The 212,235-nt window shown below is 36.8% G+C and overlaps 8 protein-coding genes and 4 long non-coding RNA genes across 31 annotated transcripts in view, besides 7 other annotated features; 2 read left to right on the forward strand and 10 right to left on the reverse strand.

The window, feature by feature from the left end:
• Positions 1-7,432: 7,432 nt before the first annotated feature.
• KLRD1 (killer cell lectin like receptor D1) lies at positions 7,433-98,080 on the forward strand. Of its 18 annotated transcripts, NM_001351060.2 has the most exons (9): positions 7,433-8,675; positions 9,074-9,212; positions 76,450-76,556; positions 77,860-77,952; positions 78,098-78,160; positions 79,936-80,087; positions 81,879-81,985; positions 83,145-83,245; positions 83,785-85,728. In NM_001351060.2, exons 3-9 carry the CDS (start codon positions 76,550-76,552, stop codon positions 83,817-83,819), a joined length of 558 nt encoding a protein of 185 aa, NP_001337989.1. In that variant the 5' UTR covers positions 7,433-8,675; positions 9,074-9,212; positions 76,450-76,549; the 3' UTR covers positions 83,820-85,728. The 18 variants fall into 18 exon arrangements, 14 of the variants coding, with proteins under 14 accessions (NP_001337989.1, NP_001107868.2, XP_047284777.1 ...); XM_047428821.1 differs by lacking the exons at positions 7,433-8,675; positions 9,074-9,212; positions 83,785-85,728 and adding exons at positions 74,632-74,704; positions 86,289-87,088; NM_001114396.3 differs by lacking the exons at positions 7,433-8,675; positions 9,074-9,212 and adding an exon at positions 72,918-73,019 and having other exon boundaries at positions 81,882-81,985; positions 83,145-98,080.
• Positions 29,580-41,134, reverse strand: LOC124902875 (uncharacterized). Its single transcript, XM_047429945.1, has 5 exons — positions 41,009-41,134; positions 40,042-40,136; positions 38,832-38,916; positions 31,098-31,172; positions 29,580-30,810 (listed from the first exon to the last, which is right to left on the reverse strand). Exons 1-5 carry the CDS (start codon positions 41,088-41,090, stop codon positions 30,782-30,784), a joined length of 366 nt encoding a protein of 121 aa, XP_047285901.1. The 5' UTR covers positions 41,091-41,134; the 3' UTR covers positions 29,580-30,781.
• Positions 48,907-59,716, reverse strand: LOC105369656 (uncharacterized). The gene is made up of 2 exons (XR_931353.3): positions 59,610-59,716; positions 48,907-49,067 (listed from the first exon to the last, which is right to left on the reverse strand). It is a non-coding gene; the product is annotated as an uncharacterized LOC105369656 (long non-coding RNA).
• A 3,251-nt stretch (positions 98,081-101,331) lies between the features above and the next one.
• Positions 101,332-106,764, reverse strand: LINC02617 (long intergenic non-protein coding RNA 2617). Its single transcript, NR_159946.1, has 3 exons — positions 106,517-106,764; positions 104,584-104,781; positions 101,332-101,535 (listed from the first exon to the last, which is right to left on the reverse strand). It is a non-coding gene; the product is annotated as a long intergenic non-protein coding RNA 2617 (long non-coding RNA).
• Positions 106,500-107,078: an enhancer, noted in NCBI's record as "NANOG-H3K27ac hESC enhancer chr12:10490627-10491205 (GRCh37/hg19 assembly coordinates)". NCBI's record gives its function as "activates a minimal SCP1, AML or CMV promoter by ChIP-STARR-seq in naive and primed H9 embryonic stem cells {active_cell/tissue: H9 hESC(naive and primed)}" and the evidence as "EXISTENCE:reporter gene assay evidence [ECO:0000049][PMID:30033119]".
• Positions 107,079-107,658: an enhancer, noted in NCBI's record as "NANOG-H3K27ac hESC enhancer chr12:10491206-10491785 (GRCh37/hg19 assembly coordinates)". NCBI's record gives its function as "activates a minimal SCP1, AML or CMV promoter by ChIP-STARR-seq in naive and primed H9 embryonic stem cells {active_cell/tissue: H9 hESC(naive and primed)}" and the evidence as "EXISTENCE:reporter gene assay evidence [ECO:0000049][PMID:30033119]".
• LINC02598 (long intergenic non-protein coding RNA 2598) lies at positions 125,395-129,588 on the reverse strand. Of its 2 annotated transcripts, NR_170218.1 has the most exons (3): positions 129,056-129,588; positions 127,873-127,933; positions 125,395-127,035 (listed from the first exon to the last, which is right to left on the reverse strand). It is a non-coding gene; the product is annotated as a long intergenic non-protein coding RNA 2598 (long non-coding RNA). The 2 variants fall into 2 exon arrangements; NR_170217.1 differs by lacking the exon at positions 127,873-127,933.
• Positions 129,339-129,939: an enhancer, noted in NCBI's record as "NANOG-H3K27ac hESC enhancer chr12:10513466-10514066 (GRCh37/hg19 assembly coordinates)". NCBI's record gives its function as "activates a minimal SCP1, AML or CMV promoter by ChIP-STARR-seq in primed H9 embryonic stem cells {active_cell/tissue: H9 hESC(primed)}" and the evidence as "EXISTENCE:reporter gene assay evidence [ECO:0000049][PMID:30033119]".
• KLRK1-AS1 (KLRK1 antisense RNA 1) lies at positions 132,241-166,978 on the forward strand. Its single transcript, NR_120430.1, has 4 exons — positions 132,241-132,505; positions 142,507-142,608; positions 148,174-148,308; positions 164,651-166,978. It is a non-coding gene; the product is annotated as a KLRK1 antisense RNA 1 (long non-coding RNA).
• Positions 132,712-132,761: an enhancer, noted in NCBI's record as "active region_5960". NCBI's record gives its function as "activates an Ori minimal core promoter by ATAC-STARR-seq in GM12878 lymphoblastoid cells {active_cell/tissue: GM12878}" and the evidence as "EXISTENCE:reporter gene assay evidence [ECO:0000049][PMID:35858748]".
• Positions 133,222-133,291: an enhancer, noted in NCBI's record as "active region_5961". NCBI's record gives its function as "activates an Ori minimal core promoter by ATAC-STARR-seq in GM12878 lymphoblastoid cells {active_cell/tissue: GM12878}" and the evidence as "EXISTENCE:reporter gene assay evidence [ECO:0000049][PMID:35858748]".
• Positions 140,669-140,869: a silencer, noted in NCBI's record as "peak1570 fragment used in MPRA reporter construct". NCBI's record gives its function as "represses an SCP1 promoter by STARR-seq MPRAs in K562 erythroleukemia cells {active_cell/tissue: K562}" and the evidence as "EXISTENCE:reporter gene assay evidence [ECO:0000049][PMID:32103011]".
• KLRK1 (killer cell lectin like receptor K1) lies at positions 140,825-158,513 on the reverse strand. The gene is made up of 8 exons (NM_007360.4): positions 158,415-158,513; positions 157,243-157,347; positions 155,375-155,482; positions 148,172-148,264; positions 147,919-147,954; positions 147,026-147,177; positions 146,604-146,707; positions 140,825-141,703 (listed from the first exon to the last, which is right to left on the reverse strand). The coding sequence occupies exons 2-8, from the start codon at positions 157,280-157,282 to the stop codon at positions 141,586-141,588; spliced, it is 651 nt and encodes a 216-aa protein (NP_031386.2). The 5' UTR covers positions 157,283-157,347; positions 158,415-158,513; the 3' UTR covers positions 140,825-141,585.
• On the reverse strand, positions 140,825-178,618 carry KLRC4-KLRK1 (KLRC4-KLRK1 readthrough). The gene is made up of 13 exons (NM_001199805.1): positions 178,571-178,618; positions 177,384-177,482; positions 176,801-176,854; positions 176,108-176,261; positions 162,282-162,339; positions 160,307-160,363; positions 157,243-157,347; positions 155,375-155,482; positions 148,172-148,264; positions 147,919-147,954; positions 147,026-147,177; positions 146,604-146,707; positions 140,825-141,703 (listed from the first exon to the last, which is right to left on the reverse strand). Exons 7-13 carry the CDS (start codon positions 157,280-157,282, stop codon positions 141,586-141,588), a joined length of 651 nt encoding a protein of 216 aa, NP_001186734.1. The 5' UTR covers positions 157,283-157,347; positions 160,307-160,363; positions 162,282-162,339; positions 176,108-176,261; positions 176,801-176,854; positions 177,384-177,482; positions 178,571-178,618; the 3' UTR covers positions 140,825-141,585.
• Positions 164,030-164,671: an enhancer, noted in NCBI's record as "NANOG-H3K27ac hESC enhancer chr12:10548157-10548798 (GRCh37/hg19 assembly coordinates)". NCBI's record gives its function as "activates a minimal SCP1, AML or CMV promoter by ChIP-STARR-seq in primed H9 embryonic stem cells {active_cell/tissue: H9 hESC(primed)}" and the evidence as "EXISTENCE:reporter gene assay evidence [ECO:0000049][PMID:30033119]".
• On the reverse strand, positions 175,856-178,229 carry KLRC4 (killer cell lectin like receptor C4). The gene is made up of 4 exons (NM_013431.2): positions 177,861-178,229; positions 177,384-177,482; positions 176,801-176,854; positions 175,856-176,261 (listed from the first exon to the last, which is right to left on the reverse strand). The coding sequence occupies exons 1-4, from the start codon at positions 178,045-178,047 to the stop codon at positions 176,125-176,127; spliced, it is 477 nt and encodes a 158-aa protein (NP_038459.1). The 5' UTR covers positions 178,048-178,229; the 3' UTR covers positions 175,856-176,124.
• On the reverse strand, positions 180,787-189,067 carry KLRC3 (killer cell lectin like receptor C3). Of its 2 annotated transcripts, NM_002261.3 has the most exons (7): positions 188,836-189,067; positions 188,338-188,436; positions 187,516-187,560; positions 186,816-186,970; positions 185,139-185,239; positions 184,176-184,266; positions 180,787-181,088 (listed from the first exon to the last, which is right to left on the reverse strand). In NM_002261.3, the coding sequence occupies exons 1-7, from the start codon at positions 189,020-189,022 to the stop codon at positions 181,044-181,046; spliced, it is 723 nt and encodes a 240-aa protein (NP_002252.2). In that variant the 5' UTR covers positions 189,023-189,067; the 3' UTR covers positions 180,787-181,043. The 2 variants fall into 2 exon arrangements, with proteins under 2 accessions (NP_002252.2, NP_031359.2); NM_007333.2 differs by lacking the exon at positions 180,787-181,088 and having other exon boundaries at positions 184,056-184,266.
• Positions 199,071-204,482, reverse strand: KLRC2 (killer cell lectin like receptor C2). The gene is made up of 6 exons (NM_002260.4): positions 204,272-204,482; positions 203,784-203,882; positions 202,958-203,002; positions 202,263-202,414; positions 200,578-200,678; positions 199,071-199,700 (listed from the first exon to the last, which is right to left on the reverse strand). The coding sequence occupies exons 1-6, from the start codon at positions 204,456-204,458 to the stop codon at positions 199,589-199,591; spliced, it is 696 nt and encodes a 231-aa protein (NP_002251.2). The 5' UTR covers positions 204,459-204,482; the 3' UTR covers positions 199,071-199,588.
• Positions 204,483-210,735: 6,253 nt separating this feature from the next.
• KLRC1 (killer cell lectin like receptor C1) overlaps positions 210,736-212,235 on the reverse strand; it is a 12,422-nt gene continuing 10,922 nt past the window's right edge. Inside the window, 1 exon segment of the mRNA NM_001304448.1 lies at positions 210,736-210,772. Within this exon segment, the coding sequence (NP_001291377.1) occupies positions 210,771-210,772 (2 nt within the window). The 3' untranslated portion in view covers positions 210,736-210,770.

A 212,235-nucleotide genomic window follows, 5' to 3' on the forward strand; every position in this document is an offset into this window, starting at 1 on the left:
GAACAAAATCAATCTCTGCAGTGCTTTCCAACCCTGACTGCACATGACCATCAGTGGTGAGCTCCCAAAAACGTCTGATGGCAGAGCCCCACTTCTGCATCACTCTTGGGGAGGACACCGGAGGGTTTGGCATCCATACTTTTAGTTTTTTTAATTTTTCCCCCCACCGCCCCCTCCCTATGCTATAGGCTCCTTTTTATTGAGGTAAAATTCACATAATGTAAAATTCATGGCATCTTTACTTTTTACAAGCCTCTTAAGTGATATGTATAGCCAGGGTTGTGGTCGACTCAACTGGGTGCTCTTTGTTTAACAACACATTGGGAACAGTTCTGGAAATAGCCGCTTGTGATGGTTAAGTTTATGTGTCAACTTGACTGAGCTATAGGGATGCCCAGATAGGTAGCGAAACATTATCCGTGGCTGTTTCTGTAAGGGTGTTTCCGGAAGCGGTTAGCGTTTGAATCAGTAGACCTAGTAAAGAAGATCCTCTCCCACCAATGTAGGCAGGTGTCACTCAATCCATTGAGGGCCTCCATCGAACAAAAGTTAGAGGGTAGAGAGTCCCTCTTTCTGTCCATGAGCTGGGACATCCACAGCTCCTGGTCTCAGACCTTTAAACTTGGATTGAATTATACCACTGACTTTCCTGGTTCTCCTGCTTGCAGACAGATGGTGAGGTTTCTCAGACTCCATAAGCCTCCATGAGCCAATTTCTATAAGAATAATAAATCTCTCTCTTTATTTATATGTAGATATTTATATACATATAGTCTTTATATGCATTTATATCTAGTCATGTGCTACATATAGATATTTCAGTCAATGACAGCCTGTATACATGATGGTTATCCCATAAGATTATAACACCATGTTTTTACTGTACCTCTTCTATGTTTAGATATGTTTATATACACAAATACTTACCATTGTGTTCCAATAGCCTGTGCTGTTCACTCCAGTAATGTGCTGAATGGGTGTGTAGCCTAGGAGCAATAGGCTATACCGTATAGCCTAGGTGTGTAGTAGTTATATCGTCTAGGTTTGTGTAAATACACTCTATGATGTTCACACAATGATGAAGCCCCCAATAACACATTTCTCCGAACATTTCCCCATCCTTAAGTGACACATGGCTATATATAACATTGGTTCTATTTCTCTGGAGAATCTTCACTAATACAGAACTCCTCTTCTGAATTTGCCTTATTTTACTTTTAAATAAAATAAGTAGTCTGGGCGCGGTGGCTCACGCCTGTAATCCCAGCACTTTGGGAGGCCGAAGTGGGTGGATCATGAGGTCAGGAGTTCAAGACCAGCCTGGCCAAGATGGTGAAACCCCATCTCTACTAAAAATACAAAAATTAGCCAGGCGTGGTGGTGGGTGCCTGTAATCCCAGCTACTCGGGAGGCTGAGGCAGAGAATTGCTTGAACCTAGGAGGCGGAGGTTGCAGTGAGCTGAGATTACACCACTGCACTCCTGCCTGGGTGACAGAGTGAGACTCCGTCTCAAAAAAAAAAAAAAAAAAAAAGAAGAATATAATTCTTGCCAGATCCATATTTCCTTCTCCATCAATGTTTGTTTTGCAGTGCTGCAGAAATTAAGATAATCTTAATTGATAGATTAGATTTCTTTTTTTTGTTGTTGTTTTAAGATGGAGTCTCACTCTGTCACCCAGGCTGGAGTGCAGTGGCACAATGTCGGTTCGCTGCAACCTCCACCTCCCAGGTTCAAGAGATTTTCCTGCCTCAGTCTCCCGAGTAGCTGGGATTACAGGTGCCTGCCACCATGACTGACTAATTTTTGTATTTTTAATACAGGCAAGGTTTCTCCATGTTGACCAGGCTGGTCTTGAAATCCTGACCTCAGGTGATCTGCCCACTTTGGCCTCCCAAAGTGCTGGGATTACAGGCATAAGCCACTGCACCCAGCCAGATTTCATTATATATTAGTCTATTCTCATGCTGCTATGAAGAAATACCCAAGACTGGGTAATTTATAAAGAAAAGGGGTTTGATTGGCTCATAGTTCTGCATGGCTGGGGAGGCCGCAGGAAACTTACAATCATAACAGAAGGTGTATTCTTCACAGAGCAGCAGGAAACAGAATGAGTGCCAGCAGGGAAAATGCCAGACACTTATAAAACCATCGGATCTCATGAGAACTCACTCACTATCACAAGAACAGCATGGGAGAAACCACCCCCATGATTCAATTACCTCCCACTGGGTCCCTCCCATGACATATGGGGATTACTGGATTACAATTCAAGATGAGATTTGGATGGGGACAGAAAGCCAAACCATATCATTCCCCTCCTGTCCACTCCCAAATCTCATGTTCTCACATTTCAAAATACAATCATGCCCTCCCAACAGTCCCCCAAAATCTTAACTCATTCCAGCATTAACCCAAAAGTCCAAGTCCAAAGTCTCATCTGAGACAAGGCAAGTCTCTTCTGCCTATGAGCCTGTAAAATCAAAAGCAACTTAGTTACTTCGTAGATACAATGAGGGTACAGGCATTGGGTAAATACGCCCATTCCAAATGGGATAAATTGGCCAAAATGAATGTGCTACAGGCCCCATGCAAGTCCAAAATCCAGTAGGGCAGTCATTAAATCTTAAAGTTACAAAATGTTTTCCTTTGACTCCATGTCTCACATCCAGTTCAGCCTGATGCATGAGGTGGGCTCCCATGGCCTTGGGAATCTCTGCCCCTGTGGCTTTGCAGGGTACAGCCCCACTCCTGGCTGTGCTTAGTGGCTGCAGCTTTCCCAAGCACATGTTGCAAACTGTCAATGGATCACCATTCTGGGGTTTGGAGAATGGTGGCCCTCTTCTCAGAGCTCGACTAGGCAGTGCTCCAGTGGAGACTCTGTGTGGGGGCTTCAACCCACATTTCCCTTCCACACTGCCCTAGCAGAGGTTATTCATGAGGGCTCCACCCCTGCAGCAAACTTCTGCCTGGACATTCAGGCATTTCCATACATCCTCTGAAATTTAGGTGGAGGTTCCCAAACCTCAATTCTTGACTTCTGTGCACCCACAGGCTCAAGACCACATAGAAGCCAACAAGGCTTGGGGCTTGCAGCCTCAGAAGCAATGGCCTGAACTTTACCTTGGCCCCTTTTAGCCACAGCTGGAGTTTAAGCAACTGGGATTCAGGGCACAATTCCCAAGGGTGCACAGAGCAGGGGGGGCCCTAGACCCAGCTCATGAAACCATTTTTCCCTCCTAGGCCTCCAGGCCTGTGATGGGAGTGGCTGCTGTGAAGGTATCTGACATGCCCTGAAGACATTTTCCCCATTGTCTTGGTGATTAACATTTGTCTCCTTGTTACTTATGCAAATTTCTGCAGCTGGCTTGAATTTCTCTCCAGAAAATGAGTTTTTCTTTTTTATTGCATGTTCAGGCTGCAAATTTTCCAAACTTTTATAGTCTACTTCCTTTTGAACAGTTTGCTGCTTAGAAATTTCTTCTGCTAGATACCCTAAATCATGTCTCTCAAGTTCAAAGTTCCACAGATCTCTACAGAAGGGACAAAACACCACCAATCTCTTTACTAAAGCATAGCAAGAGTCACCTTTGCTCCAGTTCCCAACAAGTTCCTCGTCTCCATCTGAGGCCACCTCAGCCTGGACTTCATTGTCCATATCACCATCAGCATTTTGGTCAAAACCATTCAACAAGTCTCTCAGAAGTTCCAAACTTTGCCATATCTTCTTGTCTTCTTCTGAACCCTCCAAACTGTTCCAACCTCTGCCTGCTACCCAGTTGCAAAATCGCTTCCCTTCTACATTTCCAGGTATCCTTATAGCAGTGCCTCACTTCCTCAATACCAATTTACTGTATTAGTCTATTTTCACACTGCTATGAAGAAATATTCGAGACTGGTTAATTTAAAAAGAAAAGAGGTTTAATTGAATCATAGTTCCACATGGCTGGGGAGGCCTAAGGAAGCTTATAGTCATGGCAGAAGGTGCATTCTTCACAGGCCGGCAGGAGAGAAAATGAGTGCCAGGAGAGGAAATGCCGGATTGCTATAAACCTATCAGATCTCATGAGAACTCACTTACTGTCAGGAGAACAGCATGGGGGAAACCGCCCCCATGGGTCCCTCGCATTACATGTGGGGATTATGGGATTATAATTCAAGATGAGATTTAGGTGGGGACACAAAGCCAAACTATATCATGCTACTTACGAGTGGAGGTTATAGCATAAGGCTTCTTTGTACATCTTTAAGAAAATAAGCCACCTGTCTTCTGTCATCTGTCTTCTATTTTGATCTGACTGAAAGACATTGCTAAGCTAGTTTGCAAGGCAGCTCCCACCTCTAATTCTTCCCTCCTACTCCTTTACAGTTCAGGGAGGCTTCATTTCCAAAACGAGTGTGGTCATTGTACTTCTGGCCACCAGGTGGCAGGCCAGATCCACTTAATAACACTGCAGCCTTAATCCTCACTGGCTGCAATTATTTTCCTTTTTAATCAATCTGTTATTAATAATAGTGTCACCTTTTTGTAAACAAAACCACAGAATTTTAACAATAGAGAAAAAATAAGAAGTAAGCTTGTTCATTGTCAATTTTTCTTTTTAAATCTTCCCCCAAAGGAGGAAGATGCATTGCACATTTTTGTTGACTCTGGTGTCTCTTTCAGCATCTAGATGAAATAATAACATTTCTGTTTTAGACAAATAGATATATTTCTTCTGTTCCAAAAGGTAACAGTGGGCTGGGTGTGGTGGCTCACACCTGCAATCCCAGAACTTTGGGATCCAAAGTGGGCAGATTACTTGAGGCCAGGAGTTTGAAACCAGACAGGGCAACATGGTGAAACCCTGTCTGTACTAAAAATACAAAAATCAGCTGGCTGTGGTGGAGCATGCTTGCAGTCTCAGCTTCTCTGGAGGTTGATGCAGGGGAATCGCTTGAACCCGGCGGGTGGAGGTTGTAGTGAGCTGAGATTGCACCACTGCACTCCAGCTTGGGTGACAGAGCAAGGCACTGTCTAAAGAAAAAGTGGATAGAGGAGGGTGAGGCAGGAAAAGGAAAAGGAAGTCAGCATTTCTGGAGCATCTTTTCTCAAACATTCCTTGTTTATTTGGGAGATTAAGTTTCTTCTGAGGATAAAAAAAGATTAGAAGTTAGATTGGTATTGTCTTAGGGGGAAAACAGGCAAGTAGAATGATAATAGAACTTTGTTGCCATAGAATATACAACTAAGTAATACTGTTTATAATGTTCCAATTTACTACAGGTTGTGCATGCAAGCAGTCCTCTGTTTATCTCCTCATCCTCCAGTGTCACATGTCAATTGCCCTGTCACTAACTAATCACAAACCACACTGGCCTTTTATTAGTTTCTTGAATGGCATTAAATTCTTTCTGTCTCAGTCAGGGCTGTGCACATACCTGGTATCTTCCACTGAACTGCTCCTCTCTTAGCTCTGTATAGCCAGCTCCTTCTCATACTTTGTCGTAACTTAAATATTAATAGAGGCAGGAGGCAGAGAAATCCTAGACAGACAGGGATGGGTCCCTGGGGAAACCTTACCTTCAGGTCAAAAACAGCCTGAAACCCACAGACCAGAGTGAGGACTTCCATTCCTGTTTGTTGGCTCTCTTCTTATTGGTTCTTTCTGAATAATGCCTTTTAACCAATTGAATGTTGCTTTTTCCAATACTACCTATGGCCCACCCTGCCCCCATCCTGTTCCTATAAAGGCCCCTGTCAGTGGAGGGGAGACAGCCTGACTTTGGGGAGGAGACAGCTTGACTTCAGGGAAACATGATCTGCTTTTCTGATACCCTCTCCAGCTCCCCTCTCCACTAGAGAACTGTTTTCATCGCTCAATAAAATTCTCCACTCTTACCATTCTTCAGTTGTCAAGTGTGACCTCATTCTTCTTGGACGCTGGACAAAAGCTTGGGACCCACTAAGTGCAGGTGGAGGCTGTCACACTGGCCCTTTGCCCTTGCAAGTGGAGGGCAACCACCCCACTGGCAGCTACAGGGTCAGTGGCCAACTGAGCTGCTAACACACAGCCGTTTATCGACTGTGGATGGTGGAACTAAAAGAGCTAAGTAGCACACTCACACCCCCTCTGGGGCTTTGGGATCATGGGCACCAGGCTGCCATGTTCCCCTCAAGGCAACATGACTGGTCTGGACATGGGCTTTGCATGGAGCTTGCTCCTGTATTGGTGCTTGGAGTGGCTGGCCAGATCCCATACTCACTTGCTTATGTGTTACCTCTCTCAAGGGGCGGAGCATGGTGGGCCGAGGAGATGGGGCACTCGTGCTAGGAGTCCGGCAAAAGGGCCAAGAAAAATCCTGCATGAATATTACAATCTCTGATCATCCAGTTAAAGTTTCTAGGGCCCCTCTGCTGTTGCTGTCAATCTCAAACACTTTTTTGTTTCATTTACAACACATATTGGAACTTGTATTATTTTGAATTTGCTTTTTAACTTAAATTTTATAATTTCTTTCATTAGAATATGGTTTCCATGAGGCCAGAGAACATGTCTGTTTTTCTTTTTTCTATTTTTTTTTTTTTTTTTTTTGAGATGGAGTTTTGCTCTTTGTTGCCTAGGCTGGAGTGCAATGGTGTGATCTCAGCTCACCGCAACCTCTGCCTCCTGGGTTCAAGTGATTCTCCTGCCTCAGCTTCCTGAGTAGCTAAGATTACAGGCATGAGCCACCACACCCAGCTAATTTCGTATTTTTAGTAGAGATGGGGTTTCTCTATGTTGGTCAGGCTGGTCTTGAACTCCTGACCTCAGGTGATCTGCCTGCCTCGGCCTCCCAAAGTGCTGAGACTATAAGTGTGAGCCATTGCATCTGGCCCTTTTTCATTCACTGAATAATTTCACTACTTTACAAATATGTGTCAGGCACTAGGCTAGCAGACACACACATAATATTTGTTAAATAACCATACCTTTCTAGAAGGAACTTCCCCTTTAAAGTTTTTCTATATACAAATTGAGAAACAGGTAGAAAGAATCCACATTCTTAGAACTTATTCTTAGCAGATAATTTAATTTGAATCTCAATGAAAATGAAATTTAATAAATATGACTATTAAGAGACAATCAGAGTCATATTTTTAAAAAGTACATTCACTGACCTAATGAGTTATGATGTGTGGAGAACATATCACAGAACCAGAAACATCCTGTCCAAAACAGCCTAGCATATTTTAGTTCAACAAACAAAATGATGTGTTGAAATTTAGTTGGTGAGATAAGACAAAGCCAGCCCATTTGGGTCTAAATTTATGAGATTTTTTATCCAGAACATGATTATAATGATTATTTCACTTAGAGTTGTGTGAATCTGACCTAACCAAGGATAACAATGGGTAGGTCGAAGATCATATTTATGACATCTTGGCCCTGGATTTTTCCAGTTCGTTCAGACTTCAAAACCTTTGAAGGGAGTCTTAGGTTCTTACCTTATTGTTATTAAGATGTTCGAAAAGCTCAAGAATTCTAAAAAGCCAGAATGAGGGGATAACTTTCACCAAAGACTTTTCCTTTATCTTTTGTTGTACGTGGTCACTTAACTGTTTTAGCTTAATTTAACAAAAAAGATGAGAAAATATTTTTACAGTATCATGAGATGAGGCTTCTAATGGGCTGGTGGCCAAGGATGGGGAAAAGAATCAAGGACAGATTAAATCTCCAAAGTAAGAGAATCTATTATATAGCAAACAAACTTGTATAATTAATCTCTAGGAGCACGGGTTCTAATAAGCCCAGGTACCACAAAGATAGAGAATTGCTTCTTCTGTCCAGGCAAAAGGCATGACTAAAGGTGTGACTTGCTCTCTGGGGATGATACCAATTTGGCAGCAGCATTTCCTTCCTTCCTTCTTTCCATCCTTCCTTCCTTTCCTTCCTTCCTTCCTTCCTTCCTTCCTTCCTTCCTTCCTTCCTTCCTTCTTCCTTCCTTCCTTCCTTCCCTCCTTCCCTCCCCTTTCTTTCTTTCTTTCTTTCTTTCTTTCTTTCTTTCTTTCTTTCTTTCTTTCTTTCTTTCTTTCTTTTTCTTTCTTTCTTTCTCTCTCTTTCTTTCTTCTTTTCTCTTTCTCTCTGTCTTTTGTTTGTTCGTTCATTTTTGAGACAGAGTCTCACTCTGTTGCCCAGGCTGGAGTGCAGTGGCATGATCTCAGTTCACTGTAACCTCCACTTCCCGGGTTCAGGCGATTCTCCTGCCTCAGCCTCCTAAGTAGCTGGGATTACAGGTGCCCGCCATCATGCCCAGCTAATTTTTGTATTTTTACTAGAGATGGGGTTTCACCATGTTGGCCAGGCTGGACTTGAACTCCTGACCTGAAGTGATCCGCCCGCCTCAGCCTTCCAAAGTGTTGGGATTACAGACGTGAGCCACTTTTTCTCTTTCTTAAAACATTTTGCCCAATGCTAAATTTTACTGCTTGGTTTCACCATAGTAATCTGCTCTAGAAGAAAATTACCACAGGTGGGATTGTCAAGGTGTTCCGGGATAATCATTTCTACTTTCTTTCTTTTTTTTTTTGGAGACAGGTTCTTACTTTGTCACCCAGGCTGGAGTGCAGTGGCGTGATCTCAGCTCAATGCAGCCTCAACCTCCCAGGCTCAAGCTACCTTCTTACCTCAGCCCCCCAAGTCGCTGGGACCACAGGTGCGCACCATCATGCTGGGCTAATTTTTGTATTTTTTGTAGACACAGGGTTTTGCCATGTTGCCCAGGCTGGTCTTGAGCTCCTGAGCTCAAGCGATCTGCCCGCTTCTGCCTCCCAAAGTGCTGGGATTACAGGCTGAGTCACCATGCCCAGCCCTCATTTCTATTTTCTACATGCCTTTTTTTTTTCTTTGCTTTCATTGTTCAGCTTCATGCCATGATCTTATTCTGACCATGATGAAATTAGTAGAATAGATCTTCACTTACGTTCTCTGCTCCCAGTGACTAATGTAGAGACAAGAGTTTTTATATTATTTGAATTTTTGTTATGAAAAAATGTAAACATTAAGTAATATAGACATAATAACTTAATGAACTACCATGTGCCCATCACCCAGCTTCAACTCACTCCCCAATCAAGGTGAGTGTGTATCTCCCATGAGTGAGTAAACTACCACGTGCCCATCACCCAGCTTCAACAAGCATCGACTCACTCTCCAATCAAGGTGAAATATCAGACATCATGTGATTTTATCGGTCAGTACATTTCCCTGATTTTTAAGTACATTTAAGTCAGTACATTTTCTGTTTTTAAGTAAATTATACAGGGATTCACTATGGTGACTAGTTATATCTTTTACCTTTGTTTTTGCTATTGTTTTTGTTGCTTGCATGAATTGAGTCATTTGTCTTTTAGGGTTTTCCACAGTCTTGATTTGCTGATTGCACCTCCGTATGTAGTTCAACATCTTCTTCTTTTTTCTATATATATCCTGTGTATTGGTAGCAAGGTAGATACTTGGTAAGATTCAAGTTGGAATAATTTTATGAGGGGCAAAAAGCCCTACTATTTCATAATAAGAGTTGTGTAGTTACATTCAGAGGCATTTACTATCTAGTGTCTCTTTTATGTAATGTCAGCAGCAACTGATGGTCATTAACTAGGTCCCTTAATTCATGACACAAAACGTTGAAAGTTTAATTCAATCATTCCCTATTCATTTATTGGCTGAAGTACTTTCATAAATAGCGACTTCACCTCATCAATTATTAGGTTACTCTTTGTTACGGTTTGTATAAGAGTTTGCAGGAGAAGTACTTGATTCTTTTCTTTATCAGCTTTCTAATTAATGAATAAACTCAGGAGGGGAGCGATTTTTTACTTTCATAAAATAAAAATAATTTCAGACTTACAGAAAAAGTTGTGAGAAAGAGACAAAGAATGTGTAAATAGCTAGTCTTGACTCAGACTTCTTAAATGTTAATGTGCTACATTTGCTTTACGTAATCTTTCTTGGTTACATTTCAAAGAGAAGGCTTCTAGGTCCTTGAAAATGACATTACTGAGTTGTAAAACTGGCAATAGGTTGGAAAAGATTTACACCTCAAAGCGGCTGAGAAATAATTTATAATTGCAAGTTTTCTAAAGTAAATACTATAAGAAAAGGGAGGCCAGAGAACTATAGTTAGGAAGAAATTTGTCTAAAATTTCAGTTAAGATCAGGAGAAGGTTAAGGCTGATATTGGATAGTATGTGTGTATATGTGCATATTTGTTTATATATGTGTATGTATATATATATGCATACATGTATATGCACACATTCACATATAGAATGGATATTTTTGTACTGTTTACTAAAGTACTTTGCAAACATGATGTTCTCTTAACCCGTCAGTATGTAAGTATTTCCTCAGAAATCTGCTTGCATCTGAAAGTTCTTCCTGTGGTGTTGGAAAGCAGGCTTTCATGACATCACAATCTGAGTTGCTGTATTCTTATAGGTCATTCGATTCCTCTTGTTGAACTGGAGAAACTTCTCCCATAATTGACTGGATGACTGGATTTCTTTGTTACTGTTCTTGCTGTTTTTTTTTTTTTTTTTTTCAGAGAAGAGTGACTGTCTTGCAGCTTCTAGTCAAATGAGAGCAATATGAGAAAAATGGGATATATGTGCTGATTTTAATTTCTCATTCAACACTCCATTTTGATTTGTCTTCTGAAGTGTTGACCATGATATTTACAGTGGCATTTGAATTGTCAATGTCAAGCTGATTTCATTTTACTAATGTGGGATACATTTATAATTTTTCTTTTCATAGTGATATGAACAAAATCATTAACAAATATTAACAAAACACATTACACAAAGCGATCTTCACTTGTATCAACCTCCAGGTTGGACATAAACAGGAAAACATTTTCAATCCCTTCTCTCCTCAAAAATCCAAAGCAGCTACCCACTGTACCATCTGGTGGATAGTGGATAGTTGACTCAAAAATAAATGAAAGATATGGGAGTGCAGATATATCTTCAACATATTGATTTCAATTCGTTTGGATGTATACCCAGAAGTGAGATTGCTGGGATCATATAGTAATTCTATTTCTAGTTTTTTGAGGAGCTTTCATACTGTCTTCTGCAAATGGTTATACTACTTCACAACTGCAACCACAATGTGTAAAGTGTTCCCTTTTCTCCACAGCCTCACTAATACTTATCTTTGTTTCTGTTGTTTTGATAATAGCCAGTCTGTAGGAGTGAAGTAATATCTTATTGTGGTTTTAATTTGCATCTCCCTGATGATTAGTGATGTTGAGCATGTTTTCATATCCTGTTGTCCATTTGCATGTCTTCTTTTGCAGCATTATTTACAACAGCCAATATATGGAAGCAATCTAAGTGTTCATTGGGATGAATTTTAAAAATGTGGTATATATACACGGTGAAATACTATTCACCCTTAAAAGAGAAGTAAATTCTGTTACTTGTGACAATATGGATGAATCTGGGGGGCATTATGGTAAGTGAAATAAGCCAAGCACAGAAAGACAAATACTGCAAGATCTCATTTAAATGTGGAATCTAAAAAAGTCAAACTTCTAGAAGTAGGTTGTTACTAGAGACTGGGGGAAAGAGAATGGGGAGATGATGGTCATATGGTACAAAATTCCAGTTTAGGCAATGGGAATAAGCTTTTGAGATCTATTGCACAAAAAGTATGTGAAGTGATGAATATGTTAATTAGATTGATTTAATCATTCTACAATGTGTACATATATCAAAACATCACATCAAACCCCCGAAATATATAAAATAATTTTTCGGTTAAAAGAATAAAACAGAAGGCCAGGTGCAGTGGCTCATGCCTGTAATCCCAGCACTTTGGGAGGCCAAGGCAGGTGGATCACCTGAGGTCAGGAATTCAAGACCAGCCTGGCCAACATGGCAAAACCCCATCTCTACTGAAAATACAAAAATTAGCCAGGTGTGGTGGCAGGTGCCTATAATCCCAGCTACTCAGGAGGCTGAGGCAGGAGAATCGCTTGAACCCAGGAGGTGGAGGTTGCAGTGAGCCAAGGTCACGCCACTCACTCCAGCCTGGGCAACAGAGTGAGACTCCAAAAAAAAAAAAAAAAAAAAAAAAAACCGAAATGAAAGATATGGAACAATGTGAAAAATCTGGCTATTGATATTTACCTTATCAGTGCTTAAAACTGTCTAGTAACAATTTTACAGAATGAGCCATCGAACTAGGATAAGAAGTGTGCAAATAAAGGTGTTATAATGTGAAATAGTGATCTTACTAGGGATTCTCATTGGTAGCGGTTTTAGAAACCAGAGTAGAGAAGATCAAATATAGTTTGATTTAAAAATACAATGATTCCGTGTTTATTTTTAATAAATATAACTAATAAATAAATTGCTGCAGGTATGCGGGACTAAAATAAGGTGTCAGTACCTCACACGAGAGCTTCAGATGGCTTCACTGCTACAGCTTGCCTGTCTATGTGGTTAGAAACTGTTGTTTAGTGGTTTCAGTGGTGAGCAGTTCGTGGGCTTCCGGTTTCTCTTTCTGAAATGGTCGAAGAATAGTGGCAAATAGGTCACTTGTTGTTGGTCAAGCGCTCAGGCAATTTTTTAAAGGATTGGTAAGGTGGTTCTGAAGCCCCTTGCAAGGGAATTTAGAAAAAAATATCTACGTCATAGAACTCTATCCTATGATTTTGTTGTTGAAACTGGAACATAAAAGAAAAGAGAGAGAGAGGAAGACAAGCAAACGCCTAAACAGAGCTCAGGGAACACCTTCAGGACAGGGAACTGGAGAACAGTCATCAAATCAGTCGCTACCCACCAGGCTCAAGGACTCACAAACTACCATTTGTGACCAATATACTCATTCACTCAATTTCAGTCAGTGTCTGGGGTATCAAGCTCTAGAAACCAGAAATAAAGCCAGAAACAAAGGAAAAAGTTTTCATTTCCAATAAACTCAGTTATTGTTAAAACTTCAGGGACTGGCACGGTGGCTCATGCCTGTAATCCCAGCACTTTGAGAGGCTGAGGTGGGTGGATCCCCTGAGGTCAGGAGTCCAAGACCAGCCTGGCCAAAATGGTGAAACCTCATCTCTACTAAAAATACAAAAAATTAGCCTGGCATGGTGGTGGACGCCTGTAATCCCAGCTACTCAGGAGCCTGAGGCAGGAGAATCACTTGAACCTGGGAGGCAGGGGTTGCAGTGAGCCAAGATCACGCCACTGCACTCCAGCCTGGGCAACATGAGCGAAACTCCGTCTCAAAAACAAAACAAACAAACAAAAAAAAAACCAAAACAAACAAAAAAACTTCATTGAAGAAATCATGCTCTTACTCTTCCTGTAGAGTGGTAATGCAGTACTGATTTAATTTAAATATAACCTATATTGATGGTTAATATTTATTGGTGTTTACTATATGTCAGGCTTTGTGTAAAGCATTTGCGTGCATTAGCTCAAATAATTATTGTCATAATGCAGCAAGATATATAATGTTACTATGTACATTTTACATATAAGGACACTGAGGATTATCAATTAATGTGCTCAATTTCTGCTGGGTGCGGTGGCTCACACCTGTAATCCCAGCACTTTGGGAGGCCAAGGTGAGTGGATTACATGAGGTCACGAGTTCAAGACCAGCCTGGCCAATATGGTGAAACTCTGCCTCTACAAAAAATACAAAAATTAGCAGGGCATGGTGACACCTGCTTGTAATCCCAGCTACTCAGGAGGCTGCAGCAGGAGAATCGCTTGAACCTGGTAAGTGGAGGTTGCAATGAGCCAAGATTGCGCCACTGCACTCCAGCCTGGGCGACAGAGCAAGACTCCATCTCAAAAACAAAAAATAAGTAAATAAATGAAATAAAACAAGAAAAGCTCAATTCCGCCTAGCTAGCAATTGGAACAACTAATAGTCTAAGAAAGGTTTATTCCATTTCAGAAAGATAAGCTTGCAGAAAGACAGTATGTGAATACATGAAAATCTGTTTTATTTTTAGCTCAATTTTCCAGTAATTTTTAACTCTCTGTTTGAATTTAACTATATAAATAAACCTGTACATACTATTGTATATTGATTATTTAATCATTAATTTCTGTACATGTACTTGTCTTTCTGTGTACTGTCTACTTGTCCTCATTGAGCCAACATATAGATAATGACGTATGATTAAATTAAACCTGCCAACTTCCATGACAGTCAAAGTACTTTTGGAAGTTTTGCCATGCTTTCAATGTGTACTTTATTTCCTATTATAGTTTCTCTCTTTTCATGTTTTATTTCCCTTAAGAAACATTTATTTTACTTTATTTTGGAGGAAAAGTCTTACCCTGTCACCCAGGTTGAAGTGCAGTGGCATGATCACAGCTTACTGTAACCTCGGGCTCCAGACTTAAGTGATCCTACTGCCTCAGCCTCCCAATGTGCTGGGATTACAGATGTGAGCTACCATGCCTGGCCAATTTACTTTAAAAAGAAGCATTTGTTTGTTTGTTTGTTTGAAATGTTATGATATTTTAACATACAATGCATTTCATCTCATGATAGCATTTTCATTGAGAGGGCAAATTTTATAATATCCCTAGGATTTATGTAAAGTTGAATTTATATTAAGTTGCCCTACTTAATTGTATATTGCTCCCTCCTTTCTTGGTTCTGTGTGTTTAGAAACCTCTGACTGGAAAGATATAAGTGCAAACTTGTCACTATAGTCTGAATGCAGAAATTGTGGGGATTTTTTTTTCATCCCATATACACACATTTTGTGTGTATTATATACTAGTGAACATAAAATTACATGGTATTAAAATTATGAATATATACTACATTTTTAAGGAACTCAGTCCAGTGGAAATACTAATAAACATCAGTGATAATGCAATGTAATAAATGATATAGATGAAGTGTGTATAACAGGTTCTTATACAGTTCAGAATTATCCTCTTGCTTCAACACAGTGACTGCTTCACAAGATAGGGTAGGAAACATGATTTGTGACCTGTCTGAGAAAACTCTTCCACATATCTACAAAATTTGAATTTACACTATGGTGTATAGTAATATATGTTGGCATACAATATTATTCTATGGATAAAATTAAAATGCATATTCTATTTTATTCTGTAATTATATACCATAAAACTATTGACCAAATGGAATATTGAAGAACATGTCATTTGTCAAATCATTCCTATAATGTGCAAATAATTTTTGTTTTTTAGGATGGTTGATGTGAGGTTTTTTAATTTGTTTTGGCTATGTTTAGATATTTCACATCTGTTAGTCTGAATTCAAATAATGAACCACATTGAAGTCTTCCTTCATAGTCCCATTAAATGGAGAGTCAGCAGATGTTTCTTAGTCTAAATGAGTAGGGAATTTCTTTTTTCTTTTTCTTTTCTTTTCTTTTCTTTTTTTTTTTTTTTTTGAGATAGAGTCTTGCTCTGTCACCCAGTCTGGAGTGCCGTGGCACGATCTCGGCTCACTGCAACCTCCGCCTCCTGGGTTCAAGTGATTCTCCTGCCTTAGCCTCTCGAGTAGCTTGGATTACAGATGTGCACTGCCACGCCTGGCTAATTTTTGTATTTTTAGTAGAGATGGGGTTTCACCATGTTGGCCAGACTGGTCTTGAACTCCTGACCTCAGGGGGGAATTTCTATTTATATCAATAATATTTTCCATGATGCTGAATTCTCCACATACTTCTACTGAGCTAAGCTCAACTGCATTTGTAATTTGTTTAACCTTTATCATACTGTCTGAATTTTTATATTTCTAATATCATCTAAGTCATGAGAACAATTTATTGGAATGTGATTTAGTTAGTTGGTTAACATTTATAATTTATTTTTTTCAAACATCTTATCCAAGTAGATGTGTTAAATTTTATATGCTTACACTTTTTGTGTAAGTAGATGTACTAATTTTTGTATAACATTTTTAGAAAATTTAATACCTTTCCATCTTAGGCTTGATGCAGTGTTTTGTGTGTTTTTTAAGACTTATTCATTTTTATAATAGAGTTTGCTTCACTTTCATATTTTATTTTCTTTAATCTAATTTAGTGAGTCTAAGATACATTGTGGTATAGTTTGGCTCTGTCCCAAACCAAATCTCATCTTGAATTGAAGTTCCCCTAATCCCCACATGTCATGGGAGGGACCAAGTGGGAAGGTAATTAAATCATGGGAGCAGTTGCACCCATGCTATTCTCATGATAGTGAGTGAGTTCTCATAACATCTGATGGTTTTATAAGGGGCTTTTCTCCCTTTACTTGGCATTTCTCTGTCCCGGCCACCCAGTGAAGAGGGACGTATTTGCTTCCCCTTCTGCCACGATTGAGACCTCTGCAGCCATGCAGAGCTGTGAGTCAATTAAACCTCTTTCCTTTACAAATTACCCAGTCTCGAGTATGTCCCTATAGCAGCATGAGTACGGACTAATACATATTGTTTTTTACATTTTAATGTCTCTGAAATTAGCATGCCTCTCAAAATATATGAAGTCTTACAGTCACTGCTGGCCAGGAGACAGTTGCAATGTGCACATGCGTGACCTTGATTTTCACTGGTGCTAGTGTCACTGCTTCAGTGAAGTTATGTACATTGTTGGTCCTGCATGTTTTACTCATCACATCATTTAGACACCGTCATAGGATGGAATGGAAATTCTCTGATCCTGTTTTTTTCCCCACAATTTTTCTAATCCTGTTTTAAAAAAAAATCTATGAGACTTTTACAGATCAAGAAATCACCATCAAAAAACTCTAAATAATGAGCATCAGAAGCTACAAAGAAAATCTTGGAGACATTAGAGGGGCACTCTTTTTAAAAAAATGGTACATGACTATTGTTCTTTATGGCACAGAAAACAATATTGTGTTGAAAACAATTATGGTAATGATAAGTATGTTTTGTCTGCTTTATTGACACTAATAAACTTCTTAATATTTTATTTTTATGTTTATTTTATTGTGTGAAATCAGTTTTATTTAAATGTATTTTCTTTTCCTTCCTTCCTTCCTTCCTTCCTTCCTTCCTTCCTTCCTTCCTTCCTTCCTTCCCTTCTTTTCTTCTTTTCTTTCTTTTTTTTTTTTCAGAGTCTCTCTCTGTTGCCCAGGCTGGAGTGCAATGGCGTGATCTCGGCTCACTGCAACCTCCGCCTCCTGGGTTCAAGTGATTCTCCTGCCTCAGCCTCCCAAGTAGCTGGGATTACAGGTGCCCGCCACCACACCCGGCTACTTTTTGTATTTTTAGTAGAGATGGGGTTTCACCATGTTGTCTAGGCTGGTCTTGAACTCCTGACCTCAGGTGATCCACCCACCTCGGCCTCCCAATGTGTTGGGATTACAGGCGTGAGCCACCATGCCTGGCCATAAGTATACTTTCCGCTTGATGATTGCACTTTTTGTTTTCTTTGAATCATATGCTTAGATAGAACATCATTACCATTCTGTTACAATGGAGATTTTAACATGTTCACACTTGAAAATATCAATTTTGAATTCCATTTGCATCTATAATTATATCAGGTTTAAACTCACATACAATAAACTATATACGACGGATAATGTGTCCTCTATTATTCTACCCATAAACAAAGTAAATGTATTTCCAAACATGGAGTCATTGGCATCAGCCAACCGGTGGGGGAGATTCTAAATTAGGCTTAACAGGGGACAGGGGAGTTGCTAACATCCCTTACAGTAAACTACTGAGGCAGTCCTTGATTCTGCCACATTATGAGGATTTTATACATAAGGTATTTCATGAAAGAAAGAGAAATAGTAAAACTGCACCAAAGGAGAAACAGTATTGAATTGCAAACAAAGAAGACAGAAGAAACAATAACAACAGTTAACAATGCTTTCTCATTCAATCCCTAGAAAAACCTTGTGATGAGGATACTTTTATCCCCTTCATTTTACAGATGTGGAAAAAGTAGATTAGGGAATTCAACTGGACCAAAGTTATAAATATAGTAAGTGACACAACTCAAACTAATATCTTGCCTTCTCTGGTATCAAACTTGTGCCCTTATCATATATCAAAATGCTTCCAAGAAAATTAAATATACGGTTTGCAACCAGTGGAGAAACTCTTGGGGAAATCGTCAATTTTTTAAAAAAGAATTTATTGAGAAGCATCCTTGAAACAACTTGAAAAAAGAGTAAGAAATTATTTCATACTTAATTTTCTACAAAGAACAAAATAATGAATCTCACATTTATCACACATATGCAGTGAGAAGGACTCCTGGAGGCTGTAGCAGTCAGTGCCTTTCACACAGGAAGGGACCCTTACTCTGAGCTCTGCTAAGCAGAAGGGTGGTAGTGTCCCATGGTGGCTCGTAATGCATTTCTTGACCCAATGACTTCCTTTGTGGTTTCATCAGAGTTCGCAGGAGCTGCCATCACTCTAGCTTTATGGTTTTCAACTCTAACAAAGTGAGGAGTATAGTAGTCCTTTTGTTTTCTCGAAGACCATTAGGATCACTTGTTGTACATACGTTGTCCGTCATGCTCAGATTTCCTAGGAATTCAACTTCTGTCCTGAGTCTCTGCCTTTATTTCTATCCTGGTGCGTTAGGCTGTCAACCTAGAAGGAAACATTTACATCCCCTCAACCACTCTCTCTCTTAAGTCCTTACCATTTCCCAAGGTGGTGATAACGTTTTGCTTTTTTTTTTTTTTTTTTTTTTTTTTAGGGGGGCTGTTATGAGTGCTGGAAACCAAGAAAGGATGAGCAAAGAAAAAAGTTCCCCTGAGTCATTTGGCCCCAAACATTTTAGCATACCCAAAGGCGCCAGAGCCCTTTCAGTAACATGTATTATTCCTGTTAAAGATCCTTCCCCTTGGTTTGGGTTCTGTAGCTAGACAAAGAGAAGGTTAAGAACATCTGCTTCTGTGTCACATTGTTCCAAACTTTTCTTTTCTTTTCTTTTCTTTTTTTGAGACGGGGTCTCACTCTGTTGCCCAGGCTGGAGTGCAGTGGCAAAATCTCCCGCTCACTGCAACCTCTGCCTCCTGGGTTCAACTGATTCTCCTACCTCAGCCTCCAGAGCAGCTGGGACTACAGGCTCCCGCCACCATGCCAGGCTAATTTTTGTATTTGTCCCAAAGTTTTCTGCTTGACCTAGATAAAACTTGGGTATTAATTTATCAGTTACCTTTTAAACACATTTTAAAATTTACATTTGCAACACCCCTTTGATTATTAACTTCCATTATATGTTGAGGCAAGTCAGTACGAAGTGGTTTCAAAGTCACATAATACTTTAAAAATGGATAGCGTATTAAGGTAATATAAAGGGTCTTGGGTCTGTGAAGCTAGAGAAGATCCAGACCAGGAGAAAGTCTCAGGTATTTAAGAGCATGTTTTCTGGTTAAGGAAAGGATAATTGAAAGCAGCCGCAAGTGCCATGTTTCGTTCATTTACCATCATTATCAACGACTTATTTAATGTAGTCATAATTTTGTAATCGGGATTTCTGAAGTTCCATAAACTGGAGCTAACATATGTTGCCTCACTAGCATTAACTACAGATGTTAACATACTAACCTTTCACTCTGGAGTTTGGGACAGTGAGTGATTATTTGTTATTATACTATTTTCTTTTTGAGATGGGGTCTCACTCTGTTGCCCAGGCTGGAGTGCAGTGGTGCGATCCTGGCTTACTGCAACCTCCGCCTCCCAGGTTCAAGCAATTCTCCTGCCTTGGCCTCCCGAGTAGCTGCGATTACAGGCAAGCACCACCAAGCCGGGCTAGTTTTTGTATTTTTAGTAGAGATAGGGCTTCACCATGTTGTCCAGGCTGGTCTCAAACTCCTGACCTCAGGTAATCCTCCGGTCTTAGCCTCCTAAAGTGCTGGGATTACAGGTATGAGCCACCATGCCCAGCCCTTTTATGCTATTTCTTTGGCAAACACAAAAAGGAATGGTCTGGTCCAGTGGTCCCCAAACTTTTTGGCCCCAGGGACCGGTTTCATGAAAGATAATTTTTCTATGGATGGGAGCAAGAGGGGGATGGTTTGGGATGGTTCAAGTGCGTTACATTTATTGTGCACTTTATTTCTATTATTATTACATTGTAATATATAATGAAATAATTCTACAACTCACCGTAATGTAGAATCAGTGGGAGCCCTGAGCTTATTTTTGTGCAACTAGATAGTCCCATCTGGGGGTGACGGGAGACAGTGACAGATCATCAGGTATTGGATTCTCATAAGAAGCACACAACCTAGATCCCTCGCATGTGCAGTTCACAACAGGGTTTGTGCTCCTATGAGAATCAAATGCCTCTGCGGACCTGACAGGAAGCAGAGCTCTGGTGGTAATGCCAGCAATGGGGAGTGGTTGTAAATATAGGTGAAGCTTTGCTCACTCATTCCCTGTTCACCTCCTGCTGTGCTCCAGGTTCCTAACAGGCCACAGTACCGGTCTGTGGCCTGGGGCTTGGGGACCTCTGGTCTGGTCAATTACACATTTCTCCTGAATTCTGGAGAGACAACATACCAGTTCCTCAGAGGAAACAAAGATTTTCTTAAAAATCACATCAAATTAAATTACTGCTTTTTGCTTATTGAAGTGGATAATCTTACTCTTGTTTTTGTCATTGAAAAGACACTAGGCCAGGTATGGTGGTTTACACCTATAATCCCAGCACTTTGGGAGGCTGATGTAGGTGAATCCCTTGAACTCAGGATTTTGAGACCAGCTTCAGCAACATATTTATGTTCTATAAATGTATGTTCTATAAATAATACAAAAATTAGCTGTGTGTGGTGATGTGCAGGTGTATTACGTATTTTCTATAAATAATACAAAACTTAGCTGGGCGTGGCGATGTGCACCTGTAGTCCCAGCTGCTTGGGAAGCTGAGGTGGAAGAATCACTCAAGCCTTGGAGGTTGAGGCTGCAGTGAGCTGTGATTGCGCTACTGTACTCCAGCCTGAGCAACAAAATGAGAACTTGTCTCCAAAAAACAAACAAACAAACAAACCCCACCACATTCTCAAGTTATAAGAAGTTAGTTCTTCTTCCCTCATGTTACTTAAGATTTGAATTCATGATTGTATAGAATCATTAGTTGTCTTAAACAAGCAAGGGCACTAAATGAATGACCATTACAGGGAAGACAGTAGATTCCATGAGAGGATGTGTCTTGAGAATGTATATGAACATGAAGACTTCATCTTTGAGAAAGAGGAATAACTTTCAGAGGAAGGTGATTCAAGTGAACCAAGACATGACACTGAAGAAGAATGGTGGGGGTGGTAGGGAGTAAAACTATCGCAGCTGTGTGTACACAAAAGGGAATGAACCAGGGTTGGGAGTGCAGTGGTGTGAGTTGTGACTTGGGCCTAGAATGCTTGATTGAACATAGCATTACTGGCTTTGCTGTCCTGAGTGAGTCAGTGGGCAGTTGTAAAAAAAAAAAAAAAAAAGATGAATAATTTAACTTTTAATAAACAAAGTTTGACAATCCTCTGCATAAAACATTTCTTATCTAATGCTTTTAATATTTTTTTATCACTAGTTTTGAAGAACTTAATTATAATGTACATGTAAGTAGATTTTCTTATGTTTCTTTTGCTTGGGGTTCGTGGACTTTCTAGATCTATATGCTTATAGTTCTAGCAATTTGGAAACATTTCAATTTCAGTATTTAAATCTCAGTTTTCAACTGTAAGTTCTTTGAATACTTTTTGCCCCCTCCTATGTATCCAGAGACTGCTTTTAGGCGTACGTTGGGCCCCTTGCAGCTGTCCCGCAGGTCACTGATACTCCGTTCATACACTTTTTAAATGCTCTTTAATGTGTTTCATTTTGTTTAGTTTTCATTGCAATGTCTTCGGATTCGGGCATCTTTTCTTTCACAGTGTCTTTTTTTTCTAACTTTTATTTTAGGTTTGGGGCTACCTGTGAAGGTTTGTTACATGGGTAAACATGTGTCATGGGGGTTTGTTGTACAGATTATTTCATCACTCAGGCATTATACCCAGTACCCAATAGATACCTTTTCTGCTCCTCTCCCTTCTCTCACCCTATCCCCTTGAGTAGACCATGGTGTCTGTGATTTCCTTTTCTGTGTTCATAAGTTCTTATCATTTAGCTCCCACTTATAAATGAGATCATGAGGTGTTTAGTTTTGTTTCTTCATTAGTTTGCTAAGGATAGTAGCCCCCAGCTCCATCCATGTTCCTGTAAAAGGCAGGATTTCATTCTTTTTTCATGGCTGCACAGTATTCCATGGTGTATATGTACCACATTTTCTTTATTCAATCTGTGATTGATGGGCACTTAGGTTGAATTCAAGTCTTTGCTATTGCGACAAGTGCTGCAGTTATCATTCACATGCATGTGTCTTCGTGGTAGAAGGATTTATATTCTTCTGGGTATATACCCAGTAATGGGATTGTTGAATTGAATGGTAGTTCTGTCTAAAACTATAAAAACGCTGGAAAACAACCTAGGCAATACCATCTTGGACACAGACAGGAATGGGCAAAGATTTCGTGACAAAGACACCAAAAGCAATCGCAACAAAAGCAAAAATTGACAAGTGGGATCTAATGAAACTTAAGAGCTTCTGGACAGCAAAAGAAACTATCCACAGAGGGCAGGGCATGGTGGCTCACGCCTGTAATCCCAGCACTTTGGGAGGCCGAGACGGGTGGATCACGAGGTCAGGAGCTCGAGACCATTCTGGGTAACGTGGTGAAACCCCGTCTCTACTAAAAATACAAAAAATTAGCAGGGCGCGGTGGAGGGCGCCTGTAGTCCCAGCTACTCTGGAGGCTGAGGCAGGTGAATGGCGTGAACCCGGGAGGCGGAGCTTGCTTGCAGTGAGCCGAGATCGCGCCACTGCACTCCAGGCTGGGCGACAGAGCCACACTCCGTCTCAAAAAAAAAAAAAAAAAAAAACCTATCAACAGAGTAAACAGACAATGTACAGACTGGGAGAAAATATTTGCAAACTATGCACCTGACAAAGGACTAATGTATATCCAGCATCTCGAAGGAACTTAAACAAATCTACCAGAGAAAAACAAACAACCCCATTAAAAAGTAGGCAAAAGGCTGGGCGTGGTGGCTCACACCTGTAATCCCAGCACTTTGAGAGACTGAGGCTGGTGGATCACCTGAGGTTAGGAGTTTGAGACCAGCCTGGTCAACATGGTGAAACCCTGTCTCATGTAAAAATACAAGGAAAAATTAGCCAAGCGTGGTGGCGCCTGCCTGTAATCCCAGCTACTCTGGAGGCTGAGGCAGGAGAATCACTTGAACCCAGGAGGCGGAGATTGCAGTGAGCTGAGATTGCGCTACCGCACTCCAGCCTAGGCAACAGAGCGAGATCAGTCTCAAAAATAAATAAATTAAAAAAAAAAAAGAAAAGTAGGCAAAGGACATGAACAGGCACTTCTCAAAAGAAGACATACTTGTGGCCTACAAGCACATGAAAAAAGCTCAACATCGCTGATCATTAGAAAAATGCAAATCAAAACCACAATGAGACACTGTCTCACATCAGTCAGAATGCCTATTATTAAAAAGTCAAAAAATAATAGATGCTGGTGAGGATGCAGAGAAAAGGGAATATTTATATACTGTTAGTGGGGGTGTAAATTAGTTCAACCCTTGTGGAAAGCAGTACGGAGATTCCTCAAAGAGCTAAACTGCAGTGTCTTATATCTACTAGTAATTTGAGGACTTTTAAAAATTATTCATTGTAGCTAAAGGTTTACTAATATTGTTAATCTTTTCTAAGGTCCAACTTTTGGCTTTGTTTATTTTCTCTATTTTCCACTCTATTTTATGTACATACCTTCTAGTATTTATTGTTCATTTGGCTGGCGTTGGGTTTAATTTATTTTCCTTTTTCTAGTTACTTAAGGGATGAAGTTAGGTTGTTGGTTTAAGATGTTCTTTCCAATGTATTTAAAGATATAAATTTGCCTCTAAGCACTACTTTTGTTGCATCCCGTATGTTTTGGTATGTTGTGTTTTTATTTTCATTAGCTTTAAGATATTTTCTAATTTCCCTTGTATTTTTTCTTTGACTCATTGGTTATTTAAAAGTGTTGTTTACATTCTAACTAATTTTCAAATTTTTAGTTTTACTTCTGTTACTGAATTCTAGTTTCATTCCATTGTGATAGGAAATAATGCTTTCTATGAGTTTACTCTTTTAAAATTAATTAAGACCAGTTTTGTGGTCTAACATATAGTCTGTCCTGAAGAATTCTCCATGTGCACTTCAAAAAAATGTATATTCTGCTGCTGTTGGTTGGAATATTCCATATGTCTTTTAGGTCCAGTTGGTCCATAGTGTTGCTCAAGTCCTCTACTTTCTTATTGTTCTGGTTGTTTTTTGCATTATTGGACATAGGCATTACATTCTCCAAGTATTATTGGAGAGCTATCTATTTGTCTCTTCAGTTATGTCAAAGTTTGTTTCATATATTTAAAGGTTCTGATATTTAGTGCCTATATGTTTATAATTGTGATTTATTCTTGAGGAATTGACACTTTTATTAATATATGATATTCTTTGTCTTTTATATATATACATTTACTTTATCTGACATTAGTATGGCCATCCCAATTTCTTTTGGTTACTCTTTGCTTGGAATATCTTTTCCATTCTTTCATTTTCAACTTATATGTGTTTTCAGGTCTGAAGTGAGTCTTTTATAGACACCTTCTTATTAGATCCTGTTTTTGCTATCAATTCTGCCCATCCATGCCTTTTAATTGGGAATTTTAATTCATTTATATTTAATGCAATTACTGATGGGGAAGGACTTATATTTTCCATTTTCCTATTTATTTCAGGGTGTCTTATAGTTATTTTCCCACTCATTTTTTCCATTATTGACTTTCTTTGTGATTAGCTGTTTTTTTTTTTTTTTTTGTAGAGACACATTTTCATTATCTTCTCCTTTCCTTTTGTGTATATTCTATAATTTGTGTTAACTTAAAGATTATTTATAATATTTAAAATTTTTAACAACCTATTTTTAATCAATACTAACAACTTCAGTGGCAAACTAAAACTCTACTCCTACACAGCTCCACCCCTCTGCTTTATGATATCAATATCATAAATTACATCTGTATTTATTTTGTAACTATTAACATAGATTTATTATTAATTTATTCAATTGCTTCTAAATGTTATAAAAAATAAAAAGTGAAATTACACACCAAAATCTTAATGATGTTGGGCATTATATTTCGCTGATGCATTTATCTTTACCAGAGATCTTTATATCTTCATATGATGATGATGAATTATTGTCTTGCATCCTTCCATTTTACTCTATAGAACTCTCTCTAGCTTTTCTCTTAGGGCAGGTTTAGTGCAATAAACTGCCTCAGATTTTTTTTATCTTGAAATGCTTTAATTTCACCCTCATTTTTTAAGGATGGTTTTGCCAGATATTAAAATTTTGATTGACAGTTTTTTTTAATTCATAACTTTAGATATACCACCTCTCTGCCTTGTGGCCTCCAAAGCTTCTGCTGGACACTCCACTGGTAATTTTATCAAGGAGCCCTTGTTTGTGACAAATATTTTCTTGTTTTGTTTTGTTTTTTCTTTTCTTTTCTTTTTTTTTTTTTTTTTTTAAGATTTGCTGCTTGGCTTTGGCTTTTGCCAGTTTGATTATATCTTATTGTGGGTCTCTTTTCATTTATGCTACTTGGACTTCATTAAGCTTTTTGGATTTGTAAGATTCATGATTTTTTTTTAAAATCAAATTTGGCAAATTTCTTTATTTTTTAAATACTCTTTCTTTTCCTATTCTATGACACTTATAATGGGTATATTGGTCTGTTAAATAACGTCCATTAAATCTCTTAGTCTCTGTTCACTTTTCTCTGTTCTTTTAAAAAATTTCTTGTCTTCTGACTCAGTAATTTCAAATGGTTTACTTTCCAGGTAGCTGATTCTTTTTTTTTTTTTTTTTTTTTGTAGTAACAGTATATTTTTCAGTTCTGTTATTTAATTTTTCGTCTCTAGAATTTGTTTGATTTTTATATTAATATTTTCTATTTGTTGATATTCTCATTTTGTTCTATGTATCACCCACTTTTCTTTAGTTATTTTTCTGTTTTTTTCTTTAACTTTTTGAGCATATTTAGTACAGTTATTTTGAAGTCTTAGTCTACTGATCTGATATTTGTGCTCCCTCATGAACAGTCTCTAAAGATTCATTTTGTTTCTTCCAATGGGTTGTGTTTTCCTGTTTCTTCGTATGCTTTGAGATTTTTTTGAAAATTGAGCACTTGAAAAAAACAGCTACCTCTCCCAGTCTTTGAAGACTGGCTCTTTGCCAAGGCAATTCTCTATTAACTGTGTACTGTAGGTCTTGGGATTAGCTTTAGGTAAAGGCTTAAGGTCTTCTCAGGTCTTTTGGAGCATGAATTTTCCTGGGTCTTTGTGTGGCTTTTTCTGTTTTCCCATACATGTGGCTACTTTTGAGTGTCTTAATGTCCTGGAGAGTCACATTCCAAATTTTCTTGACTTTACTTAACATTCTGAGTATTTGTATAATTGTAGGGAGACAAACTTGCTAGCCTGCTGATGACCTGGTGAATCTAGCTTAGGTCAGTTTTTCCTTACTTACCCCAATACCTCTATAAACATATGAGTCCAAAGGAAACAGAATTTCTTTTCTGTAGTACAATTTATACTGTGTTCAGTTGTGCTTAGCTCAAGCTCTCCTTCTGCTCTGTCAAGTTTCAGTGGCACCATGCACTATCCCTATTTTTTTATCTTGTATCATGAGTCATTTGTGGTGTTTTTATTATTTAATTACTAGGCAGTGTCCAACACAATATAAACTACTCTTTCTGAATAATAGGCTTTGGAAGTAGAACATATTCACATATTCTCTCCAGCCACATTGGGATGGGAGGCATTCTCTTTGGGGGAACAATAATTGGGAATTCAACCAAAGTAGAATAGCCAGTGATAAGTTGTTCATAGGAATTATATCTGTGGACTACAAAGTCCTGGAACAAAAGATCTATTGAAAAATAGAAATTTAGATAATGAGTATGTTTGAAATTTCAGCTATTGAAAAAATCGGAAGAATCAACCACCACTAAGTCTACCTGCAGACAAAGTAGTCCTTCCAAAGACATATATGTCTCAGGGGGAGGAAATAGAACTAAATGGACCTTGAATGTTTAATTCATGTCTTCACTTGTCACTGAAAGAAATAGAGAGTGAAGAACAATATGAAAATGAGACTCTTAATATGACTTCTTCACACAAATGCATATGGCTATCTTTCATTAGAAAAAGAGGTTGAAAAAATATATATTTATGCTTTCCCAAACTCTAGATATATACACCAAACCTTGGGAAAAGGGAATCTGTAAGACCTACGAAGAAGCCAAAGAAACTTAGATCATTTGTAGCAAAAGGAGCAATGAGCAGAGATAAATAGAATTAGTCTGCAAGCAAGACTTAGTTGATGGGAAAGAGAAACACTAGGAAACTGTGATTCCGAGGTACCTGGGGATGCTTCTACTTTTGAGATCAAAAGCATTTATTCTGTTCTGTAATATCCACCCTGAGTAACCCATGGCCTCCTGAATATCCACTAAAGACACAGTAGATAGTTCTGGCTAGAATGCCCACAGCCTTCAGTGTAAAATTCTAAGAATTATTCTAATATGCAATTCTTCTTATTGGCTTAATTAAATATTGTTCTAGTGATTGACAATTACTCCATCACATTATTGTTGTTCCATTTTTAAGATGCATTCCTCCATCATCATCATAGTTATGTAGAATATTTTGTTATTATTTTGGTCATTTTCTGAAAGTCATAATATTCATCCTTGACTTATTAATGTCCAATATATGTAGTTACTTTACATTTTCCTAGCCATTATAAGAAATTTAGAGCTTTTTAGTTCTATTTATTATTCTTTTGAGTTAAAATGCAACTCTTTAATGTAAGTGTATGTACTGTAGTAAACTTTAGTTTTATGCAATTAAAGTAGTGGACATTATTTATGGTTTCATATAATTGCTATTCATTTAGACTTACATCTGTATTTACCTATTTCATTGTCTTTTATCCTGAGTCTTTGAGGTCTCATCTGAGATCATTTTCTTAAACCCAAAGAATATTGTGGGCTGGGCATGGTGGCTCAAGCCTGTAATCCCAGCACTTTGGGAGGTTGAGGCAGACGGATCACGTGAAGTTGGGAGTTTGAGATCAGCCTGGCCAACATGGTGAAACCCTGTCTTTACTAGAAATACAAAAATTAGCCAGGCGTTTTGGCACATGCCTGTAATCCCAGATACTTGGGAGGCTGAGGCAGGAGACTTGCTTGAACCCAGGAGGTGGAGGTTGCAGTGAGCCAAATTCATGCTACTGCACTCTAGCCTGGGCGACAGAGTGAGACTCCATCAAAACAAAACAAACAAAACAAAAAAAAGATATTCTTCTAGTGTACTTTCTTAATACAGATATAAAGATATAATAAATTGTTTTTGCTCTACTTAAATGGTCTTTCTTTTACCTATGGAGTATAACTAGATGCTCATATCATTCCCATCTGTATAACTAAATGCTCATATCATTCCCATCTGTATAACTAAATGCTCATATCATTCCCATCTGATGAGATGATTGCCTCTGAGGATAGAATTTTAGTATGGCAGTTGTTGTCAATCAATAATCATATAGCCTTCATTTTCTTTTTCTTTTTGTAGGTTAGCTTCCATTATAATTGTTGCTCCTTTGAAAGTAAACTTTGCTTCTCTTCCTACCTGTAAGTTTCTGTTTGTCTTTTTTTTTCAACAGTTATATATGATACACCTAACTTGTCATTTTATTCACCCTGCTGGAGTTCATAAGCCTTTGATAGTATGTAGTTTGATATTTTCTATCAGTTGTGGAAAATTCAGATATTATCTCTTCTACTCTAGGTTATGGGGAAATTGTGATTTATAAAAACAAATTTTAGGCCAGGCACAGTGGCTCACGCTTGTAATCCCAGCACTTTGGGAGGCCGAGGTGGGTGGGTCACGAGGTCAGGAATTCAAGACCAGCCTGACCAACATGATGAAACCCCGTCTCTACTAAAAATACAAAAAAAAATTGGGCTGGGCGTGGTGGCTCACGCCTGTAATCCGAGCACTTTGGGAGGCCGAGGTGGGCAGATCACAAGGTCAGGAGATCGAGACCTTCCTGGCTAATATGGTGAAACCCCGTCTCTACTAAAAAATACAAAAAAATTAGCCGGGTGTGGTGGTGGGCACCTGTAGTCCCAGCTACTCGGGAGGCTGAGGCAGGAGAATGGCATGAACCCGGGAGGTGGAGCTTGCAGTGAGCTGAGATCATGCTACTGCACTCCAGCCTGGGACACAGAGTGAGACTCCATCACAAAAAACAACAACAACAAAAAACCAAAAAAAAAAAATTTTTTTGAGGTAATAGACCATTAGGAGCAATTGCCTTAGCAAATTCATTGCTCTTTATGTGCATTTTTTGTTTGCTCTTGCTGAAAGAGCTCATTGCTGATGTGTATATACAAGTTCACTTTGAAGCACCGTATGTAGATGAGATGAGAGTAATGCAATTGGAAGAGACTTTCTGGTGTGCTCTGTTGAAAGTTATTCAAAGTGAAGTCTGGCTCAGTAGGGAAGGATGTTGCAATTATGAAGAGCACCTTCTAAGAATACTGTATGGAAATTTTCAGCATATATGCCATAAATTTACCATCATTGATCTGAATTGAAGTCTTTATTAAAGGCAATAACAGAACTTCAATACAATGAAAAAGAAGAAATAATATAGAAGTAATAGTCACATAGTAGAGGAGAACTAAAATATAAAAGACATCTATATTCTTTAGGCTTGCTAGGATCTACTGCGGGAAACATTACTGCTGTTAATGTCTTTTATTCACATTCCAAACAATAATTAGTATCAAAATAGTCCTTATGAAGAGCTATTATTCTTTTTCTCACTGTTCCTCTTTAGAAGATACATGCAGGGTAGAAAAACGTAAATCTGCTTGTATAAGCAGCTCTGACTATTTACAAAGAAGCAATATTCTTACAATTTGATTCATTATGATTTTTTGTTCTGGGATCAGCAAAGCATAATGACTATGTTCCTGATCTTTAGAGTTAGACTCTTTTAGCTTAAATCATAGTTTAAGCTTCTAATTCTTACTATTTCTGATACCCAGAAAAAAAGTATCATTCTCTCTGGGTCTTGGTTTTCTTATTAATACAACAATGGCAGTGGTAATACTTGTATCATAAGATTAATGGGAAAACACGTGAGTTAATGCCCACAATCATTGATGTAGTACCAGGAATATTTGAAGCAATCAACAAATATTAGCTCTTTTTTAGTTGCCACTTGTGACCAGATTCCCTTTAGTTTCTGTGTCTATGTGATGTTTTCCCCCATTGTTAGCCAACATTTGAAATTTCTTATATTTGCATTTACTTCTGTATGCAAATATATTTAAAATCTAAAATCATTTTAAGGTCATATTTTAATCTTTTGAGTTTGATTGAGATGTCTCCAATTTATAAAATGTTGAGTTTAGCATGCTTAAGTGAACACAATATGTTAAAAATTCTCTATTGATAATTATCTGATGTGTAAGAAAATGTAAGAATGAATACCACATTATACACTTCCAATTCTTCATTATTGGTCTTGATGGGACTGGAGCTCAATGCTTCAGAACAAATTTCCTTGATGCCAAGATTTTATTTTCAGTAGATATAAAATGTCAGTTTTCTTCAAAGGAAGACCAATTACCTTGACAAACAAAAAGAACATGCTAGAAGATAACTTTGTCCCCTACAGTCATTCAGTGAATTATAATTTTTGCATTATTGTTTTCAATTGTCCTCCCTAACTTCAAGAGAAGTCCTGATATACGAGAGTTTTTCTGACAAGTACACCATTGTTAACTAACTTTGGTCTTATATTTACAAAGTGAATATTTACCTAATACATATTTACATATATTTACAAAATACATCTAGATTTAAACAGCTTATGTGTGATAGATACCAACATTCCCATTGTAAACCAATACTTACCTTTGTTTTGTGATATTATGTTGCAATGTGCAGTCTCAATGGTTGCCTTATTCAGGATCTCTTTAAGACAATGAACTGAAATTCACAATATTTGCAAAAGAGAATACTATTATCATTTTCAAACATTTGGGATGGCAAATAAAACAGATATCCAAAATTTCTTACACACAATTTATGCATTCATTGTTTTAATTGAATGAAGAACAAATTGTAAATTATCATTTGCAATTTATATTAAGGTATGAACTTTTACTTATGAAATATATTTATGAGTCAATGACTGGTGATTTAATAAGCACATGTTTGTATATATGATTGATGTTATTCTAAGCAGTTAGTTAACCCAGGCAGTCAGGAAAAAACAACCTATGCTATTTTTGCAGCAAACACCTTAGACGTAGTGTACGTCTAATCAGTCACAAAGTACTGTTTATCACGACAATGCTTCATATATCTGTTTCCTTCTTCACAGTAACATAGCTTTTTCCTACTCAGATTGTCATTATTTTTATGCTGAGCTATTTTAATATTATACAAACTCTCTCTAATTTTCACTTTCCAGTATTTTCCACAAATTGCCTCCAGAGTAAACACCCCCAAAGCATACCTTGAATAATGGTACACTTTCAATCATCTTCAGAGGCTATGAACTATTTATATGCTAAAATTCTAATTCATTAACATTAAAATTATACAAAATTGTACCATTTACACAATTGTACTTTTTCTAACCAGTTATATTTTTAACTACCTTCATATATGAAATCTTTAAACTACATGATTTTGCATTGATGTGTTCTATAATATTTTTATGAATCTGGCACTAGAGATGGCACAATTTGAATTTTTAAAATAAGAATGAATATCCCTAATTTGAATTAATTTTAGTCTTAATGGTCCGTGGTCACGTATAAAAGATTTGGGAGACTTGACATGAATTGTAGAAGAAATCTGTCTGCATTTCTGCTTTACTGAGATCAGATCTGATCCCTGTCCAATAACAAAATCTTATAATATTTTACCCACAAAGTTTCAGTTTAGTCCTGTACAAACTCATGTCCCCATGATTTTAAGTTATCTGAACCATGTTATTCCAGCTTGAGTACCAGATGCATTGCTAGACTCATGGAAATAAATGTCATAAGTATTGCTGAGTCGTTCCCTCGCCAGACCCAGAGTATTGAAGTTGAGTATTTTTCTTATGATGATTTAATGGAAAAAGAAGAAAATATTGTCACTAGTTTTCCATTTGCTCAAATTTGCAATTTTCCATTTTGTTCCCAAATTGGGTTATTCCGTATTTTAAATATATTCTCATAGGATGGATGTGGCTAGTCATGGACATGATCTTAGTTGAACGTGAAACAACCACTTCCCTATCTTTTTCAAAATGAACTAATGAGAAACCAAATAATCAAGCTAAGTCTTAAGTCATCACTGCATAAGCAAGCCATGCATGAATTATTTTTCTACCCAAGAATATTCTTGTTTATTTAGCATTTCCTCCTCTATTTCTGTCATATATTTGATGATTTCTGGTTCATTTATGCTAAACCATTATTATCCACTGAAGGTTTCCCTTCTAATTGGTAATTCACAGATAGGATTAGCTTATTTGATGCAGGGAACTACTTCTAATGGTTCAACTGCTTCTCTCCTCCCTTTTGGTTACTAGGACAAAGTTTGATAATAGTAAAACAGAGGGAAAAGCTTCTGTTTATCAGGATATTTTACCAATTTATATTTTATTTCATTTAAAAGTAAGTATTCACTACACTTAAACTATGCTAGTGTTCTCAAACATTACCAAGGTGTAATTATCAAAGTAGTATGTCCAGTTGCTACAAAACACAGCTTCGCTCTAGCAATAAAATAGTCTTCTATATGGAGTGGTAATTCATTTTATCGAATTGTATTATTTTCCAGCTTTATTTAAGTATGACTGACAACAATTGTGTATATTTAGGGTGTACAATGTGGTATTTTGGTGTAAGTAGACCTGCATAATAATTCCCACAAGCAACTTAATATGTCCATCGTCTCACATAGTTACCTTCTGTGTGTGTGTGTGTGTGTGTAGTGAGAACACTTAAGATCTACTCTCTTAGCTAATTTCAAGAGTCCAATACATTATTGTTAACCATAATTACCATGGTGAACATTAAATCTCTAGATTTTATTCGTCTTTTAACTGAAAGTTTGTATCCTTTGACCGATATCTCTCCATTTCTTCTACTGCCTAGACTCTGGAAACCACCATTCTACTCTCTGTTTCTCTAAGTTCAACTTAAAAAAAAAGATTCCACATATAAGTGATATCATGCAATACTTTCTGTGTCTGGCTTATTTCACTAAGCATAACGTCTTCCAAGTTCATCCATGTTTTCAAAATGGCAAGATTTCCTTTTTTTAAGGCTGAATAATACCCTCTCTCTATATATGTACACATACATGCAAACACACACACACACATATTTACTTATATTTTACCTGTTATTTTTAGCACCATAATCTACCTAGAAATTATTTTTTACTTTTAAAAAAATTTTTTCAAAATCTATTGTTAAATATCTGTCATTTTGAGGAACTTATTTTATCATATTATATATAGACATACACATATATGCACACATTATTTGTACACAGAGACATATGACTTTATTATTAGACTCCTTCCTTTTGTTTTGATATATTTACTTCATAAACTTATCATGTGAAATTACTCACAGCTTTATTTCTAGAAAGGCTATATCCCTACCTCTTTTGTTAATATATTTCAACATATATATCTGGGCTGAAACAGCACAACATCATTACAGAGGAGTATCCATTAGAATCTTAGGCCATACGGTGGGGCGCGATGGCTCACGCCTGTAATCCCAGCACTTTGGGAGGCCGATGCGGGTGGATCACCTGAAGTCAGGAGTTCGAGACCAGTCTGGCCAAAATGGTGAAACCCTGTATCTATTAAAAATACAAAAATTAGCCAGGCATGGTGGCACACACCTGTAAGCCCAGCTACTCGGGAGGCTGAGGCAGGAGAATCACTTGAACTCAGAAGGCAGAGGTTGCAATGAGCCAAGATCATGCCACTGCACTGTAGCCTGGGTGACAGAGTGAGAATCCCTCTCAAAAAAAAGAAAAAGATTCTTAGGCCTAGGCCATACCGCTACATCTGATATTTACGACCTTGTGTCTAACATGTCCCTGTACAGCTTCTTCATTTATGGAGCATAATTTCCTTTTTCAATTATTTTCTCCTTTAAACAAGTAACACATGAATTTACTTTACAAAAGAAACTGAATATATACTGTAAAAAGTGAAGAACACCTCCCTTCATGGTCCCTCTGACACTATTTATATCAGCAAAAAAGATCACTGTAAAATGCTGTGTATATATATTTTTTGACCGTTTTCAATTTTTTTTGCATGCTTATGAATAAATTTACTTCTTTCTTGTTTCCATAGCAACAGATTATTGATTGCTTCCATACTAACCCTTGCTTCCACATTAATAGATTATTGCATGTCTTTCTGACTTAATTAGGTAAATTTATACATGTGTATGTGTTTGTATGTGTACATACATACTTGTTTCTTATTTTTAAAGTATAAGTAAATGTAAAATATAAGTAAAATATAACTTGACAGTTTCACACATCAAATTTGTATGAGAGGGTCCATTCTCCACACATTGACCTATGAGGAAAAGTATTATTTTTGTCAATTCAATGGGCAAAGGATGTATTTTAAAATACATTCTCATTTCCATGATTACCTTTGAAGTTGGACATTTTTCCTACTTATGTATCCTTGGCTCATCTTTTAAAAAAATTCTTTGTATTTATTTAACTGTTATACTTTTGATAATATTATATGGATTTGAATACGTATTCAAACTGTTTCAACTATTTTTTTCCTGGTCTGTTATTTTTAACACTGTAATCTACCTAGAAATTATTTTTTAGTTTTTATATTCTTAAAAAAATTATTTTTTCATACCTATTATTAGATATCTGTCATTTTGAAGAGCCTACTGTATCTTATTTTATATATATGCACACACATATATATGTACACACATATATATGCACACATTATTTGTACACAGGTGCATATGACTTTATTATATATTATTTGTACATATTTGCATATGACTTTATTATTAGGTTCCTTTCTTTTATTTTGATACATTTACTTTATAAAAGTGTCATGTGAAATCACTTACAGCCTTATTTCTTTTTTTTGTTTTTGAGTTACATAATAATTCCAGCATTTATTACTTTCTTGATTTTACACTTTGGTTTCTTTTTTTTCTTATTATACTTTAAGTTTTAGGGTACATGTGCACAACGTGCAGGTTTGTTACATATGTATACATGTGCCATGTTGGTGTGCTGCACCCATTAACTCGTCATTTAACATTAGGTATATCTCCTAATGCTATCCCTCCCCCCTCCCAGTAGCCTTATTTCTAGAAAGGCTAGATCCTTACCTCTTGTGTTAATATATTTCAATATGTATTTTATTAATCTCATAAAATTTTACTTTTATGTATAGTTTACAATGAACTGATTTATCATGAAAATACACTTGCATTAAAATTGCATAAGTGCAGAATGAATTTAGAACAGTATTATCATCTCAGTGTTCATCTTCCCACCAAGGTACATTTAATATATATTCAATTTATAATGTCTTCACTAATGACCTTCTTTATGCCTTTTAATAAAGTATCATAGTCTTTTCTATATATGCCATATACATTATTAGGTATATCAGTTTATTTAATAAAAAAATTTCACTAAATATTTACAATGTGTCAACATACTATTCAAAAGCAGAAGATAAAATGTTGAGCAAATAAAGACAAAGGCTCTGTTCTCATGAAGATAATCCAGCAGAAGTCAGCCATTGAGTACATAATCACAGAAATAATTATACACATGAGACTGGAAAATGCTACAAATAACTGGTACATAAGATATCATAACAGAGAAATTTGGCGTAATTATAAGAGAATAATTAGACTTCTCCTTTTACCTGTCACAGAATGAAAGAAGAGGAGTCTGTGCACATGCTCTATGGCTAGAAGGATCGTGGCTAAAGTTACAATTCACACAAATTTTCCCAGAGAAATCCTGATTTATGCCTGTTGTCCCAGAGTAATTGTTAATATGAACTACTGTCATTCTTACAGTTATCCTTGTTTGCACAATAGTTATGCAGTCACACTAACCACGTTACATTCAATGAACTAAAAGACAACAACTGTGGCTGGAGGCTGGTTCGGGAGAAAGGGTGTGCTTTTAGCTGGGGAAGGGAGCTGTGGACCAAGTATGGAAGGGCCTTGTAAACCATGTTCAGGCTTTTAAAATTTACACTGAATCCACAGTGTTAAGAAACTAATCAGTAAAGGTAAGTGAGTTTATAAAATTTGCATTTTGAGGAGACAATTCTGGAAATCGATTAGAAAGAATCAAGGGTAGGCATAGTAATATCACTTGGGGGTTTATGGAGTAGACAGAGAGGGAGATTATTGCCTCAGATTAGATGGGTAGGAGTGCAGATGTGGAGAATTACACTGGCTCAGTGAGCCGAGATATTCAGTGGCTGTGAGATAACACAGGTGGCCCCTAGCGTCACCTCACTAGACATTCGGTCAACAGATGCAGGGTAAGTTAACAGTATTAAAGTATGTGATTTATGTGATTTTTTTCTTGATCCTAGTAAGGACCAGGGCTGGGAATATAAAGTGTTTGAAAGTAATGTACCAGGCGTTTTTAAAGATATCTAAGAAGAAATGTCAAATAAGAGGCTTGAAAAGTGGACCTGGAAATTGGATATTAGATCTTGCTGGTATATAAGAAAGCTATTTTAATTTTGGATTGAGTTTACTTATTGAACTGTTCTTTTTATTTTGATTGTTTCTTTCCAGTAGTTTCTTTTTTAACCATCTGGATAAGAAAGCGCGTCATCTGCATATAATTTCAGTCGTTAATTTCAATTCCAGTTTATATTATGTCTAACTAGGTTTTCTTACATTGTGGCTTTTCCTTGCCGAAGACATGCAAAAAAATGTTGAATACTAATAGTTATAGCAGTCATCCTTGTCTTCCTGATTGAAAATGATTATAATGTTTCACTGTGAAAGATAATATTTGCTGAAGGCTCTTATAAATACTCTTAATCAAGTTAAATACGTTTGTATTTATTTCCTTTTCTCCTATTGAAACATCTCTTGATAAGTGAACAAATTTTTATCCCCAAGTTAAACCAGAATTTTATCATTATAACAGTGATGTATTATGTTGGCTCTTTTATGTAGGACTTTTGTTTTCTTTTTGTTTTTCTGTTTGTGAGGAATATTGTCCTAAAATATTTTCCTGTATGTAGAAATAATCCTAAACTAATTTTACTGATTTTAGGTGGGGTGGAGTGAGAATCTTTCATCCTTTGGTAGATACTGAACAGCTTATCTAGTAGTCATTTTCTGTTATTAAGATATATTTGAGTTCTTTCTTTCCTTTTTTTTTGTTTTTGAGATGGAGTCTCACTTTGCCGCCCCGGCTGGAGTGCAGTGGTGTGATTTCGGCTCACTGCAACCTTCACCTCCCAGGTTCAAGCAATTCTCCTGCCTCAGCCTCCCGAGTAGCTGGGATTACAGGCGGTTGCCACCATGCCCAGCTAATTTTTCTATTTTTAGTAGAGACAAGGTTTCACCATGTTGGCCAGACTGGTCTCAAACTCCTGACCTCAGATGATCTTCCTGCCTCAGCCTCCCAAAGTGCTGGGATTGCAGGCGTGAGCCACCACGCTCAGCCTCAAATTCATTCTTTAAAAATTATCAGCCAGGTATCTATTTGGAGGCACGTCTTTGATTAGCTTACTTATTTTGTCTGCAGTATGTAGTAATATTTATTCAAATTGTCTCTTTTTTCCCAAGTCATTTTATCATAGTACGTATCTTCATAGGAAATCATACATTTCAAAAAAGTTTATGTTTATTACTAAAAGTTACATATTCTTTTCTATACTAAAATAGTTCACTTTGAGATTAGAATTGGTTTATATCTATCTATGCCTCCATATGTTTTGGGTTGTTTTTCTTTTTTTAATGAATCAAATTCATCTTAACTTTCTATTTTTAAAGAACTTCTTCATGTTTCTAGTTTTCTTATAGTACGGAGTATTTGATAAATTTATTATTTTGAAAGATTATATGTTTCATAATATTAAGTCAAATTTAGTGCAAGCAATATGCAGATTCAGTTTGATATCTTGATCATTCTTTCATTTTTTGATGATTCTGTACCTACCATCTTCTATTGCCTCTATTAAATTGCTCTTTCAAATGATCTGAACTTAATGCCATAATAAGTTAACTTTTAACTGCCAAACCAATAACATCTATAAACATTTTCACATTTTATTACATCTCACAGCTTGTGAATCTAATGTCAATAACAATATAATAAAATATAGAATACTGGTACTATTTTCCGTTTCTATCAAACCACTCAGCTATCCACTAACATCTTTTTATGAGGACACCGGGGCCTATGCCATTGCTGATAACTCAAAAAACTGAATTGATAAAATTACTTGTATATAATTAAAATAACAAATGAGAAAAATATCTTGATGAAAACCTTAGAACCAAATTTAAAGGCTATTTAAAATTATATTTTAGTAATTAAAAAATTAATGAAGTTGCTCTAAAAAATACTTACTCTTAGCTACCATAGCTGCAACTATTACCAGAGCGATTAAATAAAGGAAGGCAAATATCACAGCAACAATGCACCATGGAGACACGGTTCAAAAAGAGAGAAGTTGGCTAATGTCATCAATGGAAACCAGATTCAGGAGTTGATACTGAAAAGAACTTTCACCAAGAATATTTAACCCACTTGAATTGGTCTAAAATGTAAGTTCATGGGAGCACCGTGCTGTGGGAAAATATACCTCAGCTTGTGGGGAGTAATTCTAAAAATTATTTTGCAGATTTAGGTGCATCCTGAGAAGATATTAATATTTTGATGTAGATATGCGCTGTTTATGAACTAACAAGTTGCCCTAGTAAAGAACTCTTCCAAAGGCTACAAAAGAGCACTTCAGAAATCCTACTGTGGGTTTAGTTCATTTCCCTCCCGTAATTTTTTTTTTTTTTTTGAGACAGAGTCTCGCTCTGTCGCCCAGGCTGGAGTGCAGTGGCGTGATCTTGGCTCATTGCAACCTCTGCCTCCCAGTTTCAAGTGATTCTCCTGCCTCAGCCTCCTGAGTAGCTGAGATTACAGGTGCATACCACCATGCCCGGCTAATTTTTGTATTTTTAGTAGAGACGAGGTTTCACCATGTTGGCCAGGCTGGTCTCGAATTCCTGACCTCAGGTGATCCGCCTGCCTTGGTCTCCCAAAGAACTGGGATTAGAGGCGTGAGCCACCGCAGCCGCCTCCACTCCCTAATTGTTTTTTTTTTTTTTAAACTATATCTTTCATCTTTGTAACAGAACTAGGTTAAGAACAAAACTCCAACTTTTGCTGTTGGCCAGACAGGTATTCTGTGACCGTTTTGATAAAAGTTACTTCATCGTGTTCATCATGAGGTATCTCACATCCTCCATTTGTAGAAATACTGAAGCACTAAAAAGACACTTAACTTTTTCGAAATTAAAATATCAAAACCAGGAAATTGTGTATGAAACATTCTTTTTCCATGATCTTGGTACACCATTCTAAGTCATCGTGGCCATCGCCGCCTGGTTGACCATTCTCATTTGCTCTTAACAGAGCACTGTAGGTTACTATGACCCACTAAAAAGTGTAGGGACAAGAAATCAATCCTGATTCAAACATTAGCTCAAGAATATTTGTTTTCGTGATTAGTTCATTAAAATATTTAAGCCAAAAAGTGAATCTAGAGTTTTAAATGGTTTTTACCTTTTGTTTTCAAAGTTTTAGTTATTTTTCCGTTCTGGATATTTGAAGAACAATGAACTTTGAGGTCTGAGTATATTATACTTTCCTCAGAAAACTCTAAAAAAGATTAAAAAAATGCATCCAACAACTATAATCCAGCTATATGTATATACACATACTTATATGATACATAAACATATAATTAAATGGCATATTATATGTGATACAAATTGTCACATTTTATAATCATAAGAAAGTTTTAAAATTGGCTCCATTTTTTTTTGCTTTGTGAAATGTGGTAAATTCTTACTCTTTTAAAAAAATTCTTAGTTCCTTATCTATAATATACAGGTAACAATACAATAATCGTTTATAGATCTATTGTAGAGATTAAGTTAATGTATATAAAGTCGATAGCATAGTGTTTGAAACATATTAACCACTCAATATGTGTTTTTCTTTAGTAGTAGTAATAATACCGGTGGTGTAGAATAGTAATTGTAAGAATATAATGGGCATTAGCATCTGCAGTAAAATTGGAAATAGAAGCAAGAGTAGAAATATTCAAATTAATTTAAATGCCTATTTCTGCCTCCTCTTATAGTTGAATTTAATCCTAATGAAAGGAGCATGAAAAGCCGTTATCTAATTCTCACTAAATAAATTCCTTCCACAACATATTGCATGTATTCCTTCAGTACAAGTGAAGCAGAACTCATAGACACCAAAAGTCAATGACATTCACCAAAAGTCAATAACATTACCCTAAATAATATTAAACCTAGTGCAACTGTAAATATTTACTTACCAAACTATAATTTTCTGAGATTTAAGTCCCCTCTAATTAGAAAATCCTGAACTCATTTATAAAGACAAAAGATTTTCAAATCCTCCTCTAAAAGTACCTGGTTATGAACTCATTATTTTTAATATTATTTTCTCATCAAAAGAAGAGATGATTTAGCAATAACAGCAGAATCTGGTTTTACCTGTATTTATTTCATGAAATGCCACTGGCGAAGGTTGAAGATCATGAGAGAGCCTGGACAGTGCTGATGTCTCTGGTTCCATTGTTCAGATTAAATTGTAAGGGCCAATGAGCACAGGGTCAGAATGAGATGGGACCAAGGCAACAGAAGTCTTAATATTGCGACATCAGAGAGGATGTTTACAGTAAGGCTAATATGTAAACTATGTTTTTGACTTAAGAAAATTAAAGATAATGTACTCTTACAAATTAAATTTGTTTTTTCTTTTATGTATGATGAACCACTTTTTTATTTCTAAAGATAAAATTTTAAATATTAACCATAAAGATTTCCTCTTTGCCTTAATTGCTATTTTTTTAAAATTAGAAAACAATAGACTAAATAACGTAATATAAATAAATGACATTGCATTTGAATGATTGTAACAGATACGGATTTTCAGAAATACCTTTTTTGTGATTGTAAATATTTATGCTCATTGTAGATGATTCAGTTGAACACAACATACAACCCTATTCCCTCGATATAATCTCTAACATAATTATTCACAGCTTTATCTAATTTTTCAAATGACCAATGGATGTTTCACTTTAAAAAGTAAAATAACTGTCAAATTAAATAATGAAAACAATTAGTACTTATTTCTATAATAAAATTTTTACAGTCATTAAACATAGATGAGATAGCTTTTCAGGTATTTATGTGGATAATTTTCCATGATACATTAAGTGGAAAAAAGTAAAAGTATTACATAGTATAACTTTATATTTTGGTAGAAAGAATTCTATAATTATATGTGTGTTTGTAATAGAATAAGATTATATGTCTGACCTGAAAAGATTGTAATGTAATAATATTTTGGTCATTAACTTGTTAAATTTGTATTTTTCATATGTGGTTTTCTATTTTTGTGTTACTGTTTCTGATGAGCATAATTTGTTTTTATCATTGAAAGGACTAAAGTGTGCATATGTGAAATTTCTTTTATAGTCTAATGTATGCTCTGAGACATACACACCACAGTAACCACAGGTCAACTGCCCTCTCCTTTGATGGATAGAAATAAACTTCATAACAAAAGCATATAATTTCATTGGCAGACTATGGAGCATTGTTGGGTCTTAAGTTGTTTTGGAAGAGTGCAAAGATGATGATCAACTTCAGATATTAATAATTCATATATACATGGATTAAATTCTAGAGTGAGTAGTAAAATGATGAAAGTATAATTTCAAAAATTACAGAAGAAAAAATAGATTGAGAAAAATACGTACATTCAAAAGAAGTTATAAGGGTGGGTGGAGTGGGGGAGAGATGTAAGATCAGGCAAGGACAAGTAGAAAGCATAAATTTATGTAAATTATAAAAAATCAGACATATCAACAGTAAAGGTAAACTCTGTAAATGTTCCAGGAAAAACAATTAAAAATTATCACAATGGGTTCTTAAAAATTTTTAAATGTTGGCCAGGCATGGTGGCTCATGCTTGTAATCCCAGCACTTTGGGAGGCCAAGGTGAGTGGATCATCTGAGGTCAGGAGTTCGAGACCAGCCTGACCAATGTGGTGAAATCTCGTCTCTACAAAACACAAAATTAGCTGGGGGTGGTGGTGCATGCCTTTAATCCCAGCTACTCAGGAGGCTGAGGCAGGAGAATCGCTTGAACCCGGGAGGCAGAGGTTGTAGTGAGCTGAGATCGCGCCATTGCACTCCAGCCTGGGTGACAGATTGAAACTCCATTTCAAAAAAAAATTTTTTTTTAAATGTTACAGGTTATTTACAAAAATTACATCTAGTAGATAAGGATGTGAAATGGTTGAAAATAGAAGATCAACATTTATGTAGTGCAAACATTAATCAAACCAAAGTATCATAGCTCCTGATATCTGACAAAACACACTTTAAGGAAAAATGTAGTAAGAAGATGGGTCTTTTAATAATAATCAAAGTTTCAATTCAACAGTAGTATATCACAATTTTAATATAACCCTTTAACACAATTAGATTAAATTGTGCTACCTGGAGGCGTTTGTCTAAACTGCCATATGTTTAATTTCTTTTTCATGCTGTCTCTTTGTCTCTATGGGCTGTGTTTTGAAAAATGACTTCAGAAATGTCATTCAATTCATTAATTCTCTCTTCATCCGTGTCTAAGTAGACATTAAATATATCCAATATATTATTTTGTCTTTCAAAAAATTATATTTAGTTCTTTTACAACTCCATAAATTTATGTATTTTAAAGAGTTTTTTGTTTTCTAAACACATTTCCAAATTTGTCTTATGTTCCCTTAACCATGGTAAATATAATTAATTTATACCATGTGTCTGATTATTGAGGTAATGGTTGTTTTGTATCTTTTTCTTTTTTGGAGAAGGAGTGTTGCTCTGTCACCCAGGCTGGAGTGCAATGGTGTGATCTCGACTCACTGCAACCTCCACCTCCCAGGTTCAAGCGATTCTCTGCCTCAGCCTCCTGAGTAGCTGGGATTACAGGCGTTTGCCACCACACCCAGCTAATTTTTGTATTTTTAGTAGAGATGGGGTTTCACCATGTTGGTCAGGCTGGTCTCCAACTCCTGAACTCAGGTGATCTGCCTGCCTCAGCCTCCCAAAATGCTGAGATTATAGGCGTGAGCCACCGTGCCTAGCCGTTATTTTGTATCTTCTGTCTTTTTTGTTCCTACTGGTTCTTTTTCGGGTACTTTGCTTGTGTGCTTAGTTTTTTATTTGTTTCTAGCTCTGAGTGTCTCATCTTTCTCACTAATTTATTCATGGTAAATCATTAAGCTTGGGATGAAATGGGTTGTTCTAGAGAACATTACAAATTAAGTTTGTATTTTCTCCTGCTAGGTGACAAGAAATATTACTAATTTAGACTATTTTAAAATGAAATCTTGACCTGCTGATCTTTTTAACCGGTGGTGGTGTTAATGCAACCTGCAAATCCACATGATGTCTGGCTCCAGAGATACTATTTCAGGAAGAAAATGTTCTTTCAACCATCGGGGGAAGCTGATTTAGTTTAAGTTTACCTTATCCGAAGCATGTAGTTAGGGTTAGGTGTTGCGGGAATTGTTGAGTTACTTGAGAAACCAGGTATTCAAAGTTCACAGTTACAATGGAATGTTATTTTAGTCATACCTCTAATATCAAGTGAGATAATATGCAAAACTGCGTTTGTATATCCTCCACTCTTTTTAAGATAAACTTTTATGATAATAAAAATTACCAATTAGATAAATCAATTAATATTTTTCCCTCTGAAATATGACAAACATACAGGAAAGGACAGAAAACATATATGTAGAGATTAATGAATAATGATAAAAGTTAAGTAAAGATAGATATTACCACACCCCAGAGTGTTTCCTGCATTGATCCTCCTTATTACAATGCTTCCTCCTAGAATTAATCATTCTTCTGATTTTCTTGCTTCTTATGCACATATTCTTAGTAGCTTTTTTGCTTATTTTAATTATATTTGTGTGAATAGAATGAAACTATACTTTTTTTGCATTGTTTTATTCTGTATTTATTAGAGTTATCTGTGTTGCTGTGGACAGCTGTAGTTTACTTGTGTATGTAATTTCTTTGTATGATATACTCTCAATCAGTTTACTTACTCTACCTTTGATGGACATTTAATTGCTTTCTTTTCAGGACTATTATAAATAATAGTCCTTGGATGTTCTCTGTATTTCTTAAATTATCACCTCACTACACTTGTAATCTATATTTAAAATTATAATATGTTTTCTGTTCTTGTGCTTTGTTTGTTTGGATATTTAGTGACTAGGTCGGTATATGGGTATAAATGTTTATAAATTTCTCTAGGGTAGCCTTTGACATTTTCTGTTTATCACAGCCTTTTAGTATCTTTATCCTTTTGGCCTTTGCTCACTTCCTGTAAGAGAGATGGTTTAAGGGCAGTGATCAAAATTTGAAAATAACAACAAAATATCTTGGTATTGAGAATAAGAAATTTTTCTTTTTCTTTTTTTCTTTTGAATCGGAGTTTCGCTCTTGTTGCCCAGGCTGGAGTGCAATGGCATGATCTCTGCTCACCACAACCTCCCCGTCCCAGGTTCAAGCGATTCTCCTGCCTCAGCCTCCCGAGTAGCTGGGATTACAGGCATGTGCCACCATAAAATTTGACAAAAAAAAAAAAAAAGTAAAATAATGGTCAATTTCCAGTGATAATCAAGGTGAAATTTGAGAGCCTGATATGAATTAGCACCAGGAAGTTTGACCTCTATCCTCAGAATATGCAATCTGGACACAGAAAAAGAGAAGATGAAGTTTCTTTTTAAAAATTTTAATTATTCTTTTCTGCATACTTAGTGACAAGAGATGATGAAATTTAATTTAGCTGCATGCCACAGTTAATTAGGCGTATGTAATGGAAAATAAGAAATAAGTGGAAACAAAATCATTCAGATGACTCACCATTAAGTCTAGTTTTGTGTGGTTAGGGCATGGCAGTAGCAACAAATGAGAAAATAAAAGTCAAGCCTGAAGAAGAAATTAAGCAGAATGAATGAAATAAATACAAAGGCAAATGTTGGCCTCACAGAGTTTTTTTTTTTTTTTTTTTTTTTAGATATTTGATATTCCAAAGGTAGAGGTGGGTTTCTGATCTATCTCAAACATGCAGGGTACATGGAACTGTAGACTCACTGAGACTCACCCATTTAACTGTATCCCCACTACTGATTCTAATTGCATGAAATATTTAGACCTTTAATACATTCACTGAGCTAAGAAAAGCAAGGAGGAAGCGGAAAAGGGAAAAATATAAACAAATGTTATTAACTCCCTATTTGATAGTCATTTTAATTTTTATTATAGGGGAGAACTTAGTCCCTAAATAAATCAATTGCTATTTTGGTTTTGGATAGGTGGTGGTGTTTTTTTACTGAGTTTATTATTATTTTCCCACTTCATGGTGGAAAAGAATGAAGGAGAGTAGAATTTGGAAGCTGAATTTGTGAATTTGGGACTCAGTTCTGCCATTGATTGATTATGTTATGATATGCAAACAGCCTATATAAAAATGATTTTTTTACTTCACTTATTTCTTTTCTAAAATTGTATAAAAATATTTCACAGGTGATTCTGAGAATCACAATTAAAATGTATTTGAATACAATCTTAACTGTGATATACTATTTAGAAATTATAATTTTTATTTATTTTATGATATTACTTCAATTAGTCCCTCTGATTTTTAAAAATTAGTAGACTTTATGTTTTAGAAAAGTTTTAGATTACAGAAAATATTGATCAGTTAGTGCAGACTCAATCAACAGCTTAATTCCAACTGGTCTCATCAGAGAATGTGGACATCTGTATTTTACATGTACATCTGTGATTCCTTTCAGGTTAAATTTTGTGAAAGGTTTAAAGTCTGTGCACTATTTGATCTCTACCAGTGCTGCCTGGATTTATCGTTATTCTGGACATGACAACACAGCGACCATCATAGACTGGCAGAGAGTGAAGGACTGTTTCTTATGCAGAGGCTTCCACTGCATGCCAGACTTGTGGCCCCTGCCTAAGATGATCCTATTGTTTTCTGGAGGAGGAGACCACATTGCACAGGGTATTGCCCCTACTCACTTTTGGCAGATTAACTACAATGGATATTTGACCCTCTCTTGTAGCTGTCCGTTGAGCCTCACTCTGTGTGCGCTTTCCTAGGTGATAGTATTACTATTCCAGTCTTATCAGCCAACTCAAGCCATTCCATTTGACCTGTGAAAATAATCCATGTCAGGTTTTCAGGTTTCCAAGCCATTTACAGTCTGAAAATGGTGCCTGTCTTATCAAAAAAGCCACTTATAAGGCTAATATTTAAAGTATTTGGTGGACTTCCATGCTCCCTACCATCTGTAGGCATCTGGTATTGTTAAGCTTTGGTATGGCCTCCTCAAAATTACACAAAAGCAATTTCTGACTCTACCTTCCTCATCTCTTCTTGGTCCACATATTATGAATTCAAGAACAGTCCCTGAACTAGTGCTGTCTTGATTCCTATTTATTTTCTGACCTATTGCTTAACTTGTGTATGCTATATAAGCTGTGTTTAATGGTAACCATTGATTTAAAAACACTTACTGCTATTTGCAAAGTAAGTCCTTAGTTTTAAATTATATCCTTCCGAAAACTGCCACTTAAGTAAAGTTATTTGCTACTGATTGCTAAGAAAATGTTACTTCTTTTAACATGTAATGCAAATCATGGCTGTTTTTGTTTTGTTTTGTTTTGTTTTTTCCTGTATGAACAACTTTCTTCCCTGGGAGAATTAGATATAGCAAATTTGCACAGAGGCATACTCTTTCTTAAAGGGAATGTTAAATATGATAAATGGCTTCTCAGATATGTATGCTATTTTCATTGTGTTTTACAATTCTTTTTTTTTTTTTTTGTAAAAACATGTTAGCATCAGTTTTTTTTTTTTTTTAATTTTAGGTTTAGGGGGTACCTGTGGAGATTTGCTACATGGGTAAATTGAGTATTCTGGGGATTTGGTTTACAGGTTATTTCATTACCCAGGCAATAAGCATACTACCCAACAGGTAGTTTTTTGATCCTCACCCTCCTTCTACTCTCCACCCTCAAGCAGGTCCTGGTTTCTATTGTTCTCTTCTTTGTGTCCACATGTATTCAATGTTTAGCTCCCACTTATAAGTGAGAACATGCAGTATTTGGTTTTCTGTTTCTGTGTTAGTTTGCTTAGGATAATGTCCTCCAGCTTCATCCATGTTGCTGCAAAAGACATGATCTCATTCTTTTATGTGGCTGTGTCATATGCATGGCTGTTTTAGTCACTTACAGTTTCAGAAAAATGATTTTTAAAATGGTCTAGCTTCCTGTTTCTCTAGTATAAATGCCTGAATGTGTTTTCTGGAAATCTTATTATCAAATCACATTTTATTTTTCTAAGCAGAATGAGTTCAAGATTGTAAAGGATTCTGATTTATATAAATAGGCAGTATGACAGGTATTCAGGGGTTTTCTTTATATGCATGCACTTGCCCATTATTTCTGTTTACAAATTACGTTACCTAAATACATCCAATTGAGACAAAATCTCAAAGAATGCATGTTCAGAACATGATTATAATACTTACATAATCATATGTATAACTTGTATCAAGAATTTTTCCATCCTTATATTATTTCTTATTCTCATTACATCAAAATTTTTCCTGCCTCATGTTATTTCACATTATTATCTGTCTCTACATTCCTCCCTCTTTCCTCTTCCAACAAAAAATCCTTTTATGATTCTGAAGCTAATGTTGTTACCTGTGGTCCTACTTGTCCAAATGATAATGACACTAATGTGATAGTTAATAGTGGTCACCACATCCAGGCTTGCAAATCTCAGTTTTGATTTCCTTCTCCTCTGTTAAGTAAAACCTACTGCTTCTGGGCCAGATACACAGATTTGACTTTCAATATCTCTTGCAGTAGAATTTTATTATTTTTCATCAGAAATGTCTTTCTCCTTTCCCATGACACAAGTTAGAATTACCAACAATCGTTACAATAACATCGGTGGTCTAGGTGCTAAATGTTCTTTCCAGGGCTAGCAACACTGTGGTTGGAAGTGTTCTGTACAGAGGAACGTACAGTGAAATGATGTGTCAGCCACACTTTTTGCACACCTTGAGTGTATTAACCAGATGCCTGATGTTTAAATGAAAAATAATCACTGGATTAAATGCAGGAGAAAAATCTCTTTTCCTTTCTGAAGAAAAAATTCAACATGGGCTAGATCAGAATAGAGATGGACCGCTTCAGAATAAATATTTATTTAATAATTATATGGAAAACATTTAAGTAGCCAATATTCTAGGAAAATATACAGCAGAATACTTAATCAGAACTTTGTTTTTATTTCTTTATTATTAATTGCAAATAGATTTTTTAGCTACCCATAGTCTAGACAATATTGTGTAGGGCAGCAGGATGATGTTCACGCCGTGCTCCATCGTTGAGTATCAGAAGATGCCAAGAGTTCAGGACAGATTCTAGCCATTTCCAGGACCTGAAAATGAGGAAGGAGCTAGAGAATTATATAATTTTTCCACTTTCTCATCCCAGCTTCTCTTCTCCTACCAATGCTTTCCAATGGTTGAAAACAGACAGAAGCCAGAGGGTGAGGAAGACTGTGTGATACAGTTGTCAGAGCTCAGCTGCACAGAATGCAGCAAAAAAGCATGGAGAATGGAGGTGAGGTGTGGTTTGAAAACCAGGTGTTGAGAATCCTGCCCCCAGAAGCCTGTGGTGGTAGAGTTGTGAAAGATCCACTGGGAACCCGTTGCACATCCATATAATAAACTATGTGTGAATGTTTCTTGTAGGTAAAAGGGGTCCAGATGAGAGCAGGGAATAACCTGGACTCATCCTAGATTCTATAGTAGGCTGAATAATGGCTCCAAGTATATCCAGGTCATAATCATTGGAAGCTGTGAATGCTACCTTATAGGGCGAGAGATACTTAGGAGAAGTGAGAAGAGATTGAGGATCTTGAGATTGAAGGATTATTTTGGATTATCAAAGTCAGCTTAAAATGTAACCCCAAGTATCCTTATAAAAGGGATGCAGAGGGAGATTTGAGTACAGAAAAGGAGGAGGCAGTGCAATCATGGGAACAGAAGCTGGAAAGACAAAACCACAAGTGAGGGAACGCTGGCAGACATGAGAAGCTGGATGAGGAGAGGAACAGATTCAGCCCTGCTGTAACCTTGATATTAGCTCCATAAGACTTTTCAGACTCCAACCCTCTAAAACTGTAAGAGAATAATTTTTGTTGTTTTTCTTACTAAATTTGTGCTTGTTTGTTACAGCAGCAATAGTATACTAAGACAGCTGCCATGCATGAAGAGTGATAGGTGGGATATAGCGCTCTAACAGAAAATATGAGACACCTGGTTTGAGGGTGAGGAAGAATCAAAACCACACAACACACAAGTGCAGGTTCATTGCCCATGTCAGGAGTTGTAGTTGCAGGGCTCCGCAGGGATGTATCCAAGAACCCCCTGAGATTCTCTCCCGAGACAAAGAGAGGAATCATCTACACTACCTTTTTCTGTGCTGATTTTCTCATCTGAGTTCAGTTGGAGCCAAAGGAAAAAGAAAAATTTTAGCTTTGCATAAAATTCAAAAATTTTGTTATTATATAGATTTAGGAATTTGAATTCCTGAAATGACACATTCCCGTGACTGAACATGACTAAGAGACGATTATCTGAGAATTACTTACATAATTGGAGACTCCGGGGAAGCAGGTGAAGAGCAAGACTATATATCCAATTTAGAGGGAAATTGAGGGAAACCTTGGTCATAAACTTACACGGCAGTATTTGAATTATTCTAATTGTTTTGGTTACATAAATAGAATTCTGTAGTCTTGAGAAACAATAATTCTCATACAAATGTAGCCTTCTAATCTGAATTCTGTTAAAACTACCAATAACCACTAATCTCTTCTAGTTTTAATCTTCTGGTTTATCATTTTTGTGAATTTGAGAATAAAGTACTCTGATCGTTATATGTCACTCTTCTATTCATTATTTTTATAAAAATATAAATATTTGATTTCTCTAACATTGCCTATAATTTTTTAATGTCAGCATTATATAATAAAATACATTCTCCATAAAGTTACAAATATCAAATAAAAACATATACACATATGTATACATACATTTTTTTTTTTTTTTGAGACTGAGTTTCACTCTTATTGCCCAGGCTGGGGTGTAATGGCATGATCTCGGCTCACCACAACCTCCGCCTCCCGGCTTCAAGTGATTCTCTTGCTTCAGCCTTCCTGAGTAGCTGGGATTACAGGCATGCACTACCATGCCCGGCTAATTTTGTATTTTTAGTAGAGATGGGGTTTCTCCATGTTGGTCAGGCTGATCTCGAACTCCTGACCTCAGATGATCCGCCTGCCTCAGCCTCCCAAAGTGCTGGGATTACAGGTGTGAGCCACCACATCTGGCAAATAAAAATATAATTACTATAAAGTTCATATATAGTATTATGTTTAAAATGGTATGCCACTTTATATTTTGGCTTTAAGTTATTGGTCCTGTGACTGAACTTTGGCTTCTTTCTCTTTTGTAAGAAATATTGTAGAGCATACATAATGATGTGGGTACAAAGTTAGAAGATGTGTTCAAGGAAGGCATTCCAAAGGAGGTGTCATTTGAGTAATGTCAAATGAGCGACGTTTGACGTAGAGAGTCTCTAAAATATTTGAGCAAGGAACTGTTCAAATAGTGGACAGTCTCTACAACCTAAGACTGAATGGTTTGTTTGAGAAGTAGCATTGGGGCTAGATCAGAGGGAGGGACTGAGCAGAAATAGGTAGAAATAAAGACAGAGAAATTGTCAGGGAAACAAGAGTGTAGTAGATATTATTCAAGGTAGGTTGATGTATTCGTGAATGTCCAGGCAGGAAAACAAATTCTGTGCCAAGTCATTACATAGAGGGAAGTTAACAGAGGAGGGTATTTATCAAACAGTTGGAGAAATCTAAGAGTCCGTCAGGAGAAAGAAGACAATTCAGATATGGGCAAAACAGAAAGCTGGTACTATTCCCAGAGCTAGAGGAAACAAGGGAGCAGGTGGGTTTACCAGAACCACTTGATGGGGACTGGCACCACAGTGGCTGGTGCCTGCCACGAGGCAGTTGCTATTTGGCAGCAGTTCAAACAACATAGCATGAGGGAAGGACAAAAACACGATTCCATTTGTATGAGGCATCTAAAATAGTCTAATTCATAGAAGCAAGGAGCAGAATAGTGGTTACCAGGGACAGTGAGGAGCGGAGAGTGGGGATAAGGTTTTAGTAATGCAAAATGAGTAAGCTCTAGAGATCTGCTGTACAACATTGTGCCTAGACTTAACAATATTGTATTGTACATTTCAAAATTTGTTAATAGAGTAGATCTCATGGTGTATTCCTATCACAATAAAATAAATATTAAAATTAAATAAAACAGACCAGTACATAGCATGTGTGGTCACTGCAGGAGATAAAGCCTGAAGCAGAGAGGGGAAAGACAAAATAACAGGCTTCTCCCCTCTTCCTACCTTCCAAATCTCAACCCAGTGGCTCCATTGACTCCACCTACCTGGAAGCTGGTTAGCCATGGAGGTGGTGAAACATGTGTTGCAGGAATCAGCACCCCAAGAAACAAGCAGAACAGGGGAAAACCAGGGAGGACAAAGAGAAAAGTGACTGACAGAGTGGAAGAAACCAAATCTATCAATGCATAGAACCATTATATTTTGGGAGAGATACTTCTCATACTCAATCAAAAGTAAGACTTGTTGGCTGGGCATGGTGGCTCATGCCTGTAATCCCAACACTTTGGGAGGCCGAGGTGGGCGGATCACCTGAGGTCAGGAGTTCAAGACCAGCCTGGCCAACATGGTGAAATCTCATCTCTATTAAAAATACAAAAAAAAAAAAAAAAATAGCTGGGCATGGTGGTGGGCGCTTGTAATCCCAGCTACTCAGGAGGCTGAGGCAGGAGAATCACCTGAACTGGGAGGTGGAGGTTGCAGTGAGCCCAGATCGCACCAGTGCACTCCAGCCTGGGTGACAAGAGTAAAACTCTCTCTCAAAAAACAACAGTAACAACAACAACAACAACAACAAAAGACTTGTTAACACAATATTCTGTGAAGAGATTCAACTTACCTTGTCCAATCTATACATAGGTTTACTATAACATGTGTGTAAAATCACTCAGATAAATTATCAGTATGAAACCACATGTGGAGGGGCTCAGTAAGTGGGGAATAGGTGTTTTGAACAAAGAATTGAGTATAATTTAATCCACATACTGACACAGGAGATAAGTCCCCAGTTCTTTATCCATAAGGCTAAAAACCAAATCTCTGTAAACAAAATGTTTTCATTAGTTTGGTTCCAAAACCTGAACTTAGCTAATCATAGTTTTTGTTTTATACATTTTGCTGTGGAAATATTAATGTGCTGGGTTATAGCGTGAATCATCAAATGCCAATGAGGCTGTTAATTCATGTATGTATAAACACATATATTTTAAAATAAAAACTAATAAATTTTAAAGTACATTTCTCTCCACAAATTTCAGATAAGAAATTAGGGTCTCTGGGCCAGGCACAGTGGCTCACACCTGTAATCCCAGCACTTTGGGAGGCCAAGGCGGGCAGATCACCTGAGGTCAGAAGTTCGAGACCAGCCTCAACGTGGAGAAATCCCGTCTCTACTAAAAATACAAAATTAGCCGGGCATGGTGGTGCATGCCTGTAATCCCAGCTACTCAGGAGGCTGAGGCAGGAGAATTGCTTGAACCTGGGAGGCGGAGGTTGCGGTGAGCCCAGATCGTGCCATTGCACTCCAGCCTGGGCAACAAGAGCGAAACTCCATCTCAAAAAAAAAAGAAATTAGGGTCTCTGTATCCTACACATCATTTAGTTTCCACTTAAAAGTTTTTAGATGTATGGTGAGAGAACTATATATAAAAGAACAATCTATGCCCTATTCCTGTGAGATTTCTCTTCATTATCTGGCTCTACTGATGTTGCCAGTGTACCATGCTAGCAATGTTGCATATTAACCTGGAGTAAAATATCATTTCTGTATTTTCAAAATTCTTTACTACTATTTATAAAATAAATTCTTACCTTTAGATTGTGTTGTTGCTAAAATTGAAATTTAAGTAGAGAGTCGTGTGACTGATAAAAATGGGTTCCTTCTTTTAAAAACAGTCTGTAAAACCACAGCCAGTCAAGTCACGTTTATTCTAGAAATTATTTTTGCCATATGCTAGTTTTCTTTTCCTCTCATGTGAACCATCTTTATGTCTAGTCTGAAAAATTCCTGTTACAGTCACCATTCTGTCATGATAAGGGTTCTGAAATAACTCAGGGACAAACCATTCCTTTCTTTAAGCTTCCAATATGAAATAAGTCCTTTGTGTATCAATAGTCACCAGGATAATTTTTCACATGGTTTTATTTAACATCTTTCTTCATGGTACCTTAAAGTTGTTTTTTTTGTGTGTCTTTACCTGCCCATTATTTCCACCTACAAAACACGCTATCTCTAAGCACATTATCCGAAGAAAATTCCAGTTAAAAATCATCTCATAGAAAATATGACTAGTATTTACAGTCCAGTCAATGCTTTATGATTCTTATGTTATTTTTTCTTTGTGATTGACTCTTTCCTATTCCCTCCTCTTCTCTTAACAGGTAAATATTGTCACAGCTCTAAGTTTAGTAATGTTTCCTATGTTTACACTTGCTGGAATAACAAAAATAGCGCAGCTACAGTGCTAGTGATCAGCCACATCCATGCTTGTAAACCTCAGTTCTGGTCTCTTCTCTCCTCCTTAAGCTGTGTCTTCTGCTTTTTGCCCAGGTAAATTGCTTCAACTCCCAATATTGTTTGCAACAGCATCTTACTGTTTTCGCCAGACACGCCATTTCCTCTACCCATTACCCATCCACTTTATCCCCAACATCCTGCGGCCACACCAAGACCAGTGTAGGTGTTAACTGTTATTTTAGGCAGCAGCAACTCTGTGGTTGGAAACATTCTGTACCATACGGTGTGATGTGTCAGCCACACCTGTTACACATAAAGTGTACTGATGACTGAGGTCTCACAGGGGTCCAGGGTCATATCAGAGTCCGGAGATTTCCGTGAAAGCTTAAAGTTCAGTCTGCAAACTCACTGTAACTAATAATGAATAGCTTATGTCCTATCTACCTCAATATGTTTCTTAATGGTTTTGAGCACTAATTAGGTGTTAAATACCCTATATGTTTATACATTAAACCATTCTCAGAACATATTTCCAATAAACTATTTAGTTGCATTTTACGTTTTACACATGATGGAAAAGAATCTTAAAGGGGTTATGTAACCTACTCAAGTTTACGATCTACCAAAAGCAGAATCAAACATTTGAAACTACTCACTTTTGACATCTTGTATTTAGCAGATTGAAGAAGCAGAAAGAATAATTACCTGATAAGGATTGATTAGAAATTAGTTTTGAATGCAAAATAGTCTTTGAATCATCATTTTATTTCGCTTATGGTGCTTTTTTTTTTTTTTTTTTTTTTTTTTTATAGAGACGGGATCTCACTTTGTTGCCCAGGCTGGTCCCAAACTCCTGAGATCAAGTCATGCTCCCATCTTGGCCTCCCAAAGTGTTGGAATTACAGGCATGAGCCACCGCATCTGGTCCCGTAACTGTTTACATTCAGTTTTGTTCTTATAAAGAACCTCACTGGGCACCAGGTGCAGTGGCTCACACCTGTAATCCCAGCACTCTGGGAGGCGAGGCAGGGGGATCACCTGAGGTCATGAGTTCGAGACCAGCCTGGCCAATGTGGCAAAACCCCATTTCTACTAAGAATACAACAATTAGACGGGCGTGGTGGTGCGCCTGTAGTCCCAGCTACTCAGGAGGCTGAGGCAGGAGAATCGCTTGAACCCGGGAGGCAGAGGTTGCAGTGAGCTGAGATTGTACCACTGCACTCCAGCCTGGGTGACAGAGTGAGACTCTGTCTCAAAACAAAAACAAAACCCTCTTTTTTTTTATTGTTTATCTGTTTGTGTTTTTTTGATGATTAAAAACCGTGGTGAAACTGTACCTAAAAGCAAAGATGGATATGCATTGTAAGGCACAGGTTTGAAGTTAGACAGCCATGGGAGAATGCAAGGGTATGTATGAGATTGGTATAGTCAATAAGTATTTGCTGGTATTTGTTTCATACACAAATACATGCATATATACAAATAACTCCGAATTTTTTTTTATTTAACACTCAGACCTCTCACAGATAGGTTGCAAAAAAATGTTATACAAATAATGAGAGCATTTCCTCCCATGAAACCTAACTTCAAACAAATCCAAATAAATTCTAAGTTTTAAAAAAGACCATCCATTTTGGTGCCAACATCCTTTTCAAGTGAATTATTTATATACTGAAGTATTATAAAACCTATAAATAGATATTGTTATATATAAACAGATACTTTTACGAATTAAATTATGCTTCTTAGAAGACAGAAGCATGAAATGGAGAAACGAGGAAATAAAATATGTAACTAAAAATTTGCTAGGACTTTAAAAACCACCCCTAGGTTATACAAAACTACGGGGATAACTTAGTTTAATTATCTGTCTAAATACGGATTTTTACCTCTGTAAGAAAGATCAGGCCAGGCGCAGTGGCTCATGCCTGTAATCCCAGCACTTTGGGAGGCCGAGGCAGGCGGATCATGAGGTCAGGAGATCGAGACCATTCTGGCTAACATGGTGAAACCCTGTCTCTACTAAAATACAAAAAATTAGCCGGGCGTGGTGGCGGGCGCCTGTAGTCCCAGCTACTCAGGAGGCTGAGGCAGGAGAATGGCGTGAACCTGGGAGGCAGAGCTTGCAGTGAGCCGAGATCGCACCACTGCACTCCAGTCTGGGCGACAGAGCGAGACTCTGTCTCAAAAAAAAAAAAAAAAAGTACAAAAATTAGCCAGGCATGGTGGTGCGTGCCTGTAATCCCAGCTACTCAGGAGGCTGATGGAGGAGAATCGCTGGAACCCAGGAGGTGGAGGTTACAGTGAGCCGATATTGCGCCACTGCACTCCAGTCTGGACAACAGAGCGAGACTCCGTCTCAAAAAAAAAAAAAAAGAAAGATCAGTCAGTACATAGTCAAGTACGTGTGCATGCATATATATGCATATGTATACATTATGTAAATATGTTGTAATTATTATATAATAAACCTACATTCAATATATCTGTGGCAATTTATCTATCTAAATTTGAACAAAAACTAAAAATTCCCAGCACAATCGAGGCAAAATAAAATATAATTTTCTTACAGTTATGCAAAATGACTCTCTAGATTTTAATCCGTTAGAGGTAGAGGTAGACAAAGGTTAGTGAGACTCAGCTTGACCACTGCTTGGTTGACTTTGAGCGTGTTTCCTTGATAATCTCCTGTGTCTTCAACTATGAAATTTAAGAACTATTACTATCAATATCATAGGGTTTATGAAGATTAGATGAAGTAAAAGTTATAAAATAATCAAACACAGAGCCTGGCATAAAGTAAACTCAAAAATTTTTAATGGTTTTATACATAATCATTAAATATCAATTATAGACTACATACATCACTATGAAAGAATTAGAGGTAAATTATAAAATATTAGCAATAATCCTTTATAAGACTCTTTTTTTAAGATTTACTTCAGGCTACTGGAACTTGAGAATGTATAAAGTGTTTAATGCGTACCAAATGAGTGTCTAGTCACAAAATGTTAGAAGGTGAGTTGGTTAGTCTGATAGAGTTTTACTGATCTGATTCTTCATCTCCTGTTTGAGTATTTATGTGTCTTATTATTCTGAGTTAGGGCATCCTTTTACCTCCTGTGTCTCTTTTTCTTTATGCCCAAGTTCCATCGGCAGATACTGACCATAGAGCTTTGCAATGTAGACAGTTTTGCCTAAAGGCTAAGACAGGGGCTCAGTTCCACTTCACTGACACTTAGTGACATTACGCGGGCTTTGGAATTTAGGAAGTGACCAATATGTTGACTTTGGTTTGTTATTTCAGAATGAGAACCCTAAAGGCCACCCAACAGTTCACCACAGAGAAACTTGTTTCCAGCCACATAGGAGTTGACAAGCTGCAGCTGCAGCTGAGCTCTTTGCAGCTCTTTCATGAGGTTCTTACACCTTGCTAGGTCCTATATAAAGGACTAACCTATTATTTAGAAAAGATACACATTAAGGACTCTAATTAAGAAATTTTGAAACGAGTTATGTTTTCTCCATTCTGGCTTCATAAACTTCTTTCTATGCTAAACAATCAGGGAAACTGTCAATGTTTTATTCAAAATGTATGTTGCTAATTCTGTGACCACTATTTGCACACTTCTTTTACTACATAAACATGTCACTTTGTAAATAGCTACTGGGCAGTGTAGATTTACTTATATGCATAACTTGAACATTATTTTGTTTCTTTCGGAGTCTGCCTATTCCCGAACCACATGTGGAATTGGTAGTTGCTTTGGTTTGGTTTGTTTATTTGCTTATTTCTTTTAGTGGGAAGCAGTTTTCTGGATTCTTTTAACTTGATACAGATGCAAAAAGGGGAAATGTTTGTGTAATGTATCTGGTCCATATCCATAATTGAATTTGTAATTTTTTTTGTGTGTGTGACAGAGTTTCATTCTTGTTGCCCAGGCTGGAGTGCAGTGGTGCAGTCTTGGCTCACTGCAACCTCCGCCTCCCAGGTTCAAGCGATTCTCCTGCCTCAGCCTCCCGAGTAGCTGGGATTACAGGCATGCACCACCACACCCAGCTAGTTTTGTATTTTTAGTAGAGATGGGGTTTCTCCATGCTTGTCAGGCTGGTCTTGAACTCCCGACTCAGGTGATCCGCCCACCTCGGCCTCCCAAAGTGCTGGGATTACAGGCGTGAGCCACCCCATCCAGCTGAATTTGTAATTTTTAGTTAAAATTGAAACTGTAAAATGATACCATATTTGTAAGAACAACAACAAGGCAGTTTCCAACGCCCAAAATATAACTGCAAAGGCATTGGACAACGTAAATTAAAATGGTATGTTGAATAAGAACTGAAAGTCAACATAGCAAACATCTACCATGGCAAATATTTCCTTACTTGGATTGTAGCTACGAAATGGTCATCTCTACTCCTTGGGAAAGGCCAGAGCAAGACCTATAAAGTCCACTCTTAGAAAAGTTCCATGGATAGAATGACCAATAGGAAGCTGGCTATTTAATTTAAAATGATGTTAGGATCTTTAACTCTAGGAATAATCAGAGGTAGAAGGAATTTAGAATAATCAGAGGTAGAAAGAATTTAAAATGATTTCATATTGCTAGGTAAATCTGTGTGATCTTATTTATATTAAAGAAAGCATTGGACATAATAGAATGCCTGATACATGCACGCACAAACACACACACATTGAAATGAGACATACATGTCAAGCACTAGAATTGGCGTGTAATGTGTGCTCAATAAATGTTCACAACTCTCCCCTAATAAACAAACTTATTAAAATGAAAATTGGTAAATAAAGGAAAAGTTTCAGTATTTATCTTTAATAACCATGCTGCAGAGTAACAAAATAATTGGTGGCAAGTATTTTCTGGAATATAAAATCAGAGGTTATGTGATGATGGTTACATGAATTTACACATGATAAAACTGCATAAAATGACATATATATATATACACAAATACACACAAGCAAATGAATGGATATATAAAACTACTAAAATCTGAATAAGGTCTATGGATTGTACCAATGTCAATTTCCTGGTTTTGACATTGTACTCTAGTTATGTAAAATATAGGCATACCTCAGAGATACTGTGCACTCTGATCCAGACAACCACAAAAAAGCAATTATTGCAATAAAGCAAGTCACATGAATTTTTTTTGTTTCCCAATGCATGTAAATGTTTACACTGTACTGCAGTCTATTAAGTGTTCAAAATTATTATATCTAAAAAACAATGTACATACCTTGATTAAAAATATTGCCAGAAAATGTTAACAATCAGCTGAGCTTTCAGAGAGTCCTAGTCTGTTTCTGTTTCTGGTGGATCTTGCCTCATTGATGGCTGCTGACTGATCAGGGTGGTGGTTGTTGAAGGCTGGGGTGACAGTGGCAATTTCTAAAAATAAGACAACAATGAAGTTTGCTGCATTGACTGACTCTTCTTTTCACAAAAGATTTCTCTGTAGTCTATGATGCTGTTTCATTGCATTTTACCCACAGTAGAACTTTCAAAATTGGAATCAATCCTTTCAGACCCTGCCACTGCTTTATCAACTACATTTTTTGTAATATTCTAAATTCTTTGTTGTCATTTCAACAATGTTCACAACATCTTCACCAGGAGTAGATTCCATCCCAAGAAATGTCTCTTTCCTCATCTATAAAAAGCAGTTCCTCACCCATGAAAGCTCTGTCACAAGATTGCATCAATTCAGCCACATCTTTTTTTTTTTTTTTTAATCCTATACTATTTTAAGTTCCAGGATACACAAGCAGAACGTGCAGGTTTGTTACATAGGTATACATGTGCCATGGTGGTTTGCTACACCTATCAACCCATCGTCTAGGTTTTAAGCCCTACATGCATTAGGTATTTGTCCTAATGCTCTCCTTCCCCTTGCCCCCCACCTTCTGATAGGCTGCGGTATGTGTTGTTCCCCTCCCTGTGTCCATGTGTTCTCACTCTTCCACTCCCACTTGTGAGTGAGAACATGTGGTGTTTGGTTTTCTGTTCCTGTATTAGTTTGCTAAGGATGATGGCTTCCAGCTTCATCCATGTCCCTGCAAAGGACATAATCTCATTCTTTTTTATGGCTGCGTAGAATTCCATGGTGTATATGTACCACATTTTCTTTATTCAGTCTATCATTGATGGGCATTTGGGTTGGTTCCATGTCTTTGCGATTGTAAATAGTGAATGCGGCCACATCTTCAGGCTTCACTTCTCATTCTAGTTCCCTTGCTATTTCTACTACCTCTGCAGTTACTTTCTCCACTGAAGTCTCGAACACCTCAAAGTCATCCATGAGGATTGGAATCAACTTCTTCTAAACTCTTGTTAATGCTATATTTGACCTCCTCCCATGAACCACAAGTGTTCTTAAATGGAATCTAGAATAGTGAAGCCTTTCAGAAAGTTTTGAATTTACATTGCCCAGTTTCATCTGAGGAATCACTATTTATTTAATAAATACAAAATGTATATCTTAAATAATATGACTTAAAAGTTGAAATGACTCCTTGATTCACGGACTGCCGAATGGATATTGTGTTAGCAGGCTTGAAAATGACATGAATTTCTTTGTACGTCTTCATCAGAGCTCTTGGGTGACCAGGCTCATTCTCAATGAGCCATAACATTTTTAAAGAAATCTTTTTTTCTGAGCACTATGTCTCAACAATGGGCTTAAAATATGTAGCAAACCATGTTGTAAACAGACATGCTGCCATCTGGACTTTGTTGCTCTATATAGAGAGCACAGGTAGAGTAGACTGAGCATAATTCTTAAGGGTCCTAAATTGTTTGGAATGGTAAATGAGCATTGGCTTCAACTTAAGTCACCAGTTAGCCCCTAACAAGAGAGCCAGCCTGTCCTTTGAAGCTTTGAAGCAAGACACTGACTTTTCCTCTCTAGTTATAAAAGTCCTAGATGGCTTTTCCAGAAGCCTGTTTCATGTACACTCAAAATCTGTTGTTTAGTGTAGCCACCTTTATCAATTATCTTAGTTAGATCTTCTGGATAACTTGCTGTAGCTTCTTCATCAGCACTTACTGCTTCACCTTGTACATTTCTATTATTTAGATGGCTTCTTTCTTTAAATCTCAAGAAGCAACCTCTGCTAGTTTCCAATTTTTTTTTTTTCTGCAGCTTTCTCACCTCTCACAGCCTTCATAGAATTGAAGAGTTAGCGCCTTAGGCTTTGGCTTAAAGGAACATTGTGTGGCTGGTTTGATCTTTGATACAGACCAGTAAAACTTTCTCCATATATATATACACATATACACATAATTCGCATGCTCACTGGCATAGCAATTTTGATTTTCTTCAAGTACTCTTTCTTTGCATTCACCATTTGGCTAAATGTTTGACTCAACAGGCCTTTCGGCCTATGTGGGCTTTCAAAATGCCTTCCTCACTAAGCTTATTCATTTCTGGCTTTTGATTTAAAGTAAGAGATGTGTGACTCTTCCTTTCACTTTTACTCTTAGAGGTCATTGTAATGTTATTAACTGGCCTAATTTCAGTGTTGTTGTGTTTCAGGGAATTGGGAGGCCTAAGGAAAGGTAGAGAGATGGACAATCGCTGGCCAGTGAAGCCGTCATAACACTTACATTCATCAATTAATTTCATTATGTTATATGGGCATTGTTTGTTGCACCACAAACCCATTTCAACAGTAACATCAAACATCACTGATCACAGATCACCATAAAAGATATTGCAATAATAGTAAAAAAGTTTTAAATATTGCAAGAATTACCAAGATGTGAGGCAGAGACAGGAAGTGAGCACATGCTTTAAAAAAAAAATGGCACTGATAGACTTGCTAGAGGTAGGGTTGCCACAAAACCTCAATTTGTAAAAAATGCCACACCTGTGAAGCACAATAAAGTGAAGTGCAGTAAAATGAGGTGTGTGTGTATTATCACTGGGGAAACCCAACAGCAGGGACAAGGGAGGTCCCTAAGCTATTTTTGTAACTTTTTTTGTTAATCTATATTCATTTGAAAATAAAAACTGAAAAAAAATCTCAGGGGTTAACAGGCAGTATTTTTATTCCCTTGGTATGAACGCTAGCTATCCTCACTTTCCTTTTCTTCTTATGTCTCAGCCACATTGTTGATTCTGCCTCTCCTACTTAATAAATGGTCGCTGTACATCAAAGATGGTAAATTCAGAGATGGTGGATGTGCTGTTTCCAAATCAAAGCTTGTGAAAGTCATTGCTACTCTTTCTTTCTTGATGAATATGGACTTGAAGATTTCTCTATACAACGCACCCAAATATGTGTTCTTTACTCTTGTCTTTTCCCAAATACTGTATTTTAACATGAATTTGCACATGTAAATCCATGGTGGACTCATTCAGGAAGATCCATCTTAAGAAAAACAAAAAGCAAAATAAAAACAAGCAAGTATGAAGAGGAGTTACCAGTTTGTCAAAGTGCATCCTCCTAGAAGTTTAGTACCTCAAAATTTCCTCTAGATAATCATTCCTACCCATTTTTTTGTTCGTTTTTTTGAGAAGGAGTCTCACTCTATAGCCCAGTCTGGAGTGCAATGGCATGATCTCGGCTCACTGCAACCTCTGCCTCCCAGGTTCAAGCAATTCTCCTGCCTCAGCCTCCTGAGTAGCTGGGACTACAGGCCCATGCCACCATGCCTGGCTAATTTTTTGTATTTTTAGTAGAGACAGGGTTTCACCACATTGGCCAGGCTAGTCTCAAAACTCCTGACCTCACATGATCCACCTGCTTTGGCCTCCCAAAGTGCTGGGATTATAGGTGTGAGCCACTGCACCCGGCCCCCATTTTGTTTTGACTGAAGTTGGACCCACTCTGATATCCAAATTGGGTCCCAACTGAGCCAATCAGTGTATCTTATCCACTGCCCAGGGTAATTTGTGTCCTGCCTATTTAGTGTCAAGGTCATGAAAGTGAGTTCTTGGATGAAGCTTGACACAAAACAATTTATATTATGTGACTATATACGTTATAGTAAGATAAATTATCAAACCAGGCAAAACTGAACTGTACAGGGTTAGAGGTCAAGACAGCGCTAACATCTATAAAGAGAAAGAGGGTAGTAATTGGAAGGTTAAATGAGGAGAGCTTTTGAAGATTCTGGAAATGTTCTATTTCTCGACTTGGATGGTAGTTACAAGAGTGCTGCCTCTCATAAATTATTAAATTTTGTGCTTTTAGTATTTGTCAATATGTATACCATATTTTATTTTAAAACAGCAAGAAGAGAGAATATGTTGAATTTTTTCTGTCCTTTTAGATTCTGATGTGAACCATGGCTGTTGCCTATTTCTCATTTTATTGTAACCACGTATCTGTATTTTTCAAGTCCTATTTATCCTACGAGATCATGCTCAAATTTCAGTTTTATTTTGAGTTATTTCTTCATTTTTCTTTAAAGTTGTCTCTGTCTCCCTTGTGACACTGTTCTATTCCAGAGTGGATTGGGAACAGATTCAAGTATCTGATTTCTAATGAAGAAAAAATTTTCTAGAAAGCCATTTTTCCTGTGAATCTCAGAATTCCAGTCATTTTCAGTTAGAGAGTAGAGAGAAGTCAATACTTTCTTAAGCCAGGTATCCCATTTTTTTTTGGAAAAAAATAAAAAAACAAAATTATGCTAAATAATTTGAATTTAATTTTTACACATTGAATAGAATTTTGAACAAATTATCTGGTCAATACTTGTACTTTAAAATACAGGTGATAAAATGGACATAAGATACCTTAACAAATTACATGAAGAGCATAACATTCAAGAGTTCAGAAAAAGTAAATAAAACAGAAACATTTACAATAAATCAAAATATATCATTATTAATACATTAAAATATAGACACCCATTTTTCTGTGAAATAAAATGGTCTTAATCATGAATATTGAATACTTATTCAACATTCTTACAGTGAGATATGTCATTTAAAGAAACATATTAGGTTCATGTTTTGCCCTTTAGGTGATTAGAGATAAGCAATCATAATTCTAATACCGTGTTTCAATGCAGAGTGAGATTTTAGTCTTATCAATTGTTTTAGTCAATGACCAATTAAACTGCTTTGAATCATAAGAATTTTAACTCCTCTCTATAATTTATTTTTAAATTATGTAGCTTTTTTTCCTATTTCTCATATAACATGTAGAGTAATATTAGAGATAATCTATAAATGGGTCCATTATTTTAAGAAAGAGCACCTTGCCACAGCTGCACTTAGAACATTTGCTGACTGACTACAGACTGTAGGACATACTGATGTTTTATCCACAGTGTCCATGAAATGAGATATCATGAGGTAGAATCTCTAATAACATACAAAGGAGGCCGGGCACAGTGGCTCATGCCTGTAATCCCAGCACTTTGGGAGGCCGAGGCGGGTGGATCACGAGGTCTGGAGATCGAGACCATCCTGGCTAACACAGTGAAACCCCGTCTCTACTAAAAATACAAAAAATTAGCCGGGCGTGGTGGCGGACACCTGTAATCCCAGCTACTCGGGAGGCTGAGGCAGGAGAATCGAGTGAACCCGGGAGGTGGAGCTTGCAGTGAGCCGAAATTGCACCACCACACTGCAGCCTGGGCGACACAGCGAGACTCCGTCTCAAAAATAAAAATAAAAAAAACCACACACACACACACAAAAACATACAAAGGAAGTGCAAGGCAGATCTACTCATCTAAGTTCCTAGAACATTTATGTTTTGATACCTCCTAAAATGAGTGAAGTTTGGTAATAATTTATACTCCATGAGTAAATGGATTAAAAGAGAGAGAGAGAAAGAGGAGTCATGTGACTATTCTCTTATAAAAGAAAATAATTTTGGAGATGTGGAGTTGAACCTTCAGAAGGCCAAGGGAAACTTACCCCCCGGCCCCTGCAGTACTGGGATTGCCAGAATTGGGATTCATACATATGTTTCGCTGTGTTTCCAACCAGGGGTTTATAAATTCTCTACTCTCTTTTTACTGGGTCAGACACTGTTTCAGAGAGCAATTGGCACTTGGTTGTGGGAAGATGGCTCTGCTTTCTCCCATAACTTGTTAAGTGTGCGGTAGTTATGGTGTTTTTCTGCTGTTTTTTCAAGTTTAATCTATGATCTGCCCAATGCAATTCACATTTTAGAGAACTGCACTAAAGGTAATATCTAAAGGTGTGAAATTTTGAGACAAGAGAAGGAAGGAAACAGCACAATTCATCTTCACCCAGGTTATCCTGATAGCTCAAAGGATGAAAGTGTACCTGTGCTCACGCAAGTTGTAAACTTGTGCTCATTTGTATCCTGGTGTGTGGACACCATCTCTTTTTGATCATTCTATGGAATACAGGGAAAGAGAAACGTTGAAATTAAAATTATTATATTTGTATGCAAACACTTTTATAACTGTTTTCTTAGGAAAGCGCCAAGTCTGTTCTGATTAAAAACAAAACCTCTTAAATTTTAACAAATCACACTCATTTCTGTACCTCTAGAAGATAGTTAAATGTGTCAATGTATATTTCATTAAAATAAAAATTATAATTTAAATATTTTTAAAACATTTAGACTATTATTGGTTAAATTTCTGTCTTTACCTAAGAATATTAAAAACTCAATAAAATAATTTTATATGCTTTCTTATTTTAATATATTTTATAAACTAAGTATTGCATTTTCCCCCGAGCCCGGTTTCAGCAACCCTAACACTCTTTCAGGGTTGTCACTATGTTTTACTAAATTGGGGTTTTCTTCTTCTCCCTTGACAAATTGCAAATTATTTCTGGGTCTTTGTCTTGCTCTCTTCTAACCAAACACTGGAGATTGTTTCTATGTATTATTCATTCACAAATGGGAGTAATGTAGGGTGATCTACTCTTAATGGTTCGGAGTTCTGCAGACCAAGTGAAAGTCCTTTGCCTCTTGCTTTGACACAGTGATCAACCCAATGATTGCTTCTAGACTTTCCCAGATGAAATATATAATCTATGCTCTGGTCACTTAGCACTTTTTACTTTTTCTCTGGGTGTTTTTCTTTTGTTTTTTCATCACCAAAGGAGTCACTTACTTGAACTTCTTTTCTCCCTGATCAATCCAGAAAACACTTTCTCCAAATATCATGTGTCTAATATTGTGCAGCACACTTTTATGATAATGGTACATATATATCTTAAGAAACTTAAATTGATAGTCTTATTTTGCATCTAATAGTACATTTCAGGTGCTAATGATATAATTGAGGAACACTTAACTAGGCTTCATGATTTCAGCACACAACATGCCAAGAGTCAAGAAAGCCTGGAGTTACAAAGACAATGTGACTATCAAACCAGAACCATTTCCACAGTTGAATAAAGAAATAATTAGGAAAATGAACTTAAGTTTGTGGTGATTGATACAAATTACAGAATACCATCTTTCAAAACATTCGAACTCTAAGTAAAATGAGTTAGTAATTATGCTTCTTGGAGATTTAAAGTTTTTTCTTAATTATTTTTTAACCAAAGTAAAACACACATGTGCTTTAAAAATCCATAGTACAGAAGGACTCATTATGAAATTTAACAGTTTTATTTCCCACTTGTGCTCACTGTTGGGAACAGGCCCCCAAATCTGGCCATAAACTGGCCCCAAAACTGGCCATAAACAAAATATCTGCAGCACTGTGACATGCTCGTGATGGCCTTGACGCCTATGCTGGAAGGTTGTTGGTTTACCTGAATGAGAGCAAGGAATACCTGGCCCACCCAGGGCGGGAAACCTTTTAAGGTGTTCTTAAACCATGAACAATAGCATGAGCGATCTGTGCCTTAAGAACATGTTCCTGCTGCAGTTAACTAGCCAGACCCATCGCTTTATTTCAGCCCATCCCTTTGTTTCCCATAAGGAATACTTTCAGTTAATCTATAATCTATAGAAACAATGCTTATCACTGGCTTGCTGTTAATAAATATGTGGGTAAATCTCTGTTCGAGGCTCTCAGCTCTGAAGGCTGTGAGACCCCAGATTTCCCACTCCACAGGCCATATTTCTGTGTGTGTGTCTTTAATTCCTCTAGCACCGCTGGGTTAGGGTCTCCACGACTGAGCTGGTCTCAGCAGCTTACCCTGGTCCTGCCCCAAGGGGAAATGACTTTCATTCTGGTTCTCCTATTTTTATCAGATTTCTCTCTAATGGTATAGAAAGGTGCTTTATTACTTTTCCAGCAAAGAATCAATCTAGGATTTACTCTGTGTAAACAAACCAAGGTTCAGAGACAGTCTCTTCCATGTTACCATTAGGGTTCCATTCTGCGTTTTTTTTTTTTAATTATGTTTTGTTTTGTTTTGTTTTGTTTTTGCTAAAAGCATTCAAGGATTCTTGACCTTGACAAGGAACAGAGGTATCTAGATGAAGTTAAATAGTAAGGATGCTATCTCTTTTAAAGGAAATTATTTCCAGATAATGATAAGAAAACTAGCTACAATATCCTTTGGGTGCAGGAAATGCATAATATAAGCAAACCTTGGAGATATTATGGGTTTGATTAGAGAACACCACAATAAAATAAGTCACACAAATGTTTTGGTTTCCTAATGTATATAAAAGTTATGTTTATACTATACTGTAGTCTGTTAAATGTGCAATAGCATTATGTCTTAAAAAACAGTATATCTACCTTAATTTCAAAATCTGTTATTGCTAAAAAAATGCTATTGATCATCTAAGCTTTCAGCCAGTCCTAATTTTTTGTTGGTGGAGGGTCTTGTCTTAATGTTGATGGCTGTTGACTGACTGGGGTGGTGGTTGCTGAAGGCTAGGAGGCTTTGGCAATTTCTTAAAATAAAAAAATGAATTTTGTGCACTGGTTGACTCTTTTTTTAATGAAAGATTCTCTGTAGCATGTGATGATGTTTGAAGCATTTTACCGACAGTGGAACTTCTTTCAAAATTGAAGTCAGTCCTCTAAAGCCTTGCCGTTGCTTTATCAACTAAGTTTATGTATATTCATAGGAGTAGATTCCATCCCAAGAAACACTTTCTTTGCTTAGCCATGAGAAGCAACTACTCATATATTCACGTTTTCTCACAAGATTGCTGCAATTCCGCCACGACTTCAGTCTCCATTTCTAATTCTAGTTCTCTTGTTATTTCTACCACATCTGCAGTTACTTCCTCCACTGAATTCTTCAACCCCTCAAAGGCATCCATGAGAAATGGAATCAACTCTTTCCAAACTTCTGTTAGTGTTGTATTTTTGACTTCCTTCCATGAATCATGAAAGTTGTTCATGGCATTCAGAATAGTGACTCCATCCCAGAAAGTTCTTAATTTACTTTATCCAGAACCATCAGAGGAATCCCTATCTTTGGTAGTTAGAGCCTTACAAAATGTATTTCTTAAATAATATTAATAAGACTTAAAAGTTGAAATGACTCCTCAATTCAAGGGCTGAAGAATGGATGTTGTGCTAGAAGGCAAGAAAACAACATGTATCTCCTTGTACATCTCCATTAGAGCTTTTATGTGACCAGGTGCATTGTCAATGAGCAGTAATATTTTAAAATGTATAAGTTGTTTTCAGAGCAGTAGGTCTCAATAGCAGGTTAAAAATATTTACTAAACCATGTTATAAACAGATGTGCCACCATCCAGACTTTGTTTATTCACTTGTAGAACTCAGACAGAATAGATATAGCATAATTCTTAAGGCCCTAAAGTTTCAGAAAAATAAGTGAGCAATGGTTTCAACTTAAAGTTACCAACTGCATTAGCACCTCTGAAGAGAGACAGCCTCTCCTTGGAAGCTTTGAAACTAGGCATCACCTACTCTGTTCTAGCTATGAAAATTCTAGATGGCATCTTCTTTCAATATAAGAAAGAAGTCTGCACTAAAAATATGTTGTTTAGTGTAGCCACTTTCATCAATTAGTTTTGCTAGATCTTCTGGATAACCTGCTACAGCTTCTATATCAGCACTTGCTGCCTCACCTTGCACTTGTATGTTATGGAAACAACCTCTTTCCTTAAACTTCATGACCCAAACTCTGCTAGCTTCCAAGTTTTCTTCTGCAGCTTCCTCACCATTCTCAGCTTTCATAGAATTAAAAAGAGTTAGGGTTCTAGATTAGGCTTTGGTTTAAGGGAATGTTGTGACTGGTTTGATCTCTTATGCAGACAACTACAACTTTCTCCATATCCACAATAATGAAAATGGCCCCACCCCCAAATTTCATAAAATGAATGAAGGGGGAAAAATCCAACTAGGCTTGCAGCACAATGGCAGCAATGATTAAGCCAGCTTGTCCTTTGACTCATTTCTGTGTAGCCATTTGTAGCTTAGTACCCTAGGATAATGTAGGCCTTGTCAGAAGACTTTTTTCTTTTTCTGTTCCATAGATAAAATCTAAGACATTGTGAGATGATAAACTTTTGTTTGAGGTTGTTCTTTAGGTTCTGCATACCAACAAAACCACCAATGCCACCCAGTGTGGAGGGCCCGGTGAGAAACTGACACATGATAGAATGCAGTTACCACATTCTGATGATTTCATCCCCCTTACCCTGATCAGTAGATGATCTCAAATGTTCCAACCCCTGCCCTCCACAATCCTTTAAAAATTCTTGCCCAGAACAGCTTCACAAAAAATATTTGGGGCTTGAGAATTCTTCTCATTTTCTTGTTGTGTGCCTTGCGATTGTTAAACTCTTTCTCTGCTGCAAACCTGCAGTCAGTGTATTGGTCTGCTGCTGCACGGTGGGCATAGCAACCTGGTAGTACTATTACAATAAGGCTTCTTGGCTTTCTTAGCATTTGTGTGTTCATTTGGGGTAGCACTTTTAAAATTGCCTTCTAAGACATTTCCTTTGCATTTACAACTTGGCTAACTCTTTTGTGTAAGAAGCCTAGGTTTCAGCCTCATCTCAGTTTTGGACATGTCCTCCTAGCTTTTGATTTAAAGTGAGAGACATGAGAGTCTTCCTTTCACTTGAACACATGAGGCCATTGTAGGGTTATTAACTAGCCAAATTTTGGCATTGTTGTATCTCAGGTAATAGTTAGGCTTGAGAAGAGGGAGAACGAGATGGGGAACAGCTGGTCAGTGGAGCAGAACACACACGACATTTACTAATCGGTTCACCATCTTATATGGGCATGGTTCCTGGTGCCCCAAAACAATTACAAAATTGACATCAACAGGCACTGATCACAGATTGCCATAAGATATATAATATTAATGAAAATATTTTAAATTAATTTGACAGTTGCAAAATGTGACGGAGAGACATGAATTGAACACATGCTTTTGGAAAAAATGGTGTTGATAGACTTACTTGACATAAAGTTGCCATAAACATTCAATTTGTAAAAAATGCAATTTCTGCAAAATGCAATAAAGTAGGTTGCAATAAAACAAGGTATGACTGTTCTCATCTATACAGAACGTGGGTTGTTTTCAAGACATTTACTCAACTCCCATAAAAATTCAGGATATTGATGCAGGGAAGTGCTGATGTCAGTGGCAGGTAAGTGTCACCCAGTGCAGCCTCCCTTCTCATGCAATCACCCAACAGGTTCTTCCTGGCCGTTGCACAGACAAAATCCATCAACTGAGACACCAGTATTGTAGCAGAGAAAGAAATTAATTGACACAAGGCTGTCCTACTTGGTAGAACTGGAGTTATCACTCAAAGTCTCCATGAAGGCTTGAAGGCTAGTATTTTTATGGACAATTTGGTGGGCAGGGGGTTAGGGAATGGGTGTTGCTGATTGGTTGAGGGGCAGTGAAACCATAAGGGTATAGAAAATGGTCCTCACGAGCTCAGTCTGCCTCTGGGTGGGGCCACAGGATTAGTTGAGTCATAAGCCAGGAGTCCAGGTGGGGTTAGTCTGAAAAACACCTCAAAAAAAAAAAACCAACCTTAACTTCTACAATATTGATGCTATCTATAGGAGCAATTGGGAAGGTCACTAGACACATGACTCCTGAGCAGTAAGTGATTATAGAAACTACACCTACACTTTAGCAGAGCTCAGGCCCCTCTCATAATCCTAACCTCGTGACCTTTTTATTAGTTTGTCAAAAGCTATTAGTTTGTCAAAAGCTGAGTTTTGAGAAGAGCTATTATCATGCTTGCCTTAAGGTTAAACTATAAACTAAATTCCTCCCAAAGTTAGCTTGGCCTACACCCAGTAATGATCAAGTCAGCTTGGAAGTCAGAAGCAAGATTAAATCAACTATGCCAGATTTCTCTCACTGTCATAATTTTGCAGAGGTGGCTTCACTCATAGCATGAGAACCTTTGTGTCAGAAGCACTCCGTCCTGCTTCTCTGACCTCTTTTATCTGCCTACTCTCATTCACCATTTCACCTTTATGCTTATCCTCTTTTCCTTCATATTAGGGGAGTTTTTCTTAGTGTTGGGTTCCACAAAAATATGAAACTCATTGAAGGGCTGGATGATTGACACTTGAATGGCATCCTGAATTCCATAAAGGAGTAGGGACTGGGGTTTATTGGAGGGGGCTTCTGAAAGAGGGACATGTTGTGGGAGGGTGAAGGTGAGGAAATACATGTTGAATAAAGATTTTCTTGCTATGTAAATGAGAGTCCTTCAGGGGAGAAATTGTTCAGGAGCAGCTCTTTTCCTGATATAGATAATTTTACTAATATAGATTTCCTTTACAGATGTAATTTTCCTTTACAAAAGGGCAGCTTTTCACATGACCTACTCTTGTGTCTGCAGTTTCTCAAAATAACCAGCTTGAAATATGCCAACAAAGATAAATATTTTTAGGGGACATATTTTAGTCTCCTGCTATCATATTTTGGGGTGATATGTCCTGAGCCCCAACAACACATTTCTTTTTCTGGCATGCATCCCCAAATAGCCCCTGCATATAAGATAAGCAAAATAATTTGGGATATTTATATATCAAGTCCTGAGATCCATTGGTATGAGGGTGGCAAAGTTTTGAGCAGATCTAGGGGGAAAAGAAGTCCCAAGGCCTACAGATGCAAAAGTCTGTTTAAGTAAAACAAAGGTTCCTAGATATAAGAGAGGGGCAATGATAACTTGGGCTATAAGATGAAAGGCAAGGAGTGTTTGCTTCTATACATGTAATTGTATGTATATTTCTCATTATCTATGTGGACAAAACTTAACCAGTTCTTCAAGAAGGTAACATAAAGGATTGGATTGTCAAATCAGTATCACAAGCATCCTCAGAGATTTCACCCAGTATCATGCTTTACTCATAATTTCAGTTATACAATAATTGTGAGATGCAGACAAAACAGTGGAAAACCCAGGCCTGCAAAAGCACCCACTCATTCTTACTTTCCCCTTAGGACACACTCTGGCCCAGACAAACAGATAAACATATGAGGTCTCTTAATGGTGTTTGTGGCTGCACCGTTTACACAAAAGGAGATGTTTTGGTTATGACACATCTCCATTTTATACTCAGATGGTTACATGGTTATGGTTACACATAGCTTATGTGACATTTTTCCAGGAAGCCAGCCTCCATAAACCCACAGATTCTAGTTTTATGCTTTTTTTTTATATAGTGTGTTTTGCTCTTGTCACCCAGGCTGGAGTGCAATGGTGCGATCTCAGCTCATCAAGTTCAAGAGACTCTAATGCCTCAGCCTCCCAAGTAGCAGGGGTTACAGGTGAGTGCCACCATGCCCGACTAATTTTGTATTTTTAGTAGAGACAGGGTTTCTCCATGTTGGCCAGGCTGGCCTTGAACTCCTGACCTCAGGTGATCCACCTGCCTTGGCCTCCAAAAGAGCTGAGATTACAGGCGTGAGCCACTATGCCCAGCCTTAGTTTTATTTTTTTATTTGATTTTACCACTAACAATTTTAGACAATCTAATACATCCTGCTAAAATCATTCCATTGATAAGGATTTTGCAAGCAAAACACACTATATATAAGAAACCACTATAGCTAGTAGGTTTGTTATTAGCATGTTTACAATGAGATTTTACCAGGTCAGTAACGTCTTTTGTTTTTTCTCAGGGAGCCCTCTCTCTCTGTTAAAAGAATAATTTGCAGCCTGATGTGAGCAATTTTCTTTCCGCTCAAAGAATGCATTTTCTAAAAGCAGTGAGATCAAAATAAATTTTTCCCTTGGGGATACTAGAACGTATACTGTTATTTTGTTCTGCAACATTTTAGTTATACATTTTTAGGTAGGGAAAAGACTTCACTGTTTATATGTTAAGTGAACATTAGTTTCTTTTCCCTGGCTTTTGACTAAGGTTTAAAAGTTGACTTAGCTATTGAAGTCATCACTTGCTCTTACCAAGGGCACTAGTAAATTGCAGGGGAGGAAGAGGGCATCTTCCTGCAATGGATACTAGGGGATGGAAAGTCCTGCAAAGAGAGACGTTCTTTTGGCAGGATACCTAACTTTTCAAAAGCAAATTTATGTAAGTGAAGCTGGATATTTCAGCGGAATTTAGTCTGGTTTCTCTCGGCAGCACACTCAGAGAATACTTTGAGTAGAAACTTTATTTGGAATTGTGTATGCAATAAATGTAGGAAAGGAAATGTAATAGGAAAGGGAAAGTGGAACGCAATAAAGGTTATTTTCTTAATCTAGCTTCTAGAGGAGGTGACTGGAACATAACACTATTGAGTAATTCTGGGAACTGGGCAAAACACAATGTTCAGAATTACCTGACTTTAGGGCTGAGACTGCTGGACTGTATAGCAAATCACAAGATTCGTTTGTTGACGCCCATTCTGGTGATGATTATTCAGCACTTCCGGATTAGCATGTCTGAGAACAGCAAGGCTTTCAGCAGTTATTGGAGAAAAAAAGAACCCATAGATACAGCTATACAGATAACTAGTTGGCCATAGTTCCCCAAATATTCCAAGGGACATAGGCGAGGCAATGATAACTTCAGGAACAAGTGGAGATGAGTGGGAGAGATACAGTACATGGAAATCATTCACCTGTCTACGTACAAAAATAAATAGAAAGAACAGAGGCCGGGCACGGTGGCTCACGCCTGTAATCCCAGCACTTTGGGAGGCCGAGGCGGGCGGATCACGAGGTCAGGAGATCGAGACAATCCTGGCTAACACGGTGAAACCCCGTCTCTACTAAAAAAAAAAAATACAAAAAATTAGCTGGGCGTGGTGGCGGGAGCCTGTAGCCCCAGCTACTCGGTAGGCCGAGGCAGGAGAATGGCGTGAACACGGGAGGCGGAGCTTGCAGTGAGCCGAGTGAGCCACTGCACTCCAGCCTGGGTGACAGAGACTCCATCTCAAAAAACAAACAAACAAAAACAAACAAAAAAAGAACAATCAGAGTTGGCAGCTCAGAAAGAGTTAAAGAGGTATATACATATATGTTTACTGTGTGTGTGTATGTGTGTGTGTGTGTGTGTGTTTAGGTATCTTAAATATTTAAGCCTGGAGTTCTTGAAGTAAACTTGTATTTGTTGGATTTTTATTTCTAAGTCAGTGAACTAAGATGAAAAAAAGGACAATGACTGATGGACGTATTCTCACCAAACAGGGTTCTAAAAACTTAGAACCTCTAACTTCCAAATAAAGGTGGTTGTGTTAGTAATGAAAGTGTAGTAATAATCCCTATTGCACATTCTGTCATAAATTTGTACTCTCTCAAGAGAAAAACTAAAAGCAAACCCCTAATCTCCTATATTTTGAGGCAATTTTACATGGGGGAAAAATAGTATCAGACAGGTTTCTTCCAGACCAGCTTTTTCTAACACTAAAAATGAATAGATTTCAAGTAAGCAAAGGATTTTTAAATAAATCACTTCAACTAAGATTTGCATACAGTCTGGATGAAGTAGATTTTACGCTTATATTCTTCAGTGAGGATTTATAGCTCAACAAATTTGTTGGTGCAATGAAAGCAGCTCTAGGCACACAATGCAAACTGAAAAGATGGAAAGTTTTGACTTCATAAAAACTGAGAAGTCAAAGTAGTCTTTTCTTTCATTTTTTTCTGTTGTTGGTTGAAAGCCCATCTTTTACAAAAGGGTTTATCTATAGTAATATTATAATGCTTGAACATAAACAATATACAAAATATAATACACAAAACGTTTATTTGAGTGTCTGCTTTTGTATGGGGGTGCATGGTAGATTGTATTTCCAGATACTAAATCATGGATCGAAATCTCTCCTTTCAAGATTCTTATTATAGCCAATCTCTTCCACATTGGAAATTTGACCTGTTCCACATTTGATATTCCTATTAACAAGGTTACTCTTCTGTAGATGAAAAAGTGTATATCGAAGTATCAGTATAGTATCTGAATTAGATAACACACTAAACAATATAATAATGTATTAGTAAAAATAAGGAAAATAAAGAAGCTGAAGTCGTGCTTAAAGAACTTTAAGAAAATGAAAATTGAGGTGTTGAAAAAAGCTTTTAAGGCTAACGTGAATGAGGCGTCCAAGTGGGAAACCCATCCAGTTCTACTTTTTTGAACTTTGCCTGTCGTGGCCAGGATAATTAGGTAGAGATCAGAAGAACAGAGTGAGACATGGAAATCCCAATTTATGTGACCTTGGGCAAATTACTTAGCTCTGTATGCCTCAGTTTTCTCTTTGATAGATTGAAGATATTTATATATCTTTACTATCAAGCCATTTACAGAAATAAATGAGCTAAGATATGCCAAGTGCTTTAAATTGTGTTAAGTACAAGGTAAATAATAAATGTTTATTATTAAAAGAGGAAAATTCTGTAAGTAATTTTGTTATGCTAAGTAAATTTACCTTTGGTTTGCCCATCATTTCCTTCATTTTCCAGATAACCCTTTAAAATGAATTTGATTTTCAAACAATAAAAAACAAAACAGCAACAAAACTCCCTCTGACCTCCTCTCACCTTCTTTAGTCCTTGCCAAAGTGTTAATATTGCAAAAGTACTGTGAGAATTTCCTGTATTGTGGTTCCTGGAACACTTCAGAGGCTTGTGATTCTACTGCTTCTTATTCACACTATAATACATGTCTCACCAATAGATGATTCAAGAACATCATTTAAATACACAATTTTTCATTCTCTATTTTTGCTAAATTTCTTCATACTCAACTTTCAGATTCTTTAATCTCCAGCTCAGCTTCAACAATTCAACGCTGTTCTTTCTGAAAAAGTACACATCGTGCCTTCTCTACTTCGCTCTTGGAACATAATTTCTCATGGCAGGTATGTGTGATTTCAGTCACTAAATTAAAAATAACCAGAAAAGCTATTTCTTGGATTGGCTGATTTTGGGGTAATGCTTTAAGAGAAAAGGACATGATTAACAGTGGATGTTTTTAGGATTTTCATGCATTAGCACTTTCCACATTCATTATATTTTCCTGATTCTTCATTGTATAACTTAGACATGATTTCATGAAGTTTTTTCCACAGGTTTGAAGAGTGGTTTCTGACAGGGCTACCTTTAAATTCTGAGTGAGAACTGAACTTTAGCCTGGTTAAATTGTGAGCAACAGTGTTCTAGTATAGCAATAGAAAATGCCAAATATTAATGACACAATGCTGAAAAGGTTTTAATTGACTATTTATGTTGTGACATCCAAAAATTACACAAATGAACAGTTTGACACATTGTACTGTTGTTAATGACATCACTCTTTGAGAGTGTGTTCACGTTAGCACAGAATCTCCTAATGTTGAAATGTTTTAGGTGAAAGGCCTAAAAGCAAGTAATTTTGAGTATGAACAAATGGAATGTTCTAGGGGAAAAAGGATTGTTTATGTATGTTCAATATACTGTGAAATGAAGCCAGGCCTCAAAGTTGTTACCCATCAATTTGTTATCAGTTATCACACCAAGTCCAGAATGTTCCTATGTCTTCTTTTCCCTATAATATCTCTACGAACCAATGAGCAGCTAGACATTTATCAGAGCAAAACCTGCACTGAGATGAGGAGAGGGCATACTCTCAACTAGTATTATTGTGACAATGGTAGACTACGTTGAATGAAAGATTCTTGAGCTAGACACACTTTCATGTGATTTCTGACTTGGATACTTACTTGCTTTGATACCTTGAGAAAATAACATTATTATTGGACCTTATGTTTTCTCATCTATGTAATGAGAACCATACTATCTATCTTGTGATTTTGTTGAGAGAATAAAAATAAATGCCTGTTATGTAAGTCCATAAAACACAACGTGGTGCTTGTTAATATCTTCTACCTCCAGATCTTTAAGCACCTCTGCCAATTTAAAATAAATGGTAAATTCACTTTACTGCAACAGAGCTGGTAGAGAAGAAAATGTTTGAATAATCTTCCTGAAGAATAAGATACATCACATAAAAATGTTGGTATTGGGTGAAGTCCCGATTGGAAAGTCTTCAGTGTTTTATTGGCAAGATGACTCCGTTATCAAATGAAAGAATGTTGTGGATTCTCCGTCACTAGTTTCTGCTTTTAAGAACTCAGCTCCTGAGTTTGCTCTTTAAGTCATTACTCTGTCTGTCTTTCTCTACAGTGTTTAAGACCACTCTGTGGAGGTTAATTTCTGGGACCTTAGGGATAATATGCCTTTCGTTGATGTCTACGTTGGGAATTTTGTTGAAAAATTGTAAGTTTTTCTAAGCAAGTCTCCATAAAAATCAAAACTGTGAAGACATCATTTAATAATAAAGGCTTCATCTTGCTAATGTGTAATATTTTAGTATTTCATAAACCCATACCTAATTAAACAAATTTCTAATCATTTCTTATAGCTTTTACTAAACTGAGTATTGAGCCAGCATTTACTCCAGGACCCAACATAGAACTCCAGAAAGGTAGGTCACATTTTTTGGAAAACTTAGCATTGGTAAAAGATTAAATAGGCAGTTTCTTGTTTTTCACACAGAGAGGCATGATGGAATATTATACTTAGTAATAGAAATTTGCCTACCAGTGTAGGATAGTCTCATTTTACATTGCTCAATCTAATGTAAAAATGATTAAATTACACTGAATGTGTATCATTTGTACATTTAACTAATCAGGAAAATAGTAGCCTGAAACGAAAGATATGTTTCCTATATGAGTGCTCATAATTAAGTAACAAAAAATAAACCACAGGAAATGTTACAGTTAATCCTCATTACCTGCCTGAATTTGCTTATAACCTATACTTTTGCATCTCACTACTTTTCCTTTTCCAGAATATACTGCACAGATTTCTAAACCTTACTTATCCAGTGAAAGCCAGCTCAAAGTCCAATTTTCGTTTTTGGAGATGGAGTTTTGCTCTTGTCGTCCAGGCTGGAGTGCAGTGGCACGATCTTGGCTCACTGCCACATCAGCCTCCCTGGTTCAAGTGATTCTCCCACCTTCCTGCCTCAGCCTCCCAAGTAGCTGGGACTACAGGCGCCCGCCACCATGCCCAGCTAATTTTTGTGTTATTAGTAGAGTCAGGGTTTCGCCATGTTGGCCAGGCTGGTCTCGAACTCCTGACCTCAGGTCATCCACCTGCCTCGGCTTCCAAAGTGTTGGGATTATGCCGTACCCAGCAGAGCCACTGCGCCCGGCCTCAATTTTCTAAATATGTATTTTTCGGAATGCGCCCCAAGTTGTCTCACCATCATCTTGATTATATAGTGTTTATTTACAGTGCAACATCTTGGCCAGGCACAGTGGCTCACGTCTGTAATCCCAGCTCTTTGGGAGGCTGAGGTAGGCATATTACTTGAGGTCAGAAGTTCAAGACAGGCCAACCCCGTCTGTACTAAAAATACAAAAATTAGCCAGGCATGGCGGCACGCACCTGTAGTATCAGTTACTCAGGAGGCTGAGGCATGAGAATCACTTGAACCTGGGAGGCGGAGGTTGAAGGGAGCTGAGATGGTGCCACTGCACTCCAGCCTGGGCAACACAGCAAGACTCTGTCTCAAAAACAATTAAAAAATATAAAAATAATAGTGCAACATCTTCAGCACTACTTATATGGCAAAGATTTGAGTGCCTATGACGTGTCATGTTTTTATTACCGTGGGTAACAAACGTTGAAGACACTATTATTGATAAACTGTATAATTAAGCCTCAAGATAATTGGTTTATTTATATTCCCTTTTCAAAAATAAGATATCCAAACATATATCAAAATTCTCCAAATGTACCATATTCTTTTCTGACTCAGAAAGTATGCTAAAATGTTTTCCTCCTTTAAATCTTTTTCATCTAGTTAACTCCTATTTATGCTACAGTACTTAGTTTTGAGTCACTTCCTCAAAAAAAGGTTCTTGTAACTGCCCCTCATCTTACACTCTGCTACATGCTGTTTTAACATACTTAATTTTTTTGTACTTATCTAAATCATCACTAAATATCGTTAATAAATTATTGAAAATTATATAATTGTAATTCTATCTCTAGAATATAATCTCCATGAGGAAAAAGCATCATGTTCATGTCTAATTAGTTCACATTAGTAGCCCCTGAAGTGTGGTGTATACAGTAGATTCTGAATGTTAAAAGAATACACAGCAAATAATTTTTGAATAATTAAATAGCATTGAAAAAAATGTCTAGTCTCCAGTGTCATTAGTCATGCTTTATGTTTTCTGTCAGACTCTGACTGCTGTTCTTGCCAAGAAAAATGGGTTGGGTACCGGTGCAACTGTTACTTCATTTCCAGTGAACAGAAAACTTGGAACGAAAGTCGGCATCTCTGTGCTTCTCAGAAATCCAGCCTGCTTCAGCTTCAAAACACAGATGAACTGGCATGTGCTGAGTCTGATTTTCTACATTTTCTTTGATCTAGAAAAATATACTATCTAAACAAGTTAAATACTTTGGTTTAAGTCATTAATCACATAGTAAGTGGATGGTTATATTGGAATTGAGTTATCTGTTCTGTGTACCTTAAAGTAGTCATTGTAAAATCTTTATTAAATTCCTTAATGATTATATCATGGGAATACAAATCAAGATAGGTGCCAAATAAAGTGAAAGAAACTTTTCAGGAAGAATTCAAAGAAGATAATAGGTCATTATATTTACCCATTTTATTTGAAGAACCAACTAAATGACTGTGATTCTTAACTCTTTTAATTGAATTTATAATATCTTTTATAATTTTATAGTTTTTGTCATCTTTCTGGGATATAAGCTAGTATGGAAATATGGTAAGAAAACGTACCCAATTCTTTTCTTTTCTTTTTTTTTTTTTTTTTTTGAGACAGAGTTTTACTCTGTTGCCCAGGCTGGAGTGCACTGGTGCAATTTCAGCTCACTGCAGCCTCCACCTCCTGGGTTCAAGTGATTCTCCTGCCTCAGCCTCCTGAGTAGCTGGGATTACAGACACCTGCCACCAGGCCTGGCACTTTTTGTATTTTTAGTAGAGACAGGGTTTCACCGTATTGGCGAGGCTGGTCTTGAACTCCTGACCTCGGGTGATCTACCCTCCTTGGCCTCCCAAAGTGCTAGGATTACAGGCATGAGCCACCGTGCCTGGCCCTAATTACCCAATTCTTTTTTGTTTGTTTGTTTGTTTGTTTGTTTGAGATGGAGTCTCGCTCTGTCGCCCAGGCTGGAGTGCAGTGGCGTGATCTTGGCTCACTGCAAGCTCCTCCTCCCGGGTTCACGCCATTCTCCTGCCTCAGCCTCCCGAGTAGCTGGGACTACAGGCGCCCACAACCACGCCCAGTTAATTTTGTGTATTTTTAGTAGAGACGCGGTTTCACCGTGTTAGCCAGGATGGTCTCGATCTTCTGACCTCATGATCTGCCCACCTCTGCCTCCCAAAGTGCTGGGATTACAGGCGTGAGCCACCGTGCCCGGCCCCTAATTACCCAGTTCTTAAGAAAAAGTGCGGCCGGGCGCAGTGGCTGAAACCTGTAATCCCAGCACTTTGGGAGGCCGAGGAGGGCGGATCACAGTCAGGAGATCGAGACCATCCTGGCTAACACGGTGAAACCACGTCTCTACTAAAAATACAAAAAATTAGCCGGGCGTGGTGGCGGGCGCCTGTAGTCCCAGCTACTCGGGAGGCGGAGGCAGGAGAATGGCGTGAACCTGGGAGGCAGAGCTTGCAGTGAGCTGAGATCGTCCCACTGCACTCCAGCCTGGGCGACAGAGCAAGACTCCCTCTCAACAAAAAGAAAAAAGAAAAAGCGAAAAACTTCTCCTGCTGCACGTGGCACCTTTGCGGATTATAGGTTGAGTAGATTATACCCATGGGATTCCTCCTTCACAATACCATGATTTTGGAATCAAATTTAATCTTTGATCCCCCGTGAAGAAAGTGTTCCATGAAAACTCTATCTCCTTTTAGAAGGTTTTTAATTCTTCAGGAAGTGAGATTTTGTGGTATTTTTTCTCCATATATGAATGGGCCTGATAAATGAGAACTTTCAGTCTTGTGATTATACCTTTTAAATAGGAAGTTAAAAATAATTTCCGTTTGTGTGATGGACAGGCTGAATCTTATTCTAAACACTGACTTTCCCTCAAAATATGTTATTCCCAGAATAGATTAAAATTAGATTAATGTGATTGTCTTTTACTTGAAGCAGGATTTTATGAGCTCCAGTCAACAATTTTACTGGATTGGACTCTCTTACAGTGAGGAGCACACCGCCTGGTTGTGGGAGAATGGCTCTGCACTCTCCCAGTATCTGTAAGTTTCTGGCAATCATGGCGTTTTTTGCTCTTTATGAATTTGTCCTTAAATGTGACTAGTAAAGGTAACATCCAGGAGCACTGTGGCTGAAATAACCTTGTCTAGGGCATGAGAATACAGTAAAAGGAAAAAGTACAACAAAATAACAATTTTAGATCTAGGCAGATCTAAACCACTCTAAGTGTTAAAATCAAAACAGAAGATAATGCCTAATGAAAGGAGGTCGGGGTATAGGATAGTTGGTGCAAAAAAATACTGATAACCATTACATGCTTGCCTGTATTATTTTAAATTTTTTAATTAAAAATATATTATTTTGTAGTCACATGGACAACAAAACCAAAACATTACAAATCTCCAGAAAGTGCAATGCATAAGCTCTCTTAGTTCAAATTAAACATTTGAAAGGTATTATATTTCATCCTATATCTTTTGTCAGTTAACTGAAGTGCATTTTTCCTAAATCAATCTTCATACAAGAATGTGAAGAGGGCCAGGGATGGTGGCTTGAGCATCCAAGTTAATGCTCAAGTGACATGAAATTTAGTGTATTCGTGGCCATAAAAGAACTTTTAACATATGCTTTATTTTTGCCTTAGTACCAGCACTTGGAAGTATATGTGCATGTACAGATACTCATATACACAGAGGCAGTCCAAAAAAATAGTATATTTATTATTTTATTTATTCTGGTAGACCCCAATATTCTCAGCATGCTCTTATGTTTTATATACTATAGACTCATTGTCTGTATGTGTGTACTTTTTGAATCTCATTTTCATTTATAAACATGAGATTTGCAGCATCACACAGGGACAAAGTTTATGCTCTGGTTTGTTTTCCTAGACTAGATCAGATAATACATCTTAAATAAAATAGAAGAAAAGCATATCACATATTTAAACCATTAATGACAACAGAAAAACAGCAAGGAAAAAATCCCTGGCCTCAATGCTATTGATTAGTGAGAAAATAACTGGGTATTTTGTAGCATTACACTAGAAAATCATGAAAATTGTGGTTACTGAAAAAAAAAGGACTCAATATGTTAGTATCTCACTCAAATGCTTTTAAAATTTATATCATTTAATTGAAAAATGCCCTGAACATTCTTACTTCCTTTTTGTGTATGTGAACATTTTCTTCTTCATTACAGATTTCCATCATTTGAAACTTTTAATACAAAGAACTGCATAGCGTATAATCCAAATGGAAATGCTTTAGATGAATCCTGTGAAGATAAAAATCGTTATATCTGTAAGCAACAGCTCATTTAAATGTTTCTTGGGGCAGAGAAGGTGGAGAGTAAAGACCCAACATTACTAACAATGATACAGTTGCATGTTATATTATTACTAATTGTCTACTTCTGGAGTCTATAAAATGTTTTTAAACAGTGTCATATACAATTGTCATGTATGTGAAACAATGTGTTTTAAAATTGATGAAATTCGTTCACCTACATTTGAGAATTATAAAATTAACATAAAGAATTTTGTATTTTCATTTAATGTATATATTTAATGTTAAATTCAATGTAGTTTTATTACACATTTATGTAATTTTATTTACATTCTTGCTAATTCTCAGCAGAAATTTAAATAAGATTTAATTCACATCAAATAAAATTTAGAAAATAAAATTTAACTCACACTGCCCAGGCTGGAGCATAGTGGCAAGATCATAGCTCATTGCAAGCTCAAGTGATCCTCCTGACTCAGCCTCCCAAGTAGCTAGGACTGCAGGCACCATGTCACTATGCCCGACTAATTTTTAATTTTTAATTTTTTGTCAAGACAAGGTCTTGCTATGTTGCCCAGGCTGGTCTTGAACTCCTGGCCTCAAGGGATTCTCCCACCTTGGATTCCCAAAGTGCTGGGATTATAGGTGTGAACCACCATCCCTGGCCCTCTTCACATTCTTGTATGAAGATTGATTTGGGAAAAATGCATTTCAGGTAACTGACAAAAGATATAGGATGAAAAATAATATCTTTCAAATGTTTAATTTGAACTAAGAGAGCTTATGCATTGCACTTTCTGGAGATTTGTAATGTTTTGGTTTTGTTGTCCATGTGACTACAAAATAATATATTTTTTAATTAAAAAATTTAAAATAATACAGGCAAGCATGTAATGATTATCAATATTTTTTTCCACCAACTATCCTATACCCCTGACCTCCTTTCATTAGGCATTATCTTCTGTTTTGATTTTAACACTTAGAGTGGTTTTCTCTGTTATGAATCAAAGCTGATCTATTTTCATCATTTTTGTGATGAAAAAATTAATTTTGATTGACTTAGGATGGAAGGATTTGGACTGGGTGTGGTGGTTTATGCCTGTAATCGCAGCACTTTGGGAGGCCAAGGCGGGTGGATCACTTGAGGTCAGGAGTTTGAGACCAGCCTGGCCAACATGGTGAAACCCTGTCTCTACTAAAAATACAAAAATTGGCTGGGTGTGGTAGTGCACACCTGTAATCCCAGCTATTTGGGAGGCTGAGTCGAGAGGATCGCTTGAACCTAGGAGGTGGAGGTTGCAGTGAGTCGAGATTGCACCACTGCACTCCAGCCTGGGTGACAGAGCCAGACTCCTCTCCAAAAAAAAAAAAAAAAAAAAAAGATGAAAGGATTTGGAACCTTAATTGCATCTGAAAAACTGCCTCACCTTTGTTATTTAGTGTACTCCAACCACGGAGTAACATCCCATCATAATCCCAAATCCTACTCAAACAAAAGGGGAAGGGATTATGCAGGTGTACACTAGGCCACTGGTGTACCAATTAGAAACCACTTTAGAGTTATGCCTACTGTACCCACATAATCCTAAAAATATGTTACAACTGCTACTTCATAGTTTATGCCACTTATTTTATTTTTTACTTTTATTATTTTTTTTTCTGAGACACGGTTTCATTCCCATTGCCCAGGCTGTAGTGCAATGATGCAATCATGGTTCACTGCAGCTTCAACTTCCCAGGCTCAAGGGATCCTCCCACCTCAGCCTTCTGAGTACTTGGGACTCAGGTGCGAGCCATCATGCTCAGCTAATTTTTTGTATCATTTGTAGAAATGGGGTTTTGTATTGTTGCCCAGGCTGATCTTGAACTCCTGGGGTCAAGGATTCTGCCCGCCTTGGCCTCCTAAAGGGCTGGAATTACAGGCATAAGCCACTGTGCCCGGCCAGTTTATATAATTTAAACACTGCCTTTTGGTTCCTTGATTCCCATATGCTAGGACAAGTAATTATTATTTTATTTTATTTTACTTTAAGTTCTGGGTTACATGTGCAGAACCTGCAGGTTTGTTACATAGGTATACATGTTCCAAGGTGGTTTGCTGCACCTATTGACCCATCATCTAGGTTTTAAGTCCCACATGCATTAGGTATTTGTCCTAATGCTCTTCCTCCCCTTGCCCCCCACCCCCCGACAGGCCTTGGTCTGTGATGTTCACCTCCCTGTGTCCATGTGTTCTCATTGTTCAACTCCCACTTATTAGTAAGAACATGTGGTGTTTGGTTTTCTGTTCCTGTGTTAGTTTGCTGAGAATGATGGTTTCCAGCTTCATCCATGTCGCTGCAAAGGACATGAACTCATTCTTTTTATGGCTGCATAGTATTCCATGGTGTATATGTGCCATATTTTCTTTATCCAGTCTATCACTGATGGGCATTTGGGTTGGTTCCAAGTCTTTGCTATGGTAAATAGTGCTGCAATAAACATACGTGTGCATGTGAGGACAAGTAATTATTTTCTGTTTTTCTCAATACATTAATTATTAGTTCCTCCGTTAGTTGTGAAGTCCTAATTAGGGAAAAGGAGTTAGGCTGGCGGGAGCAGGGAAAAGCAGAAAGAGAAAGCAGATAAGCTATGAGTCTGCCTTTCTTCATGGTCCAGGATATGGGCCATGTGCTAAACTATTACCAGACACCTGCAAGTTACCTCACCGCAACCTTGGCATTATCAGTACTGGACAAAGCCCTCTGCAGCATACAGCATAAACACTATTCCATAAAATCCTAAGCAAGCCTTTGTTTCTTTGCAGTCAGCTTTTCTTCTGCTGATGCTGCCTGTTGCCTCCCTGGAAACATATTTTCCTACTTTTCTTTAATAAATCTGCCTTCCTTTACCTACAGCTGTCTTGGTAAATTCTTTTACCTCAATGCCACCGGCCCAGGTAGCCGTTGCTCACCCACAACATTAGTGTATTAGTCCGTTCTTATGCTGCTACTAAAGATATACCCAAGACTGGGAAATTTATAAAATAAAGACATTTAATTGACTCACAGTTCTGCAGGGTTGGAGAAGCCTCAGGAAACTTACAGTAATGACAGAAGGGAAAGCAAACACATCCCTCTACGCATGGCAGCAGAAAGGAGACGTGCTGAGCAAAAGGAAAAATACCCTCTTATTAAATCATCAGATCTAGTGAGAACTCACTCACTATCATGAGAACAGCAAAGAGGTAACTACCCCCATGATTAAATTACCTCCTACCAGTTCCCTCACATGATACGTGAGGATTAGGGGCACTACAATTCAAGATGAGATTTGGGTGGGGACACAGCCAAGCCATATCAGTTAGTGACATCTGTATTCTCATATTGCATGCATAAGAAAGTGAGTTATTTTACAGCTGAACTGGGACAGCTCTTTGCTTATTTCCAGAGATGCCTAGGTGTCTGTTTTTGACTCTTGGCCATGATATGGGTAGTAGGCTAACTAACTAGCTAACAAATGGTTTATGGTGAGTTCTTTAAAGTTCAAAATCCCTCAGTGGAATCCAGGGTCAATTTGTTTATTGATAGCTTCCATATGAGATAATTACAGATCTTGTCTCTGCTGTGTGACCAGACACAGATAAAAGACTGCAAGAAATTTCAGTTTCAGCTCTCATGAAACCAAGTTTCATCTCACAAATATCAGGTTTCATCCAGAGATGAATGGTGTCTTTGCGCAAATATCTCTTGGTCCCACACTGCTTGTTTGAATTCTCTTTCTCATACGGTATCATATTCCTTTCACTTATTAAAAAGTTTTTCATGGCTGGGCGCGGTGGCTCAAGCCTGTAATCCCAGCACTTTGGGAGGCTGAGGCGGGTGGATCACGAGGTCAGGAGATTGAGACCATCCTGGCTAACACGGTGAAACCCCGTGTGTACTACAAGTACAAAAAAATTAGCCAGGCGTGGTGACAGGCACCTGTAGTCCCAGCTACTCGGGAGGCTGAGGCAGGAGAATGGCGAGAACCCGGGAGACGGAGTTTACAGTGAGCTGAGATCGCGCCACTGCACTCCAGCCTGGGTGACAGAGGAGACTCCGTCTCCAAAAAAAAAAAAAAAAAAAAAGCTTTTCATAAGTATGCTCATTAGAACCTTATAATTCATTTCAGTTATCTACACCTGGAAATGTTAGTTCTATAATTTTGGACTTTCTGAAACTTTTCTCTTTATATCCTAACGCAGGGGTTGAAAAACTTTTCTCAAAAAGCTCTATAGCATATATTTTCAACTTTGTGGACCAGTCTCTGTTGAAACTTCTCAACCTTGCCATGGTGGTGCTAAAGAAGACATAAATAATACAAAAATGAATGGTTTGACTGTGTTACAAAAGAATTTTATTGACAAAACATATGGTGAGACAGATTTGGTCCACAGGCCATAGTTTGCCAACATGTGCCCAAGTATGTAAGATGAGAATATAAGGCCATAAATTCTACTCTCTGCTTTATTCTTTTCCAGGTCACTTCTTACCAGTTGTAAATGTACTTACAAATTTTGCTATATGAAAACAGTTATGTCTGTTACTATCAATCTGTGTTCATTTTAAAGGGTGACAATCTACAAATTATGTGTTATAGACAAGTTGCAAGATGTTCACCAATGATTCCCACCTTGTGCTATACATGCCTTGGTGGAATTTCTTTCCACATTGTATCAAGGTTGCTCTGTGTGACCAATGAAATAAAGTGGAAATGATGATATTTCATTTCTGAGAATAGGTCATCAAAGATAGTATGACTTCCTTTTTCCTCTCTCCCAGATTACTTGATCTGGGGAAAACCAGTTATAATGTCATGAGCAGCCCTGTTGAAAGGACCATGCGGCAAGGAACTGAAGACTCTTACACACAGCCAGCAAGGAACTGAAGTCTATTTCCAATAGCCATGCTATGAGCCTTCTTTGCTTGTATAGGCTCCAGTCTTAGTCAAGCCTTCAGATGATTACAGCCCCCAGCCAACACCTTGACGGCAACCTCATGAGAGACCCTGAGCTAGGTCCATCGTGCTATGCTGTTCGAGGATTCCTCACTCTCAGAAGCTGTGTGAAATAGTAAAGTGTTTATTCTTTTTTTTTTTTTTTTTTTTGACAGAGTCTCACTCTGTCACCTGGGCTGGAGTGCAGTGGGGCCATGTCGGCTCACTGCAACTTCTGCCTCCTGGATTCAAGCAATTCTCCTGCCTCAGCCTCCTGAGCAGCTGGGATTACAGGTGTGCACCACCACTCCTGGCTAATTTTTTTGTATTTTTAGTACAGACGGGGTTTCACCATGTTGGTCAGGCTGGTCTTGAACTCCTGACCTCAGGTGATCTGCCTACCTCACCCTCCCAAAGTGCTGGGATTACAGGCGTGAGCCACTGCGCCCAGACATAACTTTTATTCTTTTAAGTCACTAAATATTAACGTGTCACATAGCAATAATCAATACATATTTTGGTACCAAGAATGAAGTTACTATTATAAAGAAAAAAAAAAACCACTAAAATTTTGGAGTGCTTGAAAACAGGCAGTGGATGGAGGCCAAAAGGACAGGAAAGACTGAAACCTTCTAGTATGGGCTTATAGTAGGGAAGTGAAAACATATTAGAAACTGGAGAAAGTAAAAATCTTTCTATTTAGTACCAGAAAGTTTAGCAACACTTTTGTCTGTAGCATTGTGGAAAGTAGAAAATGTACTTAATGATTTAAGAGAATGCTCTAAACTTATTTCCAACTAGAGTGTTGAATATCTTGTCTGATTTCTTCCTACTACTTATATTACAATGCTATAGAACACACATAAGCTAATGGAAGGGCTGTTGAGCAAAAGAAGACAGAACTTGATAGTTTTGAGATTCCTGGACTCTCAAATGTTAGCATGTCAAAAATGCTAAAATTGAGAAATAGATTCTGAGCAAAGATCCAATCTAGAGTGCTCTCAGGAAAGCATGATTCTAAACAAGAAGGTGTGGGTGTGACTGAAATTTCCTGTAAATATCATAGAAAGAACACAAGTAGTGCCTCAATTCAGTCAGATGAAGATCTATAAAGGTCAAATAATAGGGCTTCTAGGAAGCCCCAGGGTATTGTCCCTCAGGTATCTCAGCAGAAGCTCCAGGTAGAGAGAAGATTGAAGAGATTTATGTGTGCGGTTTTTACAAATAGAGTTCATAGAAAACCTCAAAACACTTTTGAGATGACTATGTCAGTAGAAAATTGACAATGAATTGCTACCTTTTATTCAAAAGTAAGAATAATTCAAAGGACAGAACTAAGAGCCTGTAAGGTGGATCCAAGAGTTATGAAGAGTGATTTTATAAGCAGAAATAGGACTGAGTCCTAATCAAATGAGTCCCGACATTTGCTATGCTAGATTTTAAATTATTATGCATCAGTGACTCCTTTGTAATTCTCATGCCCCTCCCTCTTTTGAACAAGGATGTCTATAGTTTGTTCTTTCGAATGTTGAGTGTATAAGGGAAGGAAATCTCTAGTATTGTTAATTTCACAAGCCTTCACATGGAGAAAAATGATACTCAAGAAGCTAAACTTAAGGAACTTCACCTGATGAGTCTCACTCATACCTGGATGTGACAAATTTCGGACTTTGAACTGACATTGTAACGGAATGAGATTTGGCAGTTGGTGTGGATTTTGTATGTGGGAGGGACATAAATCATTTGGGGCCAAAGATTAGACTCTTGTAAACAGCTTCCTATATGCTCCCAATGATCCCTGTTTCTTGGAATTTAACCCTTTTGATATAATCAATTACATTGTATAAGGGTTGATCACTGTGACCAAGAGAATAAGGCAGAAGTTATCGCATATCACTTTTGAGGCTAGATTATAAAAGACAGTATGTCTTTGGCGTTGCCCTTTCTCATATCATCTGATTTGGTGGAAGCCAGCTACCTTGTCGTGAGCAACTCTTTTAAGCGTTCCATGTGGCAAAGAACTGAGGCCTCCTATAAACAGCTAGCAAGGAACTGCAGCCATCTTGTAGACAGCCTTGTGCACGAGCCTCCTTGGTTCAACTCTTCAGCCAGTGTCAAGCCTTAGAAAATACAACCCAACCTACATTTTTACTGCAACCTCATGAGGGATCCTGAGCTAGAACCACCTAGCACAGTTGCTCTTGATTTCTGACCTCAGAAACTGTGAAGTGAAATATTTTGTTGTTTTAAGCTTACGAGTTTGAGGATAATTTGTTCTTTATAGTAGTTAGCTGATACAATATGCTTCATCATCATGACCTCATGAATAGAGAACATTTATTTATTTATTGAGATGGAGTCTCACTCTGTCACCCAGGCTGGAGTGCAGTGGCACAGTCTTGGCTCACTGCAACCTCTGCCTCGCTGGTTCAAGCGATTCTCATGCCTCAGCCTCCCCAGTAGCTGGGATTACAGGCACCCACCACCATGCCTGGCTAATTTTTGTATTTTCAGTAGACATGAGGTTTTGCCATGTTGGCCAGGCTGGTCTCCAACTCCTGGCCTCAAGTGATCCACCTGCCTCGGCCTCCTGAAGTGCTGGGATTACAGGCATGAGCCATTGTGTCTGGCCAAATAGAGGACATTTTAGAGCCCAATAGTAAGCTAGGATTATATTTCCTTCTTTGAGGTTCTATTGTTATAACCCTTATACAATAAAAAACAACTCTTCTGCCAGATTAAAATTTTTTGTTTTTTGGTTTTTTTAGTTCTCAATTATGTTGTATAACCCATGAGTGTCACTTTATTCTCATTGGAAATATCCTCCCAAGAGCTCTTACCCACCTGCTGTTGTTTGGACTGGCACCTTACTAGACCTGCTCCACAAACTGCCGTCATGAAATTTTTCTTCACTAATTTTCTCATTTACACTAAATACTTCATTGATTACAGTTTACCTCTTCATATATTTTAATTGAGCAAAAACACAATAAAGAATACCTATCTTAAATTTACTCGTAAACATTTAAGCTATGTCTACACTTACACGATTACTACCAGATTGCAATAGAGACTACCTACCACCACCAAGACTCTCTTGCTGTTTGCTAATTGATACTGTCTCCCCTGTTCCAAGAAAACTGCTACTCTGATTTCTGAAAATATAGGTTTATTTAGCCTGTTCTTTAATTTCATATAAATGGAAGCTTAGCATGTATGATCTTTGTGGCTTCTGTTGCTAAGCATTACGTCTGTGAGATACATCCATATATTCGTGCAGCAGTAGCTCCTCACTTTTATTGTCATGTAGAATTCATAAGAATGTATCACAATTTGCTTATTTATTCTAATATTGTTCAACATTTGAGTCATTTCCACTTTTCACTATTATGAGTAAAATTGCTATAAACATTTTAATATAGCTCTTGTGGGACATGTGGCTTCATATCTTTTGAGTGTACGCCTAGGAGTTGAATTTCTAAGTCATAAGCTGTCATATATTTAGGCCCTTTAGTTCACGCTTTAAAAACTAGTGATAATTTATTCATAAAGCTTATTTATAATTTCACTGGCAGTTTATGTGAGTGTTACTCTGTATTCTTGACAATACATAGTATTATGAATTATTTTAGTCTAAGGACCTTCTGGATACTATGCATTTGCATACAATTGTACATTTAATTTCCATCTTCCAAATGAATAATGATGCTTATCCCTCATCTTTTTTTTTCATTTTTATATCCCCTTCTATGTAGTGCTTGTTTAAGCTTTTAGCCATTATTTATTTTTAACAGCGCTGTTGCAGTATAATTGAGATACTTTAAGCATACTTTATATGCTTAAAGTATGACATTTGATGTATTTCCATATCTATGCATCTGTGAAACCATCACCTCAGCAATATATAAAACACCTACTAACCTCAAAAGTATCCTTTCCCCTATGTATAAAATACTTCCTCTTGCTCCTCCCCTCACAGATGAATATTCTGTTACTATAGATTTGCCTTTCTATGTTTTATATAGATAGAATCATATAATATGTACATCTGTGTTCTAGATTTTTCATTCAGCATCATAATAGTTTTTATACTCATCTATGTTGATACATGTATCAATAGTTAATTCCCTTTTATTTCTTATTTCTTTCCTTTTTTTTTTTTTTTGAGACTGAGTATTGCTCTGTCACCCAGATTAGAGTGCAGTGGTGTGATCTCAGCTCACTGCAACCTTCACCACCTGGGTTCAAGTTATTCTCATGCCTCAGCCTCCCCAGTAGCCGAGATTACAGATGCCCACCACCACGCCCAGCTAATTTTTGTATTTTTAGTAGAGACGGGGTTTCACCATGTTGACCAGTCTTGTCTTGAACTCCTGACCTCAACTGCTCCACCTGCCTTGACCTCCCAAAGTGCTGGAATTACAGGCGTGAGCCACCACATCCAGCCGATTCCTTTTTACTTCTGAGAGTCTTCTGATCCTTGAGTAAAGTATGTTTCTTGTACCTCAATATGCTTAATTTTTTCCTTCTGGCTTTCGTTTTAGGTTCAGGGTATATATGTAGGCTTCTTATATGAGTACATTGCATGTTGCAGTGGTTTGGTGTACAGATAATTTTGTCATCCTGGTAATCAGCATAGTACCTGACAGGCAGTTTTTCTATCCTCATCCTTCTCCCTCTCCCCCCCAAGTAGGCCCCAGTGTCTATTGTTTCCTTTTTTTGTGTGCCTGTGTACTCCATGGTTAGCTCCCACTTATAAGGGAGAATATGTGGTTTTTGGTTTTCTGTTCTTCCATTGATTTGCTTAGGATAATGGCCTCTAGTTCTATCCATGTTCCTGCAAAGGACATGATTTTTTTCTTTTTTATGTCTGCATAGTATTCCATGGTGTATATGTACCACATTTTCTTTACCTAGTCCATTGTCTCAATATACTTAAGTTATACTCAGTAATGTTTTGTAGTTTTTAATATTCAGGCCTTTTATGTTTTTATGAGATTTCCCCAAAGTAGTCTATTGTTTTTAAAGCTATTATACATTTTATTTTCTAATTTCAAATGTTTTATTTTAAAATTGTAAGTATATATGTATATGTGTGTGTGTGTATATATATATATATATATATATATTCATTTACACAGTTGATTCTAAGTGTATCTTTTATTGTTTAACCTGCCTAAATTCACTTATCCTAGCAGCATTTCTGTAGATTTCATTGGGTTATCTGCATAGATGAATAAAGACAGTTTTTACCTCTTTCTTTTGAAAACTGTGTGCCTTTAATTCTTTTTATCACCTTGTCACAGTGGCCAGAATATTCAACACAAAGTTGAATACAAGTGGTGAGTAAACACCCTTGTTTTGCTATTGATCTTAGAGCATGAATATTCACTTTTTTTACCTTTATACTTAATTTTAGCTGTAGGATTTTCATAAATGACCTTTACTAGGTTGAGAAAGTTCCCTCCTATTCCTAGTCTGATGAGAATTTTTATAAGGAGTACATATGACATATGCTTTTATTAAATGTTTTATTCTGCCTCGATTGAAATCAGATAGTTTTTATTTCCCAGTTATAAACCTCAGTTGTTCATGTTATCTTTTTTACGTATCTTTGCAGATGCTTTGCTAATTTTTTAAAATTTTATTTTATTGAGGTAAATACAACATAAGATCTATCCTCTTAACAAATTTTCAAGTCTACAGTACAGTATTATTAACAATAGGTACAATGTTGTATAGTAGATCTCTATAATTTATTCATCTTGCATAATTGAGGCTTTATGCCCTTTGATTAACGACGTCCCATTTTTTCCTCTCTCCATTCCTGGCAACCACCATTCTATTCTCTGATTTTATAAGCTTGACCACTTTAGATATTTCACGTAAGTGGAATCATATAGTATTTATCCTGTGACTTGTTTATTTCATTTAGCATAATGTCCTCAAGTTTCATCCACATTGTTACATATTGCAGGATTTCATTTTTAAGGCTGGATAATATTCTATTGTATGTGTATGTACACATTGGCTACTGTGACTAGTATAGCAATGGACAGTAGTATACTAATATTTCTTTGAGATTCTTATTTCAATTCTTTTGCATAATTACCCAGAAAGGGGATTGGTGGATCATATGGTAGTTCTATTTTTAATTTTTTGAGAAATCACCATCCTGTTTTCCACAGAAGCAGCACAATTTTTCATTCCCACCAAAGTGTTCAAGGGGTCTAATTACCCCACGTACTTCTCAACACTTGTCTTTCATTTGTTTGATAATAGCCATCCTTATAAGTGAGAGATGATATTTGGTGGTTATAATTTGCATTTCCCTGATGATTAGTGATATTGAGCATCATTTCATATGCCCATTGACCCTTTGTATGTTTTTTATGAAGAAATGACCATTCAAGTCTTTGATACATTTTTTAATTGGGTTACTTGTGTTTTTTTTAATATTGAGTTGTAGGAGTTCTTTATATGTTTTGGATATTGACTCCTTTTCTGATATATGATTTGCAATTATTTTCTCCCATTCTGTAGATCATCCTTTCATTCCATTGGTTATTTCCTTTGTGAACCCTGAAAATTTGAGACAGGTCTCAGTTAATTTAGAAAGTTTATTTTGCAAAGGTTGAGAACATATGCCCATAACACAGCCTCACCTCAGGAGGTCCTGCTGACATGTGCCCAAGGTGGTCAGGGCACAGTTTGGTTTTATACATTTTAGGGAGACATGAGACATCAATCAACATATGTAAAATGAACAGTGGTTTGGTCTAGAAAGGTGGGACAATTCAAAGCAGAAGTGAAACAACTGGAAGCAAGGAGGGGGCTTCCAGGTCACAGGTAAGAGACAAATGGTTGCACCTTTTTGTTTCTGATTAGCCTTTCCAAAGGAGGCAATCAGATATGCATTTATCTCAGTGAGCAAAGAGATGACTTTGAATAGAATGGGGGGCTCCCAGGTCACAGGTAAGGGACAAATGGTTGCATCTTTTTGTTTCTGATTAGCCTTTCCAAAGGAGGCAATCAGATACGTATTTATCTCAGTGAGCAAAGAGATGACTTTGAATAGAATGGGAGGCAGTTTTGCCCTAAGCAGTTCCCAGCTTGAATTTTCCCTTTTGTTGAGTGATTTTGGGGGCCCAAGATATTTTCCTTTCACACCTTTGATGCGAACAAGCTGTTTGTTTGCTATAGTCCTACTTGTCTATTCTTGCTTTTGTTGCCTGTGCTTTTGGTGTCAGATTGATGATATCATTGCCAAAACCAATGTCAAAAGGTTTTCCTCTATGTTTTCTTTGAAGGGCTTTACATTTTCAGTACTTACATTTAGGCTTTTAATCCATTTGAAATTTATTTTTGCATATGGTGTAAGATAAGCAATTTCTTTGCAATATGGATGTTCATTTTTCCCGTCACTGTTTGTTGAAGAAACTGTCATTTCCCCTTAAATAGTCCTGCCACCCAAAGACCGTTTAACCATATTTGCAAAGTTTATTCCCAAGTTCTCCAATCTGTTTAATTGGTCTATATGTTCATCTTTATGCCAGTGCCATATTGTTTCAATTATTGTAGCTTTGTAATATATTTTGATATCAGGAAGTTTGAGGCCTCTGGCCTTCTGTTTCTTGCTCAAGATTTGTTTGGCTATTCAGGGCTTTTTGTGGTTCCATGTATATTTTAGTATCATTGTTTTCCTAATTCTAAAATGCCATTGAGGTCTTGATAGGTATTGCACTAAATCTGCAGATCACATTGTGAAATACAAATATTTTAACTATATGAAGTCTTTTAATAAATGAATATAGGAGGATTTTTGCATGTTGATTTTGTACCCTGCAACTTTACTTGGTTTTAGGAGGCTTTTTTGTGGATTCTTTAGAGCATGCCATAGGCAAACAGGGACCATTGTACTTCTTCTTTTACAATCTGTATGTTGTTAATTTCTTTTCCTTGCCTAAGAGCTTTAAGTAGGACAAGGGTTAAATAGAAATGGCAAGTGCAAACATCCTTGCCATGTTTCTGATGTCAGAGGAAAAGTTCAGCTTTTTCCATAGCATGATATTAGCTATGCACTTTACATATAGGGCCTTCAAAATGTTGAAATATTTTTCTCAAATTCTAGGTTGGCAGGAGTTATCATCATAAAATGGGTATTAAATTTTGTGAAAACTTTTTTTCTGAATCTATTGAGATGCACAGGTGACATTTATCCTTCATTCTATTAATGTGGTATATTACATTAATTGATTTTGTATGTTAGGCTATCCTTGCACCCCAGGGATAAATGCCACTTGCTTATGGCATATACTCCTTTTAGTGTACTGTTGAATTAATTTTGCTACTACTTTGTTGAGGATTTTTGCATCTACGTTTACTAGACATATTGGCTTATAGTTTTCTTGTGGTATCTTTGACAAGCTTTGGTGTAATGGTAATGCTGGCCACATAAAATTAGTTTGAAAGTATTTATTCTTTTTAAATTTTTATATAATAGCTTGGGAAAGATGGCCATTAATTTCTCCTTAAATATTTGGTGGCTTCACCAGAAGAGCCATCTTGTCCTGGGAATTTTTTTGTTGTAAGTTTCTTGATTACTGATTCAATCTTCATTCTAGTTATAGATACGCTCATATTTTCTATTTCTTCATAATTCAGTCTTGGTAGGTCCTTGTCTTTGTGAATTTTTTCATTTCTTCTAGGTTATCCAATTTGTTGGCCTATAATTGTTCTTAGTTGTCTCTTACCATCTTTTATATTTCTGTGGCATCAGTTGCAATGTCTTATTTCTGATTTCATTTATTTAAGGCCTCTCTTCTTTTTCTTAGTCTAGCTAAAGGTTTGTCAAGTTATTTATATTTTCCAAAAACTAACTCTTAGTTTTGTTTACTTTTTATATATCCTTTCCATTCACTATTTTATTTCTGAACTAATCTTTATTATTTTCTTTATTCTTCTAAATTTGAACTTTGTTTGTTCTTTTCTACATTTCTAGTTGCTTGGGATATGTATTAGTCCATTTTCACACTGTTGATAAAGACTTAACTGAGAGACTGGGTAATTTGTAAAGAAAAAGAGGTTTAATGGACTCACAGTTCCACGTGGCTGGGGAGGCCTCACTATCATGGCAGAAGGTAAAACACATGTCTCACATGGCGGCAGACAAGAGAGAATGAAAGCCAAGCCAAAGGGGGTTTCCCCTTATAAAACCATCTGATTTCATAAGACTGATTCACTACCATGAGAACAGTATGGGGGAAACCACCCCCATGATTCAATTATCTCCCACTGGGTCCCTCCACCAACATGGGGGAATTATGGGAGCTACAATTCAAGATGAGATTTGGGTGGGGACACAGCCAAACCATATCAAGGTATAAAGTGCATTGTTTGAGACCTTTCTTTTTTCTTAATGCAGATATTCATCACTATAAACTTTTCTTTTAGCCCTACTTTTACTACATCCCATAAGTTTTGTTAGACTTTATTTTTGTTTTCATTTATTCTAATGTGTTTTTAAATTTCCCTTTTGATTTATTCTTTGCAGATTGGTTGTTCAAAAATGTATTGTTAAATTATCACATATTTATTAGTTTTCCTTTTGCAACTGATTTCTAGTTTCATTCCCTTGATGCTGTAAAAGATACTTGATATGACTTCAATTTTCTTAATTTTCTTAAGACTTCTTTTATGACCTAACATATGATCTATCCTGCAGAATGATCCATGTGCACTTGAGAAGAATGTATACTCTGCTGCTGTTGGATGGAATGTTCTGCACATGTCTGTAGGTGACTTGACTTGCAGTGTTGATCAGGTCATCTGGGTCTTTGTTGCCTTTATGTTTGGTTGTTCTATCCATTATTAAAAGTGAGCACTGAAATCTCCTACTGTTATTGTATTGCTATCTATTTCTCCCTTAAGTTCAGTCAATGTTTGCTTTATACCTTTAGATACTCTGATGTTGGGTGCATATATATTTAAAATTATTGTATCCTCCAATGTGAATTGACGCCTTTATCATTATGTAATATCCTTCTTTTTTTCTTGTGACAATTTTTGACTTAAAGTCTATTTTTTATAATATCAGTAAAGGCATTTTTTGTTGTCTTTTAGTTATTATTTGGCGAAGGATTTTTGCAGTCTTCTTCAACCTTCATGCTAGTCCAACTGGCTTTCTTTTTTTCTTGGTAGATTCCAGGCATCTAGAATATCCCAGGTCCTGTCAGTGCTCTGAGATAAACAGGAATAAAGCTAGCTCCTCAGGCAATCTCCAGAAAATATGGATTATCAGTTGTTTAGTTCAACTTTTTCCCCCAAGGAGAAGCTGAGAGTTAAAGGTTTTGGTCCACTCACTCCATCTTGATCCAAGGAGTGGTTGAAACTGCCAGCTCACCCCACCATCTATGTTCTTGCTGGTCCCACGCAGCCAGGCTATGCTTGGTTCTATCAGTACACTGAGACAGGCTAGAGAGAAGCCAGTCTTAGGAGTAGCCCCTGGAAAAATTGGGGAATTGGACATGCCATCCATCATTTATTAACCAAGAGCAAAGCTGGGAGCAGGGGAGTTTCTCCCTGGTTTTTTGGCACTGTGCTGGGGGCAGGAATTAGGGAAGGAGTGTACCTTAGATTTCCCTAAGGCTTCAACATGAGTAGTTTCACCAACAGCATTGGAGCATCTCAACTAGTTTCTTAATTTCCCACAAAGAAAATTTGTCTATGAATTTTTAGTTGAATTGGTGCATTTGTAGAGAGAAAAGAGACCAGGGCTTCCCACTCTGTCATCTTGCTAATTTTACTCCACCATTTATTTTATAATTTAAATATATAAAAATAAGATACATATTTATAATTTATGTGTATGTATATGTATATATTTTAAATTTAATGTATATATAAAAACATTTGCTGTATTTCTAAACTGGAATACAATACAATGAAATTTAATTGCATCTTAAATGGACAAAACATTACCATGCGTAAATGGAAAAAATTGTGGCTGGAGTTACCTCATGATGGAGAGAACAAATACCACTGTACACAACGCCACCAAACATCCTGTATGAGCTATGATAACACAATCCCATATAGTACTAAGTAGGCTTTCTGATATTTTCTACTCGCCAACTGAGGTTTTCTTAAATATATTCTTAGAAGTGTTTCTAGCTATGATGCACATATGTTGTAAAATCCAATGTAATATTTTTTTCATACATGGTTTTAATTGCTCCAACATTAAAATGGTTAGACTTGCATTTTTTCAGCCAACATAGGTGACAGCTGTTTGTTAAAATACTAAATAAATTACACAGACAGGCTACAAGAAAGTAAGCCTGTACATTAAGAACACAGTCACCTGAGGTTAACATTTTAGAATTTTTATTTATTGAGAGCTTATAATAAGTCTTCCATACAACCTTTGACAGGTTTGAAGTATGAAATAGATTTCAGAGTAAGGATTTAAGAGAAAGGGCACTTTAACAAATAACAGTAGCTAAATCCTCAGTTTCTCACGTTGCAGAGATGGTTGTCTAATCCCAGATATCTCCTATCTCTCCCCCAAACTCATAAAATTAATAAGAAAAGCAAATAAAACCACATAATACCTTATCCTTTCAACATCTCTAGGACACATAGAGTACCACAACCTTCAAATTACCTATAAATAGAGAAAAAATATTGCAAAAGAACACTCGCTCCTGCCTACCACTGAATACCTGCGGTGCAGGATAGGGAGATTAGTCTTTAACATACTCAGAAGAGAAGACTAGAGGACATAAATGAATCACAGATACAATAAACCCTGAAAGATAAAACTTCAACAATCAATGCCAGAATACTTAACACAATTTTGGACTTGGTAGTTCATAGTACTGGGAAAAGGCTTGAAACTGAAGACCAGAAGTGGAAAACTTGGAAAGGAAAACAATGGTTTCTTGGAGAGAAGCAGAAAATAAAGGAGTGACACTCCTTAGAAATGTGACTATCAAAGCAAATAAGTAATGTGAGGGACTTAAGAATCCTGCAGAAAGGAAAGAGAAAAAAGACATGACTATCATTTGCCCTTCCCAATCCCATCATCACCACCACCCATAGAGGACACTATGCTGAATAGGACAGAACTGACAGAAGAGGGAGCTCTCTAACTAGGTTCCTTGTCCACGAAACAGGAATAGGAAAAAACAGACCATATTTATGTGAAACCTCTTTAAAACTTCAGATAATGTAAATAAAAATATTTTTCTTTTGAAAAATCACTCACTCAAAAAAGGAAACAACCACTAAGCAGATGAAAAGTGTAATAAACACTGCAAATTGAATTAGACATTCTAACGCAATCATAAAAACAAGACCACAAATGCCAAAAAAATAATAAGGTTGGTATGAAACAGGAGTTGAACTGTGAGAGGTAATAGTATACCACAGTAAAATAATGAACAAAGATTTACAAGATGAATGTTAGCAATAAGAAAGGGGTTGCAATTCTGATGCCAAAGAAGTAGACATAAAAACAGAACTAAATGAGGCAAAGAAAGATGTTGTATAATATTAAAATCTACATACTGCAATGAAGAGTACATAGTTAAGAATTTATGTAGTAATTAATACACTGATTATTTATATAAAATACAAATTACAAGAGATGCAAGAAAAAAAAAGACCATAACATATTAATACAGGGTGATTTTAATATACCACTCTCAATATAAGGCAGAAAGTGTGGGCAAAAATAAGTTATTTTCCGGAAGATCTAAATAAGATAGTATAGCAGATATTTTGAATACATATTGATCACTATGCACTGATAATATAAAATATATTTTTTTCCAAATGCACCTGAAACATTCACAAAAATTGAACAAATAAAGCTCATGAGAAAAGTAAAACTGTATGGCTATCTCCTTAACTAGAAAAAAATATACGTCTACACACATACAGTCAACCTTGAACAATGTGGGCATTAGGACCACTGACCTCCTCTGCAGTTGACAATCCATATATAACTTTTGACTCCCTAAAAACTTAACAACTAATAAACTATTTTTGACACCATCATTTTGTTTCTAGTTCTACATTTCAATCAAAATGATTAAAACAAATAAAACCAAACTTGTTTACAAATATACGAAGAGTCACTGTGGAGGGAAAAGCTCTTTAATTTATTTCTCAAGATATAGATCCAACAGGACTGCAAAGTGGAACAGTTCTCAGAAGCCTGATTCAGGAAGATGTACCCGGGTTTTGGCACCAAATTTCACACGCGTCCGTGTGAAGAGACCACCAAACAGGCTTTGTGTGAGCAACATGGCCGTTTATTTCACCTGGGTGCAGGCGGGCTGAGTCTGAAAAGAGAGTCAGCAAAGGGAGATAAGGGTGGGGCCGTTTTATAGGATTTGGGTAGGTAAAGGAAAATTACAGTCAAAGGGGGTTTGTTCTCTGGCGGGCAGGAGTGGGGGGGTTGCAAGGTGTTCAGTGGGGGTGCTTTTTGAGCCAGGATGAGCCAGGAAAAGGACTTTCACAAGGTAATGTCATCAGTTAAGGCAAGGACCAGCCATTTACACTTCTTTTGTGGTGGAATGTCATCAGTTAAGGTGGGGCAGGGCATATTCACTTCTTTTGTGATTCTTCAGTTACTTCAGGCCATCTAGGCGTACATGTGCAAGTCACAGGGGATGCGATGGCTTGGCTTGGGCTCAGAGGCCTGACATTCCTGCCTTCTTATATTAATAGAAAAATAAAACAAAATAGTGTTGAAGTGTTGGGGCAGTGAAAATTTTTGGGGGTTGGTATGGAGAGAGAATGGGCGATGTTTCTCAGGGCTGCTTCAAGTGGGATTAGGGGTGGCGTGGGAACCTAGAGTGGGAGAGATTAAGCTGAAGGGAGGTCTTGTGGTAAGGGGTGATATTGTGGGGATGTTAGAAGAAACATTTGTCGTATAGAATGATTGGTGATGGCCTAAATACGGTTTTGGATGAATTGAGAAACTAAATGGAATAACAGAAGGAGAAAAACAGGTATAAAAGATCTAAGAATTGGGACGACTCAGGATATCCGATTAGAGAGTGCCTAAGGAGATTCAGAATAGTCCTGCCAGCAAAGATTATTTATTTACTTCAAGAGTTAAGAGTGGCAGTTTGGGGATAGCACCAGGAGATATCAGCTGTGATGGCTTGGAGAAACAGTGCAAACCAGCAGTGTAAACAAGAGCAGGGCATGTATGAGTAGTTGAGAACGGTGAATAGGAGTATGACTAGACAGAAGATAGTAGGGATGACAAGTTTTTTGGGGCACAGTCTAAGTTGGTCTAGTGTCTGGAATGAGACTGGGGCCTAATAAAAAGGAGCGTCTATACAGGAGCTTAAATGGGTTGTACCTTGTAGCATTCTGAGGACAGGCCTGAATTCTGAGAAGGGAAAGTGGTTAAAGTATTGTCCAGTCCTTTTTAAGTTGGTAATATAAGTGATATAAAGGTTTCACTGAATACTAACAGCCTGAAAAACTGCTTGGCTGATTTGACTAATAAAGGCTCGTCTGTTATCAGACTGTATTGAGGTGGGAAGGCTAAACTGAGGAATTATGTCTGACAGAAGGGAAGAAATGACTGCGGTGGCCTTCTCAGACCCTGTAGGAAAGGCCTCTACCTATCCAGTGAAAGTATCTACCTAGACTAAGAGGCATTTTAGTTATCTTACTCAGGGCATGTTGAGTAAAGTTAATTTGCGAGTCCTGGGTGGGGGTAAATCCTCAAGCTTGATGTATAGGGAAGGGGGGGGGGGCCTGAATAATCCCTGAGGAGTAGTAGAATAGCAGATGGAACACTGAGAAGTTATTTCCTTGAGGATAGATTTCCACGATGGAAAGGAAATGAGAGGTTCTAAGAGGCGGGCTAGTGGCTTGTACTATAGTATAACCTGCCTTCGCTGGTGTGTGGCGATTAGGCCTGGTGGAACTGCCATCAATAAATCAAGCGTGATCAGGGTGAGGAACGGGAAAGAAGGAAATTTGGGGAAATGGGGTGAATGTCAGGTGGATCAGAGAGATACAGTCATGGGGGTCAGGTGTGGTCTCAGGAATAATGTGGGAGGCTGGATTGAAGTCTGGGCCAGGAACAACGGTAATTGTGGGAGACTCAACAAAGAGTGAGTACAGCTGAAGGAGCCGGGGAGCAGAAAGTATATGCGTCAGGTATGAGGAAGAAAATAGATTTTGGAAGTTATGAGAACTGTAGAGAGTGAGTTGAGCATAGTTTGTGATTTTGAGGGCCTCTAAAAGTATTAAAGCAGCGGCAGCCGCTGCATGCAGACATGAGGGCTAGGCTAAAACAGTAAGGTCAAGTTGTTTGCACAGAAAGGCTACAGGGTGTGGTCCTGGCTCTTGTGTAAGAATTCTGACCTCACTAACTATGCCTAGGAAGGAAAGGAGTTGTTTTGTAAGGGATTGAAGTTTGGGAGATTAATGGGACACAATCAGCTGGGAGAGCACGTGTGTTTTTATGAGAATTATGCCGAGATAGGTAACAGATGAGGATGAAATTTGGGCTTGACTGAAGTAATGGGGGCTGTCTACTAAGCCTTGCAGCAGTACAGCCTAGGTAATTTGCTGAGCCTAATGGGTGTCAGGGTCAGTCTAAGTGAAAGCGAAGAGAGGCTGGGACGAGAGGTGCAGGGGAATAGTGAAAAAAGCATCTTTAAGATCAAGCACGGAACAGTGAGTTGTGGAGGAAGGTATTGAGGACAAAAGAGTGTACGGGTTGGGCACTGCAGGGTGGATAGGCAAAACAATTTGGTTGCTAAGGCGCAGATCCTGAACTAACTTGTAAGGCTTGTCTGGTTTTAGGACAGGTAAAATGGGGGAATTGTAAGGAGAGTTTATAGGCTTTAAAAGGCTATGCTGTAGCAGGCGAGTGATAACAGGCTTTAATCTTTTTAAAGCGTGCTGCGGGATGGGATATTGGCGTTGAGTGGGGTAAGGGTGATTAGGTTTTAATGAGATGGTAAGGGGTGCATGATCGGTCACCAAGGAGGGAGTAGAGGTATCTTATACTTGTGGGTTAAGGTGGGGGGATACAAGAGGAGGACGCAAAGGAGGCTTTGGATTGGGAAGAAGGGCGGCAATGAGATATAGCTGTAATCCAGGAGTAGTCAGGGAAGCAGATAATTTAGTTAAAGTGTCTCAGCCTAATAAGGGAACTGGGCAGGTGGGGATAACTAAAAAGGAGTGCTTGAAAGAGTATTGTCTAAGTTGGCACCAGAGTTGGGGAGTTTTAAGAGGTTTAGAAGCCTGGCCATCAGTACTTACAACAGTTATGGAGGCAAGGGAAACAGGCCCTTGAAAAGAAGGTAATGTGGAGTGGGTAACCTCTGTATTGATTAAGAAGGGGACGGGCTTACCTTCCACTGTGAGAGTTACCGGAAGCTCGGCGTCCGTGATGGTCTAGGGGGCTTCCGAGGCGATCCGGCAGCGTCAGTCTTCAGCTGCTAAGCTGAGAAAATCTGGGAAGGAGTCAGTCAGAGAGCCTTGGGCCAGAGTTCCAGGGGCTCTGGGAGTGGCTGCCAGGTGAGTTGAACAGTCCGATTTTCAGTGGTGTCCTACACAGATGGGACGTGGCTTAGGAGGAATCCCAGGCTGCAGGCATTCCTTGGCCCAGTGGCCAGATTTCCAGCATGTGTAGCAAGCTCCTGGGGGAGGAGGTTCTGGAGGAATGCCTGGCTGCTGCGTTTCAGACGTTTGGAAGTTCTTGTGTGCTGGAGATGTGGCTGGGGTTTGTCTCACAGTGGAGGCAAAGAATTGCAACTTTTTTCTGTTATTGTACACCTTGAAGGTGAGGTTAATGAAGTCCTGTTGTGGGGTTTGAGGGCCAGATTCCAATTTTTGGAGTTTTATTTAATGTCAGGAGCAGATTGGGTAATAAAATGTATATTGAGAATAAGACGGCCTTTTGACCTTTTAGGGTCTAGGGCTGTAAAGTGTCCCAGGGTTGCTGCCGAACGAGCCATGAACTGGGCTGGATTTTTATATTTGATGAAAAAGAGCCTAAACACTTCTGATTTGGGAGAAAGAAAAAGGAGCGTTAACCTTGATTATGTCTTTAGCTCCAGGAACCTTTTTAAGAGTAAATTGCTGGGCAGGTGGGGGAGGGCTAGTCAAGGAAAGAAACTGTAAGCCGGACCAGGTGTGAGGAGGGGAGGTGATAAAAGGATTATAGGGTGGAGGAGCAGAGGCTGAGGAAGAATTGGGACCTAGCTCAGCCTGGCGAGGAGCAGCCTGGGGAGGAGGGGAGAGGTCAGATGGGTCTGTAGAAAAGGAAGATTAGAAAGACTCAGCGACGCTTGGGGTTGGTACTGACGGGACAGGCGGGAGGGAAAGAAGGAAGATTTGGGACGAGTTGCACTGGGCACAGAGACTAGGGAGGGACTGATGTGTAAAAGAATGCCTGGATGTCAGGCATCTCAGACCGTTTGCCTATTTTACGACAAGAATTATTTAGATTTTGCAGGATGGAAAAATTCAAAGTGCCATTTTCTGGCTATTTGGAACTACTGTCGAGTTTGTATTGGGGTCAAGCGGCATTGCAGAAGAAAATAAGGCATTTAGGTTTTAGGTCAGGTGTGAGTTGAAGAGGTTTTAAGTTTTTGAGAACACAGGCCAAGGGAGTAGAAGGAGGAATGGAGGGTGGAAGGTTGCCCATAGTGAAGGAAGCAAGCCTAGAGAAAAGAGAGAGTAGAGAAATGGAGGGAAGGGGTTCGGGGGTTCTTACCTTCCAGAAAAGTGGGAAAAGGGGTTGGGGCACAGAGATAAGAGGTTGGGGTGCGGAAATAAGGGATTGGGGTGCAGAGATATAAGAGGTTGGGGCACGGAAATAAGGGATTGGGGGTTCTTACCCCATAGAAAAGCGGGACTTGCCGCTAAGGGTGAAGGAGAAGGGGTTGAGGGGTACTTGCCCCTGTCCCAGAAAAGCAGAGAAGGGGTAGAGACAAGGAGAGAAGGGGTTGGGGTACTTGCCCCTTCCCCAGAAAAGCGGGACTTGCTGCTAAGGGTGAAGGACCAAGGCAGGTGTCCCTGTGTGGTCTGACACCCTTGAAACGTGAGTGTATAATCAGAGAGGTGTCCCTGCAATGATTAAACACCAAGGGAAGGCTGCCTTCCCAGTCCGTGACCGGCGCAGGAGTTTTGGGTCCATGGATAAAATGTGTCTCCTTTGTCTTTCCCAGAAAATGAAAGGAATAGAAATTAAGAAAAGGGAGAGATTGAAGAGTGGAAAGGAGAAAGTGGTTGAGGGACAGTGAGAGAGGTTGGAGAAGAGAGTAAGAAGAGGACACTTACCTGATTTAAAATTGGTGAGATGTTCCTTGGGCTGGTCGGTCTGAGGACCTGAGGTCATAGGTGGATCTTTCTCACGGAGCAAAGAACAGGAGTACAGGGGATTGATCTCCCAAGGGAGGTCCCCCGATCCGAGTCACGGCACCAAATTTCATGCGCGTCTGTATGAAGAGACCACCAAACAGGCTTTGTGTGAGCAACATGGCTGTTTATTTCACCTGGGTGCAGGCGGGCTGAGTCCGAAAAGAGTCAGGAAAGGGAGATAAGGGTGGGGCCGTTTTATAGGATTTGGGTAGGTAAAGGAAAATTGCAGTCAAAGGGGGTTTGTTCTCTGGCGGGCAGGAGTGGGGGGGTCGCAAGGTGCTCAGTGGGGGTGATTTTTGAGCCAAGATGAGCCAGGAAAAGGACTTTCACAAGGTAATGTCATCAGTTAAGGCAAGGACCGGCCATTTACACTTCTTTTGTGGTGGAATGTCATCAGTTAAGGTGGGGCAGGGCATATTCACTTCTTTTGTGATTCTTCAGTTGCTTCAGGCCATCTGGGCGTATATGTGCAAGTCACAGGGGATGCGATGGCTTGGCTTAGGCTCAGAGGCCTGACACAAGTTATATGATGAAAGATGCAAATTAGAAAATATCAGCCAAAATGTTTGAACACTGACTTAGCATGTTTATGCACTATATTTCTCGCATATATGCAAAGTTTTGGCTTAACTGTTTCCAGAGCAATATACTTTAAATTTTAAAATACACTCCTTATAAAAATGAGGTACTTATAATGCTTAACATTAAAATATATCCCTAAATACTAAAGAACTTATCATCAAAATCTGTCCCACCTGTCCCATCTCCCCATCCTTCTCTCTTGAGATTTCATTTGCTCCAGAGGTTTTCTGTGATAGAACCAGAGTTCTCATTCTATATTTGACCACACCAAAGTATAGGTAAAGGTGAGGGTGATCCATTTCACATCACCACCCTATCAGATGTCCAGAGATCCATTTGCCTTTTTGCGGTCTTATGAACAGTTGTATGGGGAGTGGTGATCCAGATGGTCTCAAATAGGATGGTGGTGTCTGCTGTCAAAAGGAAGTCCACATCAGAAGCTGCCTTCCCCTAAGAAGGAGCACGTTTTTCTCACTCAACTAGAGCCTGAGCTGTGCTTCTTTGGAGGTTCCTGTTGCCCCTTCAGCTCTCACATCACTTCAGGGCACTGATAGCAGAAGATGCTGGCTTGAGTAGAGGTTAGTGGTGGCCCAAGGCAGAGCAGCTTTTTTTTTTCATGGTTTGGCCCCTTCCTTCTTTTTTTTTTTTTTTTGACACCCAGGCTGCTTGCTTGCTTGCTCTGCTACCCAGGCTGGAGTGCAGTGGCACGATCTCAGCTCACTGCAACCTCCGACCTCGGGTTCAAGAGATTCTCAAGCCTCAGCCTCCTGAGTAGGTGGGATTACAGGCAAGTGCCATCATGGCCACCTAATTTTTGTATTTTTATTAGAGATGGGGTTTTATCATGTTGGCCAGGCTCTTGATCTCAAGTGATCCACCCGCCTTGGCTTCCCAAAGTGCTGGAATTACAAGCATGAGCCACCACGCCCGGCCAGCTTGGCCCCTTCCTATTAGTCATACTTAACAGAGGCCTTTCTGATTTCTCTCTTTTTCTCGATACTTCCTCCCTGACCCTTGCCTGCATTCCTGGGAATTTATTTCTAGTCTTTGGGAAGGGGAAGACCACTTTTATATACAAGATTTTCTTTAAAAAAATCCTTTTTGTTTGTGGCATGATATTTCTCTGAGTAGAGACCTTTTTCTTTTTTCTTTTTCTTTTATGCTTTTACTATGAAATTAGAAAATTAACATGGAATAATCTAGCTGAGTGAACAGCAATGTATTGGAAGCATAGAGGCATAAGGAAAACACACACAAATAAGTGTAAGTTTATTCTTCCAAAATAAAATCCTGCTACATCTACATGCTCCTAAATAGTATACCATTTCTGCCATTTTTAAATTTATGGAACTGCTTTTTATTCTAATTAGAGCTTAGAAGTCAATTCATACACATCAGGACTATCAACTCTTCCCCTCTTACGAATTTCCTCATTTTTTAAACTTGAGAGATAACACAAATAAAGTGCACAAATTATAAGTACTTGATGAATTTTTTATTCATGCATACACCCATACAGTTATTAACCAGTTTGAGATACAGACTGTTCCTAGAACCAACAAAGCCTCCTTCATGCCTCGTGTCTATTAATAATTATTCTTTTAGCCTTAAGAAAACCACTATTCTGATGTCTAACTTTGTAAATCATTTTTGCCTCTTTGTGGACATCATGTAAGTGAAATAATGAAGTACATATTCTTTGCATCTGCATCCTTTCTCTCAGCTTAAAGTCTGTGATACTTTTTTAAATTTTATTTTAAAGTCAGGGGTACATGTGCAGAATGTGCATGTTTGCTACAGAGGCAAACATGTGCCATGGTGGTTTGCTGCACAGATCATCCCATCACCTAGGTATCAAGGCCAGAATCCCTTAGACATTTTCCCTGATACTCTCCCTCCTCCCCACCCACCCTCTGACAGGCCCCAAGGTATGTTGTTCCCCACAATGTGTCCATGTGTTCTCATCATTCAGCTCCGTCTTATAAGTGAGACCATGCGGTGTTTTGTTTTCTGTTCCTGCATTAGTTTGCCGAGGATAATGGCCTCCAGCTCCATCATGTCCCTGCGAAGGACACGATCTTGTTTCTTTTTATGGCTGCATTGTATTCCATGGTATATATGTACCACATTTTCTTTATCCAGTCTCTCACTGATGGGCATTTAGGTTGATTCCATATGTCTGTTATTGTGAATAGTATTTCAGTGAACTTACATGTGCATGTATCTTCATAATGGAATGATTTACATTCCTTTGGATATATACCCAGTAATGGGATTTCTGGGTCAAATGGTATTTCTGCCTCTAGGTCTTTGAGGAGTCACTACACTGTTTTCCACAATGGTTGAACTAATTTACATTCCCATCAACAGTGTAAAAGCGTTTCTTTTTCTCCACAACTTTGCCAGCATCTGTTGTTTTTTTGACTTTTTAACAATAGCCATTCTGACTGGTGTGAGATAATATCTTGTGGTTTTGCTTTGCATTCTTCTAATGATCAGTGATGTTGAGCTTTTTTTCATATGTTTGTTGGCCGCATGTAAGTCTTCTTTTGAGAAATGTCTGTTCATATCATTTTCCCACTTTTTAATGGGGTTGTTTCTTTCCTGTAAATTTGTTTAAGTTCTGTGTAGATGCTGGACATTAGACGATGGTCAGATAGTTGGATTGCAAAACTATTCTCCCATTCCATAGGTTATCTGTTCACTCTGATAATAGTTTCCTTTGCTGTGCAGAAGCTCTTTAGTTTAATCAGGTTTGTCAATTTTTTGTGTCAATTTTTGGTTTTGTCACAATTGCTTTTGACATCTTCATCATGAAGTCTTTGCTCATGCCTATGTGTGATACTTTTTATTACCAGTAGAATTCCATTATATGAATATACAACAATTTGCTTCTATTGTTCTACTCGTGATGGCCACTTTAGTTATTACCTATTTTTTAATATTATGAATAAAACTTCTCTAAACATTTTTATTTTTCTTGTACATGTACGCTTTTAGTGGATATGTATCCTCATTTCCCTTACATGCATATTGAAAAAATAAATTTCTAAGTCATAGTGGAGGCATGTATTTAGATCTAGAAGGTAATCCCAAACAGTTTTCCAAAGTGCTGGGAAAAATGTATAATTTTACCAGTGGTTTTATATGACTCTCTGTTGCAGAAACCAGCCAAATTGTCCCACAGAACTGATGTTTATTGTTTCTTTTAAACAAACATAGAAATTGACCCTCTCAGTCTTAAAACTTGAGAAACCTACATTTGTCTAATCTGAGTTTCCTTCCTAGGAAACCAACCATCAGACCTCCCAGAAAGTATCAAGGAACTGAAACTTACCAGATCACCACATCTGGACTATGAGAGCCAGACACCTAACCCATCATAGTTGCCTAACCAACCACCTGCTTCCTGTTGACCAACTCCTCTTCCTTACCCCTCCCTAATTCCTATTTTCCCACATACAGTTACATTTTTTTTTTCCTGCTACATAAACCTCTAATTTTAGTCAATTGAGGAGATGAATTTGAGACTGACTTCCCATCTCCTCAGCTGCGGCACCCAAATAAACCCTTCTTCTCTGGCAACACTTGTCTCAGTGGTTTGCTTTCTGTGCAGTAAGCAATGGCTGTTTCAGTAACATTGCCTGCTTCCTTGCCAACACTTCTATTGTTGATCTTTTTTTTTTTTAAGCTTCACATATTTTGGGCCATATTATACATTGGCATATAATTGTAGCTTAAATCTGAATTCTCTTATGATTAATGGCACCTATAACTTTTTGGTCATTTGGATGTCCTCTTCTGTATAATGTCTGTTAAGCCTTTGGCTACCATTTATTAATTATATATATTTGCATACATATAATATACATATATTTTCTAAGTTTTTTGCGTGTGTAAATTACCTTGTATTTTGCATACATACACACAGACTGGATTTTATATTGAAATTGTATGGAAGCTATATTTCTAGATTCTACATGTATTAGAAGAGAACAAACACCTTAACCGTGCTGAATCTTCCAATCCATGAACAAAAATTATCTGTCTATTTATTTAGGTTGCCTTTACTTTTTTTTTTTTTTTTTTTTTGAGACGGGGTCTCGCTCTGTTGCCTGGGCTGGAGTGCAGTGGCATGATCTCCGCTCACTGCAAGCTCTGCCTTCCAGGTTCACGCCATTCTCCTGCCTCAGCCTCCCGAGTAGCTGGGACTACAGGCGCCCGCCACCACGCCTGGCTAATTTTTTGTATTTTTTTAGTAGAGACGGGGTTTCACCGTGTTAGCCAGGATGGTCTTGATCTCCTGACCTCGTGATCCGCCTGGCTTGGCCTCTCAAAGTGCTGGGATTACAAGCGTGAGCCACCGCGCCTGGCCTGCCTTTACTTTTTCACAGAAAAACTTCACCAATTTTAGCAATAATGTCTGACAAAATTCTTGTTAGATTTTTTTCTTAGGTATTTAATAGTTTATGGTGTTATAGAATATGGTCTTATTTATCTACTTTCATTTTCTAATATTTTGTGGCTGGTGAATTGAAAGCGTTTGCTCTTTTTTTTTTTTCAGCTTTATTGAGGTATAATTGATACATACCCTAAAGGGCACATGTTTAAAGGTACATGTGTTTCGACATATGTGTTGTATTTATGAAATGACCGTTAAGATAATAAACTTGTCCATCATGCCCCAAATTTCTTTGTGTCTTTTGCTTTCTTTGGATTATTGTCCCATATAGGTTCAGTTTCAAAACCTTCGTTATGCCGCTCAGGGTCCACTCTGCTCATGAGTCACTCAGTCATGAATGTGGGACTTAGATAGTGGTACAAATCATAGTTCAGTTCCCAAATCCTTTGCCACGCTATCTTGGCTTTGTACTATACTTGTGTAATTAATAGGTGAACCCTGTACTTGTGTCAACTCATATACAAAATTAAGCTATCCTCTTCTCCAACTTTGTCCTCTCTGAAATTTCCCATATTTTCTCAGCTCCAGAAATCCTTTTTCCTGATTTGTCTGAGAAGGAAAATATGTTTCTCTCAGAGTTTTAGCTGCTCATGCACTGATATCTTTTTTTCTTTCCTTCTGGATGTTCAGTGAACAAAAGTTTGGCTTATTGATAGCCTTCTGAGTCTATTCACATTTTATTATTTTTTATTTTGTTATTTTAAAAGTTTTACTGACAAATAATTTTATGCATTTATGGCGTAAAATGTGATATATTGATATATGCATACATTGTAGAAGGATTAAATCAAAGTCATTAACATAGCCATCAACTCACCTACTTATTTTTTGTGATAAAATATTTAAAATTTACTTTTTTAGCAATTTCAAAATATACAATATATTATTATTAGTTATCATCACTATGCTATGGAATAGATTACTAAAACTTATTCCTTCTGTCTAACTAACACTTTGTACCCTCTGACCAATGTCTCCCTTTTCTTCATTACCCCCCTGTACCTTCAGCCTCTGATAACCACCATTATTCTTGCTGCTTCCATGAGCTCAACTTTTTTAGATTCCAAATATAAATGAGATCATGCAGTATTTTTCCTTATGTGCCTGGGTTCTTTTAGTTAGCATAATGTCCTCCACATGTTTCTATGTTGTCACGAATGACAGAAGTTCCTTCTTTTTAAAGGCTGTATAGTATTTCTTTTTTTTGTACATTTTTTATTTTTTATTTTTTATTTTTTTTTCTTAGTTTTTATTACTATTACTATTATTATTATTATTATTATTATTATACTTTAAATTTTAGGGTACATGTGCACAATGTGCAGGTTAGTTACATATGTGTACACGTGACATGCTGGTGCGCTGCACCCACTAACTCATCACCTAGCATTAGGTATATCTCCCAATGCTATCCCTCCCCACTCCCCGCACCACACAACAGTCCCCAGAGTGTGATGTTCCCCTTCCTGTGTCCATGTGTTCTCATTGTTCAATTCCCACCTATGAGTGAGAATATGCAGTGTTTGGTTTTTTGTTCTTGCGATAGTTTACTGAGAATGATGATTTCCAATTTCATCCATGTCCCTACAAAGGACATGAACTCATCATTTTTTATGGCTGCATAGTATTCCATGGTGTATATGTGCCACATTTTCTTAATCCAGTCTATCATTGTTGGACATTTGGGTTGGTTCCAAGTCTTTGCTATTGTGAATAGTGCTGCAATAAACATACGTGTGCATGTGTCTTTATAGCAGCATGATTTATAGTCCTTTGGATATATACCCAGTAATGGGATGGCTGGGTCAAATGGTATTTCCAGTTCTAGATCCCTGAGGCATTGCCACACTGACTTCCACAATGGTTGAACTAGTTTACAGTCCCACCAACAGTGTAAAAGTGTTCCTATTTCTCCACATCCTCTCCAGCACCTGTTGTTTCCTGACTTTTTAATGATTGCCATTCTAACTGGTGTGAGATGGTATCTCATTGTGGTTTTGACTTGCATTTCTCTGATGGCCAGTGATGGTGAGCATTTTTTCATATGTTTTTTGGCTGCATAAATGTCTTCTTTTGAGAAGTGTCTGTTCATGTCCTTTGCCCACTTTTTGATGGGGTTGTTTTTTTCTTGTAAATTTGTTTGAGTTCATTGTAGATTCTGGATATTAGCCCTTTGTCAGATGAGCAGGTTGTGAAAATTTTCTCCCATTTTGTAGGTTGCCTGTTCACTCTGATGGTAGTTTCTTTTGCTGTGCAGAAGCTCTTGAGTTTAATTAGATCCCATTTGTCAATTTTGGCTTTTGTTGCCATTGCTTTTGGTGTTTTAGACATGAAGTCCTTGCCCATGCCTATGTCCTGAATGGTAATGCCTAGGTTTTCTACTAGGGTTTTTATGGCTTTAGGTCTAACGTTTAAGTCTTTAATCCGTCTTGAATTGATTTCTGTATAAGGTGTAAGGAAGGGATCCAGTTTCAGCTTTCTACATATGGCTAGCCACTTTTCCCAGCACCATTTATTAAATAGGGAATCCTTTCCCCATTGCTTGTTTTTCTCAGGTTTGTCAAAGATCAGATAGTTGTAGATATGTGGTGTTATTTCTGAGGGCTCTGTTCTGTTCCATTGATCTATATCTCTGTTTTGGTACCAGTACCATGCTGTTTTGGTTACTGTAGCCTTGTAGTATAGTTTGAAGTCAGGTAGCGTGATGCCTCCAGCTTTGTTCTTTTGGCTTAGGATTGACTTGGCGATGCGGGCTCTTTTTTGGTTCCATATGAACTTTAAAGTAGTTTTTTCCAATTCTGTGAAGAAAGTCATTGGTAGCTTGATGGGGATGGCATTGAATCTGTAAATTACCTTGGGCAGTATGGCCATTTTCACGATATTGATTCTTCCTACCCATGAGCATGGAATGTTCTTCCATTTGTTTGTATCCTCTTTTATTTCCTTGAGCAGTGGTTTGTAGTTCTCCTTGAAGAGGTCCTTCACATCCCTTGTAAGTTGGATTCCTAGGTATTTCATTCTCTTTGAAGCAATTGTGAATGGGAGTTCACTCATGATTTGGCTCTCTGTTTGTCTGTTGCTGGTGTATAAGAATGCTTGTGATTTTTGTACATTGATTTTGTATCCTGAGACTTTGCTGAAGTTGCTTATCAGCTTAAGGAGATTTTGGGCTGAGACAATGGGGTTTTCTAGATATACAATCATGTCATCTGCAAAGAGGGACAATTTGACTTCCTCTTTTCCTAATTGAATACCCTTTATTTCCTTCTCCTGCCTAATTGCCCTGGCCAGAACTTCCAACACTATGTTGAATAGGAGTGGTGAGAGAGGGCATCCCTGTCTTGTGCCAGTTTTCAAAGGGAATGCTTCCAGTTTTTGTCCATTCAGCATGATATTGGCTGTGGGTTTGTCATAAATAGCTCTTATTATTTTGAAATACGTCCCATCAATACCTAATTTATTGAGAGTTTTTAGCATTAAGGGTTGTTGAATTTTGTCAAAGGCCTTTTCTGCATTTATTGAGATAATCATGTGGTTTTTGTCTTTGGTTCTGTTTATATGCTGGATTACATTTATTGATTTGCGTATATTGAACCAGCCTTGCATCCCAAGGATGAAGCCCACTTGATCATGGTGGATAAGCTTTTTGATGTGCTGCTGGATTCAGTTTGCCAGTATTTTATTGAGGATTTTTGCATCAGTGTTCATCAAGGATATTGGTCTAAAATTCTCTTTTTTGGTTGTGTCTCTGCCCGGGTTTGGTATCAGGATGTTGCTGGCCTCATAAAATGAGTTAGGGAGGATTCCCTCTTTTTCTGTTGATTGGAATAGTTTCAGAAGGAATGGTACCAGTTCCTCCTTGTACCTCTGGTAGAATTTGGCTGTGAATCCATCTGGTCCTGGACTCTTTTTGGTTGGTAAGCTATTGATTATTGCCACAATTTCAGATCCTGTTATTGGTCTATTCAGAGACTCAACTTCTTCCTGGTTTAGTTTTGGGAAAGTGTATGTGTCAAGGAATTTATCCATTTCTTCTAGATTTTCTAGTTTATTTGCATAGAGGTGTTTGTAGTATTCTCTGATGGTAGTTTGTATTTCTGTGGGATCAGTGGTGATATCCCCTTTATCATTTTTTATTACATCTATTTGATTCTTCTCTCTTTTCTTCTTTATTAGTCTTGCTAGTGGTCTGTCAATTTTGTTGATTTTTTCGAAAAACCAGCTCCTGGATTCATTGATTTTTTTGAATGGTTTTGTCTGTCTCTATGTCCTTCAGTTCTGCTCTGATCTTAGTTACTTCTTGACTTCCGCTAGCTTTTGAATGTGTTTGCTCTTGCTTCTCTAGTTCTTTTAATTGTGATGTCAGGGTGTTGATTTTAGATCTTTCCTGCTTTCTCTTGTGGACATTTAGTGCTATAAATTTCCCTCTACACACTGCTTTGAATGCGTCCCAGAGATTCTGGTATGTTGTGTCTTTGTTCTCGTTGGTTTCAAAGAACATCTTTATTTCTGCCTTCATTTCGTTATGTACCCAGTGGTCATTCAGGAGCAGGTTGTTCAGTTTCCATGTAGTTGAGCAGTTTTGAGTGAGATTCTTAATCCTGAGTTCTAGTTTGATTGCACTGTGGTCTGACAGATAGTTTGTTATAATTTCTGTTCTTTTACATTTGCTGAGGAGAGCTTTACTTCCAAGTATGTGGTCAATTTTGGAATAGGTGTGGTGTGGTGCTGAAAAAAATGTATATTCTGTTGATTTGGGGTGGAGAGTTCTGTAGATGTCTATTAGGTCTGCTTGGTGCAGAGCTGAGTTCAATTCCTGGGTATCCTTGTTGACTTTCTGTCTCGTTGATCTGTCTAATGTTGAGAGTGGGGTGTTAAAGTCTCCCATTATTAATGTGTGGGAGTCTAAGTCTCTTTGTAGGTCACTCAGGACTTGCTTTATGAATCTGGGTGCTCCTGTATTGGGTGCATATATATTTAGGATAGTTAGCTCTTCTTCTTGAATTGATCCCTTTACCATTATTTAATGGCCTTCTTTGTCTCTTTTGATCTTTGTTGGTTTAAAGTCTGTTTTATCAGAGACTAGGATTGCAACCCCTGCCTTTTTTTGTTTTCCATTTGCTTGGTAGATCTTCCTCCATCATTTTATTTTGAGCCTATGTGTGTCTCTGCATGTGAGATGGGTTTCCTGAATACAGCACACTGATGGGTCTTGACTCTTTATCCAATTTGCCAGTCTGTGTCTTTTAATTGGAGCATTTAGTCCATTTATATTTAAATTAATATTGTTATGTGTGAATTTGATCCTGTCATTATGATGTTAGCTGGTTATTTTGCTCATTAGTTGATGCAGTTTCTTCCTAGTCTCGAAGGTCTTTACATTTTGGCATGATTTTGCAGCGGCTAGTACCGGTTGTTCCTTTCCATGTTTAGCACTTCCTTCAGGAGCTCTTTTAGGGCAGGCCTGGTGGTGACAAAATCTCTCAGCATTTGCTTCTCTGTAAAGTATTTTATTTCTCCTTCACTTATGAGGCTTAGTTTGGCTGGATATGAATTTCTGGGTTGAAAATTCTTTTCTTTAAGAATGTCGAATATTGGCCCCCACTCTCTTCTGGCTTGTAGAGTTTCTGCCGAGAGATCCACTGTTAGTCTGATGGGCTTCCCTTTGAGGGTAACCCGACCTTTCTCTCTGGCTGCCCTTAACATTTTTTCCTTCATTTCAACTTTGGTGAATCTGACAATTATGTGTCTTGGAGTTGCTCTTCTCGAGGAGTATCTTTGTGGCGTTCTCTGTATTTCCTGAATCTGAACGTTGGCCTGCCTTGCTAGATTGGGGAAGTTCTCCTGGATAATATCCTGCAGAGTGTTTTCCAACTTGGTTCCATTCTCCCCATCACTTTCAGGTACACCAATCAGACGTAGATTTGGTCTTTTCACATAGTCCCATATTTCTTGGAGGCTTTGCTCATTTCTTTTTATTCGTTTTTCTCTAAACTTCCCTTCTCGCTTCATTTCATTCATCTCATCTTCCATCACTGATACCCTTTCTTCCAGTTGATCACATTGGCTCCTGAGACTTCTGCATTCTTCACGTAGTTATCGAGCCTTGGTTTTCAGCTCCATCAGCTCCTTTAAGCACTTCCCTGTATTGGTTATTCTAGTTATACATTCTTCTAAATTTTTTTTCAAAGTTTTCAACTTCTTTGCCTTTGGTTTGAATGTCCTCCCGTAGCTCGGGGTAATTTGATCGTCTGAAGCCTTCTTCTCTCAGCTTGTCAAAGTCATTCTCCGTCCAGCTTTGTTCCGTTGCTGGTGAGGAACTGCGTTCCTTTGGAGGAGGAGAGGCACTCTGCTTTTTAGAGTTTCCAGTTTTTCTGCTCTGTTTTTTCCCCATCTTTGTGGTTTTATCTACTTTTGGTCTTTCATGATGGTGATGTACAGATGGGTTTTTGGTGTGGATGTCCTTTCTGTTTGTTAGTTTTCCTTCTAACAGACAGGACCCTCAGCTGCCAGTCTGTTGGAGTACCCGGCTGTGTGAGGTGTCAGTCTGCCCCTGCTGGGGGGTGCCTCCCAGTTAGGCTGCTCGGGGGTCAGGGGTCAGGGACCCACTTGAGGAGGCAGTCTGCCCATTCTCAGATCTCCAGCTGCGTGCTGGCAGAACCACTGCTCTCTTCAAAGCTCAGATGGAAATGGAGAAATCACCCGTCTTCTGCATCGCTCACGCTGGGAGCTGTAGACCAGAGCTGTTCCTATTCGGCCATCTTGGCTCCTCCTGCTGTATAGTATTTCTTTCTGTATATATACACCATATTTTCTTTATCCATTCATCTGTTGATGGACACTTAAGCTGATTCCATATCTTGGCTATTGTGATTAATGTTGCAATGAACGTGGAGTTCAGATATCTCTTCAGCATACCAATTTCAACTCTTTTTGATTTATACATTTCAACTCCTTTGGATATATATCCAGATGCCGAACTGCAGGATCATAGGGTAATTGTATTTTTAGCTTTTTGAGGAATCTCTATACTGTTTCTCATAATGGCTGTACTAATGTACATTTCCACTAACAATGTAGTTGAGTTTCCTTTTCTCCACTTCTTTCCCAACACTTCTTATCTACTGAGTTTTTGATAGTAACCATTGTACCAAGTGTGAGGTAACCTCTCATTTTGTTTTGAATTTGCATTTCTCGGATGATTAGAGATTGAGCATTTTTTTCTCACGTACCTGTGGTCCTTCATATGTCATCTTTTCAGAAATGTTCATTTAGGTTCTTTGCCTATTTTTGAATTTAGTTATTTGTTTTCTTGCTAATTAATCGTGCAACTCCTTTATATATTTTGGACATTAGCCCCTTATTAGAGTACATTATGCAAATATTTTCTCCCAATCTGTGGGTTATCTCTTCACTTTGTTAACTGTTTTCTTTGTTGTACAAAACCTTTTTAGTTTGTTGCAATCCCATTTATTTATTTTTCCTTTAGTTACCTGTGGGTTTGGAGTCATATGCAAAAAATTATTGCCCAGATCAATGACATGGAATTTTCCCCTACGTTTTCTCCTAGTAGTTTTATAATTTCAGGTCTTGCATTTTATTCTTTAATCTAATTTGAGTTGATTTTTCAGTATGATGTAAAATAAAGGTCCAACTTTATTTTTTCTGCATGTACAAATTCAGTTTTGCCAACACCATTTATTGAAGAGATTGTTGTTCTTTTGTCATTGTGTATTCTTAGCACCTTTGTCAAAAATCGACTGCCTTAAATGTGTGGGTTTATTTCTAGGCTTTCTATTCAGTCCTGTTGGTCAATGTGTCGTTTATACACTAGTACTATGCTGTTTTGATTACAAAGCTTTATAATAGAGCATGAAATTAAGGAGTGTGACGTTTCCAGCTTTGTTCTGTTTGCTCGAGATTGCTTTGGCTGTTCAGGGTTTTTGTGATTCCATATGAATTTCAGGAATGCTTTTTCTATTCTCATATAAAACAAAATTGGAATTTTAACAGGGATTGCATTAAATCTGTAGATCACTTTAGGTTGCACGGAAATTTTATATTTCTCTCACTCCAAGAACATATGATATCTTTCCATTTACTTGTGTTAGATTAAATTTCTTTCACTGGTGTTTTATAGTTTTCAGTATATAGCTCTTTCACCTCCTTGGATAAACTTACTAAAGTTTTTTTTTCTTTCTTTTTACTTTAAATTCTGGGATATGTGCTGAACGTGCAGGGTTGTTACATAGGCATACATGTGCCATGTTGGTTTGCTGCACCTATTGACCCGTCCTCTAAGGTCCCTCCCCTTGCCTCCCACTGGCCAACAGGCCCTGGTGTGTGTTGATCCCCTCCCTGTGTCCATATGTTCTCATTGTTCAACTCCCACTTATGAGGAGAACATGTGGTGTTTGGTTTTCTCTTCCTGTGTTAGTTTGCTGAGGATGATGGCTTCCAGCTTCATCCATGTCCCTGCAAAGGACATGATTTCATCCCTTTTTATGGCTGCATAGTATTCCACAGTGGTATATGTACCACATTTTCTTTATCCAGTCTATTATTGATGGGCATTGGGTTGGTTCCACGACTTTACTGTTGTAAATAGTGCTGCAATAAACATACGTGTGCCTGTGTGTTTATAGTAGAATGATTTATATTTCTTTGGGTATATACCCAGTAATGGCATTGCCGGGTCAAATGGTATTCCTGGTTCTGGATCCTTGAGGAATCACCATACTGTCTTCCACAATTGTTGAACTAATTTACATTCCCACCAACAGTGTAAAAGTGTTCCTATCTACAGTCTCACCAGCATCTATAGTTTCTTGACTTTTTAATAATCGCCATTCTGACTGGCATGAGATGGTATCTCATTGTGGTTTTGATTTGCATTTTTCTAATGATCAGTGATATTGAGATTTTATTCATATGTTTGTTGGCTGCATAAATGTCTTCTGTTGAGAAGCGTCTGTTAATTTGTTTTGCCCACTTTTTGATGGGGTTGTTTGTTTTTTTCTTGTAAATTTGTTTAAGTTCCTTGTAGATTCTGGATATTAGACCTTTGTCAGATGGGTAGATTGTAAAATTTTTCTCCCATTCTGTAGATTGTCTTTTCACTCTGATGACAGTTTGCTTTGCTGTGTAGAAGCTCTTTAGTTTAATTAGATCCCATTTGTCAATTTTGGCTTTTGTTGCCACTGCTTTTGGCATTTTTGTCATGAAGTCTTTGCCCATGCCTTTGTCGTGAATGATACTGCCTAGGTTTTCTTCTAGGGTTTTTATGGTTTTGGGTTTTACATTTAAGTCTTTAATCCATCTTGAGTTAATTTTTGTATAAGGTGTAAGGAAGGAGTCCAGTTTCAGTTTTCTGCATATGGCTAACAAGTTTTCTGAGCACCATTTACTGAATAGGAGATCCTTTCCCCATTGCTTGTTTTTGTCAGGTTTGTCACAGATCAGATGGTTGTAGATGAGTGGTGTTATTTCAGAGGTCTCTGTTCTGTTCTATCGGTCTGTATGTCTGTTTTGGTACCAGTACCATGCTGTTTTGGTTACTGTAGCCTTGTAGTATAGTTTGAAGTTAGGTAGCATGATACTCCAGCTTTGTTCTTTTTTTTTTGGGATTGTCTTGGTTATACGGGGTCTTCTTTGATTCCATATGAAATTTAAGGTAGTTTTTTTCTAATTCTGTAAAGAAAGACAATGGTAGTTTGATGGGAATAGCATTAAATCTATAAATTACTTTGGGCAGTATGGCCATTTTCATGATATTGATTCTTCCTATCCAGGAGGATGAAATGTTTTTTCATTTGTTTGTGTCCTCTCTTATTTTCTTGGGCAATGGTTTGTAGTTCTCCTTGAAGAGGTCCTTCACATCTCTTCTTAGCTGTATTCTTAGGTATTTTATTTCTTTGTAGCAATTGTGAATGGGAGTTCATTCATGATTTGGCTCTCTGCTTGTCTATTGTTAGTGTAAAGGAGTGTTTGTGATTTTTGCACATTGACTTTGTATCCTGAGACTGTTGAAATTGCTTATCAGCTTAAGGAGTTTTTGGGCTGAGATGATGGGGTTTTCTAAATATACAATCATGTCGTCTGCAAACAGAGACAAGTTGACTTCCTCTCTTCCTATTTGAATACCTTTATTTCTTCCTCTTGCCTGATTGCCCTGGCCAGAATTTCCAATATGTTAAATAGGAGTGGTGAAAGAGGGCACCCTTGTCTTGTGCTGGTTTTCAAAGGGAATGTTTCCAGCTTTTGTTCATTCAATATTATATTGGCTATGGGTTTGTCATAAATAGCTCTTATCATTTTGAGATATGTTCCATCAATGCATAGTTTGAGAGTGTTTTTTTTCTTTTTTTTTTTTAAGGCAAATGACAAATACCTAGTTTACCATCTTTACTTTTTTAAACCTAATGTTAACATTAATATTTAAACAGTTGTCAAAAATTGCTAAGTTGCCAGCATTCATGCACAACTAGAAAACATCCTTAACTTATCTTAAACCAGAAATGTATTGCCATTAATGCATTAATATCTTTTACTACTAAATACTGAAAAAAATTGAAATTATTTCTGTAGATTTGTCCTGGCAATCATTTGGAGAAGAGATACTCCGGCCTTTTGGGTTTTCAGCATTTTTTCATTGACTCTTTTCCATCTTCATGTGTTGTCTAGTTTTGATCTTTGAGGCTGTTGATCCTTGGATGGGGTTTTTGTGGGGATTTTTTTGTTGTTAATGCTGTTATTTTTGCTTTCTGTTTGTTTGCTTTTCTTTTTTTCTTTTTTTTTTATTATACTTTAAGTTCTAGGGTACATGTTCACAACGTGCAGGTTTGTTACATATGTATACATGTGCCATGTTTGTGTGCTGCACCCATTAACTCGTCATTTACATTAGGTATATCTCCTAATGCTATCCTTCCCCCCTCCCCCCACCCCACAATAGGCCCCGGTGTGTGAAACCAAACACCGCATGTTCTCACTCATAGGTGGGAATTGAACAATGTTTGCTTTTCTTTCAATTGTCAGGTCCCTCTTCTGTAGCGCTGCTGGGGTTTGCTGAGGGTTCACTTCAGGCCTTTTTCACCTGGTTCACTCTCCTGCCTGAAGATGTCACTCAAGGAGGCTGGAGAACAGCAAAGATGGATGTCTGCTTTTCCTCCTGGGGTCTCTGATTTTGAGGGACACCAAACTGATGCCAGTAGATTTGGTCCTGCAAAGGGTGTCTGACAATTCCTGTTGGAGGGTCTCCGTTGGGTGGCATGGGGAACAGGAACTATTTAACAAAGCACTTTGACTGTCCCTTGGTGGAGGGAGTGTGCTTCACTGGGGGGTAACCCACTCATCTGGGCTGCCCAGATTCGTCAGAACTAACAGGAGTAAAGGCTAAGTCTGCTGGTCTGCAGAGACTGCAGCCACCCCTCCCCATAGGGACTCAGGCCCAGGGAGATTAGCATTCTGTCCCCTGAACCTCTCACTGGAGTTGTTGAAGTTCCTGCAGGGAGGCCCCGGCCATTGAAGAGGGATGAGTCAGGGTCAGGCCTGAAGGGGCATTCTGGCCACAGTCTGCCACAGCCAGTGTGTTGGGCTGTAGGGAACACTTCTTGGCACCAGGCCATCCAGCCTCCCTGGCTCCAGCAGGGAAAAAGCAGAAAAAAAATGAAAACTCTTCAATAAGCCATTACAAATTCTTTTGAAAAAAAAAATTAGCAAATAAATACAGGTTATAAAAAATAATCAAATGGGTACCAGCAATCACCTCAATTTCTATTTGATGTGCACTTTTCCCATCATGGTATTTTCATTAGTTTGTTGTACATTTTTATTTTATTTTATTTTATTTATTTAGATATTTATTTGAGATGGAGTCTCACTCTGTCACCCAGGCTGGAGTGCAGTGGCACCATCTCAGCTCACTGCAACCTCCACCTCCTTGGTTGCAGTGGCACCATCTCAGCTCACTGCAACCTCCACCTCCTTGGTTCAAGGGATTCTTCTGCCTCAGCCTCCCAAGTAGCTGGAATCACATGCGTGTGCCACCACACCTGGCTAATTTTTCTCTATTTTTAGTAGAGACAGGGTTTTTCCATGTTGGCCAGGCTGGTCTCGAACTCCTGACCTCAGGCGATCTGCCCACCTTGGCCTCCCAAAGTGCTGGGATTACAAGCATGAGCCACTGCTCCTGGCCTGTTGTACATTTTTAATGTTGTTACTTTTTCATTTACTTTCAAATTCAGGAAGCACATTCGTATGTCTTGCCAAAGTTTTATATTCATCAAAATACTTTCAAAGTTTTTTCTCTTACTTTTTGTAAGCAAAGGAATAGGTTTCTATTAACTGTGCAGCTTATGTTTAGGCACTTTTAAAAAAAATTTTGGAACTTTATTTCGTTTTTTCCCCTTGTTTGACAATATCAACCCACACACCTAAATTGCATTAAAATATATGCCAAGAAGCTTTCAATTTTAATATAATGTATTTTTAGTTGATATTGTATCTTGTAATATTTAAGAAACACTTTCACACATTTCGCACATTTGTGTGTGTGAAAAAAGAAATTATAAATTATAAAACTGAAAGACACAAAAACAACAGCAGCAAAACTCACTAGACAGGTTCAATAGGGTAATGAAGATGACAGAGGAAAGAATCAGAGGATATACAGATGGCAAAATAAACTAAAACTGTACTGAGATATCACTACATACTTATCAGAATGGCAAATATAAAAATAGTGACAATATTAAAAGTCAACAAGGACGAGTAGAAACTAGATCACTCATGCATTTCTGGTAGGAATGTAAAATGATACAGCCTCTTTGAAAAATCCTGTGGAAGTTTCCTTAAAAACAAATCATACAACTCCCACATAACTCTGCAGTTGCACTCTTGGATAGTTATTCCAGAGAAATAAAAACTTACAAATACACAAAATGTGGACACAAATTTTCATAGTGGTTTTACTTGTAATAGCCCCAAACTAAAAACAATTCAGAAGTCCTTCAATGAGTTAAACTGTGGTACATAAATACAGTGGAATACTACTCAATTATAAAAGGAACATGCAACAACTTGTATAAATCTCCAGGTATGTTGAAACTAAAAAAGTTTACATTCTATGCAATTCCATTTATATAACATTCTTGAAATGGTAAAATGATAAAAATGGAGAGCAAATTAATGGTTTTCAGGAATCAAGAATGGGGGAGAGGTAGAAGGTGGGTGTGGCTTCCTCTATCATAGGGATCCCTGTGATAATGGAGCTCTTCTGTATTTTGATTGTATCATTATCAATATCTTGGTTGTAATATTGTGTTACAGTTTTACAAGACATCGCCATTGGGGTAAACTGGGACAGGAAACATGGGATCTCTTGGTGTTATTCCTTATGGTAACATGTGAACTTACAATTATACCAAATTAAAAACTTAATTTTAAAAAATGAAGCAAAATAAAAATATTTCCAGGTTAGTAAAAGCTGAATGAATGTGTTGCCAGCAGGTCCACACTGTAAGAAATGCTGAAGGATGTTCTTTTTACTGAGGGAAACAGTATCAGATGGGAAACTGCTTCTACAGGAAAGAATGCAGAAAGGTAGACTGGTAACTGTAAGAGAAATATAATTAGTTTTTCTCAAGTATCCTGTAAGTTAACTGACCTCATAAAACAAAATTAATGGCAATATGTTCGAGCACTTATATGTATTAGTAAATTATTTAACAACAATGACAACAACAAAATAGGTGGCAGTAAATGAAATTAAACTTTTTTTTTTTTTTTTTAATTTCCATAGGTTATTGGGGAACAGGTGGTGTTTGGTTACATGGGTAGTTCTTTAGTGGTGATTTGGTGAGATTTTGGTGCACTCATCACCGAGCAGTATAGACTGCATCCTATTTGTAGTCTTTTATCCCTTACCCACTTCCCACCCTTTTCCCCTGAGTCCCCAAAGTCCATTGTGCCATTCCTATGCCTTTGCATCCTCATAGCTTAGCTCCTACTAATGCGTGAGAACATATGATGCTTGGTTTTCCATTCCTGAGCTACTTCATTTAGAATAATTGTCTCCAATCTCATCCAGGTCACTGCAAATGCCGTTAATTCATTCCCTTCTGTGAGTGAGTGGTATTCCATCATATACATATAATACCACAGGTTCTTTATCCACTCGTTGATTGATGGGCACTTGGGTTGGTTCCACATTTTTGCAATTGTGAATTGTGCTGCTATAAACATGCATATGGAAGTATCTTTTTAAATTTAATTTAATCTTATTTATTATATTTTTACTTTTAAGTTCTGGGATAAATGTGTAGAATGTGCAGGTTTGTTACATAGGTATACATATGCCATGGTGGTTTGCTGCACCTATCAATCCGTCATCTAGGTTTGCTAGAGACCAGTTGTGATCATTTGGAGACGAGGCATTCTGGTTTTTGGAATTTTCAGCATTTTTGCATTGTTTTTTTTCTCATCTTCATGGATTTATCTACCTTTGATCTTTGAGGCTGATGACCTTTGGATGGGGTTTTCATGTGGGGGTCCTTCTTGTTGATGTTGATGTTATTGCTTTCTGTTTGTTAGTTTTTCTTCTAACAGTCAGGCTCCTCTTCTGCAGGCCTGCTGTAGTTGAGGTCCACTCCAGACCCTGTTTGCTTGGATATCACCCATGTAGGCTGCAGAAGAGCAAAGACTGCCACCTGCTCCTTTTTCAGGAAGCTTTGTCCCAGAGGGGCACTGGCCTGATGCCAGCCAGAGCTCTCCTCTATGAGGTGTCTGTCAACCCCTGCTAAGAGCTGTCTCCCAGTCAGGAGGCATATGGGGGTCAGGGACCCACTTGAGGAGGCAGTTTGTCCCTTAGCAGAGCTCGAACACTGTGCTGGGAGATCTGCTCCTCTCTTCAGAACCGGCAGGCAGGAATGTTTAAGTCTGCTCAAGTTGCACCCACAGCTGCCCCTTCCCCCAGGTTCTCTGACCCAGGGAGATGGGAGTTTTATCTATAAGCCCCTGACTGGGGCTGCTGCCTTTTTTTCAGAGATGCCTTGCCCAGTGAGAAGAATCTAGAGAGGCAGACTGGCCACAGATACTTTGCTGCACTGTGGTGAATTCTGCCAAGTTTGAACTTCCTGGCCTCCTTAGCACTGTCAGGGGAAAAATCGCCTACTCAAGCCTCAGTAATGGCAGATGCCCCTCCCACCCACCAAGCTTGATTGTCTCACGTCCACTTCAGACTGCTGCGCTGGCAGTGAGAATTTCAAGCCAGTTGTTGTTTGCTCGCTGGGCTCCAGGAAAGTGGGACCTGCTGAGCGAGACCACTTGGCTCCCTGGCTTTAGCCCCCTTTCCAGGGGAGTGAATGATTCTGCCTCGCTGAGGTTCCAGGCACAACTGGGGAAAACAAACAAACAAACAAACAAACAAAAAAACTCCTGCAGCTAATTTGATGTCTGCCCAAACAGCTGCCCAGTTTTGTGCTTGAAACCCAGGGCCCTGGTTGTGTAGGTGCATGAGGGAATCTCCTAGTCTGTGGATTGCAAAAACTGTAGGAAAAGTGTAGTATCTGGGCCAGGTAGCACAGTCCCTCATGGCTTCCCTTGGCTGGGGGAGAAAGGTACCCCAGGTCCTTGCACTTCCGGGGTGAGGCAACGCCCCACCCTGCTTCTGTTTGCCCTCCATGGGCTGCATTCCCCTGCCTAACCAGTCCCAATTAGATGAACTGGTCACCTCATTTGGAAATGTAGAAATCACCTGCCTTCTGTGTTGCTCTTGATGTGAGCTGCAGACTGGGGCTGTTCCTATTCAGCCATCTTGCCAGATCTCCCCAAAAATGCATTTTTAAGGAATCAGAGATCTATGGAATGACAACCAAATGACTTTAATTCCAGAGCAGGGAGAAAAAATCAACAATCTGCTACTTTTGTTATTTTTCTTTTTCATGGATCAGAGTCTGGCCAAGACAGAGAACCTATGTTTGCAGAAAGTGAAACCAGCAATTTTTGTAGTGGTTATGTGGACTAGGGTGACAATACTGAATATTTGAAGGTTTTTCCTATAGTCTGAATGTTTGTCTCCTCCAAAACTCAGGTTAAAATTTAATTGCAAATATAATGGTATTGGGAGGTGGGGCCTTTAAGGCCCATAAGAATTCCGCCTTTATATGTGAGTGAGTTTAGTGCCTTTAAAAAAATGACTTTGAGGAGTGGGTTCTCTCTCTCCTGGTCTCACCTCCTTCCATTTGATAGTACAGCAAGAAGAACCTCACTAGATGCTGGCCCCTTCTCAGCCTCTAGAATTGTAAGCCAATACATTTATGTTCATTATGAATTATCTGGTCTTTGTATTCTATTAGAGCAGCACAAAACAGACAGTGTTCAAATCTTCACTTTTCCTACAAGCCATTTGCTAATTCTGTGATAAAATTGAGGAATATAAAGCAAGGCAAAAAAAAAAAAATTCTAAAAAAGAAAAAATTAGCAAACTTCCCAAAGCTCCCAAAGTTCTCTGTATTTAAGGGAACAAAGATTAGCCAGAGGGGCTATAAACAAACAAACAAAAAGTAGTCAATAAAATCATCTATCAAAGGATATACACACACACACACACATATATATATACAATTATAGGTATATAACTCAATTTACTGACATATTAGAAATACATTGGTTTGGTCCAGAAAGGTGGGACAATTCAAAGCCAGGGATTAGGAAGGTGGGGGGTGGGGGGGGGTAGTTTCAGGCTATAGGTAAATTTAAACATTTTCTGGTTGACAATTAGTTGAGTTTGTCTAAAGACCTGGGGTCGATAGAAAATAAATATTCAGGTTAAGATAAAAGGATGTGGAGACCAAGGTTCTTTTGAAGTCTTATAGTGGCTGCTCTTAGAGACAATAGAATGATATCCTATTCAGATATTTAAAAGGTGCTAGACTCTTAGTTAATCTCTTTAGGATTGGGAGGGCCTGGAGAAAAAGATCCAGTTATTTTAATAGAGATTCTTTACATATGCAAATTTCTCCCCACAAAGGACAGCTTTGCAGGGCCATTTCAAAATATGGCAAGTAAACATGTTTTGGGGTAAAACATTTGACTTTCTTCTTTGTCACATAATGTTATGCCAGAGTCAGATTGGAAAGTAAGTCATGATATACAGGGTTAAATGAAACCCATGTGATGTTAGTTTATGGTTTGTAGGGCATGACTCCCCAGACTCCTTAGGTATGAATTTGGGCAAGATAAAAAAATCAGAGCCTAATTCTCATGTCATTGAACTTTGAGAGTTCATTTGTAACTAAATTTATTTAGGTGATTTAGTCAGCTGCTAAATGCACAAACTCCAGTGAAACTCAAGCACTGAATATGTAAAAGCAAAATAAATGCAAGCACAGGAGAAAAATAAAGTATATGCTTACCAAGAAAAACAATGGCCTTCTCCAAATGAAGAAAAAAATTTCCTCATTCAAACCTCTAGGTTCAAACTTCATAGACAAGGTCAACAGAGGAAAAGAGTCCTCTTCAACAAGAGATTCAAACAAGGAGGAAAAGATCTTTCCTCACCAAATCCCAAATAAAACAGAAAACAAATCAAAATTGGGAGTTCTAAGACAGACTCTCCAAGCCGGAGAAGAAGTGACCCGTGGAAGTCAGGGTCGGCGGCCCTAAAGAGCCCCAGTGTGGGTACCTCATGCTGTAGTTCCAAGGCCTGGTGAGTCTCCTTAAGGTGAATCACCTTTGGTCCTTCCTTCTGACACCAAGTATTGATATGGCTATGATGACTGGAAGAACACTAGTGTCCTTAATCTTGCACCGAATTAGATAAAACGACTTGGACATACGTGGAGTGGTTTTAAGGAGAGGAGAGTTTAATAAGCAAGAAAGAAGGAAGAAGAAAACAGCTCCCTTGTAGAGACAGAGGGAGGAGGGATTTAAACAAAGAGAAAACCCCATGTGCTGCAGAAAAGTGGCCACTTATATGAGGAGGCTGTAGGAGGTGGTGTTTGATTTGCATAGGGCTAAGGGGATTGGTTTGATCAGGCATGTCACTCATGTAGCCCATGAAAAACTTGGCCCTCTTACCCTAGCCTTTTAATATGCAAATGCAGGGCATCATGATGTTCTATACTCATGGGGATATGTGGGGGCGGCCATGTTACCAGGCACATGTCGGGGCAAGAACAGGAAGAAGAGGGCAGGAATTGCCATGATTGGGTAGACCCAGTTTCTAATTGCTGGCATTCGCACATCAAAGCTTGCCAGGCAGCTCTAAGAGCCAGCGCTTTCCTGCTAGACAAGAAATGTTTCTGGAGCTGCCTTAAAAGAAACAAAAATTGCCCAAGGACCCCTTTTTTTCCCTATCTGCCTAAAAGAATTTCTTAGTAACTCCTATAATAGTATGTCAAAGTAAAAATAAAAATGCAGACACAAATCTCTAAATGTAGTGTTTTATTTGGGAAGAAAGAATTGCAGTTCAGGGCATACACGTGGTCTTCGGTATCTCCAAAGAGCAAAGAGAAGGTTAGAGGTTTTACATATTGCTTTTTGAGAAAGTTCATTGATATTTGTAAGGATTTGGTGAGCTGGCAAGCTCCGATTTTTGCGTGACAACAGTGTGAGCAAACATTAGTTCTAGAGTTGCAGTAAGCTACTTCAGAAGCTACAGATAAAACTGGTTTCTGGTTACAACAGGCAGTTTCAGCAGCCAGGCTTGCAGATAATTACATTCTTGGAGCAATGCTTTGTACCCAGAATGTTTTCCCACTGGATTCTCCACTCTGTTTTATTTAGTTATGAAAAGAATTACTCAATTTTTATAATCAACTTTCACACCTAAATTACCTCCCAAAGGCACCTCCTAATACTATACCATTGGGAGTTAGGATTTCAAATATGAATTTCAGGGAAACAGAAACATTCTGTCCATAACATTCTGCCCATGGCAAAGTTTATGTTCTTTTTGCCTGCATTTATTCTGTAAAAAGTAAAGTAGAGGTTGCTCTTCAAAGACTTTCCTCCCTAACTAATTAGGAATAAATAGTAACTTCTCTTAGAAGCAAAATTTATTCAAAGACCTGTGCTCCTAAATATTTGCCCTGGCATGCTTATACTGGTCCAAGCAAGCATTAGGTCATAGCCTGTTCCTCTTCCTTATTTAAAAGTGTTTTTACCTTTCTCAGCATTCCACAAGTTACTTCCTCCTTCCTTTGTTCTCCTCTACCTTTGCCTCTTTTAAAAAGTTCTAAATTGCTAGCCAGTCGGGACAAATACAGAATGTGAGGTCCTGTTCCAGTCAATGGAAACTGGATACAGCAGTAGGGTGGATGCGGCAGGTTATAAATGATGCTGTCTCCTTTGTTTGGTGTACACTCGTGGCAAAACTGCTGATGAGTATACCCTTTCTGCAGGAAGTAAAAAAAAAAAATGGCCACACTAAATAAATCTATGTTCAAGTGCTATTTTTTTATGGCACTGGGGAACAAGCATTTCAAACAATTTGGTGGCAGTCTGTATGGGGATACATTCTCCTCCAGGGGTGGTCTCCAGTCCTCTCTCATGAGGGAGTGCACTCCCCTACCTCATTGAAGGGGCCCTCAGGAATGACAAATTGAGACAAATAAACCCAGACTCTCAGCAACACAGAGAGAAAAAAAAAAAAAAGAAACTGGCCAGCAACCTAGCTTAAAGGATCCTCACATACTGTGGCGACAACTTTGTGCACAGGCCAAGAAAGAAGAAGCTGTGGGAGCCAATAAAGTATTTCCTTGGTGATCGGGACTAAAAAAAAAAAAAAAAAAAAAGCCACAGGACGGTAAAGCATTCCTTAGTTAGGACGTACCAAGGAGAGAGAAACTGCAGGGTCAGTAGATTATTCCTTAGTCGGGATGTCTTGGAGGTTAAAAATAGGTGAGAAATCCCCATAGAAGGGGTGTTGAACCTCAGAAAGAGGTGAGAAATCCCCATGAGGCGGGTTGAACCTCAGAAAGAGGTGAGGAATCCCCATGGGAGGGGGGCGTTGAACCTCACACAAACTCCCAGTAGTAAGAAAAATATTCAGAACCCCCCTTTCCTTTCTTCTTGGGGGAAGAAAGAATAGCCCCACTGCCACCAGTCCCTTCCCTAGGGAAAGGGGAAGGAGGGGGAAAACAGCAGCATAGGTGGCTGGCATGGAACAGGAATTAAAATAAATTACAGAATGTGTAAGCAAAAACTCAGTTGTATATAAGAAAACCCAATTCCCCCCTGAGGAAGAGAAAGAGCCGGAGTCCTTTAAAAATTAACTGCCTGTTTTCTGTGGCTAGTGAGCCTTATCTCTCCCTTTCCCAGGCATTATGAAGACCCTATTTCTCTAGCTGTGCAGCTGCAAGGTCACTAGACAGATAAACTCAAGTCATAAAACATGTTTTTCCTTGAAAAGAAATGATGTCATGTATGTCTCAATTGAATAACTGTCTTTGTTTCTTGCTTCTGTTATACGCTTCCCCCTGCACAAATCTTCCCCCACCCACGAAATGCTTAAAAGGTAACTTGACTCTTTGTTTGGGGCTCAGTCCTTTGGATGTTAATCCAAGTGGACCAGTGCACCTAAATAATAAATATCCTCCTCAATCCCTTGGTCTCTCTGATTCCTTATATATCCCGATACATTTCTGGGGGCTCATCAGGATTGGAGATGACAGATTTACTGTCCCCTTTGCCTGCGATACTAGGTCCCCGGGGCCAGGAGAGACCCGGCATCCAAGGTGTGCCACAGCTGAGCTTCACCCGGATATATAGACCAGCTCTCCCCACGTCCCAGCACCCTGCCTGGCAGCGCAATGGAACCGAGGATGGGGCTGCAGGACGATACCAGCACTTCAGGAACTGTGGTAAGGAGTATAGGCCCAAGGCAGGAAAGCCCGTCCCATAGGGACAAAGGGGAGCTTGATCACCTCCCAGGGACTGACCACTAATCCAACCCAGAGTGGCTGGGGGCAGCAGGAGTGGCCTGCCAATTTGGATGAAGCTTATGTCCCCACTAACAAAGTGAAAGTGGTTCACTGGATCTGGAGACAGGAACTGGGAGTGGTGTGTGTATGTGTGTGAATATGGGAGCCTAACTAGGCTCACCCAGGTCATGAGAGAGGCTCATTCCATCCGATGAGGACTCCTGCAGTAGGAGTGGTGTATGTGTGTGAAAGTGGGAGCCTAACTAGACTCACCCGGGACATGAGAGAGGCTCATTTCGTCCAATGAGGAATCCTGGGGCAAGGAAGGTGTGTGAAAGTGTGTGAAAGCGATGGTCTCGGGAGAGGCCAATGCAGGGAGTGACGTGGGGAGGCACAGATCCCTTAGCACGGGCTGTGTGCTCTGAGGCGAGTGTGGGGGGAAATCAGACCTAGGACATTGCATACAGCTGATAGGACGAGCTTTGCAGCTGTAGCAGGCTGTGACAGGGGAAGACACCTTCCTGGCTAAGCAGTGTCCGAAACTCCTGTAATAGGACCGGGTCTGCTGGACCTGAGAGTGAAAGTGAGAGTGAGAGTGAGAGTGTGCCGCAAGGGAGGAAATGGGAGGGAAAGCGTCAAAACCAACTCCTTTGGAGTGCATGATAAAAATTTTAAAGAAAGGATTTAGAGGTGATTGTGGGATGAAACTGGATGTTCAAAAGTTAAAGACATACTGTGAATTACAATAGCCCTCTTTTAGTGTCAGATGGCTGGCCGAAGGCACTGTAGAGAAATTGGCCGTGTGTTTTAAGGTGGTGACTAGGGTCGGAGGACAGCCAGGGCATTCAGACCTAGTCTTTATATTGACTCATGGCTAAATGTACGCAGCCCTGCCTAGCAGTTTATTGTAGAATGCTCGCAGCTCACGCCGAGATAAACCAACTGTGCTGGCAGCTACGGAGTTAAAGGGAAAGTCACAGAGGCTTCTAGCACCACCGATCCAAAAGTGAAAGTGAAAGTCAGCTGCCCTGGAAGCTATGCAGACCAAAAAAAAAAAAGAGTCTCAGGAAAGAGAAAACCAGTTTTGCAAGAATCACAGGATGGAATAGAGATCCTTCCTACCTATATTCCAATCTATCCCCCCTTACCAAGGCTAATTGCCCCTAAGGAGGTAAGTTCAAACAGATACATGCTCCCACTCTCACCTGAGAAGGAGAAATCGGAGCTCCAGGAAGTTAAAACGAAAGGCTCAAAAAGGTAGGCAGGCCGTCTCAGGTCAAGTCATGCCCAAGTTATGCTTCTGCCTCTTAAGAGGACAAGCAGACCCCCACTAGGACCCAGACGATGCAGTCCAGCTTCAGCACCTACAAAAGTGCCGAGAAGCACTTTTACAAAGGCTAAAGGATGTTAAAAGGAAAAGGCAACCAATATAAAAAAATCTCAGAAGTGCTCCATGGTGCAGATAAAAGCACCAGCCAGTTTTATAGGCATTTTGCTTGTACACTCTGTTTAACCCCGAGGCTGCTGAAAATCAGTGAATAGTAAATACGGCATTTGTAAGGCAGGCCCAAGGAGATATCAGGCATAAATTGCAGAAGTTAGAAGCTCCGTAGGTGTGAATGCTACTCAGCTTATTAAAGTGGCTACCAAGGTGTACATTAACTGAGACCAGGAGGCAAAGAAGAAAGCTGATTGGAGGCTTAATAAAGGCTTATTTACAAGCAGCAGCCCTTATGGGAAGAGAGGCTGGCTTTGCAAGGAGGCATAGATGCGGGTGTGAATGCAGTTGTGGAAAAGGCTAGTCTGGACAGCAATTTGAAAGCCAGCCAAGGCTAGAGAGAGATTAATGTACATGGTGCAAAAGAAAAGGACACTAGAAGGATAAATGTCAAAAGAATAAGGAGAATGGTCAAGGCCATGGTATGAAAAAACCACTGGCCAAGGGCTACTGCACCCAGGAGAAACCCAAGACTGCTGTGAAAGGCAGGATATAAAGGGTCAGAAAAAAGCTCAGATCTGCTCGAAAAGTGTCCAGTACTTAAGCTTTTACATAAGCCAAGAGGAAAGATGGCTTAGTAGTGAACAAAAGCAGGCTGTTTGTGCACTTCCTACTCCAACCACCTGGCGTCGAATAACAGAGTTCCTAAGGGCAGCAAAGTTCTTCCGCATTTAGATCCCAAATTTCTTGCTTGTGGCTAAGCCATTATACAAAGCCACAAAGAGGAGGAAAGAAGGACTCCTCCTCTAGGAGGCCAACCAGAAGAAGGCTTTTCAAAAAATCAAAGAAGCCTTGACTCAGATCCCAGCTTTAGGACTGCCAGATCTAACTAACTAAGCTTATCTTCTTGAATGTCCACAAGTGAAAGGGAGGCCATAAAGATTCTAACTCAAGCCATAAGGTCATGGCATTGCCCAGTGACACACTTATCCAGGCAGTTAGATTCTGTGGCACTTGGATGGCCTCCTTGTTTTAAAGCACTAGCTGCTACTGCCCTACTGGCACAAGAAGCTAATAAACTGACTTTAGAGATGGTGAATACCCTAAACCCGGCTACCTTGCTCCTCATCGAGTCAGTGCCAGGAGACCCCCTTCGTTGCTGTGTAAATGTGATAGATGAAGTGTTCTTAAGCCAGAGAGATTTGACAGATACATCCCTCAGGGACCTGGACATTGAATATTTTACTAATGGAAGCAGTTTCATACTAAACGGAGTCCGCCAAGCTGGGTATGCAGTGGTGACTTTGGATTCAGTAGTAGAGGTGCAGTCTTTGCCTACAAAAACTTCTGCTTAGAAAGCAGAACTAATAGCTCTGACAAGAGCTCTCTGGCTAGCCAAAGACCAAAAGACAAATATTTACACATATTCCAGATATGTTTCTGCCACTTTGCATGTTCATGAGACTATTTACAAAGAAAAAATAATTTTAACTGCTGAAAGTAAAGAAATAAAGTATAAGGAAGAAATTCTAGAGCTCTTAAATGCTGTATAGGCCCCAAAAGGTGGCAGTGATGTACTGCAAGGGGCACCAAAAAGGAAGAATACTAAAGGCTAAAAAAATAAAATAAAATAAGAAAACAGACAAAGAGGCAAAGCAGGCTGCAATGACAACTCCACCTTTTAAAGAGGAAGCCTTAGCTATGCCTCTCCTCCCAGAGATTCCTCTCCTGGATATCCCAAGCTACACTCCAAATGAAAGGGCTTATTTTGCCCAGAAAAATAAAAACTACATTAAAAGGAGATGGTAAATATTATCCAATGGGAGGCTAGCCATACCTGAAATGGTGGCCCCCAGATTTTTAAAAGAGTTCCACCAAGGAACTCACATGGAAAAAAATACAACAACAGAAATGAGGAATGCTATATATCAAAATAGATTGGCTTTAGATTACCTCTTAGCCTCAGGAGGAGGAGTATGTGGAAAATTTAATTTAACCAACTGTTGCCTAGAAATCGATGATAATGGTTGAGCTGTCATGGAAATCACCGCTAGAATGCACACATTGGCCCATATTCCAGTTCAGACTTGGTCTGGGTGGTCCCCGGATTCCTTGTTTGGAGGATGGTTCTCAGCCTTTAGAGGATTCAAAAGCCTCATTGGTGGGTTCTTGGTTATTCTTGGCATCTGCCTCATCCTCCCTTGCCTTTTACCCCTGTTTATTAGAAGTATTCAGTCAACTATGGAGGCAATAGTGGCCTGATACACTACCATGCAGATGATGGCATTAACCAGATATCAGTCGCTGCTGGTAGAAGCAGCAGCTCAGCTCCACGAAGACGTGGCAAATAGTGGTGCTTTCTGTTAACACATTTGTTATAAAAAGCACCAAAGGGGGGAATGGAACAGGAATTAAAAGAAATTAAAGAATGTGTAAGCAAAAACTCAGTTGTATGTAAGAAAACCCAATTCCCCCTGAGGAAGAGAAAGAACTGGAGTCCTTTAAAAATTAACTGCCTGTTTTTCCGTGGCTAGTGAGCCTTATCTCTCCCTTTCCCAGGCATTGTGAAGACCCTGTTTCTCTAGCTGTGCAGCTGCAAGGTCACTAGACAGACAAACTCAAGTCATAAAACATGCTTTTCCTTGAAAAGTAAGAAACAATGTAATGTATGTCTCAATTGAATAACTGTCTTTGTTTCTTGCTTCTGTAATATGCTTCCCCCTGCACAAATCTTCCCCCACAGACAAAATACTTAAAAGATAACTTGACTCTTTGTTCAGGGCTCAGTCATTTGGATGTTAATCCAACTGGGCCAGTGCACCTAAATAATAAAAATCCTCCTCAACCCCTTGGTGTTCCTGATTCCTTATCAATCCTGCTACAGGTGGAGAAAAAAGAAAGACCAGCAGAAAAGAAAAAAACTAGGAGAGGAAGTCAGAGGGAAAGAAAGCAAAAACAGCAAGCATAGAGCCAAACAGCCAGGCAGGCACGCCAAGGGGTAAGTCCCTCTCCCCAAAGAGCTTGGGGACTGGTGCCGGGAGGAGAGCAGAGGAGGTGAAAGGGCATAATTCTTGCAATTTGCGGCAGGCATCTGCCAATCCTCTGGGCCGGTGACTGCCTGGGGCCCAGACTACAGCCGGGCAAATCCCACCCACCCAGCCAGAGAAACTAAGTGTAAAAAGAAAGGAAAAAATATAAAAAGGGAAATCAGGAAAAATAAAAAACACAGGAGAAACAGACAGCTGCGTGTGCGTGGGGGTGGGGCCCGTGCCATGGCCCAGCAGGGCTCGCAGCAGGAGCAGGAGAACTTGGGAAAAGAAAGGGAAACAGGATGAGAGAGAGAGAGAGAGAGAGAGAGGAAAATAGAGCGCAAATGAGAGAGAGAGAGAAATAGAGGGAAAGAGTAAGTAAGAGAGAAACTGGAAGAGACAGAAATCAAAGGAAGATACAGAGAGTGAAACTAGAAAAATAGTGAAAAAGGAAGGCAGAAAGTTAAGACATGCTGAAGATTGTCTGTGAAAGTCATAAGAAAAGCTATAAAAGGGAATTTATGCAAAAAATATTGTATAACTGAAAAACAGGCCTCCTGAATGTAAAATTATTAAAAAAAGTTTATGTACAAGGTATGTAAAAAAATACTTTTAATAACAGGATTATAAAGAGGCATAAGAATACAGATTTTTACCTACATTAAAGGCTAAACTTTTTTTCTGTTTTAAAGATTTAAGCAAGTTTTAAAATGTTAATTGTAAAGGAAATTCTGTGTGTTAACATATTGGCTAAAGTTAAAGGGGTATCATCCAGTTTTTCTGTGAACTGGATATTACAATAAAATCACTATAGATTTTTCTTAAAGCACTAACCTGCTCTTTAACAAAAATTATAAAAAGTTAAAGAATCTATAAAAGTCTTACCTTATAGTTAGACATTAAAATTGGATAAATAATGTCTACAAGATTTTATTAAAATTAAGTTGAACATCAATAGCACATTAATATAATGGTAAAATTTAACTTATCTGGTATAAAATCATACAAAAACATTGTCAAATATAAAATGGTGTTTGGCTTTCTTAAGGCCTAAAGGCAACCCGGTAAGTCACAAGGACCCTCATCCCCAAGGCCACAGAGTGCAGGGTGGTGAAGGCCATAAGAAGGCCAAACATTAAGAGGGGGCAGGGCCACAGTGTCTCCTGGGCAGCGCTGAGCAGGAATAGAGCAAGGGGCATAACCATGAGGCCTCAAGCCCCAGGATATGCAGCAGAAATTATATACTTAATCTATCTTCCACTTTCCCTTCCCTTGGAGCTAAAAGTCTTTTAGCACAGGTAGCACCCCTAGAATTTCCAGTACACCAGCACCAGCCTGAAAACCACATCCTTATCAAAAGATAGAAAGAAAAAAAAACTCAAGCCAGCCTGGGAAGAACCCTATTTTATGCTATTAACCACTGAGACTGCCGTCCGCACAGCCAAGAAAAAAATGGTCCCACCATACTCGAGTCAAGAAAACATCTTCCTCTCAGAATCATGGGTTACTGTACTAGGATTAAGCCCTACTAAGTTAAAGTTAAAGAAAGCTTAATTTTCATATACCTTCTATATCGCTTCCTTTCCTTTCCGTATTTTGTTACTAGCTCCGTTGTTATTAATGTAACTAAGTCTGACTCACCTCAGACCATTGCCTTTAACTCTTGCTCTGTCATACCTTGTGGAAATGTAAAATATCAACAACAGCTAGCCTTTTCACACAAATATTTATGTCCCAGCCCTCTAACTGACACAGGTACCCCTAGCAGTCATTGTTGTAATGACCTGCAGCCAAGATGCTGATTTTCTGCTCCTACAGGCTGGCAACCTTGTAGTAAATGGGACCACATCCCTTAAACTACCCAGGAGCAAAGCTGGACTTCCACGAAAAAGGTTTGTGCAAATCTAAAACCCCTCATCTATTTCACTAAAAGGACTACCCCTTCTCACTGTCAGCCTTATCAGTGTAACCCTGTCCTTCTCTTTATCACCACCTCCACCTTAACTAACTCTAGACCTGCCCTTAGTCGCTTCTGTGGTATGGGGATTGACATAAATGGAAAAGACCCCCTAGGTATTTTTAAAATATGGATTTTTCCCCCATCTCCCCCTTCTTCAGTAGCCTCAGTTCTAGATCCCACACCAGTTGCTCCTACATCTAATAAAACTAGGGTGTCTATTGTAAAAATAAGATATCTAAGACAGACCTTAGCCATCAAGACAAAATATCAAGATGCAAATTCCTGGCTGAAATGGATTAAATAATCCATTCACACTTTAAATAAAAGCGATTATTACGCTTGTACACACGGTAGGCCAGAGGCCCAGATTATCTCCTTTCCACTTGGATGGTCTCCTTGTCATCCAGATATGGAGTGTATGGTGGTTCTTTTTCAAAATCCCACTGCTTGGGATAATCCATCATACTGAGCGCTCTCTGCTATTTCCTGAAATTCAACACCCTGCGGGTCAGCCTCCGAGGGCAATCCAGCTTCCACCTCTAAATGCCAAGTTTACTTTGTGCCTCTCATGGCAGGAGGAAAATTTGGCGTTCCTTGAAAGCATAAAAGGATACAAGAAGCCCAAGCCTTTCCAAGAACTTGCCCATCAGTCCATGCTTAGCCATCCCCAAGCAAATGTATAGTGGTACTGTGGAAGACCTTTACTGGACACTCGGCCAAATAACTGGAGCAGTACTTGTGCTCTAATCCAATTGGCTATCCGCTTCACGCTGGCATTTCGTCAATCTAAAAAGGTAAAAACAAAACACCGCAGGCCAAAGGAAACTCCTTGAGTCCTTTAATCCTCAGGTTTACGTAAATGTTATTAAGGTCCGTGAGAAGTGCCAAATAAGTTTAAAGCACAAAAATCAAATAGCTGCAAAATTTAAATCCATGTTGGTCTGGTAGGTAACCATAAATTAAAAAAAAATTTAACTTCAATTCAATTCTCACCTCGTTTGCCCTTACTATTGGTGTACTTATTCTTGTAGACTGTTATATTATGCCCTGCCTTCAAGGTTTTATGCAAAAACTTGTCTCTGCTGCTCTTACAGAGTTAACTCCTAACTATCCTCCACCCTATTGAAAAAAAATTACCTCTCTTAGAAGGACAAAGAATTAAGTCAAAACATATTAAACAAGACTGAGGAGGAATTATGAAATAAAAAAAGGGGGAATATTGTAAAAAGTAAAGTAGAGGTTCCTCTTCAAAGACTTTCCTCCCCATCTAATTAGAAATAAACAGTAACTTCTCTTAGAAGCAAAATTTATTCAAAGACCTGTGCTCCTAAATATTTGCCCTGGCATGCTTATACTGGTCCAAGCAAGCGTTAGGTCATAGCCTGTTCCTCTTCCTTATTTAAAAGTGTTTTTATCTTTCTCAGCATTCCACAAGTTACTTCCTCCTTCCTTTGTTCTCCTCTACCTTTGCCTCTTTTAAAAAGTTCTAAGTTGCTAGCCAATCGGGACAAATACAGAATGTGAGGTCCCGTTCCAGCCAGTGGAAACCGGACACAGCAGTAGTGTGGACATGTCAGGTTATAAATGACCCTGTCTCCTTTGTTCGGTGTACTCTCATGGCAGAACTGCTAGTGAGTGTACCCTTTCTGCAGGAAGTAAAAAATGGCCTTACTAAATAAATTAAATTTATGTTCAAGTCCTATTTCTTTATGACACCGGGGAACAAGCATTTCAAACAATTCCATTCTAATAACCCCAAGTCTTAGCTTTTTACGGAATCAATTGTAAAGTCTAAAGTCCAAAATCTTATCTAAATATCATCAAACAAGATATGCATGAGACTCAAGATTCTATTTATTCAGAGGCAAAATTCCTTCTTAACTGTGAACCTGTGAAACCAAACAAGTTATGTGCTTCCAAAATACAATAGTGGGACAAACATAGGATGGATATTACTATTCCAAAAGGAAGAAAGAGAGGAAGAGAAACAGTCATGGGACTCAAGCAAGTACAAATCATAGCAAAGGAAACGTCCTAAGATCTTACTTAAGGCTGGAGAATAATGCCTTTAAGATAATCATGGCCCACTGGGGCAGCACCACCTCCCTGACCCCGTTGGGTGGAGGACCCATTAAAAGTGGCAGCATGACCCCCACAGGCAGGGAAGGCACTGCCCATGCTGTGTCTCTCTGCTGTGGCCCTGCCCATGAGGCAATTTCCTGTGGAGGGTGGGGTTGCACTCTCAGTGATCTGCTGGCCTTCTCTTCCTTCACTGATCCCCTGGGTGTTGGTCCTACCTTTAGAAATTAAAACAGCACCCCTCCCCCAGCCCATCCACTCTGGGCTTGTGGTGGGAGAGGCAGCCTTGGGGATATCTGAATTGCCTTTAGGATCTCTCTTCTTTTGTCTTGGAGAATCATGCATGTTTGCAGTGAAATTGTTCTATGGTTTGGTCCTGTGGAGTCTAAGAAATCTGACAGTCTTTGGTCATTTTGTCCTGTTTTTGTTTGTTTCCTTTAGTCTCAGTTGGCAGTGTTACCGCTGGTGTAATCTCTTCTCTGTTCCTGGCTTTTATTGAGATGGTTGATCATCTTTACACAGTCCTTTGCATGCAGATGTACGTATTTGGAGTTGAACAGTTTTCTATATAGCCTTTAAAGCTCGAGGCATAGAGTGCACAGTCTCCCTTCTGCATTTCAATTATTGTTAGTCTAGAGGAGAGACAATTACAAATTACATACATGATTTTATTAACGCGGGAAAATAAAAATGAATCATACCTATTGAACTTCAAATACAGGAACTTAATACCATTTTAGGAGATTATGGACCATGCCTGGTCCTAATTCATAAACAAAATATAGCCAACTCAGATAATAAAAATAAAAATTATAAATAATGCGCCACTCTTTTTATCATACATCAGAAACTAGCCAATTCTGAAGTCTAAAATCTCTTCATATGTATACCCAAGTTAAATGAAAACTTTAGAATGTTTATTTTAAAACAAATATTTAAGTGAGAAATAAATTCAGTGTTCAATTTAGAATTTGATACTGTGTTTTGTGGAAAAATAAAACATTTTCTTCAGATATATGCAATTTTACTTGGTAAGGAAATGAAAATAAAATTTCAAATCTAATACATACATACACACATTCACAAGTGTGTATAAGTGTGTGTGTGTGTGTGTGTGCATATGTTTAGGCATTCCATGTGGAGATTTCTATATCTATATATGTGTTTTACTCTGGCATCTTTAATCTTTTGGAGTTATATGATTAATAATGATACTTTGTTTTCTTTCATAAGAGATGGGAAATAGAAAGCTCAAGAAAGAGTGAGGATGTCACTTCAATGTAAAATTGACAAAAAAATAAAAAGATTATGGTCTGATGCTATCCCTATTTAAAAAGACGATGTAATGATCTCTGTTCTGTAACTGAACAATCGGCCACTGTAGGGAGAAAACTATTCTTAAAGAGTTTTTGTTTTGTTGTTTGTTTGTTTTTAGACAGAATCTTGCTCCGCTGCCAAGGCTGGAGTGCACTGGTTCAATCTCGGCTCACTGCAAACTCTGCCTCCCAAGTTCAAGTGATTCTCCTGTGTCAGTTTCGTAAGTAGCTGGGATTACAGGCATGTGCCACCACATCCGGCTAATTTTTTTATTTTTAGTAGAGATGGTGTTTCACTACGTTGCCAGGCTGGTTATAAACTCCTGACCTAAAGCAATACACCCACCTCGGCCTCCCAAAGTGCTGGGATTACAGGTGTGAGCCACTGCACCCGGCCCCAGCTGAGATTTTTTAATAACTGCTCTTACTAGGTTCAGTCTACATTAGAGTCTCGTTCTTTTTTTCTTTCTTTCCTCTCTCTCTTTTTTTTTTTTTTGACAGTGTTTTGCTCTTGTCAGCCAGGCTGGAGTGCAGTGGCGCAATCTCGGCTCACTGCAACCTCCACCTCCTGGGTTCAAGCAATTCTGCTGCCCCTCAGCCTCAGGAGTAGCTGGGGTTACAGGCACTTGCCACCACATCTGGCTAATTTTTGTATTTTTAGTAAAGATGAGCTTTCACCATGTTGGCCAAGCTGGACTTGAACTCCTGACCTCAGGTCCTCCCAAAGTGCTGGGATCACAGGCGTGAGCCACTGCACCCGGCCTCATTCTTTTTAATATCACTTTGTCCATGTGTTCCTTCGATTTCTTTCTCTGTTTTTTCATACTACTTTCATTACACTTCTGCCAGAGTACCTAACTAACTACACTGGATTATTTGTTTGTAACTACATCTCTGACTAGAGTTTGAAGCTCTAAAATGAGTTTTATTCTACTCATCTCTGTAGTTATCTCTGCATAATTCCTGGAAATTGTGCAGTAATCAACCAATATTTACTACATGCATAAACAGAAAGTTAGTATGCTAGTTGTTTTGCTTCTGAAAAAAAATTTTGTCCTTGTAGATAGGAAAATATTGAGAAACTATGATATAAACTCTTATTTTTTAGAGAATCAATGTTTTTTCTGTTAAAAAAACTCTCAAGCCATACATAAATGAGGCCATCCTGGATCAATTCTAAGGTATACTGGGGCTTCCAAATTACAAATAGATAATAAGGAAGGAAGGTAGGGAGTTCTTGCTACAATAAACACAAGGGGAAAATTGAAAATAACACATGAGAGTAAAAGGTTGTGCATTGATCATTGCCAATTAATCATTAAAGTAGCAAAGTAAATTTAAAAATCAGCGAAAAGAGCACTTTTTTAGTCATTTAATAGTAAGTCTGGCTCCAGAGCCAGAAATATATATATTTGAGTCCTCATTGCAACAATTATTCATTTTGTAACTTAAGTGAGTTATTTAACATGTTAAGATTCTGTTGTATACCATTAGAATTAGGTTAAAATAACACCTGTATACAGGATTGTTAAGTATATTTAATGAAAGGATACATTTAAGTGCTTAAATCTGTGTCTGACAGACAGGAAGCACCTAATTAACCTAATTTTAACATTGATATTGTTGTGACTTTTTATTACATTGAAGAATTGGAAATTCAAATATCTAAAGTCCCCTTGAAATAAAGAATTATAATATTTACAATCTAGAGGACTTCTGCAATATTTGTGATATTATGAGACTGAAAAAAGGAAAAGCAGTAGTGACAAAATGCTTAGGTTTCATTCCTGATCGTTGTAGCTGAATGAAGAAATTACTGAACAGTGTAGTGACAGGTCAGATCTTTCAAATGGTAGAAATGACCTTTCTTGAATACTCTAGCATTAATCTGGAGAATTACAACTATATTCATAAGATCAGTGAACATTAAGATGTTGTCACTTAGTCTGGGTGTGCTGAATTGCTCTGTGCAATCAAGTGGGTAAAAGAGCAGGCTATAAAAACTACAGACATGGGACACTTCAGAATCCAGAAAGACCAAGCTGTAGTTCACCGGACACAGAAATGGAGATAAGAGATTTGAAGAAATAAAGAAATGTAAAGATATGCAGAAGGTCACCTTTGAATATTCAGCAGAGTACTTACTAATGCATGTATGTAAAAAACTACTCCAGGATGGAGAAAGAACTGTCTGAAAAGATTTAGGGTAAACAATACTTAGTGCTAACATAGGGTCTAGTATTTTGCCTGTTTCTACCAGCCATATTACAAAACTTTGTATTTCAAAGGTTATCACATAGAATACATAGAAAACAGCAGAATAAACATTTCTGATCAAATACACCTAAAACATTTTTAAAAACACACTATAGTCTAGTCCATAACACTGATGTCAATAAATTTAAGTTTTAAATTATACAAAATAATTCGCTAATGAAAATGAAATTAAATTAGAAATCAATAATAAAAATGTCTGAAAAATTCACAAATGTTGAAAACTAAATGACACATGTAAATAATCAATGAATCAAAGAATGCAAAAGACAATTTAGAAACTATTTTTAACTGAATGGAAACAAAAAGTAGTATCTCAAAATATGACGGGATGTTGCCAAATCATCTCACATATTAATAGTATAACTTTTATTAGAAAAAAAGGTTTCAAATCAACATATCAGCTTTCAATATAAGAAACTAAAAAAGCAAATTTAACCTACTATAAGAAGACAGTAAATAATAAAGATCAAAGCAGAAATCAGTGAGAAGAAAATTTTTACCTAAATGGCAAATAAGCACACACAAAAAAATGCTACTTAACATCATTGCATTAGTAAAATGCAAGTTAAAACTACATTCATATACCAAAACACATCATTTAGTGTGTCTGAAATTTACTTATTTATTTATTTATTTATTTATGAGACAGGGTCTTGCTCTGTCACTCAGGCTGGAGTGCAGCGGCGCAATCTCGGCTCACTGCAACCTCCGTCTCCCGGGTTCAAGCCATTCCCCTGCCTCAGCCTCCCGAGTAGCTGGGATTACAGACACCTGCCACCCCGTCCAGCTAATTTTTGTATTTTTAGTAGAGACAGGGTTTCACTGCATTGGCCAGGTTGGTCTTGAACTCATGACCTCAAGTGATCTGCCTGCCTCGGCCTCCCAAAGTGCTGGGATTATAGGCATAAACCACTGCACCCAGCCAGTATAAAATTTAAGAGGCTGATCAAAACAAGTGTTGACTAGGATGTGAAGCAACTTCTCTGTCAGATTTTCTCTTACATACTGCTAGGTAGAAAGTAAAATTTGTAAAATATCATCACCACTTTGGATAACAGTGTGGCACTTTAAAAAAAGTTAAGTATATACTTATATGATTCAGCCATTTTGTTTCTAGGTGTTTATGTTAAGGGAAAGAAAGATTTCGTTAATATGATACAAATACTTGTACACAAATATTATTAGCAAGTAGCATTATTTGTAATGATCAATAACTGGGAATTACCTAAATATACATCAATAAATGAAGAGATAAAAGGAAATTAACTCTTTACTCATGCAATGAGATGGCTGAATCTCAAGATAACTTTTCTAAGTGAAAATAAGACATTGCAAATGATATATATTGTAGGACTTCATTTATATTAAATTCTATGAATTGCAAACTAATCTAAAGTGACAGAAAACTGATTGACTGGAAAGAGAAAGAGGTAAGGACATAGGGACACAGAGGAGAAATCACAAAGGTGCATGCTTAGAGAATGTTTTCCAGGTAATTTATATGTTAACTATCTTGATGTTCTTTATGTTTTCATGGGCTCATATAGTTCTCGAGACTTATCAAATTGTATACTTTATATATGTGCAATTTATTATATGTTAATTATATCTCAACATGTCTGGTAATAAATTCAAAAAGAAATGTATGTAATATTTAACCTCTCTGTTTCTGTCTCTTTATCTGTAAAACGAACATATTAGACCTGCCTTCCACAGTACTTACCATATAGTAAACAATTTGTATTACTTACTAGTATTTGTGTTGGCTGCTCTACAACTAATACAACTTTCTCCCAAATTTAGGGCCTAAGCACTTTTTACTAAATCTATTAGAATGTGCAAATGTCCTGGGATTATGTGAGATGAGTGATTAGAATTATTACAGGGAAAACTTAGGAAAAAAATTAAAAAGAAGAGACTCATTGGGTCAGAGACTTACAGGTTGGGTGAGAGAATGGAGCCATCTTCCCACTGCCAAGATCCATTTGTTGGAATGTGTACTAGTCCCATCCAATGATATGACTTCACCAGTTTAAGTAAATCCTGTTTGAAACCACAAATAAACTATAAGTAAAATCAGTGTTGATAATTTTAGTAAACGCAAGACCATAACCATTTCATCTGTTCTCACACTTGTAAAAAAATGCATTCTGTCCACTAACTGGCATAATTCTCATCCGAGCACACATACATGATACCTACAATTTCTGTGCTTTGTTATTTTCAATGAAGAAAGATTTAGGGTTGGTATTAGAATAACCAAGTCACAGTGTCCCTTATATGTTCTAGGTTCATATTCCAGTGAGTTGTCTCAGATGTTAGGATTAAATACAGGATGGGAAATTAAAATAAATACTCAACCTGGTCCTCTTTGCTGTATACTTTCAGAAGGCTGGCATTTTGAGACATACAAGAAGCCTGGCTCTCATACCAGTTTTTACTCTCATCAAAAAATTGGTAGCAGTTATTTTTGTAACATATCCAGTTTTTAGGACATGGGCCACAGTAACTTTCTGGAAAAGGAGAATATATTATTAATTCTACACATCTGAACCATTATAGCAGATTTTGTCTAGACAAATTAAATGCCTTTTTCACTCCAACTCTAAAATTTCAGATTATTAAATTATTACAGTCATAACCAAAGGCATATCTCTACATATTCATAGAGAGAAGCCAGGCTGGGTGTGGTGTCTCATGCCTGTAATCCTAGCACTTTGGGAGGCCAAGGCAGGTGACTCACTTGAGGTTAGAAGTTTGATACCAGCCTGGCCAACATGGTGAAACCCTGCCTCTACTAAAAATACAAAAATTAGCCGGGTGTGGTGGCTCACGCCTGCAGTCCCAGCTACTTGGAAGCTGAGGCAGGAGAATTGCTTGAACCTAGGAGGTAGAGGTTGCAGTCCCAGGTACTTGGGAGGCTGAGGCATGAGAATTGCTTGAAACTGGGAGGCGAAGGTTGCATTGTGCTGAGATCACCCCACTGCACTCCAGCCTGGGTGACAGAGTGAGACCCCATCTCAAAAAAAAAAAAAAAAAAAAGAGAGAGAGAGAGAGAAAGATGATGTCAAACCTAAGTAGCCTCTACTTTTTACAAGTATTCCCTCATTGTTAAAAGGAAAACAGAAGCCATAGTGTATTACAGACTAGAATTAATTACTTTTTCCTTTTTTAATCATGGAATACATGTCTACACAATAATGTAGGTAGATACATATAATATATGATCTAAAATATTTTAAAAATTCACTTACCGGTCAAGGGAATTTGAACTTCTTGGTTGAATAATGCTATTAAAATAACCATAAGTATTAAAAGTTTGTATTGTTAGTAACTTATAGTATAAGCAAATATAGTTTACAAATTTCTGGACTAATAGCAAAAATGTGACAAAGATACATTTAATATTTCTAGTTTATGTGTCTGTGTTTATGAATACTAACAAAAATAATACATTAGCATTGTTAAATTGACAATGTTGCAATCTACTTCTCTGTTGTCACTTACAGTTTAGGAATACAGCACTCCATATTGTTACCATAATAATGAAACGGATTCCCATGGCTACAGCGATGAAGCAGCAGAAAAAAAATGGAGATGCTGTCAAAGAAAAAAGACACAGATCAGAGAAAGAAGCATAAAAGGTTTGGGTATCTTTGTATTTAATATAAATATTAGAGTTTTTTAAATGAGAAGGTGGTATTGATCCTTTTTCTGCCTTAATAATTTTTTCCAGAACAGAACATAAATACCTCGCAAATGATCAAAAACTAGAGTACAACAATGTAATATTTCCTTCTATACTTCTCTACAAGTTCCCCAGTCATCCCTAGAGTAAATTATGCTTATGATTTTTTGTTGTTATTGTTTTTTTTTTTTTTTTTTTTTTTTGAGACGGAGTCTCGCTCTGTCGCCCAGGCTGGAGTGCAGTGGCGCGATCTCGGCTCACTGCAAGCTCCACCTCCTGGGTTCACGCCATTCTCCTGCCTCACCCTCCCGAGTAGCTGGGACTACAGGTGCCCGCCACCACTCCCAGCTAATGTTCTGTATTTTTAGTAGAGATAGGGTTTCACCGTGTTAGCCAGGACGGTCTCGATCTCCTGACCTCGTGATCCGCCCGCCTCGGCCTCCCAAAGTGCTGGGATTACAGGCGTGAGCCACCGCACCCGGCCGTGATTTATTATTTTTATGCAGATACAATAATAAACATAAAGAAGGAGGAAGCATCATCAAGATGGCTAACTACAGGCACCCAGCACTCACTTCCACAAAGGACCAAAACAACAAGTAGATAACCACACATTGAATAGAGTGTTGAAGGGAGAAGGCTGGAATTCAGCAAGAAAGTGACCAAGTCTCTCTGAGGCACAGATGCTCAGGGCGATAGCATAGAAAGGGAAGAGAAGCAGGTGACATGGATCAGCTTGGAGCCAAGAGGGACTCTCCACTGAGGAGAAAAGGTAAACAGGAGCTCCCCAGCAGTCCACATTCCCATTATAAATACCTGCTATCCTAGGTATAGGAGAGCTCCACATTCCTCACGATCCCTGAGTCCAGTATAGGGAGTTCACTGACATCCACATAACTGCATTATTCCAGAGTGGGAATTCACACTGGGGTCCCTCCTCTTCTCTGGAACACAGGCTGCAGCAGCACTGCACCATTTTGAGAGTGTAGCCACCACCAAAGTACGCTCTGCCCTGGGGCCTAATAGTTCCTTTATCTTCGCATGTTTGGGGCCCAATAGCTTATGCATCTTCACATCCCTGGGGCCCTGCTGACATTCCACCAAATCCACCTAGAGGACTGTAGCATAGCCACACCAGGTGATCCCAACCAAAGGTGTAGTCATGACCCTTGCATCAAGCCTATACAGAGCCCTATGCCCAGGGAACAGGAGATGCAGCCAAGCACAGAGTCTGTCCTCAGCATAGAGAGAGTCATGCATGCGCCCCCCCAGATTCCCAGAGCCACTCACTTGGAGCCCAGTGCCACCACTGCCAGCAATCCCACTTTCTCCAGCAGCAGGCCAGAAAAGCATGGGATGATATATTCAAAATGCCAAAAAAAAAAAATACCTCCTCCCAAACAAGAATACTGTATTAAGCGAAACTATCCTTTAGAAATAAAGGAGAAATACTCTTCCAGACAAGCAAAAACTGAGGGAATTCATCACCACTAGACTAGCCCCACAAGAGATGCTTAAGGGAGTCCTATATCTGGAAGCAAAAGGACAATATCTATCATCATAAAAATACACAAAAGTATAAAACTGGTTGGTAGAGCAGATACACAAATAAGAAAGAGAAAGGAATCAAACATTATGGCTACAGAGAACCACCAAACCACAAAGATAAATAATGATAGAGGAGAAAAAAATCAATGGGTAGGCAAAACAACAGGTATATCAGAAAACAATTAAGAAAATGGCAGAAGAGCAAGCTGGCTGTGAAGAACCCTTTAGTGATTATCTTCTCACAGAAACATCAAATTAAATAATTATCCATGCAAGAAAATACCTTCAAAAGAATTCAAGAAATTAGGTGCGCTATCACAGTACCCTGATTTTAGCATGATAACGAGAAAAAACACATTAAAGAGGTAAGAAAAGATGGTCTTGCCTTGCCTAAACGCCTCTCTTCCAAACCCAGATAGTGCAGTGCTTAGAGAAAAACTGCCTGCTTGGGAAATGGAAATAAGAGTGTGGGACTTTGTGTCGGAACTTAGACCTGGCCCCACCACATTGGAACACAGCAAAAGACAGAGACCCCATGGCCCTTGATTCCAAACCAGTGCTCATATGGGGAGCATTTTGACCCACCGTGGGCCAGAGGTGAATCCACTGCTTAGGCAGGAAGAACCTTAGTCTCAGCCCACTTTATCACCAGCTGACTAAAGTGGCCTTGGTCCCAAGAAAATTTCAGTGGTTGCAGGCCATAGCAACCATGGCCCTTGGGCAAGCCCTGGCACAGCACTGGTCTGGGAGGCTGTGGACAAACAGAAAACTTTCCAAACCCAGAGAAAGATATGAATAACCAAATACCGGAAGGTCAAAGATTAGCAAGCAGATTCAACCCAAATGAGATCACCACAAGACATATAAAATTTAAATGTTCAAAGCTCCAGACAAAGTGAGAATTTTAAAGGAAGCAAAATTTAAAAAGCAAAATAAATATAAAGAAGCTTCAACACATCTGTTAGCAGACTTCTTAGCAGAAACTTTATAGGCCAAGAGGAAGTGGGGTGACATATTCAAAGACCCAAGGAAAACAAAATGCCAACTGAGATACCGTACCCAGCAAAACTATCGACATGATGGAGAGAAAAAGTATTTCTCAGGCAAACAGAAGTTGAGTGAATTTATTACCACCAGACCTGTCTTACATGATATGCTAAAGAGAGTTTTTTCAGTCAGAAAAAAAAGAACACAAATGTGCAATAAGAAAACATTTGAATGTATAAAACTCACTGATAAAAGTAAGTACACAGACAAATTCAGAATATTCTAATACTGTAATTGTGGTGCCTCAACCACTCAGATCTTATGAAGACCAAAAGACAACTCTATCAAAATAATAGTAATTACAATTTATTAAGAGATAGTCAATATAAAATGATGTAAATCCATACAAACATAAGTCAACATGTGAGAGGAGATGGAGTTAAAGTGTAGAGTTGTTTAGTTTTTTCTTTTGTTGTTTTGTTTTTCTTTGCTTTGTGATCAAAGTTAAGCTGTCATCAGTATAAAATAATTGCTATAAGCTATAAGATGTCCTTGTAAGTCTCACAGTAACCACAAAACAAAAACCTATAATAGATACACTAAAATGAAAATCAAGGAATTAAAATACACTGCCAGAGAAAGCAACTTAATCACAAAGGAAGACAGGAAGAAAGGAAGACTTACAAAACCACTAGAAAACAAGGAACAAAATGGCAATAGTAAGTTCTTACATACCAATAATAATATTAAATGCAAGGGGGCTAAATTCTCCAAGTAAAAGACATAGAGTGACTGAATGGATTAAAAACAAAAAAAACCAAACAATATATTGCCTACAAGAAACCCACTTTGCTCATAAAAACACACATAGACTGACTGTATAGGGATGAAAACAGATATTCCATGAAAATGAAAACCAGTAAAGAGCAGGCACAGCTATACTTAGATAAAATAGACTTTAAGTCAAAAAGAGTAAAAAAGAGTCAAAGAAGACCATTATATAATGACAAATGGGTCACTTCAGCAATATAATATAGTATTTATAAGTATACATATGCACCCAATATTACAGCACTCAGATATATTAAGTAAATATTAATAGATCTGAAGGGAGAAATAGATGAATACAATAAGGGCAGGGGAGTTCAACAACACATTTTAAGCAATGGACAGATCATTCAGGCAGAAAATCATAAAAGAAACATCAGAGTAAAACTATAATATAGACCTAATGAACCTAACTAAATGTACAGAACATTTCATCCAACTGCTGCAAAATACACATTCTTCTTATCAGCACATGGAACATTCATCAGGACAGACCATATGCTAGGTGATAAGTCTCAAAACATTTCCAAAAGTCAATATTATATCAAGTAAATTTTCTGACAACAATGGAATAAAACTAGAAATTGATAACGAGGAACTTTGGAAACTGCACAGATACATGAAAATTAAACAACATGCCTTTGAACAAATAAACAAATTCAGTAAAGTTTCAGGATCAAAAATCTGCATACAAAAATCAGTAGTGTTTCTATACACCAATAACAAACTGGATGAAAAAGAAATCAAGAAGTCAATTCCATTTGTAATACCTACAAATAATAAAATACCCTGGAATAAATTTAATCACACAAGTGAAAGACCTCTACAATGAAAACTGTAAAATACTGATGAATGAAACCAAAGAGGATGCAAAAAAATGGAAAGACATCTCATGTTCATAGACAGAAAGAATATTGTTAAAGTAATCATATGACTCAAAGCAATCTACAGATTCAGTGCAATTCCTAACACGATACCAGTAACATTCTCTACAGAAATAGAAAAATATCTTAAAATTTATATGGTACCACAAAAGACTGAATAGCCAAAGCAATCTTGAACAAAAATGAAGAAAACTGGTGGCATCACGTTACCTGACTTCAATATATACGACAAAACTACAACAACCAAAACAGTATGGCATTGATATAAAAATAGACACCTAGACCAATAAAACAGAATAGACAACCCAGGAATAAATCCATGTATTATAGCCAACTGATTTTTCCAGAAAGTCACCAATAACATACACTGGGAAAGGAGAGCCTCTTCAATAAATGAAGCTGAAAAAACTGGATATCCACATAGAGGAATGAAATTAGACCCTCATCTCACACCATATACAAAAATCAACTCAAAATGGATTAATGACTTAAATATAAGAACTGAATCTATAACACTACTAGAAGAGATAAGAGAAACACCACAGGACATTAGTCTAGGCAAAGATTTTATGGGTAAGAATTCAAAAGTACAGGCAACAAAAGCAAAAAGAAACAAATGAGATTGTATCAAACTAACACACTTCTCTACTGCATAGGAAACAATTGACAGAGTGAAGAGACAACTTGTAGAATAAGAGAAAATACTCGCAAACTATTCCTCTAACAAGAGACCAATATCCAGAATATACAAGGAATTCAAACAACTCAACAGCAACAACAAAAACTGATTTGAAAATGAGCAAAGGATCTGAATAGATATTTCTGAGAAGATATACAAATAGCCACAGATATATTTTTTGAAATTCAACATCATTCATCATCAAGAAGATGAAAATCAAAACCACAATGAATATCATCTCACCCTAGTTAGAATAGCTATTATTTAAAAAGACAAAAAATAACAAATGACAGTGAGGATGCAGGGAAAGGCTAATGTTTATACAATTTTGGTGGGAATGTAAATTAGTATAGCCATTATGGAAACAGTATGGAGGTCCCTTAAAAAACTAAAAATATAACTACCATATGACTCAGCAATCTGGGTCTTTCTCCAATGGAAAGGAAATCAGTATATTGAAGTAACGTCTGCACCCCCATGTTTATTGCAGCATTATTCACAATAGCCAAGATATGGAATTAACCTGTGTCCATTAACAGATAAATAGCTAAGCACACACAGACACACACACACACACACACACACACACAGAGGAATACCATTCAGTCATAAAAAAAAGAATGAAAAGAATGAAATCCTATTATTTGCACCAACATGGATGAGTCAGAAGTACATAATGTTACGTAGAGTAAATCAGGCATGGAAAGATAAATACCACATGTTCTCACTCATATGTAGGAGATACAAACTTTTAGCTCACAGAAGTAGAGAGTAGAATTGTGGTTATTTAAGGCTAGAAAGAATAGGGGGGAGGAGAAGATTGGGAGAGGTTGGTTAATGAATACAAAATTACAGCTACATGCGGGATTTTTCTAGTGTTCTATAGCACTGTAGGGAGAGTACTGTTAAGAGTAATTTATTGTATATTTTCAGATAGCTAGAAGAGAAGGTTTTGAATGTTCCCAACACAAAGAAGTGATAAATGTTGAGGTGATGGGTGTGCTAATTACCTTGATTTGGTCATTAGACATTGTATAGTTGAATGGAAATATCACTGTATCCCATAAATATGTATAATTATTACATGCCAACTAAAAATAAACAAAAATTACCGTTCCCCTTAACTACATATTAAAAATACATTTTAAAGAAACTATAATACACAAAATATCCTATGAATTTTTTTTTTTTTTTTACCTAAGACAATATCCTGGTGATTAGTCCTCATGGCGTATAAGGATACCAAATTTATAAATAGCTGCATTGTATTTCACTGACAACTCTGGACAGATCTAATTTTTGACGGACTGTCAATTTTTTTTTCCAGTGGATATTTAAATTGTTTCTTAGGTCTTGCTATGAGAAATAATGATACATTTCATACCCATCTGTGCATATTTTTGAGTCTCTCTCTGGGATAAATTCCCACAATGATAATTGTTGAGGGAAAGGGCATGTGTGTTTTAAATTTTGGTAACAATTGAATATTTTAGTCCAAAAAGGGATTTTTACATATAGCACTTTGCATTCCTTAAATTAATTCTTGTAAAGAGATGCTATTTGTTAATAATTTGTTTCTTAGTTTTTAATAAAAATTGATAAGTGAGGGTCATCTGTTGTTTTCCTTTTCATACAAACTATATAAAGGTCTATTACCAATAATATTCTGCTTTGAAAAAAGTCATTGGAGAATATATCTTCTTCACTGAACTCAGAAACAATTCTATAAATAATAATCAAGCTACCACTTCTATAATGTTTAGGAACATATCTCTGGAGGGTTTTTAAAATATCTTTTCTCTTCTCTTTTTCATTTCTATTTAGTTTTCTTTTCAGTGATCTCTTAGAAACTCCTGCCTCGATTATATTATCATGATAATAAACTCATCATTTTTTAGGGCGTGACAATATTCTAAACTCAATAGCTTTTAATACCATAATTTTATTATATATTTTAATATTATATGAGAGTTCATGTTATTCCTGCTTTCCTCATGAAGATAAAGTCAACTGAATGATTGCCATTCATTTAATCACATAGTTTCCAAGATTCATTTCAATATACTGAGAGTAGACAAATGGAACATAGGACTTACCATTTTCTCTACATTTGCTTTTGACTACTGGACATCTTTGCTTTTGCCATCGTGTTGAAAAATCACTCTTCTTCAGATCCAAGTTATAATTATGAAATTCACTCATCTCTAGAGAAAAAGAATTCAGGCTTATATGAGTCATGGCCTTTCTGCCATTTGGGGCATAAATTTTAAAAATTCAGCTTGCCATTTCCATCTATGTACTTCCCCTGACTATCCTTTTTAAAGTACAACATGAACTTACTTTTGTTTTATAGTACTACATTATTATGTTTACACTTTACTATATAAATAAAACTATATTTATGCCATGGAAAGTACCCTTAGCAAAATCCTATATACTATTAAAATTAGTTAATTCGTAATGTATAATGAAACCTAACATTACCAGAAAGGGACTTGGTTAGTGAAAAGGCAGATGTAGGGAGAAAGACATGTATTTAAATCACAGATCCACATATACAAACTTGATAACTTCACAAATAACCTAGCTTTTGCATCCCAGTTTTCCTAATTTGCAAAAGACGAAAGAAATAAAAAAGAAAAGGATACTGTCACAATCCAGTATGGGTATTTTAAAAATAAAATAAAAATATAATGAACTTAGCATCAATAACATCAATCATTTAGTAAGCTTTTAGTAAATAGCAGTGTGTCTAATTTTCTTCTTTTCTTTTTTTTTTTTTGAGATGGAGTGCAATGGCGTGATATTGGCTCACTGCAACCGCCGCCTCCTGGGTTCAAGCGGTTCTCCTGCCTCAGCCTCTTGAGTAGCTGGGATTACAGGCTTGTGCCACCATACCTGGCTAATTTTTGTATTTTTAGTACAGACGGGGTTTCACCATATTGGCCAGGCTGGTCTCGAACTCCTGACCACAGGTGATCTACCCACCTCAGCCTCCCAAATTTCTGGGATTATAGGCATGAGCCACTGTGCCCAGCCATCTAATTTTCTTTATAATGAAGGACATACATAGGCTAAAATAGTGGGGTCTAATGATTTAGAACAAAGACAGATAATCTTGCCTCTGAACAAAATACCTAAAGAATCATTTTGCTCTCTTGAAATATTAATTATTTACTGATGATTAATATTTACTTAAAAGCCTTTTTTAAACTTTTATTTTTGGTTCAGGGGTGCATGCGAAGGTTTGTTACATATGTAAATTCATGTCACGGGGGTTTGTTGTACAAAAGCCTTTTATAAATTAAATGATAATATGAATTATATTTTATAGGTAAAATTAGACATTGATTGCGCATGTAATACCTAACTCAGTTATTTTACATATGGAGTAAAGAGAGTAGGTATCACTTTATGGATGAAGAAATTGAATGCTAGAGATGGCCAAAATCATAAAGCTTATTTAATATAATGTTACCAACTGTGAATAAGTTATAAATTTATAAACACCTTTAGGATAAAAAGTGCTTTAACATACATGTCAGTTGATTTGAATATTACACAAATCTAAGATAAATATGGAATGTTTCATGCCTGTATTTGATAGAAAAAGAAACTAAACTAAACTACACAGAGGTTGCAAATTGACCCTTCAAATCTAGAGAGCGGTAAAAGTTTGAGTAAAATTCAAGTCTGACTCCACATCTATTTCACTATTTCAAGCTGTCCCAAGTTGTGAGCGACTTTACCATAATATAGTTAATAAAATAAAGGGAAAAAAGTTTTTAAGTTTTGGAAGACTTGATTTAAAATACAATATGAACATAACATGAAATCAACATAAATAGAACATGAAAAGAATCAGAGTAAATTGCTTGCCTATGCCTTATATGCTTGTATGAAATTCTTGGTATCTTAAAATTGTATAAAAACAAAACTACACACTTATGTGGTAAAAACATACCCCAGCTGTGTCGAGACCTCCGACCACGAATCCACCCCATCAAATACTTATAAGTGCACGTCTACCGCAGAGAGGAATCTAAAGTCTTCAATGCACAAAGGATTCCTGAATAAAATAAAACTGGGCATTTGTTTTTTGTTCTCTTTCCCGTGGTGAGATAAAATATTTTGAATAGAAAAGTAAAATGCAGAAACTTTTCCCCTGTGCATGCCTTTAAGAAAAGAATAGAAATGACAATTCACATAAAGCCAGGCAAAATTAATTTTATACATTTCTCTTGGTTGTAAAATAATCGCCAATTACTTCAAAATGTCATAACAATATAATGAACCTATTAATTCACCTACATTGAGATATTTAATACCAATATTTTACTTTACTGATATTAGATAACAACACACCCAGTTTTCTGTTTATAGTCGTTTATTGCTTCTTGGCCTTTTAGCTAAGATCAAGTGTTTCCAGTTGTTTATTTTATCTGGCAATAATTTAGTTTTCTTTCTGCAAGCTAAACTCAGGTAAGTTATATGCACTTTTGTTGAATGTCCTTTTCTAGTGCATTTTAATCCAACGTGCCCATATCATCATCATCAACAAATTATCATCACCATCATCATTAACAAAACTAATCTCACATGTTTATATAGTAACATCTTAGCAATGCACAGCAGAGCTTCCAGAAAAAACCATTTAATAAATAAGCATAGTGCTTAGATTTCAAAAATAAAAGCTATTTCATATTTGATTATGATAGTTGGAAAGCACAGATATAACTTGTTTCACCTTGCATGTAAAGATGTGTATCAAAGGTAAGTGCCCCCTACAGCATCAGAAAACTCAAAAATTTGACAATTTAAATTGAATCTCAATTCTTCTCATCCTAAATGTAAAGATTCATTTTTCTAGTTTTGCTTAGAGACAAGGCTTCTTCTTATAGTAATATTACAACTTCTGATTCTTCAATAAGTATATCCTAATTACCTATCATCAGATACAGTGATAGAATATACATCAGAAATGATAAGCATTCCGTATCCTCAGGAGTTCTATTCAAGCATCTAAGAAACAATTAGAATTACCTTATAGTGTAAATATTTTTATTTTTTTGAGGTTGAAATATAATTTCTCATATCTTGAATAATAAACACACACACATACACACATACACACACCTGCTCAGAGAGGGAAGATCTTGATTCTTGTGGATAAAAGCCTTCTATAAAACTAGAAAATTTAGATATGTCCTCAGTTCCTGATCTAGAATTGAAAGTGGAGATACTTAGTGAATTTCTATCTTTGAGAAAGATGTGACAAATATTATAATCTCATCTTCCTGTGGAAAAACATAAACCACAGTACTTCCGCCTTATCACTACAAAAATATTGTTAATTTGGTAAAAGAGTTAAGACCACCCATTGTTGGATAAATGTTAGGTTGGTGCAAAAGTAATTGTAGTTTTGCCATTATTTTAAATAACATTTTAGGATTTGAAAATGATGAATTTAAATGATGCCATTTAATCCTAAATATTTTAGAGATTCAATTCAATTCCAGTTAATACCTCAGGTTTTGTTGTAGAACTTACAAAGCAGAATTCTACATGTACATTAAATTACAAAAGTCAAGACTAGGAAAGTCACAATTGAAGATGAAGAAAATGTGGGAGCCTTGTTTTACTAGATAGTAAGACCTATGTTAAAACCGTATTAATAAAGGCAAAGTGGCATGTGGGGCATAGATAGACAAATTGAGAAGGGTAAAAATACAGACAAGAAAAAGTCATGTGCATAGATTAAAAAATATAAGGTAACATTGCAGATAAAGTGGGAAATTAGCTCCTATTCAATAATTTGTCCTGGGTTACTATCACACTGGCCTTTAAGTTACAAAAAATTAGTCCTGGGAATTTTTAAATTTTAATATAAAAAACATGAAATTGCATCTCTGTCATATCTACATCATATGCAGGAGAATTAGAAACTTAAATATATACCCCAGTATACATAAGAATAATATATGAATTGATACCAATGAACAAGATAAGCTAAATATATATTTTATGTTTATTAATTTAAAATACTAACATAAGACATCATATAAAGTAATATAAGATGAACACATTATAACATTTTAACAAAAACCAAAGCTATTAATCTTAAAACTCTGAAATATAAGGAAGGAAAACAGCTTTCATGTGGTGATGTGTTAAAGTTGGACAATAAATTTATTCAACATTTTTTTTCTTTAGCGAATGCTATTTGCTATGCACTTTTCTAGATCTTGAGAATGTCAAAGTAAACAATCCAAAAGAAAGTTTTTGCCCACATGGAAATTAATTACTTTTTTTTTTTTTTTTTTTAAGAGATGGAGTTTCACTCTTGTTGTCCAGGCTGGAGTGCAACGGGGCGATCTCGGCTCACTGCAACCTCCGCCACCTGGGTTCAAGCAATTCTCCTGTCTCAGCCTCCAGAATAACTGGGATTACAGGCATGTGCCACCACACCTGGCTAATTTTTGTATTTCTAGTAGAGACGAGGTTTCACCATGTTAGTCAGGCTGGTCTCGAACTCCTGACCTCAGGTGATCCTCCTGCCTCAGCCTCCCAATGTGCTGAGATTACAGACGTGAGCCACCACACCCAGCTGGAAATTACTTTTTAGTTTAGGTGATATAAAATGAATAAGTATAAAACAAATTCAAAATTAAACAAGATAGGTGAATATAAAACAAGTTGAAGAAAATATGTTATTTTCTGACATACCAAGATTCTTTTCAGCTAATCAACATTTTCTATTAGCTATTTTATATAGTAAAAATAGATCTATATAGAGGAAATATAGGCTGATATTTTCTAACAACTACATTTTAACAAATATTTGGTTTTTGAAAGGAAATGAATAAATGAGTAAATGCAGGCTTTTTATGGGAAAAACCTGAATCACAATTTCCTGAAGAGTTATTTTTATATATGTAGTTTTCGATTGAATAGAGATTGTCTCTTAAATACAGAATTGAGAAAAGGGGGATAGGAATAGGATAAAAAAGAACATTTGAATATCCTACCTATTTCGTTTAGTTCAAATGGCAACTTACAGCCAACTGGGAAGTCCCCACACATACCTAAAAGAAGATTTCTGAAATAAATACCATGATAAAGCTAAGCACCAGGGAGAGTTTTATTGTCATATATAAAGGTCCCTAAACCAACTGACAGAGTGTGGAAAGGATTCTTAAAGAAGAAAATTCTAAAATGGGTCCTGTATGTCGGGTTAAAACAATTAGTTAGATAAAGAAATAGTATGTTAAAACTCCAATTTCTTTCTCAATGTTGAACATACACTCACTTTGCTGTAGTCATGATAGTAAACTTATTGGGGATTTGCTGGGCATTTGTACTGGTTTATTCTATGTGAATTGCAAAAGGACATAGCATAGTTTTCAGATAAAATACTTTCTAATAAGTGAAATAAAACCAACGCAATTAACTTCTGCAGAAAGAATAATTTGACTATAAAAGTACCTGAACAAACTTCATATAGACGTATCTATATAACTTTCAAAAACTATTGTTAGAAGAAAAATTACAATATTTTGCAAACAGCCTGGGCTCAAGTCATTTGAGAACATCCATCACCACAATAAACTATTTAATTACTTTCATTAGTTGAGAAGAGCCAACAATCAACCGGCCTTTTTGGTCAGTAAGCTAACTCGCACTGTGGCCTCAGAAAACCCTTCTCTTCTGGTACACAGGAAAGACTTAACACGCAGCCAACTTGTGGTTAGAAACAGAGTGCTTGGCAGGTTGCTGGCTTCAAGCTGTGACACTAAAGCTGGATGTGGTCAGAGGCGTTTACTGGACGCTTGCCCAAATATGAAAGCTTAAGATGTGCAGCTATTGCCAAGCAAAAATTTTGTAATCTTGACCTTTTGGTAAATGTGTTTGAATTGACAAAAGACATGTCAAAAAGGACAAATTTTTAAAATTCACATGGACAATAAAGAAAATAAAAAGGAGTGGAAGAAATAGAGCTGAGTCTTTGGATATGCAGGGGCATCTATGGCCACACCACCATGATGCATCCAGTCTCGTCTGGACACGCATGGGCATATTGAAGCAGAAGTGAAATGATGACTAATGTAAAAGTAAAAAAGTCTGCAAACATATTTTAAGAAATATGTATATATATATTTTCAGAACCTATTTTCCATTCAGCTAGGTATTAAGTACTGGGCTACACATACTGACATATAATGTTAACTGGTGTATTGTAATTATATGAACTCAAGGCAGAGATTCCATAAATCTGGAATTTATACTTTGGGGAAAAACAGGTCATCATCTTGGCAATTAATTAATTTTCTCTGGCACAGCTTCCTAAGCCAGGAATGATTAAATGATTTTTTTGCCCCATCTCAGTTGAAATTTTGTATAATTCTAAAATTTAGCAATTCAATTGAAATATCTTTAGCAAATATTTGTGTTATATTAACTTAATCCATGCTAGGACACACCATTGTTTTGATTGTTTAATTGCAATCTATATGGTATAACGGAACAGAAAAGTGTTTTTCCCACTCTGGTATTATCTTTATAATTGTGCATAAATAGCCATACATAAATAGTAACTTTAAACAATTGCTCTCAAGTAAGTCACATGCATGATTTGCAGGTCAGATGACATCATATTTTTTATTAGCATCCTGGTTACTTTTCTCTGATTGCTTATTTGATTGCCATTAAACCTTCCATTTCCTGCTATAGTGATAATCTCCACATTCATAGATGGAACGATGCCTTTAACGACTTCTGCATCTTGGATTCAAATGGATTTTGTGTTTACTTCAGTGCTTCAAATATCAAAGAAGTCTAGAATTTTGAAGATGACTTAAATTTGTGACATTACTTACCACAAGTGCCTAAAGACACAGATATAGGGATAAGACAGCATTTTTCTTCCTAAGGAAAATGGCTCATTAATTGTAGAAATGAGTGAAGCAAGGTGTCTCAAGTCACATTTTTTTCCCTCTTACGTACCTATTAGCAGGTGCTCAAATTTTAGTTGACTTATTTCTCCTTCCTTTATCCCCAGTAGCTTCATTTGTGTGCAAAGGAATAAAAAATGCAAGTGGTTAAAAGTCTACAACGCTTGCATTATATTTTGGCGAATATAAAAATCACTACTAAAATCTTACAATGTTCCTCTTGAGGTCTTAGCCAAGAGGTCCTGGCGTTTTTCTGCACTGTAATAATGTTGTCTTCATAATTTGACATAGAAGTAATAGTACCAAAGCTTAACAAAAATAAGTAAATAGGAAATTACTGATATTTTCATAATATCATTCTATATTTATTTATTGAGCTTTTATCTATTATGGAGCAAGCATATTGTTTGGCCATGAATAAACAAAGTTCAATAAAGTATAAAGCACAGTTCCTATCATCTAGTTGTCCACACTCTATTTAAGGCATACACAGAAGCAGATGGTTTTAAATTAGTATGTAATTCACAACGGTAGACACAAACTCTGGGTGTTTTAAATGATAGTATTATAAAGGACAATTTTCTAATAGGTCTCCAGTATTAAATGTGAGAAAATGGTGTTAGAGAAGGTGTCCTAGATTGGGTGATTTCTGGAGATTAAAAAAAAAACGTTAGAAATCAAGGTAATGTTGTTAAAACATACAAAATACCAAAGACAGAAATCTCTAAAACATAGAAGAGAGACATTAAAATGAATAAAAAATGCTATATGCAGTCCAGTATTGTTGGTTTATTAAGTGGCGTTATGAAGAGCTGGAGATGAAAACAGCCTGGGGCAACCTGGAACCACAAGAAAGGGTGTGAGTGATGTAGGGAAAAGAAAGAGAGATCAGACTGTTACTGTGTCTGTGTAGAAAGGGAGGAAGGCCACTGTCTCCTGCCTGCCCCTGGGAACTGAATGTGTCGGTATAAAACCCGATTGTACATTTGTTCAATTCTGAGATGGGGGAAAAACCACCCTATGGTGGGAGGCGAGACACGTTTGCAGCAATGCTGCCTTGTTATTCTTTACTCCACTGAGATGTTTGGGTGGAGAGAAACATAAATCTGGCTTACGTGCACGTCCAGTCATAGTACCTTCCCTTGAACTTAATTATGACGTAGATTCTATTGCTCACATGTTTTTTTCCTTATTATCACCCTGCCCTCCTACTACATTCCTTTTTGCTGAAAGAATGAAGATAATAATCAATAAAAACTGAGGGAACTCAGAGACCAGTGCCCACTGCAGCTCCTTGGTATGCTGAGCGCCAGTCCCCTGGGCCCACTGTTGTTTCTCTATACTTTGTCTCTGTCTTATTTCTTTTCTCAGTCTCTCGTCCCACCCGACTAGAAATACAGGTGTGGAGGGGCAGGCCACCCCTTCAAGTGAGAAGAAAGATTTATAATCTAAGCTATGTTGTTTGATAGTACCATGTAGTCAGTAAAAAGCCTTTGAGGGGTTTTAAGGAAGAGGTTAACAAGGCAGGGTTTCCATGCTTTGAGCAGACAATGTGACCTACTCAGAAGATAATGAATTTGATATTAATGGGGCTAGAACAGGCACAAATGGTTAAGGGCCACATGCCATAGAAGCAAATGATGTTTTTACGTGGAACTGTGATATTAACAAAGAAAACTATTTCTCAGTGGAAATACCAATCTCTACCAGAAAGGAGAACTAATTACTGACAATGCTACACTAGAACAGATTTAGAATGTAATGTTGGTTTCCTTCTCTGAGGAAGTGGGGTGTATCTAAATGGCTGTTATTGTTATATAGCAACATTGTGGTTGCTGCATAGTAACCTTGTGTGTTTATTACCAATTTATTGCCTCTTAGTTTCAAATCTATCCTTCACCATCCTGCTCTACCATAATGAAAGCAGAGCCCATAAAATTTCTCCCTTGCCAGCTTATATGATAAATTTTGTCCCTAAAAGGCAGTGTGTAGTCTGGAGGAAAAAGGGTTTTTCTTCCTGGTTTTATGATACTTTCTCTCCTTTTGCTCCTATGACTGTGGCTACCAGCTGCATGTTTGCATAACATCCTGCGGTATTTACCCTCCAGCAAGTTTTTGTTAGCTGTCCGGATCCCTGTTACATGCCTTCCGGTATCTAGCTCCAGCACTCTGGAATGAAAACTCTTCCTCCTGGCCAGTCACAGCGTGAGATCCATCCTCGCCAATTTCAACTTGCTAGTTTTAGAACTGCCCTGTCCTAGGGCCACCCACAATTGTTGAATTGTCATTTTAAACACCTTCAAAGACTAGAAGAAATTAATTCATCGTGGAAATATTCATTTTATTCAGCACTTAGAAATAACAGTTCTTGATAATATTATGATTTATAATTTATACATGGTGTATTTTAATGAATTGCAGGTGTTTAAGAAATAAGTAACATAGCAGGGCGCGGTGGCTCATGCCTGTAATCCCTCACGCCTACAATCCCTCACGCCTGTAATCTCAGCAGTTTGGGAGGCCGAGGTGGACAGATTGCTTGCGGTAAGGAGTTTGAGACCAGCGTAGCCAACATGGCGAAACCCCATCTCTACGAAAAATTAGCCAGGCATGGTGGTGAGTGCCTGTAGTCCCAGCTACTTCGGAGGTGGAGGCCGAAGAATTGCTTGAGCCTGGAAGGCTGAGATCTCAGTGAGCCGAGACTGCCACTGCACGGGTGACAGAGCGAGCCTCTGTCTCAAAGAAAGAAAGAGTATGTACCTGGATATGTATTTTTAAAATAATGTAAAGATTTAAAAATAGTTCGAAGAACCTAATTGTATGGCTTTTGAAGCAACTAGAAGTATGTTCTTTACAGATGGTGGGAGTAATGTTATATTAAGTTTGTGTAAGCTATAACACTTAAGTGTTTATAAGCATGTTTATAAGCTGGTGTTTACAAGCATGTTTTTATTTCCGAACAAAATTCAAAAGAAGTTTGTCTTTGTAAAAATTCAGATGTGCACAGTTCTTGTTCCTCTCTGAAGATATTGGAAATGTATTGCTAATACTGGTAATATATAACAATTTTTTTATGAATAGATGACTTATTTAATAGTTACGTATCTAAATCTGAATATTTTCTATATAATTTGTCTATGGAAACAAATATTTATACAATTGTTCACATATTGCTCTTTTCTTTGTAATGTTATTCCTTCTAGGTATAAAATATAGACGTTCTCAAGAAGATTAGTGTTTGCAATAGAAAGCTGGGCCATTTGGCCACACCTGCAAATGATTATTGGTTTTGCGGGAGACTGCAATCCATAAAAAATTACTGGCAGAGTTTGAGAATTTGTATAAGAAAACAAATTTTATGAGATGCAAAATCAATACTATTATACTAATTTAAATTTTGTAATAGCAAAGCTAATTCTTGTTACTTTTCAGTCTTTCAATTCACTAAGATAATGAGTGTTACGCACTGAACACATACAAATGTATTGCTGTGACTGAATGAAGAGGACAAATTAACAAAGCAATTCCGAGGCCCTGGAAATTGATCAAAGGCTAATAATCATTTGTGAACTATTTATTCTTGGAAAAACTGCTAGAGATTCAAGGAAGAGTGCAGCAAATTTGTAGTAAGTTTACCTAGTGCTGCTCCCGTGCCTTCTGCCCACCCACCACACCCAGCACAGTGAGTAACAGTTGCAGTTTTTACAGCTGGGGGAAAATCAACAGTGTTTTTTGCCACAAGGACAGACTTGATTAGCGGTCAGAGGTTGGGGCATAGTGTAACAGACCACTGCTTTTCAACTGAAAGTGCTGAATTTTGCAGGAAATGAATGAGAAAACCCCATTTTTTGTTGTTTTTTATTTTTTTTAGTCTGAGGTGTAGTCTCCTCTGGGGCAAGAACAGTGCCAGCCATAAATATAACAAAATCCTAAACATGAGAGTGCAATAGACCTCATGACATTAGCCCTCTACATATTCTTTAAATTTTTTTTTAAATTGACACATTGTAATTGTACATATTTATGGGGTACAACTTGATGTTCAATACATATATATGTTACATTAAATAATCAAATCAGGGTATTTAGTGTATCTGTCTACCTCATGTATTTATCATTTCTTTGTGGTGAGAACGTTCAAAAGCCTCTGTTCTAGCTATTTTGTAATATGCAATATCTTACTGTTAACCATCATCACCCTACTATGCAATAGAACAGAACTTATTCCTCCTACCTAACTATAACTTTGTACCCATTGACCAAGCTCTCACCCTGTCCCCCTCTTTTTCTCTCCTCCAGTCTCTGTTGACCACTGTTCTGGTGTTTTTCTGGTGATCGCTCTGCTTCTATAATATCAGCTCTTTTTTGCTTTATTTCTACATGAGTGAGATTATGTGATATTTGTCTTTCTGTATCTGCCTTATTTCACTTAACATGATGCTCAGCAGGTTCATCCATGTTGTATAAATGACAGGATTTTATTCTTGATTATTGAAAAAAATATGCATATGTGTAGAGGAGACCAGGGTGATTCCAGTAAAAAGTAAAAGCCCAAGGAGACTTGAGAACTGATTGCAAATTTATGAACACTTCCTTCACCACACACACACACACACACACACACACACACCGCTAGCACAGAGTGGAGCCTCTACTAACTTAAGGTTTTCGAATAAACCTTTTAAAATAATATATTGGCTGACAACCAAGCTATGCAATTCACAAGGGCAATCCCTAGGAAATGGGGCTAAAAAATAAAAATAAAAAATTAGAATTTGAAACAAAAACATCAGCAAATGCATTTTAAAGGAGAAAGATTCTGCAGTAAAATTTTATGTAAGTTACCCCCCCAAAATCTTTATAAACCCCCCAAATTTATTTGTATGATACTATATTATAAAAAATGTCTATTATAAGAAATTAGAAAACATGCAGAAACTGGAAAATGTCTTCCATACTTGGAGGGAAAGACAATCAGTCAATAAAATCTGACTTTTTCTGGGACAAGATGGTAGATTTATCAGAAAATATATTTTAAAGTAACTATTATAAATGTACTTAAATTATACAGAAAAGTATGTTCAATTAATTAAATGAAAATATGATGGCAATGAGAAAACAAGTAGGAAATTTTGTCAGAGAAATGAAAACCAAGAAATAAACCAAATTCTGAGTTGAGAAGTACATTACTTGAAACGAAAAATTCACTAAATTGGCTAGAAAAAAAATTGAGATTCAAAAGGAAGAATTCATCAACTTTGGGATATATTAATAGAAATTATTCATCCCAGAGAAAAAGAGAATACAGAAAGATGTAGAAAAATAATATTAAGACAAAACTGACTTAAAAACTTTTCAAATTTGCTTTTTTAAAAATGTATACATCCAAGATGCTAAGCAAACTAATGACTAATAGAATCAGCATGTAGAAATCCCCATCTCAAAACATCATAATCAAATGATTGAAGAGGATTTTAAGACAAAGACCCTGAGATAATCTTGTGGAACAGGTAGGACGGATTATGAGATGACTTGAGTCTGTGTGAATGCCAGGGAATGGTTGAGGTATCCCCCACCAGCAGGAGTATTTTGACCACATTACCTTCCAGAGAACCCACATTTGCCCTGAATACTATTCTAGATTGGAAGGAGGCAACATCAACAAGATAGAGGAATAGCATACCCCAGCACTTGCTCCCCATAGAAACAACAACTTAATACATCCAGAAATAAACGTCGGTACATATGGACTAGTGATTTTCAATAAGAGTGCCAAGACCATTCAATGGGAAAAGGGCAGTATCTTCCAGAAATAGTGTTGAGAAAACTGGCTAAACATATGCAAAAGAGTGAAATCAAAGCCTTACATTACACCATCTACAAATATTAACTCATAATGTATTGAAGACTTAATGATAAGATCCAAAACTGTAAAACTTCTAGAAGAAAACATGTGAGGAAAGCTTCATGAAATTGGATTTAGCAATCATTTCTTGATAAAACACCCAAATCACAGCCAACAAAAGCAAAAAATAGGCAAATGGGATTACATCAGACTTAAAAATGTCTGCAGAGCAAATGATTGAAGCAACAAAATCATGTATCTAATAAGGGATTAATATCCAGAATATATTAAGAACTTATGTAATCCAATGACAAAAACCCTAATAACCCTATTTAAAAATGGACAAAGGATTCAAATAGATATTTCTCCAAAGAAGATATACAAATGTCCAATAAGCATATGAAAAGATGCTCAACATTACTATCATCAGAAAAACATAAATCAAAACCACTGTTAAATATCACTTCATACCCATTAGCATGGCCGCTATGAAAAAAGCAGAAAATAACAATTATTGCTTAGGTTGTGAAGAAATTTGGGCCCTTGTGCACTGTTAATGAAAATGTAAAATGGTACAGTCACTATGGAAAACATTATGGAGGTTCCTCAAAAAATTTAAAATTGAGTTGACATATGAACCAACAATCTTACTTCTGTAGAGCCAAAGGAGTTGAGATCAGGAACTTGAACAGGTATCGGCACTCCCATGTTCATTGCAACAGTTAAAACATAGAAGCAACATACAAGCCCATTGATGAATTGGTGGATAAAGAAAATGTGGCATGTGTATAAAATGGAATACAATTCTGCCATTAAAAAGAAGAAAAAGCTATTGCAACAACATGGATAAACCTGAAGGACATTATGCTGAGTAAAATAATAGTAAATTCATAGAAGCAGGGAGTAGAAGGGTGGTTGTCAGGGGCTGGGAGAGGGAAAAACAGGAGAGTATTAGTCAAAGGGTACAAACTTTCAGTTATACGAGATGAACAAGGTCTAGATATCTGTTTTACTACACAGAACCTGTAGTTAATAATGTTGTATACTAAAGATTTGGCTAAGAGCGTAGATCTTAAGTGTTTGTATCACAAAAAATAATAATAAAGAAGGTGGAAGGAAACTTCTGGAGATTACAGATATGTTTATGACACAGATTGTGGTGGTTTCATGGTTATACACTTATCTCTAATCTTATCAAGTTGTATGCATTAAATATGTACAGCTTTTTGTATGTCAATCATACTTCAATAAAGTTGTTTAAACATTTTTAAAAAGGATAATATACTTTATTTTAAAAAAGGAAGTCTTGTTGCATGCTGCAACATGGATAAATCTTAAGGACATTATGCTAAGTTAAATAAGCCAGTCACACAAAAAAAATGCTGCCTGCTTTATTTATATGAGATATCTAAAGTATTCAAACTCATAGAAACAGAAAGTAGAATGCTGATTGCTAGGGGCAAAAAGGGGAGTTGTCCAATGTGTATAGAGTTTCAGTTTTGCAAAATGAACAAATTCTAGAAATCTGTTGTAAAATGTGAATATAGTTAACACTACTGACCTGTTCACTTAAAAATGGTTGAGATATATGATATGGTTAAGATGTAATGGCTCAGATGTAACATACTGTATGAGTTCAACTATATGACATTCTGGAAAAGTAAACAACTATGGAGACAGTACAAAAATCGATGCTTGCCATGTGTTTGAAGGAGGAAAGGATGAATGGGCAGAGCACAGAAGATTTTCAGGGCAATGCAATTATTCTGTATGATCTATGATGATAAAGACATGTCATTATCATTATATATTTGGCCAGACCCATAAAGTGTAAAACACTGAGTGAAACTTAACATAAGCTATGGTCTTTCAATAATAATGATGTTTCAATTGTAACAAATATACCATGCTGATGGGGGATATTGATCATGGGAGAAGTAGTGCATGAGTGAGGACCATGGGAAGTCTCTGTAGCTTTCTCTCAATTTTCACAAGATGTGGAACCAGTATATAAATAGATACCTAGATTAATCAAATAGACTACAAAGTGCAAAAATGTATCCACAAATATATGGAATGTAGAATAGTTCAAGAAAGATGTAAAGGCATTCAGTGGAGAAAGTATAATCTTTTTAACAAATGTTTAAACACTTGGCTATCAATATGCACACACAAAATATTTTGATCTATACCTCATACCACATACAAAATAAGCTCAACTTGTGCACAGCAAAAGAAACTTTAAGCTCCTATAAACAGACAACCTACAGAATGGGAAAAATATTTGCAAACTATGCACTTGACAAAGGTCCAATATCCAGAATCTATGAGGAACAATTAAATAATCAAATAATAAATAATCCCATTAAAATAGGCAAAAGACATAACAGACAATTCTCAAAAGAAGACATACAAGCGGCCAAAAAACACATGAAAAAAATATGAAACATAATTATCAGAGAAATGCAAATCAAAGCTGAAATGAGATTCCATCTAACACCAGTCAGAAGGACTATTACTAAAATGTCAAAGACAACTGATGTTGGCAAGGCTTTGGAGAAAAGGGAACACTTACACACTGAAGGTATGAATGTAAATTAGTCCAGCCACTGAGGAAGGCAGTCCAGAGATTTCTCAGCGAACTTAGAACTACCATTTGATCCACCAATCTTACTACTGGGTATATCCCCCAAAAGACACATGCACTTGCGTGTTCATCACAGCATTCTTCATAATAGCAAAGACATGGAATCTCCCTAAATGCCCATCAAGGATAGGCTGGATGAAGACAATGTGGTACATACACACCATGAAATACTAGGCAGTCATAAAAAAAGAACAAGATTATGTCCTTTGCAGCAACATGGATGCAGTGGAAGGCCATTATTCTAAGCCAATTAACACAGAAACAGAAAACCAAATACTGCATGTTCTCACTTATAAGTGGAGCTAAATGATGAGAACACATGGGCACATAGAGGTAAATAACAGACACTGTGGCCTACCTGAGGGTAGAGGGTGGGGGAAGAAAGGGATCAGGAAAAGTAATTAATGGGTACTAGGATTCATACCTGGATGACAAAATAGTCTGTTCAACAAACCCGTGACACGAGTTTAACTATATAGCAAACCTGCATAGGTACTCCAGAGCTTAATATAAAAGTTAAGAAAAAGAGAGGTCAAGAATTGGAAGTGTTTAACTGAAATGAAATAATATAATATTACAGTCAATAAACATATTATATTTACACGTTTATACATACAATTGAAAATATAAATAATTATTTTAAAATTTAACAAATACATATGGAATGATTTTGATTTGTTACAAAGTGCTTGTATTTAAAAATAGTAGTTTGCTGTCTTTATGAGATACTCATAAAAATACTCCTTTAACATAAACATAAAAAATATGAAGATGAAAAATGGAAAAAATATACCATGCAACACAAACTGGTAGAAAACCACTTTAATATACTGTAATAATATAAAACAGAAGTTGTTATTAAAAATGAAGAAGCATATTCATAGTGATATATTTATTATCTATACCATTAGTAATTTTAAAATAATTTGTATGTACCTAATAATACACATTTAATATAAAGTTGAAAGAAATAAATGAGTAATTAATAAATTTAGGGATTTAGTCACTTCTCTTTCACATCTCATCACACAAACAGATACATCACTGACTCTATACAGAGATTTAAACTAGACAATTAGCCAACACACCTGTGTATACACACACATATAAACTGTATACTAATTCGGAATACTAATATTTTTAAGCTACACTGTATTTTCATAAACCTATGCATTTTAATATAAAATTTAGAAGTTTGCTATAAGTACAGTAGCATTAGCCAAAGTTGGCCAGTGGACAGTTAAAATGCACCAATTCAAGTTTAATATTAATTAATTAGAAGTAAATAACATTAAACATAAGTTTATTAGTCACACTAGCTATATTTACACAGAGATGAAGAACATTTCTAGCCTCACAGAAAATGTTCTAACTACAGTTTACTAACACAGAAGTCAATAATCAAAACTTTAGGAACTTTATATGGTTTTATATTCAGTAATATAATTCTAAATAACCTAAGGGCCAAATAAATTATCACAATAAATGTTCACAATTTTTACATCAATTAAAAGGAAAATAGAGCAAAATATTTTCTTGGGAAAAATGGATTGCCTTAAATTCATATATTGCAACAAAATTGCAGATACTGAATTGTCTGAATAAAAACAGAAATATGAAATTAACTGAAATTAAATAGAAGTAAAGTGGTAGGAAGAAAACAATAAATAGTAAAAAATCATGACAAAGAGCAAAATTACAGTAGAGAAGATCAATGAGGCTGAAGATATTTTCATTGAAAGGACTTAATAAAATTGATAAAAGACTTAAAGAATTTGAGAAGGCTCAAATAATTTTCTAGATTAAATAAGGGAAAACCATTATGGTTTTTACAGATATTAAACAGATAATGAAACCATATTATGAATACTTTTATATCTATATGAGATAGAAAATTCTTGAATATGCAAATTACCAAATTGCAATACAACAAACAGAAATCTGAGTAACCTCTATAAATATAAACTTTGTAAATATGGATGAAATGTCTGTATGTGCTAAAGAAATTGACTTTCCTACATAAACTTTCCTACAAAAACATTCTACACACTCAGATGGCATCACTAATGAATAATTACATTTTAAAACAGTACCCTTACACAAAGTCTTCTAGGTTATAGAAAAAGAGAAATGCTTCCCAATATACCCTTAAGAGAAAAGGCTTTCATGTACATAGCTATAAATAAAAACACAGTATAATCTCCTGTGCATTAATAAATTTAAACAGGCAATACAGAATGACCAGTATGGTTTTATTTCAGACTGGTTTAACATTTGAGAGAATTGAAATAGTTTACTTATTAAGATTATGCAGAGAAAACATGTATCATTCCAACTGATGCCAAAATAATAAAAATGTTACAATTGATAACAAAATCTATTAGAAAAACAGGAATATGATAAAGCTGCTTCAATATGAGAAAGGTATAATAAAAACGAACACACTTTGTAAATATGGATGAAATGTTGCAATCTTTTTACCTAAAATAGGAACTGATACATATGATATACATATAACCTTTCTGTGCCTTCTATTCAACATTCAAAATAAAACCTTAGCTAGTCCAGATTCAATGCAATCTGTATCAAAATGCCAGTGACATTCTTCACAGAAATAGCAAAAGCAATCCTCAAATTTATATGGAACCACAAAACATCCAGTATAGCCAAAGCAATTCTGAGCAAAATATCAAAGCTGGAGGCATCACATTACCTGAATATACTACAAAGCTACAGAAACCAAAACAGCATGGTGCTCATATTAAAACAGACATACAGACCAATGAATCCAGAAACAAATCCATTTGTTTACAGACAACTCACTTTTGACAAAGGTGCCAGGAACATACATTGGAAAAAAAAGATAGTCTCTTCAAAAATAATGCTGGGAAAACTGCATATCATAATATGAAAACTGAATGAAGTAGTCCTTTCATCTGCACAGTGGATATGTTCTAAGACCCCCAGTGGATGTCTGAAATCATAGATAGTACTGAACTGTATATATACTGTGTTTTATCTATACATACATACCTTTGATGAAGTTTAATTTATAAATTAGGCACGGTAAGAGATTAAAACAAACTAATAATAATGAAAAAGAACAATTATAACAATATGCCAGCATAAATACTCTTGCATTTTGGGGCCCTTATTAAGTAAACTAAGAGTGACTTGAACACAAGCGGTACCATACCACCTTAGTCAATCTCATAACTGCGACAGCTGAGTGACTAATGGACAGGGAACTTAGGCTGTGCAGGTATCCTGGACGAAGCAATGATTCATGTCCCAGGTGAGATGGAGCCATACACTATATAAAGGATTTGATCACACTACTCAGAAGAGTGAACAATTTAAAACTCATGGATTTTCTCTTCCTAGAGTTTTCCTTTTAATATTTTTGGCCGTGGTTGAGCCTGGGTAACTAAAACCACAGAAAATGTAATTGTGGATCATTCCTTAACATTTATATCAACATTTCACTAACTTTCAACATCTTTATTTATGGCTATAATTGCACTTAAATTTATTCATAATGTTATTCTGAACCTGTCCTTTTATATTCTTCTACTATATAGCATCATTCAAAAAACTTACTTCAATTTGAACGTTGAGCCATTTATTGACACCCATGGATGATCACTGCTACTACGAGAGATGCCAACCCATGAGAGAACTGACAGGGAGCCCAGAAATTTCTAACGAAAAATAAAAAATTTTCATTTAAATAATAACTATAAAAGATTTTACTAATTTTTAGGTGCTTTCTTTGAATTCTAAACTTTTATTAATTTTTAAAAGTGCAGGTAATACATTCTTTCAAAGGATGCTTAATTTTCAAAACAAAATAAATACCTTAAACAAAATAGTAAACTTGAAAACAACTTTTATAGTGTAAAAAGCTATTACAAATTTTTGTAATTTTGACTTAAAATGAACTCTTCAATTTTTATACTTAGTACATTCATTCTTCTTATTTTAACAAGCAAAATTGTGATTCATGTAATTTAACAGTTGCTTGTGTTGGTAAGACAGACACAGTAAGAACTGAAATAAATTTCCTGATACTGTGCATGTATTTCTCCAGATATTCTGATTAAATAAATGTATTTTTCCACTATGTGTCTCATAGTGGAACTTTTCCTCCTTGAAGTTTAGAAGGAAATTGAAAGGTTGCCATTGAGGAAATAAATGACACAGCAGCCAAAAATTGGCTTTTCTGGGCACCACACCACTCTCTAACTAGATAAGCCCTCACTTTTATCTGATTTGGTTTTGGTGGAATAACAATGGTCTTGACCAGGTACATGGACTCCTTTTTCTCTGCTACTCCCTAATAAATACAACTCTAAACTCTGCAAGTAATGAAAGACACACAGGAAAACTCTGAAAGGTGGAAAGAGGAAGGCAAAATAGTTTGGGACCCCAGAATCAGGGATCAACAGAGTGTCCGGGCATCTTCAGTCCCCCACTCAGCAGAAGAAAGTGATCTAGTCCTCTGTTTCTCAGAACCAAATCTGGTAACAGGAGGTGGGTCAGCTAAGCCCATTCCCACTCTGTATTGAAAGGGAGTCCTGCCAGCAACATTAGGCAAGCCTGGTACCACTGGCAAGGATGACCTACCAGGAGGCCTGCTACCAGTTAGGAGCTAGAGGAAGTGCTTCTCCTCCCAAACCAAAAGACATCAGGGTAGGTGCGGTGAGAGGGATCAGCAAAGGAACCGCATGACTACACGTGCCCATCCAGGTTCCTCTTTGTTCCTGAGGGCACGAGACTCACTTCCCCATCCAGAGACACAGGACTGAACAGATTGTAAATGTTCTATGCACATCATGCAGCAATGAAAAGCAACAAACAACAGCTAACTGCATTATTGCACAAATATCATATAGGAGTAAAAGAAGACACACATGAAAATACACATTGTATGATTCCCTTGACATAAATTCTGGAACAGGCAAAGCTTATTTATCACATTAAACATCAATACAAAGGTTTGGAGAGGAGGCAGGAAAAGTGAGGAAGGCATACACAGGAGCAGGACTGCTGGGGCTGGAAACTTCTATTTCATGATCTGCCCTGTATCATGAATCCATTCACTTTGTGATCAATATGCATGACCATGACATGCTTAGTTTTCTTTATATTTATTTTGTGATAAAAACATTTATAGAAGCATGGGTTTCCATGAAAAGCAAAACTGGAAATAACCAAATGTGCATTAACAGTATATGAATATAAAAATATTATGAAGTCAGTTGAATACTACACAGACTTAAAAATATATGAAGTAAATATATGTATAAACATATGGATGATTTCTACAAATATGATATTGACAGAAATAAGCTTTTAGTAAAGTGTTGAAACATTTACGTCTTACCATTTCTTCCTCATTATCTATAGAAAGCAGATCAGAGTTCTTCGAAGCACAGGCCAGCAAACTCTTTCTTCCCAAGTTCTTCTTTCCTTACCAATGTAATAACAACTGTTGGAATATGTAATCCACTCCTCAGGACAATGGCCACAATGACGTGCTAAATAAAAATATGAATTACTATGCAAAACAATATGTTTACAAATGAAAATTATTTTATATATTTGCAAAGCTATAAACATACAGGTACACAATATCTGCATCCTCATAAGTTGTTAAATATATATTTTAAAATAACGAGTCACTCATACGCACATGCACAATAAAAGGTCCACCTCTCATCCCTTAATTGTGTTCCCATACAAAACAAGCCCGCCAACAAAAATCCACCCTACACATCTTAAACATCACTGAACAAAACTGCTTTTTAAGTATAGTAAAATTATTTATCTCTTATCATCTTATAGTAGTAGGAAATTTCAGTTAATTAAATGCAACAAGAGGGTATAATGATTTTAACTGAGCATTTCTACTTATTATTGGAGAAAAGGACATGCCCTCATATAATCTTTATTTTATAAACATTTATGGCTCATTGTTATAGTTTATTTTCCCAAAACATTTTATTATCATTTTGCATCCCTTTAGAGACAAAATATAAACTGTACTAACATCAGAACATTGACAATCATAATGTACCTTTCTGCATTCTTCTATTCAGGGAAAAATTGTTCTGCTCCAGTACTCCAATACCTAGAAAAATTAAAGTGATTCTTACAAAATTAATATCTAGACAAATTATAATAAATTCAGTTGCTTACTTTGAAATACAAAATTTAAAATTATTTTAAATTGGAACAATCTGAAATAAAAATGACTTTTCTATAAAAATAATGAGATCTTTAAAACAAATATTTTTAAAGCCATTAGCATAAAACTTCACCATCTCTTATAGTATTTGATCTAACCACTTTCAAAAATTAATTTGTTTTTCTAAATATTTTTTCTCTTAAAACATGTCTTTGAGTCATGAAATCAGAATACATCTCTCTGTGTGTGTATCATATATACATATATATTTAGTACACACAAAAAAATAAATGTTTTCTACAATTATTCTGTTATTTATAAATTTGAAAAGTTCAGAAGCAGCATATTATCTTGGGGTTCAGAGATATACATTAAACAGAGAATTCTAATCCTCATTATTATGAAATGTTTCAAGGCGCTTCCAATCATTATAGTGAAAAGTTCCCTTATAATCTTTCAAGAATATGCTTACAAGGAATAAGAACTATTGTTTTTAACACAGTGGCCATCAGGACAATGCAAATGATTCCTAGGACCTCAGCAGTGAGCTTCTCTGGAGGTGGCAGTAAACCTGCAGGGAGAGAAAGAGGCACTGAGAGAGGGGAGATAGAGAGTTGATGAGAAGGTTTACGTACAAGAGAACTCACGTGCACAGGAAAACATAATGATAAACTCTGTCCTCTAAATCTACATCTACTCTAGTAATCTTTCTCTCAGAATATACCATTTCATTATCAGTAAATATAATGCTCCATGAGTTGTTAATCACAAATTACAATTGAACAATGCCTGAATAAAATCAGGCTTCAGATTTCATATTAGAATATTAGATCCTGACTTTGACCTCTGATTCTCACAAGTGCAAAATATTCCCTAATCTTTCCCCACCTTTCTGCATTCAACTGCACATCCTAGAACAATAATATTGAAGATCTATTTAATGTTTTACCTTTGCAGTGATATGTCTTGTCATTCCCTTGATGATCCGAAGAAGCATTTTGAAGGTTTAATTCTACTTGGAATATTTCCTGTTTGGTTCCTGAAATGGAGATTTTATTGCCCTTAAGTTTCCTTTGCTGCCTCTTTGGGTCCTGGGCCAGACTCACTTCTGAGTAGGTTCCTCTTTGTTTATTCATCTCTGCAGCTGTGTGATGTCAGGGACTGTGCTCTATGATAACTGCACTTAAGAAGCTATAAGTGGTGTATATTTTGACAGGATCCCTGGTATAGGCAAACTGCATGTGTTGGAGGCTGAGTAGTAATGTTCATTTTGCTGTTGACCAATATAAAAGTCTGGTACTAATTTCCTAAAGTTTTAAACTGAAATCTCTTTAAACAATAGGTCACTTTTTAAAAGGCCTTCTATATTTGACATAATATTATTAATGGGAACAATAAAAAACAATACATTTGTGAAAACTAAGAAGTAACTGAATATAAATATCTTTATTAATTTAAAATCAGATTCTACAGAAATATTTTATCACCAATAGAATACCTGTGTAAAAAACTAAAATTGAAATTTGAAAATAAAATGCACTAATTGTATGACAATTTTAAAATTCATTAATGTAAGGATTGAGCGCTAAAGATGGAGGAATAATTTGTTGGCATATAGAACAACTTTTAATACTAAAATACATTAAGTTAGTGACTTACATTCGTTTACTAAAAGGGCATGAGGTCTTGGCAAATGTTTTTTATTCTGAATGATTGAGGAAAACAGAAAAATTGTTAAAATTTTAAAGAAATATTTTATACCTTGTAAAACATTACATTAACTTATGCATAAACTAAATACTACTGAAAAAGATTTAACTCTTTATTTTACAGAATTGATTGGTAATTGATTTAATGACTAAAATAGGAAAACTGAAAATGATAAATATAAGTTTGGACCATCTATGAAAGAACACTTTAAGTTCAAACTTTCAGAAAGACCCTGTGGTTGTTTTAAAAGGCAGCGAGGGTCACTTTGGTTGTGTAAGTAATTGTAATAAATCAGAAAATATAATTTAATAATCTAGTCAATGAGCTCTGTAGCCAGTGAGACCTAAAATTAATTACAGCTTTGAAACTCATAATGCATGACCTTTACAAAGTTACTTGGTGTCTACAACACCAGTTTACTAATCTAGATTGGGGAAAATAATTTATGAAGTATAATGTATATAAAACCCTTAACATACAACCTGGCACACATTAGTCCTCAATACATATTAGATATTTTAATTATTTTTAACACAATTGCCATTTTATTATTTCTAATTCATACTGAGTGTGTAAAATAACTAATGAGGTAGGAGTCTCATGTCAGTGTAGTACATCTTTTTTGCAATGTTTGTTTGGCTCAATTTTTTTTAGGTCGTCCTATTATTTATAATTAAGTTTAGATTTGCATTTTATGGAAACTACTTCATTATTACATTCTTAAAAAAATAAAATCTGCTTCAATTAAATATAAGTATGTGTATGAGAAATTATGTTTGACATTCACAATTTGATGTATCCATTAAAAATGCATTTTTAAAGTCTGGGCTAAATATAAAGTATTATTACATCTATAATGATTATAAAATTTCAAATTAATTCTTCATTGTCGTGATATTTATCGGTTTCACTCTAAATTATATTGATTAACAAACCTATTATGATGTATGCATGTGCTTGACTAATTCTCCACAGGCAATAATGTAAATACTTTAAGAAATCCTCAAACATATATTATATTTTGGGTTGCTTTTCACCCTGAATTATTCATGTACAGACAGTTCTACTTTGATTTTATTCTGTATTAACTTTACCTTGTTGCATCACATTTAATATTTACAATTTTCTACTAAAGGAGATGAGCTAGTAGAGAAACAGGAGACTAGCAACACATACCTTCTGTCATCAGAAAGTCACACGCCCCTTAGTGGAGAGGTCAGGTTACCTCTTAACGACACAAAAGACATCTGTGATCCGGTGAAACCCCGTCTCTACTAAAAATACAAAAACTTAGCCGGGTGTGGTGGCGGGCGCCTGTAGCTGCTTGGGAGGCTGAGGCAGGAGAACGGTTGAACCCGGGAGGCGTAGCTTGCAGTGAGCTGAGATCGGGAGCCACTGCACTCCAGCCTGGGCGACAGAGCGAGACTCTGTCTCAGAAAAAAACAAAAAACAAAAAACAGATATCTCTGATCTTCACAGACTGCCCTGTGAAAGCTCAGAGTGAGGCAAGAGTGCAAAAAGCAGATTCCTCATCAATGTATCACTTCGGATTTGAACAGGAAGTTTTCACACTAGGGCCATTTTGAATCAGTTTATCTCATCATACACCTCAGAATATAAGAGACTGAGCTGCTAGGGTGTCATTTAGTTTGTCCATTTTCAAGTGACTTTTAGAAATTATTTTTATAGTAAACAAGATTTGGGGAGAACAAAGACTACTACCCATGCAGTTGTTTCCATCTCAATCACAAACACTAAAATCTTATACCTTTTTCAGAGTCTCTTACATGTTTAACTTCTACATTTACACAGGGTGGCTAAAACTTGGGATTACGTACTTCTTTATCATATACCCCTATAATATCACTGCTAATATGACGATAAATTTTTAAAATAATAATCTTACCAATAGGAATTTAATGTATTTGTCACTAATTATTCTGAGAAAATACATTTCCACTTCATTGTAATTGACATCAATTCTCAAAGTTAAATTCCCAACTTACTTTCTTGATAGTTCTTAAAATTCTCTCATTCAGTTTTTTAAAAATAAATTAATCAGATAACTCTCATTGAAATATATGTCTCTGGGAAGAATAAATAATTAAAAAATATTGTACTATATCACCACGCCAGAGATTGAAATATATAAAAACCACTCATTATATTGTTCATTGATTTATTTTCCAATCATAACGGTCTGCATTTTAATATTAATATTTGTTGTAAATGACTAATGCTTAAATCAAACTATATAGAGAGGGAAAAGTAATTTTTAAAACATCATCTAGTTAAAAATAGGGAGGGCAGAAAAAGTAGATTTTTAAAACACAAGCTAAATGGTACATGAGCACTCAGGGGCGGTGGCTTGTGTCAGTAATCCCAGCAACTTGGGAGGCCAAGATGTGTTGATTTCTTGAGCTCAGGAGTTCAAGACCAGCCTGGTCAACATGATGAAACCCCGTCTCTACAAAAAAATACGAAAATTAGCCAGCATGATGGTATTGGCCTGTAGCCAGCTACTCTGGTTGCTGAGGTGGGAGGATCGCTTGAGCCTTGGAGGTGAGGTCGAGGCTGCAGTGAGCCGAGATGAAATTTACTGAAATTGGGGAAATATACTTCATAATGATAAATTAATTTTCCAAACCATTAGTAATATATTTTTTATCATTGCATATACCTAATGATACAAGTTCAACATATAGTTGAATAAAGTGAACAAGTAAACAATCATAAATGGGATTTTTAAAGACTCTTCTCTTGATGCTTAATACAAGACAGGCCAGTGAGCCTATAGAAAGATTTAAACTAGACAAGTAACCATCACTCATATGAATGCATTCACACACATATACTCACACGGATACTCAATTTCAATGTAGTACCGCTAGCCAAGCTTGGCTAGGAGACAGTTGAAATGTAGCTATTCAAATTTAACATTAATTAATAAAAATAAATAACATTTAAAACCAGTACCTCACCACATGAGCCACATTTATAAAGGGATGAAGAACATTTCCAGTTTAATAGAAAATGTTCTAACTATATTTTACCTACAACAGAAGTCAATAAACAAAAATCTGAGAACCTTATATGGTTTTTAATTCAGTAATATATGTCAAAATAACATATGGGCCAAAGAAATTATCAAGATGAATGGTCACAAAGGACTACTAAGGGAAGATTTTGAAAAGGCACAGATATTTTATTCCCAGTTTAAACATGGCAATACCATTATGGTCTTTACAGTTATTAAACAGGCAATAAAACTATATTATCAATGCATTTTAATGTCCATATGAAATAGAAAATTCCTGGGAAATGCTCATTACCAAAATATAGTACCTCAAATAGAAATCTGAGTAAACCCTACATGTATTGAAGAAATTCAGTTTAGCCATAAACTTTTCTACAAAAATAGCCTGCAAACTCAGATGGCATAACTAGTGAATGATAACATTTAAAAATAAAGCGGTACTCTTTATTATTATTATTATATTTTAAGTTCTAGGGTATATGTGCACAACGTGCAGGTTTGTTACATAGGCATAGATGTGCCATGTTGGTGTGCTGCACCCATCAACTCATCATTTACATTAGGTATTTCTCCTAATGCTATCCCTCCCCCAACCCCCCACCCCCCGACAGGCCCCGGTGTGTGATGTTCTCCTCCCTGTGTCCATGTGTTCTCATTGTTCAATTCCCACCTATGAGTGAGAACATGCGGTGTTTGGTTTTCTGTCCTTGTGATAGTTTGCTGAGAATGATGGTTTCCAGCTTCATCCATGTCCCTGCAGAGGACATGAACTCATCCTTTTTTATGGCTAAAGCAGTACTCTTAACAAATGCTTCCAGGTTATAGAGAAACAGAAAATCTTCCCAAGATAGCCTTGAGACCAAAACTTTTTCAAGTACATAGCTACAAATAAAAACGTGGTCAAATATCCTTGTGAACATAGATGAAGAAACATATCTTACCCTAGATATAGTAGTATGTGCACTGATATTTTATAAGGGGCAATATACAATGATCAGCATGGATTTGTTTCGGAAACAAAGCCTAGTTTAACATTTGACAAAAATAAAATTATTTTATAAAATGTTGTATAAAGAAAACATATATCATTCTAAGTAATAAAAAATAAAAATGTTACAATTGATAACATCTATTGAAAAAAGGAATATTATAAAACCACTTCAATATAAGAAAGATATGATGAAAAAAACACCAAACTTTGTAAATATGAATAATATGTTGAATTATTTTTTGCCAAAACCAGAAAATGATACATATGATACATGTAAAATTTGATTGTACCTTCTATTCAACTCTGGATATAAAGTACTAGCCAGAGAAAATAAATGAAGAAAAAATAAGTTGTGGCACATGGATAGAAAAAATAAAAGTGTGATTATTTGCAGGACACAGGCAGGGGAACATCACACACAGGGGACTGTTGTGGGGTGGGGGGAGGGGGGAGGGATAGCATTAGGAGATATACCTAATGCTAAATGACGAGTTAATGGGTGCAGCACACCAACATGGCACATGTATACATATGTAACAAACCTGCACATTGTGCACATGTACCCTAAAACTTAAAGTATAATAATAATAAAAAAAGAAAAAAAAAGAAAAAGAAAAGAAAATAAAATTGCTGTTTATATAGAAAATCCAGAAAAATCTGTTTGAAATGATAGATTTAAATATGTAAAATAAGTGAAAATGCAGACATCAGTTGTATTTCTATTTACAGTAACAAAAGTTATTAAAGGGAATATTAAAATCAGAATGCTATTTACAAAAGCATGAATGTAAAATATCTGCATTTCTGTATGATTCAAACCCCCAAAATACATAATATGATAGAGAGAAATTAAAGAAAACCCCATACATTGAACCCAGTACATTGAAGGACACAATATGATATTGTATGGAAATGTCAAGAAGCTAATCTTTAAAAATTACTTTAGAGATTAAATGCAGACTCAAGCAATCCCAGGACAGTATATATTTTTGTTTTGGACAGCTTCATTGAGGTACGGTGCACATAGCATAAATTTCATCCACTTAAAATGATTAAAAATCAGTGATGTTTAGTGTATTCACAGAGTTACAACCATCACTGCTACTGAAATTTAGAAAGTTTTCATCACTGACACAAAGAAACATTCTAGCAATTAGTGGACACCTCCTATTTCAACCTCCCTTAGGCATTAGCAACGCTATTTTATTTTCTGTCTCCATGGTTTTGCTTGTTCTTGATACTTCATATAAACTGACCAACATAACATGCAACTTTTAGGAAGCCTGAATGCCACAAACATCACGTTCAGCAAAATGAGCCTGACTTAAATGCGAGGGTATCTGTACTTCCGTAATTGTGTGTATTATATTTCAATAATTGATTTGGAATTTTCTTATTATTAGAGCAAATAACACAATTCATTTTAAGGCTTATGCAATCATAATATCATTTCTGTTTGAACAAATATAAAATTTTATCTGATGCACTGCAAGCTCAAGCGCTTTAATTCTAAAGCTTATGCTCACAATGATTCTTGAAGATCCACACTGGTCTGATATAAGTCCACGTACATGTAGCATTGCACAGTTACGTTCAGCATGATCTGAGTCTTTTATCCTGTAATGGAGAAAAATCCATAATTCTGTTACATTTTATGCAAATGACCCATGAGACAAAAGCATTTTCCATGTACTGTAAGAAAATAATTTTATGAAAAAGGGTAATTAAATTTTTCATATGCTATTACTAAAAGTCATTATTCTGAACACTCAATACAGTACTCCCCCTTCATCCACGGGGGATATGTTTCAAGACCCCACTGAATGTCTGAAATAGTACAGAACCTATAGAGAGATTATGTTTTCTCTACACATTCATAACTGTGATAAAGTTTAATTTAAAAATTAGGCACAATAAGAGATTGACAACAATAACTACTAATAAAAAATTGTAAGCAATATACCAACAGCACTACTATTGTGCTTTGAGGATATTCTTAAGTAAAATAAGGGTGACTTTTTAATGAAAACAAGCACTGCAATTCCCTGATAGTCCATCTCAAGCTTGTCTAACTTACGGCCCATGGGCCGCATGTGGCCCAGGAAGCTTTCAATGCGGCCCAACACAAATACATAAGCTTTCTTAAAACATTCTGAGATATTTTTGCAATTTTTTTGTTTAGCTCATCAGCTAGCGTTAGTGTTAGTGTCTTTTATGTGTGGCCCAAGACTCTTCTTCTTCCAATGTGGCCCACAGAAGCCAAAGATTAGACACCCCTGGTCCATCTCATAACCAAGAAAGTTACTAGCTGACCAATGAGTGGTGGACATATATGGACTACTATGGTCTATTGTAAAATATTTGTATCAACATTTCACTAACTTTCCACATCTTTCTTCATATCAATGATTCCACATAGATTTATTCATATTATTCTTCTGAATTTATCCTTTATATTTTTTTATATAGCACCCTATAAAACAACTTACTCATGTTTGAAAGCCAAACCATTTATTGTCACCCATGGATGATGACTGCTGTTACGAAACACACCAATCCATGAGGAAGGTAAAATGCTGGCCAGAAATTTCTAAAAGAAAAGAAATAATTTTCACTTAAATAATAATTATGAAAACATTACAAAAACAATATATTAAAGTTGAAAACCACTATTTGCAGTGCCAAAAACTTTCATAAATGTTTGAATTTTTTATTTAAATGAACTCTTCAACGTTTATACTTAGTACTTTCATTCTTATTCTCATGTTAATAAAGACATTTTAATTCTTGCAATGTAATAGTTACTCCAATTAACAGAATAAACACAGGAAGGGTTTTAATAAGTTTCCTGATACTGTGCATTCATTTCTCCAGATACTGTGACTAAATCAATCTATTTTTGTGCTATATTTCTCAGAGTTGGAGATTTAGAAGGGAATTGAGGGGTTGTCATTCAGAAATAAATGACATGGAAGCTACAGATTGGGTTTCCTTGGTACCACACCATTCTTTAACTAGATAAGCCCTCAATTTTTATCCGATTCGGTTTTTGTGGAATAACAGGGGTCCTGGCCAGGTGGTGTAGACTCGTCTCTCTCTGCTACTCCCTACTAAAAACAACTATAAACTCTGGGATTAATGAAAGACAAAAGTAATGGAGAACTCTGAAAGGTGGAAAGAGAAAGATGAAATTGTCTGGGACCCTAGCATCAGGGATCAACCAAGTGTCCGAGTGAGCATGTTAAGTCCTCCACACGACAGAAGAAGGTGACCTAGGCCTGCTGTTTCCCTACACCCAACCTGGCAATAGGAGGAGGGTATCGAAGGAGAGTCCCCTCCACAATACCAGGCAAGGCTGGTGCCACTGGCAAGGATGATCTACCAGGAGACCTGCCACCAATACGGAGCTAGAGAAAGTGCTTCCTTCTCATACCAGGAGACACCAGGGTGGTTGTGGGTGAGGAGGATCAGGAAAGGGACCCACGACTACCAATGCACCATCCAGGGTCCTCTTTGCCCCTGAGGGCATGAGACTCACTTCCCCATCTAGAGACATAAGACAGAATGAATTCTTAGTGTTCTTTGTACATAGTACAGCAGTGAACAGTAACAAACTACAGATAACCGCAATAATATGGAGGAATTCCACAAATATCAGATAGGAGTGAAAAAGACAGACATGAAATTCACACTGTATAATTCCGTTTTTTATAAATTCAAGAACAGGCAAACCTTATTTATAACTTCAAAAGTCAAGACAGTGTTTTGGAGAGGAGTCAGGATAAGTGATGAGGGCATACACAGGGGTGGAACTGCTAGAGCTGGAAACTTATTTCATGATCTCACTTGTATCACATGAGATCATTCACTTTGTGATCAATCTGCATGACTAGATCATATCATGCTCAATAAAATTAAATAGTAAAATTTATTGTGGATTCAAAGCATTAATAGAAGCATGGTTTTCCATAAAAAGCAAAAACTGAAAATAAAAGTACATTAGCGGTATATAACTTTAAAAACATTATTAAGTCAATCAACTGAATAATGCATACACTTGAAAATATATAAGCTAAATATATGTACACACATATGGATGTTTTCTACAAATGTATTATTCACTGAAAGAAGCTTTTCATAAAATGTTTGAAACATTTACATCTTACCATTTCTTCTTCATTATCTATACAAAGCAGACTAGAAGAGTTCTTTGAAGCACAGGCCTGCAAACTCTCTTCCCAAGTTCTTCTTTCCTTACCAATGTAATAACAACTGTTGGAATATGTAATCCACTCCTCAGGACAATGGCCACAATGACGTGCTAATAAAGATATGAATTACTATCTAGACCAATATGAATTTTTAAAAATGAAAATTAGTTCACATATTTGCAACAGTATAAACATATATGTGCTTAACATATTTATGCATCCTTACAGGCTTATAAGTATATATTTTTTAATAACTGAGTCAGTCATACACACATACACAGAAAAGGGTTAGCCTCTCTCCCCTAATTGTGTTCCCATATAAAGCAAACCAACAAACAAAAATACACTCCACACATGTCTTGAACCTCACTGATACACAACTGCTTTTTTAGAATAGTAAAATTATTTATTTGGTATCATCTCACAGCAGTAGGAGACTTCTGTTAATTGGGAGAAAGAGGGTAGAATGATTTTAAGTGAGTATTTCTACTTACTGGAGAAAAGGAAATGCTGCCTCATAATCTTTCTTTATAAATATTTATGGCTGAATTTATGGCTTATTTTCTGCAAAAATGCCACTATTCTTTTACATGCCTTAAAACAGACACAAAATATAAATTGTACTAATATCAGAGCATTGAAAATAAAAATGTACCTTTCTGGGTTCTTGCATTCGGGGAAGAATTGTTCTGCTCCAGGACTGTAATAGAAAAATTAAAATGATTTTTATAAAAACTGATATCTAGATAAACCATAATGAGTTTAGTTTCTTACTTTGAAACTTTGTGTGTTATTTAAAATGGGGAGAATCTTTAATAAAATTAACTTTTTCTATAAAAATATATAAAGTAATAGACCTTTGAAATAAACATTTTTAAAGACTTTAGCACAAAACTTCACCATCTCTTGTAGTATTTGATGTAACCACTTTCAAAAATTAGTTTTTCTAAATACTTTTCTTCTATAGCATGCCTTTGAATTATGAAATCAGAAAATATCTTTGTGTGTGTATGTATATACATATATATAGATTACACACAAAAAATAAACACATGTTCTCTACAATGATTTTGTTATTTATGTTGTGAAAAATTCAGAATAACCATATTATTTTGGTTCCAAATTGTACTAATATCAGAACTTTGAAAATAAAAATGTACTTTTCTGGGTTCTTGTATTTGGGGAAGAATTGTTCTGCTCCAGGACTGTAATAGAAAAATTAAAATGATTTTTATAAAAAGTAATATTTAGATAAACCATAATGAGTTTAGTTTCTTACTTTGAAACTTTGTGTGTTATTTAAAATGGGGACAATCTTTAATAAAATTAACTTTTTCTATAAAAATAAATGAAGTAATAGATCTTTGAAAGAAACAGTAAAATAAGAGTTCTATTCTTCAACAGTATGAAATATTTTGAGGCACTTCCAAGCATTAAAGTAAAACGTTCCCTTCTAATCTTTCAAGAATATGCTTACAAGGAATAAGAACTATTGTTTTTAACACAGTGGCCATCAGGACAATGCAAATGATTCCTAGGACCTCGGCAGTGAGCTTTTCTGGAGGTGGCAGTAAACCTGCAGGGAGAGAAATAGAGGCACTGAGAGAGGGGAGATAGAGAGTTGATTAGGATTACATACTAGAGAATTACATACTAGAGAACCCACATGCACAGGGAAACATAATGATAAACTCTGGCCGCTAAATCTACATCTACTCTAGTAATCTTTCTCTCAGAATATACCATTTCATTTTCAGTAAATGTAATGTTCCATGAGTGGATTGCAGATTACAGTTGATTACAGTTGAACAATGCCTGAATAAAATTAGTCTTCTGATTTCATATTAGAATATTAGATCCCATTTATGAACTCTGATTCTCACAAGTGTAAAATATTCCCTAATCTTTCCTCACCCTTCTGCATTCAACTGCACATCCCAGAACAATAACATTGAAGATATATTTAATGTTTTACCTTGGCAGTCATATATTTTATCAATCCCTTGATGATTCAGAGAAGCATTTTGAAGGTTTAATTCTACTTGGAATATTTCCTGTTCGGTTCCTGAAATGGAGCTTTTATTGCCTTTAGGTTTCCTTTGCTGCCACTTTGGGTCCTGGGCCAGACTCACTTCTGAGAAGGTTCCTCTTTGTTTACTCATCTCTGCAGCTGTGTGATGTGAGGGACTGTGCTCTATGATAACTGCACTTAAGAAGCTATAAATGGTGTATATTTTGACAGGATCCCTGGTATAGGCAATGTGCATGTGTTGGGGCTGAGTAATAATGTTTACTTTGCTGTTAACCTAGGTAAAATTCTGCTACTAATTTCCTAAAGCTTTAAACAAAAATCACACGATATAATTGGCCATTTTTTAGATGTATTCTGTATTTGACATAATATTACTAGTGGGAACAATAAAAACATTAAACTTGTGAGAACTAGGAAGTTCATGAAAAAAATTGGTATTAAATTAAGGTTAGATTCTTCAAAAATGTTTAACACCAATAGACTGCATACTTTAACAATTAAAATACTGTATTTAGAAATACACTAATTTTACCATAGTTTTAAGAGTCATTGATGGTTAATGATTGTGTGCCATAAGATAAAATAGTTCTGTCAGCATACAGAGTAACTTCTTATACTAACATACATTGTTAGTGAGTTACATTCATTTATTAAAAGGACCTGAGGTATTGTCAACTGATTATTTTTCTAAATTAGGAAATCAGAAAAATCATTAAAATTTTAAAAATATATCTTGTAAAACATTACATTACTGTATGCATAAATACTATTGAAAACATAATATATTTTTAAATTGCTGCTTTTACACAAGAAATTGGTAATTGATTTAATGACTAAAATAGGAAAACTTAAAATGATAAATAAACGTGTGGGCCGTCTATGGAAGAATAGTGTCCAATCAAACTTTCAGAAAGCTCCTATGATTGTATAAGTCAGTGAGGGTCGCTTTGGTTGTATAAGTAATTGTAATAGTTCAGATAATGTAATTTAATAATCTAGTCAATGAGCTCTGTAGTCAGTGAGACTACAATTAATTCTAGCTTTGCAAGTTGTAATATGTGACCTGTACTAAATTACTTAGTGTCTACTAACCTAGTTTACTAATCTACATTGGGAAAAATAATTTATAAAGTATAATGTATGTAGAAAACTAAACACACAACCTGGCACATATTAGCACTGAATACATAATAGATATTTCAACTATTTTTAACACAATTGCCATTTTATTATTTCTGATTTGCATTAGAGTGTGTTAAAATAACTCATTAATTAGGCGTCTCATGTCAGTGTGGTACATCTTTTTTGCAATGTTTGGTTCAATTGTTTTAAGTCTTCCAATTGTTTATAATTAAGGTCAGATTTGCATTTTATGGAAATGATTTCATCCTTACTTTTATTAAAAATTAAAACTGCTTTCATGAAATCTAGGTGTGTGATTGAGAATTAATGTTTGACATTCACAATTTGATGTATCCATATTAAAAATTTATTTTTAAAGTTTGGTCTAAATATAATATACAATTAAACCAGTAATGATTACAAAATCCAAAATTAATTGTTCATTGTCATGATGGTTATGGGTTTCACTCTAAATTACATGGATTGGCAAACCTATTATTATGTATGCATCTACTTGAGTGATTCTCCAGCGGCAATGATGTGAATACTCTAAGAAATCCTTAAACATAGTTTATATTTTGGCTCGTTTTTCACCTTGAATTATTCACGTGAATAAAGTTCTACCTTGATTTTCGTCTATATCAACTTTACCTCAGGTGCATCACAGCCAGTACTTACAATCTTCTACTAAATGAGATGAGCTAGTAGAGAAACAGGGAGAGGAGCAACACTTACCTACTGTCATCAGAAAGCCACACGCCCTTCAGTGGAGAGGTCAGGTTACCTCTGAAAGACACAAACGTTATCTGTGATCTTCACAGACTGCCCTTTGAAGGGTCAGAGTGAGGCAAGAGTGGAAAAAGTAGATTCCTCACCAATGTGTCACTGCAGATTTGAACAGGAAATTCTCACCCTAGGGCTATTTTGAATCAGTTTGTCTCATCACACACTTTAGAATATAGGAGACTTTGGGTGGCTAGTGTGTCATTTAGTTTGTCCATTTTAAAGTGCCTCTTAGAAATTATTTTTATGGTCAACAAGATGAGGGGAGAGCAGAGATTTGATCCATGCTGGTGATTGTTTCCATCTCAGTCACAAACACCAAAGTTTTGTAACTTTTCAAAAGGATCTTAGGTGGTTGCTTTCTACATTTAGACAAGGTGGCTGAAACTTGACATTATATACTTTTTTATCATATACCCCTATAATATCACTGCTATCATAATAACAAAATTTAAATAATGATTTTATCAATAGGAATTTAATGTACTTGTCACTATTTTGAGAAAATGCTGCATTTTCAACTTAATTGTAACTGACATGCATTCTCAAACTTATCTTCTTGCTTTCTTTGCCTTAGTTCTTAAAATTCCCTCATTCAATTTTTCTTCTTTATATAAGTTAACCAGATTCCTGATTAAAATAAATGTCTCTTGAAAGAATAAAATATTAAACAATACTGAGCTATATCTCTATGCCAGAGACTGAAATAATAAAAAAACTACCTACTATATTGTTCACCGGTTCCTTCTCTAATCATGACTTACTGTCTGCATTTTAATAGAAATATTTGTTGTAAATGACTAAAGCCTAAGTTAAACTATGAAGGGAGGTTAAAGCAATTTTTAAAACATCACCTACTTAAAAATGGGGAGGCCAGAAAATGGAGATTTTTTAAAACACAAGTAAAATGATACATGAATGTCCGGGCATGGTAGCTCATGTCAGTAATCCCAGCACTCCAGGATCACTTGAGCTCAGGAGTTTGAGGTTAGCATGATACACAGGATGAAACCCCATCTCTTAAAAAAAAAAAAAAAAAAAAAAAAAATATATATATATATATATATATATATGAATTAGCCGAGGATGCTGGTGTTTGCTTGTAGTCCCATCTGCTCTGGAGGCTGAGGTGAGAGGATCGCTTGAGCCCTGGGGGTCAAGGCTGCAGTGAACTGTTAGTGTCACTGCACTGTAGCCTGGGCAACAGAGCCAGACCTTGTCTCAAAAACAAATAAACAAAAACTTTTAAAAAATAAATGGTATACGAACATCAGGGAAAAAACTATAAATTATCTAGTTGTATTAAATAAAAATCTTTTCATCATTTATTTTCTATCAAGAAAAGGGGGAATGTTTATGCATAATTCTATTGCCCAGGCTGGAGTGCAGTGGTGCCATCTCGGCTCACTGCAACCTCTGCCTCCTGGGCTCAAGCGATTCTCCTGCCTCAGCCTCCTGAGTAGCTGGGATTACAGGCGTGTGCCACCAGGCCCAGCTAATTTTTTTTGTATTTTTAGTAGAGACGAGGTTTCACCGTGTTAGCCAGGATGGTCTTGATCTCCTGACCTCGTTATCCGTCTGCCTCGGCCTTCCAATGTGCTGGGATTACAGGCGTGAGCCACTGTGCCCGGCTATTCTCTAAAATCTAAAAAGTTGGAATTTAAACCCATATTTATTTCTTTGCAATGAGAATTATTATTTGCCCTTCCATCAGAATGGCTAATGGTGGCTAGGTATATATGTTTTTCTGTAAAATATATTGTAATATATTTTCACAAAATTAATTAATAATGTCATATGCATATATGCTTGTGTTCATATTGTATCTTTTTCTATTACAAGTATATTTATATTTACATTTTATTACATTTTCATAAACTAGGTTACTTTTTCTATTAGTCACGTTATGGAACTAAAACAATAAAATCATTCACTAAAGATGCCACATAATGTATCATTCACTGATGTTTTCTATTTAAGTCTGAAGTGCTGATGTCTACTATTGCTACAAACATCCACTTGGTGTTTTCCATTAGTGTTATACCATTATTGTTTGCATAATGACAGGGATACCTCTGAGGAATATGTCTTTAGGCAATTTCATCCCTGTGTCAACATCAAAGAGTTTATTTACACAAACCTAGATGGTACAGCTACTACACTCCTGTGTTATATGGGATAGGCTATTGCTCCAAGGATACAAACCTGTACAATATGTTACTGTTGTGAATAATGCAAGCAGTGACCAGAATGGTAATTTTTGTTTATCTAATTATATATAAACCAAAAAAACAGTAAAATATGGTTTAAAAAAAGGTTAAAATGGCATCCTTTTATAGGGCACTTACTACGAATGAAGACTGCAGAAATGGAATTTTCCCTGGGTGAGTCAGTGAGTAAGTAGCAAGTGAAAGTCAAGGCCTAGGATATTACAGCACACTACTGTAGGATTTATACACTGTACACTAGGGTACACTATATTTATGCAGCACTTTTTTTCTTGAGCTAATAATAAATTAACTTTACTGCACCTTTGTTGGTTTCTAAATTTTTCATATTTTAAAAATCTTCTGCCTCTTTTTAAATACACTTTATTTAAAAACACAAATTGCACAGTCTTAACAACTATATTCTTTTTATGAGCTTTTTTCTATATTTCATTTTAATTTTTTTCTTTTTAAACTTTTTTTAAAAACGAAGACACGAAAACATACATTAGCCTAAGCCTACGCAGTGTCAGCAAGATCAATCTCACTGTCATCCCCTCCACATCTTGTCCCACTGGAAGGTTCAGGCAATAACACACGTGCAGCTGTCCTCTCCTATGGTAACAGTGCCTTCTTCTGGAATTCCTCCTGAGGGACCTGCCCAAGGTTGTTTTTCAGGTAACTGTTTTTATAGAAGTAGAAGGAGTACACTCTAAAATAATAATTAAAAGTATACTACAGTAAATACATAAACCAATAACATTGTCATTTATTATCATTATCAAATATTATGTAGTGTATGTAATTGTTTGTGCTATACTTTTATTCCACTGGCAGCAAGGTAATTTACACCAGCATCACCACAGACATGTGAATAATACACTGTACTGAAACTATTGCTATGACGTCACTAAGTCATAGGAAATTTCCAGCTCCGTTATAATCTAGTGGGACCACTATCTATGTGCAGTCAGTCATTGACCAAAACATCATTTTGTGGCACGTGACTGTATATCATGTCCTTTGTTAATCGAAACAATACAGATTTCTACTGTTTGGGCATTTACTGTGAATGAAGTTTATGCTTATACAAAGGCACAATAAATATATAAAAACAAAACAAAAATTACACAAGATAACTGGAGTACTTAGAATTTATATGATGTGTGTGTGTGTGTATATATGTTTATGTGACGTAAATACACACACACACACACACAGAACTTACGATGATTAATATTAGGTGTCAGCCGGATTGGATTGAAGGATGCCTAGATAGCTGGTAAAGTGTTGTTTCTGGCTGTGTCTGTGACGGTGTTGCCAGAGGAGATTGACATTTGACTCAGTGGACTGGGCGAAGAACACCCATCCTCTGTGTGGGTGGGCACCATCCAATGGCTGCCAGAGCGAGTAGAACAAAGCAGCTAGAAGAAGGTGGGGTAAGCTGGCTTGCTGTGTTCGGCTTTCATTTTTCTCCCGTGCTGGATGCTTCCTTCGTTCCTCCTGCCCTTGGACATCAGACTCCAGGTTCTTCAGCCTTTGGACTCTTGTACTTACACCAGTGGTTTTACAGGGGCTCCTGGGCCTTCGGCCACAGACTGAAGGCTGCACTTTTGGCTTCTCTGCTTCTGAGGCTTTTGACTCGGACTGAGCCACTACCGGCTTCTTTCTTCCCCCAGCTTGCAGATGGCCTATTGTGGGACTTTGCCTTGTGATTGTGTGAGCCAATTCTCCCTAATAAACTCTCTTTCATATATACATGCATCCTATTAGTTCTGTCCCTCTAGAGAACCCTAACACCGAACCTACATATGAATTACTGTGACTATTGCAAATAATGGCAATATCTGGTTTCCTATGGGTTATGGCTAAGTTGGAAGTCAATAAGAAGTGAAAATATACTTTTAATGTAACATGAAACAAAATAATTTTCAAGGAATTTAAAAAATTGGAGTGAATTAGTTATTACAAACTCTAAAGAAAATAAAATTTAAATTTCTTCAATAGATTAAGCACACCTTCCCAATGAAAACTTGGATATTCAAAAAGAAGACGTAAAGGAATTATGTGGATATACCTAATTGGATATTGAATAGATAGTGTATTAATGACAAAGTTTCCAACATTGAAATAAATATTTGTATTAGAATTTGGGGAGCAGATACAGGCTAACTGGTAAATAAAATAGAGAGTAATCTTACTTTGTTTGTACTGCTATAATAAAATATCACAAACTAAGCAATCTATTAACCATACAGATATATTACTCACAGTTCAGACAGCAGGGAGGTCCAAGATCAAAGTGCCAGCAGGTGTGTTGTAAATTGTATTAAATTAACAAGTTTCTATGTGGAAAGTAAACAATGAAAATATTTATTATGAAAACATAAGGGAACAACAGAGTTTAAACACTTGGTAATGTTCAATCAGAATGTAATAAAAATGAAGTTATAATTAATACCTGTGCTTACATATTTCCATATAAATAAAATACATAAGAATTATATTTTAGATATTGATAATTATATTAAGTATAGAGTAATTTGAATTTAAAAGCAAAGAATGTATATATTCAGTAATAACTGTTTGTTGTCTTTATTAGACATGCCTTTCATGTAAGCATAAAGAAAAATGAATATAAAAGTGGAGCCACCATATGATCCAGCAATCCCACTCCCAGGTATATACCCAAAAGCAAGAAAATCAGTTTATCTAAGGGATAGCTGTACTCCCATGTTTGTTGCAGCACTGTTCACAATAGCTAAGATCTGGAAGCTACCTAAGTGTCCATCAACAGATGAATGGACAAAGAAAATGTGGTATATATAAACAATGGAGCAATATTCAGCCATAAAAAAGGAATGAGACCCTGTCATTTGCTATAACATGAATGGAACCAGGGGTCATTATGTTAAATAAAATAAGCCAGTCGCAGGAAGACAATCATCACATGCTCTCACTTACCTGTGGGATTTAAAAATCACAACAATTGAACTCATGGAGAGAGACAGTAGAAGGATGGTTACCAGAGATTGAGAAGGATAGTGGAAGGGTAGTAGTAGGGAGGTGAAAATGGTTAATTAATGGGTACGAAAAAAAGATAGAAAGGATGAGTAAGACCTAGTGTTTGATAGCACAACAGGGTCACTACAGTCAATAATAATTTAATTGTATATTTTAAAATAACTAAAGAGTATAATTGGATTGTTTGTAACACAAAGGATAAATCCTTAGGGAGATGGATGCATCATTTTTACATGATGTCATTATTATGCACTGCATGTCTCCCTCAAAACAGCTCACGGACCCCATAAACATATACCCTACTATGTACGCACTGAAATTAAAATTAAAATATTTAAACAAGGAAAGATGAAGATAAAATATTTAACAACATATACCATGCCTCACAAACTGGTAGAACACTATTACAGTTGTAATAGTGCCGTCTTAATATAAGGCAAGCCCTTTACTGGAATTGAGGAAGCATGCTTCACAATGTAAGATTAATTTTCCAAACCACTAGTAATATACATTTTTATCATTGCATGTACCTAATGCTACAAGTTCAACATACAATTGAATAAAGTGAATAAGTAACAATCATAAATGGAATTTTAAACACTTTTCTCTCAGTGCTTAACACACAAACAGGCCAGAGAGCCGATAGAAAGATTTGAACTAGACAAGTAGTTATCACTCATATGCACACACTCACACACATGTAGAATACTCACATATTTAATTTCACATATTTTTCCCAGATACACTGTAATCTCATAATTCTAAGCATATTAGTAAAAAATATAGGACTATGATTTCAATGTAGTACCACTAGCCAAGCTTGGCCAGTGGATAGTTAAAAAATAGCTATTCTAATTCAACATTAATTAATACCAAATAAATAACATGTAAAACCAGTTTCTCAGCACACTAGCCACATCTTTGCATACAAAGATGAAGAATATTTCCAGCTTCATAGAAAATGTTCTAACTACAGTTTACCTACAATAGAAGTCAATAAAAAAATCTGACAACCTCAATGGTTTTAAATTCAGTAATACATATCTAAATAACATATGGGTGAAATAAATTATCAAAACGAATGGTCACAATTTTTATATGAATTATAAGGAAAATAGAATGAAAATCTCTCTTGTAAAAACCGATTGCCCTCAATGTACATATATTACAAAAGATGACCTAAAAATTAAATTACCATTGAATGCACTAAAATAAATTAAAAATAGAAAAGCTAAAATTAAATACAAGTGATGTATAAGAAAAAGATGAATAAACAGTAAAAAATCACGATAAAGAATAATGTTACAATAGAGAGAACAGCAAGGCCAAAGGTATTTTCATTGAAAATGCTTTTAAAACTTGATGAACGACTACTAAAAATATACACCTACTAACGTATCCACAAAAATAATAAATTTAACATTTTAAAAAATTGATAAGGGCCAGGCACAGTGATGCCTCCCAAAGTGCTGGGATTATAGGCTTGAGCCACCAGAACTGGCCTATTTCTAGATTAAACATGGCAATACCATTATGGTCTTTACAGTTATTTAGAGGCAATAAAACTATTTTTCATTACATTTTAATGTCTATATGAAATAGAAAATTCATACATACTCATTACCAAATGCAGTACCTCAAATAGAAATCTGAGTATATCCCACCATGTATTAAAGAAATTCAGTTTAGACATAAACTTTCCTAGAAAAATAGTCTACAAACTCAGATGGCATTACTAGTGAATTATAACATTTAAAAATAAAGCAGTACTCTCAACAAATGCTTCTAGGTTATAGAAAAAGAGAAATTCTTCCCAAGATAGCCTTGATATCAAAACCTTTCAAGTATATAGCTATGAATAAAAACATGGTCAAATATCCTTGTGAACATGGATGAAGAAACAAATCTTACCCTACATAAAATATATATGCGCTAATTTTTTTTTATTCATCTTTTTTGAGACAGAGTCTCCCTCTGTCGCCAGGTTGGAGTACAGTGGTGCCCTCTCGGCTCACTGCAACCTCCGACCCCTGGTTTAAAGTGATTCTCCTGCCTCAGCCTCTCGAGTAGCTGGGACTATAGGTGCGCACCACCACGCCCAGCTAATTTTTGTATTTTTAGCACAGATAGGGTTTCAGCACGTTGGCCAGGATGGTCTCGATCTCTTGACTTCATGATCCACCTGCCTCAGCCTCCCAAAGTGCTGGGATTACAGACGTGGGCCACCACACCCGGCCAGCACTGATATTTTATGAGGGAAATATACAATGATCATCATGGATCTATTTCAGAAACAAAGGCTGGTTTAACATTTGAAAAAATAAAAGTTTATAAAATGTTATATAAACAAAACATATATCATTCCAACGGATACAAATTAATAAAAATGTTACAATTGATAAAATCTATTAGAAAATAGTATTATAAAACTGCTTCGATATGAGAAAGATAGGATGCAAAAAACACCAAGCTTTTTAAATATGTATAACATGTTGAAGTATTTTTTGCCAAAACCAGAAAATGATGCATATGATCCACAAAGAACTTTGATTGTGCCTTCTATTCAACTATGGGTATAAAACCCTAGCCAGTGAAAATAAATGAAAATAAAACTAAGTTATAGCACATGGATTAAAAAAAATAAAAGTGTGATCATTTGCAGATAAAATTGCTCGTTATATAGAACACCCAGAAATAAATCAATAGTTGACATAATAGATTTAAATATATAAAATCAGTGGAATAAGTAGATATAAAATCAAAATGCAGACATCAGTTGTATTTCTATTTATAACAACAAAAATTACTAAAGGGAATTTTAGAATCAGGATGCCATTTACAAAAGCATAAATGTAAAATACCTACATTTCTGTATGACTTCAATCCCCCAAAATACAAAATACAAGAGAGAGAAATTAAAGATAACACAGTACATTGAAGGAAACACTTTATACTGATTAGAAAAGTCAATATTATAAAGAAGCTAATCTTTAAAAATTACTTTAGAGAATAAATGCAGTCATAAACAATCCCATCAGAGGCTTTTTTTTTTCTGGATAGCTTTATTGAAGTGTCATGTACAAAGCATACATTTCATGCACTTAAAATGATTAAAAATCAATGATGTTTAGTATATTCGCAGAGTTACAACCATCACCACTACTGAAATTTAGAAAGTTTTCATCACGACACAAAGAAACGTTCTATCAATTAGTGGTCATCTCCTATTTCAACCTCCCTGAGACATTGGCAACCACTATTCTACTTTCTGTCTCCATGGGTTTGACTGTTCTTGGTACTTCCTATAAGCTGACTCACATAACATGCAACTTTTAGAAAGGCTGAAAACCACAAATACCATGTTGAGCAAAATGAGCCCGACACAAATGCTAGGATGTCTGTACTTTAGTAATTGTGTGCATCCTATTTCAATAATTGATTTAGAATTTTTGTATCAGAGCAAATAACATAATTCATTTTCAGATTTATGCAATCATAATATTTCTATTTTAAGAAATATAAAATGTATCTGATGCACTGCAAACGCAAATGCTTTACTTCTAAAGCTTATGCTTACAATGATATATCATTGAAGATCCACACTGGGCTGATTTAAGTCGATTTACTTGTAGCACTGCACAGTTAAGTTCAGCATTATCTGAGTCTTTTATCCTGTAATGGAGAAAAATCCATTTTCTGTTACATTTTAAGCAAATGATTCATGAGACGAAAGCATTTTCCATGTACTGTAAGAAAAGAATTTCATGGAAAAGGGTAATTAAATTTTTCATAATATTAGTAAGAGTCATTATTCTGAACACTCAACAGAGTAGTCCCTCTTCATCCACGAGGGATATGTTTCAAGACCCCAGTGGATGCCTGAAATGGCAGATAGTGCAGAACCTATAGAGAGATTATGTTTTCTCTACACATTCATAACTGTGATAAAGTTTAATTTATAAATTAGGCACAATAAGAGATTGACAACAATAACTAATAATAAAAAAATTATAGCAATATGCCAACAGCACTATTATTGTGCTTTGAGGATATTCTTAAGTAAAAAAGTAAGCGTGGCTTTTTAATAAAAACAAGCACTGCAGTTCCCTGATAGTCCAGCTCGAGGTTGTCCAACTCGCTGCCCATGGGCCGCACGTGACCCAGGACAGCTTTGAATGCGGCCCAACACAAATACGTAAACTTTCTTAAAACATTCTGTGATTTTTTTTTTTTTTTTAGCTCGTCAGCTATCGTTAGTGTTAGTGTATTCTATGTGTGGCCCAAGACTATTCGTCTTCTAACGTGGCCCACAGAAGCCAAAGATGGGACACCCCTGGTCCATCTGATAACCAAGAAGGTTACTAGCAGACCAATGAGCGGTTGAAATATATGGACTACTATGGTCTATTGTAAAATATTTATATCAACATTTCACTAACTTTCCACATCTTTCTTCATGTCAATGATTCCACATAAATTTATTCATATTATTCTTCTGAATTTATCCTTTATATATATTTTTTATATAGCGCCATACAAAAGAACTTACTTATGTTTGAAAGCCAAACCATTTATTGTCACCCATGGATGATGACTGCTGTTACGAAACACACCAATCCATGAGGAAGGTAAAATGCTGGCCAGAAATTTCTAAAAGAAAAGAAATAATTTTCACTTAAATAATAATTATGAAAACATTACAAAAACAATATATTAAAGTTGAAAACCACTATTTGCAGTGCCAAAAACTTTCATAAATGTTTGAATTTTTTATTTAAATGAACTCTTCAACGTTTATACTTAGTACTTTCATTCTTATTCTCATGTTAATAAAGACATTTTAATTCTTGCAATGTAATAGTTACTCCAATTAACAGAATAAACGCAGGAAGGGTTTTAATAAGTTTCCTGATACTGTGCATTCATTCCTCCAGATACTGTGACTAAATCAATCTATTTTTGTGCTATATTTCTCAGAGTTGGAGATTTAGAAGGGAATTGAGGGGTTGTCATTCAGAAATAGATGACATGGAAGCTACAGATTGGGTTTTCTGGGTACCACACCATTCTTTAACTAGATAAGCCCTCAATTTTTATCCGATTCGGTTTTTGCGGAATAACAGGGGTCCTGGCCAGGTGGTGTAGACTCGTCTCTCTCTGCTACTCCCGACTAAAAACAACTATAAACTCTGGGATTAATGAAAGACAAAAGCAATGGAGAACTCTGAAAGGTGGAAAGAGAAAGATGAAATTGTCTGGGACCCTAGCATCAGGGATCAACCAAGTGTCCGAGTGAGCATGTTAAGTCCTCCACACGACAGAAGAAGGTGACCTAGGCCTGCTGTTTCCCTACACCCAACCTGGCAATAGGAGGAGGGTATCGAAGGAGAGTCCCCTCCACAATACCAGGCAAGGCTGGTGCCACTGGCAAGGATGATCTACCAGGAGACCTGCTACCAATATGGAGCTAGAGAAAGTGCTTCCTTCTCATACCAAGAGACACCAGGATGGCTGTGGATGAGGAGGATCAGCAAAGGGACCCCATGACTAACAGTGCACCGTAAACCACCTAGGGTCCTCTTTGTCCCTGAGGGCATGAGACCCACTTCCCCATCCAGAGACAAGGACTCAATGGATTCTTACTGTTCTTTGTACATAGTACAGCAGTGAACAGTAACATACTACTGATAACTGCAATAATATGGAGGAATTGCACAAATATCAGATAGGATTGAAAAAGACATGAAATTCACACTGCTTGATTCCCTTTATATAAATAAATTCAAGAACAGGCAATCATTATTTATAATATTAAAAGTCAAGACTGCGTTTTGGAGAGGAGTCAGGATAAGTGATGAGGGCATACACAGGGGTGGAACTGCTAGAGCTGGAAACTTTTATTTCATGATCTGACTTGTATCACATGCATTCATTCACTTTGTGATCAATCTGCATGACCAGATGATATCATGCCCGATAAAATTAGATAGCAAAATTTATTGTGGATTCAAAGCACTTATAGAAGCATGGTTTTCCTTGAAAAACAAAAACTGAAAATAAATGTACATTAGCAGTATATAACTTTAAAAACATTATTAAGTCAATCAATTGAATATTACATACACTTGAAAATATATGAGATAAATATATGTACACACATATGGATGTTTTCTACAAATGTATTATTCACTGAAGGAAGCTTTTCATAAAATGTTTGAAACATTTACATCTTACCATTTCTTCTTCATTATCTATAGAAAGCAGACTGGAGTTCTTCGAAGTACAGGCCAGCAAACTCTCTTCCCAAGTTCTTCTTTCCTTACCAATGTAATAACAACTGTTGGAATATGTAATCCACTCCTCAGGACAATGGCCACAATGACGTGCTAATAAAGATATGAATTACTATCTAGACCAATATGAATTTTTAAAAATGAAAATTAGTTCACATATTTCAACAGTATAAACATATATGTGCTTAACATATTTACGCATCCTTACAGGCTTATAAATGTATATTTTTAATAACTGAGTCAGTCATACACACATGCACAGACAAGGGTTAGCCTCTCCTCCCTAATTGTGTTCCCATATAAAGCAAATGAACAAACAAAAATACACTCTACACATGTGTTGAACATCGCTGATACACAACTGCTTTTTTAGAATAGTAAAATTATTTATTTGGTATCATCTCACAGCAGTAGGAAACCTCTGTTAATTGGGAGAAAGAGGGTAGAATGATTTTAAGTGAGTATTTCTACTCACTGGAGAAAAGGAAATGCTGCCTCATAATCTTTCTTTATAAATATTTATGGCTGAATTTATGGCTTATTTTCTGCAAAAATGCCACTATTCTTTTACATGCCTTAAAACAGACACAAAATATAAATTGTACTAATATCAGAACATTGAAAATAAAAATGTACCTTTCTGCGTTCTTGTATTCGGGGAAAAATTGTTCTGCTCCAGGACTGTAATAGAAAAATTAAAATGATTTTTATAAAAACTGATATCTAGATAAACCATAACGAGTTTAGTTTCTTACTTTGAAACTTTGTGTGTTATTTAAAATGGGGAGAATCTTTAATAAAATTAACTTTTTCTATAAAAATATATAAAGTAATAGACCTTTGAAATAAACATTTTTAAAGACTTTAGCACAAACTTCACCATCTCTTGTAGTATTTGATGTAACCACTTTCAAAAATTAATTTGTTTTTCTAAATACTTTTCTTCTATAGCATGCCTTTGAATTATGAAATCAGAAAATATCTTTGTGTGTGTATGTATATACATATATATAGATTACACACAAAAAATAAACACATGTTCTCTACAATGATTTTGTTATTTATGTTGTGAAAAATTCAGAATAACCATATTACTTTTGGTTCCAAATTGTACTAATATCAGAACTTTGAAAATAAAAATGTACTTTTCTGGGTTCTTGTATTTGGGGAAGAATTGTTCTGCTCCAGGACTGTAACAGAAAAATTAAAATGATTTTTATAAAAAGTAATATTTAGATAAACCATAATGAGTTTAGTTTCTTACTTTGAAACTTTGTGTGTTATTTAAAATGGGGACAATCTTTAATAAAATTAACTTTTTCTATAAAAATAAATGAAGTAATAGATCTTTGAAAGAAACAGTAAAATAAGAGTTCTATTCTTCAACAGTATGAAATATTTTGAGGCACTTCCAAGCATTAAAGTAAAACGTTCCCTTCTAATCTTTCAAGAATATGCTTACAAGGAATAAGAACTATTGTTTTTAACACAGTGGCCATCAGGACAATGCAAATGATTCCTAGGACCTCGGCAGTGAGCTTCTCTGGAGGTGGCAGTAAACCTGCAGGGAGAGAAATAGAGGCACTGAGAGAGGGGAGATAGAGAGTTGATTAGGATTACATACTAGAGAATTACATACTAGAGAACCCACATGCACAGGGAAACATAATGATAAACTCTGGCCTCTAAATCTACATCTACTCTAGTAATCTTTCTCTCAGAATATACCATTTCATTTTCAGTAAATATAATGTTCCATGAGTGGACCGCAGATTACAGTTGAACAATGCCCGAATAAAATTAGTCTTCTGATTTCATATTAGAATTTTAGATCCCAATTATGAACTCCGATTCTCACAAGTGCAAAATATTCCCTAATCTTTCCTCACCCTTCTGCATTCAACTGCACATCCTAGAACAATAATATTGAAGATATATTTAATGTTTTACCTTGGCAGTCATATATTTTATCAATCCCTTGATGATTCAGGGAAGGATTTTGAAGATTTAATTCTACTTGGAATATTTCCTGTTCGGTTCCTGAAATGGAGCTTTTATTGCCTTTAGGTTTCCTTTGCTGCCGCTTTGGGTCCTGGGCCAGACTCACTTCTGAGAAGGTTCCTCTTTGTTTATTCATCTCTGCAGCTGTGTGATGTGAGGGACTGTGCTCTATGATAACTGCACTTAAGAAGCTATAAATGGTGTATATTTTGACAGGATCCCTGGTATAGGCAATGTGCATGTGTTGGGGCTGAGTAATAATGTTTACTTTGCTGTTAACCAATGTAAAATTCTGCTACTAATTTCCTAAAGCTTTAAACAAAAATCACACGATATAATTGGCAATTTTTTAGATGTATTCTGTATTTGACATAATATTACTAGTGGGAACAATAAAAACATTAAACTTATGAGAACTAGGAAGTTCATGAAAAATTGGTATTAAATTAAGGTTAGATTCTTCAAAAATGTTTAACACCAATAGACTGCATATGTCAACAATCAAAATACTGTATTTAGAAATACACAAATTTTATCATAGTTTTAAGAGTCATTGATGGTTAAGGATTGTGTGCCATAAGATAAAATAGTTCTGTCAGCATATAGAGTATCTTCTTATACTAAAATACATTGTTAGTGACTTACATTCATTTATTAAAAGGACCTGAGGTATTGTCAAATGATTTTTTTTCTAAATTAGGAAATCAGAAAAATCATTAAAATTTTAAAAATATATCTTGTAAAACATTACATTACTGTATGCATAAATATTATTGAAAACGTATTTTTAAATTGCTGCTTTTACACAAGAAATTGGTAATTGATTTAATGACTAAAATAGGAAAACTTAAAATGATAAATAAACGTGTGGGCCGTCTATGGAAGAATAGTGTCCAATCAAACTTTCAGAAAGCTCCTATGATTGTATAAGTCAGTGAGGGTTGCTTTGGTTGTATAAGTAATTGTAATAGTTCAGATAATGTAATTTAATAATCTAGTCAATGAGCTCTGTAGTCAGTGAGACTACAATTAATTCTAGCTTTGCAAGTTGTAATATGTGACCTGTACTAAATTACTTAGTGTCTACTAACCTAGTTTACTAATCTACATTGGGAAAAATAATTTATAAAGTATAATGTATGTAAAAAACTAAACACACAACCTGGCACATGTTACCACTGAATACATAATAGATATTTCAACTATTTTTAACACAATTGCCATTTTATTATTTCTGATTTGCATTAGAGTGTGTTAAAATAACTCATTAATTAGGCGTCTCATGTCAGTGTGGTACATCTTTTTTGCAATGTTTGGTTCAATTGTTTTAAGTCTTCCAATTGTTTATAATTAAGGTCAGATTTGCATTTTATGGAAATGATTTCATCCTTACTTTTATTAAAAATTAAAACTGCTTTCATGAAATCTAGGTGTGTGATTGAGAATTAATGTTTGACATTCACAATTTGATGTATCCATATTAAAAATTTATTTTTAAAGTTTGGTCTAAATATAATATACAAAATGTAATGGTTACAAAATCCAAAATTAATTGTTCATTGTCATGATGGTTATGGGTTTCACTCTAAATTACATGGATTGGCAAACCTATTATTATGTATGCATCTACTTGAGTGATTCTCCAGCGGCAATGATGTGAATACTCTAAGAAATCCTTAAACATAGTTTATATTTTGGCTCGTTTTTCACCTTGAATTATTCACGTGAATAAAGTTCTACCTTGATTTTCGTCTATATCAACTTTACCTCAGGTGCATCACAGCCAGTACTTACAATCTTCTACTAAATGAGATGAGCTAGTAGAGAAACAGGGAGAGGAGCAACACTTACCTACTGTCATCAGAAAGCCACACGCCCTTCAGTGGAGAGGTCAGGTTACCTCTGAAAGACACAAACGTTATCTGTGATCTTCACAGGCTGCCCTTTGAAGGGTCAGAGTGAGGCAAGAGTGGAAAAAGTAGATTCCTCACCAATGTGTCACTGCAGATTTGAACAGGAAATTCTCACCCTAGGGCTATTTTGAATCAGTTTGTCTCATCACACACTTTAGAATATAGGAGACTTTGGGTGGCTAGTGTGTCATTTAGTTTGTCCATTTTAAAGTGCCTCTTAGAAATTATTTTTATGGTCGACAAGATGAGGGGAGAGCAGAGATTTGATCCATGCTGGTGATTGTTTCCATCTCAGTCACAAACACCAAAGTTTTGTAACTTTTCAAAAGGATCTTAGGTGGTTGCTTTCTACATTTAGACAAGGTGGCTGAAACTTGACATTATATACTTCTTTATCATATACCCCTATAATATCACTGCTATCATAATAACAAAATTTAAATAATGATTTTATCAATAGGAATTTAATGTACTTGTCACTATTTTGAGAAAATGCTGCATTTTCAACTTAATTGTAACTGACATGCATTCTCAAACTTATCTTCTTGCTTTCTTTGCCTTAGTTCTTAAAATTCCCTCATTCAATTTTTCTTCTTTATATAAGTTAACCAGATTCCTCTGATTAAAATAAATGTCTCTTGAAAGAATAAAATATTAAACAATACTGAGCTATATCTCTATGCCAGAGACTGAAATAATAAAAAAAACTACCTACTATATTGTTCACCGGTTCCTTCTCTAATCATGACTTATTGTCTACATTTTAATAGAAATATTTGTTGTAAATGATTAAAGCCTAAGTTAAACTATGAAGGGAGGTTAAAGCAATTTTTAAAACATCACCTACTTAAAAATGGGGAGGCCAGAAAATGGAGATTTTTTTAAAACACAAGTAAAATGATACATGAATGTCCGGGCGTGGTAGCTCATGTCAGTAATCCCAGCACTCCAGGATCACTTGAGCTCAGGAGTTTGAGGTTAGCATGATACACAGGATGAAACCCCATCTCTTAAAAAAAAATATATATATATATATAAAAATTAGCCGAGGATGCTGGTGTTTGCTTGTAGTCCCATCTGCTCTGGAGGCTGAGGTGAGAGGATCGCTTGAGCCCATTGGGGTCAAGGCTGCAGTGAACTGTTAGTGTCACTGCACTGTAGCCTGGGCAACAGAGCCAGACCTTGTCTCAAAAACAAATAAACAAAAATTTTAAAAAAATAAATGGTATATGAACATCAGGGAAAAAACTATAAATTATCTAGTTGTATTAAATAAAAATCTTTTCATCATTTATTTTCTATCAAGAAAAGGGGGAATGTTTATGCATAATTCTATTGCCCAGGCTGGAGTGCAGTGGTGCCATCTCAGCTCACTGCAACCTCTGCCTCCTGGGCTCAAGCGATTCTCCTGCCTCAGCCTCCTGAGTAGCTGGGATTACAGGCGTGTGCCACCAGGCCCAGCTAATTTTTTTTGTATTTTTAGTAGAGATGAGGTTTCACCGTGTTAGCCAGGATGGTCTCGATCTCCTGACCTCGTTATCCGTCTGCCTCGGCCTTCCAATGTGCTGGGATTACAGGCGTGAGCCACTGTGCCCGGCTATTCTCTAAAATCTAAAAAGTTGGAATTTAAACCCATATTTATTTCTTTGCAATGAGAATTATTATTTGCCCTTCCATCAGAATGGCTAATGGTGGCTAGGTATATATGTTTTTCTGTAAAATATATTGTAATATATTTTCACAAAATTAATTAATAATGTCATATGCATATATGCTTGTGTTCATATTGTATCTTTTTCTATTACAAGTATATTTATATTTACATTTTATTACATTTTCATAAACTAGGTTACTTTTTCTATTAGTCACGTTATGGAACTAAAACAATAAAATCATTCACTAAAGATGCCACATAATGTATCATTCACTGATGTTTTCTATTTAAGTTTGAAGTGCTGATGTCTACTATTGCTACAAACATCCACTTGGTGTTTTCCATTAGTGTTATACCGTTATTGTTTGCATAATGACAGGGATACCTCTGAGGAATATGTCTTTAGGCAATTTCATCCCTGTGTCAACATCAAAGAGTTTATTTACACAAACCTAGATGGTACAGCTACTACACTCCTGTGTTATATGGGATAGGCTATTGCTCCAAGGATACAAACCTGTACAATATGTTACTGTTGTGAATAATGCAAGCAGTGACCAGAATGGTAATTTTTGTTTATCTAATTATATATAAACCAAAAAACAGTAAAATATGGTTTAAAAAAAGGTTAAAAATGGCATCCTTTTATAGGGCACTTACTATGAATGAAGACTGCAGAAATGGAATTTTCCCTGGGTGAGTCAGTGAGTAAGTAGCAAGTGAAAGTCAAGGCCTAGGATATTACAGCACACTACTGTAGGATTTATACACTGTACACTAGGGTACACTATATTTATGCAGCACTTTTTTTCTTGAGCTAATAATAAATTAACTTTACTGCACCTTTGTTGGTTTCTAAATTTTTCATATTTTAAAAATCTTCTGCCTCTTTTTAAATACACTTTATTTAAAAACACAAATTGCACAGTCTTAACAACTATATTCTTTTTTATGAGCTTTTTTCTATATTTCATTTTAATTTTTTTCTTTTTAAACTTTTTTTAAAAACGAAGACACGAAAACATACATTAGCCTAAGCCTACGCAGTGTCAGCAAGATCAATCTCACTGTCATCCCCTCCACATCTTGTCCCACTGGAAGGTTCAGGCAATAACACACGTGCAGCTGTCCTCTCCTATGGTAACAGTGCCTTCTTCTGGAATTCCTCCTGAGGGACCTGCCCAAGGTTGTTTTTCAGGTAACTGTTTTTATAGAAGTAGAAGGAGTACACTCTAAAATAATAATTAAAAGTATACTACAGTAAATACATAAACCAATAACATTGTCATTTATTATCATTATCAAATATTATGTAGTGTATGTAATTGTTTGTGCTATACTTTTATTCCACTGGCAGCAAGGTAATTTACACCAGCATCACCACAGACATGTGAATAATACACTGTACTGAAACTATTGCTATGACGTCACTAAGTCATAGGAAATTTCCAGCTCCGTTATAATCTAGTGGGACCACTATCTACGTGCAGTCAGTCATTGACCAAAACATCATTTTGTGGCACGTGACTGTATATCATGTCCTTTGTTAATCGAAACAATACAGATTTCTACTGTTTGAGTATTTAACGTGAATGATGTTTATGCTTATATAAAGGCACAATATATAATTACACAAATATATAAAAACAAATATATATAAAAACAAAAATTACACACGATAACTGGAGCACTTAGAATTTACTCTATATGATATGTGTATATATATATGTTTATATGATGTAAATACACACACACACACAGAACTTACGATGATTAATATTAGGTGTCAGCCTGATTGGATTGAAGGATGCCTGGATAGCTGGTAAAGTGTTGTTTCTGGCTGTGTCTGTGACGGTGTTGCCAGAGGAGACTGACATTTGACTCAGTGGACTGGGCGAAGAAGACCCATCCTCGGTGTGGGTGGGCACCATCCAATGGCTGCCAGAGCGAGTAGAACAAAGCAGCTAGAAGAAGGTGGGGTAAGCTGGCTTGCTGTGTTCGGCTTTCATTTTTTTCCCGTGCTGGATGCTTCCTTCGTTCCTCCTGCCCTTGGACATCAGACTCCAGGTTCTTCAGCCTTTGGACTCTTGTACTTACACCAGTGGTTCTACAGGGGCTCCTAGGCCTTCGGCCACAGACTGAAGGCTGCACTTTTGGCTTCTCTGCTTCTGAGGCTTTTACTGAGCCACTACTGGCTTCTTTCTTCCCCCAGCTTGCAGATGGCCTATTGTGGGACTTTGCCTTGTGATCGTGTGAGCCAATTCTCCCTAATAAACTCCCTTTCATATATACACGTATCCTATTAGTTCTGTCCATCTGGAGAACCCTAACACCGAACCTACATATGAATTACTGTGACTATTGCAAATAATGGCAATATCTGGTTTCCTATGGGTTATGGCTAAGTTGGAAGTCAATAAGAAGTGAAAATATACTTTTAATGTAACATGAAATAAAATAATTTTCAAGCAGTTTAAGAAATTGGAGTGAATTAGTTATTACAAACTCTAAAGAAAATAAAATTCAAATTTCTTCAATAGATTAAGCACACCTTCCCAATGAAAACTTGGATATTCAAAAAGAAGACTTAAAGTAAAGGAATTATGTGGATATACCTAATTGGATATTGAATAGATAGTGTATTAATGACAAAGTTTCCAACATTGAAATAAATATTTGTATTAGAATTTGGGGAGCAGATACAGGCTAACTGGCAAATAAAATAGAGAGTAATCTTACTTTGTTTGTACTGCTATAATAAAATATCACAAACTAAGCAATCTATTAACCATACAGATATATTACTCACAGTTCAGACAACAGGGAGGTCCCAGATCAAAGTGCCAGCAGGTGTGTTGTAAATTGTATTAAATTAACAAGTTTCTATGTGGAAAGTAAACAATGAAAATATTTATTATGAAAACATAAGGGAACAACAGAGTTTAAACACTTGGTAATGTTCAATCAGAATGTAATAAAAATGAAGTTATAATTAATACCTGTGCTTACATATTTCCATATAAATAAAATACATAAGAATTATATTTTAGATATTGATAATTATATTAAGTATAGAGTAATTTGAATTTAAAAGCAAAGAATGTATATATTCAGTAATAACTGTTTGTTGTCTTTATTAGACATGCCTTTCATGTAAGCATAAAGAAAAATGAATATAAAAGTGGAGCCACCATATGATCCAGCAATCCCACTCCCAGGTATATACCCAAAAGCAAGAAAATCAGTTTATCTAAGGGATAGCTGTACTCCCATGTTTGTTGCAGCACTGTTCACAATAGCTAAGATCTGGAAGCTACCTAAGTGTCCATCAACAGATGAATGGACAAAGAAAATGTGGTATATATAAACAATGGAGCAATATTCAGCCATAAAAAAGGAATGAGACCCTGTCATTTGCTATAACATGAATGGAACCAGGGGTCATTATGTTAAATAAAATAAGCCAGTCGCAGGAAGACAATCATCACATGCTCTCACTTACCTGTGGGATTTAAAAATCACAACAATTGAACTCATGGAGAGAGACAGTAGAAGGATGGTTACCAGAGATTGAGAAGGATAGTGGAAGGGTAGTAGTAGGGAGGTGAAAATGGTTAATTAATGGGTACGAAAAAAAGATAGAAAGGATGAGTAAGACCTAGTGTTTGATAGCACAACAGGGTCACTACAGTCAATAATAATTTAATTGTACTTTTAAAAATAACTAAAGAGTATAACTGGATTGTTTGTAACAAAAGAATAAATCCTTAGGGAGATGGAAACACCATTTTTACATGATGTCATTATTATGCACTGCATGTCTCCCTCAAAACAGCTCACGGACCCCATGAACATATACACCTACTATGTACGCACTGAAATTAAAATTAAAATATTTAAACAAGGAAAGATGAGGATAAAATATTTAACAACATATACCATGCCTCACAAACTGGTAGAACACTATTACAGTTGTAATAGTGCCGTCTTAATATAAGGCAAGCCCTTTACTGGAATTGAGGAAGCATGCTTCATAATGTAAGATTAATTTTCCAAACCACTAGTAATATACATTTTTTATCATTGCATGTACCTAATGCTACAAGTTCAACATATAATTGAATAAAGTGAATAAGTAACAATCATAAATGGGATTTTAAACCCTTTTCTCTCAGTGCTTAACACATAAACAAGCCACAGAGCTGACAGAAAGATCTGAACTAGACACGTAGTTATCACTCATATGCACACACTCACACACGTAGAATACTCACATATTTAATTTCACATATTTTTCCCAAATACACTGTAATCTCATAATTCTAAGCATATTAGTAAAAAATATA

This window comes from Homo sapiens, chromosome 12, assembly GCF_000001405.40.
Source record: "Homo sapiens chromosome 12, GRCh38.p14 Primary Assembly".
Classification (NCBI taxonomy): Eukaryota; Metazoa; Chordata; class Mammalia; order Primates; family Hominidae; genus Homo; species Homo sapiens.

Excerpts from the sequence above, each read along its gene's own strand:
- KLRC3 (NM_007333.2), bottom strand. The coding sequence starts at position 189,022 with ATGAGTAAACAAAGAGGAACCTTCTCAGAAGTGAGTCTGGCCCAGGAC. Across the intron at positions 188,437-188,835 it reads TAAAATATATGACTGCCAAG|GTTTACTGCCACCTCCAGAA; the intron begins GTAAAACATTAA and ends CTCTCCCTGCAG. Across the intron at positions 186,971-187,515 it reads GAATGCAAGAACCCAGAAAG|CACGTCATTGTGGCCATTGT; the intron begins GTACATTTTTAT and ends TATCTTTATTAG.
- KLRD1 (XM_047428821.1), top strand. Across the intron at positions 81,986-83,144 it reads TCTGCACTCTCCCAGTATCT|ATTTCCATCATTTGAAACTT; the intron begins GTAAGTTTCTGG and ends TCTTCATTACAG. Across the intron at positions 83,246-86,288 it reads AGATAAAAATCGTTATATCT|GGTTGGAGAAGCCTCAGGAA; the intron begins GTAAGCAACAGC and ends ACAGTTCTGCAG.
- KLRC4 (NM_013431.2), bottom strand. The coding sequence starts at position 178,047 with ATGAATAAACAAAGAGGAACCTACTCAGAAGTGAGTCTGGCCCAGGAC. Across the intron at positions 176,855-177,383 it reads AACAATAGTTCTTATTCCTT|GTATTGGAGTACTGGAGCAG; the intron begins GTAAGCATATTC and ends TAATTTTTCTAG. Across the intron at positions 176,262-176,800 it reads GAATAGAAGAATGCAGAAAG|CACGTCATTGTGGCCATTGT; the intron begins GTACATTATGAT and ends ATTTTTATTTAG.
- KLRK1 (NM_007360.4), bottom strand. The coding sequence starts at position 157,282 with ATGGGGTGGATTCGTGGTCGGAGGTCTCGACACAGCTGGG. Across the intron at positions 147,178-147,918 it reads AGTTCAAATTCCCTTGACCG|AAAGTTACTGTGGCCCATGT; the intron begins GTAAGTGAATTT and ends CTCCTTTTCCAG. Across the intron at positions 141,704-146,603 it reads TCCATTCTCTCACCCAACCT|ACTAACAATAATTGAAATGC; the intron begins GTAAGTCTCTGA and ends TCTCTCCTCTAG.
- KLRC4-KLRK1 (NM_001199805.1), bottom strand. The coding sequence starts at position 157,282 with ATGGGGTGGATTCGTGGTCGGAGGTCTCGACACAGCTGGG. Across the intron at positions 147,955-148,171 it reads GAGTGCTGTATTCCTAAACT|CATTATTCAACCAAGAAGTT; the intron begins GTAAGTGACAAC and ends TTATTTTAATAG. Across the intron at positions 146,708-147,025 it reads TATACAGCAAAGAGGACCAG|GATTTACTTAAACTGGTGAA; the intron begins GTTGAGTATTTA and ends GGTTTCAAACAG.
- KLRC2 (NM_002260.4), bottom strand. The coding sequence starts at position 204,458 with ATGAATAAACAAAGAGGAACCTTCTCAGAAGTGAGTCTGGCCCAGGAC. Across the intron at positions 203,003-203,783 it reads AACAATAGTTCTTATTCCTT|TCCTGGAGCAGAACAATTTT; the intron begins GTAAGCATATTC and ends TTTCTATTACAG. Across the intron at positions 199,701-200,577 it reads GGTTTGGCTTTCAAACATAA|GATAAAAGACTCAGATAATG; the intron begins GTAAGTTCTTTT and ends TCTCCATTACAG.
- LOC124902875 (XM_047429945.1), bottom strand. The coding sequence starts at position 41,090 with ATGGAACCAGAGACATCAGCACTGTCCAGGCTCTCTCATGATCTTCAA. Across the intron at positions 40,137-41,008 it reads ATTTCATGAAATAAATACAG|AGTTTTCTGAGGAAAGTATA; the intron begins GTAAAACCAGAT and ends AATCTTTTTTAG. Across the intron at positions 30,811-31,097 it reads CATAATATCACAAAACAAAG|GTAATTGGTCTTCCTTTGAA; the intron begins GTAAGTATTGGT and ends TTGTTTGTCAAG.